The sequence below is a fragment of the Nelumbo lutea genome, chromosome 8, assembly GCF_056320005.1.
Source record: "Nelumbo lutea isolate HS-2025 chromosome 8, American lotus-T2T, whole genome shotgun sequence".
Classification (NCBI taxonomy): Eukaryota; Viridiplantae; Streptophyta; class Magnoliopsida; order Proteales; family Nelumbonaceae; genus Nelumbo; species Nelumbo lutea.
This window is the reverse complement of record NC_142691.1, coordinates 3,802,646-4,041,739: the sequence shown is the minus strand read 5'-3', so window position 1 is coordinate 4,041,739 and position 239,094 is coordinate 3,802,646. Positions and strand designations below refer to the sequence as shown.

Here is a 239,094-nt window from a genome sequence, read left to right as displayed (position 1 = left end):
CCAATGCTTTTCAACTGCCGTCGAATCGGATGGTTGGACCATTCAGCCCGGGAACCATCCAGACAATGGTTTCTGGCAAAAAACCGTTGAATTGGTCAATGATCTATTAACTTGGGTGGTCGAATTGTCAACCCATTCAATCCATGCAATGGTTTTGGTCATTTTTTATTTTAATTACTTTTTTATTTTTTCAATTTTGTCAGAATATGTTGTTTGTTTGAAATGGATGGTTGAACCATCAACCTAGAAACCAATGGTCAGAGTGGTTCCAGTTTCAAAATGGTTTTTAAAACATTGTATGGAACACTGGCGTGTTTACTTGTAATTCGTTACATAGCATATTGCACATGCTTATATTTGCAGAATTACAGTAGATCTACCATGCAAATGTGGCAATTGTAAGAGAATCTAGATTAGCTTCAATTAATGGCTGTGTTATGGGCTGTTTTAATGAATACTTTTTTGGTAAAACTGCAAAAGTTTTAATGAATGACGACCTAGTCATTCACAAGTGTATATGCCCCCATGATCAAGTCCAGATCTCCCAACAAAAGACCATTCCGACGTGATTCGTGTCTGCATATCTCATAAAAAATCATTTCAACCTGATCTATGGGGTAATCCCAACTCCCCACGAGGCCACGACCATGCCAATCTAGGATGCCAATTTTCTGGTCTCCAACTATCCATCGTGTACAGGGCTTCTCCGACTTGGGGATGGAGATTGCCTTGTTGGGAAACTTTCCTTATTTTACAATTTTTGTATTTTAAGTAAATCTATTTTTAAAAGCATTTCAATTTAGAAAATTTGGAGATTTGGGTCCCCAATAAGAATGGAGGATCATTTTTATGCGCAACAGGAATCTGAATGGGGAGTAGAAATTTGTTTCGAAGTTGGGGGGATAGGGAATGTGGTACCTGCCCCATTGTGACGGTTTAACACAGGCTTAGCCTTGCCTACGCTTGGCAGGCTTACGTTAGGGTCATGCCCGTCATTTTCGCCTATAAGATTTTTGGGAGAGCTGATGTCATATTCAGACAGACCACCAGAAGCTTAACGTACTCTTTGAGGAGGGGTGGTCGACCTCCTTGGGTGCCTAACCTTGGCACTCCTAGACCTTCATCCCCTTGTGGGGCGGCCCTGGTTAACGGCTAGCATGGCTACTAGGGTTCCTCATGGGCGCACACTTGCTCATGGGGACAGTGTTGGACCGACACTGGGCTACCGATACTCAAGGGAGGCTTGGCATGCGGGCTTGGCTCAAGTATGACCCTTCACCACGCTAGTCCCTTGCCCAAGCTGAGTGAGCTATCCCGTTGCCTCTAGCGCATGGGTGTGTTTCGGCCCAAGCGGTTGCCTATCATCCTGGCACACAGGTGCCTGTCATCATCGGCATACAGAAGACCCCTCACATCGGTGCCAAGTCACCTCATCGACGCATGGTCGCCTTGCATTATGGTTGTCCCCCTTTAGCACGTAAGTGGCGCCTCCCATGGCCGGTCTGAGTCGGGAGAGTGCCCCGACCATTGGACTTGAGGTCATGATCCAGTGCTACTGACTTTGGTGGAGCCATCCCATTGGACAACTCCTAGCCTCTATGCGTATAAAGGCTTGTCTTGGCCTGCCTTGGCCAGGACGCCACACGGGTTTCTTCCGCTGTAGAACTACTCTCGTGACAGTTGGTATCAGAGCCAGTTGGCCAATTGCTATCGTAGTTGGTTTTCAGTAGATTAGCCCAAAGCCATTTGAAGCAGTCATCTCGATAAGCAGCATTGTGGGGTGCGGTCCCTAGGCACTTCCACCCAGGATCGAGCAGAATTCAGATCAGGCCTGACAAGAGGCCATTTCATTGTTCGTGTCCCCATTCCAATGACACTAAAACAGCTTCCCTTGCGGGGGCAGACGCATTGGTTGTTGTCCCCATGCAGGGGCAGACGCGTGAGCCTTGATAGGAATGTGGGTACACTGTCTGAGCAGATTGCTTATCCGGCCTAGCAAGAGGCCATTCCTTGTTCGCGTTCCCATTCCAATGATCCTAAAACAGCTTCCCTTGCGGGTGTAGACGCATTGGTTGTTGTCCTCATGCAGGGGCAGACGCGTGAGCCTTATTAGGAATGTGGTTACGCTGGTCGTTAGAGCATGGCGGCCCTACACCGGCAAAGTTTCAGGTGGACATGCTCAGTTTTCAGGTGGATCATTTGCAGCAGCGTCAATGCATCACATGCCGAGTGCATGTTCGGCAACTCATGGGTAAAAGTTGCCACCACTCGTGTTTGAAGTGGTCAAGTCTCCTTGAGGTAGCAGCATTAGGACCCCCTCGGAGTGAACATGTAGCCCGAACCAACGAGGTGAAGTGTAGTTTCGAGGGCCGTGAGAGCATAAGCCATGACTAGGTTTGAGTAACCCGCATAGGGCGAGGTGAAGACCGCAGGCCAGCATGGTGAAAGGATACACCCAGCATCCATCGCCAACAGCAGGAGTATACTTATCGGCATGTTCGGTAGCATCACTGAAAAGCTACCAAGAAGACGGTTGAGCCTTGAGGTAAGATGATACATGGGGCGGACCTCTACGAAGCACCACACATATTTCTTCGAGGGCCCTTCTTTCATAGTTCAACGGCATAGCCATTGCGCGGTTTGGTAACCTCAACAGTGGGGGTGAAGTCCAGGCAGATCGGCATGGTGAAATGGTTCCGCCCCCATAAATGGACACCAACATAGGCAAGACCCGGGCTAGCCAGATGGGCCCTGGAACTGGCAAGGAAGTGGATGGCACGGGACACAGACGCCCATTCATGAGGAAGACCATTGTCGAGGATGACAATGGATTGAGTGGGGGAGCCTGTGACGGTCTGACACATGCTTAGCCTTGCCTACGCTTGGCAGACTTACGTTAGGGTCATGCCCGTCATTTTCGCCTGTAAGATTTTTGGGAGAACTGATGTCATCTTCAGACAGACCACCAGAAGCTTAACGTACTCTTTGAGGAGGGGTGGTCGACCTCCTTGGGTGCCTAACCTTGGCACTCCTAGACCTTCATCCCCTTGTGGGGCGGCCCTAGTTAACGGCTAGCATGGCTACCGGGGTTCCTCATGGGCGCACACTTGCTCATGGGGACAGTGTTGGACCGTCATTGCGCTACCGATACTCAAGGGAGGCTTGGCATGCGGGCTTGGCTCAAGCATGACCCTTCACCACGCCAGTCCCTTGCCCAAGCTGAGTGAGCTATCCCGTTGCCTCTAGCGCATGGGTGTGTTTCGGCCCAAGCGGTTGCCTATCATCCTGGCACATAGGTGCCTGTCATCATCGGCATACAGGAGACCCCTCACATCGGTGCCAAGTCACCTCATCGACGCATGGTCGCCTTGCATTATGGTTGTCCCCCTTTAGCATGTAAGCGACGCCTCCCATGGACCAATTTGAGCCAGGAGAGTGCCCCGACCATTGGACTTGAGGTCATGATCCAGTGCTACTGACTTTGGTGGAGCCATCCCATCGGGCAACTCCTACCCTTTATGCGTATAAAGGCTTGTCTTGGCCTGCCTTGGCCAGGACGCTGCACAGGTTTCTTCCGCTGTAGAACTACCCCCGTGACACCATTGCCATTCTAATGCCAATGCCAATCCCACTTGGCCTGCAAAAATTGGATGATATTTAAATCAGTTCAGATCTGCCCACAATAATTCTATCCATGCTTACCCACATGACACTACAGTTGTACATGCATAAATAATTGATATTTTCAATGTACCTAACACAGCTATTGAAATGGAAACGGGATCTACTCCTCACATAGGCACCTTACAGGCACATCCACCATACATTAAGAATATCTCCCATAAATAATAACATAAGTATGGGAGATGTTCCCAATACATGATAGGATGTAAGTGTGAGGAACAGATCTAGTCTCGTTAAAATGCACCTAACCCGAATTACACGCACAGTCGCACATCAACTTGAACTCTCGTGTACTAGAAGTGTTGACCAATGTTCACTTCATCCAAATCACAATCTGTAAGTCTGTAACCATTAATACAAGGCACAGAAATAACCGTGGTAACTTGGGTTGTGAAAAGTCTTCGTACCCATGTAAGTCTACCTACTCCTATCTATATAATTGCACCACGCATGAATAACATCCCATTCTCATCTTAATGTACGGAGGTAATGCTTTAGGGGTAGGCTTGATAGAGTAATGGATCCAACGTCCAAACCTAACTCGAGCCCCAGGTAGTTGAAATGCTTTTAAGTCGGCAACCCAACTAGCAAGTAGCAGCCCCACAGCCAGTCTGTCAGCACACCACTTGATGGGTTAATAATTTGATATTCACACAACGCCTGCGAATTTCCAACCCCACAACATTGCAGCGGTACATAAAAAACATCTCTTGCACCTGTGTAATGCACGGCTGGTCGGCTGCGATGCAGGGTTGGTGTGGCAGTGTGGGGAGAAAAACCAAGGAATCTATACTACCATAAAAGGAGACGGGATCTGCATGGCAGGCAGGATGTGCTTATGAGGCGCCATGTGAGGAGCAGATTCGGTCTCCTATAAAAATACAAACAGGGTCCAAGGTTTCTGAAAATTTTATGGACTAAACTATTCCTTTTTTTGAAATAGGGTCCTTATTTATTATGAGGGCAAAAAAATGTAATATGAATACTATAGCATTCAATTCTCTCTCATTAAATTCCATTTAATGTAAACTCCCAGTCACTCTCATTTAATTATATATTTAAGTCATATTTGTTTCTTTGAATTATTAAGTTCCATTAATTAAATCCATACATAAACAATTCTAATAACAAAAAACTTGTGCTTTTGAAATTGACTTTGAAAAGCATTATTTTTATGTGGTGGCAAGAAATTTAACAGTTTTGGGTCAAATAGGCCAACCCATGTTGCATTGTTGTCACAATTAAATAAAAAAAATAAAAAACTTGATAAAATGCAAAAAATATAGAAACTAAAGAAGAGTTTGGGAACTTCTTTAATATCATATATTCATCATATTAGACAAGAATAACTATGATAAATAAGAAATACTTTTATTAATGATGGAAATGGAATATAAAATTTAAAACCAATTGGAAATAAAATTATTTTCCTATTCTCTCTCATTAAGTCTCATATCTAAGACATATATTCTCTCATTAAATCCTATATTCAAGATATATTTTTCTCATCATTAAATTCTATTAATTAAATCCACAATATTGATTTTAATATTATAAAAATAAATATTTTGAAAAATAATTTGAAGATAAAACCATTTTCTTCCCTCCTGGTGGTGGATAAGCAATTCAACCATTTGAGTCAAATGGATTAACCAATAATGCCATAATCAAATAATAAAAATCAAAATAAATAATATATAAAAATACACAAAAAAGGAATTGAGCATATCTCTAATACTATATATTCATTATAGTAAATAAAATTAAGTATGAAATGCAATAAATATTTTTATTAACGATGAAAATGGAATTACAAATCTAAAATAAACCTTGAAATTAAATCAGATGATGTCATAGTCAAATAATAAAAATTTTAAAATAAAAACAAAAAATTCACAAAAATAAAGAAAATATTGGATAACAATTTGGGCACATATTTGATGTTATATATTTATAAATAAAATAAAATATTGAATCCATCTATAATATTATGCATTCATTATATTGAACAAAAATAAGTGTTATACATAATTTTATCAATGTTGGAAATGCAATAATAAATGGTTTTGGTGGTGGGTTAGTAGTTTGGGTCAAATTGATTAACTAATGATGTCATAGTAAAATAATAAATTTTTTAAAAATAAAAAAAGGTACAAAGAATAAAAAATATAAAAACTATAAAATATTTGGACATGTATCTAATGTTATATATTAATTATATCAAATAAAAAATTAACTATGATAACCAAACATTATTTATATAATGTAGATGAAATATATAATTTAAAATTGATCTGAAAGCAAGGCTATTTTCCCATCTAGATGGTGGGTCAATGATCAGACTTTTCAAATAAACTCATGGTGATGTCATAATTGAATAAAGATATTTAAAAAAGATAGAACACAAAAAAAGAAAAGTATACAATTTTGTCAAAAACATTTGGAGATATTTCTAATGTTATATATTCATTATATTAAATAAAAAGAATTGTTAAAAAAAATTATTTTTTATGATAGAAATGGAATATAAAGTTAAATAATAATAATAATAATAATAATAATAATAATAATAATAATAATAATAATAATAATAATAATAATAATAATAATAATAATAATTGTCATTATAATTTAAAATTTCTACGCAAGTCCACATTTACTAGTAAATTAAAGCGAGCAGAAGAAATAAATTAATAAAACAAAGAAGGGAATTCGGATCAGCTGAATGAATGCTTTAGCTGTGAAATCAATGATAATGCCCTACGCCAGTGGCAAAATACATGGGGGTCATGCATTTTATGAATGATGTGGAGTATTATTATTGGTTAAGTGTACAACCCGCTGAACGGCATTTGCGTTCAGTTAATCCTATCTCAATTCTTTTTCTGTTTTATCCGGCCTCTTGGTTGAGGTTGTACTATTACCGTGCTGTTAGTATGAAGTCAGTCCAAAAATGGTTTTAGGTGGACACCACAGAGCATGAGTAACGAGCGAAAGAAGAGATTGAACAGTGCTTTGTGTTTCTTTCTTCTCACTGACACCGTCTTTTTGAGCACAAGTGACTGAACTTGGGGGGATGTTCTCCAACATGCATAATTTTCTTCTATCATGCCATAAGCCAAACTGGAATTCAACTGAAAAGAAGAAATCCTATCTCCTATGATAGTAAAAGAAGTAAAACATAAAAAAAATAGAAGTTTGGATCAAAATTAATTTATTTTTTTCTTGAATAGGAACAGTGCAACCATCCATTCTTCTCCATTGTTATAGCCAAACAGTTCTGCCACTGAGATGAAGAATGTACGCCAATGGGCAGTCCACTTAACAGCGGAATCCTTGCCATAAGTTGACTCCATTATTGGCTTAATAGAAGCCATGTTCTGGTCCATTCTTTTAAGCCACTCCTCACTGCAAAGGTAAACACGTTTTAATCATATATAAGCGAAATTATCAAGTTTCACTCATGTTCATAAATAAATATAATCCAATTTAACCCGAACAGGCGCAACTTTGGAGTTAGATTTAGCCATACGATATTTGACTAGTTCAAGTGTCAAACCATTAACTTTCTAGTTCCTTCAATATATATCGCTTTGAAAGAAATGAATACAAACCTTGTTAAAAGCAAAACAAAAACAAAACAATTTAAAGAAACACACGCTTGCCTTGTTCTTGCATAATGGTTCCCATTTACAAGCCAATGGTTGACAACAGAAACATCATCCTGGATATAAAAAACACCACAAAGAAATGTTAAGCAGGAGGATAAAATGTGTTCAGCTCTAGGCATAAAAAGAATCAAGATTCCTACATAAGAGATCGAGTTGGTGGCCTCTCTGGACATCAAATGGCATTGTTACTCCACTAACAAAAGATTTCAATATTAATGATGGCAATTAAATGCATTAAAGCAGATTTCATCTAATACCTGAAACACATAATTGCCAAATAGTAGATTAATATCATGCAATCTTTTTTTTTTTTTTTTCCTTTTTCCCTTTTGGTAAACTGGTAAGAATAGATTCAAATGAAATTCAAGCATCCTCTTGTACTTCTTCTCATTTCTATTTAATTTGAACGAGTAGTGATAGTTATTAACAAAAGAGTGAAAGAGGTTTATTTAGATTAAAGAATATCTAAACGTGAGAATCTTGTCTTTGCTCCAAACAAAGGATGCATATTTTTATGGGATAAAAATCTCAGACAATATGGACAGAAGTGCAGAACTTACCTGGAAATAGAGGAGAAGGTTTGCAGCAGGCATTGTCCCTCCAGTGAAGAAGTACTTGGTAATCCAGTCATCTTCATTCTTGTCCTGCATAAAAAAGAAAATCAGATATCTATAAATGTCATCGAAAGGACTTTGTTGTTGGTAGAAGTCATAGATAGGACTTAGGAATTTGGCAAAATAATTGGAGACTTTTATTCTTTTAAGAAAGGGAAAGATGGAAAATAAATAATTATTGTTTTTAATCCAGGATTTACATCAATCCGTCCAGATGAATAATGACAGACTCAGTTGTTACAGAACTAAATATTAGTTTCTTTAAATATATAGGTACCACAAAGACTATATCTAAATCAATGCATAACCAAGTAAACATGCAGAGCAATTAACAAGTTAAACAGAAATACCTCAAAGTGGTAAGCAAATGCTTTATGGCAGAAGTAGTGAACAAAAAGGAGACTATCCTCCTTCATCCATTTTGATATCTTATTAAGAAGTGCCTTGTAGTTCTTCATGTGCTGCATTAAGGGATATATATCAATGTAAGAAACCATAACAATAGATTTCGGACCTTGTAAAAAAAAGATCAAAGTGTTGTATACTTCAAACATTTCTATGGATAAAATCCTATCAAATGATGCCTCCATTTCAAAAGTGCTGATATCTGCAACAATGATCTCCACATTTTGCAGCTTCAGTTCCCTGTATAAGATGAAAATGTGTGGGTTATCTTAGGTTGCAGAGATGAATTCACCATTTTCAGAAAGTATGCACCTGTAGTTATAAATATGGACCAAACAGAAATGGGCTAATGGAACTTCAATCATCTTTTAGAAGTAGGAAGTTCTGTGATATGTTGATTCAAACAGAAAAAAGTATGAGGTTTGAAGCTGTGGTTCTTGTAGATGCAACTTTGCCATCCGTAACTGTTTTCAGCGCCTTGTAACCCTTTTGTTACTGGTCCAGAAGATCAAGTAAGGGATCTAACAGAACATATTGTGTATTTCATGCAACTTACCTACATTGCTCCTCTATATATGCTTTCTGTGTCTTTGAATTGCAAATCCCTGTTATCCTGCAGCTAGAAAACTTTTGTGCAATATACAAGGACAATGATCCCCAGCCACAACCAACATCAAGCATAGATTGGCCATCTTTGATCTGTGCCCTCTCACAGTACAGCTCCAGCATAGCTTTCTCTGTTTCCTCTAAGGTGCTTGACTTGTCAAGGAAGTAACAGCAGCTGCACATGTTGATAACTAAACTAGCTAAGCTCAAAAAAGTAAAAAAGATGACTATTTCATTTTTCTTAAGGAGGTATATAAGCATAATGGCATGTGAAGAAAGACGGAAGTCATCTCTATATTCTGCATTTCTCAGAGTATATACGAGGAAGCTATTGATTTCATTGACATTATCTAATGGATCAAGCCATAATACTCTCTAACTCTGAAATTTGTATCTGAGATAAGTGGTATATATGAAAAGAAGAAAAAAAAAATGTGAACAATTAGAGCGTGAAAAAATATTAATTGCCTCTTAAGAGGGGTCAGGGGTGGATACTTGCTCCTTTTCTTCAAAAATTTTTCTGACATTTGCACACTGCCGTTTTTGGAGAATCAAACAGAGCTGATGTTTTCAACAATTAATAATCAATATCACTATTTTGAATTCTATACTTAAATTCTACTAAAATGTTGTAGGGCTGAAATGGAAATTGGGTTGTTTTCTAATACTTGCTTTCCTCACACTCAACAAGTGTCTCTTACATAAGAGAGAGAGAGAGAGAAGACAAAAGAAAATCCAAATTATTAGTAAGACAATCGATATGATAAGCTTCGTATACTGGATTACAATGCAAAGAAAGTAAGAATTAAATTTCATTTACCTGTATTTGAGATTCTTCCCTAAAACCAGCTTGAAGAAGGAAGTGAGTAATTCATAATGTTGGGACTTTGGTAAGTCGGTCTTGATGGCAATGGGCATATCTTTTAGCGCTGCGACGTGAAAAGCAATATGACTTCACTCATATTTAAATCCAATGGAACAATTTCGAAGAAGAAGAAGAAGAAGAAGAAGAAGAGAGAGAGAGAGATGGAGATTTACAGTGAACAAATTGGAGAAGATCAGAAAGTTGGAGTTGAGAGGACGGCTTGTATCCCCAACGAAGACGACTAGCCAACAGCAGCCGCGTGAGCCTCCTTATGACGACGTCGGGGAGGAAGTTACGCTCGAGAGACGACAGCATTAAACGTACAGTTGCATCGTATGGTACCTGGATCAACGCATCCATGGCGCCTGATCTCTTTATCTCTTCTTCTTCTCGATCGTTTTCTTTTTATAGACCGTGTTTCGTTTCGTTGTCCGGGAGTAGACACTGTGACTTATCCGAATCCGGATCTAATACCGGTAGGTAGTGGTTAATTAGCAAACTAGCATGTCGGCATACTATTCATGGAGTTCCACCTTCATGACTTGCCGAAAAGACGTCATACCAGAAAAAGCTTATGCAAAGTCCGTTCGAGCATCCTTAATTATTTGCGTTAAAAAATGTATCTCCGTACTTGTGGAAAGATATTAGGCTGTTAGAACGGTGTGGGTACAGGTTTGCCCGAAGCCAATCTCTTACGCTTCAAGTTGTTTTTTTATGATTTTTAGTAAAACGCGTTTCACAGACCGTGCATTGAAAATATTTCTCGTGAATTAAAATTAATAAGTATGGAAGATATTCCCAATGCATGATACCAATGCATGATAGGATATGTTGCGTGTGAGGTATCAGATCTGAGGAGCAGATCCGGTCTCCGTGCAAGTTGCATTAGATTTGGAGCACGCGAATAGTATGTGGTTTGGCGATGGCAACACATCGAAGGGTATATGGTTATTCACCGTTCATGGCTGTTTGTAGGCTTTTAGCCTCCTCGCAGCGAATTAGGATCTTCTCCTATACCTACAAAATACCGTTCTAACATGGACAGACATCATGTCTGATTCTTGTTCATGGGCTAGGCTGGGTTGGACTTTGCCTCTACGTTAATAGAATATGATCAGGTTCAAACGAGTTTTACCCAAGTATCAGCTCTGAGCTTAACCCTCATATAAAGTCTGAAGTTTAGATTCGAGTTTGAGCCCGTCCAGAAATTTAGAAAAAGAAATTTATTTTTTATTTTTTAGTTCAATTAAAAGCTATTTTATTTATATTAAAAGACCTCCAAATTGAAAAAAATCTTATTATTAATTGAGAAGAAAAATAAAGAAAAAATATATTATAAATATATATTTTTATTATATAAAATATATTTTTATTATATAATACATTATCAAGTGAAGCTCAAACTTGGGCTAAGCTTTTTTGAGAAAACCTAAACTTGGCTTGTAAAAAAATCAGACCCAATATTTTAAGCCCAAACCCAAGATCACAGGCCTGAAATCTTATCCAAACCTGACTTAGGAGGAGATCCTGATTCCATCAAAATATCATTTACTTTTGTCAGTTATATATGGGTCCCGGTCCAATAGTCTATTTTCTATATGTCAGATTGTGAGGAGAATTTAGGGATTATAGTTGATAAGGGCAACTTTTGGGCTTAATATCAATAAAAATAATACTTTTATTAAATTTAAAAAAATAGATTAAATTTTTAAAAAAATAGATTAACTTTTTTAAAATACTGTTTATCTTCTTCCTCTTCTAATCTATTCATCAATGTCGCCACCCGAGGTGGCAACCTCCGACAATACCTCTGCTTCTTCCCAACACCGCCCACCTCCACCTCCGCCTCCGTTAATGTTGCCGGAAGGTGAAAAATATTAATTTTTTAAATGTAAAATAGGTATTTTTACCCTTTCTAGAGTGCTGTTCATCTTCTTCCTCACGAGAAGGCAAAGAGCAGAGAAACTGAGAGACTGAAACTGAGTGGAGAGAGTAATGTGGGGAAGGAGTTATTTAATGGCTTGCTTTTATGAGGTAGTTCGTGAAACAGGGGCGATTTTAGAGGCGATTGTTTGTCTCTGTTTTGTTTTGTCTCTTTGGGTATTCGGGGAAAGGGTTTTGGAGAGGGTTTTTGTTGGATTTCTTTCGCTAAGCGACAAGAGAAGGCAAAGAGCAGAGAGATTGAAAGAGATCTTTTCTTTTTTTTTTTTTTGTTTTGTTTTTTTGTATTTGTGGTGTAGCTTCGCTAGCGTGGGAGAAGGGACTAAAACTGAATGGAGAGGCAGTGAAGGAGTTATTTAATGGCTTGTTTTTATGAAGTAGTTCGTGAAATCAAGAGCGATTTTAGAGGCGGTTGTCTGTCTCTGTTTTCTCGAACATTATTCCTCTTCTTAGTTCGAACCCAGAAGCAGAGGCAGCCAGCGGCGGCACCCTCTCTAAATCCGATCTCATCCTCTTCTCTCATCTTCTTCGGCTTATTCTTCTTCCCCTTTTTCCCTTTCTCTGTCCCATTAGCGTCGATCCGCCTTCTCCCACCATCTTTCTCCCCCGTCTGTGCTCCCTCTCTTTCTTCTCCATCTCTTTTCTTCTTCTTGTTCCTCCTTTCCCTCCTTTCTTCTCCTTTCCCTGTCGGCGTCCATTTTCGGATCGCTTTCCATCACTGTTCTCTGATCATCGCCATAGCCGCATTAATCGCATTTTCGTTTAGATTTTCAGCTATTTCTCACTGTTTTCGATTGCCCTTCTCATCCCCATCATACATAACTTGTCTTTTAGCATCTCGGCTCCCTAGATCTATAATGCAAAGTCTGCTTTATACGCCGGTCGCTGCAAGTTTCTTTCCAAGTCGCTGCTCTCTCTCAGCTTCAGGTGACATTCACATTGGAAAGATCTCCTTTTCTCGCCAATCTCCCATTTGTATCCTTTGAGAATCATTGCTATCCAAGATGGAAGTTAGCTCAATCTCCCTATTGCAGAGTTAAGTTTCAAGCCAAAATCCCAGTCGAGGATCAATGTTGGTGCCGCCATGGCTGGAACCGTTGCTGTCGACGACATTCTTCTCCATCTGCCAAACAAACGACGACACACCTCAGAGCAAATGCAACATGTATTGCCTCGATTGCAGCTGTGACGCATTCGGCTTCTAGTGTCGGGGTCAAGGCACAATGATCATCGAGTAATTCAGGTGGATAGGTTGGAGGGGGGAGTGTACCGCCATTTTGCCATTTTGTGTCGAGGAAGAAAGTGAACGGTATTCTAAAAAGGGTAGAATAGGTCTTGTAAAAAAATATCATCTCTGTCATTGACGGAAGAGAAGTTTTTGTTAATTTTGTCAAAAATAGAGGAAAGATTTTTTCTAAAATGAAACTATAAAGAAGATTTTTATGATTATCAGAAACTTTAGGGGAGGTTTTTGTCTTTTACCCATTTTTCAATCGAGAACGGTGTTGGTATTCGTGGTCGGAGATTCGGGAGAGGAAGAAGAAGCAAAACCGGAACCAGAACCAGCACGTGTGACAGTGGCAAGGAGATCTGCAAAGTAAGGGCTGTCTCCACGGTCTCACTTCCCATCTGAAACCTCCTTGTACTCCGTCATCAGCTTATCCCATTTCTCCCGGCACAACTTTCCGTCCCTCTGCACCCCGTCGGCGCACGGTAGTTGCGCCACCTCCTCTCACAGCACCGCCCTCCTCGTCGACTTGGCGAACTTCCCTTCCATCTCCGTCCGCACCTTTATCAGCAGCAGCACCTCCGCCCTGTTCCAGTTCTTCGATCTTTTTCTCGCCGCACTCCCTCCTCCGCTTCCCCCGCCACCGCCAGCGGTTGTGACGGCAGTTTCTGCTATTGGAGTAGAGGCTGGTTTGTTCACATGGTGGCACGGTGCAGAGTCTGAAGTGCATCTTACACCTTCGTGAACGATCTTTTTCATGAAGAGAGTCATGGCGTTTTGGAACATTAGTCGATGCTGTCGATCTTCTTCCCGCCATTTTTCTTCCCTTTCTAGCCGAATTTTCTCGCGTATTTTCTCTCTCCACTCCATTGATTCAAGGAGATCCACAAAGAATCTGGATTGTCTTGCTAAAAAGCTATCAAAGAGATCCTTAAAAGCTTTTATCATTTCGTCATTTCTAAAATTGAGAGACCTCTGCTGCTTCTTCCCTGAAAATTCATTGGTGTCTTCTTCGGTGTCTTCGCCATCCGATCGGATAAACTCATCTTCTCCTCCTCCGATCTCCATCTCGATCTCTCGGCAACTCGATACCTTGACATTGTCTGCGAAGTTGAGTTCGAATTAGAGTTTCTCTCCTCTGAGCTTTTCCTGATAGGAGAGGATCGAGTTCGTTGTAAAACAGATAGTCCTCCTTGTCTCGAATGCTCGCTCGAACTTCCTTGTACCCCGCCGTGAATTTCTCCCATTTATCCTGCAATATTGCCGGCGGAGGTGGGCGGAGGCGGCGGCTAGAGGTGTCGATTATCGGAACCATGGCCCCTTTTATAAACCGAACCGGTGGTTCCGATTATTTCATTTTGCCAAACCAAAATCGAATTGGTACCACCGGTTATCGGTTTTGGTTTTTGACCAGTTAGGTACTTCGGTTTTTATATTTATAATATATATTATATAAATATATGTATAATATTATATTATAAATAATAAATAATATATAATATATTATAAATATTTTAAAAATATATAATATATTTATAAATAGATCATTATAAATATAATGAATATATATTTATATAAAATACATAGAAAATATGTGATTTATATTAAAAATATATATAAAATATACATATAAATATATATATCGGTCGTTTCGGTTAATCATCGGTTTTTTTATAGGTTAACCGAAAACTGAATCGGTCTTTTGTTTTTTCAAAAATTCTGACCGATTCGATTAACCGTATTTTGTGGTTCAATTTTCTCAGTATAGTTCGATTTTTCGGTTTTTCATGGATATTCCTAACGAGACATGCGGTCGTAGTGATGAATGGATTGCAAGAGGAAGAAGATATACAATGTACCCTTAATTGATATTATTTTAAAAAGTTAACTTATTTTTTAAATTTTATTAAAATATTATTTTTATTAATATTAGAGACTAAAAGTTACCCTTATCTATTGGGTTTGGATGACCTGAAGACAACAATTTACAACACGGGCTGGTCACCCAATCGCGTTGTTACATGTAAGCACCCCACACTTAATGTTTTTAGTTAACGGGAGAGAAGCTCTCCTCTCGGTTACCTTTAGTATCTATTTTAAATTAACAAAAAAAAACCCACTTCTTCTTCTTCCCCGTTATTTTCTTAAAGAGACAAAACCTTTTTTATACCTAATGTGAAAACCCTGTTATTTTCCCTAGAATTTACATCGTCTGTCCCTTGGTATCAGATCAATAACAATTTGCGCATCAGCCTAATTTTCCCATTTTAATATTAAAGTGTTTTTTTTAATTGATGTGGCAGATTATTATTATTTAGTGCATATATGTGAACTTTACATAGTGGTTGGTGGCCACGAGTCCACGACATTGGGGGTCGGCCGGTTGGGATCAACTGTCATCTTCCTCCCCATTAAGTCATTAACGGATCATTCCAGAGCTTCCATTCAACACCTTATCAAATGGTCGGCCGGTTGCACAAAGGGAAATTTCTAAATTAATACCTTATAATACTGAGTTATTGCAAGTTAGTAACCGAATTTTACCTGAAAACTATCAGTTTAGTACAAAATCGTTAAATGTAAAGTGGCATGTGAAATAATAAAAATGACCTTTCAATGTCATCTATTTTCTTTACAACACCCTCTTAAAGTTCATGAGAAAAAAGAGAGGAAAAGATGTAAAAAGTGAGACTGAGATGCGAGAAGAAACTCTCGACTTTGCTTCATTACTCGATCCATTGGTCTCTTTTAAATTTACCTTCAGTGATGTGTTTGTTGTATTTTCTTGGTTTGCTGGGCACTGTATTTGCCTTTCCAATCCATACAGAACCATTTCAACCTCATCTCAAACTCTCTGATTGAAGAAGGTCAGGTCTTAGTTATCTTGGGAGACCAGTGCTTAGCGAATTAGCTCTGATAGGTTTTTGTGCAACATAAGTTCAAACTTTCAATAGATGAATCTCCACATAAGTTCTACATGTCAGATGCCACATCATTCAAAATATAATCGGTCCAAAGAAATAAAAGAATAATGATTATTCAACCCACCTCAAAATTTTTAACCCCACCATACACGTGGGATGAATCTTGACCATGGATTGATGTCAAATCTATGGGCAGGATGTAGTTTATAGGGGGCACTACTAATAGACTATGGGGGATTATAATTTCAGAATTCTGCAATGAGCTGCAGTATACTTTTCCAAAAAATAAATTGTTAAATATATTAATTTCTCTTTTCAACCCAATTTTAATAAGGATTTAATATGACACCTATTTTTGAGAAATTAGCATTGGTCCCAAACACCAACATAGTAGTCCCTCCTAAAAGACTTGATGGTCAAAATGGAAGACAGAAACCAATGTTTTTCCCTTCATCGTAATTGTGGGTTTAAAAGTCCTTCCCACCACTTTATCATATACCTCATTTACGCTACATCAAAAACTCTTTCTTGTTTTGATAATTGAATCTCTTTAGGTTGCATTTGGATGTGCTTGTGCAGTGCAATAGAAGTATAAAACAAAATCCCAGAATTTTAATGGGTTTGGTCTGGTTCGAGACAAGGTCTACAAGTTCCAAACCAAATATTAATTGTGACAATCAGGTCTCATCTGATTCAAACCGATTATACTTGGGATCTATAATTACCAATGATATTACATTTTCCTTCCTTTTCTTACTTTTTTTCCTTCAAACCAAACATAGTCTTAGAATTTTGTTTTTGACAATACAATTACAATGAAATTAATTGAATTTTTTTTTTTAGAAATTAACTGTAAAATATTAAATTGTGTGGTAAAATCTATGATGCAGAAACTGCACAATGAATATATACATACCCTTTTAGGCAAAAAAGTATAACAAAAACTACAAGAAAATCAGGAAACCTCTCTGCATTATTAATTATGTAATTGGTTAGAAACAATAAAAACTAATTGCAACCATTACTTCGGTTTTGTGAGGTAGACCTAACCTATTATCATCTCTATTGAAACCATCTCGTGGATGGCCTTTTCGCACTACTAATCAACCAACTTATGACAATTGATTTAAGCTCGAAAAAATAATTTGTGCTTATTTGCTTAAAGAGAGTAGCTGAATGAATTATTGCTTTGAATTCCTAGTCATCAGGTAGGCACACATGGTGAGCTCATACATAAGCATTTAGAAATTTTTTTGACACCTGTCCCTTCCAAATTTACTATGTTTTGGATGACGTGGAAAAACAGAAATAATAAAATCTTTAATAGCATGTCTTTTTTTTATTAAATTCATTCTCTGAGATTAATAAAGTTGTTAATACTCAGTCAATTCCCTTTATGGCTAAATGTTGGAGATCCATAAGGTGGCAATGCCCGAAAATGAGAGATATCAAAGTTAATATAGCTTCCCAGAATGAGGATGGGGCTTGCTCGATTGCTTGTATTGTCAAAAATCATTTTGAGAAAATACTTGATGTAGAATAATACTTTATTGAAGTTAACTCAACCAATCTTATAGAAGTTTGGGCATTCAAGAATAATCTAGTTTGTATTGAAGATGACTCATTGTGATGACCTTGTGTCTCAAGAACCAATATTATATCTCATGGAGATTGAAGACCGTCCTGGAGGATTGCTAGAGGTTGGTCGAGACTATGGAGCTATGTGTGGAGGACAAACATTCATTTAGGGAAGCTAATCAAGCTGTAGACTTGCTGGTCTGTGAAGTTTTGTTGAATAAATTAAATGGGATTCTTCTTCACTTAATCCCCATGCCATTCATAGTTATTTAGTTTTCATTTGTTCGTGTAATGTTTGGGATGGAGCTATCCCCGCCCTATATAGCTTCTAATTTTTTTCCCAAAAAAAAAAAAAAGAAAAAGGTGGAAAACAACTTTTGATAAGTGATAGAATATTTAGTAAAGTGCTTATTGAATGTGTTTATAAAACTGTCTTACTAGATTGGACTCTTGAATTCCTTATATATTCAAATGTTCTTTTTTTTAGTTTATATCTTAAAAGACAAAGTAATAAGTCATTCATTTTAACCACTTAAGTCATTAAAAGTTGGTCAGTAAGTTCTCCCCTTCGCCAGGGCTGAAGCACAATTCATAAATGGTAAGTTTTGATTTTTCGAGATGGGCCCAACATGGAGACAGCATAAGCAATGGTTGGTGAAAAACTTGAAGAACCCATATCAGCTATTGGTTTTTTATTTTTTCTTTTCTTGAAAGATCAAATCAGCTATTATTATTTAGTGTCCCTTTGAGAGGCACTAAATAAACCATGGTTTTTGGCTTTTCCCAAGGTGGGCTCTACACATAGTTTATAAACTATGGTGAAAGATCCAGATATCCTTGAATAGATTATCAGTCAATTATTTCAAAGGCTGTCCACTTAAGCTACTTATTTTGGAGAACTTAAGGGTTGAACTGTTTTTTAAGGGCTTTTGATGAGCTGTTTCAAGAGGGGTTCAGATGGGCTCCCCATAGAGTGTCCACAAGCTCTCTACAGCCCGTCTCCCCCGTGTATTGGTAACATCTCGTGCTTGTCATGGGAGAGGTATAAGCTAACGGCCTTCAACTTGACCAATTCAGATCTCCTACCTACAAGAACCTTATTCACACTTACCCACGGTTTATTACGTTGAAAATATCATCCCTATTTGCATATTACTATTCATTGGGGTGATATTTTGAATGTACAAGTGCTGCGAGGCATGGATATAAGATCCTAACTGTAAGTTGATTTGATTGACAGCCGTTTCAAGTGTTTCAGACTTTTCAACAAACATAGAGGTTATCTATTTGGATACCACTTTAGAAAGTCAAAAGCCATTGCGCTTCAATCCCAAATAGGGGCATTTTCAGTTGCTTTGAATAGCTTATATAAGAAGTATATCAAAGCAGGTGAACCAACTTTTAATCGAATATTCAACTCAGCCCTCCCAAACGGGCCCTAAGTTCTTTGGACATGCAAGTTGGGACAAGTTCAATTTCAATTTCCAACTACTCTTGAGTCTCGAGTCTTGACTCTTTTGCTTTTCAGTTACAAGGCAAAACATTTATTTTTTCCTCTCTCTTTCGCAGCAAAACGGCAAGGTCACGATGTTACAGGGAGATGCCAGATAATTTTAACGCCATCGGCGGGGGAATACCGGCTAAATCACCGGAAGTATTACTGCAAGGCTTTGACTTTCCACCGAGGATCTCTCTGCTTTTTTTTATTCTTCCCCCTTTATTCGTGTTCAGGATGTTCAAATGATGAAACTGGAGGAGTAATTTAGGTTTTCTGATCTATCTGAATCAACACAAAGAATTGGGAGTTTCAGTAAGTATAAGTCAATTATTTGTTGGACATTTATTTTTCTGTCGATTATTGTTCAAGGTTTTCAATTGTTTATGATGCCGAAAGTCGATTCTGGAAAGAAAAATGGTGGCGATCCTGGTAACGGGAGGTTGTTGCATGAACTTGAGGTGCTGAGCAAGGCTCTTTATCTCAACAAAGACCCTCCAAAGGGTATGATTTCGGGCTCCGATGGTCGAGCCAAATCTTCTGGAAAAACCCATGTCCCTGAGTTAAAACCGAAACCTAGGTTTCTGAAGGAAGACTTGTCTCACAAGAAAAAGGACTTGTTGCAGAAGGACAAGAAGTCTCTATGGGATTGGAAGCCCTTGAAAGCTTTATCACACATTCGGAGTCGTAGATTCAATTGCTGTTTCTCTCTGCAAGTACATTCAATCGAAGGATTGCCACTAAGTTTCAACGATATCAGTCTATGTGTTCAGTGGAAGACGAGGGAAGTCGGGTTGCAGACACATGCGGCTAGGGTTTTTGAAGGGACCGTTGATTTTGAAGAAACATTGACACACAAATGTTCTGTCTATGGTAGCCGTAACGGGCCTCACCATTTGGCCAAGTATGAAGCGAAGCATTTTTTGCTCTATGCTTCTGTGGTCGGTGATCCTGAACTAGATCTAGGGAAGCATCGGATCGATCTTACCAGGTTGTTTCCTCTTACTTTGGAGGAATTGGAGGAGGAGAAGAGCTCGGGAAGGTGGACAACCAGCTTTAAGCTATCGGGCAGGGCCAAAGGTGCTACTCTGAATGTTAGTTTTGGATTTTCAGTAATAGGGGATGATCCGGTTGAATCTGGTGGTGTTAGAAACGCTCCTCAAGCTTTGAACTTGAAGCAGAATAGACCCATTGCAACAAAGCCTGTGAATGGTTTTGATAGAGGTCACAGCCACACTCTTCGGAGAGATGGAAGCCTTCCTGGCATTCCTAACCAAATCTCTCACCTCCTATCTCAGTCTGTGGAAGACGTGAAGATTCTTCATGAGGTTTTGCCAACTTCAAGGTCAGAGCTATCCACTTCAGTAAATTTGCTTTATCAGAAGCTTGATGAAGACAAATTCAACTCTCTTGGGGATTCCAAGCCCGAGTTTGAGGTTTTCTCTGAAAATGTTGAGCCCCTCAAACCAATTTCTAACTCTATTTCTGAGTCTGCCAAAAAAAATTCTGAAAATACATCGGAAGATCCTGAGTTTAGTGTTATTGACAAGGGGATAGAAATGTCTGGGAATGAAGATATGAAGCTCGATGATGACAGTGAGAAGGCTTTTGATGATTCTACTGTAGAAACTATCAAGACTGCTGAGATCAACATGGACAATGAGGTGGCCCCTGAAGTGGACATTAAGCCTAATTTCCAAGGTGAGGCCTATGGTAATTTTAAAGATGATTTGTTGGTGGATGAATACAAATCCAAAAAGAGCGATACATGCACCAAACAATCGCTCATGGAGGAACTAGAACAGGCTTTTCATAACCTGTCAATTATGGAGTCAGAAAGACTAGGTTCTCCCCCAGCAAAATGCCAGTCACCTGAGCAAGCAAATTACATGGAAGTTAAATCCAACTATAAAGCAAGTAAAATGGGCAAGTCTCTGAGTTTGGATGATGTTACAGAATCCGTTGCAAGCGAGTTTTTAAGTATGCTTGGAATTGATCACAGTCCATTTGAGTTGAGTTCTGATAGCAATCCTGAGTCTCCAAGGGAGCAATTATTAAGGCAATTTGAAAAGGATGCCCTAGCTGGTGGCAACTGCATCTTTGGTTATGATTCTGGCAATGAGAAAGAGGTAGAATTTGGTTATGATGCCCCAACTAGTCCTGGTTTGGACTTCTCTGAGGATTTCAACTTGTCATCGGTTGTTCATGCTGCTGAGGTAGATCATCAGAAAATGATGCAGGCAATGAAGGGTAAAACGAGGGCCAAAATGCTTGAAGATTTGGAGACAGAAACTTTGATGCGAGAATGGGGTTTGAATGAGAAGGCTTTTCAGAGTTCTCCACCTAACAGCTCTGGTGGATTTGGAAGTCCAGTTGATCTACCACCTGAAGAGTCACTCATGTTACCTCCCCTTGGAGAGGGATTGGGTCCATTTATCCAGACAAGGGATGGGGGATTCTTGCGCTCAATGAATCCTTCACTTTTCAGAAATGCTAAGAATGGTTGGAGCTTGATCATGCAGGTCTCTAGTCCTGTTGTAGTGCCTGCTGAAATGGGTTCTGGTATTATGGAGATACTACAACGTTTGGCCTCTGTTGGAATTGAAAAGCTCTCTATGCAGGCTAATAAGTTGATGCCATTGGAAGATGTTACTGGGAAGACAATGCATCAAGTAGCATGGGAAGCTGCACCATGTCTGGAGGCAACAGAGAGGTATGCACGTTTACCTTTAACATTGGTTGTTAAGTTTGAATTGCTGACCATTTTGCCCTATTCTGGATTTTGACTTGCTTTTATTCCTATTTTACTTTTTCCTCGGTCATTACAGGCAGGGATTGTTGCAGCATGAATCAGTTGTTGGGCAAGAGACATTTGGTGGAAAAAAGAAAGGTAGAAATGGGCACAAGTCTAAGAACTTGAACATGAGCTCCTTAAGTGGAGAAATAGGATCAGAGTATGTGTCTCTGGAAGACCTTGCTCCTTTGGCAATGGACAAGATTGAAGCTCTCTCAATAGAAGGCTTGAGAATACAATCTGGCATGTCTGATGAGGATGCACCTTCAAATATCTGTCCTCAATCAATTGGGGAGATCTCGGCCCTTGAAGGGAAAGGAGCTAATACCACTGGCTCTCTTGGTTTGGAGGGAGCTGCAGGATTGCAGTTGTTAGACATTAAAGATTCTGGAGATGATGTTGATGGATTAATGGGTCTCTCAATTACTCTGGATGAGTGGATGAGGCTGGATGCTGGTATAGTTGATGATGAAGATGAAATCAATGAGCGGACTTCAAAGATACTTGCTGCTCATCATGCTACATGCACTGATTTGATTACTGGAGCACAAAATCGAGACAAGAAACGTGGCAAGGGTTCTGGTAGAAGGTGTGGTTTGTTAGGCAACAACTTCACAGTAGCATTAATGGTGCAGCTTCGAGATCCCTTACGTAACTATGAGCCAGTTGGTGCCCCAATGCTTGCTCTAATTCAAGTGGAGAGGGTTTTTGTTCCTCCAAAGCCCAAAATATACTGCACAGTTTCAGAAAAGAGAAACCATGAAGAAGAAGAAGAATCTGAAACAGTGGTGAAGGAAGAAATCAAGGACGAGACAGTAGATAGAAAGGATGAAGAGGAAGGCATTCCTCAATTCAAAATCACCGAAGTTCATGTTGCAGGTCTGAAGACAGAGCCTGGGAAAAAGCTCTGGGGAACCCCAAAGCAGCAGCAATCTGGATCCCGCTGGTTGCTTGCAAGTGGCATGGGAAAAAGTAGCAAGCATCCATTTATGAAGTCAAAGGCTGTCACAAAATCAACTCCCCAGATGACAACAACAGTGCAGCCTGGGGACACCTTGTGGAGCATCTCATCACGTGTTCATGGAACTGGGGCCAAATGGAAAGATTTGGCGGCACTGAATCCACATATACGGAACCCAAATGTCATCTTCCCAAATGAAACTATTAGATTGTGTTAAACTGTGCATGCAATTTAAAACCATCCAAATGGAATTGATGTACTACATACCACCCATTTTATAGGGATGTATGAAGGTATGCCGTTGAAACTTGCTGTGAATAGAGCAGCGTTGAGTTTTTTGTGCAGCTAGCAAGATTGAATGGTTCAAATTGTAAATGGGTTAATGAATGTAAGCAAAATGGTTCTTGGTTCTAAACAGCAATGATGGTATCTGGCGGTCAAACTTTACCTTGTATTTAGTAATGGCTATTGGCTAGCCATGCAAAGAAAATTAAATGGTTCACCTATAAAATATGTATTGGGGTAAAGAAAGAAAATATGTTTTAGAAGAAGCATGTGCAGGCACTAGATTCATTTGTGGAACAGTGGGTAGATTGAATTTGCTTTTATTTTTTGTCAAGTGGAAAGAAAGAATCTAGCTTAATGTTGGGACTTGCAAACAATGCTAGAAATGCTTTGCAAGTGATTTCAGGGTCTGTTTTTTTTGTATATCAGGTTAGTTTCTTTGATTCTTTCTTTAAACATAGGAATAAAAGGAGGCTTACCAGTTCACTTTTTCTTTTCTTTTCTTCTTTTTTTTTTCTCTGTGTGAGGGCGGGGAGGGGGGGGTTATGTTGGTCTTGTGGCTGGAAAATGATGCTTCACAGAATTCCGTTGAACCCGTCTCTGAGTAGTCCAATCCTTAAACAGGCATAAAATGATATTTATACCCATTGCTGGGGCTGATCATAACCCCTTAGCTAGGAAAGTAAAGAAATAGAGTTCACTATTATCATCTTGTTAATGCAATTGATGTTTCTACAATTGAGCTCCCAATATGACTGCATATCATGCTATTTGTCAAGTTGATCCTCCAATCTTTGTATACGGGATTTATTTTTTGCTCTCTGGGTAAGATGTATCTTAAGAAGTATTTTTGATAAAGTAATCTGTTATTACTGCCCTGGTTTAGATTTGAGGTATGTTAGTCCATTGGCATTTATTGATTGGGCATTGCAAAACCATGTGAAAGAAACTGTTACACATTACTTTCTTTCTTATGTTACAAGTTTATCTTTTGAAGTTCCGAAAAAGCTTTACATGAATTTCATTGAACATGGTTCCTATACATCATGTTGATACAGAATGTAAACCAGCATACGGGCATCAATGATTCTTCCAATCAACATGTGCAGAACCTGAAAAATGGTTGACGACGAAAATAATCCAGAGTTGCTTGAGAAATGTGCTGTTCATAGTATAGGAAGTAAATCTTGAATCTTTGGTTAGTGGCCTGTGTTTTTGCTGTCTGTGCAGGTTACAGCCCTTGAGCTACTGGTAAGATGTAGTTCTTTTAGTCCCTAAGAGGCTTGCTGGCTTGGATTGAATCTGATTCATTATTGCCTACCAGAAGAGCATTTTGTTTTGTTGATCAGAATGTAAAACCAGGTGCGTAAACTGCAATCCATGATGTATGTGCTGATTAAGACCATTGTGATGTACATGATTAGATGAAGAAAATGTATGAATGTAAAGTACTTAGAGTTAGAGGTAACCCAGGTTAAAGCAGTCCTGTGCTGGTGACTAGAAATCAAAATCACTTTTTAGTTTAGGGACTATTCTGATAAATCATAATGAAACGCATCCAGTAACAAAGTTTAATTTGAGATTTCAGCAGATATGATCTCTGTATACTACCATGTATTCTGATAGGTGATGAATTCAGGAACTCCTTGTTGATAAAACGCTGCACTGAAAACACAGGTGGTCCGTGGTCCATATTCCTCTTTCAGCGCATATACATTGATGGACCTCCGAATTCCGAACCCCCGTCAGGCTTAAGGACTGCAACATGTGTAGCATTCTGAATTCTGAAAACAACAGGAGTACTTGCAAGGATGTTTCAACTGAAGACCAAGTTAAGGTGGGAAGAGGAAAACAAGGGCGTGGACGCGTAACGTGGGGTTGGGGGACTCAGGCCGAGGGGCTTTCGTGGTTGTGGATGCCTTCGTATGTCGTTATCACGTGCTGTGGATCGTCTGCATCTCTTTCTATTCTCTTCTTCACTGGGCATCCTTCCACCGAACACCTGTAGTAGTTCCTGATAAAAAAAACGGATTGAAAAATAGAGTTCATTAGGTAAAGATAAAGAAAGATTACTGCTTGTTGTCCGATGGGAAAAGCTGGAAAAAACAATTGGGGGAATAAGATGATTTCCGATCAGTGTCATATTTTCATTCTGTTCAGTGCCATATCCATCATTAAATCATGAAAAAAAAAACATTTTTTTGTTATTTCAACCAGGTTCAAAGTATGTACCGGCCGATACATATCGTTTTGGCACCCCACCGATATGCCCCTACAGTGGGTTTATCAGTGGTCTGACCGGTTTAAGGTGTGGCGAAGACCTAAACCGGTTCCCCTGAACCAGTTAGCGAAAAAAAACACAAAAAAAAAAAACCAGAAAGAGTATTGATTTGTCCGATATGCCTGGGTGTATCGATATTTTGAACCTTGATTTCAACTCAAGTCCTTTTCAACCTGCCCTCAACTCTTTTAGCACTATTTCACTATATTTGTGTGTGTGTGTGTGTGTTTTTATTTCGTTAATATCAGAATTGAAAATGAAATTTTCAAAGAAATCAGGAATGGTTCAAATTGAGTTCACATCTCCGCCCCACAAGGAGCCACCCCCTAACTCTTTTAGCACTATTTCACTATATTTGTGTGTCTGTATGTCTGTTTTTTTTTTTTTTCGTTAATATCAGAACTGAAAATGAAATTTTCAAAGAAATCAGGAATGGTTCAAATTGAGTTCACATCTCCACCCCACAAGGAGCCACCCTCAATGCCCCACAGCACATAACATCTCCCGATAGTACCAGTTTCAATGATGTCATCATCGGAAGAAGTTCTCAATACACGGTGGAGATGTGCTGTGGGGTGGAGATATAATCTCATTCGAATTGGTAATGAAATGAGAGAAAGTATATCAATATGGTTTAATTACATGGCCAAGTAAAAATAATTGATTACAACTTAGAAGCCTAAAACAACTATAAACAGGTCAAAAAAGGAGACAAGTTGAAGTAGTGAACAACGATTTGAGACCCTATAATTTGACAATAGAGGTGGCATTAAACAGCGTGTAATGGCAAAACAGGATTCATGTAACAAATCCATATAATTGGGACAACGCTTGGTTGAGTTAAGTTGAGCATTTTTGTTGATGTGTTAAGGGCTTTACAATATTGCTACAAAATGGCCATTCTGACTGCAACATATGTTCTCATGCTTGTTACCCCTTAACAGAGTACTCTCATATCTTTATTATTTCTCAACGGGTTAATTGTCTAGGGGGTCAATGAGCCATTACTAGGTGTAATGGTATAATCTCATGTTGCAAGTGTGAGAACATGGGTTTGAGTCTAAGAGTGGCCACTTGGTGTCGAAAAAAGAAAAACAACAAACTAAAAAACAAAAAAAAAAAGAAAAAGCTGAAGGTTAAAATCAAATCTAGTCTAATTCTTCCAAAACTCTAGATAGCTGGGAGCTTGGAACTAACATTGGGCAGTGGCCTAGTGGCCTTTCTTTGGGAAAACTCTGATTAGTACCTTGTACTTTGGGCCTAGTGTCACTTTAGTCTCCAAATTTTAAAATGCGATAATTCAGTACCCAAATTTTTAAAACGTGTCAATCCAGTACATGTTAATCAGCCATTAAGTGGCATTTGAAAAGATACAAATGTCATTTAAGTGTCATCTAATTTTCTTTATCAACCATCCAAATGTTGATAAAAATGAATAATCCCAAATCTTTGCCTTTCTATTCAAAAAAGTTAGGGCTACGTCTGACACTCGAAGGGCATTTGTGTCTTTTCAAAATGTCACTTAATGGTTGATTAGCGACAGTACTAGATTGGCATGTTTTGAAAGTTCAAGTACTGAATTATCGTGTTTTAAAGTTCGGGAGACCAAAGTGGCATTAGGCCCAAAGTACAGAATATTAATCAGGAATTTTCCCTTTTTATTAATTATATTTTGTGTTTATGATTTATTGTGAAAACATTACGTGCAACTCTTGTCCCAGAACAATTCAACAACCCCCAATGAATTGTAAATACACCACTGCTTGAAATAAGAAAACAACTTATACGATGTGTTGAAGTCAATGCTTTAAAAACCAATTTGGAATTGGAACTGTTCTAGCCACTGGTTTCCAAGTTCACGGTTTGAGCATTCGGTTCAAATGGACAACCTATTTGCACAAAATAATTAAAAAAAGTAATAAAAATAAAAAAACAGCCAAAACCGTTGAATGGGTCGAACAGGTTAATGATTCGACTGCTCGGATCAACGGATCATTGACCAATTCAACGATTTTTGGCCAGTGATCAGGTTTTGTATAAAACGGAACTGGCTGCCTAGATGGTCCAACTGTCCGGGTCAATAGCAGTTTATTACAAACGGTAGTGTGTTCATTTTTTACTGGAGGTTGCTGGATTGTTCTACAACCATGACCATGGTCGTAGATAATGCGAGCTCTGATTTACATGGTACCCCCTTATGCTCAGTTTGAAAGGAGTATAAATGCAAATATATATAGTACAAATACATATAAAATAATACAAAATACAAGATTTTGCATTGAAGGATAAGCCATTGAAAATGATGGTTTGAGGCTAAACCTAGGTTGCTGGGGGTACAAACCCTACTTTTATGGGTCTGGGATCTCCATGCATTGCCACCTTTCCCACCTTCACGGCATCAGAATCCGCCACTTGATAGTTCTTAATTACTTAGATCTGAGTTAATAATCAGGTATGGAAGATACTTCTGAGATGCTTGAACCAGGTAGTAAGGTAGCGGGTTGCAAAATCATACAATATTTGGCATAGTCGATTAACTTTTGTAACCCATGCATGCATGGAAGGTTTGTTCTTAATAACACAGGGTTGTGGGTAGGTTTCGGCCTTTGGGGGAGCAAGCATTAAGAGTGAAGATTTATCTAAATCATTTCATTATCTTATATATGCATCTGTCACAAGTTGAATAAGATAGAAAAGGTTGGGATAGACCGAAAAGTTCTTGGCTGGAAGTAGTAATAAATAATTAATACCGACAATTTGACTATATATTGAATAGAATAAAATGGTGAAACAAATTCATGTAGCTAACCATATAGTTGGGGAAGGCTTGCATGATGATGACAAATTAAAAAAGCTTGAAACAAGTTCAATATGGACAAATGCCCATAAGCCCATTTTGATCCTACATTTCATGAACCAAGAATGGAACCATTTTAAAACTTGATATTTTTTCATGCATAGAACTTGAGGAGTTTACATCGGCGCTTCACAGAACATCCCCACCGTGTATTGGAAATATCCCCTAATAATAAGTATAGTAAATGTTCCAAATCAGATGTGCATGCGAGGAGATTGGATTTCGTCAGAGCAGCCCATGCCCATACCATTCCAACCGTCTTTTTCAACCTTACATTAGGAATATCTCTCCATGAAATAAAGCATAAAAGTATGGAGATATTCTCAATGCAAGGCTATAAAGGCTGCTCTATCAGGTTTTGCCCTGACCAAAGCCAAATTAGCATATGTGGCTATGATGTAATATCGAACTTGAGGCTGTGCTTTTGCCAAAAAAGAAAACTTTTAAATTGTGCTCTTAAATGAGACCGGATTTGGTCTTCACACCTGGCGCCTCACAGGCGCCTCACACGCACACAGCACATCCTACCATGCATTGGGAACATCTCCCGTACTTATTAATTATTATTGTTCCCAATATACGCCTGTGAGGCGCCCATTTTTGAAGAGCAGATCCCCGCTTCCTCTAAAACGTGAAACAAAGCCTGTCATTCCATCCATGTGGCATCCAAACAGACTATAGGCCTATAGCGTAATACAATTTATTTCAAACGTCAAAATCTGTTGCTGATAAGTATTGTTTGTAAATGATTCATTCTCAAGTTCTTACCTTGGAAATGGCCTGTTCTTCACCATCTTCTTCCCATACTTCTTCCACTTGAAGCCGTCGTCCATAATATCTAGCTCGGTTTTTGTTCTAAATACAACTCTTGCTCCAACAGCCTTATTAGTTCCCCGTCGCCTAACAACATAGAAACAAATTAATAAAAAAAAAAAAGAAAAGAAAACTATAGAAAAAGTAATGAACATGTCAATATATATATATATATATATATATATATATGGACACACAAAAATATTATAGAAGGCTAATAACCCATCACTTGCATGTTACTCCTGCTAGTCCCTTCAGCTTGAGTGCTGCTGCTATTGCCGGAGTCATCAGCGTTAGCCACTTGATGATCGAATATTGAATCCTGAGAAGGTATCGATTCACGATCCACAGAAGCTGTATCTTCTCCCAACAATTGGTTGAAGACTAGGTAGTCGGAAAGATCGAAGTCTATGTGGTCTGGGGAACTGTTATCTAACGAGAATTCCCTCGGGGAAGTGGAGTCAGACATTTTCACGCCGAGAAGGCAAATTCTGGCTGAAGTGCTGTACTGAGTTTGCAAGAGTCACGTCGGGCATTTGTGCTTCCAAAGCTGGCGCGCTTTCGCAGAGTCCTTCGTTGGGGATGCAGCGAAGTTTCTCTGGTGATGCCACCAGAACTCACGCCTGGGACCGGGAGAGAATACATTTGTCTCAACTCTGAAGTATATATAACCCGGAGATCAGAGGTCGTGATTTAGGGGGCGGGTGGCCGGTGGGACCCGTCGTCGATTTGTGGCCGAAGACCAGGGGAAGACCGAAGACTTGTGAGTGAGTCGTTGGTCTCGTGCTTAGACCAGCCTTTGTCACGACTTGCCCGACTCGTGCAAGACTAGAGTGGTCGTTTAGTTGATGGTTCACATCGAAAGAGGCTTTCCAGCTCTCACCACTGGCCCCAGGCGGGTCTCCCTAGGGTGCAATTTGGGCGGGCCCAGTCCAAGCCTGAATCGGGCGAAATTTTATATGAATTGGGCTTGGATTTTCGGTGCCTGGATTGGATTCGGGTTCGAAAATTTAGTTTTTTTTTTTTTTTGGATTGAGTTGGGCTGGACTTTTGACCTCGATCTCGAGCTTTAACCCGACTTTTAGGATTGGGCTTGGATTGACCATAGACCCAACTCAACCTGCCCGATTTGCACCCGTAGGTTTTTCACTGTCTCGATCGATTGTGCGTGCATTGGGTTCCCAATTCTAATATTGGATTTGCTCCTCATAGAGTGCGTCACATCGTAGGCATGCACTAAAAACATCTCTCGCATTTGATGTTATCATTAATGAGAAGATGTTTCCAATGCATGGCTGCGATGCATCATGAGCTTGGTGTGAGGTGTACGTTGTGAGGAGCAAATCCAAATTCCCTAATTTCCACCAGGTGAGTTCAATGTGAAGCCAATGCTTCCAATTAGGGGTGGTCATGAGTAGAGCTTTTTACGAGTTATTCAAGTTTTGCTCGTGAAAAGTTCAATTCAACTCGATTTAAATCGAGCTTAAGCCTATTCGTTTGCTAACCGAGTTGAGCTTGAGCCCAATAAAGCTTGGCTTGTGAAGCTCGCAAGCCTAATCGAGCTTTTACAAATATATAATATATGTATATATTATTTTATAAAATATTTGGCTCATAATTGAGATCAAGCTAAACCGAGCTCGAACTTATGAACTTTTAACTTGAACTGAATTCACAACTCAAGTCTCTAGCTTTAATCGAGCTCAAGTCTGATGACTTATTGACAATCCAAACTCAAATAACTAGATATTTAACTCGTCTCGGCTCAAATCGACCCCTATTCCCAACCCCATGGCATGTGTCTAGGCCAGGGATAGGCCTGATATAAAATTTAAAAAAGTGCAGCTTCGGAATCAGGCATGCATTGAGAATATCTCCAATTTGCCTACCTAACTAAGAATGTCATGTTCGGTGGACGGTGGTCGACAAAATCTTGAGCCCATTTAGACCTATTCATGGGCTGAGTCAGGCTGGGCTTTTACTCTTCATAAATAGGATTTTGTTAGGCCCAAGCTCGAGCCCGAGTCCGGCCGGACCAACGGGCCTACAACTTGGGCCCGAGCCCAGCCCTAATTAAAAGCCTGAAGCCCGAACTAACAAAAAGATAGGTCGGTGCCTGTGTTCGTCGCCGAGCAAACGATAAGTGAGGAATAGAACAAAAGGGCAAAGAGAAAGGACTCACTGTCGGTGCCTGTGTTTATTAGTGCCTGAGTTCGCGTCTAATAAATGAGTTGAGTTGAGATTCTAAGAGTGAGAAGGAGAAGTGAGAAGAGGAACAATCGAACAATGAGAGAGAGAGAGAGAGAGAGAGAGAGAGAGAGAGAGAGAGCGGACTAACGAGTCATCGTTGGAGTTCACTAGTTGCGCAAGTGAGAGTGTTCGCATGTTTTGTCTTCCTGAGAGTGTTTGGCTGTGCGAGGCTGTGACTGTGAGAAGTGAGTTCGTTCGGCTAAGAGAAAGAGATGAGTGGGAAGAGAGGGGTTAGCCGGTTAGGATATTTAAGGTTTAACTTATACAAAAGTTGGGCTGGGTCGGGCTCGGGCTGGGCCTTTTTAACAAATCCCTAGCCCGACCCGTAAAATAGTCGGGCTCGGGCTTTTAGGCCCGAGGTCAAGCCCACGGGCTAAAATGCATGCTCAAGCCCGTCCAGGGGCCAGGCCAGGCCGGGCCGGTTCGTCGGGCTACCTGGCCCATGAACAGGTCTAAGCCCATCGTTGTTTGCCATGTATTCAATGCTCACTTTTCCGTAGAAATCTTCACTTTATTTTCCTTGGCCGCAACTGCAATTTTCTGATTCTCTCCAAGTCTAAAGAGAGAAAGAGGGGAAATCGAAGAAGAGAGAGGGGGAGGAGAGAGAGAAAAAAGGAAAGAGATTTCCAATAAACAGTAAAGCTTTTGGAGGAGATTTTCGGTAAAAGTGGTTCATAGTAGTAAAATAATGGAACAATACACTGCATTGGATGTCATATGATAGATCCTAATAGTGGCTCCAAGTTTGATATATATCGTTGTTAGAACTTAGAACTGTCAATTGCCTTTAATGCTGCCGTTGGACTGCTAGAGTTGATATCACCATTTCACTAATTATACCAACACCATCAACTGATGTAGGCAATTAATTCAGCATGGATCTCCTGACGATTAACTCATGAATCACGTCCTCAAGCCCTACGCATTCCCAATACCGTAGCTTCACTTTATTAAACCATATTAACCTAGATCACCTGCACCTAAAAAGCTTATTTTGGAAGGAGTACGAGTCAAATATGTAGAGTAAAACCTTGTATTTTGTATATTTGTGTATGTATTCTTTTTAAATTGAGCTTAATTGAAATCTATTCCTCATATAAGGCGCCTCACAATAACCTCAGGGCCATGTATTTCTTTGCACCAATTTAGAATCATTTTGATATAAATAATGGGCGAACCACTATAGCTGAATGAAACTGTTTAGAAAACTTGATATTGCGGGTTTTTTTTTCATGAAAATATTGGCCAATACAGCCTTTAGGTATATTTGGGAGCCAAAACATTATAAAAAAAGCCTTTTTTTTTGTTAAAAAATACCAATATGTTTTACTACGACCATTGTAGCTAAAAAATGAGTTTGGAAGATGTTGCGTTGGGTTTGGTCAATTCAAACCGGATTCCAATCCATATCCATGTTTACATTAGTTATATACTTGTATACTTATATTCAATCTAGCAAATCAGTATGGGCGCTTTCAAGACCCAAACAACTCAGGTTCAACCAACCTATCAATCTATCAACTCAGGCCCAATTAACAATGGTTTGACCAAACTTGTCAACTTAGGCCTAGTTAATAGTGGCCCGACCAACCCAAATTACTGTTAATAATTAATAATTCTAGAAATACTATTAATAATTATCAAAATTTATTAATGTGAACAATTTACCATAATTTTTGAATAAATTTTAGAAATATATAATAAAAAAACCATTATTTAATTACTTTCTATAAATTAAGGTAAATTACCTACATTAATTATTTAATTAATAAAGAAATATAAAAATGATCAAAATGGTTATTAGAATTAATTGTTTTGAATAATTAATTAATGACAATTAATATTTCATAGAATTAATAGAAAATGAAAATTGATTTATGATAATTTTTTTTTTATATCCACTCAAAATTGTTTGCCATTAATATTTTTTATTTTCTATAATAATCATTGAAATAGCTATTAACAATTATTAGTAAGTATTAATGAAATAGTAATTAGTAATTATTAATTATTAATTACTAAAAATTATTAACAATTAATAAAAAATGATTCAAGATAATATTTCTTAATAATAGTATTGATAATCCCTTGATAATATCTGATATTATTTCATTTTTAATAATAGTATTGATATTAACAGTAATTATTTATTTTTGAATATGTTAGCAGCAATTAATAATTATTAATTATTTATGAAAATTCTACAACTTCTAAAAATATTGTCAGTTTAATAATATCTAAAAATATTAATAATTTACTGTAGTTACTGTTAATAATAATTAATTAGTATAATTCTAATAATATTTGATATTTCTTAATATTGATAAATAATTATCATAAATTAGTTGAAAATAAATTACTAGAAATTGCCAAAATATCCAGTAATTTATGCGAATTAATAAATAACTATCATTAATAATATTTTTCTATTAACCATAAATTAGTAGAAACTAAAATTTCCATAAGCAACCAATAATTATCATAAATTAGTAGAAAATGAATTACGTGGAATTACGTGAAATCTTTGAATAATATAACCAAAATAAATTACCAATGATTGTAAAAAAATTATCATAAAATAGTAGAAATTTCTAGGAATTAGCAAAAATTATTATAAAAATATAGTAGAAATGTCCAAAAATATAAGCATACAATAGAAAATACCAGAAATTAGTAGAACCTTGCCAAAAATAACCTGTTATTTCCAGAAAATACAATAAATTACCAATATGTTATCATATAATTAATATAAAAAAATAGTAGCAATTGACCAAAAATTATCATAAAATAGTAGAAATGTCCTGAAATTATTAATAAATTACAAAAAAATTAGCACAAAATTACCAGTAACTATTGATAAATTAGTAATATAGATCATAAACTTAGTAGAAACTTTCTTAATCTATATTAACTTTCAATATAGATCGTGTTATGTTTTTGTCAACTAAGGCTATGTTTGGTTGGAAGGAAAAGGTAGGGAAATGCAGGGAAACTATACACGACTTGTAAAGGTTTCCTTTGCTTTCCCTACCTTTTCCTTCAAACCAAACATAGCCAAATTGGATGTTTTTTCATTTGCCTTAATTTCTATTATTATATTTTTCGCTTAATACAAGGTAGGTTTTGAACTCCACCTATTTGTATTTGGTGATGGCATATAAATATAATATTAACGTCATTTTCAGTTAATTAACGTTTGGAGGATTGATTTGAGATCGACGAGTATCCAATTTAACCGTTAGCCGAATCCTATACGATACGATCTTGATTTCCTTTGCCGAAGGCTTTGGCCTGTATTTAAGGGTCCGAGAGGCGAGAACCCTTTCTGATAGCATGATTTCCTTCACCGAAGGCTTTGGCCTGGAGTGAAGGGTCCGAGAACCCATTCTGATAGCAAGAGTCGAAGTAGGGGAACTGCAATGAATAGCCAAAAGATGGAGGTGAGTTGAGCCGCAGAAGGCAGGGGATTCAGAGTTGAGTTGAGTCGAGTCGCAGAAGGCAGGGGATTCAGAGGCCACATGAACAAAGCAAGGATCGGAGCATAGAGGTTTTGCCGGCTGGTCGTCGCCTGTCTGAATAACGTGGTAAGTTCTGGTCCTTCTCTCACTATTTCCCCTTCGTCGAGGGTGGGAACTCTTTCTAAGGGGGTAGGTTCTGGTCCTCCTCTCTCGTAGGTTTGTTCCTTGCTCCCACCTAAGTTCTCTCCAAGGCCAAGTTGTGACTTCCTGCTAAATTTTGTGGGAAGTTGCAGAATAATTTCAGATGGTAGGGGTGGCAGGGATTGGTGGTCTCATAACCAACTCACAGTATTGTGGGCTTATAGTGAACCTATCAGCATTACAGACGTGATTGAAGCTAAAGTCAGAGCTCTTTTTATGGGCTTAACCGCTTAAGGATGGCTAGAACTATCCACTCTGCCCCCTTTGTGGTGGAGGGTGATTGAAGAAATGCCATAGAACGGGCTGCTACTCAAGAAGGGGGTCGATGGATTTTCGCCCACCTGCTCAACGACACTCAAGAACTTTCTACTCTAACCCTTTGTTCTTTTAGATGGGTTTGTAAGGGAATGAAATATGGCTGATTCTTTAGGAAAATCAGGGTGGATAGGGCTTCATTGTATAGTGGTAACACATTTCCATTGTAATCTTTTGGCTTTTTTGGGATCTCTGCCTTTTGTACATCTCTCATGCATACCTCCTCCATTTGGTTCTTAATGAAAATTACCTCTTGACAAAAAAAAAAAAAACAAAAAAGAAAAAAGAGAATACATATTATCAAAAGATGCAAAAATTATTTTGCCATCCTATTGATGTCTAAAGTTTTGTACTTCTGTCCTTCAAAGTCCTTTGATATAGAGGTCTAATCCATTAGGGTTATTTCAATGCAACCAATGGGGACTTCCATGGCTGAGCTTTTGTTTATTGAATATATGTCTATTTCAGTCTTTCCACATGCAACCATGAGCAATCTTATAAGACAAGGGGCTTCCATGGGTGAGATTTTGTTTATTGTTTGACTCGGGAAGGGGTTGCTCATTCTTGTGCCTTACCATTCTGATCGGTTTTTTGCTGACACTGTAATTTTAGGACAAAACATACACAATTTTTTTGCCATCTTGTTACTACAAGATCTTCTAAGAAACTAGGAAATGAAAGGAGGATGGAGAACAAAAGAGGTGGCCAATAACCCAGTACTTGAGTTGACCAGTGGGTGCTATTTCTTAAAATGTTATGGTAGTACAGCACATACTCTCTCAAGCTCCCTCTCTCTCTCTCTCTCTCTCTCTCTCTCTCTCTCTCTCTCTCTCTCTCAGACACACACACACACACATACTAGAACACATGCACACAGATGCCTCTCAATAATGAAATACCTAACCAATTATCAAAAAAATATAATAAAATACCTAACTATTCAAATTAGTGTTTTGTGACAAATAAAATACGAATATCTAACCATTCAAGTTAGTGTTTTGTGACAAATAGGAGACTTCGATAACAATCTCTTAATAGTCTAGAAATCTCTAACTAGGGTCTAGGTATCATACCATTCCAGCATCATAGATTTACACCAAATAAGGGTTAACTTTGATAATAAATGGGAGACTTTGCTGTTATATTTGTTTCTTTTTGTCTCATTTTTTTTTTGTAAAGTTCCATATATTGGGGAGACATAGTCATCCTATTTCTGTACATCACTTAAATTTATATCTAATGAAATTACTGTTATTGATTAAGAGAAGAGTTTTTTTTTTTATAAAAAAAGGAAGAAAACTTGTTTGTGGAATAAACATCCCCCTACAACTTTGTGCAGTCTTTTACATATTGGGGTGTTTTCAGAACGTAGAACTGCATACTTGTGCTATTTTCTAGAGAACCAAGTGCTGCTAAAGTTTTTTATCATTCCAGATTTGTTTCTTTTAGTGCAGGTTGTTTGTTAAAGGAAAATATTCTTTTCTTTAACTGAATAATGAAATTGCATTGTTGATGAGAATGCCCTTTCTGAGAAGCCAAAGGTCAAAAAACTTAAAACCCAACCAACTATTAGGCCACCATGCTGGTTGGTTGTTAGAATTTATGAATCATTGGGACAGTCAAAATAGAATGGAATATTAACTGGGCCAGTGTTCTTAATTCTATCTTTCCCAACAAGTATGTTGGTCCCAAAAATATTTAATATATCGACCTTTTTATCTACACTTTGTTGTTAATGGGATTGTTCTTGACCTTTCTTTTATTTGGGAATTTTTAATTTGGGCTTTCTCCATTAGATTCCAACAACTAGCTGGTTGGTGTGCATAGTTATGTATTGCAACGCTTTGATGTTATTAATTTGCTTACTGAATCTAATTACCCAACAGGATTTTGCTTATTAAGATAGAAGATGGGAACTTAGTTAAGTATTTGGTATTTGATGAAGGCTGTCTTGCCTGGGTCAGCTTAATAATATATGAGTAGCTAGGTTGGTTCCAACTTCCAAGTTAGGAAGATGAACACTGCATTGGTTAGGGTATAAATGTTATTTAATTTCTCAATCTGTTACGTGGATATTTTATTGTTTTGACAAAGGAAACCCTTTTCAAATTATATTCATTTTATTCAACAATCAAAAATACTATACTGAGCCCCAACCCAGGCAGTAAAGAAATGTTGGACTGACATGGGAGTTTAAGCAAAAAAAAAAAAGCTCTATACCAAATTGATGTAGTAGGAGCACTGGATAATCCTAGTTAAAGCATACCTGATTTAGGGTCAAAGGTAAAGAAGGCAAAAATTTAGAAAGTCTGGAAAAACTAAGGTTGTGTTTTGGTTTGAAGGAAAAGGTAGGAAAACTGTAGGTGTAGGTCCTGAACAAACCAAACCAGTAAAATTAGAGAATTGATTTTATTATTTCCTAATATACTACGGATTCATTATTTAGAAAATGATGATCTGCAAGAGAGAGAGAGAGAGAGAGAGAGAGAGAGAGAGAGGTAGGTTCGAATTCATCTTATGTGTCTCTCTCTGATGAGTAACTTTTGCACTCTTCGAGTGATGTTTCTTTTAAGCTTTACAAGGGAGAGGTTGGAATTTTATTTTAAGTAATTGTTATGCATCTCCAGTGTTATTATTATCATCTCCAATTAATATTATCTTTGCATTCCATTCAATTTTCTCATGAAGTAGATACAGTCACTGAATTGAATTTGTTCTTTTCATGTGCTTAGTGATTTGCTAGTCAAATTGCACAATAGAATGCATGTTTTTGTGTCTACATATATTGGTCTCATCTTACTATATGGTTGTTGTGACATTGATGTGTAATATAGCCTTATGTATGGTCTTTTCTCTACCAACAAAATATCATATGCACTTAAAAGTTCAGTTCCGGTTATATTTCAGCAGTTAAGAAATACACCTCTGAAATTTACCTACAAATCTAGTACCTCCGAAATTTAGTAGTTGTACAGAGAAGGGAAAAAACGTATCATGGTCAGAGATATTATCTTGTTCAAACAAACTTCATTAAGTGTACAACAGCCTAAGTTGAAACAAACTACATATCAACTTTCTGTTTCTCTGTTATTTTTCATCAAACCAAATACAACTTGAATAATTTGTTATTACCTCCACCCAATATATCCTGTTTTTCCATTTCATTCATACCACATTTGTGTATTTCTCGAATTGAAAATTGGAACCAACATTCCTATTGGTTGTACTGACTAGTGCTTCTAAAACTCTCCCTGTTAAAGCTTTGCTATCTTCAAGGGTAAGAAATCCATCCTGGTTTAATCCATGCAAATACAAATGTATTCTTACCACATGAACCTTTTCAAAAGCTTTCCATGCAGGGGTGTATCTGTCTTCCTAGTTTCTTGGGTAGGATTTGATTTGTTTTGGTGTCAAAGTTTTGTCATACAGAGATCCAATAAATGATCTAATAACAGTTTTGGGTAGGATTTAATTTGTTTTGTTGTCCAAGTTTTGTCATACAGAGATCTTATAGCAGATCTGGTTTCAAACTGCATTCATTAGATGCCAAACAAATTGGTTTTCCATCAATTTCAGATTTGCTCAATCTGAGTATTCTAGGTCCATTACCATGTCAGAAGGATTGATTTCCTATCACCCAAACACAACTCAAACTAGGCCCATTACCATGTCAAAGCTGAGATCAAACAGAAGTCTAAAAGCTGAATTGTGCGTTTACCTGAATGTCTTTTGTCCTGTGATGTTTAAAAGTGGAGGTGGTAGATTTTGCTGCGACCTTTCAGAGTCCATGGACACACTTTCAAAACTTGTCAATGCAGGTGCATTATTAGCAGCTCACACCGCCGAGTGTGGTTTCACCAATGACTGTGATCCTGTAATTTGCCGTTGCTTGTATATGCTAACACTTTTTTCAAATTTGCAATTTCTTTATTGTCGATGCTGCCCTTGTAACCTTTCTTGTTTTTCTAAACTCATCTGGACATATTCAGGCATTGGGACTTCTGCTTTATTGCATTCAGCAGATATGATGCGAGCTTTCGATCCAGAGATGATGCGAGCCATGGCCTCACATACACTGGATCCCAGAATGAGCCACCATAACCTCCTTCCTATCTCTCTTCACTTCTTGGACTTTTCCTTCCCCACCCAATTCTGACTGAATGTTGTTGACAGGTGATTGTCATGGGAGCGCAAGCGGGGCTCAGATTTGACAACGGATTTGGAAGTGGCACAGGTATTTCCATGCTACAATATGCCAGCAATCCAAGCTTTTATCATATTTGGAGACATTGTTTTCCTGTTGCGGTGGTTGCAATAACCTCCTCGGTTCTGATGTGTTCAGGGTCCAAGAATGCAGGAATTGCGGGAATTCTACGCAACCACTTACGACATTACTACGAAAAAGCCAATCCGCTCTTCGTTGTAAGCATCTCATTTCTCGCAACATTCAGTGTTCTCTTTGTGGTTGTGTGGTTACTAATTCGATTGTGTTATATGTGCACTACAGGATTGCTCGCGGTGCTGCTACTTTGGGGAAGGACATGTCCGATCATGTGACTTACCATTCCTTCCGGCTCTCGACAACGATGTGAGTATAAGACAAGTCCATGTTCAATGAACTTGCGTTTTCTTTTTATTCCATTTGATTAGTGACTGATTGTATCTCTCCTCATCTTGCTTTATGTGGTGGTTCGAATGGAAGTTGGCTGCTATTGGAGAGAGGGCTGTCAACGGGTGGGGTTCGGGTCTGATCTAGGTCAAAGCACTCCCAAACCGGGACATATACGTATACCCAAAACCGTCATTGTTAACTAAAAACTTAGTTGAAACAATCACATTGTAGAAAAGGCGAACAAATTAAGCTTAAAACCATTTTTTTCTATTTAAACGTTAACAAAGAATTTAAAATTTGATAGTATAAAGTTAATAAAATTGATAGAAAAATTATATATTGTTTATATGTAAGAATGCTGAACACCCCTATGTATGTATTTATCATATTTGACACTTTAAACTTATGGTATGATTGGCTTTGTCTGCTCAGGCCCCTCATGCAGACCCGAATCGTTGACAGCCCTTTCAAAAATACAATGGATGAAGGGCTACGGCTGCAGCAAGGTTGGTATCTCTTTTCTTCTCCTTTGGGATCCGCTGCTCTAGGTAATGACCCTTCAACCCAAACTCAATCTTCAATCTTTTGCTATGGTAGCATATGATTCTCTCGTGCGATGTTGATTTTGTACTAGCACAGATGAATAAATATCTATAAACCAATTTCAAACTTGTCATTCCAGGTGCGTTATTAGCAGCTCGCGCCGCCTAGTGTGGTTTCAGCAACGACTGCGATCCTGTTAATCACTGTTGCTTGTATATGCTAACACTTTTTTGAAATTTGCAATTTCTTTATTGTCGATGCTGCCCTTGTAACCTTTCTTGTTTTCCTAAACTCGTCTGGACATCTTCAGGCATTGGGACTTCTGCTTTATTGCATTCAGCAGATATAATTCAAGCTTCCGATCCAGAGATGATGCGAGCCATGGCCTCTCATACGCTGGAGCCCAGAATGAGCCACCATAACCTCCTTCCTCTCTGTCTCTTCACTTCTTGGACTTTTCCTTCCCCACCCATTTCTGACTCAATGTTATTGACAGGTGATCGTCGTGGGAGCGCAAATGGGGCTCAGATTTGACAACGGATTCGGAAGTGGCACAGGTATTTCCATGCTATAATATGCCAGCAATCCATGCTTTTATCATTTTTAGAGACATTGTTTTCCTGTTGTGGGGGTTGCAATAACCTCCATGTTTCTGAGGTGTTTAGGGACCAGGAATGCAGGAATTGCGGGAATGCTATGCAACCTCTTAAGTCATTACTATGAAAAATCCAATCTGCACTTTGTTGTAAGCATCTCATTTCTCGCTACATTCAGCGTTCTCTTGTGGTTGTGTGGATTACTAATTCGATTGTGTTATATGTGCACTTTAGGATTGCTCGCGGTGCTGCTACTTTGTCGAAGGAGTTGTCCGATCAGGTGACTTACCATTTACTTCCGGCTCTCGATAACGATGTGAGTATAAGACAAGTCCATATTCAATGAACTTGCGTTTTTTTTTGTTCCATTTGATTAGTGACTGATTGTATCTCTCCTCATCTTGCTTTATGTCGTGGATCGAATGGAAATTGGCTGCTATTGGAGAGAGGGCTGTCAACGGGTGGGGTTCGGGTCTCATCTAGGTCAAAGCTCTCCCGAACCGATCTCTAACTGGGACAAATACGTATTCCCAAAACCGTCATTGTTAATACACCATTTTTTTCTATTTAAACGTTAACAAAGAATTTAAAATTTGATAGTATAAAGTTAGTAAAATTGATAGAAAAATTATATACTGTTTATATGTTAGAATGCTGAACACCCCTATGTATGTATTTATCATATTTGACGCATTAACTTATGGTATGATAATGATTATAAGATAATGTAGGAAATTCTAAAGATGCCTAACAAAATAAACGGATTTGGGTATGAACCGGTTTTGGGGTGTGGGAACAAGAACCCAACCAATTATCAATTCTGGTATAAACATGGAACCAGAACCTTTATAATTGGCTTGGTCTGCTCAGGCCCCTCATGTAGACCCGAATCGTTGACAGCCCTTTCAAGAACACAATGGATGAAGGGCTACGGCTGCAGCAAGGTTGGTATCTCTTTTCTTCTCCTTTGGGATCCGCTGCTCTAGGTAATGACCCTTCGACCCAAACTCAATCTTCAATCTTTTGCCATGGTAGCATATGATTCTCTCATACGATGTTGATTTTGTACTAGCACAGATGAATAAATATCTATTAACCAATTTTGAACTTGTTATTGCAGGTGCGTTATTAGCAGCTCGCGCCGCCTAGTGTGGTTTCAGCAACGACTGCGATCCTGTAAGTCACCGTTGCTTGTATAGGCAAACACTTTTTTCAAATTTGCAATTTCTTTATTGTCGATGCTGCCCTTGTAACCTTTCTTCTTTTTCTAAACTCATCTGGAAATCATCAGGCATTGGGACTTCTGCTTTATTGCATTCAGCAGATATGATTCAAGCTTTCGATCCAGAGATGATGAGAGCCATGGCCTCTCATACGCTGGAGCCCAGAATGAGCCACCATAACCTCCTTCCTCTCTCTTTTCACTTCTTGGACTTTTCCTTCCCCACCCATTTCTGACTCAATGTTATTGACAGGTGAGCGTCGTGTGAGCGCAAATGGGGCTCAGATTTGACAACGGATTCGGAAGTGGCACAGGTATTTGCATGCTATAATATGCCAGCATTCCAAGCTTTTATCATTTTTGGAGACATTGTTTTCCTGTTGTGGTGGTTGCAATAACCTCCATGGTTCTGATGTGTTTAGAGACCATGAATGCAGGAATTGCGGGAGTGCTACGCAACCTCTTACGGCATTACTACGAGAAAGCCAATCCTCTCTTCGTTGTAAGCATCTCACTTCTCGCTACATTCAGTGTTCTCTTGTGGTTGTGTGGGTTACTAATTCGATTGTGTTATATGTGCACTTTACGATTGCTCGCGGTGCTGCTACTTTGGGGAAGGACTTGTCCGATCACGTGACTTTCCATTTCTTCCGGCTTTCGATAACGATGTGAGTATAAGACAAGTCCATGTTCCATGAACTTGCAATTTCTTTTTCATCCGTTTGATTAGTGACTGATTGTCTCTCCTCATCACGCTTTCTGTGGTGGCTCGAATAGAATCTGGCAGCTATTGGAGAGAGGGCTATCAACGGGTGTTGTTCGGGTCTGATCTAGGTCAAAGCACTCCCGAGCCAATTCCTAACTGGGTCATATACGTATACCCAAAACCGTCACTGATAACTTGAAAACTTTGTTTAAACAACCGCATTGGATAAAATCCGAACAAATTAAACTAAAAACCTTTTTTTTTCTATTTAAACGTTAACAAAAAATTTAAAATTTGATAGTATAAAGTCAGTAAAATTGATAGAAAAATTATATATTGTTTATATGTTAGAATGCTGAACACCGTTATGTATGTATTTATCATATTTGACTCTTTAAACTTATGGTATGATTATGATTATAAGATAATGTAGGAAATTCTAATGATGCCTAACAAAATAAATGGATTTGGGTATGAACCGGTTTTGGGGTGTGGGAACAACAACCCAACCAATTATCAATTCTGGTATAAACATGGAACCAGAACCATTATAATTGGCTTAGTCTGCCCAGGCCCCTCATGCAGACCCGAATCGTTGACAGCCCTTTGAAGAATACAATGGATGAAGGGCTACGGCTGCAGCAAGGTTGGTATCTCTTTACTTCTCCTTTGGGAACCGCTGCTCTAGGTAATGACCCTTTCGACCCAAACTGAATCTTCAATCTTTTACTATGGTAGCATTTGATTCTATCATACGATGTTGATTTTGTATTCAGGCATTGGGACTTCTGCTTTATTGCATTCAGAAGATATGATTCAAGCTTTCGATCCAGAGATGATGCGAGCCATGGCCTCTCATATGCTGGAGCCCAGAATGAGCCACCATATCCTCCTTCCTCTCTCTTTCTTCACTTCTTGGACTTTTCCTTCCCCACCCATTTCTGACTCAATGTTATTGACAGGTGAGTGTCGTGGGATGCAAACAAGGCTCGGATTTGACAACGGATTCGGAAGTGGCACAGGTATTTTCATGCTCTAATATGCCTGCAATCCAAGCTTTTATCATTTTTGGAGACATTGTTTTCCAGTTGTGGTGGTTGCAATAACCTCGATGGTTCTGATGTGTTTAGGGACCAGGAATGCAGGAATTGCGGGAGTGCTACGCAACCTCTTACGGCATTACTACGAAAAATCCAATCCGCTCTTCGTTGTGAGCATCTCATTTCTCGCTACATTCAGTGTTCTCTTGTGGTTGTGTGGGTTAGTAATTCAATTGTGTTATATGTGCACTTTAGGGTTGCTCACGGGGCTGCTACTTTGGGGAAGGACTTGTCCGCTCACGTGACTTTCCATTCCTTCCTGCTTTCGATAACGATGTGAGTATAAGACAACTCCATGTTCAATGAACTTGCGTTTTCGTTTTGATCCGTTTGATTACTGACTGATTGTATCTCTCCTCATCTCGCTTCATGTGGTGGCTCGAATGGAAGTTGGCTGCTATTGGAGAGAGGGCGGTCAACGGGTGTGGTTCGGGTCTGATGTTGGTCAAAGCACTCCCGAACCGATTCCAAACCGGGACATATTCGTATTCCCAAAACCGTCACTGTTAACTTAAAAGTTAGTTTAAACAATCGCATTGGATAAAAGCCGAACAAATTAAACTTAAAACCATTTTTTTTTCTATTTAAACATTAACAAAGAATTTAAAATTTGATAGTATAAATTTAATAAAATTGATAAAAAAATTATATATTGTTTATATTTTAGAATGTTGAACACCCCTATGTATGTATTTATCATATTTGACTCTTTAAAATTATCGTATGATAATGATTATAAGATAATGTAGGAAATTCTAAAGATGCCTAAGAAAATAAATGGATTTGGGTATGAACCGCTTTTGGGGTGTGGGAACAACAACCGAACCAATTATCAATTCTGGTATAAACATGGAACCAGAACCTTTATAATTGGCTTGGTCTGCTCAGGCCCCTCATGCAGACCCGAATCGTTGACAGTCCTTTCAAGAATACAATGGCTGAAGGGCTACGGCTGCAGCAAGGTTGGTATCTCTTTTCTTCTCCTTTGGGATCCGCTGCTCTAGGTAATGACCCTTCAACCCAAACTCAATCTTCAATCTTTTGTATATGCTAACACTTCTCTTTTCTTCTCTAGGTAATGATCCTGTAAGTCGCCGTTGGGGTGTGGGAACACTTCTCTAGGTAATGATCCTGTAAGTCGCTGTTGCTTGTATATGCTAACACTTCTCTTTTCTTCTCCTTTTGGGGTGTGGGAACAACAACCGAACCAATTATCAATTCTGGTATAAACATGGAACCAGAACCTTTATAATTGAATTGGTCTGCTCAGGCCCCTCATGCAGACCCGAATCGTTGACAGCCCTTTCAAGAATACAATGGCTGAAGGGCTACGGCTGCCGCAAGGTTGGTATCTCTTTTCTTCTCCTTTGGGTTCCGCTGCTCTAGGTAATGACCCTTCAACCCAAACTCAATCTTCAATCTTTTGCTATTGTAGCATATGATTCTCTCGTACGATGTTGATTTTGTACTAGCACCGATGAATAAATATCTATAAATCAATTTTGAACTTTTCATTGCAGGTGCGTTATTAGCAACTCGCGCCGCCTAGTGTGGTTTCAGCAACGACTGCGATCCTGTAAGTCGCCGTTGCTTGTATATGCTAACACTTTTTTTAAATTTGCAATTTCTTTCTTGTCGATGCAGCCCTTGTAACCTTTTTTTTTTTCTAAACTCTTCTGGACATCTTCACGCTTTGGGACTTCTGCTTTATTGCATTCAGCAGATATGATTCAAGCTTCCGATCCAGAGACGATCCGAGCCGTGGCCTCTAATACGCTGGAGCCCAGAATGAGCCACCATAACCTCCTTCCTCTCTCTCTTCACTTCATGGACTTTTCCTTCCCCACCCATTTCTGACTCAAAGTTATTGACAGGTGATCGTCGTGGGAGCGCAAACGGGGCTCAGATTTGACAATGGATTCGGAAGTGCCACAGGTATTTCCATACTATAATATGCCAGCAATCCAAGATTTTATCATTTTGGGAGACATTGTTTTCCTGTTGTGGTGGTTGCAATAACGTCCATGGTTCTGATGTTTTTAGGGACCAGGAATGCCGGAATTGCGGGAGTGCTACGCAACCTCTTATGACATTACTACGAAAAATTCAATCCGCTCTTCGTTGTGAGCATCTCATTTCTCGCTACATTCAGTGTTCTCTTGTGGTTTGTGTGGGTTAGTAATTCAATTGTGTTATATGTGCACTTTAGGGTTGCTCACGGGGCTGCTACTTTGGGGATGGACTTGTCCGCTCACGTGACTTTCCATTCCTTCTGGCTTTTGATAACGATGTGAGTATAAGACAACTCCATGTACAATGAACTTGCGTTTTCTTTTTGATCCGTTTGATTACTGACTGATTGTATCTCTCCTCATCTCGCTTCATGTGGTGGCTCGAATGGCAGTTGGCTGCTATTGGAGAGAGGGCTGTCAACGGGTGTGGTTCGGGTCTGATGTAGGTCAAAGCACTCCCGAACCGATTCCAAACCGAGACATATTCGTATTCCCAAAACCGTCACTGTTAACTTAAAAGATAGTTTAAACAATCGCATTGGATAAAAGCCGAACAAATTAAACTTAAAACCATTTTTTTCTATTTAAACGTTAACAAAGAATTTAAAATTTGGTAGTATAAATTTAATAAATTTGATAAAAAAATTATATATTGTTTATATTTTAGAATGTTGAACACCCCAATGTATGTATTTATCATATTTGACTCTTTAAACTTATGATATGATAATGATTATAAGATAATGTAGGAAATTCTAAAGATGCCTAACAAAATAAATGGATTTGGGTATGAACCGCTTTTGGGGTGTGGGAACAACAACCGAACCAATTATCAATTCTGTTATAAACATGGAACCAGAACCTTTATAATTGGCTTGGTCTGCTCAGGCCCCTCTTGCACACCCGAATCGTTGACAGTCCTTTCAACAATACAATCGTTGACAGTCCTTTATAATTGGCTACGGCTGCAGCAAGGTTGGAATCTCTTTTTTTCTCCTTTGGGATCCGCTGCTCTAGGTAATGACCCTTGAACCCAAACTGAATCTTCAATCTTTTTCTATGGTAGCATCTGATTCTCTCGTACGATGTTGATTTTGTACTAGCACAGATGAATAAATATCTATAAACCAATTTCGAACCTGTCATTGCAGGTGCGTTATTAGCAGCTCGCGCCGCCTAGTGTGGTTTCAGCAACGACTGCGATCCTGTAAGTCGCCGTTGCTTGTATATGCTAACAATTTTTTCAAATTTGCAAGTTCTTTATTGTCGATGATGCCCTTGTAACCTTTCTTGTATTTCTAAACTCATTTGGACATCTTCAGGCATTGGGACTTCTGCTTTATTGCATTCAGCAGATATGATTCAATCTTTTGATCCAGAGATGATGACAGCCCTGGCTTCTCATACGCTGGAGCCCAGAATGAGCCACCATAACCTCCTTCCTCTCTCTCTTCACTTCTTGGACTTTTCCTTCCCCACCCATTTCTGACTCAAAGTTATTGACAGGTGATCGTCGTGGGAGCGCAAACGGGGCTCAGATTTGACAATGGATTCGGAAGTGCCACAGGTATTTCCATACTATAATATGCCAGCAATCCAAGCTTTTATCATTTTGGGAGACATTGTTTTCCTGTTGTGGTGGTTGCAATAACCTCCATGGTTCTGATGTGTAGCAATCCAAGCTTTTAAACTTATGGTATGATAATGATTATAAGATAATGTAGGAAATTCTAAAGATGCCTAACGAAATAAATGGATTTGGGTATGAACCGCTTTTGGGGTGTGGGAACAACAACCGAACCAATTATCAATTCTGGTATAAACATGGAACCAGAACCTTTATAATTGGCTTGGTCTGCTCAGGCCCCTCATGCAGACCCGAATCGTTGACAGTCCTTTCAACAATACAATCGTTGACAGTTCTTTATAATTGGCTACGGCTGCAGCAAGGTTGGTATCTCTTTTCTTCTCCTTTGGGATCCGCTGCTCTAGGTAATGACCCTTGAACCCAAACTGAATCTTCAATCTTTTTCTATGGTAGCATCTGATTCTCTCGTACGATGTTGATTTTGTACTAGCACAGATGAATAAATATCTATAAACCAATTTCGAACCTGTCATTGCAGGTGCGTTATTAGCAGCTCGCGCCGCCTAGTGTGGTTTCAGCAACGACTGCGATCCTGTAAGTCGCCGTTGCTTGTATATGCTAACAATTTTTTCAAATTTGCAAGTTCTTTATTGTCGATGATGCCCTTGTAACCTTTCTTGTATTTCTAAACTCATTTGGACATCTTCAGGCATTGGGACTTCTGCTTTATTGCATTCAGCAGATATGATTCAATCTTTTGATCCAGAGATGATGACAGCCCTGGCTTCTCATACGCTGGAGCCCAGAATGAGCCACCATAACCTCCTTCCTCTCTCTCTTCACTTCTTGGACTTTTCCTTCCCCACCCATTTCTGACTCAATGTTATTGACAGGTGATCGTCGTGGGAGCGCAAACGGGGCTCAGATTTGACAACGGATTCGGAAGTGGCACAGGTATTTCCATGCTATAATATGCCCGCAACCCAAGCTTTTATCATTTTTGGAGACATTGTTTTCCAGTTGTGGTGGTTGCAATAACCTCCATGGTTCTGATGTGTTCAGGTACCAGGAATGCAGCAATTGCGGGAGTGCTACGCAACCTCTTACGGCATTACTACGAAAAATCCAATCCGCTCTTTGTTGTAAGCATCTCACTTCTCGCTACATTCAGTGTTCTCTTGTGGTTGTGTGGGTTACTAATTCGAGTGTGTTATATGTGCACTTTAGGAGTGCTCGTGGTGTTGGTACTTTGCGGAAGGACTTGTCCAATCAGGTGACTTACCATTACTTCCGGCTCTTGATAATGATGTGAGTATAAGACAACTCCAAGTTCAATGAACTTGCGCTTTCTTTTCGTTCCATTTGATTAGTGACTGATTGTATCTCTCCTCATCTTGCTTTATGTGGTGGTTCGATTGGAAGTTGGCTGCTATTGGAGAGAGGGCTGTCAACAGGTGGGGTTCGGGTCAGATCTAGGTCAAAGCACTCCCGAACCAATCCCTAACCGGGACATATACTTATACCCAAAACCGTCACTGTTAACTTAAAAGTTTGTTTAAACAATCACATTGGAGAAAAGACGAAAAAATTAAACTTAAAACCGTTTTTTTCTATTTAAAAGTTCACAGAGAATTTAAAATTTGATATTATAAAGTAAATAGAATTGATAGAAAATTTATATATTGTTTATATGTTAGAATGCTGAACACCCCTATGTATGTATTTATCATATTTGACTCTTTAAACTTATGGTATGATAATGATTATAAGATAATGTAGGAAATTCTAAAGATGCCTAACAAAATAAATGGATTTGTGTATGAACCGGTTTTGGGGTGTGGGAACAACAACCGAACCAATTATCAATTCTGGTATAAACATGTAACCAGAACCTTTATAATTGGCTTGGTCTGCTCAGGCCCCTCATGCAGACCCGAATCGTTGACAGCCCTTTCAAGAATACAATGGATGAAGGGCTACGGCTGCAGCAAGGTTGGTGTCTCTTTTCTTCTCCTTTGGGATCCGCTGCTCTAGGTAATGACCCTTCAACCCAAACTCAACCTTCAATCTTTTTCTGTGGTAGCATTTGATTCTCTCGTACGATGTTGATTTTGTACTAGCACAGATGAATAAATATCTACAAACCAATTTTGAACTTGTCATTGCAGGTGCGTTATTAGCAGCTTGCGCCGCCTAGTGTGGTTTCAGCAACGACTGCGATCCTGTAAGTCGCCGTTGCTTGTATATGCTAACACTTTTTTCAAATTAGCAATTTCTTTATTGTCGATGATGCCCTTATAACCTTTCTTGTTTTTCTAAACTCATCTGGACATCTTCAGGCATTGGGACTTCTGCTTTATTGCATTCGGAAGATATGATTCAGATCTAGGTCAAAGCACTCCCGAACCGATCCCTAACGGGGACATATACTTATACCCAAAACCGTCACTGTTAACTTAAAAGTTTGTTTAAACAATCACATTGGAGAAAAGACGAACAAATTAAACTTAAAACCGTTTTTTTCTATTTAAAAGTAAACAGAGAATTTAAAATTTGATATTATAAAGTAAATAGAAATGATAGAAAATTTATATATTGTTTATATGTTAGAATGCTGAACACCCCTATGTATGTTTTTATCATATTTGACGCTTTAAACTTTTGGTATGATAGTGATTATTAGATAATTTAGGAAATTCTAAAGATGCCTAAAAAAATAAACGGATTTGGGTATGAACCGCTTTTGGGGTGTGGGAACAACAACCGAACCAATTATCAATTCTGGTATAAACATGGAACCAGAACCTTTATAATTGGCTCGGTCTGCTCAGGCCCCTCCTGCAGACCCGAATCGTTGACAGCCCTTTCAAGAATACAATGGATGAAGGGCTACGGCTGCCGCAAGGTTGGTATCTCTTTTCTTCTCCTTTGGGATCCGCTGCTCTATGTAATGACCCTTCAACCCAAACTCAATCTTCAATCTTTTGCTATTGTAGCATATGATTCTCTCGTACGATGTTGATTTTGTACTAGCACAAATGAATAAATATCTATAAACCAATTTTGAACCTGTCATAGCAGGAGCGTTATTAGCAGCTCGCGCCGCCTAGTGTGGTTTCAGCAACGTCAGCGATCCTGTAAGTCGCCATTGCTTGTATATGCTAACACTTTTTTGAAATTTGCAATTTCTTTATTGTCGATGCTGCCCTTGTAACTTTTTTTTTTCTAAACTCATCTGGACATCTTCAGGCTTTGGGACTTCTGCTTTATTGCATTCAGCAGATATGATTCAAGCTTCCGATCCTGAGACGATCCGAGCCGTGGCCTCTCATACGCTGGAGCCCAGAATGAGCCACCATAACCTCTTTCCTCTCTCTCTTCACTTCTTGGACTTTTCCTTCCCCACCCATTTCTGACTCAAAGTTATTGACAGGTGATCGTCGTGGGAGCGCAAACGGGGCTCAGATTTGACAATGGATTCGGAAGTGCCACAGGTATTTCCATACTATAATATGCCAGCAATCCAAGCTTTTATCATTTTGGGAGACATTGTTTTCCTGTTGTGGTGGTTGCAATCACCTCCATGGTTCTGATGTGTAGCAATCCAAGCTTTTAAACTTATGGTATGATAATGATTATAAGATAATGTAGGAAATTCTAAAGATGCCTAACAAAATAAATGGATTTGGGTATGAACCGCTTTTGGGGTGTGGGAACAACAACCGAACCAATTATCAATTCTGGTATAAACATGGAACCAGAACCTTTATAATTGGCTTGGTCTGCTCAGGCCCCTCATGCAGACCCGAATCGTTGACAGTCCTTTCAACAATACAATCGTTGACAGTTCTTTATAATTGGCTACAGCTGTAGCAAGGTTGGTATCTCTTTTCTTCTCCTTTGGGATCCGCTGCTCTAGGTAATGACCCTTGAACCCAAACTGAATCTTCAATCTTTTTCTATGGTAGCATCTGATTCTCTCGTACGACTGCTGTAGCAGATGCGTTATTAGCAGCTCGCGCTGCCTAGTGTGGTTTCAGCAACGACTGCGATCCTGTAAGTCGCCATTGCTTGTATATGCTAACAATTTTTTCAAATTTGCAAGTTCTTTATTGTCGATGATGCCCTTGTAACCTTTCTTGTTTTTCTAAACTCATCTGGACATCTTCAGGCATTGGGACTTCTGCTTTATTGCATTCAGCAGATATGATTCAATCTTTTGATCCAGAGATGATGACAGCCCTGGCCTCTCATACGCTGGAGCCCAGAATGAGCCACCATAACCTCCTTCCTCTCTCTCTTCACTTCTTGGACTTTTCCTTCCCCACCCATTTCTGACTCAATGTTATTGACAGGTGATCGTCGTGGGAGCGCAAACGGGGCTCAGATTTGACAACGGATTCGGAAGTGGCACAGGTATTTCCATGCTATAATATGCCCGCAACCCAAGCTTTTATCATTTTTGGAGACATTGTTTTCCAGTTGTGGTGGTTGCAATAACCTCCATGGTTCTGATGTGTTCAGGGACCAGGAATGCAGCAATTGCGGGAGTGCTACGCAACCTCTTACGGCATTACTACGAAAAATCCAATCCGCTCTTTGTTGTAAGCATCTTACTTCTCGCTACATTCAGTGTTCTCTTGTGGTTGTGTGGGTTACTAATTCGATTGTGTTATATGTGCACTTTAGGAGTGCTCGCGGTGTTGGTACTTTGCGGAAGGACTTGTCCAATCAGGTGACTTACCATTACTTCCGGCTCTTGATAATGATGTGAGTATAAGACAACTCCATGTTCAATGAACTTGCGCTTTCTTTTCGTTCCATTTGATTAGTGACTGATTGTATCTCTCCTCATCTTGCTTTATGTGGTGGCTCGAATGGAAGTTGGCTGCTATTGGAGAGAGGGCTGTCAACAGGTGGGGTTCGGGTCAGATCTAGGTCAAAGCACTCCCGAACCGATCCCTAACCAGGACATATACTTATACCCAAAACCGTCACTGTTAACTTAAAAGTTTGTTTAAACAATCACATTGGAGAAAAGACGAACAAATTAAACTTAAAACCGTTTTTTTCTATTTAAAAGTTAACAAAGAATTTAAAATTTGATATTATAAAGTAAATAGAATTGATAGAAAATTTATATATTGTTTATATGTTAGAATGCTGAACACCCCTATGTATGTATTTATCATATTTGACTCTTTAAACTTATGGTATGATAATGATTATAAGATAATGTAGGAAATTCTAAAGATGCCTAACAAAATAAATGGATTTGGGTATGAACCGGTTTTGGGGTGTGGGAACAACAACCGAACCAATTATCAATTCTGGTATAAACATGTAACCAGAACCTTTATAATTGGCTTGGTCTGGTCAGGCCCCTCATGCAGACCCGAATCGTTGACAGTCCTTTCAACAATACAATCGATGACAGTCCTTTATAATTGGCTACAGCTGCAGCAAGGTTGGTATCTCTTTTTTTCTCCTTTGGGATCCGCTGCTCTAGGAACTGACCCTTGAACCCAAACTGAATCTTCAATCATTTTCTATGGTAGCATCTGATTCTCTCGTACGATGTTGATTTTGTACTAGCACAGATGAATAAATATCTATAAACCAATTTCGAACCTGTCATTGCAGGTGCGTTATTAGCAGCTCGCGCCGCCTAGTGTTGTTTCAGCAACGACTGCGATCCTGTAAGTCGCCGTTGCTTGTATGTTAGAATGCTGAACACCCCTATTTATGTATTTAACATATTTGACGCTTTAAACTTTTGGTATGATAATGATTATTAGATAATTTAGGAAATTCTAAAGATGCCTAAAAAAATAAATGGATTTTGGTATGAACCGGTTTTGGGGTGTGGGTACAACAACCGAACCAATTATCAATTCTGGTATAAACAAGGAACCAGAACATTTATAATTGGCTTGGTCTGCTCAGGCCACTCCTGCAGACCCGAATCATTGACAGCCCTTTCAAGAATACAATGGATGAAGGGCTACGGCTGCCGCAAGGTTGGTATCTCTTTTCTTCTCCTTTGGGATCCGCTGCTCTAGGTAATGACCCTTCAACCCAAACTCTATCTTCAATCTTTTGCTATTGTAGCATATGATTCTCTCGTACGATGTTGATTTTGTACTAGCACAGATGAATAAATATCTATAAACCAATTTCGAACCTGTCATTGCAGGTGCGTTATTAGCAGCTCGCGCCGCCTAGTGTGTTTTCAGCAACGACTGCGATCCTGTAAGTCGCCGTTGCTTGTATATGCTAACACTTTTTTGAAATTTGCAATTTCTTTATTGTCGATGATGCCCTTGTAACCTTTTTTTTTTCTAAACTCATGTGGACATCTTCAGGCTTTGGGACTTCTGCTTTATTGCATTCAGCAGATATGATTCAAGCTTCCGATCCAGAGATTATGCGAGCCGTGACCTCTCATACGCTGGAGCCCAGAATGAGCCACCATAACCTCCTTCCTCTATCTCTTCACTTCTTGGACTTTTCCTTCCCCACCCATTTCTGACTCATTGTTATTGACAGGTGATCGTCGTGGGAGCGCAAACGGGGCTCAGATTTGACAACGGATTCGGAAGTGGCACAGGTATTTCCATGCTATAATATGCCCGCAACCCAAGCTTTTATCAATTTTGGAGACATTGTTTTCCTGTTGTGGTGGTTGCAATAACCTCCATGGTTCTGATGTGTTTAGGGACCAGGAATGCAGGAATTGCGGGAGTGGTACGCAACCTCTTACGGCATTACTACGAAAAATCCAATCCGCTCTTCGTTGTGAGCATCTCACTTCTCGCTACATTCAGTGTTCTCTTGTGGTTGTGTGGGTTACTAATTCAATTGTGTTATATGTGCACTTTAGGGTTGCTAACGGGGCTGCTACTTTGGGGAAGGACTTGTTCGATCACGTGAATTTCCATTCCTTCCGGCTTTCGATAACGATGTGAGTATAAGACAACTCCATGTTCAATGAACTTGCGTTTTCTTTTTGATCCGTTTGATTACTGACTGATTGTATCTGTCCTCATTTCGCTTCATGTGGTGTCTTAAATGGAAGTTGGCTGATATTGGAGAGTGGGCTGTCAACGGGTGTTGTTCGGGTCTGATGTAGGTCAAAGCACTCCCGAACCGATTCCAAACCGGGACATATTCGTATTCCCAAAACCGTCACTGTTAACTTAAAAGTTAGTTTAAACAATCGCATTGGATAAAAGCCGAACAAATTAAACTTAAAACCATTTTTTTCTTTTTAAACGTTAACAAAGAATTTAAAATTTGAAAGTATAAATTTAATAAAATTGATAAAAAATTTATATATTGTTTATATTTTAGAATGTTGAACACCCCTATGTATTTATTTATCATATTTGACTCTTTAAACTTATGTTATGATAATGATTATAAGATAATGTTGGAAATTCTAAAGATGCATAACAAAATAAATGGATTTGGGTATGAACCGCTTTTGGGGTGTGGGAACAACAACCGAACCAATTATCAATTCTGGTATAAACATGGAACCAGAACCTTTATAATTGGCTTGGTCTGCTCAGGCCCCTCATGCAGACCCGAATCGTTGGCAGTCCTTTCAAGAATACAATGGATGAAGGGCTACGGCTGCAGCAAGGTTGGTATCTCTTTTCTTCTGCTTTGGGATCCGCTGCTCTAGGTAATGACCGTTGAACCCAAACTCAATCTTCAATCTTTTTCTATTGTAGCATATGATTCTCTCGTACGATGTTGATTTTGTACTAGCACAGATGAATAAATATCTACAAACCAATTTCGAACTTGTCATTGCAGGTGCGTTATTAGCAGCTCGCGCCACCTAGTGTGGTTTCAGCAACGACTGCGATCCTGTAAGTCGCCGTTGCTTGTATATGCTAACACTTTTTTCAAATTTGCAATTTCTTTATTGTCGATGATGCCCTTATAACCTTTCTTGTTTTTCTAAACTCATCTGGACATCTTCAGGCATTGGGACTTCTGCTTTATTGCATTTGGAAGATATGATTCAATCTTTTGATCCAGAGATGATGAGAGCCATGGCCTCTCATACGCTGGAGCCCAGAATGAGCCACCATAACCTCCTTCCTCTCTCTCTTCACTTCTTGGACTTTTCCTTCCCCTCCCATTTCTGACTCAATGTTATTGACAGGTGATCGTCGTGGGAGCGCAAACGGGGCTCAGATATGACAACTGATTCGGAAGTGGCACAGGTATTTCCATGCTATAATATGCCAGCAATCGAAGCTTTTATCATTTTTGGAGACATTGTTTTCCTGTTGTGGTGGTTGCAATAACCTTCATGGTTCTGATGTGTTCCGGGACCAGGAATGCAGGAATTGCGGGAGTGCTACGCAACCTCTTACGGCATTACTACGAAAAATCCAATCCGCTCTTCGTTGTGAGCATCTCACTTCTCGCTACATTCAGTGTTCTCTTGTGGTTGTGTGGGTTACTAATTCAATTGTGTTATATGTGCACTTTAGGGTTGCTCACGGGACTGCTACTTTGGGGAAGGACTTGTCCGATCACGTGACTTTCCATTCCTTCCTGCTTTCGATAACGATGTGAGTATAAGATAACTCCATGTTCAATGAACTTGCGTTTTCTTTTTGATCCGTTTGATTGCTGACTGATTGTATCTCTCCTCCTCTCGCTTCATGTGGTGGCTCAAATGGAAGTTGGCTGCTAATGGAGAGTGGGCTGTCAACGGGTGTGGCTCGGGTCTGATGTAGGTCAAAGCACTCCCGAACCGATTCCATACCGGGACATATTCGTATTCCCAAAACCGTCACTGTTAACTTAAAAGTTTGTTTAAACAATCGCATTGGATAAAAGCCGAACAAATTAAACTTAAAACCATTTTTTTCTTTTTAAACGTTAACAAAGAATTTAAAATTTGATAGTATAAATTTAATAAAATTGATAAAAAAATTATATATTGTTTATATTTTAGAATGTTGAACACCCCTATGTATGTATTTATCATATTTGACTCTTTAAACTTATGGTATGATAATGATTAAAACATAATGTAGGAAATTCTAAAGATGCCTAACAAAATAAATGGATTTGGGTATGAACCGCTTTTGGGGTGTGGGAACAACAACCGAACCAATTATCAATTCTGGTATAAACATGGAACCAGAACCTTTATAATTGGTTTGGTCTGCTCAGGCCCCTCCTGCAGACCCGAATCGTTGACAGTCCTTTCAAGAATACAATGGATGAAGGACTACAGCTGCAGCAAGGTTGGTATCTCTTTTCTTCTCCTTTGGGATCCGCTGCTCTAGGTAATCACCCTTGAACCCAAACTGAATCTTCAATCTTTTTCTATGGTAGCATATGATTATCTCGTACAATGTTGATTTTATACTAGCACAGATGAATAAATATCTATAAACCAATTTCGAACTTGTCATTGCAGGTGCGTTATTAGCAGCTCGCACCGCCTAGTGTGGTTTCAGCAACGACTGCGATCCTGTAAGTCGCCGTTGCATGTATATGCTATCACTTTTTCCAAATTTGCAATTTCTTTATTGTCGATGCTGCCCTTGTAACCTTTTTTTTTTTTTTTCTAAACTCTTCTGGACATCTTCAGTCTTTGGGACTTCTGCTTTTTTGCATTCAGCAGATATGATTCAAGCTTCCGATCCAGAGATGAGGCGAGCCGTTGCCTATCATACGCTGGAGCCCAGAATGAGCCACCATAACCTCCTTCCTCTCTCTCTTCACTTCTTGGACTTTTCCTTCCCCACCCATTTCTGACTCAATGTTATTGACAGGTGATCGTCGTGGGAGCGCAAACGGGGCTCAGATTTGACAACGGATTCGGAAGTGGCACAGGTATTTCCATGCTATAATATGCCAGCAACCCAAGCTTTTATCATTTTTGGAGACATTGTTTTCCTGTTGTGGTGGTTGCAATAACCTCCATTGTTCTGATGTGTTTAGGCACCAGGAATGCAGGAATTGCGGGAGTGCTACACAACCTCTTACGGCATTACTACGAAAAATCCAATCCGCTCTTCGTTGTGAGCAGCTCACTTCTCGCTACATTCAGTGTTCTCTTGTGGTTGTGTGGGTTACTAATTCAATTGTGTTATATGTGCACTTTAGGGTTGCTCACGGGGCTGCTACTTTGGGGAAGGACTTGTCCGATCACGTGACTTTCCATTCCTTCCGGCTTTTGATAACGATGTGAGTATAAGACAACACCATGTTCAATGAACTTGCGTTTTCTTTTTGATCCGTTTGATTACTGACCGATTGTATCTCTCCTCATCTCGCTTCATGTGGTGGCTCGAATGGAAGTTGGCTGCTATTGGAGAGTGGGCTGTCAACGGGTGGGGTTCGGGTCAGATCTAGGTCGAAGCACTCCCGAACCGATCCCTAACCGGGACATATACTTATACCCAAAACCGTCACTGTTAACGTAAAAGTTTGTTTAAACAATCACATTGGAGAAAAGACGAACAAATTAAACTTAAAACCGTTTTTTTCTATTTAAAAGTTAACAGAGAATATAAAACTTGATATTATAAAGTAAATAAAATTGATAGAAAATTTATAAATTGTTTATATGTTAGAATGCTGAACACCCCTATGTATGTATTTATCATATTTGACGCTTTAAACTTTTGGTATGATAATGATTATTAGATAATTTAGGAAATTCTAAAGATGCCAAAAAAAATAAACGGATTTGGGTATGAACCGGTTTTGGGGTGTGGGAACAACAAGCGAACCAATTATCAATTCTGGTATAAACATTGAACCAGAACCTTGATGATTGGCTTGGTCTGCTCAGGCCCCTCCTGCAGACCCGAATCGTTGACAGCCCTTTCAAGAATACAATGGATGAAGGGCTACGACTGCCGCAAGGTTGGTATCTCTTTTCTTCTCCTTTGGGATCCCCTGCTCTAGGTAATGACCCTTCAACCCAAACTCAATCTTCAATCTTTTGCTATTGTAGCATATGATTCTCTCGTACGATGTTGATTTTGTACTAGCACAGATGAATAAATATCTATAAACCAATTTCGAACTTGTCATTGCAGGTGCGTTATTAGCAGCTCGCGCCGCCTAGTGTGGTTTCAGCAACGACTGCGATCCTGTAAGTCGCCGTTGCTTGTATATGCTAACACTTTTTCCAAATTTGCAATTTCTTTATTGTCGATGCTGCCCTTCTAACCTTTTTTTTTTTTCTAAACTCTTCTGGACATCTTCAGGCTTTAGGACTTCTGCTTTATTGCATTCAGGAGAAATGATTCAAGCTTCCGATCCAGAGATGAGGCGAGCCGTTGCCTATACTACGCTGGAGCCCAGAATGAGCCACCATAACCTCCTTCCTCTCTCTCTTCACTTCTTGGACTTTTCCTTCCCCACCCATTTCTGACTCAATGTTATTGACAGGTGATCGTCGTGGGAGTGCAAACTGGGCTCAGATTTGACAACGGATTCGGAAGTGGCACAGGTATTTCCATGCTATAATATGCCAGCAACCCAAGCTTTTATCATTTTTGGAGACATTGTTTTCCTGTTGTGGTGGTTGCAATAACCTCCATTGTTCTGATGTGTTTAGGGACCAGGAATGCAGGAATTGCGGGACTGCTACGCAACCTCTTACGGCATTACTACGAAAAATCCAATCCGCTCTTCGTTGTAAGCATCTCACTTCTCGCTACATTCATTGTTCTCTTGTGGTTGTGTGGGTTGCTAATTCGATTGTGTTATATGTGCACTTTAGGATTGCTCGCGGTGCTGCTACTTTGCGGAAGGACTTGTCCAATCAGGTGACTTATCATTACTTCCGGCTCTTGATAACGATGTGAGTATAAGACAAGTCCATGTTCAATGAACTTGCGTTCTCTTTTCGTTCCATTTGATTAGTGACTGATTGTACCTCTCCTCATCTTGCTTCATGTGGTGGCTCGAATGGATGTTGGCTGCTATTGGAGAGAGGGCTGTCAACGGGTGTGGCTCGGGTCAGATCTAGGTCGAAGCACTCCCGAACCGATCCCTAACCGGGACATATACTTATACCCAAAACCGTCACTGTTAACGTAAAAGTTTGTTTAAACAATCACATTGGAGAAAAGACGAACAAATTAAACTTAAAACCGTTTTTTTCTATTTAAACGTTAACAGAGAATATAAAACTTGATAGTATAAAGTAAATAAAATTGATAGAAAAATTTTAAATTGTTTATATGTTAGAATGCTGAACACCCCTATGTATGTATTTATCATATTTGACGCTTTAAACTTTTGGTATGATAATGATTATTAGATAATTTAGGAAATTCTAAAGATGCCAAAAAAAATAAACGGATTTGGGTATGAACCGGTTTTGGGGTGTGGGAACAACAAGCGAACCAATTATCAATTCTGGTATAAACATTGAACCAGAACCTTGATGATTGGCTTGGTCTGCTCAGGCCCCTCCTGCAGACCCGAATCGTTGACAGCCCTTTCAAGAATACAATGGATGAAGGGCTACGACTGCCGCAAGGTTGGTATCTCTTTTCTTCTCCTTTGGGATCCCCTGCTCTAGGTAATGACCCTTCAACCCAAACTCAATCTTCAATGTTTTGCTATTGTAGCATATGATTCTCTCGTACGATGTTGATTTTGTACTAGCACAGATGAATAAATATCTATAAACCAATTTCGAACTTGTCATTGCAGGTGCGTTATTAGCAGCTCGCGCCGCCTAGTGTGGTTTCAGCAACGACTGCGATCCTGTAAGTCGCCGTTGCTTGTATATGCTAACACTTTTTCCAAATTTGCAATTTCTTTATTGTCGATGCTGCCCTTGTAACCTTTTTTTTTTTCTAAACTCTTCTGGACATCTTCAGGCTTTGGGACTTCTGCTTTATTGCATTCAGCAGATATGATTCAAGCTTCCGATCCAGAGATGAGGCGAGCCGTTGCCTATCAATAGCTGGAGCCCAGAATGAGCCACCATAACCTCCTTCCTCTCTCTCTTCACTTCTTGGACTTTTCCTTCCCCACCCATTTCTGACTGAATGTTATTGACAGGTGATCGTCGTGGGAGTGCAAACGGGGCTCAGATTTGACAACGGATTGGGAAGTGGCACAGGTATTTCCCTGCTATAATATGCCACCAACCCAAGCTTTTATCATTTTTGGAGACATTGTTTTCCTGTTGTGGTGGTTGCAATAACCTCCATGGTTCTGATGTTTTCAGGGACCAGGAATGCAGGAATTGCGGGAGTGCTACACAACCCCTTACGGAATTACTAGGAAAAATCCAATCTGCTCTTCGTTGTGAGCAGCTCACTTCTCGCTACATTCAGTGTTCTCTTGTGGTTGTGTGGGTTACTAATTCAATTGTGTTATATGTGCACTTTAGGGTTGCTCACGGGGCTGCTACTTTGGGGAAGGACTTGTCCGATCACGTGACTTTCCATTCCTTCCGGCTTTTGAGAACGATGTGAGTATAAGACAACACCATGTTCAATGAACTTGCGTTTTCTTTTTGATCCGTTTGATTACTGACTGATTGTATCTCTCCTCATCTCGCTTCATGTGGTGGCTCGAATGGAAGTTGGCTGCTATTGGAGAGTGGGCTGTCAACGGGTGTGGCTCGGGTCTGATGTAGGTCAAAGCACTCCCGAACCGATTCCAAACCGGGACATATTCGTATTCCCAAAACCGTCTCTGTTAACTTAAAACTTAGTTTAAACAACCGCATGGGATAAAAGCCGAAAAAATTAAAATTAAAACCGTTTTTTTCTATTTAAACGTTAACAAAGAATTTAAAATTTGATAGTATAAATTTAATAAAATTGATTAAAAAATTTTATATTGTTTATATTTTAGAATGTTGAACACCCCTATGTTTGTATTTATCATATTTGACTCTTTAAACTTATGGTATGATAATGATTATAAGATAATGTAGGATATTCTAAAGATGCCTAACAAAATAAACGGATTTGGGTATGAACCGGTTTTGGAGTGTGGGAACAACAACCGAACCAATTATCAATTCTGGTATAAACATGGAACCAGAACCTTTATAATTGGCTTGGTCTGCTCAGGCCCCTCATGCAGACCCGAATCGTTGACAGTCCTTTCAGGAATACAATGGATGAAGGGCTACGGCTGCAGCAAGGTTGGTATCTCTTTTCTTCTCCTTTGGGATCCGCTGCTCTAGGTACTGACCCTTCAACCCAAACTGAATCTTCAATCTTTTTCTATGGTAGCATATGATTCTCTCGTACGATGTTGATTTTGTACTAGCACAGATGAATAAATATCTATAAACCAATTTCGAACTTGTCATTGCAGGTGCGTTATTAGCAGCACGCGCCGCCTAGTGTGGTTTCAGCAACGACTGCGATCCTGTAAGTCGCCGTTGCTTGTATATGCTAACACTTTTTTCAAATTTGCAATTTCTTTATTGTCGATGATGCCCTTATAACCTTTCTTGTTTTTCTAAACTCATCTGGACATCTTCAGGCATTGGGACTTCTGCTTTATTGCATCTGGCAGATATGATTCAATCTTTCGATCCGGAGATGATGAGAGCCATGGCCTCTCATACGCTGGATTCCAGAATGAGCCACCATAACCTCCTTCCTCTCTCTCTTCACTTCTTGGATTTTTCCTTCCCCACCCATTTCTGACTCAATGTTATTGACAGGTGATCGTCGTGGGCGCGCAAACGGGGCTCAGATATGACAACGGATTCGGAAGTGGCACAGGTATTTCCATGCTATAATATGCCACCAACCCAAGCTTTTATAATTTTTGGAGACATTGTTTTCCTGTTGTGGTGGTTGCAATAACCTCCATGGTTCTGATGTGTTCCGGGACCTGGAATGCAGGAAATGCGGGACTGCTACGCAACCTCTTACGGCATTACTACGAAAAATCCAATCCGCTCTTCGTTGTAAGCATCTCACTTCTCGCTACATTCATGGTTCTCTTGTGGTTGTGTGGGTTACTAATTCGATTGTGTTATATGTGCACTTTAGGATTGCTCACGGTGTTGCTACTTTGCGGAAGGACTTGTCCAATCAGGTGACTTATCATTACTTCTGGCTCTTGATAATGATGTGAGTATAAGACAAGTCCATGTTCAATGAACTTGCGTTTTCTTTTCGTTCCATTTGATTAGTGACTGATTGTATCTCTCCTCATCTTGCTTTATGTGGTGGCTCGAATGGAAGTTTGCTGCTGTTGGAGAGAGGGCTGTCAACGGGTTGGGTTCGGGTCAGATCTAGGTCGAAGCACTCCCGAACCGATCCCTAACCGGGACATATACTTATACCCAAAACCGTCACTGTCAACGTAAAAGTTTGTTTAAACAATCACATTGGAGAAAAGACGAACAAATTAAACTTAAAACCGTTTTTTTCTATTTAAAAGTTAACAGAGAATATAAAACTTGATATTATAAAGTAAATAAAATTGATAGAAAATTTATAAATTGTTTATATGTTAGAATGCTGAACACCCCTATGTATGTATTTATCATATTTGACGCTATAAACTTTTGGTATGATAATGATTATTAGATAATTTAGGAAATTCTAAAGATGCCAAAAAAAATAAACGGATTTGGGTATGAACCGGTTTTGGGGTGTGGGAACAACAAGCGAACCAATTATCAATTCTGGTATAAACATTGAACCAGAACCTTGATAATTGGCTTGGTCTGCTCAGGCCCCTCCTGCAGACCCGAATCGTTGACAGCCCTTTCAAGAATACAATGGATGAAGGGCTACGACTGCCGCAAGGTTGGTATCTCTTTTCTTCTCCTTTGGGATCCCCTGCTCTAGGTAATGACCCTTCAACCCAAACTCAATCTTCAATCTTTTGCTATTGTAGCATATGATTCTCTCGTACGATGTTGATTTTGTACTAGCACAGATGAATAAATATCTATTAACCAATTTCGAACTTGTCATTGGAGGTGCTTTATTAGCAGCTCGCGCCGCCTAGTGTGGTTTCAGCAACGACTGCGATCCTGTTAGTCGCCGTTGCTTGTATATGCTAACACATTTTTGAAATTTGCAATTTCTTTATTGTTGATGCTGCCCTTCTAACCTTTTTTTTTTCTAAACTCTTCTGGACATCTTCAGGCTTTGGGACTTCTGCTGTGTTGCATTCAGCAGATTTGATTCAAGCTTCCGATCCAGAGATGATGCGAGCCGTGGCCTCTCATACGCTGGAGCCCAGAATGAGCCACCATAACCTCCTTCCTCTCTCTCTTCACTTCTTGGACTTTTCCTTCCCCACCCATTTCTGACTGAATGTTATTGACAGGTGATCGTCGTGGGAGCGCAAACGGGGCTCAGATTTGACAACGGATTCGGAAGTGGCACAGGTATTTCCATGCTATAATATGCCAGCAATCCAAGCTTTTATCATTTTTGGAGACATTGTTTTCCTGTAGTGGTGGTTGCAATAACCTCCATTGTTCTGATGTGTTTAGGGACCAGGAATGCAGGAAATGCGGGAGTGCTACGCAACCTGTTACGGCATTACTACGAAAAATCCAATCCGCTCTTCGTTGTGAGCATCTCACTTCTCGCTACATTCAGTGTTCTCTTGTGGTTGCGTGGGTTACTAATTCAATTGTGTTATATGTGCACTTTAGAGTTGCTCACGGGCTGCTACTTTGCGGAAGGACTTGTCCGATCACGTGACTTTCCATTCCTTCCTGCTCTCGATAACGATGTGAGTATAAGACAAGTCCATGTTCAATGAACTTGCGTTTTCTTTTCGATCCGTTTGATTACTGACTGATTGTATCTCTCCTCCTCTCGCTTCATGTGGTGGCTCGAATGGAAGTTGGCTGCTATTGGAGAGTGGGCTGTCAACGGGTGTGGTTCGGGTCTGATGTAGGTCAAAGCACTCCCGAACCGATTCCAAACCGGGACATATTCGTATTCCCAAAACCGTCACTGTTAACTTAAAAGTTTGTTTAAACAACCGCATGGGATAAAAGCCGAAAAAATTAAAATTAAAACCGTTTTTTTCTATTTAAACGTTAACAAAGAATTTAAAACTTGATAGTATAAATTTAATAAAATTGATTAAAAAATTTTATATTGTTTATATTTTAGAATGTTGAACACCCCTATGTTTGTATTTATCATATTTGACTCTTTAAACTTATGGTATGATAATGATTATAAGATAATGTAGGAAATTCTAAAGATGCCTAACAAAATAAACGGATTTGGGTATGAACCGGTTTTGGAGTGTGGGAACAACAACCGAACCAATTATCAATTCTGGTATAAACATGGAACCAGAACCTTTATAATTGGCTTGGTCTGCTCAGGCCCCTCATGCAGACCCGAATCGTTGACATTCCTTTCAGGAATACAATGGATGAAGGGCTACGGCTGCAGCAAGGTTGGTATCTCTTTTCTTCTCCTTTTGGATCCGCTGCTCTAGGTACTGACCCTTCAACCCAAACTGAATCTTCAATCTTTTTCTATGGTAGCATATGATTCTCTCGTACGATGTTGATTTTGTACTAGCACAGATGAATAAATATCTATAAACCAATTTCGAACTTGTCATTGCAGGTGCGTTATTAGCAGCTCGCGCCGCCTAGTGTGGTTTTATCAACGACTGCGATCCTGTAAGTCGCCGTTGCTTGTATATGCTAACACTTTTTTCAAATTTGCAATTTCTTTATTGTCGATGATGCCCTTATAACCTTTCTTGTTTTTCTAAACTCATCTGGACATCTTCAGGCATTGGGACTTCTGCTTTATTGCATCTGGCAGATATGATTCAATCTTTTGATCCAGAGATGATGCGAGCCATGGCCTCTCATACGCTGGATTCCAGAATGAGCCACCATAACCTCCTTCCTCTCTCTCTTCACTTCTTGGACTTTTCCTTCCCCACCCATTTCTGACTCAATGTTATTGACAGGTGATCGTCGTGGGCGCGCAAACGGGGCTCAGATATGACAACGGATTCGGAAGTGGCACAGGTATTTCCATGCTATAATATGCCACCAACCCAAGCTTTTATAATTTTTGGAGACATTGTTTTCCTGTTGTGGTGGTTGCAATAACCTCCATGGTTCTGATGTGTTCCGGGACCTGGAATTCAGGAATTGCGGGACTGCTACGCAACCTCTTACGGCATTACTACGAAAAATCCAATCCGCTCTTCGTTGTAAGCATCTCACTTCTCGCTACATTCATTGTTCTCTTGTGGTTGTGTGGGTTACTAATTCGATTGTGTTATATGTGCACTTTAGGATTGCTCGCGGTGTTGCTACTTTGCGGAAGGACTTGTCCAATCAGGTGACTTATCATTACTTCTGGCTCTTGATAACGATGTGAGTATAAGACAAGTCCATGTTCAATGAACTTGCGTTTTCTTTTCGTTCCATTTGATTACTGACTGATTGTATCTCTCCTCATCTCGCTTCATGTGGTGGCTCGAATGGAAGTTTGCTGCTGTTGGAGAGAGGGCTGTCAACGGGTGGGGTTCGGGTCAGATCTAGGTCGAAGCACTCCCGAACCGATCCCTAACCGGGACATATACTTATACCCAAAACCGTCACTGTCAACGTAAAAGTTTGTTTAAACAACCACATTGGAGAAAAGACGAACAAATTAAACTTAAAACCGTTTTTTTCTATTTAAACGTTAACAGAGAATATAAAACTTGATAGTATAAAGTAAATAAAATTGATAGAAAATTTATAAATTGTTTATATGTTAGAATGCTGAACACCCCTATGTATGTATTTATCATATTTGACGCTTTAAACTTTTGGTATGATAATGATTATTAGATAATTTAGGAAATTCTAAAGATGCCAAAAAAAATAAACGGATTTGGGTATGAACCGGTTTTGGGGTGTGGGAACAACAAGCGAACGAATTATCAATTCTGGTATAAACATTGAACCAGAACCTTGATAATTGGCTTGGTCTGCTCAGGCCCCTCCTGCAGACCCGAATCGTTGACAGCCCTTTCAAGAATACAATGGATGAAGGGCTACGACTGCCGCAAGGTTGGTATCTCTTTTCTTCTCCTTTGGGATCCCCTGCTCTAGGTAATGACCCTTCAACCCAAACTCAATCTTCAATCTTTTGCTATTGTAGCATATGATTCTCTCGTACGATGTTGATTTTGTACTAGCACAGATGAATAAATATCTATTAACCAATTTCGAACTTGTCATTGGAGGTGCTTTATTAGCAGCTCGCGCCGCCTAGTGTGGTTTCAGCAACGACTGCGATCCTGTTAGTCGCCGTTGCTTGTATATGCTAACACATTTTTGAAATTTGCAATTTCTTTATTGTTGATGCTGCCCTTCTAACCTTTTTTTTTTCTAAACTCTTCTGGACATCTTCAGGCTTTGGGACTTCTGCTTTGTTGCATTCAGCAGATTTGATTCAAGCTTCCGATCCAGAGATGATGCGAGCCGTGGCCTCTCATAGGCTGGAGCCCAGAATGAGCCACCATAACCTCCTTCCTCTCTCTCTTCACTTCTTGGACTTTTCCTTCCCCACCCATTTCTGACTGAATGTTATTGACAGGTGATCGTCGTGGGAGCGCAAACGGGGCTCAGATTTGACAACGGATTCGGAAGTGGCACAGGTATTTCCATGCTATAATATGCCAGCAATCCAAGCTTTTATCATTTTTGGAGACATTGTTTTCCTGTTGTGGTGGTTGCAATAACCTCCATTGTTCTGATGTGTTTAGGGACCAGCAATGCAGGAAATGCGGGAGTGCTACGCAACCTCTTACGGCATTACTACGAAAAATCCAATCCGCTCTTCGTTGTGAGCATCTCACTTCTCGCTACATTCAGTGTTCTCTTGTGGTTGTGTGGGTTACTAATTCAATTGTGTTATATGTGCACTTTAGAGTTGCTCACGGGCTGCTACTTTGCGGAAGGACTTGTCCGATCACGTGACTTTCCATTCCTTCCTGCTTTCGATAACGATGTGAGTATAAGACAACTCCATGTTCAATGAACTTGCGTTTTCTTTTCGATCCGTTTGATTACTGACTGATTGTATCTCTCCTCCTCTCGCTTCATGTGGTGGCTCGAATGGAAGTTGGCTGCTATTGGAGAGTGGGCTGTCAACGGGTGTGGTTCGGGTCTGATGTAGGTCAAAGCACTCCCGAACCGATTCCAAACCGGGACATATTCGTATTCCCAAAACCGTCACTGTTAACTTAAAAGTTAGTTTAAACAACCGCATGGGATAAAAGCCGAAAAAATTAAAATTAAAACCGTTTTTTTCTATTTAAACGTTAACAAAGAATATAAAACTTGATAGTATAAATTTAATAAAATTGATTAAAAAATTTTATATTGTTTATATTTTAGAATGCTGAACACCCCTATGTTTGTATTTATCATATTTGACTCTTTAAACTTATGGTATGATAATGATTATAAGATAATGTAGGAAATTCTAAAGATGCCTAACAAAATAAACGGATTTGGGTATGAACCGGTTTTGGAGTGTGGGAACAACAACCGAACCAATTATCAATTCTGGTATAAACATGGAACCAGAACCTTTATAATTGGCTTGGTCTGCTCAGGCCCCTCATGCAGACCCGAATCGTTGACAGTCCTTTCAGGAATACAATGGATGAAGGGCTACGACTGCAGCAAGGTTGGTATCTCTTTTCTTCTCCTTTGGGATCCGCTGCTCTAGGTACTGACCCTTCAACCCAAACTGAATCTTCAATCTTTTTCTATGGTAGCATATGATTCTCTCGTACGATGTTGATTTTGTACTAGCACAGATGAATAAATATCTATAAACCAGTTTCGAACTTGTCATTGCAGGTGCGTTATTAGCAGCTCGCGCCGCCTAGTGTGGTTTCAGCAACGACTGCGATCCTGTAAGTCGCCGTTGCTTGTATATGCTAACACTTTTTTCAAATTTGCAATTTCTTTATTGTCGATGATGCCCTTATAACCTTTCTTGTTTTTCTAAACTCATCTGGACATCTTCAGGCATTGGGACTTCTGCTTTATTGCATCTGGCAGATATGATTCAATCTTTTGATCCAGAGATGATGAGAGCCATGGCCTCTCATACGCTGGATTCCAGAATGAGCCACCATAACCTCCTTCCTCTCTCTCTTCACTTCTTGGACTTTTCCTTCCCCACCCATTTCTGACTCAATGTTATTGACAGGTGATCGTCGTGGGCGCGCAAACGGGGCTCAGATATGACAACGGATTCGGAAGTGGCACAGGTATTTCCATGCTATAATATGCCACCAACCCAAGCTTTTATAATTTTTGGAGACATTGTTTTCCTGTTGTGGTGGTTGCAATAACCTCCATGGTTCTGATGTGTTCCGGGACCTGGAATGCAGGAAATGCGGGACTGCTACGCAACCTCTTACGGCATTACTACGAAAAATCCAATCCGCTCTTCGTTGTAAGCATCTCACTTCTCGCTACATTCATGGTTCTCTTGTGGTTGTGTGGGTTACTAATTCGATTGTGTTATATGTGCACTTTAGGATTGCTCGCGGTGCTGCTACTTTGCGGAAGGACTTGTCCAATCAGGTGACTTATCATTACTTCTGGCTCTTGATAATGATGTGAGTATAAGACAAGTCCATGTTCAATGAACTTGCGTTTTCTTTTCGTTCCATTTGATTAGTGACTGATTGTATCTCTCCTCATCTTGCTTTATGTGGTGGCTCGAATGGAAGTTTGCTGCTGTTGGAGAGAGGGCTGTCAACGGGTGGGGTTCGGGTCAGATCTAGGTCGAAGCACTCCCGAACCGATCCCTAACCGGGACATATACTTATACCCAAAACCGTCACTGTCAACGTAAAAGTTTGTTTAAACAATCACATTGGAGAAAAGACGAACAAATTAAACTTAAAACCGTTTTTTCTATTTAAACGTTAACAGAGAATATAAAACTTGATAATATAAAGTAAATAAAATTGATAGAAAATTTATAAATTGTTTATATGTTAGAATGCTGAACACCCCTATGTATGTATTTATCATATTTGACGCTTTAAACTTTTGGTATGATAATGATTATTAGATAATGTAGGAAATTCTAAAGATGCCAAAAAAAATAAACGGATTTGGGTATGAACCGGTTTTGGGGTGTGGGAACAACAAGCGAACGAATTATCAATTCTGGTATAAACATTGAACCAGAACCTTGATAATTGGCTTGGTCTGCTCAGGCCCCTCCTGCAGACCCGAATCGTTGACAGCCCTTTCAAGAATACAATGGATGAAGGGCTACGACTGCCGCAAGGTTGGTATCTCTTTTCTTCTCCTTTGGGATCCCCTGCTCTAGGTAATGACCCTTCAACCCAAACTCAATCTTCAATCTTTTGCTATTGTAGCATATGATTCTCTCGTACGATGTTGATTTTGTACTAGCACAGATGAATAAATATCTATTAACCAATTTCGAACTTGTCATTGGAGGTGCTTTATTAGCAGCTCGCGCCGCCTAGTGTGGTTTCAGCAACGACTGCGATCCTGTTAGTCACCGTAGCTTGTATATGCTAACACATTTTTGAAATTTGCAATTTCTTTATTGTTGATGCTGCCCTTCTAACCTTTTTTTTTTCTAAACTCTTCTGGACATCTTCAGGCTTTGGGACTTCTGCTGTGTTGCATTCAGCAGATTTGATTCAAGCTTCCGATCCAGAGATGATGCGAGCCGTGGCCTCTCATACGCTGGAGCCCAGAATGAGCCACCATAACCTCCTTCCTCTCTCTCTTCACTTCTTGGACTTTTCCTTCCCCACCCATTTCTGACTGAATGTTATTGACAGGTGATCGTCGTGGGAGGGCAAACGGGGCTCAGATTTGACAACGGATTCGGAAGTGGCACAGGTATTTCCATGCTATAATATGCCAGCAATCCAAGCTTTTATCATTTTTGGAGACATTGTTTTCCTGTTGTGGTGGTTGCAATAACCTCCACTGTTCTGATGTGTTTAGGGACCAGGAATGCAGGAAATGCGGGAGTGCTACGCAAACTCTTACGGCATTACTACGAAAAATCCAATCCGCTCTTCGTTGTGAGCATCTCACTTCTCGCTACATTCAGTGTTCTCTTGTGGTTGCGTGGGTTACTAATTCAATTGTGTTATATGTGCACTTTAGAGTTGCTCACGGGCTGCTACTTTGCGGAAGGACTTGTCCGATCACGTGACTTTCCATTCCTTCCTGCTTTCGATAACGATGTGACTATAAGACAACTCCATGTTCAATGAACTTGCGTTTTCTTTTCGATCCGTTTGATTACTGACTGATTGTATCTCTCCTCCTCTCGCTTCATGTGGTGGCTCGAATGGAAGTTGGCTGCTATTGGAGAGTGGGCTGTCAACGGGTGTGGTTCGGGTCTGATGTAGGTCAAAGCACTCCCGAACCGATTCCAAACCGGGACATATTCGTATTCCCAAAACCGTCACTGTTAACTTAAAAGTTAGTTTAAACAACCGCATGGGATAAAAGCTGAAAAAATTAAAATTAAAACCGTTTTTTTCTTTTTAAACGTTAACAAAGAATTTAAAACTTGATAGTATAAATTTAATAAAATTGATTAAAAAATTTTATATTGTTTATATTTTAGAATGTTGAACACCCCTATGTTTGTATTTATCATATTTGACTCTTTAAACTTATGGTATGATAATGATTATAAGATAATGTAGGATATTCTAAAGATGCCTAACAAAATAAATGGATTTGGGTATGAACCGGTTTTGGAGTGTGGGAACAACAACCGAACCAATTATCAATTCTGGTATAAACATGGAACCAGAACCTTTATAATTGGCTTGGTCTGCTCAGGCCCCTCATGCAGACCCGAATCGTTGACAGTCCTTTCAGGAATACAATGGATGAAGGGCTACGGCTGCAGCAAGGTTGGTATCTCTTTTCTTCTCCTTTGGGATCCGCTGCTCTAGGTACTGACCCTTCCACCCAAACTGAATCTTCAATCTTTTTCTATGGTAGCATATGATTCTCTCGTACGATGTTGATTTTGTACTAGCACAGATGAATAAATATCTATAAACCAATTTCGAACTTGTCATTGCAGGTGCGTTATTAGCAGCTCGCGCCGCCTAGTGTGGTTTCAGCAACGACTGCGATCCTGTAAGTCGCCGTTGCTTGTATATGCTAACACTTTTTTCAAATTTGCAATTTCTTTATTGTCGATGATGCCCTTATAACCTTTCTTGTTTTTCTAAACTCATCTGGACATCTTCAGGCATTGGGACTTCTGCTTTATTGCATCTGGCAGATATGATTCAATCTTCTGATCCAGAGATGATGAGAGCCATGGCCTCTCATACGCTGGATTCCAGAATGAGCCACCATAACCTCCTTCCTCTCTCTCTTCACTTCTTGGACTTTTCCTTCCCCACCCATTTCTGACTCAATGTTATTGACAGGTGATCGTCGTGGGCGCGCAAACGGGGCTCAGATATGACAACGGATTCGGAAGTGGCACAGGTATTTCCATGCTATAATATGCCACCAACCCAAGCTTTTATAATTTTTGGAGACATTGTTTTCCTGTTGTGGTGGTTGCAATAACCTCCATGGTTCTGATGTGTTCCGGGACCTGGAATGCAGGAATTGCGGGACTGCTACGCAACCTCTTACGGCATTACTACGAAAAATCCAATCCGCTCTTCGTTGTAAGCATCTCACTTCTCGCTACATTCATTGTTCTCTTGTGGTTGTGTGGGTTACTAATTCGATTGTGTTATATGTGCACTTTAGGATTGCTCGCGGTGCTGCTACTTTGCGGAAGGACTTGTCCAATCAGGTGACTTATCATTACTTCTGGCTCTTGATAATGATGTGAGTATAAGACAAGTCCATGTTCAATGAACTTGCGTTTTCTTTTCGTTCCATTTGATTACTGACTGATTGTATCTCTCCTCATCTTGCTTCATGTGGTGGCTCGAATGGAAGTTTGCTGCTGTTGGAGAGAGGGCTGTCAACGGGTGTGGCTCGGGTCAGATCTAGGTCGAAGCACTCCCGAACCGATCCCTAACCGGGACATATACTTATTCCCAAAACCGTCACTGTCAACGTAAAAGTTTGTTTAAACAACCACATTGGAGAAAAGACGAACAAATTAAACTTAAAACCGTTTTTTTCTATTTAAACGTTAACAGAGAATATAAAACTTGATATTATAAAGTAAATAAAATTGATAGAAAATTTATAAATTGTTTATATGTTAGAATGCTGAACACCCCTATGTATGTATTTATCATATTTGACGCTTTAAACTTTTGGTATGATAATGATTATTAGATAATGTAGGAAATTCTAAAGATGCCAAAAAAAATAAACGGATTTGGGTATGAACCGGTTTTGGGGTGTGGGAACAACAAGCGTACCAATTATCAATTCTGGTATAAACATTGAACCAGAACCTTGATAATTGGCTTGGTCTGCTCAGGCCCCTCCTGCAGACCCGAATTGTTGACAGCCCTTTCAAGAATACAATGGATGAAGGGCTACGACTGCCGCAAGGTTGGTATCTCTTTTCTTCTCCTTTGGGATCCCCTGCTCTAGGTAATGACCCTTCAACCCAAACTCAATCTTCAATCTTTTGCTATTGTAGCATATGATTCTCTCGTACGATGTTGATTTTGTACTAGCACAGATGAATAAATATCTATTAACCAATTTCGAACTTGTCATTGGAGGTGCTTTATTAGCAGCTCGCGCCGCCTAGTGTGGTTTCAGCAACGACTGCGATCCTGTTAGTCGCCGTTGCTTGTATATGCTAACACATTTTTGAAATTTGCAATTTCTTTATTGTTGATGCTGCCCTTCTAACCTTTTTTTTTTCTAAACTCTTCTGGACATCTTCAGGCTTTGGGACTTCTGCTTTGTTGCATTCAGCAGATATGATTCAAGCTTCCGATCCAGAGATGATGCGAGCCGTGGCCTCTCATACGCTGGAGCCCAGAATGAGCCACCATAACCTCCTTCCTCTCTCTCTTCACTTCTTGGACTTTTCCTTCCCCACCCATTTCTGACTGAATGTTATTGACAGGTGATCGTCGTGGGAGCGCAAACGGGGCTCAGATTTGACAACGGATTCGGAAGTGGCACAGGTATTTCCATGCTATAATATGCCAGCAATCCAAGCTTTTATCATTTTTGGAGACATTGTTTTCCTGTTGTGGTGGTTGCAATAACCTCCATTGTTCTGATGTGTTCAGGGACCAGGAATGCAGGAAATGCGGGACTGCTACGCAAACTCTTACGGCATTACTACGAAAAATCCAATCCGCTCTTCGTTGTGAGCATCTCACTTCTCGCAACATTCATTGTTCTCTTGTGGTTGTGTGGGTTACTAATTCAATTGTGTTATATGTGCACTTTAGAGTTGCTCACGGGCTGCTACTTTGCGGAAGGACTTGTCCGATCACGTGACTTTCCATTCCTTCCTGCTTTCGATAACGATGTGAGTATAAGACAACTCCATGTTCAATGAACTTGCGTTTTCTTTTCGATCCGTTTGATTACTGACTGATTGTATCTCTCCTCCTCTCGCTTCATGTGGTGGCTCGAATGGAAGTTGGCTGCTATTGGAGAGTGGGCTGTCAACGGGTGTGGTTCGGGTCTGATGTAGGTCAAAGCACTCCCGAACCGATTCCAAACCGGGACATATTCGTATTCCCAAAACCGTCACTGTTAACTTAAAAGTAAGTTTAAACAACCGCATGGGATAAAAGCCGAAAAAATTAAAATTAAAACCGTTTTTTTCTATTTAAACGTTAACAAAGAATTTAAAACTTGATAATAAAAATTTAATAAAATTGATTAAAAAATTTTATATTGTTTATATTTTAGAATGTTGAACACCCCTATGTTTGTATTTATCATATTTGACTCTTTAAACTTATGGTATGATAATGATTATAAGATAATGTAGGATATTCTAAAGATGCCTAACAAAATAAACGGATTTGGGTATGAACCGGTTTTGGAGTGTGGGAACAACAACCGAACCAATTATCAATTCTGGTATAATCATGGAACCAGAACCTTTATAGTTGGCTTGGTCTGCTCAGGCCCCTCATGCAGACCCGAATCGTTGACATCCCTTTCAGGAATACAATGGATGAAGGGCTACGGCTGCAGCAAGGTTGGTATCTCTTTTCTTCTCCTTTGGGATCTGCTGCTCTAGGTAATGACCCTTCAACCCAAACTGAATCTTCAATCTTTTTCTATGGTAGCATATGATTCTCTCGTACGATGTTGATTTTGTACTAGCACAGTTGAATAAATATCTATAAACCAATTTCGAACTTGTCATTGCAGGTGCGTTATTAGCAGCTCGCGCCGCCTAGTGTGGTTTCAGCAACGACTGCGATCCTGTAAGTCGCCGTTGCTTGTATATGCTAACACTTTTTTCAAATTTGCAATTTCTTTATTGTCGATGATGCCCTTATAACCTTTCTTGTTTTTCTAAACTCATCTGGACATCTTCAGGCATTGGGACTTCTGCTTTATTGCATCTGGCAGATATGATTCAATCTTTCGATCCAGAGATGATGAGAGCCATGGCCTCTCATACGCTGGATTCCAGAATGAGCCACCATAACCTCCTTCCTCTCTCTCTTCACTTCTTGGATTTTTCCTTCCCCACCCATTTCTGACTCAATGTTATTGACAGGTGATCGTCGTGGGCGCGCAAACGGGGCTCAGATATGACAACGGATTCGGATGTGGCACAGGTATTTCCATGCTATAATATGCCACCAACCCATGCTTTTATAATTTTTGGAGACATTGTTTTCCTGTTGTGGTGGTTGCAATAACCTCCATGGTTCTGATGTGTTCCGGGACCTGGAATGCAGGAAATGCGGGACTGCTACGCAACCTCTTACGGCATTACTACGAAAAATCCAATCCGCTCTTCGTTGTAAGCATCTCACTTCTCGCTACATTCATGGTTCTCTTGTGGTTGTGTGGGTTACTAATTCGATTGTGTTATATGTGCACTTTAGGATTGCTCGCGGTGTTGCTACTTTGCGGAAGGACTTGTCCAATCAGGTGACTTATCATTACTTCCGGCTCTTGATAATGATGTGAGTATAAGACAAGTCCATGTTCAATGAACTTGCGTTTTCTTTTCGTTCCATTTGATTAGTGACTGATTGTATCTCTCCTCATCTCGCTTTATGTGGTGGCTCGAATGGAAGTTGGCTGCTATTGGAGAGAGGGCTGTCAACGGGTGGGGTTCGGGTCAGATCTAGGTCGAAGCACTCCCGAACCGATCCCTAACCGGGACATATACTTATACCCAAAACCGTCACTGTTAACGTAAAAGTTTGTTTAAACAATCACATTGGAGAAAAGACGAACAAATTAAACTTAAAACCGTTTTTTTCTATTTAAACGTTAACAGAGAATATAAAACTTGATATTATAAAGTATATAAAATTGATAGAAAATTTATAAATTGTTTATATGTTAGAATGCTGAACACCCCTATGTATGTATTTATCATATTTGACGCTTTAAACTTTTGGTATGATAATGATTATTAGATAATGTAGGAAATTCTAAAGATGCCAAAAAAAATAAACGGATTTGGGTATGAACCGGTTTTGGGGTGTGGGAACAACAAGCGAACCAATTATCAATTCTGGTATAAACATTGAACCAGAACCTTGATAATTGGCTTGGTCTGCTCAGGCCCCTCCTGCCGACCCGAATCGTTGACAGCCCTTTCAAGAATACAATGGATGAAGGGCTACGACTGCCGCAAGGTTGGTATCTCTTTTCTTCTCCTTTGGGATCCCCCGCTCTAGGTAATGACCCTTCAACCCAAACTCAATCTTCAATCTTTTGCTATTGTAGCATATGATTCTCTCGTACGATGTTGATTTTGTACTAGCACAGATGAATAAATATCTATTAACCAATTTCGAACTTGTCATTGGAGGTGCTTTATTAGCAGCTCGCGCCGCCTTGTGTGGTTTCAGCAACGACTGCGATCCTGTAGGTCGCCGTTGCTTGTATATGCTAACACATTTTTGAAATTTGCAATTTCTTTATTGTTGATGCTGCCCTTCTAACCTTTTTTTTTTCTAAACTCATCTGGACATCTTCAGGCTTTGGGACTTCTGCTTTGTTGCATTCAGCAGATATGATTCAAGCTTCCGATCCAGAGATGATGCGAGCCGTGGCCTCTCATAGGCTGGAGCCCAGAATGAGCCACCATAACCTCCTTCCTCTCTCTCTTCACTTCTTGGACTTTTCCTTCCCCACCCATTTCTGACTGAATGTTATTGACAGGTGATCGTCGTGGGAGGGCAAACGGGGCTCAGATTTGACAACGGATTCGGAAGTGGCACAGGTATTTCCATGCTATAATATGCCAGCAATCCAAGCTTTTATCATTTTTGGAGACATTGTTTTCCTGTTGTGGTGGTTGCAATAACCTCCATTGTTCTGATGTGTTCAGGGACCAGGAATGCAGGAAATGCGGGAGTGCTACGCAAACTCTTACGGCATTACTACGAAAAATCCAATCCGCTCTTCGTTGTGAGCATCTCACTTCTCGCTACATTCATTGTTCTCTTGTGGTTGTGTGGGTTACTAATTCAATTGTGTTATATGTGCACTTTAGAGTTGCTCACGGGCTGCTACTTTGCGGAAGGACTTGTCCGATCACGTGACTTTCCATTCCTTCCTGCTTTCGATAACGATGTGAGTATAAGACAACTCCATGTTCAATGAACTTGCGTTTTCTTTTCGATCCGTTTGATTACTGACTGATTGTATCTCTCCTCCTCTCGCTTCATGTGGTGGCTCGAATGGAAGTTGGCTGCTATTGGAGAGTGGGCTGTCAACGGGTGTGGTTCGGGTCTGATGTAGGTCAAAGCACTCCCGAACCGATTCCAAACCGGGACATATTCGTATTCCCAAAACCGTCACTGTTAACTTAAAAGTTAGTTTAAACAACCGCATGGGATAAAAGCCGAAAAAATTAAAATTAAAACCGTTTTTTTCTATTTAAACGTTAACAAAGAATTTAAAACTTGATAATAAAAATTTAATAAAATTGATTAAAAAATTTTATATTGTTTATATTTTAGAATGTTGAACACCCCTATGTTTGTATTTATCATATTTGACTCTTTAAACTTATGGTATGATAATGATTATAAGATAATGTAGGAAATTCTAAAGATGCCTAACAAAATAAACGGATTTGGGTATGAACCGGTTTTGGAGTGTGGGAACAACAACCGAACCAATTATCAATTCTGGTATAAACATGGAACCAGAACCTTTATAATTGGCTTGGTCTGCTCAGGCCCCTCATGCAGACCCGAATCGTTGACATTCCTTTCAGGAATACAATGGATGAAGGGCTACGACTGCAGCAAGGTTGGTATCTCTTTTCTTCTCCTTTGGGATCTGCTGCTCTAGGTAATGACCCTTCAACCCAAACTGAATCTTCAATCTTTTTCTATGGTAGCATATGATTCTCTCGTACGATGTTGATTTTGTACTAGCACAGATGAATAAATATCTATAAACCAATTTCGAACTTGTCATTGCAGGTGCGTTATTAGCAGCTCGCGCCGCCTAGTGTGGTTTCAGCAACGACTGCGATCCTGTAAGTCGCCGTTGCTTGTATATGCTAACACTTTTTTCAAATTTGCAATTTCTTTATTGTCGATGATGCCCTAACCTTTCTTGTTTTTCTAAACTCATCTGGACATCTTCAGGCATTGGGACTTCTGCTTTATTGCATCTGGCAGATATGATTCAATCTTCTGATCCAGAGATGATGAGAGCCATGGCCTCTCATACGCTGGATTCCAGAATGAGCCACCATAACCTCCTTCCTCTCTCTCTTCACTTCTTGGATTTTTCCTTCCCCACCCATTTCTGACTCAATGTTATTGACAGGTGATCGTCGTGGGCGCGCAAACGGGGCTCAGATATGACAACGGATTCGGATGTGGCACAGGTATTTCCATGCTATAATATGCCACCAACCCAAGCTTTTATAATTTTTGGAGACATTGTTTTCCTGTTGTGGTGGTTGCAATAACCTCCATGGTTCTGATGTGTTCCGGGACCTGGAATGCAGGAATTGCGGGACTGCTATGCAACCTCTTACGGCATTACTACGAAAAATCCAATCCGCTCTTCGTTGTAAGCATCTCACTTCTCGCTACATTCATGGTTCTCTTGTGGTTGTGTGGGTTACTAATTCGATTGTGTTATATGTGCACTTTAGAATTGCTCGCGGTGTTGCTACTTTGCGGAAGGACTTGTCCAATCAGGTGACTTACCATTACTTCCGGCTCTTGATAACGATGTGAGTATAAGACAAGTCCATGTTCAATGAACTTGCGTTTTCTTTTCGTTCCATTTGATTACTGACTGATTGTATCTCTCCTCATCTCGCTTCATGTGGTGGCTCGAATGGAAGTTGGGTGCTATTGGAGAGAGGGCTGTCAACGGGTGGGGTTCTGGTCAGATCTAGGTCGAAGCACTCCCCAACCGATCCCTAACCGGGACATATACTTATACCCAAAACCGTCACTGTTAACGTAAAAGTTTGTTTAAACAACCACATTGGAGAAAAGACGAACAAATTAAACTTAAAACCGTTTTTTTCTATTTAAACGTTAACAGAGAATATAAAACTTGATATTATAAAGTATATAAAATTGATAGAAAATTTATAAATTGTTTATATGTTAGAATGCTGAACACCCCTATGTATGTATTTATCATATTTGACGCTTTAAACTTTTGGTATGATAATGATTATTAGATAATTTAGGAAATTCTAAAGATGCCAAAAAAAATAAACGGATTTGGGTATGAACCGGTTTTGGAGTGTGGGAACAACAAGCGAACCAATTATCAATTCTGGTATAAACATTGAACCAGAACCTTGATAATTGGCTTGGTCTGCTCAGGCCCCTCCTGCCGACCCGAATCGTTGACAGCCCTTTCAAGAATACAATGGATGAAGGGCTACGACTGCCGCAAGGTTGGTATCTCTTTTCTTCTCCTTTGGGATCCCCCGCTCTAGGTAATGACCCTTCAACCCAAACTCAATCTTCAATCTTTTGCTATTGTAGCATATGATTCTCTCGTACGATGTTGATTTTGTACTAGCACAGATGATTAAATATCTATAAACCAATTTCGAACTTGTCATTGGAGGTGCTTTATTAGCAGCTCGCGCCGCCTAGTGTGGTTTCAGCAACGACTGCGATCCTGTTAGTCGCCGTTGCTTGTATATGCTAACACATTTTTGAAATTTGCAATTTCTTTATTGTCGATGCTGCCCTTCTAACATTTTTTTTTTCTAAACTCATCTGGACATCTTCAGGCTTTGGGACTTCTGCTTTGTTGCATTCCGCAGATATGATTCAAGCTTCCGATCCAGAGATGATGCGAGCCGTGGCCTCTCATACGCTGGAGCCCAGAATGAGCCACCATAACCTCCTTCCTCTCTCTCTTCACTTCTTGGACTTTTCCTTCCCCACCCATTTCTGACTGAATGTTATTGACAGGTGATCGTCGTGGGAGGGCAAACGGGGCTCAGATTTGACAACGGATTCGGAAGTGGCACAGGTATTTCCATGCTATAATATGCCAGCAATCCAAGCTTTTATCATTTTTGGAGACATTGTTTTCCTGTTGTGGTGGTTGCAATAACCTCCATTGTTCTGATGTGTTTAGGGACCAGGAATGCAGGAAATGCGGGAGTGCTACGCAAACTCTTACGGCATTACTACGAAAAATCCAATCCGCTCTTCGTTGTGAGCATCTCACTTCTCGCTACATTCAGTGTTCTCTTGTGGTTGTGTGGGTTACTAATTCAATTGTGTTATATGTGCACTTTAGAGTTGCTCACGGGCTGCTACTTTGGGGAAGGACTTGTCCGATCACGTGACTTTCCATTCCTTCCTGCTCTCGATAACGATGTGAGTATAAGACAACTCCATGTTCAATGAACTTGCGTTTTCTTTTCGATCTGTTTGATTACTGACTGATTGTATCTCTCCTCCTCTCGCTTCATGTGGTGGCTCGAATGGAAGTTGGCTGCTATTGGAGAGTCGGCTGTCAACGGGTGTGGTTCGGGTCTGATGTAGGTCAAAGCACTCCCGAACCGATTCCAAACCGGGACATATTCGTATTCCCAAAACCGTCACTGTTAACTTAAAAGTTAGTTTAAACAACCGCATGGGATAAAAGCCGAAAAAATTAAAATTAAAACCGTTGTTTTCTATTTAAACTTTAACAAAGAATTTAAAATTTGATAATATAAATTTAATAAAATTGATTAAAAAATTTTATATTGTTTATATTTTAGAATGTTGAACACCCCTATGTTTGTATTTATCATATTTGACTCTTTAAACTTATGGTATGATAATGATTATAAGATAATGTAGGATATTCTAAAGATGCCTAACAAAATAAATGGATTTGGGTATGAACCGGTTTTGGAGTGTGGGAACAACAACCGAACCAATTATCAATTCTGGTATAAACATGGAACCAGAACCTTTATAATTGGCTTGGTCTGCTCAGGCCCCTCATGCAGACCCGAATCGTTGACATTCCTTTCAGGAATACAATGGATGAAGGGCTACGGCTGCAGCAAGGTTGGTATCTCTTTTCTTCTCCTTTGGGATCCGCTGCTCTAGGTAATGACCCTTCAACCCAAACTGAATCTTCAATCATTTTCTATTGTAGCATATGATTCTCTCGTACGATGTTGATTTTGTACTAGCACAGATGAATAAATATCTATAAACGAATTTCGAACTTGTCATTGCAGGTGCGTTATTAGCAGCTCGCGCCGCCTAGTGTGGTTTCAGCAACGACTGCGATCCTGTAAGTCGCCGTTGCTTGTATATGCTAACACTTTTTCCAAATTTGCAATTTCTTTATTGTCGATGATGCCCTTATAACCTTTCTTGTTTTTCTAAACTCATCTGGACATCTTCAGGCATTGGGACTTCTGCTTTATTGCATCCGGCAGATATGATTCAATCTTCCGATCCAGAGATGATGCGAGCCATGGCCTCTCATACGCTGGATTCCAGAATGAGCCACCATAACCTCCTTCCTCTCTCTCTTCACTTCTTGGACTTTTCCTTCCCCACCCATTTCTGACTCAATGTTATTGACAGGTGATCGTCGTGGGCGCGCAAACGGGGCTCAGATATGACAACGGATTCGGATGTGGCACAGGTATTTCCATGCTATAATATGCCACCAACCCAAGCTTTTATAATTTTTGGAGACATTGTTTTCCTGTTGTGGTGGTTGCAATAACCTCCATGGTTCTGATGTGTTCCGGGACCAGGAATGCAGGAATTGGGGGACTGCTACGCAACCTCTTACGGCATTACTACGAAAAATCCAATCCGCTCTTCGTTGTAAGCATCTCACTTCTCGCTACATTCATGGTTCTCTTGTGGTTGTGTGGGTTACTAATTCGATTGTGTTATATGTGCACTTTAGGATTGCTCGCGGTGTTGCTACTTTGCGGAAGGACTTGTCCAATCAGGTGACTTATCATTACTTCCGGCTCTTGATAATGATGCGAGTATAAGACAAGTCCATGTTCAATGAACTTGCGTTTTCTTTTCGTTCCATTTGATTACTGACTGATTGTATCTCTCCTCATCTTGCTTCATGTGGTGGCTCGAATGGAAGTTGGCTGCTATTGGAGAGACGGCTGTCAACGGGTGGGGTTCAGGTCAGATCTAGGTCGAAGCACTCCCGAACCGATCCCTAACCGGGACATATACTTATACCCAAAACCGTCACTGTTAACGTAAAAGTTTGTTTAAACAATCACATTGGAGAAAAGACGAACAAATTAAACTTAAAACCGTTTTTTTCTATTTAAGCGTTAACAGAGAATATAAAACTTGATATTATAAAGTAAATAAAATTAATAGAAAATTTATAAATTGTTTATATGTTAGAATGCTGAACACCCCTATGTTTGTATTTATCATATTTGACGCTTTAAACTTTTGGTATGATAATGATTATTAGATAATGTAGGAAATTCTAAAGATGCCAAAAAAAATAAACGGATTTGGGTATGAACCGGTTTTGGGGTGTGGGAACAACAACCGAACCAATTATCAACTCTGGTATAAACATTGAACCAGAACCTTGATAATTGGCTTGGTCTGCTCAGGCCCCTCCTGCAGACCCGAATCGTTGACAGCCCTTTCAAGAATACAATGGATGAAGGGCTACGACTGCCGCAAGGTTGGTATCTCTTTTCTTCTCCTTTGGGATCCCCTGCTCTAGGTAATGACCCTTCAACCCAAACTCAATCTTCAATCTTTTGCTATTGTAGCATATGATTCTCTCGTACGATGTTGATTTTGTACTAGCACAGATGAATAAATATCTATAATCCAATTTCGAACTTGTCATTGCATGTGCGTTATTAGCAGCTCGCGCCGCCTAGTGTGGTTTCAGCAACGACTGCGACCCTGTAAGTCGCCGTTGCTTGTATATGCTAACACTTTTTCCAAATTTGCAATTTCTTTATTGTCGATGCTGCCCTTGTAACCTTTTTTTTTTTTCTAAACTCTTCTGGACATCTTCAGGCTTTGGGACTACTGCTTTATTGCATTCAGCAGATATGATTCAAGCTTCCGATCCAGAGATGAGGCGAGCCGTTGCCTATCATACGCTGGAGCCCAGAATGAGCCACCATAACCTCCTTCCTCTCTCTCTTCACTTCTTGGACTTTTCCTTCCCCACCCATTTCTGACTGAATGTTATTGACAGGTGATCGTCGTGGGAGTGCAAACGGGGCTCAGATTTGACAACGGATTCGGAAGTGGCACAGGTATTTCCATGCTATAATATGCCAGCAACCCAAGCTTTTATCATTTTTGGAGACATTGTTTTCCTGTTGTGGTGGTTGCAATAACCTCCATTGTTCTGATGTGTTTAGGGACCAGGAATGCCGGAATTGCGGGAGTGCTACACAACCCCTTACGGCATTACTAGGAAAAATCCAATCCGCTCTTCGTTGTGAGCAGCTCACTTCTCGCTACATTCAGTGTTCTCTTGTGGTTGTGTGGGTTATTAATTCGATTGTGTTATATGTGCACTTTAGGATTGCTCGCGGTGTTGCTACTTTGCGGAAGGACTTGTCCAATCAGGTGACTTATCATTACTTCCGGCTCTTGATAATGATGTGAGTATAAGACAAGTCCATGTCCAATGAACTTGCGTTTTCTTTTCGTTCCATTTGATTAGTGACTGATTGTATCTCTCCTCATCTTGCTTTATGTGGTGGCTCGAATGGAAGTTGGCTGCTATTGGAGAGAGGGCTGTCAACGGGTGGGGTTCGGGTCTGATGTAGGTCAAAGCACTCCCGAACCGATCCCTAACCGGGACATATACTTATACCCAAAACCGTCACTGTTAACGTAAAAGTTTGTTTAAACAATCACATTGGAGAAAAGACGAACAAATTAAACTTAAAACCGTTTTTTTCTATTTAAAAGTTAACAGAGAATATAAAACTTGATATTATAAAGTAAATAAAATTGATAGAAAATTTATAAATTGTTTATATGGTAGAATGCTGAACACCCCTATGTATGTATTTATCATATTTGACGCTTTAAACTTTTGGTATGATAATGATTATTAGATAATTTAGGAAATTCTAAAGATGCCAAAAAAAATAAACGGATTTGGGTATGAACTGGTTTTGGGGTGTGGGAACAACAACCGAACCAATTATCAATTCTGGTATAAACATGGAACCAGAACCTTGATAATTGGCTTGGTCTGCTCAGGCCCCTCCTGCAGACCCGAATCGTTGACAGCCCTTTGCAGAATACAATGGATGAAGGACTACGACTGCCGCAAGGTTGGTATCTCTTTTCTTCTCCTTTGGGATCCCCTGCTCTATGTAATGACCCTTCAACCCAAACTCAATCTTCAATCTTTTGCTATTGTAGCATATGATTCTCTCGTACGATGTTGATTTTGTACTAGCACAGATGAATAAATATCTATAAACCAATTTCGAACTTGTCATTGCAGGTGCGTTATTAGCAGATCGCGCCGCCTAGTGTGGTTTCAGCAACGACTGCGATCCTGTAAGTCGCCGTTGCTTGTATATGCTAACACTTTTTCCAAATTTGCAATTTCTTTATTGTCGATGCTGCCCTTGTAACCTTTTTTTTTTTTCTAAACTCTTCTGGACGTCTTCAGGCTTTGGGACTACTGCTTTATTGCATTCAGCAGATATGATTCAAGCTTCCGATCCAGAGATGAGGCGAGCCGTTGCCTATCATACGCTGGAGCCCTGAATGAGCCACCATAACCTCCTTCCTCTCTCTCTTCACTTCTTGGACTTTTCCTTCCCCACCCATTTCTGACTGAATGTTATTGACAGGTGATCGTCGTGGGAGTGCAAACGGGGCTCAGATTTGACAACGGATTCGGAAGTGGCACAGGTATTTCCATGCTATAATATTCCAGCAACCCAAGCTTTTATCATTTTTGGAGACATTGTTTTCCTGTTGTGGTGGTTGCAATAACCTCCATTGTTCTGATGTGTTTAGGGACCAGGAATGCAGGAATTGCGGGAGTGCTACACAACCTCTTACGGCATTACTAGGAAAAATCCAATCCGCTCTTCGTTGTGAGCAGCTCACTTCTCGCTACATTCAGTGTTCTCTTGTGGTTGTGTGGGTTACTAATTCAATTGTGTTATATGTGCACTTTAGGGTTGCTCACGGGGCTGCTACTTTGGGGAAGGACTTGTCCGATCACGTGACTTTCCATTCCTTCCGGCTTTTGATAACGATGTGAGTATAAGACAACACCATGTTCAATGAACTTGCGTTTTCTTTTTGATCCGTTTGATTACTGACTGATTGTATCTCTCCTCATCTCGCTTCATGTGGTGGCTCGAATGGAAGTTGGCTGCTATTGGAGAGTGGGCTGTCAACGGGTGTGGTTCGGGTCTGATGTAGGTCAAAGCACTCCCGAACCGATTCCAAACCGGGACATATTCGTATTCCCAAAACCGTCACTGTTAACTTAAAAGTTAGTTTAAACAACCGCATGGGATAAAATCCGAAAAAATTAAAATTAAAACCGTTTTTTTCTATTTAAACGTTAACAAAGAATTTAAAATTTGATAATATAAATTTAATAAAATTGATTAAAAAATTTTATATTGTTTATATTTTAGAATGTTGAACACCCCTATGTTTGTATTTATCATATTTGACTCTTTAAACTTATGGTATGATAATGATTATAAGATAATGTAGGATATTCTAAAGATGCCTAACAAAATAAATGGATTTGGGTATGAACCGGTTTTGGAGTGTGGGAACAACAACCGAACCAATTATCAATTCTGGTATAAACATGGAACCAGAACCTTTATAATTGGCTTGGTCTGCTCAGGCCCCTCATGCAGACCCGAATCGTTGACAGTCCTTTCAGGAATACAATGGATGAAGGGCTACGGCTGCAGCAAGGTTGGTATCTCTTTTCTTCTCCTTTGGGATCCGCTGCTCTAGGTAATGACCCTTCAACCCAAACTCAATCTTCCATCTTTTTCTATGGTAGCATATGATTCTCTCGTACGATGTTGATTTTGTACTAGCACAGATGAATAAATATCTATAAACGAATTTCGAACTTGTCATTGCAGGTGCGTTATTAGCAGCTCGCGCCGCCTAGTGTGGTTTCAGCAACGACTGCGATCCTGTAAGTCGCCGTTGCTTGTATATGCTAACACTTTTTTCAAATTTGCAATTTCTTTATTGTCGATCATGCCCTTGTAACCTTTCTTGGTTTTCTAAACTCATATGGACATCTTCAGGCATTGGGACTTCTGCTTTATTGCATTCAGCAGATATGATTCAATCTTTTGATCCAGAGATGATGCGAGCCATGGCCTCTCATACGCTGGAGCCCAGAATGTGCCACCATAACCTCCTTCTTCTCTCTCTCTTCACTTCTTGGACTTTTCCTTCCCCACCCATTTCTGACTCAATGTTATTGACAGGTGATCGTCGTGGGAGCGCAAACGGGACTCAGATTTGACAACGGATTCGGAAGTGGCACAGATATTTCCATGCTATAATATGCCAGCAAACCAAGCTTTTATCATTTTTGGAGACATTGTTTTCCTGTTGTGGTGGTTGCAATAACCTCCATGGTTCTGATGTGTTCAGGGACCAGGAATGCAGGAATTGTGGGAGTGCTACGCAACCTTTTACGGCATTACTACGAAAAATCCAATCCGCTCTTCGTTGTAAGCATCTCACTTCTCGCTACATTCAGTGTTCTCTTGTGGTTGTGTGGATTACTAATTCGATTGTGTTATATGTGCACTTTAGGATTGCTCATGGTGCTGCTACTTTGGGGAAGGACTTGTCCAATCTTGTGACTTACCATTCCTTCTGGTTTTCAATAACGATGTGAGTATAAGACAAGCCCATGTTCAATGAACTTGCATTTTCTTTTTGTTCCATTTGATTAGTGACTGATTGTATCTCTCCTCATCTCGCTTTATGTGGAGGCTCGAATGGAAATTGGCTGCTATTGGTGAGAGGGCTATCAACGGATGGGTTCGGGTTTGATCTATGTCAAAGCACTCCCAAACCGATCCTTAACCGGGACAAATATGGAGACCCAAAACCATCCCTCTTAACGTAAAACTTAGTTTATTCAATCACATAGGATACAAACTGAACCGGTTAAACATTAAACCGTTTTTTCTATTTTAACGTTAACGTAGAAATTTAAATTTGATAGTATAGAGTTAATAAAATTGATAGAAAAATTATAAATTATTTATATGTTAGAATGCTGAACACCCCTATGTATGTATTTATTAGATTTGACGCTTTAAACTTATGTTATGATAATGATTATAAGAAGATGTACGAAGTTCCAAAGATGCCTAATAAAATAACCTGTTTTGGGTGTGGGAACAAGAACCAAACCAATTATCAGTTCTGGTAAAACATGGAACCAGAAACTTTATAATTGGCTCCGTCTGATCTGGCCCGTCAAGCCGACCTGCCTCGTTGACAGCTCTTTCAAGAATAAAATGGATGTAGGGCTACGGTAGCGGCGAGGTTGGTATCTCTTTTTCTTCTCCTTTGGGATCCGCTGCTCTAGGTAATGACCCTGCCAACCCATACTCAATCTTCAATCTTTTGCTATGGTAGCATATGATTCTCTCGTAAAATGTTGATTTTGTACTTGCACGGATGAATAAATATCTCTAAACCAATTTCAACCTTGTCATTGCAGATGCATTATTAGAAGCTCGCACCGCCTAGTGTGGTTTCATCAAGGACTGCGATCCTGTAAGCTGTCGTTGCTTGTATATGCTAACACTTTTTTCAAGTTGGCCATTTCTTTATTGTTCATTCTGCCTTGTCATCTTTCTTATTTTCTAGACTCATCTGGACATCATCCTGCATTGGCACTTCTGCCATATTGCATGGTGCGGAGATTATTCGGGCGTTCAATCCAGAGATGTTGCGAGCCTTGGCCTCACATACGCTGAAGCCCAGAATAAGCCACCATAACCTCCTTCCTCTCTATTAACTTTGTTAAGATGTGCCAAATAGGGGTAGTTTAGTCTTCTTCTGTTTATTAAGTAACTTGCTTATATGGCAATGTTATTAGAGTTACTCTGCCCCACACTTAAGTAAGGGCATTTCTGTCTTTGTAATCATTATTATAATCTAATATAGATTAAGGGGGTCGACTGGATGGGTTAACCATCAGATTTTCGACTGACCCTTCTTCTCTTCTTCTTCTTCTTCTTCTTCTTCTTCTTCTTCCTGTTCGGACTACTGTAGCAGCAGTCGAAACATGGTATCAGAGCCATGCTCCTGACCTACGTCAGTTGGTAAAGCACCTCAGCATTGTTCGTGACTCTTCACCTTCGTTTCTGGTCAGCCGATGGAGAGAAATGGTTTGCCCTAGGTCAGAAACATTACAGCTTGTCTCTCTGCTGCACATAACCTTCTTCAACAAGGAAAGTGACTTCAGCAGTGAATGGTTGATTGATATTCTCAAAGGAAGGTCGGTTCTCTCTTCTTCTAGTGTTACTTATATTTCTGGGTAGAAACCCTACAAGAAGCTGTTAGTATTGAGTAGAACCTAGAGAACTAGGTTCATTCTTGCCCTAGGAAGGGTTGTGTGTGCAGTAGCCAAATGGTGTAGGGCTGCTGTAAGTTGTTGAATGGTGTTAGGGCTGCTGTAAGTGGCCGAGTGGTGTAAGGTAGAATGCAGTGACCTTGCCGAATTCCTTATGGTTATGTAATGCCCTCTTAAGTGTGTTAAATAAGTCTGAACTGGGTGCAGCAGATTTGGCTGTGTTGTGGTGCTTGGGTGGTTGTAAGAGGGCCTCTACTTGTGATTAGTGAATGGTTAACTGATGCTTATGTGGGACGTAAGTGTGTGAAGTCAGCAGTAGTGTGAATAAGAACAAGTGTGTGCTTCCACTGTGGTGTTTTGAGGCTGCAATAGGTGCTGAAATATCAAACTGTAAACAACATCAATCAGCTTGTAGCTGAGAAGTAAAGTTAGAGACAACTGTGAAAGAGTACAATAGCAGCAATAGGAGATGGCTACAATGATCAGAAACCTAGTGTAGTAATTTCCTCCGACTACCTAGGGGTACAAATGACCTCAATTAAGCTAAATGGGGAGAACTATGTTCCATGGGCTAAATCAGTGGAAGTTTTTCTCAAGGCAAAGAAGAAAGTAAAGCATGTAAGATATGAGAAGCCACCGGTTGACTCTCTAGGGTTTGACGATTGGGAACAAGAAGATGCTCAAATCATGACTTGGCTGTGGAATAGTATGGAACCCAAAATCAGTGCCAACTTCATGTTCCTTGATACAGCTAAGGATATATGGGAGCATGCTAAGAAGCTATATTCTGAACAAGATAACACAACAAGAGTATATCAGCTGTATCATGAGTACTTTGATTTACAACAAGGAACCAAACACTAGAAGAGTACTATGCCTGCATGAAGAATATAAGGAATAAACACAATGTCTATCATCCCCTTACTCCAGATATTCAAGTTCAGCAACAGCAAAGGGAGCAACTAGATGTTACAAGATTTTTAGTGGGGCTGAAGTTGGAATATGAACCAGTTAGAGCTCAAATATTGGGGGGTTCTACTCTTCCTACACTTGAGGAAGTATTCTCAAGGCTTCGTAGAATTTCTTTGGGTTAGACAGAGAATCCCACACAGTATGATAGATCAACACTTGTGACAGCTAGAGGTGATGGACATAGTACAAGAGGGGGAGGTCATTCCAGAGGGGGCCGTGGCAATTCCATGATTGGTCGGGGTGGCCGTGACTCAGGGGGAGGCCGTGGCAGAGGAAAAAACAACTCTACAAGGAAGTGTACTCATTATGGTAGGGATGGACACACAGTGAATTTCTGTTATGACCTACATGGCCCTCCCTCTAAATGGGCTAATCATGCTGTAGCAGGCGAGGTTGCTATTAGTGACAAAAACTGGTAGACCGAACACCTCCCACATCTACATCTACTTCTAGGAGGGAGATGGTGAGTGTTCCGCGTGATGAGTATGAATGGTTCCTTCAAACTACTTCACAACATACCACTGCCACATATGCCCAATCAGGTATTGTTTGCATGTCATCTAAAACTCCTTCATGGATTATTGACTCTGGAGCCTCAGATCATATCTCCAGGTGTGTTCTCTTCTCTTTCTAAAACCTCCACATCACAAACTGTTACACTTGCCAATGGGTCCTCATCTCCCATCTGTGGTGTTGGTAATGTTGACTTGGCTTCTGTCCCCTTACCATCTGTTTTATATGTACCTAAGTTTCCATTCAATCTTATGTCTGTTAGTAAAATAACCAAAGCTCTTAACTGTTCTGTTACCTTCTTTCCTTCCACTTGTGTTTTTCAGGATCTCAAGATGGGGAAGAAGATTGGTGGGGGGCATGAAGCCGGTGGATTGTATTACCTTGACGGCGGTGGATCTTCAATTGCACTTCAGACTTCCCTTACTCCTCTACAATGGCATTGCCGACTGGGACATCCATCTCTCAAGGTTCTCAAGATGTTGGTTCCATCATTGAGTCAGTTGTCAGTTTTACAATGTGAGTAACGTCAGTTTGGTAAACACTGTCATGTGTTCTTCAGTCCAAGAGTTCAGAGTCGTATGTTGAGTCCTTTTTCTTTGGTTCATTCAGATGTTTGGGGTCCAATCAAAATAGAGTCTTATAATGGGTACAAGTATTTTGTCTCCTTTATTGATGATTGTTCAAGAATGACATGGATTTACTTAATGAAAGAAAGAAGTGAATTATTTTCCATTTTTCAAAAATTCCATGCTGAAATACGCACACAATTTGTTGTTCCAATCAAAGTTCTCCGTTCAGATAATGGTCGTGAATACTTTCTTACTGCATTTCAACAGTATTTAGAACAGCATGGCATTATTCATCAGACCTCGTGTGCTTTCACCCCTCAACAAAATGGGGTGGCTGAACGGAAGAATCGTCATCTTCTTGAAATTGCTCGGTCTATGCTTCACCACATGAATGTTCCTAAACGGTTTTGGAGTGATGCTATACTCACTGCATGTATTCTCATTAATCGGATGCCCTCTTTTATTCTTCATGGTCGGTCCCCCTTCTCCATCTTGTTTCCCACTTTATCTCTGTTTCCATTAACTCCTCGTGTCTTTGGTTGTGTGTGCTTTGTTCATAATCTGAGTCCTGGAATAGACAAGCTAGTTGCACGCTCAATTAAATGTGTCTTCTTCGGCTACTCTCGGACTCAAAAAGGGTACAAGTGTTATAATCCCATTGCCCGAAAGTGCTATGTCTGCCCTGATGTCACCTTTTTTGAGTCTGTCCCCTTCTTCTCCAGTCATGAAGCACCCTTGTCCTCACCCTACATGTTTTCACCACTGAACGACCACCGATCCGACAAGTGTATAAACTTCGAACAACACCGGCCCCTCCTCCTGCTTCTACCTCATCTGCGGATCCTCTCATGGCTCCTATTGCTGAACCTTCAAATCTTAACCTACCCATTGCCTTATAGAAAGGCAAACGTAGTTCTACACTCCATCCCATTTCCAATTTTGTTTCATTATCTCGTCTTTCTACCTTACATCTCACTTTTGTCTTCTATTTCCATACCTAACAATGTTCAAGAATCTCTTAGTTCACTTGGATGGCGGCGGGCAATGGAGGAGGAACTTTCTGCTCTTCAACATACTCAAACATGGGAACTTACTACTCTCCCACCTGGTAAGCATGTTGTGGGCTGTAAATGGGTGTATACTGTGAAATACTTGCCAGATGATAGTGTGGAGCGTCTGAATGCCAGACTTGTTGCTAAAGGTTACTCACAGTTGTATGGTGTGGACTACATGGAGACATTCTCTCCGGTGGCTAAAATTGTTTCCGTTTGTGTCCTAATTTCCTTGGCAGTTATATATGATTGGCCTCTCCTTCAACTTGACATAAAGAATGCCTTCCTCCATGGTGATCTAGTGGAGGAGGTATATATGGAGCAACCACCTGGGTTTGTTGCTTAGGGGGAGGGTGGTAAGGTGTGCAAGCTGAAAAAAGCAATTTATTGGTTGAAGCAATCTCCACGTGCTTGGTTTGGGAAGTTCAGCGAAGTGGTGAAGAGTTTTGGAATGAAGCAATGCCAAGTTGATCACTCAGTGTTCAACTATGACTCAGAAGCTGGGAAGATTTTATTAGTGGTCTATGTGGATGATATTGTCATCACTGGTAGTGATAAATTGGAGATTGGCAAACTAAAGGTAAGTAGAAGATCAAGACTGTAATCAGTCTTGAATCCTAAAAGGTTTTAGGTTTGTAAAACAGAAAAGAAGATGAGAGAAAAGGGAGAGAATAGAAGAGAAGCAAGAGAACACAAGTTGCTGAAAGGAGGGACAGATTCTGACAGATCTGCCGCCGCCACTCTCTTAATATTTATAGGTTTATGTTTAGTACATGATGAAAGGACACATCTGCCCTTGGTACTTACATAATAAAGAAAGTAAATAAAACTGAAATAAATAACAGCTGAATTAGCAAACTGACTCAAACTGACACTACTATAATTGAAACAAATACTGTTGTCCTACGAACACAGTGGGGACCACTACAGTGGGACCCACATCAGTGTTCTCTACACTCCCCCTCAAGTTGGGAGTAGATATCTATCATGCCCAACTTGGATAGGTCTGTCTCTAACTTCTTCCTCAGTACAGCCTTGGTGAGGATATCCGCGAGCTGCATATTGGATGTGGTGTATGGAAGACACACTTCTTGTGATATAACTCTTTCTCGCACAAAATGTCGATCAACTTCGATATGTTTAGTTCTGTCATGCTGCACTGGGTTGTGGGCTATATTAATAGCTGTCTGATTATCACAATACAACATTAAGGGCTTTTCATAGTCAATACCCAACTCTTCAAGTAGTGACCTCAGCCATAAGATTTCAGCCACTCCATTAGCCATTGACCTATATTCCGCTTCAGCACTGGAACGGGAAACAAAACTCTGCTTCTTACTCCTCCAAGAGACAAGGTTACCTCCCACAAGGGCACAATATCCAGAGGTAGACCTTCTGTCATCAACACTTCCAGCCCAATCAGCATCTGTATAGACTTCCACCCTCATGTGATTATTGTTCCTGAGTAATATACCTCTACCCGGGCATCTCTTCAAGTATGCTAATATTCGTTCTGCCACAAGAAGATGAGAAGTTCTAGGGGAGTGCATGTACTGGCTGACAACACTAACTGCATAGCTGATATCCGGCCGAGTGAGATAGAGATATAGAAGCTTTCCAACCAACCGTTGGAACATAACTTTGTCCTCAAGAGGGTCCCCACCCTCTGCACTAATCTTGTGATTTTGTTCAATGGGTGTATCGGTCGGCTTAACACCCAGCTTTCCAGTTTCCGCCAACAGATCTAGAACATATTTTCTCTAAGAGATAAAAATCCCCTGCTTTGACCTAGCAACCTCAATACCCAAAAAATATTGTAGTGCACCAAGATCTTTTACCTCAAACTCTTGATGAAGGAGCTGCTTGAGAGACTCAATCTCATGACTGTCATTTCCTGTCACCAATATCATGTACATATACTGCTAGTAGTGTCAGAGAGGACTCCATCCTTTTGATGAATATGATCTAACTGGGCCTGTACATAACCAAACCTTCCAAGGGCTAATCTGAACCTATCAAACCAGGCTCTAGGTGACTACTTCAAACCATACAATGCCTTGTTCAGTCGGCAAACCTTCTTACCTGTCTCTGTATCATAGAATCCAGGAGGCAACTGCATGTAAACCTCTTCTTGTAAGTCTCCATTCAGAAAGGCATTTTTAACATCCATCTGAAACAGGGGCCAAGAATGATTTGTTGCAAGGGATAACAAAACTCGAATGGTGGTCATCTTGGCTACTGGGGCAAAGGTATCCAAGTAGTCTATACCATAAGTCTGAGTGAATCCCTTTGCAACCAACCGGGCTTTGTATCTTTCAATAGAGCCATCAGCATTATGCTTCACAGTGAATACCCATCTGCATCCCACCAGTTTCTTTCCTTTTGGTGGGTCAACCAGTGTCCAGGTATTATTCTTCAACAGGGCATCCATTTCGACTTGCATTGCATCTTTCCATTCTGGAACTGATAAGGCTTCTTGCACTGTTCTTGGAATAGGGACATCGGCAAAGGAAGTGAGATAGGACCGGTAAGATGGTGATAGACGATCATAGGATAGGAACTGTGAGATGTTGTGAGTTGTAGAAGTGGTGCAATGTCGTTTCCCTTTGCGAATGGCAATAGGGAGATCAAGGTCATCCACAGGAGGGGAAGTGGCAACAGCGAGAGGTATCTCAGTAGGCTCTGGATCTGGAGCCGCAGAAGGAACTAGATCTGGCCGGGACTGTCGAAGACTAGGATCAACCTGCCTGCATCGCCTGTGATAGACTCTCAACTCCGGCTCCCTATGACCACCCTCACCACTACAACCTTCATTACCCAGTGGAATAGGTAAAGGAACAGCCCCACTTCCACTCTCACTGCTCAAAACAGCCCAACTTCCACTCTCACTGCTCTCCCCCTGAGGAGAAACCCTAGGATAGTAGGGTGTCTCCTCAAAGAAGGTGACATCCATAGAGACAAACCGTTTCCCTAAAACCGGATCATAGCAGCAACCCTTTTGAGTTTGTGCATAACCAAGGAAAATGCATTTGGAGGCCTTAGGGTCAAACTTGGAATGATGAAGCCCGAGAAGCTAGACGAAACAGGTACAACCAAAGGTTTTAAGGGGAACAATGAACAACTCCTTGTCTGGGTAAAGAAGGGAAAAGGGGGTTCTCATATCAAGGACCCGGGAAGGAACTCGATTAGTGAGATAAACTATCGTGAGGATAGCATCACCCCAGAAGCGAATAGGTACATTGGAGGTAAACATAATGCTTCTAGCCACCTCCAAGATATGCCTATTCTACTTTTAGGCAACGTCGTTCTGCTGTGGTGTATAAGGGCAAGTGCTCTGGTGAATAACTCCATGGCTACGAAGGTAGGAGGTCAATGGTTGAGCAAAGTATTCATTTGCATTATCAGATCTGAGGACTTTGATTTTAGTTCCAAACTGAGTGAGAATCATTTGATGGAAGTTTTGGGTCAGAGCAGGAACCTCATCCCAAGAATGCATAAGATATACCCAAGAAAACCGGGTATGGTCATCAACAAACAATAGAAAATATCTGTACCCACCCATAGAAGAGATATGATATGGCCCCCAAACATCAGTATGCACAATATCAAAAGGGAAATTACTCCTTTTATTACTTAAAGAATAAGAGGTTCTACAATGTTTGGCAAGCTCACAACTCTCACACCTCAACTCTGATAGCTCAACAGACTCAAATAAAGCAGGAAACAGACTCTTCAAAGACTTAAAAGACAAATGACCCAATCGGTTTGGCATAACCGAACTCACAAACTGGGAAACAAAAGACTTCTTATCCACTAACTCTTCCCGTCGGGTACTCTCCCCAAGCAGATAGATCCCGTTCGTCTCACGGCCAGTTCCAATCACCTTCCTCGTCTCCAAATCCTGAAAAATACATCGGTCAGGGAAAAAGGTTACTGAACAGTTCATGTGTTTGGTAATACTACTAACTGAAAGGAGGTTGGTATCAAGCTTAGGAACATGTAAAACATAAGATAAAGAGATAGTGTCCGATAACTTGATGTCCCCCTTGCCCGAAATGGGAACAAGAGAGCCATCAGCAATGGATACTCTATCTCGGCCAGAGGACAAGTGATAAGAAGTAAACAAAGATGGCAAGCTAGCCATCAGCAATGGATACTCTAACATGGTAAGCTAAGGCTCGAGTACCTGAATGTGCAAATGCAGATGTAGCAGGAGCTGATGGGGACTGGGATGGCTGAGCTGAACTTCCAACTTCCTTTTCCAACTGTATGAGGACAGCCCGAACAGTAGCTAAAGTCTCCAGGGATGTACCTGATGAGGATGTTGAATCAGTGTTCACTGCCATATGAGCATTACCCTTCTTATTTCTCAGTTTTGCTGGGACCAAGTGAGGATGTAGCTTCCAACAAGTATCTTTTGTGTGCTTGGGTTTCTTGCAATGTTCACATACCAGATCCTGTTTATCTTCCTTCTTCCGGTCCCTTTCTGAGTCACCCCCTGGCTTGGGTTTAATAGCTGTCAAGGCTGTGTAAGAAGGCTGAGGCTGCATCATAACTTTCCTCCTGGTCTCTTCACTATGCACCAAGGAGTATGCTTGAGAAAGGATCACACTATCTCTTGTCAATATCTGTTGTTGCACAATGCCATATTCTGAATTCAAACCAGCCAGAAACTCAAATACCCTATTCGTCTCAACTTGTTTTCTGTGAGTTTGTGCATCTTTGGGACTCTCCCACTCAAGGGTCTCCAGATGGTCAATCTCATGCCACAAGGATTTCAAGGTAGAGAAGTAGACAGAAACTGGCTTTTCTCCTTGTTTAAGGCTGTTCACCTCACACTTCAGTTCATAGGCTCTGGCAACATTGAGGGGTTGGGAATAGGTTTCTTTCACAACATCCCATATTTCTTTGGCTGTCTTTGCCCACAAGTAATTTCGGCTGATATGTGGCTGCATGGAATTACACAGCCATGCCATAACTAAATAGTTCTCTTGAACCCACTTGGTGTATATTGGGTCCTCCTTGGAAGGTTCTTTCACATCTCCCAAGAGGTAACCCAGTTTTCCCCTTCCTCTAATAGCCATCATGGCTGATTGTGCCCACTCCAAATGATTTGACCCATCAAATCTCATAGTTGTAATCCGAAACCCGGTTTCAGATACATTACCATAATTGTGGTTTCCAAAACTACTATCTCCCTGCCCTTGAACTCCATCTTTGATCAAGATTCAAACTGTTAGAGCAATTATACCAAAAAACAGAGTCAAGGAAGTAAGTCTAAAAGCTGATCCGAAACTGATCTGATCCGATCAGGAATACCAACACAAAACTGATCTGAAATCAATCGCCTATCAATCTGAGATGTTGTTCTCTGAAACCACTACTACGGGGCCCACTACTGTGAGAGCAAAAATAGGGTTTCAACTGTAGGTTTGAAGAAAATTAGTGATTTGAAATCACTAAAGTGCTCAGCTGCACTCTCCAAGCAGTCCGCACCAGTAGGACTTGTCGTTGGGCACTGTGAAACCCTAAAAACTAATCCCCTTTGAAGAGGGGGTTTGGCCCAACAATCAAACCCTAGACACAAACTTAATCACAGTTCGGCAAGCCAAACCCTAGAGCAAACTTGGACACAGTTCGGCCCCTCTTTCTAGATAGGTCCAACCTATCTCGGCTGATTGCAATCTCTAAACATCAGTAAAGAAACAAACTTACTTACTGATTACCTGCCTTCGTGTACTGTCTTCTAGGGTTACCTGAACCCTAGCCTTCGCTGCCTCTTCTTGGTTACCAACTCTCTGCAGGTTGCGGCAAGTCTTCAACTGCTGCGAACCTCTCCCAGTAATCTCCAAGATTCAGCCGCCGAAAACTTCTTCAAGGCTTCCAGCCCTAGCTAGTTCTCATGTGATCGGCTGGACTAGATACACATGAGAAGCCCTAGATAGGCTCTGATACCAAGTAGAAGATCAAGACTGTAATCAGTCTTGAATCCTAAAAGGTTTTAGGTTTGTAAAACAGAAAAGAAGATGAGAGAAAATGGAGAGAATAGAAGAGAAGCAAGAGAACACAAGTTGCTGAAAGGAGGGACAGATTCTGACAGATCTGTCGCCGCCACTCTCTTAATATTTATAGGTTTATGTTTAGTACATGATGAAAGGACACATCTGCCCTTGGTACTTACATAATAAAGAAAGTAAATAAAACTGAAATAAATAACAGCTGAATCAGCAAACTGACACTACTATAACTGAAACAAATACTGCTGTCCTACGAACACAGTGGGGACCACTGCAGTGGGGCCCACATCAGTGTTCTCTACAAGGTATTTCTGAAAAATCATTTTCAAACAAAGGACCTTGGAACATTAAAGTATTTCTTGGGAATAGAGGTTGCCAGGTCAAAACAAGGTTTGAATCTATGCCAAAGGAAATATGTCCATCTATTGGAAGAAACAGGACAGTTATGTGCAAAACCGGCTGAGACCCCTATGGAACCAAATGTTAAGGTGAGCAGTGATATAGGAGAAGTATTTGAAGATCCTGGAAGGTATAGACGACTAGTGAGAAAGCTGAACTATCTGACTATCACGAGACCCGACATCTCCTTTGTAGTCAGTGTGGTGAGCCAATTCATGCAGAACCCTCGTGTACCTCACTGGGATGCAGTCCTTAGAATTGTGAGTATCTAAAAGGAGCGCCAGGCCGTGGGCTATTGTATAAACCAGGAGGAAAACTTGAAGTAGTTGGGTATACAGATGCAGACTGGGCAAGCTCAGTGAGTGACAGAAGATCTACTATAGGCTATTGCACATTTATGGGAGGAAATCTTGTGACATGGAAGAGTAAAAAACAGACGGTTGTAGCCAGAAGCAGTGTTGAAGCCGAATATAGGGCCATGGCTCACACTACCTGTGAATTAGTGTGGCTGAGGAATCTACTACAAGAAATTGGGTTTCACATGGATAAACCTATGAAATTGTACTGTGACAACCAAGCTGCACTCCATATCTCATCCAATCCTGTCTTTCATGAGAGAACAAAGCACATAGAAGTTGATTGCCACTTTGTGAGAGAGAAGGTTCTTGCCGGAGAGATAAATACAGAACATGTGGGCTCCAATGACCAATGGGCAGATTTGTTTACAAAAGCTCTAAGATCGGGGAAAGTGAACTATCTATGTAACGAGCTGGGATTATATGACATATTCTCCAGCTTGGGGGGGAGTGTTAAAATGTGCTGAATAGGGGTAGTTTAGTCTTCTTCTGTTTATTAAGTAACTTGCTTATGTGGCAGTGTTATTAGAGTTACTCTGCCCCACACTTAAGTAAGGGCATTTCTGTCTTTGTAAACATTATTAGAATCTAATATAGATTAAGGGGGTCGACTGGATGGGTTAACCATCAGATTTTTGACTGACCCTTCTTCTTCTCTTCTTCTTCTTCTTCTTCTTCTTCTTCTTCGGACTACTGTAGCAGCAGTCAAACAAACTTATTGGACTTTTCCTTCCCCACCCATTTCTGACTGAATGTTATTACAGGTGATTGTTGTGGGAGCGCAAACGGGGCTCAAATGTGACAACAGATTTGGAAGTGGCACAGGTATTTCCATGCTATAATATGCCAGCAATCCAAGCTTTATCATTTATGGAGACATTGTTTTCCCGTTGTGGTGGTTGCAATAACCTCCTTGGTTCTGCTGTGTTCAGGGACCAGGAATGCTGGAATTGCGGGAGTGCTGCGCAACCTCTTACGGCATTACTTTGAAAAAGCCAATCCGCTCTTCGTTGTAAGCATCTCACTTCTCCGCTACATTCAGTGTTCTCTTGTGGCTGTGTGGGTTACTAATCCGGTTGTGTTATATGTGCACTTTAGGATTCCTCGTGGTGCTGCTACTTTGGGGAAGGACTTGTCCAATCATGTGACTTACCATTCCTTCCGGCTTTCGATAACGATGTGAGTATAAGACAAGCCCATGTTCAATGAACTTGCGTTTTCTTTTTGTTCCATTTGATTTGTGACTGATTGTATCTCTCCTCATCTCGCTTTATGTGGAGGCTCGAATAGAAGTTGGCTGCCATTGGAGAGAGGGCTGTCAACGGATGGGTTCGGGTCTGATCTAGGTAAAAGCACTCCCAAACCAATCCTGAACCGGGAGAAATTTGTAGACTCAAAACCGTCACTCTTAACGTAAAACTTAGTTTATTCGATCACATAGGATAAGAACTGAACCGATTAAACTTTAAACCGTTTTTTCTATTTTAACGTTAACGTAGAATTTAAAATTTTAAAGTATAGAGTTAATAAAATTGATAAAAAAAATTATAAATTATTTATATGTTAGAATGCTGAACACCCCTATGTATGTATTTGTTAGATTTGACGCTTTAAACTTATGTTATGATAATGATTATAAGAAGATGTACGAAATGCCAAAGATGCCTAACAAAATAAATGGTTTTGGGTATGAACCGGTTTTGGGTGTGGGAACAAGAACCGAGCCAATTATCAATTCTGGTAAAACATGGAACCAGAAACTTTATAATTGGCTCCGTCTGCTCTAGCCCATCAAGCCGACCCGCATCGTTGACAGCCCTTTCAAGAATAAAAAGGATGGAGGGCTACGGTAGCAGCGAAGTTGGTATCTCTTTTTCTTCTCTTTTGGGATCCGCTGCTCTAGGTAATGACCCTTCCAACCCAAACTCAATCTTCAATCTTTTGCTATGGTAGCACATGATTCAGTCGTGCGGTGTTGATGATGAATAAATATCTCTAAACCAATTTCAACCTTGTCATTGCAGGCGCATTATTAGCAGCTCGCACCGCCTAGTGTGGTTTCATCAATGACTACGATCCTGTAAACCGTCGTTGCTTGTATATGCTAACACTTTTTTCAAGTTGGCCATTTCTTTATTGTTCATTCTGCCTTGTCATCTTTCTTATTTTTTAAACTCATCTGGACATCATCAGGCTTTGGCACTTCTGCTATATTGCATGAAGTGGAGATGACTCGGGCGTTCGATCCGGAGATGTTGTGAGCCTTGGCCTCACATACGCTGAAGCCCAGAATAAGCCACCATAACCTCCTTCCTCTCTATTAACTTATTGGACTTTTCCTTCCCCACCCTTTTCTGACTGAATGTTATTACAGGTGATTGTCGTGGGAGCGCAAACAGGGCTCAGATGTGACAACAGATTCAGAAGTGTCACAGGTATTTCCATGCTATAATATGCCAGCAATCCAAGCTTTTATCATTTATGGAGACATTGTTTTCCGGTTGCGGTGGTTGCAATAACCTCCTTGGTTCTGCTGTGTTCAGGGACCAGGAATGCTGGAATTGCGGGAGTGCTGCGCAACCTCTTACGGCATTACTTTGAAAAAGCCAATCCGCTCTTCGTTGTAAGCATCTCACTTCTCCGCTACATTCAGTGTTCTCTTGTGGTTGTGTGGGTTACTAATTCGGTTGTGTTATATGTGCACTTTAGGATTCCTCGTGGTGCTGCTACTTTGGGGAAGGACTTGTCCAATCATGTGACTTACCATTCCTTCCGGCTTTCAATAACGATGTGAGTATAAGACAAGCCCATGTTCAATGAACTTGCGTTTTCTTTTTGTTCCATTTGATTTGTGACTGATTGTATCTCTCCTCATCTCGCTTTATGTGGAGGCTCGATTGGAAGTTGGCTGCCATTGGAGAGAGGGCTGTCAATGGATGGGTTCGGGTCTGATCTAGGTAAAAGCACTCCCAAACCAATCCTGAACCGGGAGAAATTTGTAGACTCAAAACCGTCACTGTTAACATAAAACTTAGTTTATTCAATCACATAGGATAAAAACTGAACCGATTAAACTTTAAACCGTTTTTTCTATTTTAACGTTAACGTAGAATTTAAAGTATAGAGTTAATAAAATTGATAAAAAAAATTATAAATTATTTATATGTTAGAATGCTGAACACCCCTATGTATGTATTTGTTAGATTTGACGCTTTAAACTTATGTTATGATAATGATTATAAGAAGATGTACGAAATGCCAAAGATGCCTAACAAAATAAATGGTTTGGGGTATGAACCGGTTTTGGGTGTGGGAACAAGAACCGAACCAATTATCAACTCTGGTAAAACATGGAACCAGAAACTTTATAATTGGCTCCGTCTGCTCTGGCCCATCAAGCCGACCCGCATCGTTGACAGCCCTTTCAAGAATAAAAAGGATGGAGGGCTACGGTAGCAGCGAGGTTGGTATCTCTTTTTCTTCTCCTTTGGGATCCGCTGCTCTAGGTAATGACCCTTCCAACCCAAACTCAATCTTCAATCTTTTGCTATGGTAGCATATGATTCTCTCGTACAATGTTGATTTTGTACTTGCACAGATGAATAAATATCTCTGAACCAATTTCAAACTTGTCATTGCAGATGCATTATTAAAAGCTTGCACCGCCCAGTGTGGTTTCAGCAATGACTGCGATCCCGTAAGCCGTCGTTGCTTGTTTATGCTAACACTTTTTTCAAGTTGGCCATTTCTTTATTGTTCATTCTGCCTTGTCATCTATCTTATTTTTTAAACTCATCTGGACATCATCAGGCATTGGCACTTCTGCTATATTGCATTGAGCGGAGATGATTCGGGCGTTTGATCCGGAGATGTTGCAAGCCTTGGCCTCACATACGCTGGAGCCCGGAATAAGCCACAATAACCTCCTTCCTCTCTATTCACTTCTTTGGCTTTTCCCTCCCCACCCATTTCTGACGGAATATAATGGACAGGTGGTTGTCGTGGGCGCGCAAACAGGACTCAGACGTGACAACGGATTCAGAAGTGGCACAGGTATGTCCATGCTATAGTATGCCTGTAATCCAAGCTTTTATCATTTTGGGAGACATCGTTTTCCAGTTGCGGTGGTTGCAATAAACTCCTTGGTTCTGATGTGTTCAGGGACCAGGAATGCAGGAATTGCGGGAGTGCTGCGCAACCTCTTACGGCATTACTATAAAGAAGTCAATCCGTTCTTCGTTGTAAGCATCTCACTTCTCCGCTACATTCAGTGTTCTCTTGTGGTTGTGTGGGTTACTAATTCCGCTGTGTTATATGTGCACTTTAGGATTGCTTGACGTGCTGCTACTTTTGGGAAGGACTTGTCCCCACATGTGAGTTACCATTCCTTCCGGCTTTTGATAATGATGTTAGTATAAGACAGGCCCATGTTCAATGAACTTGCATTTTCTTTTTGTTCCATTGGATCAGTGGCTGACTATATCTCACCTCATCTCGCTTTATGTGGTGGCTCGAATGGAAGTTGGTTACCATTGGAGAGAGGCCTGTCAGCGGGTGGGGTTCGGGTCTGATCTAGGTAAAAGCACTCCCATACCAATCCCTAACCGGGACATATACATATACGCAAAACCGTCACTGTTAACGTAAAACTTAGTTTAAACAATCACATTGGATAAAAACCGAACAAATTAAACTTAAAACCGTTTTTTCTATTTAAACGTTAACAAAGAAATTAAATTTTGATAGTATAAAGTTAATAAAATTGATAGAAAAATTATAAATTGTTTATATGTTAGAATGTTGAACATCCCTATGTATGAATTTATCATATTTCACGCTTTAAACTTATGGTATGATAATGATTATAAGATAATATAGGAAATTCTAAAGATGCCTAACAAAATAAATGGATTTGGGTACGAACCAGTTTTGGGGTGTGGGAACAACAACCGAACCAATTATCAATTCTGGTATAAACATGGAACCAGAACCTTTATAGTTGGTTTGGTCTGCTCGGGCCCGTCATGCAGACCGGAATCATTGACAGCCCTTTCAATTCTCCTTTGGGATCCGCTGCTCTAGGTAATGACCCTTCCAACCCATACTCAATCTTCAATCTTTTGCTATGGTAGCATATGATTCTCTCGTACGATGTTGATTTTGTACTTGCACAGATGAATAAACTTATGGCTGCCATTGGAGATAGTGCTGTCAACTGATGGGGTTCAGGTCTGATCTTGGTAAAAGCACTCCCGAACCGATCCTTCATCGGGACAAATATGTAGACCCAAAACCGTCACTCTTATCGTAAAAAGTTTATACAATTACATAGGATAAAAACCGAACCGATTAAACTTAAGACCGTTTTTTCTATTTAAACGTTAACGTAGAATTTAAAATTTGATAGTATAGAGTTAATAAAATTAATAGAAAAATTATAAATTATTTATATATTAGAATGCTGAACACCCCTATGTATGTATTTATTTGATTTGATGCTTTAAACTTATGGTATGATAATGATTATAAGAAAATGTAGGAAATGCTAAAGATGCCTAACAAAGTAAACGGTTTTGGGTATGAACCAGTTTTGGTGTGTGGGAACAAGAACCGAACCAATTATCAATTCTGGTATAAACATGGAACCAGAACCTTTATATTTGGCTCGGTCTGTGCGGGCCCGTCAAGCAGACCCAAATCGCTGACAACCCTTTCAAGAATACAATGGATGTAGGGCTACGGCTGCAGCATGCTTGGTATCTCTTTTTGTTCTCCTTAGGGATCCGCTGCTCTAGGTAATTACCCTTCCAACCCATACTCAATCTTCAATCTTTCACTATGGTAGCATCTGATTCTCTCGTATGATGTTGATTTTGTACTTGAACAGATGAATAAATATCTCTAAACCAATTTCAACCTTGTCTTTGCAGGTGCATTATTAGCAGCTCACACCGCCAACTGTGGTTTCGGCAATGACTGCGATCGCGTAAGCCGCCGTTGCTTGCATATGCTAACACTTTTTGAAGTTTGCCATTTCTTTATTTTCGTTGCTGCCCTTGTAATATTTCTTAATTTTCTAAACTCATCTGCACATGTTCAGGCATTGGCACTTTTGCTATATTGCATTGAGCGGAGATCACTCGGCCATTTGATCTGGTGCATTTGCGAGCCATGGACTCACATACGTTGGAGCCCAGAATTAGCCACAATGACCTCCTTCCTCTCTATTCACTTCTTGGACTTTTCCTTCCCAACACATTTCTAACTAGATATTATTGGCAGAATGACAGGTGATTGCCGTGGGCGCACAAACGGGACTCGGACATGATAACAGATTCGGAAGTGGCACAGGTATGTCCATGCTGTAGTATGCCTGCAATCCAATCTTTTACCATTTTTGGAGACAATGTTTTCCGTTTGTGGTGGCAGCCATATCTTCTTTGGTTCTGGTGTGTTCAGGCACCAAGAATGCAGGAATTGCAGGTGTGCTGCGCAAGCTCTTGCGGCATTACTATAAAACAGTCAATCCGCTCTTCGTTGTAAGCACCACACTTCTCTGCTTCATTCGGTGTTCTCTTGCAGTTGTGTGGGTTACTAATTCGCTGTGCAGTTTACGATTGCTTGAGGTGCTGCTACTTTGGGGAAGGACTTGTCGACTCATGTGACTTACCATTCCTTCTGGCTTTTGATAATGATGTGAGTACAAGACACGCCCATGTTCAATGAACTTGCGTTTTCTTTTTGTTCCGTTGGATCATTGACTGACTGTTTCTCACCTCATCTCACTTTATGTGGTGGCTCGAATGGAAGTTGGCTGCCATTGGAGAGAGGGTTGTCAACGGGTAGGGTTCGGGTCTGATCTAGGTAAAAGCACTCCCAAACCGATCCTGAACCGGGAGAAATTTGTAGACTCAAAACCGTCACTCTTAACGTAAAGCTTAGCTTATACAATCACATAGGATAAAAACCGAACCGATTAAACTTAAAACCGGTTTTTCCATTTAAACGTTATCCCAGAATTTAAATTTTGATAGTATAGATTTATTATAATTAATAGTAAAATTATAAATTATTTATATGTTAAAATGCTGAACACCCCTATATATGTATTTATCAGATTTGATGCTTTAAACTTATGGTATGATAAAGATTATAAGACAATGTAGGAAATGCTAAAGATGTCTAACAAAATAAATGGTTTTGGGGTGTGGGAACTGGAACCGAACCAATTATCAATTCTGGTATAAACATGGAACTAGAACCTTTATAATTGGCTCGATCTGCTCGGGCCCGTTAAGCAGATCCGAATTGTCGACAGTCCTTTCAAGAATACAATGGATGGAGGGCTACAGCTGCAGCAAGGTTGGTATCTGTTTTTCTTCTCCTTTGGGATCCGCTGCTCTAGGTAATGACCCTTCCAACCCATACTCAATTTTCAATCTTTTGCCATGGTAGCATATGATTCTGTCGTACGATGTTGATTTAAAGCAAACATTAACATTCCAGTTGTTGCAAAAGTGGGTATTATGTCTTTTAAATTTGAGTTGTGGATATTGTATTTAGTGGTTATGATCATGAATTGTTTGTTGCTTGTAGGCTTACTGGTGTTGCCACAGAAATCATTCGTACTACAGGAGTCTTCAGAAGGCAGCACTCATTTCTCAATGTAGTTAGAGACGAAGAGTTGCTAGGAGAGAACTCAAGAAGATCAGAGTGGTTTGATCTGATCCTTTAGTGTGGTTTTCCAAGGCCCATAGTTGTAAGGATTCATGCATTTCCAACATACACATAATTGGTAATGATCTGTCCAAATTTTCTCAGGCTGCAAGAGAAACAGGGGCCCTAAATTGAGGTGAAAGACAAGCTAGAGGAGCCAGTGGTTGACTGTAACTCAAGTAATTTAGTCCTTCATGGGATGTAAGAGCCAATTTGAGGATTCAAGAATGGAACCAAGGAAAAGGAAAAAGATTTGGAGGAGGTGGAGGGGTCGGATAGAGGCCAGGAACTTGCCAGAAGGCTGAAAGGAGCTACAGGAACTTTAAACACAGCTAGAAGATGCAGATCTAAGATGGTTAGGAAAAATCGCCAGCAGATAGCAGTGTCAAAGGTTTTTGCAAGGCTAAAAGGTGCTCCATTTGGCATTGGGCATTACAAGGCAGTAAGAAAACATAAAAATGCAGTCAGAAGACAACAAGAAGCTTGCATCCAGGATTCAAAAGAGATTGGGGACTGTTAAGATTAGGATTTGGATTTTCGTTTTGGTTTTGGTTTTTAGCCGGGTGGTGGGTATGGGTGGTTGGGGACTGTTAAGGGCGTATGTTTTTTGGGATATGAAGATCAGAGTTTTTTTTATCTATTTTGTATCATTTATGTGTAGGTTGTAAGAGTTTTGGTGTAAAGGGGTTGGCCATGCATGGGTAGTTTGGGATGGATGGCTGTTTTAATCTTGTTGGGTGTTTTTCTTTTTTTATTTCTTTCTCTTTGGGTGATTACTTATCACCTTTCTTGTATCTTCTTTTTCTTTTAGTAAATTTTTTTAGTTATCTTCAAAAAAAGAAAACTTGCATGGCACTTGCAGTTTGAGGAGCGATTTCGGGTAGAGATGTCTTATCTTTTACTGAAAAAATTAAGGTTTTGTGGCTATGGAGGCTATCCATACAAATGCTATTACAGTAGATTTACAGCATAACTTCCCTTCATTCACTTACAGACTGATCTGGAGGAGGCAAAAGCCCTTGAAATTTCCAAGCTAAATGATGTATTGAATGTTGTGCAAATACAAGTAGAAGTGGCAAATGCCAAGGTTATCAAAGAACGTGAGGTGGCTCGGAAAGCTATTGAAGAAGCACCTCCAGTTACTAAGGAAATTAAACACCAGTAATAATTCAAGATACAGATGCATTGACTGTTGAAGTGTTAAAGCTGAAGGTAGAGCTCTAAGCTTGAATCAGTTATGCTATGTTATGGTCTTATTGTTACAGCACCCCCAATGAGTTTTAATTCAGAGGATTATCATTGGGAAGGCCTTCCAAGAGTAATTATACTCTCCTCTCCTCACAAGTTACTAAGTTTAATAGATGCGGTTCATGGATTCGAGTGTAAAAGTTGGTAGATTCATCAAGCATTGGCCCCTATGGAATTAATCAAGTAATCCATCTAGGAAGTAATTTGAATCTGCAGCATAGGACACAACCTATGTACCATTTTTTTCCATCTTGGTACTACATAATATTGTAAAAAGTTAGATAATAAAATGATGATGGAGAATAAAAGAAGTGGCCAATAACCAAGTATTTGAGATGGTCAGTGGGTGTTATTATTTCTTAACATGCTATGTGAGTACAACACATTCTCTGCCTCTCTCTCTCTCTTACAAACACTCAAGAACATGCACATAAATACCTCCAATAAGATATCGAAATGCCTCATTGTCAGGTTTAAATAATTCAGAGGTCCTAGATTTCCACATTTGTTTTAAATCATGTATCCAATGCTTTTCTTTCTCTTTGTGGCTCTGATTAATTAGAGCTAGGATCTCATAGATACTTTTTTCCTCTTTGTTGCTCCTCTAACCAACATTCTTTGTTGATTAGTTAGAGCAATTCTAACCAACATTCTTTGAAATTTGCGGAGCACATCTCTCAATAAATACATTAAGGATTTTTTGTAAATTAGGTTTTCGAGTTGATGCTATTGTGTATCTTCTGAGAACGTTTCTGATTGAGTGACGGGCCTCTATGTTGGCTTTTGCAAATATTAAGCAATTGTTTATAAGTTGCAAAATAATAATAGGTGGTCCCCTTTTTGAGGTTTTAACCCCTAATCGGGTCCTATTTCCTTAGGATTATGCTCTAGATATCTTATTAGAACCTCACTTATATCACAAAAAGATATGGGGTACAGGATTCCCCTATCTAATTCCTCTACTTGGTTTGAAACTATTAGTTAGGGCTCCATTAACCAAATATCTGGTAGTTCATTGCAGGTATGCATTCTATTAGCTATTCCACCCAATTCATGTGAAATTCAAATTTGAGGAGAACATGTTTAAGATAGTCACATTCTAATCTGTTATAGGCTTTTTCCTGTAACGATTTTGTAGGCTAGCACCCAATTTGCAAAATAAGAAACTTTCGGTGCGCAAAATCTGAGTCTAATCCTCATCCTTTCCAATGTTTTGTTTAGAATAAATTGGCTCAACCAAAAACCTATGGGGGTACGGGTTCCAGAATAACCCAAACAGTTAACCTTGTGCTATTAAAGAAATGACCTGGTGAATCCTAAATGAGCAACATTAACTTTGGGTGCAACTTTGAAAATCAAAACAGTTATATTTATTGAAAATATATTGCCCCTCTACTCCAAGAAATCTTTCATGAAGTAGGTTTCTTATAACCCTTCAATCAGTAGCTTCCGTCGACCAAGTGCCCTGGTTTAGAAAAATAATTTGTTAGTACTAATTCCTCAACCGGTTTCCCCCAACATAACGAATATTCCCATCTCCTTGTTTATTCTATTTGGAATGGAAATCTTATCCAATCTCATTTTGATCAGGTTGACCTGCAAAACATTACAAATACTCCTATCATCCCATAAGTACTACCATTGCTAGAGTTTGGCTTCAGCATCCAACAAGTCAATTTTCAACTAAACATGCCTATCTACACCTTCAACATAACAACTTTCAAACCCCCTTTTTTTTTGCAACTATAAAGAAATGCTTTAAATAGATTTGGAAGCTTCCCATACCCCTGATACCAATTGGCAATTGTTCATGTGGCGCCTTTTAAATGATTTCAATCCAATAAAGGAAATGTTGTTTTGTTCTCCTTAGGAAACTTTGTAAAAGACAAAAAGTTTATTGTGTCAATTCAGCTCCTTCTCTTTTTGTCATGTAAATCGAAAGCTCAATATCCCGTATCACCTAGCTGCTCAACGAGCAAAAAAAAATTGGATCATGGACTTTTTTTTCTTGTAATAGTAACCCTTCTTGGGTTTCATATGTAAAGACATTGTCCTAAGATAAGGTAAACCAAGACAATTCTCATGAATGATATTATAGTTTTCAAGATGCCAAGGTGAGGCTAGGCGACAAGGGAACCTTGTTGCCTATTGCCTAGGCTATGGATTTTTTATGTAAAAAACATAGATCCTAGAGTAGTTTTTTATGTACCACAACCATAGCTTATTAAATAATTTTCATAAGGAAAGTATAAAGTTCATGTTAAAATATAGAAAATCAACATATACATGAGAAGATAAAATAACGGAAAGGAAATTTAAAAATATAGAGGTTGAACCCTTATTTTTATTATAAGAAAAGAGTAAAAGAAAAAGTAGTAGTAGTAACAGTACAATATATGGAAAAAAAATTATAAATATATGAAAGAAGAAAATGTGTTTATTACACAGAATTTTAAGTTCTTCCTTATAATTGGTTCAGATTTTGAAATCTTTGAGGATTCAATACAACATTTAGGAACGCTTGTGTTGATTAAACCCTAACAAATAAGAAAAATGATAAAAAGAAATTAGTATATAAACACATAAAAATGAATATTTTTGTTTAATAATATATATTTTATAATTATAATTTCAAAAAATAAAAAAGTATTTTATAATAAAAAGTACAAAACTGATTGGCAATTAAGCGAAGTGAGCCTCAAAAGGTGACTTGTTGCTTAGGCATCGCCTTGACCATGAATAATATCATGGATGACTATAGGCAGGGCACTACGGGAACGGGAATAAAAAAATGATATAATCATGAGTATCAGAAGCCATATCAACTAATGCATCAACCATTGATTATCCTCCCTTAACGTGTGAAAGAAAGTAACATCCACGAAAGAGCAAATCTCTTCCCACCTCAATCTGTCAGTGCCAATTTACCGAAGAAAATGTGGTAAAAATGAGGTTTTTCCAAAGAAGCTAAACGAGAACATGGAAATATTGAAAGCCTAAACTTTTTTGGATCCCCAAAGATTTGGCCAACATTAGGCCGTCCTTCAAAGTGAAAGCTTCAACCATTAAATTAAATTGTTCACCACCACCATGGTAAGAATGAAACATGGCGATTAAACTACCGTGCTCATCTCCGATGGTACTCCACCGATCTCCACCAATTCCATGATTACCCTGGGAAGCACCACCCGTGTTTAGCTTAAAATAACCCTCTAAAGGGGAATGAGCAAAAGTTAATTGAACCCTCCTACATCTAGGTTTCCGATTGGGGATTCTTAAACAATTAGGCATCGTTTGCTTTTTGCTAAGTTATTTATCCAAGTAAATACAATGACTTAGGCAGGTTTTTCTTGAGAAACACTTACGCGTGTAAATGCATTTATCCATTTTCTTTTATTTCTTAGGTAAATAAGGTAATGACCATTTTAGCCATAAAAATCCATTATTAAAAGGGGCAATTTTGTCCCATTCAAATGTTAGCAATTTTCCCCCCTAGGTGGGAAAGTCATTTATTCACCTAAGATATGGGTATCACTTACCCTTACCCAAGAAAATAAACTTTCTCTATCTCTACATAAATTTGAAAAATGAACATGAAATTCCTAATCAATGGGAATCAAAATCCTATTGACCAACTTTCCCCATCTTAAAATCCAAAAAAAGAACACCCCCTTAAGAGCAAGTTCTTGGGTTTGGTTTAAACTTGAGTTGACAACCGTGAGATGAATCTCCAGGATCCACTTCTTGACTTGAAAGATAACATATCCACAGCAAGAAAATTTCCCGCAAGTCCCATCTCCTTTAATTTCCTTCTTTCCAAATCTACAGCAAATGATAAGTGGGCAAATAGCATCAATAAAATAAAAATGAGAAATTCTTTGGTCTAGCAATCAAAAACCATCTTTGAAGCGTTGAGTTAATAGAAACCGAATCAAAGACTTGTACTCCCAAAGTTATGCTGAAGATGATTGAAACCTTTCTTGATAAAGCACCATGAATAAAAAGGTAATCAAGAGATCCAGTTGTGGGAGACTATAACAAGAACATTAATTTTGACGGTAATGGAATTCCAATTCGTTGAATTTCAGCATAAACTCAACCCTGCGCTAGCTTCTGGAGCTTCCAACAGAAGTAAGATATTTTTGTGGGAATCTTATTGTTCCAAATCCACTGAAAAACGTCCAGGGGGTTCCTTCTTACAACTTCTCAAGCCGATTTAATTTGGTGGTAAAAAACACCATTAGAATTATGCAACCACACAAACCTGTCTTTTTTGGTTGGAAATTTGAATCCCACTAGATTGGATTTGGTTAATGAGCTAGATAGGAAGAGAACCCTCCACCTTACTAAGATCCCAACTACGTACCATCAACATCAAGCACACCACAAATCCGAAGAGAGACATCAACAGAATCAGGGTCTTCAACCACATTAAGCAAACAACCAGAAGGGAGCCAGCGATCTAGCCAAAAAAATGAACATTGCCATTACTACCTATATATTTGCCACATCAAATGGTCCAATAGCACATCAATCAACTTGTAACAAGTCCTACAGGTATAAGACTTCGAATAGGCAGGCAGCTTTGCTAGGTGAGCATGTTTGTTTTGGAAATATTTAGCACGAAAGAATTAAGGATGCCCAATGAGACACCAAACTAAAACATTTTAAAAATTCTTCTAGGCTTCAAATATGGAGGTCACCTTCAATAAGAAGATGACAAATCTCACTCCAGCTAATCCAATGATGCTTACCCTCCAAATTAAAACCAGACCAAAGAAAATTATCCATGGTGGCTTCAATCTGTCTAATGACACCTTTGGGAACATTGGTGGCAGCAAGAAGGTGGATAGGTAAGTTGGAATTAGTTAACCGATCTAGACTCATACATAAAGTGCCTGTTTGGGAGGGCTTTCGAGACATAATTGGCAGATTTGACATCATGAGTTATGCCCCAAACGGGAATGCCAGAAACTATGTTTAGTAAAAATCCGGAAGCATGCCACTGAGTTCCAAACATGATCAGAAACACAACTGTGATACTGAGCTACTTTAGGTAGCTTCTTCTGAACACAAGTGCTCAACCATCACAACTCTATCATCGTAACTCACCTCAAATGAATAGTGGTATCAAACTGCTAAGAAGAGATCCCGCATTTGACCTACTTTTTGCAAGCTTACTATAGGTTTAGTTTGAAAAGAGTATAAATACAAATATGTAGCAAGTCTCGTTATTTAAAATGGTAAACTTGTCCCTTAAAAAAACAAAAAAGGCTTGGAGGTACATAATTTATGGGCTCAAGTGTGGAAGTCAAGTTATTTAAACAATAGTCTGTTTCTCGTACAATTCAAAAATCGTGATCTTTGTACTGGAAATCAGTAGCTCAAAAAATTAGAGAATTGGGTTCAGAATGTGGCTACTTTGGCTGCGTTTAGTAGAGGTGTTAATATACCTCATCAATTGGTGTAAAAGTTCATTCTTGTCATTATATTCATTGAAAATCAGTGGAAAGTTTATATCGATAAAATCGATGTAATACTTTACCTTCCTCTTCCTCTGTCCAATGGTTACTTCATGTCTCCTCTTTGTTCGATCGAAGAAGATAGTGAACCAGTGTGATGATGGCATCCCCCACCTTTGGTCGGATCCCTTTTTCGCTCCCTCTCTAGCCTCTCTCTCCTCTCTCTTTTCTTCTCCTCCTTATATTCCTTTTTCTCCTACCTACTACCTCCCTTGTTCATCGTCTTCTTCAAAGAACACAGAACTCCCAACGGCGATAATGCAAATCCTGCAATCTTCTCCAGCTCCGGCGGTGGCGAGTGGCATATCAGCACAAATCTTGCCAGTGTACGCATTGAAGCACTGCATAAGATTCACTACGTAAGCATTGCTTGTTCACCTTTTTTCCGTCGAGACCTAGTTTGAAATTTTACACCATAGAAAACCAAATATGATCGGTGTAAATTTTCAAAATCAACTGGTCCCAAATTCCATAGATCACTAACCGGTTCACATTTCTCCATGGTGTAAAATTTGAATTTACACGTCAAAAAATGCAGCCTTAGTGAATGAAAATTCTCAAACCTCTTTGGATCAAGTTCCCTAGATCCAATCAGGTAGGCTCCTTTTGGTTTGTAGGAAGGTTTGGGTGGGATGGGAAAAGATGGGATGGGGAGGGGGGGGGGGAGGTGTAAATATTAAACTTACCATTGTTTGGTTTTATATGGGAAAATAGTAGGAAAATTACCCAACGCAAAACAAAGTCCACCTTGCAGGTCTCGAAGAACCTACCTCCTGTGAAACTGGAATCAACGGATTCCTTGCCGGTGAATGCCTTGGTGAGGATTGTCGTCGACGATGTTATGTCCTACGAAACTGGAATCGATGAATTCCTTCAATCTGTGTTTGCGATTTGTGTAAACCTCTTTGATTTGTGTCTGTGAACCAGATCTAAGTTCTACCATGGAAGAAAACCTTCGATTTGTTTCTGCACCAATATGGGTTTTACCATGGCGAAAACCTCTTCAATCCGTGTATGTGAATTCAAATTTAGGTTGTACCATTGCAGAAACCTCTTTGATCTATGTATGTGAACCTAGATCTCTTCGCTATGGATTCTACCATGGTGGAAAGAGCGGAGAGGTTTTGCGAACTTAGATCTCTTCAATTGGCTACTGACAACAACGGGGGTGAAAACCAAAGAAGAAATCGCCGGTCAGCCAGTGGTTTTGATTGTCAACTACCAAAGATAGTGGGGTGGAAACAAAACTCGAGTTTTCTCGAGTTTTTCCACTGAGATTGCACTGTTTTGGTGCAATCCTGATTCCACGATTTTGGTATCTCGTATCCCATGTTTTTCTCAACCCACCCCCTATTTTCCTCATAACAAATAAGAGAAAAAGGAATATTTTTACATCCCATCTCACAAACCAAACGGAGCCCTAGTGTTTTTCACAAGGTGTTGCAACCGGTGTTTTATTAGGAATTTACCTATTTCAAATCTTATTTTTTTCGTGTCATTGGAATGGGTTTATGGTTCTGTTTACTCTATTCATTGGATATGGATTCATCATAAATCGGGCAAATTTACTACTAAAGAGACTAATAAAAAACTGCAGCAATCTCTTTTGATTTCTATTCCCTCGAACTTTAAGTTTTGTTTAAAATGAATTTGGAAATTGGCCATTCCTCCTCATTTTCTGTTGTTTTCTGGAGTGTTATTAGTATTTCTGTTTCAGTCAAAAGATACACTTTTTTTTACCAACAAGATAAACAGTTAAAGAGTGCGTGTTATGTTATGAGTTTGTTGAATATTTGAATTATTTGTTGCTTGAATGTAGTTTTGCATAAGCTGTTTTATTTGCGGCACAATCTAAATAATCTATTTCTAGGATCATGGGTTTTGTGAATTAATGCTCTTAGCATTTCTCTCTCAAATAAACATTTTATTCTGATGCTTTGGATGGTACGCCATTGCTATTTATATATGGTTTGTCAGGAATGAGAAATATTTCAGGAATCACCAAATTATGTCGTAGAGCCTTCTAGTCATCATTAACCAGGGTTAATCTTCTGGTCATCATCGTTAACCACGGTTTTCAAAATTCTAGGCCCTCACAATATGGTCTGAATTATAAACAAGATTTACCGCCAAAATTTACATTCCGGGTTAAACATTTGACATATATTATCATATTCACTGATGCAGAAACTATTATTTATAACCTATTCTCATCTTAACGAAGAATCTAACCTGTTTGGGAATATATGGTGGCAGAATTACAAAAGTATGTGCCTTTTGCTGCTGTTAGAGTTGGACTGTCATCACCGGTCTCAGGCCCATCGAAAACAATCGCTGAAAGTACAAAGAAACATGCTTCTACCAAATAAAAATGGTACTTATGTTTCGAAAAGCAAACAAAGTAAAAATATTTTATGTAATTTATACTTTGACATTTTTAAAAAATGCAAACTATCTAAACAGCGCATTAGATTTAATTGATCAAGCTGACCTCTTGTTGTATTACATACCTTTGACAACAATGGAATCCTGGGAATGTGGTTTTATGTTCAAACTCGCAAAAAGTGTTCCATGCATTACAACTACAAGAGAGGAATGTTTTGCCTTGATCATGCTATTGGCTTTTGACGACGACTATAGCTATTTCTTGCTATGTTTCCTATTGTCATGTAAATAGAAGATGCAACTTGTCAGCCCATGGCTAAGTTGGCCAAGGGCTGCCCACATAACTCCCTTTCTTTTGATACTCATCCCATTGAGATACAAGTTGTTCATAATATAGTACTTCAACCTTTAAAAACAAAACAAATATGTAGGATACAACCATACAAGTAGATACAAAATAATATAAAAGGGTTTGCATCGGACAATGAATCCTTCAGGGGTTTGATTCTCGGGTCGAATGGTTTGACCGTTCGAATCGAACATACGGCCCATTCTAACAAAAAAATAAAAATGGCAAAAAATCGTTGAACAGTTTGGGTAAGTGGTTTGCTAACCAAATCAACGATTTTTAGCCAAAAGACAGTTCTAGGGTAAAACGAAAACAGTTAATTGATCGGTTCCCTTTTTTTTTATTTGACTGTTCGGTCGGTCCGGTTTTGAAAACATTGATTCACACTCCTTTCAGCATGAGCCTTAATAACACTATATTCCCGATACGCCGTGGTTGGATGGTGTTAGTGGGAGCCTAAAATCAATTGAAAGCAAAAATCATTTGAACACCTTGAAGGCACAACATCCCGCTTTGAAGACGGGATCTACTCCTCACACAGGACGCCTCACACCAACCTCACAGTCACATCTCACTGTGCATTGGAAACATTTCCTGTACTTATATGTTATTACTCATGAGAGATGTTCCCAATGTATGGTGAGATGTGCCAGTGAGGTCAGTGTGAGGTGGCCTATGTGAAGAGCATATCCCAATTCCCCACTTCAACGCTAAGATGACAATCACATAAAAAATGTTGGCCACGTCATGTGGACAATGTATCACAATTGCACATTGATCGGGAACATCCCATAAAAGACAAGAAATAGTACGCGCAATTTTACAAGATGTAGCTATAGAGTGTTGTGCACAGCATTTTAAGAATTAAGGCTAATGCCTAATAGACGGGGACAACTTCAAATCAGCCCCCACAACATCCTACACCATATCCTTGCCATGTATTGGGAACATCTCCCGATGATGACATCATCATTCCTGGTATTATCATCAGAAAATCTTATATGGGCCTAATTTGATATTGACTGGACATGCTTCATATGCACATTAATTTGTTTACACACTTTTCGTTTCCATTTAATCCCATATGCTCTAAAGCGCCTTGGCCGGTTTGCCCACAGCTCGCCTTTGCATTTTCATGTAAGGAATCTCGTCTCCATTTGTGTTGAATCTCAGTTACAGCATTTCAGTCCATCCCCATGCCTATTTACTCAACCTTGTATTGGCGATTTGGTTGATGTTATTTTTGTTTTAAATTTGTAAAAAATGTTTGTACATTTGACATGTTCATCTCCAACTTAGTATTTTAAAGAGCTCTATCTGCATCCATTCTTTAACAAGTATGAATAAATTGAGTTATTTATTCCAAAGAACAACAATGAGGTAGCACAGGATTTTTAATTGAAAATTCAGTTTAGTATATTGTTTTACAATAAAATTAAAGGATTTAGCTTGAAATCCAAGAAAATAAACACTTTTTGAATCCCTAAATATTTTATAATTTAATCGATTTTTGTATGACCATATTTTAAATAAACCACCACTCCTTTGAGCAAGGGCCCTTTCTGCTAGTATCCTCTAAAGCGTCTTGGTCCATTTGCCCACAACCTGCCTTTGCATTTTCATCTTACAAATCTCATCTCCTTTTGGTCGTGTCAGCATCAATTCCGAACTGATACTTATCAACTGTACTTTGGGCTTAATAATTCTAACCTTGGGCTGAGCCGTTATTTTCCCAAATATTTTAGTCATTGTGATATTATAATTTTAATTTCCTGAAGATTTATATATGCGCCCTACTGCACATCTAACCGTGTATTAAGAACATCTCCAATGATAATTTCCGGAGATGTTGTGCACCTAAGGCGCTTGTGGGACGCAGATGTCGCTTTCCGAAATAGCCGACTTAAAACGCTACGACTCGCATAAATTGCCGCCAAAAACCCTAAACCCTAAACCCTGTCAAATAAAATATATATCTATAAAATGTTGTCAAAACAGTTATAAGGTCCTCTTAGCTCTTAAACTCCGAACGCTTTCTATCATATATTTCGAGCATTCATTTCCTCGAACTTAAAACTCTTATCATTGAACCCGGTTATTATTTTCTTTCGTTGTAATGGCAATTGATGGGAGTTTCTCTCTCGAGTCCGAGCTGGAGAGATTTCTTGCACGTTGTCCTCAGCTCCGATGCATTCCCAGATTGAAATCGCTCTCCCAAAAGGTATTAAAGTTACGCATATTCATTTGAGGTTTTCTAAATCGTACTTTATACTCTGTTAAATTCTTTTTTTATGGTAAAATTTCACAGGGAAACAAGCTGACGGAAGAAGAAGTAGTGAATTCAATAGCGGAGTTGTTTCTGCACCCGGATTATACAATCCCAATGATGGGGTGCTTCCGTCCTATCGTCAGAAAGATTGTAGACAAAGCAGTGGTGTTACTTCGTTTGGTGCCCAGCTTGAAATCAAACTCCAACGATGCGATGGCAGAAACTAGCGAGGATCAACTTATTAGGTCAATGGAGAACACTAATATCGAGGACAGTGTTAATGTCATTGAATTTTACGTTAGAAGCGGGAGGGGCTTGAAGCTTCATGAACTTTCTTCTCTGGCCTTCTGCCGGGCCCTTGACTTAGCACCTTTTCTATTGGAGTAAGCCGCTCGTTCGTGTTTTATGACTGTACTTTTCATTTTGAATTCCAATTACCAATTATTTGGAAATCAGCTGCTTGTGTTCGCCGTTTTTTTTTTCAACAATTAATTTATAGGACTATTGACATCTCACTAGAGCATAGTTGACAAGCTGAATGGCCAATCAACGGTAAAGAAGTTATGCTAGGCGACATAACAGTTTCTGTTACTGCTTCTTTGATCATCTTGATTCTCTGCAGATGAAGTTGTTGTCTGTTTCCTTTTGTCTGTATGTAGTGTTGCATGATGCAATCACCTAGGACATTGCACTTATTTTAATGATATCTGCATACCTGCACAAGGTATTTCAAATTTTAGTTCAAACTATACAACCGTGTCCTTGTCCCATCTGGGTAACATGGGCAATGGCTGGTTTCGCATTTGCTGATCTTTATGATCGACTGCAACTAAAGTTGTAATTGGTGCATATTTTAATCACGCTAGTGCACGTGGAGAGGGGGCATGAAGGTGTAGAATTGCAAGTTTATGAATCACCCTTGTCAGTGATAAGAGAGCGCGGACAATGCTGCTGCTGAAGAGAAAGTTGCTTTGGCAATTGCAGAAGCTCAGGTTGACATTTTTATGCTAATAACCTTTGGTAGATCCCTTCATCACTACTAGCCTCCTGTTATCAGTACCATCTTAAGCCTCTTCTCAGTTATTTGGGATATATATTGTTATATCTCATGGGTTACATTCTGCACAGGCTCTAGGTTTATCTTCAGTTAATTCATTTGGCTTCAGTCTTTACACACTTTTCAATCCGTGCCTCTTTTCTGTTTAGACAATTTGAGCTACCCATAAGACATCCATACAAATAAATTCATGGTATTTCCCCAGAGGCATCCACACCTGGTACTGGCTAGATACCATTGTACTTTACCATTCCGATTACAGCATCCATCTCTATTCCCTGAATACAATGAATAACTTTTTCAATAAACTAATAATTGACTTTTTTGATTGATTACATGATTTTGTTAAAGATCCAAAAAGATAAGTGATAGTACAATGATAATTCCCTGATGGAGAAGAAAAAGTAACCCTGGCTCCCAAGTAACTGCCCTCAAAGCATAAGATAAAACACATGAGAGGAAAAAGAATGAAACTATTACTGCTTTCCTCGATTATCAGCTTTGCGATACAATGAGAGGAAAAAGAAAGAAACTATTGCTTCTTTCCTGGATGATAAGATTTCGGATGCTGTGATATCCTGAACACTCCTCAGTCCTCCCCAAGCAAGATATCAGCAAGTGGTGGACCTTGGAATCCATCTGAGTAAGATGTTTACTTTGGAAGCAAAGTTCTTCACCTCCTTGAATTTGAGGGCTCCAATCAAAGGATCTACTCCTGTATAGTGCTGCATAATGTACATATATTAGAAAAGAGTTGGGTAAGTTGGGTTAGGTTGGGCTAGGGCAGGGCTGTAAACAAATCTAGCTGAGTAAGCTTTGTCCATCTCATCTCAGGCTTTTCCATGTAGGTTAAAGTTCTACCTACCAAAAAAAAAAAGAGGAGGAGAAATCATCTTAAGTTCAGATTGAAGAAGAAATGTTGGAGGAATAAAGGACTTAGAGGGGGTATAGTTAAAGAGGACTTAATGGATGTGATTGAGGAATTCCTTGAAAGAGGAGATTTAGAGATAAACTTGAACCACACATTCATTACCCTAGTTCCAAAAAGAAAGGGAGTTTCAAAGTTGGCTGATTTCAGGCCAACCAGCCTTGTTCGGGAGCATGCACTAAATTATAACAAAGCTGTTGGCAAAAAGGGTGAAGAAGGTGATGGAAAGGCTGATATCTGAAACCCAAGGAGCTTTCAATTGGGGAAGGTTAATTGTTGATGGTGTGCTAATAGAAAATGAAGCAATTGATTTAAGGAGTGGCAGAGCTGGTCTGCTATGTAAAGTAGATATGAAAAAGGCATACAATCATGTTAATTGGAGGTTCTTTTATTTACCTTAAAAAATTGGCTGTGGAAGTTCAATGACTAACTGGACAGCTTGTGGAGGAGGATGGTAGTAGCTAAATATGGGACTAGCAGCAGAAATTGGGACAAGAGGTGTTAAGGTCCACTTATGGATGCTGAATATGGAAGGCAAATTATATCCTCATTTCTTGAAGGGCGTAATTATGCAGTTTGAATGGGCAAAGGTTCAGTTTTAAAAGGATCTTTAGTGCGAGGATGGGTTGCTTATGGAGCTATACCCAGATCTTTTTGATATAGCACTAAACAAGAATGCAACAGTGGAAGAATATATGGACATGCAGAATGGAACCAGGCATGGAACCTTAATTTAATAGAAATCTAAATGATTGGGAAGTAACATCCCTCATTGACCTATAACAGATGCAGTATAGTAAAAGGCTGAATGGGGAAGGGAGGATAGGAGGATGTGGCTCTAGGAGAAGTCAGGCAATTTTACTGTCAAATCATTTTATAGCAGATTAGTAAGGGATGGAAACTCAGATCTTCCAAGCTCAAGAATATGGAGCAGTAATGTCCCAGCCAAACTGTCTTTTTTATTGTCTGGAATGTAGCTTTGACCAAAATTTTAACTAAAGAATTTAATTAGAAGGGGCATAGAAGTGGATGATGTGGGCTGTCTTTTGCGCAGCAGTAATATGGAATTAATAGACCAGTTATTGCTTCATTGTGAATTTTCTTATAGAACATGAATTAACCTGATGAATCTGTTTGGCGTGGAGATGTGTTTCCCAGGGGATATTAAGAATTTCCTAGGAGCATGGCATTAAAAAGGTTCAAGTAATAACGGTATAGTGGCATGGTGTATTATTGTGGCAGCAGTATTTTGGGTAGTACGAGGGGAGAGAAATGTGTCGTGTGCTTGACCAATACGCCAAAAGCCTTAAGACTGATGGAATGCGTCAAGCAAAGCACTTCAACCATTTAGGACCATAACATACCACCATGCTTCCGTAGCCGATGTCTTGGCAGCTCTCACTCTAGCGGTAAGTAGCCCTTTGGCAGCTTTCACTCCGCTCCAGGTAGCCCTTTCTGTGATGGCTTTCACTCTGCTCCAGGTAGCCCTTTCCTGACGGCGTTCTCTTTACCTCGGGTTGCCCTTTTGGCCTTTCCATGTCAGCTTTCACTCTACTCTAGGTATCCCTTCTCCCAGGTAGCCCTCTCTGTGATTCGAACTTTGAGACGCAGGGATAGGTTCTGATACCAAATGTTGTGTGCTTTACCAATACACCAAAAGCCTTAAGACTGATGGAACACGTCAAGCCAAGCACTTTAACCATGTAGGACCATAACATACCACCATGCTTCCGTAGCCGACGTCTTGGCAGCTTCACTCTAGGCAGCTCTCACTCTAGCGGTAGGTAGCCCTCCAAGCACGTCAAGCCTTAAGACCAATGGAAGTGTGTTGGGACAGTTTTTATTGGGAACAGATACCAACTCACTCGAATTGACTTATAATTTGGGTTCTCTTTGAAAAACACACCATCTATGATACATAACCATGTTCAATGGAAAAAGATACCATATTTAACTTTAAGAACCAAAAGATAAATAAAAGCAAATATTGCTTCTTTATAAAATCGGTAGGAGTTGATAAATTTGACATATTTTTGATATTAATGCAATATTGCCCTTTTCTACTACTCCAAGGAAGAAGGAAAATGAGACAACCAAATAATAAAACAAAGAAAAATATTCATCTTCACACACTGCCTTCTTCCCTAACTCTCCTTTCTTTATAAAACAAAGAAAATATTCATATAATTGAAAAAAACTAGTATTTCTAGTTATATTGTCTTAACTCATGAGTATAAAGAAGACAGGCCATTAATAACAAAAGTACAGGAGATGGGGTTTGCTTGGCAATAAATTTCATTTTTTCATTTATGTTAGTGCATTACCACGGGAGCCAAGAATTTTCTTTTTCCCCTAAAAGTGGATTTTAGAATGTGTTATTACTAGTACCGACTGTTGCAAAGAGTCATTTGTTTGCTAATGAACCAAGCTTTAAGCACGCCAAGAAAATCCAGCTGTGCTTGGGCTTGTTAAATAAGCTAACTTCTATACTCCTTTTCATTTGCTGATATGTATCATGCAAATTAATTACTACTTTGTGAGCTATGTCTTTTCTTTCATCTTTGATTGTTCAGTATTTGGATATAACATTAAAGACAAGTTACTTGGTTTGCTTAATTATTCTGAAGCTAGATTTATGTTCTATCAATTATTATGAAGCCATGCATATTTATCCTTTTTCATTCAAAAATTTAGGTGCTTGATTTATAATATTATAACCTTAAAAGCGAGTGGGATGACACAAAATCCTAGTTTTCTAATCACAGTAAAATTTTTCTGTTAAGTTTTGTTGTCATTATGTGTAAGGGTCATTGTTCAATGTTCATTATAAATATTATCATTAAAAGAGTAATAATCTGTTCTATTTTCTCATTGTAGGTCTGTGTTAAGTTATTTCAAATATGCTCCACCTCCTTTCGAACGTCTTCTTTTAACAGATAAAACCTTGCAGGCCATAGAAAAGGTACCGTCCTAGCACTTACTGACCTTTTGGTTGTTTTTATAGGAGTTTAGCATGAGTATAATTGGTTACCTTGTTAGATTCATCATTATTAAGAAGCTTTATGTTTTAATTAAGTTGCTTTGGGTTATCTGTACTCTGTAGGTTCTGTTCCTTCTTTTGGCATATTAGTAACTAATTTTTTCTGGAAAATCATTGTTAATTTTCATTTTTTATTATTCCGTTGAAACATAGAGAACTAATTTTCGAGAAAAGCCCACATCCCTTTTCTTAAATTATCAACTTCATAATGATCTAGTAGAATGGGGTGAACCGCTTATATAATGGTAACATTCCAGGCTGAAAGGAGTGAAGATGTCAGTCAGATTCTTAAAGTGGCTCCTTTGTGCTAAAATGCTGGAGGTCAGGTTTGTATCCAGTTTCACTCTTTAGAAGATCCCAAATAGCTGGGACAGATGCTAGGTAATGGCCTTTTATTTATTTATTGATAAATGAATAAGATTTTATTAAAGAAAGATCGAGATGATAAGTCAATACAGGCTACCCATGTAAAGGCACGGGCTGGTGCCTCTCCTAAACCACAAAACAGTATTACATCAGACTAGAAAAAGACTTACATCAGATGATAAGTCAATACAGGCCATTACCCAAAATAATTGTACCAAGGGGCCTCAAGGGAATAATTATTTTGGGTCATGGCCTTTATTGAACACTATGCTTATTCCATTATTAAATAATATGCTTATCCCAATAGAAGATCCTAAATATCAACCCAGGCCTAACCATAAGAATTGGGCAAGGCCCAAGCCCGGCCCGAGCTTGAGGTCAAGCTCGAAGCATCCAACCTAGGTCTGGCCCGAACTGAAATTTGTTGCATTTGGGTTGGGCTCGGGTTGGTCAATCAGCTCAAATTAAAATTTAATATAAAAGTATGTATATATTATACATGCATGTATGCATATATATGTATGGTTTATCAATGCATATATGTATGTACATAGGTGGGTCGGTCTTGGGTTTGGATAAGATAGGTTCGGGCTCGTTTTATCTAAGGGATAGGCCCTGGCCTGGCCCAAAAAAACCCCAAACTTTTAGGCCCAGCCTTAGCTCGAGTCCATGTAAAGTTGCGTGTTGGGTTGGGCCCACCCAAGTTGCACTACTGCAAACCCCTAAACTGGTCTGAAACAGAGACCCACTTAAACAACATTCTTTCAAAACTTGCACACAACTTGTTAGGCATATGAGAAGTGTCTTCAAACAGGCGCATTCCTATAGTGCAGATTGCCATGGGATTTAGGTTCCACAAGAGGGTGCCCCTTTTCCTAAAATCCTTCATATGCCAAGAGGAGAAGAGAGACCTAAGGTTAGGGACTTGGGGGTGGTGGTTCCCAATACATATTGAAGAACTTAAGTGCACAGACGAAAGGACAGCAGAGTAGCTACAATCAATAAGGAGATGGTGGTTGTTTTCTTCAGCCCCGCCACAGAGACAACACCTGTTAACAATGATCAGGCCCTTTTTCCTTAGCATGTCAACTGTAGGAATTCTGCCATGGATTGCAACCCAGACAAAAAACACCACTTTTGATGGCATCTTCAACTTCCAAATCCATCACCAAGGGGGAGGATCACAGTTCGCATTTAGCAGGAGTTTCAGCATTGAATTGACAGTAAACATTACCAGATTTCTCTGCAGACCATCATACAATATCTCTTCTTGAAGGCTGAAGGGACGGTTGATTCAGAGATTGAAGCAGAGAAGCCATAGTATCAAGGTTCCAGTCATCTACATTCCTTCTGAACCGAGTAACCCAAACACTGTGACCAGCCACCATTTCATAACCATCACAAACCCATGCCTCTTTATCTTTGCAAGAACAAAGATATCAGGAAAGACAGAGGAGAATGGTTTGTCACTACAGCACTAGTCTTTCCAAATAAGATTCTATCACCTGCGCCTGGTTTGAACATGACATTCTTGAAAAAAAATCTGCAATTCTTCTTTTGCTGTGCACATAGAGTTAGGGGTGGCAATTGGGCAGGTTTGGGTGGGTCACCCATTAATTAACGGGTTGGGTTGTATCCATTTAGTCGTGGGTCACTAGTCGGTTGGTTAACCCAATAAAGGGATATTTAATGGGTTGGGTGAGTTGGGTCATGGTTATCCAACAGGTAAGCCATTAAGTTTTGCTATTTCAAGTTTTCTACTTTCCTCTCTCTCTCTCTCTCATTTGTCGCTTTGAAGCCCTATTCCCTACATAGAGTTTCTTTTCAGAGTGAAATGACTATTCGACAAGAGGATTCAGGGATATGAAAAGGGAAGCAATGGGAATTGGGAAAGTTAATGATGATGTGCCAATCCTAGAGGGAAGAACCAGTTGTGGGTGATTGCTTTTTGATTAAATTACACTTCTGGATTTAAATTTAAATTGGAAAAAAATAGCTATGAACCTCTAGCAAACTAAAGAGGTTTTGATTTGACCTAAATACCAAAAGAACAGGTGGCAAGCATACTAAGTGGGTTGTTGATGGAAAACAGAGAGGCCATTGTATTGTAGGGGTGACATCATTTCTCTTGAGGCTGAACTCCTCTTTTCAACAATCCATTTCTGTCTGATACAAGACTGAACTCTGTCAGCTTGTATACTGGTATGGGACTGTGGTCTGCCATTTCCTTGTATCTTCCCCATAGTATGTATCTGCTTTTATTTGAGGGGCCTGCTTTCATGCCTTTTGCTTTGTAAATATGTTTTTCTCTCTTCTGATGTTGATATCAATTGAAAAAATGTTAGTGAATTGAATAGATTTTACAGGTCTGGGGGGCTAAAATGCCATTGTTTCTATTTGCCTATATTGACTTGAGATGTTAAACATACTTGACATAATGAAATGGAACTTTCTGTTTAATGGCTGACTTCCTTCTTGTTTCTCAATGAAATATCAGGATGCAACTTGTATGCTAGATGCTGTCCGAGCATCTCTCCGCTTACTTCTCATAGAGCCCAAAGTATTTTGTGGACTTTGGGATTGGTCCTGCTTTTTGGACCTTGTACAGCAATGTGCACATGTTGGGTCAGGCACTGATCCAGAGTTTTTAAAGCATATTTTGGACATTAGATGGTGTAGTATACAGATACTGTCAATCATTTTACATTTGAGTGATAGAGCAACTGAGAGCTTTGGTTTGAAAGCAGAAAAGGCTATTACATGCCTGTTCCGGTTAGTCCTATTTACTCCCTGTTAATTGCTTTAGTGCTTAAAAAATTTCTACTTGCAATAATATTCATTTACCTTTAACGTATGCAGATGGGAGGAATTCTGTCAAGATGTTTCAGTTGAAAAGGCTGGATTCTATCTTGAAGCAACTGAACTGGAAGCAAGGAATTTTGATGATGTAAACCTTGAATTTAATCAAGAATACTGTCTGCAATCTATGGGGCTTCAGTGTTATGCAATTTCATATCTACACTCTAATCAGATTGATCAGTTAAGAAGAAACAAAGGGCTATTGATTTGGTAGGCAGGGCTTATGATTATTGATTAGTTATCTATCCATTATCATTGATTTCAGCTTTTGTCATACCACATTTTTTTCTCTCTCATGGATGCCTGTTTGATATCTAGTTTGTTTCTACTTTTAGGGATGCAAAATCAGTTGGCAGCCCCTTTGTGTTGACTTTAACTCTGAAGAAGAGCTTTGAGATGGTTCTATTGGCTGTGAGCCAAAAATGGCCTGTTCTTCTGTATGGTCCTGCAGGTTCTGGGAAGACAGCATTGATTAGAAAGTTGGCCCAAGTTAGTGGGAACAGAGGTATTTCCTTTGATGCTGTTTTTTGTGCATAGTTGGTGTTCTTTTTAACATTTTTTAATAGACATAAATCTCTTGCACTAAAAATTTACATTTTATCAACTTTGTGGAGGGGTGGCCACAATAGATTTTATTAAAATTTGATTATAAAAGGCTATGATGGGGGATGTAGATACCTTGCCCCTTAAAAAATTTACATTTCATCAACTATGTGGAGGGGTGGCGGGTGGCCACAATAGATTTTATTAAAATTTGATTATAAAAGCCTATCGGTGGGGGGATGTAGATACCTTACCCCTTCAAAATCATGTACAAAGACCAACTCATAAGAATGTCATCAACTTCCTTAAGTTTGGCATTGTGCTCATTTTCTTAGTTTTTATTTATTTTTCTCTTTCCAGATTTTTAATCTTTTTTTTGGGTTCATTGCTACAACAGGGCATAACCCCAAAACCCAAATCCCCCTCAACCCTGTTGAAGATGGGATTCGATCTTAAGCCTCCACTACAAGCAGCCAGAGACTTTGTCAGTTGGCACCTTCCTTTCTGGATTTTTGATCAAAAGATTTAGTGGTGTAATCTCTACACCAGGTTGTAACATTTGGTTTTTATTTTAATAAAATTTCCTTTTCTGCTATTATCAAAAAACTTAAAACGATTTAGGTTAATAAGTTTTGAGTTATTTATTTATTTCTTGATTGGTAGCAGAAAAATACATAAAAATAACAAGATTTACTGAGTGCACCAAAGCCCATGATACCCAAATGGGAGAGCAGAAAAGGTCAAGGTAATGGTGCAATGAGCATTCCTCTTTTGCTACAATGAATACTATAAGAATGTGGCACTGCAAGATTCATCCTAGTAAGAAGGCTACAAACAGAATATCACTGAAGTACAGCAAAGCCTGCATCTTAGCAGGAAGCACTAACAAAATCAAGTTAAGCATACCTAATGTTCTGGAAATTGTTATTGTATCATAAATTATAAGATAACATCTGCTCTTTTTATAAAGGTATTGAAAAACTAAAATTAGATATACCGAAACTTATGTATGTGTGTATGTATGTATTCCATCCTGATAGAATTCAGGTCTGCCTTAGAGTTTGGCTTGACTGAGTTTAGTTATGTAGAAGAAGAGAGAATGATAGAGAAAGAGAGAAAGAGAGAATTCTGGTTCGAACTGAAAGAGTCAACTATTTCTCTCCCATTCGGCTAATAAGAATTTATATTAATATTAAAACATAACTGAAAAGACCTGTGCCCTTACTTAAGTTAAGAGCACATATTTCAACACAACATTACTGATCAGCAACATCAATCAAGGTATAAAGATAGAAATACCCCTACGCTAACACTCCCCCTCAAGCTGGTGAGTATATATCATATACTCCTAGCTTGTTACATATGTAGTCCACTCTTCCCCGACTCAAATCTTTTGTAAATAAGTCAGCCCATTGATTTTCTGTATTAACATGTGTAGTGTCTAGCTCTCCATTCAGCACCTTTTCCCCCACAAAGTGACAGTCAACCTCAATATGCTTGGTTCTTTCATGAAACACTGGATTTGAGGAGATATGAACTGCAACCTAATTATCACAGTAGAGCTTCATTGGAGTGTTAATGTTGTACCCTACTTCCTGTAAAAGGTTCCTTAGCCACACTAACTCACAAGCGGTATGCGCCATAGCCCTATATTCTGCCTCTGCACTGCTTCTTGCCACAACCGTCTGCTTCTTACTTTTCCATGTCACCAGGTTACCTCCCAGAAACGTGCAATAGCCTGTAGTAGACCGCCTATCAGACATAGAACTGGCCCAATCAGCATCAGAATACCCTTCTATTTCAAGTTTTCCCCCACTCTTGTATATCAGACCGCGACCCGGGGCCCCTTTTAGATACTTCACAATTCTCAGAACCGCATTCCAGTGAGGAGTCAGAGGTTTTTGCATGAACTGGCTTACCACACTAACTGCAAATGAGATGTCTGGTCTGGTAATGGTTAGGTAGTTTAGTTTGCCCACAAGTTGTCGGTATCTGCCAGGGTCTTCAAACACTTCACCCATATCACTGCTTAGCTTGGTATTTGTGTCCATGGGTGTTTCAGCTGGTTTGGCACCCAACAAGCCTGTTTCGTCCAGCAAATCAAGCACATACTTCCTCTGGCACAGATTAATCCCATACTTGGATCTCGCTACCTCTATCCCCAAGAAGTATTTTAGTTTACCCAGATCCTTTGTCTGAAAGTGATCCTGCAGATAAGTCTTCAGCCTATCAATACCAATGTTATCATTCCCAGTAATAACAATATCATCTACATACACCACCAATAGTATTTTTCCTCTCGAAGAGTCATGACTAAATACAAAATGGTCAACCTTGCACCGTTTCATGCCAAACTTCTTTACCACCTCACTGAACCTACCAAACCATGCTCGAGGAGATTGTTTAAGCCCATATATAGCCTTCCTTAGTCGGCACACCTTACCATTCTCCCTCTGAGCAACAAACCCTGGAGGTTGCTCCATGTAGACCTCCTCGAGTAAGTCACCATGCAAAAAGGCATTCTTGATATCAAGCTGATATAGTGGCCACTCATACATGGCTGCAAGAGATATCACAACACGAACTGACCCGATCTTAGCAACCGGTGAGAAGGTCTCTGTGTAGTCAATGCCATAGGTTTGGGAGTACCATTTTGCAACTAATCGCGCTTTCAGACGTTCAACACTACCATCAGGCAGGTACTTAACCGTATAAACCCACTTACAACCAACAGCTTGCTTCCCAGGAGGAAGAGCAGCGAGGTCCCAAGTATGATTATGATGAAGGGTTGAGAGTTCTTCTTCCATGGCACGACACCACCCTGGAGAGGCAAGGGCTTCCTGGACATCTTTAGGAACAATAACTGATGATAACAAGGTAACAAACTGGCGATGGGAAGCGGAAAGGTGAGTAAGAGAAACATAATTAGAAATGGGATGAAGGGTGCAAGCACGTTTACCTTTCCGCAAAGCAATGGGTAGATCAATCTCAGATGCCAAGTGGGGTTCTGGTGCCGGATCCGTCGACGGAGATGTAGTTGGAGGAGTAGTAGCCGGTGCACGTGGGTGATGTGTATACACATGACGAATAGGTGGGCGTTCAACAGGTGGTGGCACCGGAGGCAAGGATTTGGTCACAATTGGAACAAACTGAGGATCGACAACGGGAAGTGGAAGGGGAGGAGGTGATGAGAAGGAAGAAGCATCACCAGACCCCAAAAAGAACGGAGTAGACTCAAAGAAACTGACATCAACACACACAAAGGACCGTCGAGAACCAGGATGGTAATACCTATACCCTTTCTGGGTCCGAGAATAGCCAAGGAAGATGCACTTGAGAGAACGGGCATCAAACTTGTCGTTCCCAGGACCCAGATGATGGACAAAACAGACACCAAAAAACTCTCGGCGTAAGAGGGAACGGAGACAAAGAGGGAAACAAGACCTGAAACGGAGATTGACCATCAAGGATGAACGTGGGCATCCGATTAATCAGAAAACAAGAGGTAAGCACTACATCACTCCAAAAAAGTTTGGGAACATGCATGTGATGCATTAGGGATCTTGCTGTTTCAAGGAGACGGCGATTCTTTCTCTCAGCCACCCCGTTTTGTTGTGGGGTGTAGGTACACGAGGTCTGATGTATAATGCCTTGTTGGTCCAGGTATTCTTGAAATGATGAGGATAAATATTCGCGGCCATTATCAGAACAAAAAACTTTGATATGGGTACCAAATTGGTTACGAATTTCAGCATAAAATTTTTGAAAAATGGTAAACAATTCACTTCTTTCTTTCATTAAATAGAGCCATGTCATCCTTGAAAAATCATCCACAAAAATGACAAAATATCTGTATCCATTATATGACATTACTTTATAAGGACCCCAAACATCTGAATGAACTAAAGAAAAAGGACTCGACACACGGTTATCAACCCTAGAACTAAAGGGAACACGATGGTGTTTCCTAAATTGACACGACTCACAATCCAAAACAGAAAGCTGACTCAAGGACGGAACCAAGGACTTCAAGACTTTGAGTGATGGATGACCAAATCGGTAGTGCCACTGGAGAGGAGAAAGAGATGACTGGAGAGCTGTTGAAGTTCTACCACCACCACCGTCAAGATAATACAGTCCACCTGCTTCATGCCCTCCACCAATCTTCATCCCCGTCTTGAGATCCTGAAAGACACACATAGAAGGATAAAAGGTAATGGAGCAGTTAAGTGATTTGGTCATCTTACTAACAGATATAAGGTTAAAAGGCAATTTAGGAACATACAGAACTGATGAGAGGGATACAGGATCTAGGTCAACATTACCAACACCACAAATTGAGGATGTAGTACCATTAGCAAGGGTGATAGATTGTGATGTTGAGCAATGAGACAAGGAGGAAAACACACCTGGAGTTCCAGTCATGTGATCGGAGGCTCCAGAGTCAATGATCCAGGGATTGGGTGTAGATGCCAGACAAGCCATACCTGAGTGAGCAAAAGTTGCCGTGTTCTGTTGTGATTGGATAAACCTCTCATATTCATCACAGGGAACACTCACCATGTCCTTCATGGGACCATTTGTGGATGTAGGAGGCACCTGGTCAGATGAATGATTCTCCTGTTTAAAGCTGGAACTTGAGTCACCGGTCGCGGCATGATTGACCCAGGTTGATGGAGGACCATGTAAATCATAACAATAGTTGATGGTATGTCCATCCATACCACAATGAGTGCACTTCCTCAGGCCTGAGCTACGTCCTCTACCACGGGCTTCCCCTGAATCTCTGCTCCCAGTACGACCACCACCACGATTATAAGTAGACCCACCATTGCCACTTCGGCCATATGCAAAACCACTACCAACACCACAACCAGACTGAGCTCCCCGAACTCCACCTCTACCACCACGGCCTCTCGATGCAGCAAAGGCCGATCTATCTGAGATATTAGAGTTCTTAGTAGATCCGGTAAAAATCCTCCGAAGTCGAGCAAATACCTCTTCCAGGGACGGAAGAGCTGATCCCCCTAATATCTGAGCCCGTACTGGTTCATATTTAGACTTTAGTCCCACCAAAAATCTAGTCACATCAAGCTGCTCTCTCTGTTGTTGCTGAATCTTGACATCAGAAGTGAGAGGATGATAGACATTCAACTCATTACGTATGTTCCTCATGTTGGCATAGTACTCCTCAAGACTCTAATTGCCCTGCTGCAGATTAAAGTACTCTTGATAAAGCTGATAAACTCTGGTTGTATTGTCATGCCCCGAATACAATTTTTTCGCATGGTCCCACATGTCTTTGGCAGTATCAAGGAACATGAAGTTCACAATAATCCTGGGTTCCATACTGTTCCACAACCATGTGATGATCTGAGCGTCCTCTTGCTCCCAATCTTCATACTCGTGAGAGTCAGAGGAAGGTTTCTCCTCTCTGATATGTTTTACCTTCTTCATTGCCTTTAGAAAGACTTCACGGATTTAGCCTAAGGCACATAATTCTCTCCATTTAACTTAATGGAGGTCATCTGAACATTCAGGTAGTCTGTAGGCACCATCACACTAGGTTTATAATCATTACTGTCTCCCATTATGTTATCACCAATACTGCACACTTGCTGAATTCTATTATCACTAAGATCTGCACACTACACACCACTAGGTCACACCTGTCACATTGATTGCAGCAGTAATTGTTGCTGGAATGCGTGCTCTTTACACCACAAACCCTGCTCCTACAACTACCTGAAATCTCACTACTATATGATCATATCTCTTCCTTCAACATGCGCAAAGAAACTAGCATAAACCCTAGCACTAACTGACCGAAACACTAGCAAATGATCTGAAACACACCTCCTATTTAATCCGTAAACCAGAACTGAAATCTCTTACCTTATCGCTGAAGTAACACCCATGCGAGCAGGAGAGCAGTCCACACACAACAGCCGCTTCACACACAACAACCACACACAGTTCGGCCCTCTATTCCTCCTCTACTAGGAGAGGGCAATCTTAGAAATCACAGCAACCGACCACATACGACCTGATTGGAGGCATAGAGACCCCCAAGGGAAGAGGGCGATCACTCCTTTTCAGCCTTTTCCCTTATCTCCAATCGAAAAAAAAGGAAAACCCTAGATAGGGTGCGCAGAGAATGAACCCTAGGCAAGCAGAAATCTAGGCAGATTTAACCTGCTCTGATACCATGATAGAATTCAGGTCTGCCTTAGAGTTTGGCCTGACTGAGTTCAGTTATGTAGAAGAAGAGAGAATGATAGAGAAAGAGAGAAAGAGAGAAAGAGAGAATTCTTGTTCGAACTGAAAGAGTCGACTATTTCTCTCCCATTCGGCCAGTAAGAATTTATATTAATATTAAAACATAACTGAAAAGACCTATGTGCCCTTACTTAAGTTAAGAGCACATATTTCAACACAACATTATAGATCAGCAACATCAATCAAGGTATAAAGACAGAAATACCCCTACGCTAACACATCCTATATACACACACACACACACACGGTGGAAGCCTATGATAATATAATAAAGTTTTGACTTGAAGTTCAATTAATCTATATATAGTGGCTCTTTAACCTCCATATGATGGAAACTAGTAACCAATACAGATCATATCCAGTAAGGGTTTTACAATAAAAAAAATTAAAAGAAATAGCAGAATGTCAAGGTAGGGACCAGATAACTAAATCTTAATTTACTTGGTTTGAATTGCATGGATTGTATAAATTGGGAATTCATGAACTGAATTGTAGGGGTGCAATGGAACCGAGCTGAGACAGCCTTTAGCATGTCTTAGCTTGGTTCAACTAAAATACTTTTATATTTGATTCAAACTCTATTTTCTTGTTTGAGTTTAGTCACACTAAATATTCGATATGTTTGAGTTTGGCTCAAAAGTTAGAAAAACTAATTGAACTTGCAAGTTTGAACTTATGAGATTGAATTCGAGTCTAGATTTGAAATATCAACCCTACCTTTTTACTTTTGAAACAAACAAGAAATATTTTTTTGATCAGTAACAAACAGGAAATATTGACAAAAATATAATTATTCTAACACAAAAACCTGCATAAAAAAATTGCTATGGAGCATTGAGAGGGGGAGGGGCTGAGAGGCAGTGAGCTAGTGGGGGTTTCTCGATTCAAAATGAAGCAACATGTTTGCCTTTTGATTTAGATAAAAACAACACTGTATAGTCTAATATTATATATTATAGAAGTGGTCTAATATATGTTATACAATATAAGAGAGAGAGGGTTTTTTTTTGAAGAATCAAGAAGAAAGAAAATTTATTAAAAGAAAAGGTTACATCCTATCACATTGGTTGTCTAGATGACACGCCAACAGCTTCAAGTACATACTTCAATTACATGTCCAAGCTTTAAACTGAGAAATCAACTACATTACAAGGCTGTAACTCAAGCGATTGGACTCTGAAGCTACCAGGTATTCTATATTGTTGGCCCTGTTCTCAAATACTCTTCTGTTTCTCTCCCTCCAAATAGACCAACATACTACAAAAGGGATGCAGCTCCAAACAATACTTGCTTTCTTACTTCCTCTGAACTTAGGCCACAGAGTAAAAATTTCTACTGGAACTGAAGGCTGGAAGCCGCACGACCCAAATAAAAATGAAAAGAACTTCCATATGAAGCTTGCTATGCTGCATGAGAAGAACAAGTGGAACAACACAGTTTATTCCTCTTCCGTGCATAAATAGCACCTGCTTGCCATGTGAAATCCCCTAGATTTCAAATGTTCAGTAGTGAGAATGCCGTCATGTGCCACAAACCATGCAAAGGCCTCTACGCTTGGGGGAATTGGATTCCCCCAAACTCCTTTTATTATCTGGACTGATCCCCCCACTTCTTTGATCAATGCTTTGTAAAACGACTTGACTGTGAATCTGCCCTCCTTACATTCCTTCCACCATAGACCATCTTCTGTGCCTCTTAAAATGTTAGTTCCTTCTAACTTTTCCAATAGTAGTACACATTCTTCCACTTCTTGATCTAGCAATGGTCTTCTGAACTTCGGATTCCAGATCAGTTGCTCCCCTCTCCATTCATAACATTGACCTATTGAGACTTGTTGTTCTGTTAGTTTGTATAATCTTGGGCACACCTCACTTAACTTCCCTATCTCCAGCCACTCATCTTCCCCAAACCTCACCCTTGAGCCTTCCCCTACTCTAAATTTGATGAAACTCCTGAATTCTTGGTTAAAGCTCATAATTCCTTTCCAGACACTCACCCCATAGGATCTCCTCACTTCCTTTGATTCCCATCCAAATCTTATCACACCATACTTCCCGACAACCACCCTTCTCTACAAAGCCTCCCTCTCTCTCCCTTGCCCAAACCTCCACAACCACTTCCCTATAAGGCTATAAGTGCTTTGTTCATCAGCTTTACCCTTCTCAGCCCCAAAGGCCCAAACCCCGCCTCCTTTGGTTTGCATACCTTGTCCCATTTGACTAAGTGGAATTTTTTAACTCCCCTACTCCTTCCCATAGGAAGTCTCTTTGAGCTTTTTCGATTTTCATGGCCACTTCAGTTGGAATCCTTAGCAAAGAAAGATAATATGACGGAAATTCATAAAAAAAAAAAGATAATATGGCGGAAGACTAGCCAAAACACTCTTAATGAGAGTGATTCTTCATCCCAAGGACAAGTACTTACCTTCCATCTATCCAATCTCTTTTCTACTCTTTCTAGAATTGACCTCCACACACTTGTTGATGCTGCCTTCGACCCCACTGGCATACCCAAATACATAAAAGGGAGCTCCCCTACTCTGCATTCCAGCACCCCTGCGAACTGATCCGTCTCTCCTCTGCTTATCTCTCCCACTCCTATCAGTTGGCTCTTCTCTAGGTTCACTTTCATACCAGTCAGCACCTCGAAGTTGGCTAGTAATGCTCTAAGATTCAGGACCTGATTTACTGATGCATCTAAGAAGATTAAGGTGTCATCAGCATATTGAAGGTGGGAAGTACAAAGTCCATCAGGTCCCACCTTAAATTCTTCGACCCAGCCCCTCTGTACTCCTTTCTTCATAATCAGATTTAGGGTTTCCATCACTAACAGAAACAACGACGGGGAAATTGGATCCCCTTTCCTAAGACCCCTAGAGGCTTGGAAGAACTCGGAGGAAACCCCATTGATGAGCGAAGAAAAGGACACCGCTGAAATGCACCCGTACATCCAGCCCTTCCAGATCTCCCCAAATTCCATCAACCTCATCATTTCCTCTAAAAATCCCCATTCCACATGGTCATGCGCCTTCTCTATGTCCAGCTTGCATTACCAGACCTGGTTTACCACTTCTAATCCTTGAGTCTATGCGTTCACTGGCCACCAAAATCCCATCTAGGATCTGCTTTCCTTCTACAAAGGCCATCTGAGTTCCCCCCCACCTCCTGGATCACTCTCTTCAGTCTATTTGCCAATACTTTTACCAAGAGCTTGTACGGGCTGGTTATTAAACTTATTGGCCTAAAATCTTTTATGTTCACAGCTCCACATTTTTTTTCCGTATTAAAGCTATGAATGTTGTATTAATTCAGAACTCTTTGTACAGTTGCAAGAAGTCCTCTTGAAGGAAATACCAGCAACACTTAATGAAGTTGAAGTTGAAACCGTCTGGTCCTGGTGCTTTGTCACCATTTATCTTCTTTAGTTCCTCATTTACCTCGATTTTTCAAGACCCTCTCTAACCAGCTTGCTGAACTGTCACTTAAACGACTTGGCACCAAATCTCCTAATGATACCCAACTCCAATTCCTTCCCGTATACAACTTCTTGTAATATGCCACCAGTTTTTCCTGAATCCCTCCCCATGTTTCTACTACCTTCTCCACGTTTATCCTAGTGATTATATTTTTTCTTCTTCTCCCGTTTGCAAAGGCTTGAAAAAAGCGAGTGTTCTTATCCCCTTCTTTTAGCCATAATGTTCTTGACTTCTGTCTCCATCTTACTTCTTCCCTCAGAATTAAGCCTTCTAACTCATTTTCCAAAGCCGCCAACTCAATTTGTGATTCTCTCTTGAAGTCCCCTTCCTCTCTAATTCTGTCCAAAGTGGCTAGCTTTTCTAGGACCTTTTTTTTTTCTGTTTTCTTCCCCTCCAATCGAATTCTTCCTCCTTACTCTCAAATCTTCCTTGATGGCCTGGAGCTTTTTGAACACTCTACAACCTGCTGACCAAAGACTCTTGTGTCTATGTTAAATGTGCTAGCAACTTGGTCTTGATGTTAGACAGTGCTGTTATTGATGGTTTGTGCACATCTTGTATTTTGAGATAAGAGATGGAGAGTGAATTAGGGGTAGTGTGGCTATATTTATTTTATATTGTTCACCATGCGAGTCCATGATCTTCTTTCTGTTTGAACATTTGACCTCAAACATTCAATCTCTAGACTTCTGTTGTTGCTCTGGAAGAGTATGAAGTAGGGTTACAACTTTGTGCACATTTAGGAGGTCTTTCACATCGAGGCTTCTGGCTTTGCGAGGTGGGCCCCACCTGGACAGCCTATAAGCCATGTTTGGTGAAAACACCAGAGAGCCCAAAATGACTTTTTGAAAGCTAAAGACATGGCTTTCCGCTGAAGCTTCTTTCATTGGCTTCTCCAAAGCAGCTCAAGCATTGCTTGAGCCCTCCCTAGTCCCTAATGGGCCCTTTGTTTTTCATGGTTAAGTTCATTAATTGTGGTATGGTGAACCAAAGCCGAGATGGGGAGAAGTAACTATGATACATTAATGTAACTACTCTACATAGAAATGATTGAGTTTCTGGACTACAGAGTATTTTATCAATTGGTTTCTTGTTTTGCAAATTCATCTTGTAGTGGGGGTTCACTCAAACATCTTTCAGTGGGAAGAATTTGTGGTAATCTGATGCTTCCTAAGGTGCTCATTTAATTAGTTCCTGATGCTTGAAAATTTGCCTTGAATGCTTGATCAAGGAAAGAGAATTCAGTTGGGAAAAAATAAATGTGTTATGTGCAAGAAAGAAGAAAAATATGGCAATGCTTGTTTCTTCATTGTAGCTGGGCAGTGAACTTGGCTTCATGAGTTCATGAAATCTTTGTCATGTTTCCTGTTTCCTTTTGAAGCAAGGGGCTTTCTGAGACATCTGGAAAGGATGGAACAAGAATCTTTGAAACCTTATTGAGAATTTGTGAGAATATATGCACATAGTAAGTGATTGGCCGTTGGTTGTAAAGAAATTCTAAAATACAAGTATGGTGATTTCCATGGGGAAAGAAAGGATATTTTGGTAATTTTGTAATACCTGGTTCTATATAATGAAAGTTATGGAACTAATCATGGTGATTCTAGTTTTGCATCTTTACTGACTATAACTTGTTGAAACATTAACACTTATTAGTTTTGTTTCTATTAAGAAGATTATTAATAAAAATATCATTTATATCTAATTTTAGCTAAAATGGTTCTTTTTCATTCTGTCAGTTCTGTTTATTCACATGGATGAACAAATGGATGGTAAAACATTGATTGGGAGTTATGTCTGTACGGAGCAACCTGGTGAATTCAGATGGCAACCTGGTTCTCTTACTCAGGTCCTCCCCCCCCTCTCTCTCTCTCTGTCTCTCTCTCTCTCTCTCCCCTCCTCCTGCTTCTTTTCCCCTGATTAGTAGCAATATCAAGAACTGTTATTGGTTAGAGAAACAGTAGAAGACAAACAAAATACCTGGATGTTTTTATGGTGCTCTAGTGGAATAGAAACTGATCTCTTATTCTTCTTCTTCTTCTTTTAAGAAAAGACAATTTTGTTTTCTTGGTTTGACCATTAATCATTTCTTTTGTTTATTTTATATTGTTCATTTGATCTTTTCACAGGCTGTTCTGAATGGTCTTTGGGTAGTCTTTGAGGATATTGACAATGCACCATCTGATGTACATTCCATCTTATTACCTCTATTAGAAGGTGCAAGTTCTTTTGTAACTGGTCGTGGGGAGGTATTGTCCTTTTTTTCTGATATTTAACAGTAAAATTATTATGTTGTATGAAAGTGATATAACTTTCCTATAACTTGCTTTAGTTTCTTAGACTGGGTAAACAGGTGTTACAGGAGTCACTTTTTTATGGACATTTATGAGAGCACTTGGAGCCAGTGATTGGCATATATCATGTTTTGGCATGTTGCAGATGGAATAATTAAACAAAATTTTGTACTTGGGCAGCCAGGTCCCAAATTTTCATGAACTTCTATGCCTTGGTTGGCAATGTTATGGATTATAGTCTTGGTACAATTGGAGTTGGTAGATGGGGTGTTTGCATGGGCTTTCTCTAATTATCTCTGTTATACTTCCCTTTTCATGCTTTTAGTTGTCTACCATGAATTGGTTATATTATTTCTTTAGTCCATTGGGACCTTATAAGGCATGCCGGGCCTTTGCAGAAAATAAGTGTAGCAGAAAGCTTCCGATTGTTTGGCACAATATCAAGTTCAAAACATGATGGTTCTCACAGTGCAGAAGGTTTGTAATGCATTTTCCTCCCTCTTTTTATGTGGTTGCATATTATGTTCTTGTTTTTGGGTTTTTTGTTTGTCCCTTGTGGCGTCAATGTTTAGGAAATGTATTTTTTTTCCATGCAAATATTCTGGGTGTTATAGCTGTTATTGGATATGTAATTCAGTCAGAGTCTTCACCTGGATTCTATTGGTGTCCTCTCTTTAAAAGATCAATGACTCTTAGCCTTTATTATCTGTGTTCTAGTTACAAAGGTTTTTTGTCTTGAAGTCCCTTGCTGTTCTAATTTTGTACACTTGTTTGATTTAGGTTTTTGTGTCCATTATCAATTACACTTTTTTTGTGGTGGCATTTTTATTGGACTTTGCATGTATAACATTGTTCTTCAGATTTCTTTTGGTGTCTTAACCATTAGGTGAGGGAGATTCAGAGTGCTATATTGTTCTGATTATGTGGCTTCGTATTATCTGTAATGCTGTGCCAAATCTAGAAGTTCTCTATAAATGACCAACAATGAGATGCAGTAATTGGAAAGCAATTCATGAGGTTTACCCTATCTTTCTTAATGCCATTAGGTTTGATGTGGGAAGGAGTGATGGTTTTTGGAAGATCTGTGGCTAGGGTAAACTCTACTCAAAGACCAATTTCCTGAACTCTTTGCCCTCTCTATCTTTAAAGGTGAAATTGTGCCTAGACTGGGAACACCTTCTCCATTTTAGACTAGAACCTGGGCTTTAGAATAGGCTTAAGGGAAAATGAATGTTCTTCCCTGGTCTACCTACTTGACATTTTAGGGCAAGGTTTTTTTGGACCCTTTCCTTGAGGACTCTAGAATTTGGTTATTCTCACCAGATGGTCTTTGCACATTCTCCTCTTTTTTCGAAGTCTTTGTTTGCCTAATCCTCAATGGGTTGACTTCCCAGTGAAAGAAATTTGGAGTAAGCCTATTCCACCTAAAAGTTAATCTTTCTGTTGGGAAATCTTCCTTAGTAATGTAAATACTTATGATATGCTGCAGGGGAGAAAGTTTTATGCTTACCTTTCTCTTCACATGTGTTTCATATGTAGGGTAGTGGTGACTGGTGAGACCCTATCTCATTTATTAATCTCATGTTTCTTTGTGCATTGATTTTGGGATTTTTTCTGTTTCTCTTTTTGGATGCAGGTGGGCCCCCCTTAAGATGTGATGGGAATTTTCAATCTTGACTTCTTGAGGCAATCAAAGAAAAGAGGGAAAGTTCTCTGGAGAGCCACTAAGGCAGCAATTAGTTGTGTAGTGTGGGAAGAAAGGAATAATAGGACCTTCTTTGAAAAAAGCGGGAATTTGGAGGAGATTATAGACAACATAAAATTGAAGGTAGTGCTGTGGGTAAAGACCTTGGATGGCTTTCAAATCTTCTCAATCATTGGCATTTTAAGAGCCTGGACCAAAATGACACAATCCTTGAGAGAAAAAGTGGATTGGAAATCCCCAGAAGGCAACAATGTCAAGTTGAATTTTGGTGGAAGTTCCCTTGGAAACTAGGGTATGGTAGGAATAGGAGGGGTTATCAGAAATTCTGAGAGAGGATTTGGCTTTATTTTAGGGGCCAATTGGTATGGGAAACTCTTTGAAGGCTGAGCTGTTGGCTCTGCTGCAAGGTTTCCGATTAGCAAAGCAGCTGGGTTTTAGGTTGGTTGAGGTGGACGGGGATTCAAAAGTTGTCATTTCATGGGAAAATTGCAATGTACATACTCCTTGGACTCTTAAACATGTGTTAAGGGAAGTGGAAAAGATTGCAAATGATATGGAGGCTGAATTTAAGTGGATAAGGAGTGCAAATGGGTTAGCTGATTCCCTTGCCAAACAAGGGGTTATGAGGCAACAACTGTTTTGGGCTTCTATGTAAATCGGATTTGAAATTTGGGGATGGCATTCTTGTCACCAAGTTGTACTAGCCATATTTTTATCAAATATAATAAAATAAAATATATTTTCTGATGACAAAAAGCAATGAGATGCAGCCATGCAGCCATGGTTAATAACATTATCATAAGGCACCTACCTTATGATTTTTGTTGCCTAGGCTGGTACCTAGTTGCTTAGATGAGTGTCTTTTGATATGAGTGAAGTTGTTCAGAAGAGGAGACTTTCTGTTCTGGCAACAGGGGTGCAGAGAAAATGCTCAATAAAGTAATTTTTAGTTCCAAAGGTTATGCTTTAAATTCGACATGTCATTGTTCTATCTTAAGGAGGAAAAGTTTTGGTGAAAGGTGGTGTAAATGGATTAAAGGATGTATTCTGACATGTCATTGTTCCATCTTGGTCAATGGTATGCTAGGGATTTCTTTCTAGCAAAAAGAGTCCTTAGACAAGGGGATCCTATCTCCCCATTTCTGTTCACACTAGTATCAGATGTTTTGAGTGGATTGATTTCAATGGCTGATGCTAGCACCCTATTAAATGGTTGGAGAGTGAGAATTGGTAAGAGAAGGGGTAGTGGTTACTCATTTGCAATTTGAGGATGATATCATAGTTTTTTGTGGAGAGATGGAATAATTAAACAACCTTAAAAGTCTTGTCAATCAATTTGAAAAGACCTCCAACTTAAATGTAAATTGGGGTAAAAGTTGTGTGGTGGGAATAAATAGGTTAGGGGAGGAAGTCACTAGCCTAACTAGAGTTTTGGGCTGTGAGGTTAGTGGTTGGCCTTAGAATTATTTGGGCCTACCTCTTGGGGGGAACCCAAATTTGGAGAGTTTTTGATACCCGGTCTTGGAAAGGTCTGGAAAGAAGCTAGCTGGGTGGAAAAGAAATTACATCTCACTTGTGATGTGCTTCAAAGAAGAAGGCCAAATTGGTGCCTTTTGAGAAGATTAAAAGCCTATCCAAGGACATGCAGCTACTAATTCAGTGGACTCCAAGAGCGGCAAATGGATTTGCAGACCAGCTAGCTAAACAGGTGGCTAACAGGGAACATTGTTTCTGAGTTCAGTTGTAAGGCTGAAAAGCCAAAGTTGATAGTTGGCATCTTTAAATTCTAGTGGGGTAGCCTAGGCTACTCCTAATCTGTAATATTTCCTTTTTTCTTAATGAAATTTCCTTTTTGATAAAAATGGTGCTTTTTGCCCAATATTTGCTTCATGTGCTTTGGTTGTGGTGAGAGGGACACCTACTTATTTCCTGCCCTTTTGTCACTTGTATATGGGAGTGGTTCTCTTCTTTCTTTGGTTGCTGGTGGACTCTTTGAAGGAAGTTTCTTTAGGCAAACAAAGAAAAGGGGAAGAACTTTATGGAGAGCTTCAAGAGCAACAATACTATGGGTGGTATGGGAAGAAAGGAATAATCATATTTTTCAAGGGAAAGGAAAATCTAAGGAGGAATTGTTAGACTGCATTACCATTAAGATGGTTCATTGGGTAGAAATTATTGATTTGCTTAAGGTGTTCCCAGTTGATGATATAATTGGGGGATGGAACACAAAAGAAAATTCTTCACATTCCAAGAAACTTGGGCACCACCAACGCAACAAAGGTTTAAACTGGATTTTGATAGGAGCTCATTTGGCAATCTGGCATAATCGGGTATAAAGGAACTTTAAGAGATGAAGAAGGAAAAACCATTGCTTTATACTTGGGACCAATAGGCATGGGATACTTGTTAAGAGTTAAGGTGTTGGCCCTCCTTCAAGGGTTGAGATCAGTTAAACAATTGGGACTCCATCAAATTGAAGTGGAGGGGTACTCAAAGCTGGTGATAGGCTAGATGCAGGAAGGAAGTCTAGGAATCTGGATCCATAGGCACGCCATGCCTGAAATTTGGTGTCTAACAAGGGAAATTGATCTATTTTCAAATAAAAATAAAAAAACAAGGGGAATTGATCTAACCTTTAGATGGGTGATAGATTAGTCAAACAGGGGTCAACCAGGGAAGAACTTTTTTGGCCAGCATTGTAATAGTGGATGCCTTTGTAGGGTAGCATCCATAAAATGGGGTGCTTTTTCTGTATTTTTTTCTTAATCATTAAATGGAAGTTACCATTTCCAATTAAAAAGACTGTGCTTTAAATTCCAGTTATTTGACAAATCAATAATGTCAAGAAGTGAAAAGGATGTCATGTATATGAAAATGGAATCAGTATGGGCAAGAAAGGGGTATATTGGATGGGGAAACAGGAATTTATAGAGATGATTTGGGGGGGGTGATACTTCCATTATGGAAGAAAAGGTAGAGGTGGGTGGAGTTCAAAGGAAAGAGGTTGATGTGTTGAAAAGGAGAGGAAGAGAAGACTCTTAAAAATTGAAGTATGTGACAAGATTAATTGACAAGTTCATGAATGTGTATCAGAGGTTGTGTAGGTAATGTGGTTAGGTTAAAGAAGGAGAGTATTGAGTATGGAGTTGATACCATACTTATTGATAAGGTGTTCAAGAAATGAGAAAGTGGTGTTCAATAGGGTAACTTGGAAGCAGTAGATGTGAGTAGTTGTGTTTGTACTTTATAGGAGTTGAAGACTCTACAAGGACAACTTTCTTGGAGCTAGAAGAGGGAGAGAAAGAAGAAAAAAAAGTAATATAGGTTTGGATTTGGAGATGTTTAAAAGGGACTTGGTTTTTAATGGAGGGTTGTGAAGTCTTATTGGGGTGGTGAGTGGTGTTAAGAAGTGTTTGAATGTGCAAGGTGGTGTGACATGTTTATATATTTGGACCTTTGTATGATATGTATTTGGACCTTTATATTTGAACACAAAGATAAAGGTGGGAGGTGGTTTTTTTGGGTGATGGTTGTACTTCTATATCTTACTTTTTGGTAGGTGGCAGGGTAGTGATTGGTAGGGGTGTTTAAGTTGGGCTCTCTTCGGGTTCTTATTGCCTCAGTGATATTTCATCTGGCATTGTATTTTGTCCTAATTGTTTTTGATAAAAATTTATATACTCAAGAAAGAAAATCAAGGTGTTCAGGATGGGCAATGTTATGTCTTGACTCTTGACGGCTATTCCTAGATCCTTAATTTCAAATTTAGAAGCCAGGGCTTTCCTTAAGTTGTCTATCTTAGTAGGATGTTTCCATGTAACCAGAATGACGCCATTGTTCTAATCATGATTGTCTAGTAGTCATCATCCCTCTTTACCAACAATTGCTTCAGCCCATATATTGACCTTTTTAGCATGCACATTTTTTTCTTGTAATCCTTGTTCAACTAGTTCAACTCCTGGAGATAACTATATATACACCTGTTTTAAGACTTTTGGGATAGCTCCATTCAAGAATGCATTTTTGACATCTTGTTGCTAGAGGAAAAAATAATAATAAGAAGCTAGAGGGAGTATGGATTGAGTTCATTTATGTCACCAGTGTGAGGTCTTGATAGTGAATCTCATAGGTCTATTTATACCCCTTCGCAATCAGCCTTGCTTTGTATCTCTCTATGGATCCATAGCTTTGTACCTCACAATAACGTTCCACTTAGAGCTGACTGGCTTTTTATCCTCTGGAAGATTGATGAGCTCTGTCTTATTGTTTATTAATGTCTTCGTTTTCTGATTTATGGTGTCCTTAATGTTGGGTTGAGGGGAAGTTCTTAAGGAAATTTGAACTTTCTATTTCTCTCCTATTTTCTATCAAACCAAACACAGGTAAATAGATATCAAAAGGAAGAGCATGATTAGGAGGAGGTGTTGGAGCAGTAAGGGAAGCACCGGAGTCGCTTTGGATCAAGGTATTTGATGGTTGTCATATATCAATTTTGGGGACTACTTTCTGGTGACAAATGTACACCTGCAAATCTTTTCGCTGCATATTAGAGCTAGAGTCAGAGCTGTAAGTAGGAAGTGGACTAGTAGAAAGTCAATTGTTGGACATAGGTACTAGAATAGGTAGAAATAAGCACTCTGTTCTCTTAGCCTAAAATTTCCTCTTGAAGAGAGATGGGAGCAGCATAGAAAGGCAAGATTCAAAAAGGACAAATCCCTGGTAACAAAACATTTATTAGAGACAGGATTTTAACAACTATAACCTATTTTGGTTTCCTACAATAAACACAAAACACTTCATCAGTTTCATTACTCTGAATAGCTATTTATTCCAGTTTTCTATTTTGTGAGAACTGAAGCAACATGCGTGCTGTGGAATTAGAAGATTCTCCACTAGCAGTCTTATTAGTGTCCTTTGCCTGGACAAATGGATATGGCTTGGTGCTGTCAATGGGGTTGGGTTTGGTTCGGGTCAGGCTTGACCTGACTTAGTATTGTAAATGTGCAGAATCAGTTTGAAACCGGGCTCCATATGTGTATGTAGTAACAAACCCAGAACTGATGTAATTATTAATTGGGACTATTGGGTCTGACCTGAATCACCTGATAATACCTGATTACAATTGACAGCTATACTTTTAGCCTGTAATTTGACAATAAACCTACTTTTTAAAATATTTGGTAGTATATACATTTTTGAAAAATGCGGACTATCTGGAACTATTAGGTTTGTTGTTTTAAGTTTTAACTTCTATGCTAACACAGAGCCACTATCCTTAGAAATGAGAGTCAAATATTTTATGTCCATGTTTGTTACAGTTTTTTATTTGGGTCTGAAGGTTTGTAGTTTGCTCAACTTATGATGATAGATTAAAGCAATTGTTGCTAGTTAACACTTAGTACATTAGTATTTTGCTTATTGACCAAAGGGTACTTTTTAGTAACAGGCAATATCTCCCTTGGTGTCCTTTGGAGAAGAGTGATGATTGGACTGCCGAACCGTGAAGATCTGTTTGATATAGTGAACGCATGGTATCCAAATTTGGAGACTATTTCTGAGAAACTTATAGGTATTCTCTGCTGTTCTTATATGCTGGTGCTTTCAAGACTAATTTAATCCTTACATAATTGATTTCTGTTGTGCCAGAGACATTTGAAAAGGTCAACTCTTCTCCATCTTACCAGCCTGGAGGATGTATTGGTGTTCCTGCTTCTTCTGGTGTTTTAAGCAGGTTCTCTTTAAGGTAGACAGTGCCTCTCTAGCAACTCTGTGCATAATAAGACCCCAATAGATGTCATTATTTTTCATGTTTGGTTCTATATTTACAGGGATCTGCTGAAATGGTGCAAAAGAATCACAGGTCATGGTTTTAATTTTATGGGGCTTAGCTTGTCAGCTTATGAATGTAAAAGCATTTATCAAGAGGTTGTATTTGATTTCCACTTTTTGTTCCTTCTTGTGATAATGTGATGGATGACTATCTACTTGTTTCTACTGGTTACTTAATAAACTGTGGGTTTGTACTTTTCAGGCTGTAGATATTTTTGCATCTTCCTCAATTTCTTCTGATAGTCGACTGTTAATAATGAGAGAAATAGCAAAGATGTGGGGAGTACCGATGTCAGAAGCAGAAACATTATATCCTCTTAATAAGCCCACAATTCAGGTGTCTGTCTTTTCTAATCATTGTGTCTGATCCATTTGTGCTATGAGCATCAAGTACAAAAATCTGAATATTTTTTCCCCACAGGATTTGCAATCAGATTTACAAGTTGGAAGGGTTACCCTCAAATGCACTGAAGCTGCATTACATGTAAGCACTTACTCTGTTGTACATTATTTGTTGCTTACTTTCTGACATTGGTTGACTTTCATTGATGTGTTTTCTGCAGTTACATCACCAAAAGAAACCTTTTGTGGATATCCGTAGTTCACTACATGTTCTTGAGAGGATAGCATGTTCTGTTAAGTGCAATGAGTCAGTTCTTTTGGTTGGTGAAACTGGTACTGGAAAAACAACTCTTGTACAGAATCTTGCAGCGAGGCTTGGTCAATCACTTACAGTCTTGGTATGCTGTCTAGGCAGTTTGTCATTATGATGGTTCTTTTGTGTGCAGGACTCTTATCATGTGGACTAGAAACTGAATGCTAATTTGCTTGTCTTGCAGAACTTGAGCCAACAAAGTGACATTGCAGACTTATTGGGTGGCTTTAAGCCTACAGATCCAAGATTTATATGCATACCTGTTTATAATGATTTTGAGGAGCTGTTTTCCAGGACTTTTTCTGTGAAGGTATTCCCATCCCCTAACTCAATCTCCTTTTCTGAATTTCTGCTTGCCTCTTGTACTTCAATTTGCCATAATGTGGAAGGTAGGAGCCAACTGTACTAGGGATCATCTATCCTGAACTTGTAATTTTGTCTTCTTATTGTTGTTATTGCAATCTTTTATCAGTTGTTTAGCTATAAGCAGTATCTTGTTGTGACCAGTGATACCATATGTGGTCTTGATTTTTTCCATGAGGGACTTGGTATTTGATAATTGCAATTTTTGGATAATTTATTTGATAATTGCAACTTTCCCCCACTATGATTGATCATCATCCAAGCCTTACGCCAACTATATGGGATTGGTCAACATGAATCCTGTTTCGCCATTCCTCCACCATGATTGGATGATAGTAACCTTGATTGCATTTTTTCTTTATAGCTTCTTACTTTTCTTGTTCATAAGAGGCAAAATATGACAGTACTCTTCTATGCTTGTATGCAGGACAATGGGGGTTTTCTTGTTCGTCTGAGAAAACATGTGTCTGATAGGAACTGGAAAATGGTATTAAATGGATGTCAGAAAGGCCTTGGTTTTTTCAGGAAGCAAGTTTGTGAGGTTGGTAGATCTCGATCTGGTACAAAGCGAAAGCGACCTTTGAGTGAAGAACTCATCCAAGCATGGGAGCAATTTTCTGTGAAACTTGAGACAGCACGTAGGCAGATTGGTTCTTCAGCTATGGTCTTTTCGTTTGTGGAAGGATCATTCGTGACAGCAATTAGAAATGGTCACTGGATATTACTTGATGAAATAAATTTGGCTCCTCCTGAGATGCTACAGAGAATTACAGGGGTTTTGGAAGGAGATGATAGTTCAATTTGTTTAGCTGAAAGGGGAGATGTTGATTATATTCGTCGAAATCCTGATTTTCGTATTTTTGCTTGTATGAATCCTGCTACTGATGCTGGAAAGAGGGACTTGCCATATTCGTTGAGAAGCAGGTTTACAGAATATTTTGTTGATGATGTGTTAGATGATGAAGATTTAACTCTATTTGTGAAACAATTTATGGATTACAGCAGTCCTAATAGAGAACTGGTAAATAAAATTGTGTGTTTTTACAAAGCAGCCAAGAAGGAATCTGAAGAGAGGCTGCAAGATGGGGCTAATCAGAAGCCCCAGTTCAGTTTAAGGTCTCTATATCGTGCACTGGAATATACAAAGAAGGCAGAAAGGAACTTTGGATTCCAAAAAGCACTTTATGATGGATTTTGTATGTTTTTCCTTACTTTACTGGATAGTCCTAGTTCCAAGTTTATGAACAGTATGATATTATCATATTTGTTAGGTGGAAATATGCCTCCAAATGTTCCTTTTGATGGTTACTTCTTGGATAAGGGGAAATTGAGTGATGATGCTTTCTTGGAGAGTTATGTCCTGACAAAAAGTGTCAAGGAGCATTTAAGGAATCTTGCACGTGCTATTTTGATTAAAAAATATCCTGTTCTTTTACAGGGTCCAACTTCTAGTGGAAAGACAAGCCTTGTTCAGTATCTTGCTGCAATAACTGGTCATGAATTTGTTCGTATAAATAACCATGAGCATACTGATCTGCAAGAATACTTGGGCTCGTATATTACCGATGCTCATGGGAAGCTTGTATTTCAAGAAGGTGTATTGGTTAAGGCTGTTCGGAATGGATACTGGATTGTTCTAGATGAGCTTAACCTTGCACCTTCGGATGTTCTGGAAGCATTAAACCGGTTATTAGATGACAACAGAGAGCTTTTTGTTCCTGAACTGCAGGAAACAGTGATCGCTCATCCAGATTTTATGCTTTTTGCCACCCAAAACCCACCAACTTTTTATGCTGGGCGTAAGATGCTTTCTCGAGCATTTCGCAACCGTTTTGTTGAAATACATGTTGATGAGATTCCTGAAGATGAATTGAGCACAATACTAGAGAGGAGGTGCAAAATTCCTGAAAGTTATGCTAAAAAAATGGTTGAAATTATGAAGGACTTGCAGTTGCATCGCCAGAGTAGCAAAGTTTTTGCTGGAAAGCATGGTTTCATAACTCCAAGGGATCTGTTTCGATGGGCTGATCGTTTTCGGACCTTTGGTAACTCATATGAAGATCTGGCCAAAGATGGTTATTTTCTTTTAGCTGAAAGGTTGCGAGATGAAAATGAGAAGAAAGTTGTCCAGGAGATCTTGGAGAGACATCTTCGGGTAAAACTTGCCACAGACAACTTGTACCAACAGGTTTGTTCTCTCCCTCCCTCTCTTGTGCTCATTATTGTCTTAACAGAAAGTGGAGTTCCCTATTGTGCAGTTGCACTTTATTTTTGTGTTTTTAGATGGATTTTTGTTTGTTGATTGTTTATTTGAACATGGAGTAGGAAAGTATGTCGTACATAATCCTGTAAATTAGCAGTTCTGATCTTGTTATCTTAATCCAAGGAAGTACAGTTTGTTCATGTAGCTTTGGACATGTTTGTTCAGTTGAATGTTGACTGCTTCTGTTAGAGTTTGGGTCATTGGTTATAGGGATATCATCACTCATCAGTTCTGAGGTTTTTTCTTCTATGGTTTCATTTGTCCTCTCTCTTTAGGAGTCTGGAATTATTGAGATAGAAATGATTCCTAGGTGGTAATTGGATACATTTCATGAATCATCATAGCAAATATGAATCTTTGTTATCCGGAAGTCAATGTGCTACTTGAATTCATTTTTGGTAATTTTTTTTTTCCTTTTATGAAGCTGATGGGAATTTTATATTTGTGTATAAACTTTGCTAACTGTTTAACCTTCTATAATTCAGGAACCAGCTGATAGTCTTGCTGTTTTAAACTTCAGTGAATGCTCAGAAGTGTCAGAGAGTCTTGGAAAGTATGATTTTTTAGACTTGTAAGCTGAACTATGATGAGTGTTTGCTGGGTTGTAGTTATCTATTCTTCTCATTGATGAACCTACTTCATTGCAGTATCACGTGGACTAGAAGCATGTGGAGGTTATATTTTCTTGTTGAGCGTTGCTTCAAGTTGCGTGAGCCTGTCCTTCTTGTTGGTGAGACTGGTGGTGGGAAGACAACTGTTTGTCAGTTACTTAGCATTGTTTTAAAGTTAAAATTGTATATTTTGAATTGCCATCAGTACACGGAGACATCTGATTTTCTTGGGGTTTGTTTCTTTCTTTTACAGATTTTCTTTAATGAGGGATTACATTTTAGTGGTTTCTGTTCTGAAAACTTCTCATTGCTTATTTCTGTTAGAATATGATAATCTACAAGTTAACCATCATAAAAATTTCAGGGGTTTTATCCTGTACGAGATAGGTCAAGATTAACAGGAGAGTTCAAATATTTGGTTGAAAAACTGATATTGTCAAAGGCTTTTCTCCACTTTCCTGGTGACAGTGTATGTATTATCCTGGCCATGTCAATATTTCCTTGAATGAGGTTCTTTTACTTGCTTGATGCTTTATGTATGCTTATGCATTTCTCTCAATGCAGATTATATCTACAGACATAGTCCAAGCTTCTTCAACTCTTGATCAGCTGACAAGAATTATAGATAGTTATAGACAAGGTGTGGTTTCACACCCTGACGTCACTATGCAGGATCTTGATAACCTCGAGCAAGTGAAACTGGACCTAGTTGAGCTATCCCAGAAGTGGCAGACCATATTTATGTGGCAGGATGGACCTCTTGTACGAGCAATGAAGGATGGAGATCTACTTCTTGTGGATGAGATATCTTTGGCTGATGATAGTGTGCTTGAAAGATTAAACAGCGTCTTGGAACCTGAAAGAAAATTGGTGGGTTGATCTTCTTGTTTTGAGATTTGTTTTTATTTTCAGTTTTTATTACCATTAAAAAATTCTGATTGTACTTGGGGGGTGTGGTTATTTGTTAGTGTTCAAGACATGTTTATATATTTGGACCTTTGTATGATAAAATAAAACTTGTTACTTTTTTATATTAGGGCAAATTTTGAATAAACAATGGCTAGCTTAGTGGCCAGGATGTAATAATACGAGCAGGATCATTCAGAATTGCAGAATGCAGATAATTATGACTATTTTTCTTGTGAAAATTATGAAATGATGCTAGTCAGAAAACCTAGTCTTTTTTGCATTTTATTTTTGTTTTATTTATATTTATTTCATTATTTGTGATATTTCTTTAGCTATGATGTTTCTAATTTCTATGCTGGGCAAATTGGTGGGCATATATACTGATAAAAAAATGAAGGGTATGTAATGGAGATTTGGCTGCCTTGTATGAGAGGAAACAAAAAGTAGCTATCTGTATTATGGCTTTTTTTTCCTCAACTTTTGTCAAAGGGCCTTTAGGCATCAATCCTCCTTTGTTTATGGTCTTTTATCTATTGGTATGGTGAGCTGTGAATTCTCTCTAAAGTTGCCAATAGTTGTTCATTTCTTTCGTTTATTTCTATAAATCATGTATCTCTCTCCAAATTATTTTACTACCCACTAATACTACTATGGCAATCAAGATTGTTGTTATTTCTTCTTGTTCTCCTCACTTTGTTGCTTTTGTTCAGTCTTTGGCAGAGAAAGGGGGGTCCATTATGGAGAAAATAACAGCTCATCCAAAGTTTTTCCTTCTTGCAACTATGAATCCTGGTGGGGATTATGGGAAGAAGGAGCTATCCCCAGCCCTACGGAACCGATTTACTGAGATATGGGTGCCATCTGTGTGTGAACCAAATGAGCTTAGAAGTATTGCTGAACATAGGTAAGTGATCAACCCCCAAATGTATCAAATATTTATATTCCTACTTTTGGTCATAAGTTTTCTATCCATGTTGCAGATTTCTCAAACCAGAACTCTTATACATTGTGGATCCAATGCTAAACTTTTGGGAAGTATGTTATGCTTTTCTCCTATTGGTGAAGCTTTTTTAATTGATCTTTTGGTAGCAACAATTTGTTATTATTTACTTGCACGTTACATGATCCAGCAAGAGAAATATTGTTAATATTCTTGTTGAGATGATCTAGTGGTCCTAAGGCAAATTTAGAATTTGTAGTTGGGCTGATTAAGTGACACCTTTTAAAGGGCAATATTGTAATTGTAGCATTCTAATATTTAAGTTACCGACAAGAGCAGTAGATCCAAGATTGATTCTTATCCTATTTATGTCAAAATCTCTTCCTCCTATTTTCTCCTTTCCTGCTTTTCACATAAGACACCAAGAACAACAATGTTAGGGGATATGCCTATAGAAGCAATACAAAGCCAAGGTTATCAATAGAAAAAATTCTTGTAAGAATATCTGCTAGATATAATTGGGTAGCGTCATGTGGTGAACAACTTGCAGAAGTTGGTTTTTCCTTAATAAAGTGGCTATCAACTTTTATATGTTCTGTGCAATAATGCTGAATAGGATTGTCAGGAATGCTAATAATGGCCTTGTAATCAAATACAAACTCATGGATCTAGAAGTATTGAAGCTTATTTCTGATTGCAACAAGTTTAGTTGAGCCATGTCTTGCAAACACACAAGACTTAAAACTGAATTATGGCTTTGCAGACATGGATGCCACTTGCTTATCCAAGTAATTAGGTTACCTTCCAAGAGTACACAATAGTAAGAGGTAGACCTGTGTTTTATTAAGGGGTGTCAATGGTATTCGAAAATCCGATTTCGAATTCGAGATTTGGCATAATTGAATCGAAGTCGGATAATTCGAATATCTAATCGGTCAAATTTGGATATCCTATTCATACCAAATAGTTAATTGGATTCGAATTCGGATATGACCTGATTCAATTCAATAAATAACCGAATTCAACCGATTATTTAATTATTATATATAATATATAAAATATTTAAATGTCTTATATAATTTATATATATAATAATTAAATTATACATTTATGTACTTTATATGAATAAAATATTTATTAAATTTTAAATATTCGAATATTTAATCGGATTTGAATTTGTATATTAATTTTTAATATCCGTTGGATATCAAAATTTCTAATCGGATTCGAATTTGGATATTGCTTGATCCAATTCGAATTTGATCCGTTTTACACTCCTAGTTTTATTACAGATCCTACACAGTCTGCATTATGTCTCAGCTTACAAATGTCCATGCTTAGGAAACAAAGTATCTTCCCATGTGACGGTTTCAAATACCTGATTTGTCTTTTGTGCTGATTCTAAATATACCGTTTCTAGGTGAGTGCATAAATTGATTGATGAGATATGTGATAATTAATGAGGGTTGAGGACACAAGAAATAAGATACATTAGGTCCTCTATTAATTTCTTAAACTGGCTTGAATCAGTAAGATGTTAGACAGTTTTGTATGCCCTTAGCTTCAATCCAATTTGATGTACTTTTGACATTTAGTGTAAATAAACAAAGTACATGTTTGATTCATGTTGTTTGGTATATTTCTGTGTAAGACCCTAAAACTGGACACTTATAGAGACTAGTGTTAGTTTTAAATGTTCACAGCCACTGGATAAGTCTGGGGAGATTTATCCTGCCAAGGCCGATACTGATGTGCCACGAAGTGTTGGGATGGTTTGTGTCGGCCATCAGGGTAAGACCCAAGGCACATGCAGTATGAGATTGCTTGAACCCTTGAACCGGACCGGGTTTCCAGTATTGCCCTAGACCTTGGAAATAGATCGGCAAAACTGAAAAGTTACACCTAACCCCTGGACTCGATTATGACACTTCACTAGGTGTCGTATCGGGCTATCTTTGATACGTCAATCAATGAGATCCTTAGTGGGGGTCAAAACCTGGACATGTTGGGGCAATCTGAGAATTCATCTGAGTGAGTGATCATAGTGACAGGATCAGCCCCTTTGTCGGACAATGGTAATGATCGGGAATGCACTCTCTTTGATGGAAACCAAACTGCCGACAGTTGATTTCAATCGTTGGAATTTTGTTTTGCAAAATTAATATATATATATATATATATATATATATATATATATATATCTGTATATGTACGATTTCAAAAACATTTGCAAAATGTTTTAATTCCCGGGATCCATGTGAGTAGAGAGTGCGGCATTGTTCCTTGCAGCCGAGGGAGAGATCTTCTCTTATCGGGCAGTGCTTGATCTTTAAGGGCTGAGAGATTAAGTGTAAGACCATTTGGGATAATACCTGATGGGCTAATCTTGCACCTGCCCACAGTCCCTGGGTTTTTATAAGATGGCTTGGCCCAGGGACCACTTAATGTAAGTGTTGGGCCCATAGGGTCCATGTGATGGGCTTAAGGGGGTCACTGAGTTTTTTAGTGAATTCGGCTGAGCCTTGTAATAAAGGCTGGGCCGAACCCATGTGGCTGGTGTAGGGACCACTTAATGTAAGTGTTGGGCCCATAGGGTCCATGTGATGGGCTTAAGGGGGTCATTGAGTTTTTTAGTGAATTCGGCTGAGCCTTGTAATAAAGGCTGGGCCGAACCCATGTGGCTGGTGTGTAGATCAATGCTTGGGTCCCACGCCATACAAAGAAGCCCAACCGAGCAGCAGATTGGAAACTAATTAAACACCGAACACTTAATGGGCCAAAAGCCCATTACGAGTTGGGCTGATATGATCACCCATCTATGGGGTGAATCTGAGATTAATGTTAGTTAAAAGGATTGGGCTTACGACCTTATCCACTTTGGGAGACCAAATTCAAATCAGACTTGAATCTGGTAACCTCCTGATAAGATCAGGAGTAAACTAACTTAATTTGTAGATAGGATTAAGATTATCCCCTATCCAAATATTGATTTGGATTGGGATAACTCTTAATTAGGAGGATTTCTTAATCAAGAAGAAAGGAGGAGAAAGCTAATTCGAATATACCAGATTTCGAACCAAGTTTTTCTAAGAGAGAGAAGAAAGTCTTCTGTAACAAAGATTTGATCTCAAGAACTCCAGAGAGAAGAGAAGCTGTTCAGCCATCTTCGTCCAAGGAATTCTCCTCCAGTCGTCGCCAACCCCTCTTGCAATATTCGATCTTTGTAGGAGAAAGAAGTCAAGAAATCAGTTATTGACATCAGTCTTGCAGAAAAGACTGAAAAGGATTCAGTGTTTAGAGTTTCCAGTGGGTTCTTGCGAAGAATCCAATGTGTAGGACGCACCCTGCTGGTTCCGTTCCATCAATAGCTGTGTCATCTTCAGCAGGAGCGGATCTTGGCATCTTCTTTGGGCGTGAACACCAACTTTTGGAGATATTGTTTCTCCGGATCAGGTATAATCATTCCTGTTTCCTTTTGGTTTAAATCTGGTTTGATTATGGTTCAAGTAGAATTCTTGTATATTGTATTCTAAATTTAGGGAATATGATTCTTAGTTGGGAGAAGGTAGGAAAATTTTTGAAATTCGCCCACCCATTCCGCACCCTTCATAGCGTCCATTAGATGGATCCTACCCTTCTTTTATAAGATGCTATACATGCTGATGCCCAAATGATGATTCTGCTCTATTGGGGTATCAGCTAGCTTGAATCTTAGACTCCATGTTTGTTTAATAAAATCTAAAATGTATTTCTTTTGATAAATAAATATGACCCAGAAAACAATTTACTTCTCCCAGGTTATTAATTAAAACTTCACTGCCAAGGACTTGAGCCTTTGAATTTCATTTGAATGTTGCCTATGATGGTGAGACGATTAATGTGAACAACCAACTTCATAGAGGCTTTTGGTGGGCGCTTTACACATTTTATGGTCTTCTTGACTATGCATATAGACAACACTCTTCATAACACTTAAAAACATCTAAAACCAAGCTTCAGTAGACTGTTTTCATTCCATAGAATGTCTTTTCACCAACTTAGTGGGAACTACATTCCAGTTGTGTGAGTTGACACCACCATTTTCTTACACATAGCATTTCTCTCCTTAGGTCGTGATGAGGAGACAATGACTTGAGGGGAAATACAATGCGAATTAGAATAATAGTACAAGTATGTCTCTCTTTATATATGCAGTAGGAAATTTATTGTTATCAATAATAAGACCATGATTATCAGTCACCAGAAGATAGGAGCTGAAGTATAAAAGCTAATATGGCGAAGTAAAAGGATCAATAAGATCGTTATTGCTTGGGGTTGAACTCTGCATAAGTTTCTAAGATGATTGATTCTTCCTCCTGGTATAAATTTTCTGCTTTATGGTATTACCTTTGTCAGGTAAACTATTAAAACTTCTTGAGTCAAAAAGCACACAGTTGCATAGGATCAGGAACCAGAAGTAGCACACTTAGTTTCTCTTTACAAGTGTTTCTATACACTTGAAGAGAGGTTTTCTAAGGAGTAAGCAATGAAAAAATTTAAAATTTAATGAAATTCAGGAATGTGATTTTGAGAATGTTCTGTCATTGGTGTCCTCTCAACACAAGACTGTAATGTTTCTTTTATTTTAATGAAAATTTTCTGTTATTTTCAAAAAGAGAAAAAATTGCTTATTGCAGATGGTATGTCATCATTTACTGCAACCTGAAAACATACATTTCCACTTTCAAAAATGTTATCTTATATTATGGAAGTTCAATAAAAAGTGAAGCCTTTGATTTCTTTTATCATGTGTTTGTATGGAATTCTGTATTGGAAAACAAGCAGGCTAGGTTGGCTTTTTCTGTCTTTAAATCTGGCAAATAGAGGAAAAACATTATCCACCAAACAAATTCTTTCCCTCTGTTGTAAGGCCTGAATTTATTTTTGTGATCAATCACAAGATTAACATAGTTTTGTTAATGATGAAATGAAAGGTGAAAAGCCAATGCTCTCATACTACAATCTCCCCATATACTGGCAAGTGGCAAGATGAAAACCCAATACAACTGGAACCAGAGAAATTGTGGCACAAAGTGGTGTTTAGCATCCATTGTTTAAAAGAAAATGGCCACACTAGAACATGTACAAGAGCAACTTTGGCATCTCCTTGGAAGGAAACACACTACCTTTTGTTATTGTTATGAAATTCTCTTGTTATGAGTGGGTTCTGGAAATAAGACCAAAATTTGGGAGGATTTATGGGTGGTTGGTGGTGTTGCCTTAAAGGCTCTATTCCTTGTTCTTTACTCCTTGTCATCTTACAAATCAGATATTGTTTCTAAGTTTTTCCCCATATCTCCATGTGGGTTTGCTTGGGGTTTTGGCTTTAGGAAAGGCCTTTGGGACCATGAATCCTTGGTTCTCATTGACTTGCCATATTTTAAGTTCCTATTTCCTTTAGTTTTATTTTTTGTTTTTCTGCCGCTTTCTTCAATGTTCTTTCTGTTTCCCCTTCTCTTTTAGTTTACTACCCTTTCATGAGAAAATTAATGCTTATGAAACCTTACAAATGAGGAGACCCATTGGTACTTGTCCTCACGCGTCTTTCTTATTTCCAATCAACTTACAATTTGCTAATCTTCTGCTCTTTTGTTTCAAGTATTTGGGAGGGGATCTTCTCTCTCTTTGGTTGTAGGTGGAACTCTTCTTTTTTTGTTTTTGGTTGGTAAATTGAAGCTATTTTGATGGCAGCCCTGTGAATCAGCAATAGGTAGTGCTTTGAGAGACAATGGAAACATCAGATTGTCGTTGTATTTTGGCCTAATAGTATTGGGCAATTCCATATGGGCAGAACTTTAAGCTGCACTTCAGACCTTCATGGTGTGAAATTTGCAAGTCTTTTTGGTTCTAGGAACTGATTGTAGAGGGGGTTTTAAAGACCATTCTAATGGGTACCACAATCTTGTCACACTTTCTGATTCATTAGCTTGAGGAGTTAGCAGAAAGACAGTGGTGTTAGATATCCTTTAAAGTAATAACAAATTGTTTTTTTTTTTTTTTCCATTCTTGTCGTTGTACTTAGAGGGGCTCTATTTGGAGCATCCGAGAGCAGTTTGGATCTGCTCCAACTGTATTTGTATATTAAACACAAAATCAATGTATTTGTAAATGCATACATTCTGATACCATAAACGAAGTTTTCTGATATTGATAAACAATCAGGAACCAAATATAGTTGTCCAGGCGACAAGGCACCCTTGGAGTCTCGCCTCGCCTAATTGCCGCACTGTTTTCTATAGCGTGTTATAAAAAGCATTTATATTCTTAATTTTTTGAGGCTATAATTATAAAATAGACATTTTAAAACTAAAATATTCATTTTGTGTGTTTATATACTAATTTCTTATTTGTTAGGGTTTAATAAACACAAACATTGCTAAATGCTGTGTTGAACCCTCAAACTCAAAGACTTCAAAACCTGAACCAATAAGTAAGGAAGAACATAAAATGTTGTCCAATCAAGGCATTTTCTTCTTTTTCTTTACTAATTTTGTGTTCTTATATACTAATTTCTTCTTCCACCTTTTCATTTATTCTTTTCCTATAACAGAAATAGGGGTTCAGCCCTATATTTTTCTAATGTTCTTTTCTTTCTTCTTTTTCTTCTCATGAATATGTTGGAATATGTTGATTTTCTATACTTTAACATGAAGTTTATGCTTTTCTTATGAAAATTGTGGATATTTATTTAGGAAATATGATTATAGAACCTAGGGAACTACCCTAGGATACGTGTTTTTACTTAAAAAAATCCATTGCCTAGGTGACTAGATGAAGTAGGAATCTGCTAAATTAAAAAAAAATATGAAAGTAAGTAGTTTCTTGAAGAGAGGAGAAGAAGAGAAGAAGAGAAGTTGAAAAGAAAAGAGAGCAATAATCTGGCCGCCCCCTTCATTTATTATTTATACTAAAATAATAGAACAGTACAAAGACAACTATGCCCTTATAGGGCAGCAAAACATAAAACAGCATATATAACACTAAGAAACATAATAAAATTTGGACTCACATAACTACTATGGTCCCCACCTCCAATCTAACAACTAACATAAATCATCTACTCATAAAAAACAACATAAAACTAATTAATCTTCAACACTCCCCCTCAAGTTGAGAGTAAATGTCACACATTCCCAACTTGCGTAGATCATGTTCAAGCTTGTTCCTTGCCACCCCTTTAGTGAGAACATCAACCAGTTGCGACTTTGAAGAGACATAAGGCAAACAAACTTCTCTGGTTGTTACCTTTTCTCTTATAAAGTGTCTATCAACTTCAATGTGTTTTGTCCTATCATGCTGAATTGGATTGTGGGCAATATTGATTGCAGCTTGATTGTCACAGTATAACATCATAGGTTCCTCTGCTTTCACCCCAATCTCACTAAGAGATCTAACCCAAAGAAGTTCTGAGACACCATGAGCCATGGATCTATACTCAGCCTCTGCACTTGACCTTGCCACAACCGCTTGCTTCTTACTCTTCCAGGAGATCAAGTTTCCACCTACAAAGGTATACACTCCTGATGTAGACCTCCTGTCATCTAAGCATCTTGCCCAGTTTGCATATGTATAGGATTCTAGCTTCAGATTCTCATTATTTGAGAAAAGAATGCCTCTGTTAGGGTGCTTTTTCAGATATGCAAGTATTCTCTCAATATCTTCCCAGTGTCGAACCCGAGGTGCATGCATGTACTGACTCACAACACTGACAGCATAAGAAATACCTAGTCGTGTCATACAAAAATACAACAGTCGGCCCACCATTCTTTGATATCTCCCCACATCCTTTACTAATTCACCATCCACACCATTAATTCTGTGATTTGGATCAATAGTAGTGTCTGCTGGTTTGGTCCCCAGCTTCCCAGTCTCTCGTAGTAGGTCAAGTATATACTTTTTCTGTGAAATGAAGATCCCATGCTTGGATCTTGCAATTTCAATCCCTAAGAAGTATTTGAGCTCACCAAGATCTTTGATCTCAAATTCTTGCTACAATGATTTTTTGAGATCATCAATCTCCTTCAGATCATTTCCTATCACCACTATATCATCCACGTACACAATCAGAATTGACACCAAAGCATCTCTCCTCTTCATAAAGAGGGTGTGATCAGACTGTGTCTATGTTATCAAAAACGGATGAGTGCCCCTCTGAACCTGTCAAACCAAGCCCTAGGTGATTGTTTCAGTCCATACAGAGATTTTCTGAGTCTGCACACCTTTCCTTTACCAACATTTTCATAAAAGCCTGCTGGAATGTCCATATATACCTCTTCCTGTAAGTCGCCATTGAGGAAAGCATTTTTGACATCAAGCTGAAACAAGGGCCATGAATAGGTAGCTACTAGAGATAAAAAGATACGAATTGAACTCATCTTAGTTACTGGTGTAAAGGTTTCCAGATAATCAACACCATAGGTCTGAGTATACCCTTTTGCTACCAACCTTGCCTTGTACCTCTATATCTTGCCATCGGCCTTATACTTCACTGTGAATACCCTTCAACATCTGACTGTCTCCTTGTTTTGGGGGAGATCAACTATTTCCCAAGTTTGGTTTTTGACCAAAGCATCCATCTCATCTTGCATGGTTGTTTTCCACTCAGGTTTGGAGAGAACCTCAGTAACATTCCTAGGTATAGACACAAAATCCAGGGAAGAAAGAAAAGCACGGTAAGAGGGTGATAATGCACTGTAGGAAAGAATGTGTGAAAACATAACAGGCTTAGGCTCAAGAGGAATACCTGGAACTGTATCTGCCGAATCTGGAGTTTCAGAAGGATTGGCAGAGAGTGGTGTGGGTCGAGGATGTGTGGAGTCAACCATCATCTGTCGGCACTGATATTGTTGCGAGGCTGCTCGTAGTGGCTCAGGTAATGAAACTAGAGGTGCAGGTGCTGGCTAAACTGATGCTGTAGGTGGTGGCTGAACTGATGTAGATGCTGGCTGAACTGATGGAGGCACCACAGAAACAGGAAGAGGAACAGATTGTGAGTTCTCCTCCCCAAAACTCTCCCCTTGAGGAGAACCACTCGAGAAAAAGAATGTGGATTCAAAAAAGGTAACATCCATAGTGACAAATCTGCTCTTCGACATTGGGTCATAACAGCAATACCCCTTTTGGTTCTGAGCATACCCAAGAAAAACACATTTCTTGGATTTAGGATCCAATTTCTTGCGATGAGGGTCAAGAATGTGAACAAAAGAAACACAACCAAAAACCCTCAGAGGTATATGAAATATCTCTCCATCTGGAAAAAGAAGGCTAAATGGCACCTTAAACCCCAAAGTCCGTGAAGGAACACGGTTAATCACATGTATGGCTGTAAGAACTGCATCTCCCCAGAACTGCACAAGAACTGAAGCACACACCATAAGACTCCTTGCCACCTCCACAATGTGTTTGTTTTTCCTCTCAGCAACTCCATTCTGTTGCGGTGTATATGCACAACTGCTCTGATGAACTACACCATGTTCTAAGAGATACGTGGTTAGGTCATTCTCAAAGTATTCTCTGGCATTATCTGATCTAAAAGCCTTAGTTCTCACTCCAAATTGTGTGAGAACCATCTGGTGGAATTGTCGTACTAAGTTAGGAACCTCATCACGTGATCTCATCAAATATATCCAAGAATATCATGTATAATCATCCACAAACAAGAGAAAGTAACGGAACCCTCCCATGGAAGGGATTCGATATGGCCCCCATACATCAATGTGAACAATATTAAAAACAAAAGTACATCTTTTATTACTTGGTTTAAAAGACTGTCTACAATGCTTTCCTAACTAACAATTCTCACACTCCAAAGTAGATAATTGAACAGACTCAAACAACTTTGGGAAAAGACATTTCAAATAACTAAAAGAAAGATGTCCTAAGCGATTGTGCCAAAGAACTAACAGACAGTAGGTTGGTATGAAGTCTAGGGACATGCAAAATAGAAGATAGGGTTATATCATTGGTCACTCTAACTGTCCCCTTCCCAATAATGGGCATATGTGAACCATCTGTTGTAGAGACTCTGTCTCTACCAGAGCACAACTGATAGGAACTGAAAATGATAGGGGCATTAGTCATATGTTCATATGCTCCTGAGTTTATAATCTAGGGAGGTCCCTCCTTACCTGAATTGGATGCAAGATTTGCAGTTGCATATGAATTACCTGTATGTGCAAAGGAAGTGGTGTAGTTGGCTCCTGCATTCTGTTGTCCATCTGGAAGACTAGAGTCGGGTGAATCTTTCTTATTCATAAGCTGTCTAAACCTCTCCAATTCTGTTCTCACTGTTGCTACTACAATGGATTCCCAATCAGTTTGGGAGAGGGGTTGAAGAGTCTCCTGTAGTGGCTGCATTTGCATTTTCCTTCTTATTTCTTATCTGAGCATGCATAAGGTTTGGATGAAATTTCCAATAAGTGTTCCTGGTATGCTTAGGATTCTTGCAATAATCACACACCAAGTCCTTCTTATCTTCCCTTCTAGTCTCACTACTCCCCTTGTCTCCATTCGGCTTAGGTTTTTTTGTACCAACCATAGCCGACTAGTCAATCCGAGGCTGTCTCAGCATTACATTCCTCTTACTCTCCTCTCCAGAGACAAAAGCATAGGCCTAAGAGAGTGTCACACCCTCCCTAGAAAGAATATGCTGCCTAGCAATGTCAAATTCAAGGTTCAGCCCTGCCAAGAACTCAAAAACCCTATTCCTCTCTACCAGTTTGTGATAAGTTGCATCATTTACACTTTCCGATACCACAGTTTCTAAGTGATCTATTTCCTGCCATAGGGTTTTCAGCATAGAGAAATGCACATCAAGAGGTTTTTCTCCCTGTTTCATACTTATCACCTGATTTCTTAACTGATAGGCTTTGGCTTCATTTTGCTTCTGAGAGTAGGTTTCAGTCACTCCATCCCAAATCTCCTTAGGAGTATTAGCCCATAGGAAATTTTTTGCAATATGAGGTAACATAGAATTACACAGCCAAGACATTATCATGCAATTCTCTTGCACCCATCGGGAAGAGTTTGTATCAGGTTTCCTTTCCTCCTAGTGAGATACCCTAATTTTCCATGGGCACCAATAGCCATCTTAGCTGATTGTGCCCACTCCAAATAATTTGTACCATCAAGTTTTACTGTAGTAATGATCCCAGACCAAAAAATATCACTAAGAAAAAATAGATTGGAGACCTTCAAAAAATAATTTAATATCACACACATAGAAACCAACCCTTCTGAAAGAAGAAAACCCTAGTTGGAGGAAAATCTCTCTCCTCCCCCCGCCTCTCAACAGAGAGAAATGTGAATCGATCACTCCGGGAGGCCTAGAAAATTTCAAAAACCAAACTGCCCTCTTTAGAAAATCAAAAGAGAACTAACAATACCTGGGCGCCCAAGATCATATCAAAAACAAAGAGTCCAACTTTTCTGGGACTCTTCCCTGTATTCCAGTTCTTCCTGATTTTGATGCCGAACAGTAGATCACTTTCCTGATGTCTAGATCCCACCATAAACTCCAAGAACTGGGCAATTTATAGCCAGATCGATCAGCCTTTTACTACTTCATGCAGTCGGTTGATCTAGGGCTGCATGAGAATGCTTCAAGAAACCCTGGCTGATGCTCTGATACCAAGTAGGAATCTGCTGAATTAAAAAAAATATGAAAGAAAGTAGTTTCTTGAAGGGAGGAGAAGAAGAGAAGAAGAGAAGTTGAAAAGAAAAGAGAGCAATAATCTAGCCGCCCCCTTCACTTATTATTTATACTAAAATAATAGAACAGTACAAAGACAACTATGTATAGGGCGGCAAAACATAAAACAACATACATAACACTCAGAAACATAATAAAATTTGGACTCACATAACTACTGTGGTCCCCACCTCCTATCTAACAACTAACATAAAACATCTACTCAGAAAAACAACATAAAACTAATTAATCTTCAACAGGTGACAAGGCACCCCCTTGTCACCTAGCCTTGCCTTGGCACCTTGAAAACTATGGAACCAATGTAATTATATCAATTCATTTTGAAAGTGATTATGAATTATGTTGTTTTTTATTTATTTTATGGTATTTTTATGTTTGAGCCATCTTGATATATATTTCTATATTAAGATTCACATATTTTGGTAAACAGTGGTTCAACCAGTTGCAAACAGGGAGAATACTTACTGTAAGGGATTTTCTATCTTGGGTTGCCTTTATCAATGCAACAGAAGAAAGTCTTGGATCTGATTATGCACTCATACATGGGGCATTCCTTGTGTTGCTTGATGGTCTAAATTTAGGTATGCCCTTGCCTCATTTAAATTTAGTCATCTTTTCTTTTTTTAGTCTTTTCCATAGGCCAACAGTAGGGGTGAACATTAGGTAGGTATTTAATTTGATGAATTTACACATCTGGATCCCTGGGCCAGGTCATTCAAATTTTAACAAATATTCAGCCTGAGCCTGCCTAAGGGTGCTAAATGTTCATTATCACATTCATTTTCTAAAGAACTGTCCCTTTATATTTTCTTTCATCTTTAGTGACATCTTTTGCTCTTTCTATAGTTATATGAATATGTATTAGTGTAAGGGCACATGCAATACACATGTGCAAGTAAAAGGTAATGATATAAGTTAATATCGTATAATCAAACTTAACATTTATGTGCAGGTACTACCATTCCAAAGAAGTATGCAGAAGAGCTGAGAAGGAAATGTCTTTGTTTTCTTCTTGAACAGTTGAAGGTGATTCTCGTTTTTTCACATATTATTGTTCTTTGGTTTTAACACAACATGCTTGTTTCTTGATAGTTGGTCTGTTTATTACCATTTCAAGAATCAATCTGTTACTTTTTGTTAGCCTTACTAGTGCTATCTACAGAAGATTCAAAAGTTGGTCTAATAGATGAAGTGTCCATTTTTGTAGTCCATGTTTGGAGTTTCAGATGACCTACAGTAGAATAGTTCAAAGCTTAGGTGGTGGCCTAGACAGAGAAGTGGTAATTCAATGCGGACAATGGAGCTGTAATGTGCCATAAATAATTGGACAGGATTTAAGGTCTCCTGTTGGTAATAGGTGTTCAGGGTTCTGATTTTTTGTCATTGATAACAATCAAGCTTTATTAGTTGTGATAAAAGTGTTCTAACAAGTGCCAGACATTCTCAATTAATTGTGATAAAAGAATGTTCTATTCAAGCTTTATTTTGTTACCTAACCCTTCCCATTTAACTCAAAATCTTATCTACAATTGTACCCAGAAAAGTTGAATTCTGTTCACTCTTTGTTTGGCCACTTTGTTGGAAAACCATTTGCTGATCTTTGCACCCATGAATAATTAGTTACGAAGTTCACCTTTGATAAACTGAACTCAGATCCCTGAGAAAGCAAAAAACAGGAGTTTTGGTCTAGACTGAACAGAAAAAGTTTGCATTTTTGATAGGTAGCTAAGATTTTTATTGAAAGAAGAAAAAGATTTACAAGGCCCTGAAGGTGGTAGGTCTACCACTCCCATGAACTGGTCCCCACTTTACAACTAAATCAACAGTGTATCATAAATTTTTTACAATTCAGCCCAATATAGTTTGCTTTTTGGCTTTTCTGTCCTCTAAATTCAGTTGACCTGTTTGAATACCTGAAAAAATTGCATATTTACCTTATGAATTTGTTTTTTCTTTTTGGGGGGATGAGGTAGATGAAATTATGAAGAGAATGAGAAGTAAAAAGTGGTTTACTAGCACTGTCTCCACCAGAAAGGAGAAGTGAAAGAGCGATGGGCAGTAATTTTTAGAACATAAGGTTATAAAACACCTCTTAGATTACTAATAGGAAGATGGGCATTTGAGCCATTAAGAGGATTCTTTAAAATTAAGAGTCCAGACTCAGATGTTGCACCAAATGGTTAGGGGCATCTTAAAGTTAGCCCATTTTTTTTCCTAATTCCTGAGGAGGATGAACTTCAGTTCTAGGTGGGGGAATTGGATGAGTGTATGTGTTACAACTCCTTTTTCGGTTTTGGTTAATGGTGTGGCTTGTGGTCATTTCAAAGGCTTTCAGGAGCTCGAGAGGTTTAAGGCAGGGGATCCCTTGTCTTTCCTACTTTTTCTTTGTGTGATGGAAGTTTTGGGGAAACTGACTTTGAGAGCAGTATCAGGTATTTTGGAAGGTTTTACAGTGGGTGAGAGTAATTTGGAGATTCCTTTGTTATAGTTTGCTGATGATTCAGTTTTTTTTTTTCTTTTTTTTTTTTTTGGCAATGCCTTGTGAGAGCAGCTGGACTATTTGATGGCAACACCACATTATTGTGGTGGTTTGTAGTTGATTTTGGCTTACACCTGAATGTACACAAGTGAGCTAGGAGAGGTACAAAATGTGCAACTGTGGGCAGATTTTTGGGATTTTGAAGTGGAAAAGTTCCTTTTAAGGTATCTAGGAATGTCCTTGCGTGGGGATGGGCATTATTCGTTAAAAACCGAAAAACTGAACTGCAAATTTCGGTTTTGGTTTGATTGTTTCAGTATTTGGTTTGGTTATTTCCGTTTTTTGAATATTTCGGTTTTGGTTTCGATTTTTAGAATAAGAAATTCGATTAACTGAAAATTCTGAATTAGCCAAACTTTGCTATATAACATGTAATATATAGTATATAATATACACAGTATTTAATATATAATATATTAATATAATATAATGAACTTTAATTTCATAATATATATTATTGAAATTTGGTTTTAAATGAAATAACTGAAAACTGAACAAAAAATTTTGGTTTTTCTATAATTTGGTTTTGGTTTGGTTTTCATTTTTTAATTCGGTTTTTAAAATTTCAGTTTATTTGGTTCAATTTTTAATCGAGTAAACCGAATGCTCACCCCTACTCTTTGGGGCCAAATGCAATGCTAAGTCCATTTGGGAACCAATCGCGGAGAGGACAGAGAAAAGGTTGGCTGGATGGAAGGCAGAATATCTGTTTGACTAGGGGCAAACTCACTTTAATAAAAAGTACATTATCTTCTCTTCCTGTTTATTTATTACCTGTCTACCCGATTCGAGTTGGAAAGGCTTCAGCAATTGAGAAAAGAATGAGAGAGTTCTTGTGGAAAGGCTGGAAGGATGGTAGGAAATTCCACTTGTTAAATTGGGGAAAGGGTTGTAAACAAAAGAAGTATGGCAGCTTGGGTATGAGAACACCAAGAGAACTGAATAAAGCACTATTTGGCAAGTTGTTTTGGAGGTTTGGTCAACAAGGCAGTCCTTTGTGGAAATGAGGGGTGGGGCCTGGGTGAATTAAATCAGTCATATGGCTGCTCAGTTTGCAAAGGAATTGAAAAGGACTACAGTCATTTCAGTAAAGAAGTTAAGTTTGAAGTGGGGAGGGGTACTGGGGTCAGATTTTGGAAGGATTGCTAGTGTGGAATGGATTCTTTAAAGAATGAATTCCCGGAACTCTTTGCTTTTGTAGTTGATAAGGATGCAAAAGTGGCTCACTATGTGCAGTTCCAAAATGGGGAACACATTTGAACCTTCTGTTCAGAAGAGATCTGAATGATTGGTTGATTGACTCAAGAGGAAGAGAAGGATTTTCCTTGATCATTATCTGGTGCAAGTTTGGTCGGCCTACCTGAACCAGATCCTCACAAAAGGACAACCTGATTAGAAGGGGAATGGTGATTGACGTACCAGAGTGTGTTCTTTGTAACAGTGTAGAAGAATCAGGATTTTCCAAGCGAATAGAGTCTTGGGCACTCTCCAATGACCTATTAGAATCAGGCAATTGTGTCTAAACTTCCAGCCCTAGAACACCCTCATGCAGTCGGCTGGACTATAACCACATGAGAGCCATGCCAAGCTCAAGCCTACTCTAATACCGAGATGAAAAACAACCCTAGAAGTATGAAACTGTGCAAGAAAACCGGAAAGAACAAACAACGAGGAAACTGTTATCCTGGGCATCAGCACAGTTAGATTTAGAAGGATCTACGTCTACCATCTGTTCTCATTTGGAATTTGAAAATCTTTTTTGTATCCTCAAATGGTTTTCTTTGTACTTCCCGTTATACAGCCACTGGTTGGTCTTGGTTTTTTTGTTCTTGAAATGATGCCTTATCTCTTCTCAGAAAAGATTTGTTCTCAATTCTCCACCAATGCCTGAATACTCCAGCAATATTTTCAGGGTGCTGATTGATTCCTTATTGCATTTTCCATATGACAATCAGCTTGCCTCAAGTTTGAGCAATAGCATTACTCCTAGAAGAGGAAAGTATTTGTTGAGAAGTGCTTTTTATTCTTGAAGACAAATGGTTTGGCTGATTCTTTAGCCAAACAAGGCACAAACAGGAGTGACTTGTTCTGGGATGAATTGTAATAGTTTTTCTTTTGGGGGTCGGTTTCCCTACTATTAGGGACTGGACCAATGTATCTTGTATAGGAATTTTCAAATTAATGAAATTTACCATTTCCAATAAAAAAGACAAAAGACTTTCCATTGGTTTTAGTAGGAAAATCATGGAAATGGTGTACCTGTCCAAAAGAAAATCATAGAAATGGTGTTGTCCACAGATCCCCATTGCAAGTGGTAGATCATTTGCAACCTTTTTTAATATCTACATTGGATGCTTCAGTTGTTAGTTTTAGCAACCAAAGAGCTAAGCTAACTTATGGTACATGCTATGGGCTTTGTGGTTTTTTATGGTTCTTTTGTTGTAGCTCTATGTGGCTTGGCATTTTTCATATGTTGGTTGATATGCTCTTCCTATGTACAGTTTGTTTATTTATGGAATTAGATAATGATTTCAGATGTTGAACTGTAAGTATTTCTTTATGTATTTGATAATTTCTTGTGTAAATCTTGTATGAACTTCCTTTGTACATTTTTCTGATTATACTGTTTATTGTCAATCAATAAGCAAGAGGGTTGGATCTTTTAGCAATCCATGTATTGGAATGCTACGATTAGAATCTTGTTTTTCTTTTATTGGATAGAAGATACAAGATGTATGGTAATGAGTGGAGGCAAGAAAAAATAAAGGAGCCATGCTAGAGAAAGGTCTATACACCAAGAAGTACAATAAATTCCTAAAGACTTTTGACACCCTAAGCAGAAAGGTCACCTGGAATGAAAAGCATTTACAAGGCTGATTGGAAACCCCCCAACATAGACAAGAATCAATGCAAAACCATATTGAAATAAGAAGAAAACCTTGCTTGCTGATGTAACTGATGACTTGTGAGCTGCCAAGTCATGGAGGAAGAGTTTGAAGTAGTGGGAAGGTGGAGAAAGGAAATGTCATTTGAAGCAAAGCAATACAAACTAGTGGGAAGGGGTGGTTGCTGTTCATAAAGGAATTGCAGATGTTCCTATGGAGAAACGAAAATAGGCCAACAAATATCCAACCCAACCAGGCTTTGGAAAACCTATCGCATATAGTTGGTGAAAAGGAGGTTGCAGGGAAGGAAGACCAAGCATTACCAGAACTAGCGTAAGAAATATGTGATACTTGCAAACAAAAGAGTAGGCAACTGAGGATGTGTCGCATAGGAGATTAAAAGAAATCTTAAAGTGGACGGAAGCTTCGTTCTTCGACCATTTCAAGAAGACAAGGCATTACTAGAACTAGAAGCAGACACTCGGGTGGAAGAAATACATGCTCATCCCATTTAGACTGCTGAAGGAGTAATGGTGATCAGTCAGTGGTGTCCGAGTGCGAATCGTGTAGATCAGACAGAGACCTTCAACATCAAAGTGCTAGGGCTCCCATGTAAAATTCAAGACAATCGCAGATCTGTGCGGCGGTGTTCTGGAGGAAGTGGATGTCTCTAATATCAGAGCAGCTTCGTTGAAACTGGGGGGAGTTAAAGTAGAATCAATTCCGAGAACAGTGAGATTGGAGGTAGGGGACACACATGAGGTTGTTTGGTTGCTGTCGTCGGTGGAGGGGAGAGACTTTGTAGACACCTGCAAGTGGTAGAAGACGATGACGTGGCAAAGGTAAAAAATGGGAGAAGCTTGGAGGAGAAGTCTGACCGTCTTTGCAAGAAGGCAAACAGGCAGACAGTAATCTCGAAAGCTCACGGTCAGCATTCCAAAGAGGGATTAGAATCTGAGCGTTTCATTTCAGATCATCGAACTAAGAAAACATCTTATGCTGATGTGGCAGCTGGAGGGGGTGGAATTAAAAGATCAAATTTTGTAAGTGCGCCAAAACTGGACCCAGGGTCTAAACTGGTCGAACCAGGCAACTTAAATAGGTCACGTGACCACTTAAAGTCACATGGGCTCAGGCCGGCCCAAAGGTTTGAGGATGGTTGCTGGGGTCTATCATCGTCCAAATCGACCCCTGCTACCTCCTCTATTGCTGCATTCGCGGAAAATATCTCCGGAAACCCTCTGAAAGTAGTCGGCGGTGACGCTGGAGTAAAATCCGTTTGGTCAGAGTCCAGAACCCCTCTGAAAGCAGTCGGCGGTGACGTTGGAGTAAAATCCGTCCGATCATAGTGCAACTGGAAATGGATGCTGGTTGCGAAGACAAATTCCACAACCCCAGACAAGCCAAACCCGAAGTTTAACAGGTTCGAGCATGAAGACTCTGAGGATGTAGATGATTGGGAAGATCCAAGGCAAGAAGATGTTTGGCACGATTAAAGCAGCATTGGAAGTGTCTCACCCACTAAAACTTATAATCTATGGAATGATGAGATACTAGGGACGCTTCTACTGTTTGAAGAACCCTCTAGAACCTCTGTATTGTCACTAGAACAAGAAATAGAGGTAAGACTTGCCTCATCCCCTAAGGCGGACCTAGTTGTAGCTGCCAGTGATCCAAGAGAATTACCAAGGGAGACACAACGTTAGGACATCCAAGATAGAGATTCGGATATCAACACTATCCGAAGCACATATACACAAGAGTAACAAAAGTTAGATGCTATCCCAGTGTTACCTGCCAGGGACTCTCAATCAGCCCGGTTTTGATCGAAGGAAGGTTTTGGATGTGCCGAACAAAGGAACCCCCACACTTTTATCTCCTATTCCTTTTTCCTCTCCTTTGCTTCCTTCTAAAGAGGTCTCTAATTTGGTCTTGGCTACTTGTGCAGGTCCTGTCATAACCCCACCTACCATGGAACTCTCAATCCAATGTGCCACAATTTTGGAGCCAAAGAATCAATTGGGAGATGGAGTAGAGGAGGAGAGGGCTAGGATTATATCTTTAGTCTTGGAAGTTGTAGCTGACCCAACCCTAGGTTTGGATAGTGCTGAGGCTAGCCTAAACCCATTCACTACCAGACAAAGCAATCCTAGAACGAAACCCTGGAGGGGTCAAAGGAAGATGGGCATGAGGGAAAGGAGGGGTTAGAAGGAGATAGGGTGGGTGGTACAAAGGCAGAAAGAAAGAAAGTCTACCTGAGAAAAAAGAGTAAGCAAAGGAAAAGGAAAATGAGTGAGATTGAGAAGCTTAAGAGTGGAATAAATTATGAAAAGGAGGAAATTGGGAAGAAAAGAAGAGGGGAGTGTTGAGAAGTACCAACCCAGGGGTGTCACAAAACTAGACTTGATCATGATTCAAGAAACCAAATTATTAGAGCCGAATAGAAGGTGGATAAGTAGCATTTGGGAGCCTGGGGTTTGAGTTGGTCATATACACCCTCATGGGGAGCTTTAGGGGGAATTCTGACCATATGGAAAAATGAGGAAACAGAATGTGTGGAAGAATTGATAGGCCGGTATTCAATCTCCCTAAAAATTAAAAGAAGGTTGGACAGAAGAGAATGGACTTTAACAAATGTACATGACCCTAATTCCTACAGAGAAAGGCTTTCTGGGAGGAATTATGTGCCATCAGGGGATTGTGGAATGGTATGTGGTGTGTGGAGGGTGATTTTAATGTCATCAAATATTCGGGGGAATCAAACAATCCGAATCAGGGATTAACTACTAGCATGAGGAGGTTCAATAGGTTAATAGACTCTGGGATTAAGAGACCCCCCCCCCCCCCCTTGCTTTAGGTAGATTATACTTGGTCAAATTTTCAATTCCCCCTAACCTGCTCCAAACTAGACAGATTCCTCTTATCTCCAGAGTGGGAAGAATTGTGGGGATCCCTGATTGCAAGAGGCTTACCTAGATAACCTCGGACCATTGCCCTATTTGTATTGAGAAAGAAATCCCAGGGGGAGGGGCCCTTCTCCGTTCAGATTTGAGAACATGTGGTTCGAAGACCCTACCTTTAAGATTAGGCTAAAGAAGTGGTGGGAGACACTCAGACCTTTGGGGAGGTTTAAAATGGTAGGTTTCTCCAGAAAACTAAAGAGGCTAAAAGAAAAAAAAATAAAAGAATGGAATAAAGCCCATTTTGGAAGGGTAGAGGAAATAAAAGATATCTTGGTGAAAAGGATTGAGGAGCTAGACAGGAAAGAGGCTCTCAGAGTCATTTTAGAAGAAGAAAGAGGGGAAAGATGGAATCAAAAGCAAAAACTTGAAGAGATACTACGAAAGGAGGAGATTTGTTGGAGACAGAAATCAAGATGTCAGTGGCTTGTAGAGGGGGATGGAAACACTAAGTTTTTTCACTCTTGCAATGGGAAGGAGAAAGAAGAGTTTACTCTTGAGTGTGGAGGAAGAGGGACAAGTGGTAAGAGAAAGCCAGGGGATTACAAGGAGTTTTGTATATCATTTTAAAGAAATTTTCTCAAGCCCACAGGGAGTGTTGCTAGAATTGCCAGAGATGGAAGGTGATATTTTGTCAGAAGAACAATCTCGTGTCCTAGAAAGGAGATTTTCCCTGCAAGAAATCAAGGAAGCTATTTTTTTTTTCAATGGACAGATCTAAAGCCCTTGGGCCGGATGGCTTCTCCATGGCCTTCTATCAAGAGTGTTGGGATATGGTAAAATCGGACATCCTGGAAGTCTTTAATGAATTTTTCTCCAAAGGGGAGGTATCACCAAGAGCAAATGCCACATTTATCACTTTGATTCCAAAGAAGAGGGAGGCCAAAACCCCCAAAGACTTTAGACCAATAAGTCTCATTGGGAGTGTTTGCAAAATCTTTACCCTCGATCATCTCTCCTTTTCAAGGAGCTTTTGTAGAAGGAAGGCAGATTGTGGATCAAATCTTGGTGGCTAATGGATGTGTAGGGGAAAGAAGAAAGGGTAGAGAAAAGGGGCTGGTTTGTAAGGTAGATCTAGAAAAAGCCTATGACTTGGTTAATTGGGATGTCCTCCTAAAAGTTTTAGAAAGATTCGGATTCAAAGTTAGATGGAGGGCTTGGATCAAAGGATGCTTTTAAGTTCAGCTCACTACTCAATCCTAATCAATGGCACAGCAAAGGACTTCTTCCCGACTAGGAGAGGAATTAGGCAAGGTGACCCCCTATCCCCATTCTTGTTTACCTTAGTGGCAGAAGTGTTAAGTAGAATAGTGGCAAAGGCTGATGCTCAAGGCCTCATCAGAGGGTGGAGGGTAGGTAGAAACCGAGTGATTGTTACCCATCTCCAATTTGTAGATGCCACCATATTTTTTTGTGAAGGAAACAATGAGGAGTTGGTGGAAAATTTGAAGGTGCTGCTGAATAATTTTGTGGGAGTGACAGGACTGAGGATAAATTGGACCAAAAGTGGAATTGTAGGGGTCAATTTGGAGGAAGGGGAACTAACAAGATTTGCAAAAATTTTGGGGTGTGAGATTAGAAGCTGGCCTATTAGTTACCTAGGTTTACCCTTAGGAGGAAACCCCAAGTTAGTTGGTTACTGGAAACCCGTGATAGAAAGGTTTGATAGGAAGTTAGCCCTTTGGAAGAGGAATTACATTTCGTTGGGTGGAAGAATAACCTTGATTAGAGCCACTCTGGCAAACCTCCCCACGTACTTCCTTTCAACTTTTAGAATCCCTTCTAAGGTAGCAAACTGCCTAGAAAAGTATATGAGAGATTTCCTATGGGACCCAGGAGAGGAAGGGGAAGGATAACTTGATCAAGTGGGAGCAGGTTAGTAAACCCAAGGAGCAAGGGGGTTTGGGAATTGGAAACATCCTTTTAAGGAACACAACTCTACTAGGTAAGTGGCTTTGGAGGTTTCCATTTGAGGGTGACAAATTGTGGCACAAAGTGATTGAGAGCATTCATGGGGTGGCTGGAAATGGCTGGGATGCAAAGTTTCCCCTCACAGGTCTTCGGCTGCTCCTTGGAAAGCAATTCATGAAATCTACCCTACTTTCCTCAATTTCATCTGGTATGATGTGGGACAAGGTAATAGAATTCTGTTTTGGGAAGATCTATGGGTAGGGGAAACCCCACTAAAAGATAAATTTCCTGATCTCTTTGCATTATCTAACCTTAAGGGGAAAGCTATATCCATGTTAGGATTTTTGTGTCCAACTGGTATGAACTAGAATTTAGGCTTTAGAAGGGCACTAAGGGAGAATGAGTGTGAATCCTTACCCGTTTGCTGAACCTCTTAGGGCAAATCCAACTGGACCCTTCATTGGAAGATTCAAGAATCTGGGTAGGCTCTCCAGACGGCCTCTTTTCTTGCTCCTCTTTCTTCAAAGTACTTGCTTCCCCCAACTCTCTAGGTGGGACCTTCCCTGTGAAAGAAATCTGGTGCAAGCCTATTCCCCCGAAGAGCCAACCTTTTTGTTTGGAAGTATTCCTTGGTAAGGTAAACACTTGTGATATGCTGCTCTCACTTATGTTCACTGTGTAAGGAAAGTGGCGAGACCCTTTCTCATTTAACGATATCTTGTTCTTTTGTGCATCGAATTTGGGATTTCTTTTGTACTCTCTTTGGCTGCAGGTGGGCTCCCCCTCAAGATGTGGCAAGACTCTTCAACCATGATTTCTTGAGACAGAGAAAGAAAAGAGGGATGGTAATGTGGAAAGCAACAATGGCAACAATTTGTTGGGTAATATGGGAAGAGAGAAACAACAGAATCTTCCTGGAAAAAAAGTAGAACAGTAGAGGAAGTGATTAATAATATCAAAGTGAAAGTAGCCCATTGGGTAAAACTCTTGGATTGCTTTCAAGTCTTCTCAGTTGAAGATATTCTAAGAACATGGTCCGAAGTAGCACAATCTTCGAAAGTAAGAGATAAAATGAGGCTGGAGTGGAAACCACCTGAAGGCAATAAAGTAAAGCTGAATTTTGACGGGTGCTCATATGGAAATCCAGGCATCTCAGGAATAGGAGGAATGTTAAGAAACCTTGACAGGAGGATATTGGGTATGTTCTCAGGGCTGATTGGCAACGGAAACTTGCTGAAGGCTGAGCTACTGGCATTACTACAAGGGTTAAAGCTAGCCAAACAACTAGGATGCAGACATGTTGAAGTGGAAGGGGATTCAAAAGTAGTAATTTCATGGGCAACAAATAGCAGCCACATGCCATGGACGTTTAAACATGTGATTAGGGAAGTGGAGAAAATTGTCAAGGAGGTTGAGGCTGAATTTAAATGGGTCCGTAGAAGTGCAAATGGGCTAGCTGATGGATTAGCAAAACAAGGGGCATTGAGACAACAATTACTTTGGGCTACATTGTAATGAGGGATAAATATAGTGAGGAAAAGGGATCAACAGTCCCATCATCAAATTGTACAAAACGTTTACAATCTGAATCTGAATTTTAATAAAACACATATTTACTGATAAAAAAAAAAGAAAACCTTGCTTGCTTGTCACCCCTATAAGATCCTCACATAATGAGACTTCCAACCTTACCATATAGATAGCTAGACACAAAAAATTCTCGGTTCCTCTAGTCAAAATTTCTTTATCCCTGGATTGGAAAGAATAAAGAATCTTTTTTTTGGGGGGATGGGGGGGTGTTATAGTGGCAGTGAAAGGAATAGTCCTAAGTATAAGAGGAAGCAGTAGAGGTGTATTTGGGTTGATTTATTATGGTCAGTTGTTTTGGGGCTTCTTGTATAGTTGTATACTGGTTCTTGTACAGCACTAGAGTTGGCAGGGCTTGGATTTTTCTCCTACTTGTTTCTAAGGTTATTTGTTTTTTTTTCTTGCTTCTATCATATTAGTGCATGCAAATGTGCTTTTTTTTGTTTATTTTTAATGCATTTGATACTGATTTTAATACAAAAAGGTGCTTCCTTTTTCCATTCTTGAATGCATAGAAAGTCATTTTGCTTCCTATTTATTCTTCATATTCTTTTGTAACTAAATGTCTTTTTGACTTGGAAAGAACCTGCCATGGTATAGTTGACCCTCATAACTAAATAATGCTATCTTCATTGGAACAGATAGGAAATGCTGGTTTGGATTATTCAAAATTATCCAAAATGGAAAATTATGGGTGGGGTGATCATGGAAGTGCTTCAGAAGATATCTTGTTCAATAGTAATGTCAGCCTGGACCACCTCTTTGGTATAGATGCATTCTACATTTCAAAAGGTAATTATTGTATTTTTTCAAGTATACAAGGAATTTAATAGCTTAAATTAACATAATGAGTTTGTCTATAGAACTGTTTTTAAAGAGGCGCAATCTTGTATCATTAGGTAGAGGTGCAATCAACTTGTCTGAAGTGCAATCTGAAATTGACATGTTCACTAAGAATAGACCTCTTGTTTTGTGGCATGAATTAGGGATATTTGATTGTCACACCTCAATTTAGGTTGTATCATCAGAATATTAGAAGACTTCAAAAGCAAAATAATATTTCTCTTTACAACTAAAAGAAATCATATCATCTTAGTTCAGCACTATTGGACTCTTTTGGAACATAAAAAGTTGAATATGGTAGCTTATCCTTCATTTGATAAGGCAAAGAAATCCGTGTGTTTATATACTAATTTCTTTTTGTTATTTTCTTATTTGTTAGGGTTTAATCAATACAAACATTTCTAAACACTGTAATGAACCCTCAAAGACCTTAAAACTTGAACCAATAAGTACGGAAGAACTTAAAATTTTGTCTAATCAACACATTTTCTTCTTCTTCTTCTTCTTCTACTACTACTACTACTTTTCTTTTCTTTTCTTCTTTTCCTATAACAAAAATAAGGGTTCAGCTCATATATTTTTTTTATCTATGTTTTCTACATAAAAAAAATCCATCGCCTAGGCGACAAGGTGCCCCCCCCCCCCCCCCCCGGTTGCCTACCCTCGCCTTGGTGCCTTGAAAACCATGGGCTGAATGATTGGGGATAGCTGATGGGTGCTAACATTGGATATGTGTCTTGTTTGTTTTGCTAGACAACATATTCCTAATTCACTGTGTACAAGTCCTATGAACAACCTTATTTTTTTTTTATGAAACTGCAGACCAACTATATAGTTATGAACAACCTTCCGCCCTTGACCACTCTTACCACTTTCCTGTTTCTCACCCCCTTTGTTTCCTCTTTGCTACTGAATGCCTCTGAGGCTTCCTTCCTCTCTGACCAGCTCTTGTACAGCCTACATGGAGAATGATCACACTGCCTCCAAATTACCAAGTTTAATTGAGTCGTGTACTTTGTGTTTATCAGTGAACTGATTGATCTAGAGGTCAAGCTACACCAAGTAGATTTTGGAATTTGTCCTCTTATTAGTCTGAGCAATGATCTTTGTAACTGTAATAAAGAACGTTATTTCTTCTTAGCATGTCTCTTTTATATCAGTGAACTTATAAAAATTTATTCTCTCTCTCTCTCTCTCTAAGTAAATGAATTTGTTGATAGGATACGCCAGAAATGTTCTGCTGTTGCTCTCTGTCAGTAGAGACCCACAGATTGCTAAAGGAGATAATTTCCATAGAACATTATCTCTTCTACTCAGACCTTTCAGGCCCAATAGGAGAACGATGACATTAAGCCCTTTGGGAATACCCAATTACATCCAAACAACCTTAAGAAATGAGTCAAATGCTGTAAGACTATCATAGAATATCAAGAAGTGGGGAACAGATTCTTCCATTGATCCACATAGGCAGAAATAATTATCCAACTCCAGGTGGTCTATTGTGGAAATCCTGTCTAAGATGGATGTCCAAAGGAAGAAAGCTATTTTGGAAGGAGTTCCTACTCTCCATATCCATTTCAATGTTAACTTAGTTTTCAATTATCTGCTTCTAGGTAATGGGGACTGTAAGCCTAATGGATTTGAGTTTCTGGCACCAACTACTCGAAGAAACGCCATGCGTGTATTGCGTGCAATGCAACTTCCAAAGCCTGGTATGTAAGCATTGAAGGCTTTTTTTTTCTTGATTGACTTTATTTTATTGTTTTCTGACATCTTTATCTGTGTCCACACTTTTAGTTTTACTTGAAGGTAGCCCAGGTGTTGGAAAAACAAGTCTAGTTGTTGCGCTTGGGAAGTTTTCTGGGCATAAAGTTGTCCGAATAAACCTTTCAGAGCAGGTTTGGTAATTTGCAGGTTTACCAGTTTACTACTTTACTCTTTTCTTATTTTTTATGCTTTTTATTTATTGAAAATATCAATCTTTGCAGACTGACATGATGGACTTATTGGGTTCAGACTTGCCCACTGAAAGTGAAGAAGGAATTAAATTTGCATGGTCTGATGGAATTCTTCTGCAGGTTGAAGTGTCTTACTTATTTAACATTAGCTTCTTTATCTTTTTATGGAATTTCACTCTGAGGATATCCTTTTTGGTTAATCACTCTACAGGCTCTGAAGGATGGAAGTTGGGTTCTGTTGGATGAACTTAATCTTGCTCCACAATCTGTCTTAGAGGCAAGGCAGCAAGGGCACTACCTGTTGTGTAACCACTTTTATTTGAAGTTTTTAAGTGTGCATTTTATTTTGAAGCCATATATGACTAATAGTGAAGATTCATTTTTGTCAGGGTTTGAATGCTATTCTAGACCATCGTGCTGAGGTTTTTATTCCAGAGCTTGGGTGTACTTTTAAGTGCCCACCAACTTTCAGAGTTTTTGCGTGTCAAAATCCTTCTTCTCAGGGTGGAGGCAGGAAAGGTCTTCCAAAGTCCTTTCTCAATCGCTTCACTAAGGTGAGATTCATAAGTATTTCTGGTATCTAAACAATTCGGCTGTATTCCTGGGCTTTTTTGTTCTCTATGGTTTTTCTCTGGCCTTTGTTCTAGTGTAGGTGTTTGGTTGAAGCAAGAGTGTTGGTCAGTAATTAACAAGCCCCATAAAATGAGTTTTATGGAGGTGAGGATGTTGAGAACAATATTCAGAGAACTGGACCAGGCATAGAACCTGAAAAGGGAGAAGTTCAAGGGTCAGAGGTTAAACTGTGGTCAAACTGGAGGTGTAAAGAGTTCAAGCGTCTCCATCAGTCTTGAATGTCGTGGAAAGATGGCTAATTCCTTAGTTTTTAAATCAAATGACTAGAGTTCAAACCTCTCCACTCAGATTTTCTTTAAAATACATGTGAATTAAAGCGATATATGCGTTAAAGTTTAAAGAGGCATAAATGAGCACAAATAAATAAATGGATCAACGGTAACAAGGTAATACACAAATAAAATGTCATGAGTTCAAGTCTAGCAATTTCTCCGGATAAACAGCTGGTCAGCCAGTTTTGACCGATTTTCTATCAATTCAGTTTTTAGTCTGTGGCAGAACCAGCCAATGCCCTGGGTCACAGTTCATCTGTTCCGATAGGTTGGCAGGTCAGGTTTTCTAAACACCGGTTGAGAAAATTAACTGACAAGATTAGAAAATTACTCAGGGGCCATTGGTTGGTGTAATGGTAAAAACTAGGGCTGAAAAACATGAGAACATTGGTTTGAGTCTGAGAGAGTCTGTGCAAAGAAAAAAGTGTCAAAGGTAGGTCAGTCCTGTCAGTATCAGTCCACCTGTCCGAGATCCCAGATAGCTTGTACCAATATTGAGTAATGCCTTTTAGATTAAAAGGCTTTTACATATGCATTGGCAAATGAATATTGTACTAGTAGGTTGACTTGATGCTTCCCAGTTTGGATGTTTGAGAAGAGCAATGGGAAGGTTGAAAGGGATGATAAGAAGAAACGAGAGTTTATATTACCAGTCATATGGTCATAAGCTCATAAGTTAATGACCTGGGAAGGAGTAGATACCATGATACCAGAAGAGGTAGTGTCACAAGAGGCATGGTCAGCTGAGTGTGCAAAAGAGATAGTGGCAACAACATTGGTTGGAGAGTACACAGAAGTAATGATACCATGACACCACTAGTTGAACCTTGCTGTAGCATGAATCAGTAGTTCTATTGATGCAATCATATTTGTGTCAACCTACACTGCTTCTTGCCCTTCTTGAACCTTGATTGCTATCCCTGTAACATGTTTTGTTAGTTATCAAGGTTTCTTACAGTATTTACAAAGAAGATTATCATTATCATTTCCATTCTTGGTGCTCAGTTTACTATTTCCTACCATGGCACCATGGCTAAATGCTAATTAGTATTTCTAATAGCAACCCGCTACTACTGTTCACTTTGAACTAAAGCTTTCATTTGGGCATGTTAAATTAAATCCCCTCTACCATTGATTTGAATATGACTTTTTATCTAATTCAGTGAGTAGACTGAGGTGGTTTTTTCATGAGCATTTTATCTACAGCACCCATCAGAAGTAATTTGTTACTTTACAAACTCCTCCCCTCCTAGGAAAAATGGACCCAGAATTTTGCTGACTTTCACTCCCATTTTCATGACTTTCTTGGTGTCACAAGTCTTCTCTACCTTATGGGTCTTATCAATCATTGGTTCACCCTCACTTTCCCCCCTTAAATCCGCTTTCAACCCTCCTCTCTGTTCTCCTCTAAGGGAAAGGTTCTATATTTTTCCCTTTTATATGGTCTAACCTCACCTCCAATCTTGCCTCCTTCATGCTCGTTTTCCCCTCCTTCAATCCCTAATTCTTTCTCCCCTCCATTCTCCTCTGCTGAACCTCTATCCCCTTTTCCTCTTCTGTTCCCCAACAGCTCTTCCACATCCCTCGTTTCCTTTACTTCCTGTCTGCTCTCCCCCTTTTCTGTGACTACTTTCAATACATCTCCACGAAGTCAAAATAGTCTCTCCACTCTTCTTCCACCACATATCGCTTTGCTCTCCCCAATCTCCCTCAGTCCTTTCCAAAGCTTCTTCCTTATCATCAGTGGTGTCCAAAATACCTTCCTCATCCTCTTTTCCTTTTTCAAGCAACACCTTCAAACTCCTGCAACACCTCAGCAGCTACGGCCCAACCCTGACTATTCCTCCCTTCTGGAAAGCAAACAACCTGTCTCCTACAATCTGCCATCGCTTCATCCAACCTCAAAAAATATCCTTTACTATTAACTTTCTTCTCAATTGAAAAGAAGTTCCTGTTTCTTTTCCAAACACTGCTCCAGCCTGGTCTTGTCACTGCATGGTTGCCCCATCAACTGTCGATCTCCCTTTCTCTTCAAACTTCAGAACTCCTCCTTTACATTCCTCAAACAAAAAAAAACCTTTTTCTCTACCAGATGTCTTTCTCCAAGCAAAACACTAGAAGTAATCTGTTACAGACCAAAAAAAGGCTTAGGTGGAAGTAGTAAAAACTGATTTAAGCACTACTTATCAAAAAGAAAGAAAGAAATGATTTAAGCACCCATAATTTGACAATGGATATGGCACGGAAAAACAGGATTCATGTAGCTGACCCCTCTTTATATTGTATATTTCCTCTTTTGGGTCCTTTATATTTCGATAGTAAAATTTTAAACGAAGTATAAACAATATATAAAGGGCAGCCCAGTGCACAAGGCTCCTGCCAATGTGGGGTCTGGGGAGGGACAGGTGTACACAGCCTTACCCCTGCACATACAGAGACTGCTTCCAAGATTTGAACTCTGGTCACCCAGATCACAATGTGAATGGCATTGCATAATTTGCTTGGCTTGTCATTTTTATCACCTAGGTGGGTTCGTAGTAACCTAGATGGGTGTTTTGTTTCCATAAACAAGGCATTTAAGCAAGGTGTCTATTTGACACCTTGACAACTATGCTAACTAGGTTTTTGTAGTTTTATTATATGAAGAAGAAGAAAGGAGGAGAGAACAAAAGAAGAATGAGATGAGAAGAAGAGAGACTTGAGGGGTTGATTGGAATAAACTTTTGGTTGAATGACCCATGTAAGTTGATTATACTCAATAGTAAAAAGCAGTAATATTACAATGATACCTCTGTTTTATATATATCTCAGTATTACTACTTTATGTTTTAAGGGTTCAGCTTAACACATGTGTTGGACATAATTGGTAACCTAATTTTACATGCTCATATTTGTAGGTTTATGTGGATGAGTTAGTTGAGGATGACTACCTTTTCATCTGCAGTTCACTTCATCCATCAATCCCAAAATCTTTGTTATCAAAATTAATTTTCTTTAATAAGCAACTCTATGAAGACACAATGTTATCTGGCAAGTATGGTCAGGATGGTTCACCCTGGGAGTTTAATCTGCGAGATGTCATTCGGTCATGCCATATCATAGAAGGTATAATGCAATCTTGTTTATTACCTTCTTTTTCTTATTTTTATAATGCCAGGTCTTTAACGTTAAGCAATCTAATTGTAGGTGCACCTGATGCATCAAAGCTTGATTGCTTTCTTAGTGTTGTGTACATTCAAAGGATGCGTACGGAAGCTGATCGTAAAGAAGTCATACAACTATATGAAGAGGTGTTTGGAGTGAAACCATCTATAAATCCTTATCCACGAGTACAAATTAATCCTAATTACTTAGTTGTTGGGAATACAGTTGTTGAAAGAAACCATTTTCAGCCATATAAATCATTGAAACATGAACTTAAATTATTGCCTGGAATTTGTAATAGCTTGGAAGCTGCTTTACACTGTGTACAGAATCAATGGTTGTGCATTTTGGTTGGTCCATCATCATCTGGTAAAACTTCAATTGTTAGGTTACTTGCCCAGCTCACTGGAAATGCGCTTAATGAATTAAATCTTTCATCTGCAACTGATATTTCTGAATTGCTTGGGTGTTTTGAGCAATACAACGCTTTTCGCAATTTTCGCTGTGTTATTGCACAAATTGAGCAGTACATTGGTGAATACTGCAATGTTTATTTGGAATCATCAAAGGAGGCATTTATAATTGAGCGTAAAGATTTAATATCCAAGTGGCTAGATTTATCATCCAGAATAAATGGGTATCTTTCTTCAAGTTCCACTTCTGGATATGCAGATATTTCTAATGGTTCCTTCATTTTTCTGGATTCGTTGGTCCACATCATTGAACAGATGAACCTGGATTTGGAAAAATATCAATTACCAGTATCTTGGACACACAAGGACTTGAGTAAGACTATGAAGATTATCCTAAACCTGCAAGAGTGTTGCAATAAACAGCGATTTTCAGCAAAGTTTGAATGGGTCACAGGGGTACTTATAAAGGCTATAGAGTGTGGGGAGTGGGTTGTTCTGGACAATGCAAATTTATGCAATCCTACGGTATGCAGATCTTTCCTACCTTTAATAGCTTCGAGTTGTCATTTTACTGTTATTACCTGTTTGCTGATTACTTTTTTATTTATCTAAATCTTCATCTTTGTGTACCGTCACTTAGGTTCTTGATAGGATCAACTCTCTTGTGGAGCCAGGGGGATCAATCACTGTTAACGAGTGTGGTCTCGTGGATGGTAGGCCTCTTGTACTACAGCCCCATTCCAAGTTCCGCATGTTCCTGACTGTGAACCCAAGGTATGGAGAAATCTCCAGAGCAATGCGGAATAGAGGAGTTGAGATATTCATGATGCAACCAAATTGGCTACTTGAAAGGCATGGTGACTATGACTCTAAGGGATCTGACCTACAAGATATAAAGCGGTTTCTAGTTCTGTCAGGGATCCCAATCAGTGAAATGGTTGATTCAATGGCTGAGGCTCATATTTATGCCAGGGATGCAGGCTTGTGCTTAGGTGTTCATATTACACTTCTTGAGCTTTCACGCTGGGTCCAATTATTCCAGCAGCTTCTCTTGATTGGAAATAGGCCTATGTGGAGCCTCCATCTTAGTTGGGAGCATACTTACCTATCCTCCTTAGGTGAAGCTGAAGGAAGAGACATTGTTATGCATGGCAAGTTATCTTGCTTGTCAGCTACTAGACTTTCTAAATTTCACACACTTTCAGGACGCTCTCTGTCCTTTCCAGGAGGGTGGCCAAGCCCTCTGTGCTTAAAGAATTTTATATTGTCCTCAAGAGAAGCATGTGTCCGACAAAACTGCATGTATCTGGAGTCCCTGGGGGCTCAGTGTGCTGCTTATGAATTATATATTGACAGTAACCAGAATGCTTCTGGTTATATAGGGACTTCATTGTTTGATAAGAAGCAATTGTTCCCATCTTTGATTCCTTTGCAGATGTTAAATCACATTCTATTTCCTACTACTTCAGATCAATTGATCTGTAATGTTAGCACGGAAAAATTTGACTTAGCATTGACCAATAAGATGCTTCTTTTTGCTGCCAACTGGATGATTGAACAGGCATTTGAAACTGACCTTAAGCTGTATATTCTCTGGCTTAGCTGGTATAGTTCCAAGGTGAACCCATACTGCCACTTTTTTAAATCTTTCCTAGGCTTACTAGAAAAAGAAATCAAACATCCTATTTGGAATTATATCATTGGTTGCCGGAGGGAGCTTTTTTCTCAATACCAAGTAGGTCTAGATGCAAAACTCTTTCCAATACTTTCATTGGAGTTGGTAGAATTAACTGCATCAAAAATGTTGAATGGGCATCTCTATAATGGTATTCAGTGCTGGGGATTGCTACAGCTTAGTCTTCAACAGTGGAAAGATGAAAGTGAGTATGACTACAGGGAAGAAACTCATTGTTTCATACCTGTACTGGAGGCCCTAAGAGAGTTGGAAAAAGAGGTTCTGAATGTAATTGTTCTTTCTCCTTCTTTTGACCTATTGTTCCAAATTTATACTAGCCTTCTAGATGATCACATGTTATTCTGGAAGGGCATTAGCTATTGCCGCATTGAATATTTGCTAATATCTTGGCATGCTCTGGAAAAGGATGCAACAAAATTGAAGAGTTTCTTCCCAAAGGCTGTTAGAACTTTAATGGTACAATAGCTATAATATCTTGTTATGGACTTCTTCCTTTTATGCCCAAGTTATACATGTAACATTATTTCTGGTGCTGCAGGAGAGCAAAAATCTGGTTATGGTGTCATCTTGGAGTTTTCATTTGCCCAAGTCAATGCTTTGGGTTCATGGAGGTCATCCACTTTTGCCAGCCTCTGCCAAGATATATGCTAAACAACAGCAGCTTTTGCGTTTCTGTGAATTGGTTTGGCCACCGAAGAAAACCTTATGCAAACAACCTTGTCCTGGTATTCTTATTAGTTTTATTCTCTTACTTTTGGTTGATCAACTATGAAAATGCATTAGAGCATTATTCATTTTATCTTGTTTTTAAGAATATCAACCATTGTCAGGGAATGATTGTTCTGTGGGGGTCGTAGCATCTGATAGGGAACTCCGATCATTGACAATGCAAGGTAGTTTCTGGGCATCGGTACTTATACTGTTATGTTGTTTATAATACATTCATATATATTGTAGAGTTTCTAGACTGCTATTCAGTCTTGACCACTAAGAGATTTCAGGTTCGATGAGAAGAGAAGTGAAGAAGAAGTAGAAGAAAGAGTGGTGAAAGAGCAGTAGAACACAGATTTTGAGGAGAAGAACAGAATGTCAATATTCTGCCGCCACCACTTTAAGTTAATATATATAGGTTTTGCTAGTTACATGAAAGGACATATCTGCCCTTGGTGTTTACATCATAACTGCTAACAAATAACAAACAATATAAAACTGAAACTAGAAATAATAGAATAGCAAAATAACCACAGCTGTGACTAGATACATTCTACCCTATGGACAGAGTGGGACCATAGTTGTGGGGCGCACATCAATGTTCTCTACACTCCCCCTCAAGTTGGGAGTATATGTTCATCATTCCCAACTTGGATAGATCTGCCTCTAGCTTCTTTCTTGATATGGTTTTAGTGAGGATGTCTGCTAGTTGCATACTGGATGTGATGTAAGGGAGGCATATTTCTTGAGATGAGACCCTCTCTCGCACAAAATGGCGATCAACTTCAATGTGTTTGGTTCTGTCATGCTGTACTGGATTATGTGCTATATTAATGGCGGATTGATTATTACAGTACAACATCAGGGGCTTCTCATACTCAATACCCAACTCCTCAAGTAGAAATCTTAGCCATAGGATTTCAGCCACTCCATTGGCCATGGACCTGTATTCTGCTTCAGCACTTGACTGGGAGACAACACTTTGTTTCTTACTTCTCCAGGAGACAAGGTTTCCTCTCACAAGGGCACAATATCTTGAGGTAGACCTTCTGTCATCAACACTCCCAGCCCAATCTTCATCAGTATAGACCTCCACCTTCATGTGATTGTTGTTCTTGAAAAGTATACCCTTACCTGGACATCTCTTCAATTAGGCTAAGATTCTTTCTACCGCAAGAAGATGTGTGGTTCTAGGAGAATGCATGTACTGGCTGACAACACTAACAACATAAGTAATATCTGGCCGAGTGAGGCAGAGATATAGGAGTTTTCCTACCAGTTGCTGGAACATAACTTTGTCTTCAAGAAGCTCCCCACTCTCGACACAATCCTGTGATTCTGTTCAATTGGTGTATCTGCAGGCTTGACACCTAACTTTCCAGTTTCTGCCAACAGGTTTAGGACATATTTCCTCTGAGATATAAAGATCCCCTGTTTGGATCTAGCAACCTCAATACCCAAAAAATATCAGAGTACACCAAGGTCCTTCACCTCAAATTCTTGGTGAAGAAGCTGTTCAAGAGACTCAATCTCATGGCTATGATTCCATGTGACCACAATATCATCAACATATACAGCCAGTAGTGTCAAGGAGGACTCCACCCTCTTGATGAATAGGGTATGATTTGATTGGGCCTGTACATATCCAAACTTCACAAGTGCTAGTCTGAATCTATCGAACCAAGCCCTAGGTGACTGTTTCAAACCATACAAAGCCTTGTTGAGCCGGCATACCTTCTTACCTATTTCTGCATCATAGAATCCAGGAGGCAAATGCATGTAAACTTCTTCCTATAGATCTCCATTCAAAAAGGCATTTTTCACGTCCATTTGGTATATAGGCCAAGTGTGACTTGCTGCAAGGGACAATAGAACTCGAATAGTAGTCATCTTGGCTACCGGTGCAAATGTCTCCAAGTAATCTATGCCATAAGTCTGTGTAAACCCTCTTGCAATTAACCGAGCTTTATACCTCTCAATAGATCCATCTGCATTATGCTTCACCGTAAATACCCATCTGCATCCAACTGGTTTCTTTCCTTTTGGCAAATCAACTACCTCCCAGGTGTTGTTTTTCAACAGGGCATCCATCTCAACTTGCATTGCATCTTTCCATTCAGGGACGGATAGGGCTTCTTGCACTGTTCTTGGAATAGAGACATTGGAAATGGAGCTAAGGTAGGACCTGTAGGTAGGAGATAGGCGATCATAGGATAAAAAATGGGAAATACAGTGGGTTGTGGATGTGGTACAATGTCGTTTCCCTTTACGGACTACAATTGGAAGGTCAAGATCAACTGTAGGGAAAGTCTATGTGGGCTCTGGGACTGAAGTATCTGGACCTGGAGCTGCAGATGAGATTGGAGCTAGTCTGGACTGTTGATGATCAGGATCAACTTGCCTACACCGCCTGTGATAAACCCTCAACTGCTGATCCCTCTGACCACCCTCACCATTGCAGCTCTCATCACCCAATGGAATAGGTAAAGGAACTGCCCCACTCTCACTGCTCTCCTCCTGAAGACAAGAACTCAAACCCCCACTCTCACTACTCTCCCCCTGAGGGGCAACCCGAGGATAATAGGGTGTCCCCTCAAAGAAAGTGACATCCATGGAGACAAACTTCCTCCCGGAGACAGGATCATAACAGCAATAACCCTTTTAAGTTTGTGCATAACCAAGGAAGATGCATTTGGAGGCTGAACAAAGCAAGTGCAACCAAACGTCTTAAGGGGAGTAGAAAACAAGTCCTCACGTGGGTGTAGAAGCGAAAAAGGAGATCGCATATCAAGGACCCTGGAAGGGACCTGATTAATAAAGTATACTGCCGTGAGGATAGCATCCCCCCAGAAGCGAATAGGGACATTGGAAGTAAACATGAGGCTTCTAGCCACTTCCAAAATGTGCCTATTCTTCCTCTCGGCAACTCCATTCTGCTGAGGTGTATGAGGGCAAGAACTCTGGTGGATAACCCCATGATGAAGAAGATAAGACGTCAATGATTTAGCAAAGTATTCCTTTGCATTATCAGATCTGAGAACTTTGATCTTGGCATCAAATTGGGTTAGGATCATTTGGTGAAAATTTTGGGTCAGGGAAGGTACCTCATCTCGTGAACGCATGAGATAAACCCAAGAAAAACGGGTATGGTCATCAACAAATAACAAAAAGTATCTGTACCCACCCATGGAAGGGATATGATAAGGCCCCAAACGTCAGTATGCACAATATCAAAAGAATTATCACTCATTTTATTACTCAATAAATAAGGCTTTCTACAATGCTTAGCAAACTCACAACTTTCACACCGCAGCTGAGACAACTCAATAGACTCAAATAAAGTAGGAAACAGACTCTGTAAAGATCGAAAAGACAAATGACCTAATCGGTTATGCCAAAGCGTAACCGGACTCACACTTTGAGAAACAAAAGACAACTTCTGTACTGACTCTCCCTGATGGAACCGCTCCTCGAGCAGATAGATCCCATTCGTCTCACGGCCAGTCTCAATCACCTTCTGCGTCTCTAAGTCCTGAAAAACGCATCGGTCAGGGAAGAAGGTTACTGAGCAGTTCATATGCTTGGTAATACTACTGACCGAAAGAAGGTTAGTATCAAGCTTAGGAACATGCAAAACAGATGATAGGGAGATAGTATCTGAAAGCTTGATGTCACCCTTCCCAGAAATAGGAACCAGGGAGCCATCAACAATAGATACTTTATCCCTACCAGAAGACAAATGGTAAGTAGTAAACAATGAAGGCAAGCTAGTCATGTGATCAAATGCACCTGAGTCTATTACCCAACAAGGTTTAGTAGTACCTGGAGCTGAGGCATGATAGGCTGAAGCTCGAGTACTTGAATGGGTGAAGGCAGATGTGACAGGGGCTGATGGAGGCTGCGGTGGCGGAGCTGAATTTCCAACCTCCTTTTCTAGCTGTATTAGGGCAGCCCGAACTGTAGCTAAGGTCTCCAAAGATGTTCCTTTTGTGCTAGATGAGGATGCTGAATTAGTGTTCATGGCTACATGAGCAGTGCCCTTCTTGTTTCTTAACTTCACAGGAACCAAGTGGGGATACAGTTTCCAACATGTCTCTTTTGTATGTTTGGGTTTCTTACAATGTTCATATACTACATCTTTCTTGTCTTCCTTCCTCCTGTCCTTCTCTGAATCACCTCCTGATTTTGGTGTAGCCGCTACAAAGGCTGATGTGGGTTGCATCATAACCTTCCTTCTGGTCTCTTCACTGTGTACAAATGAGTTAGCCTGAGAGAGAGTCACACTGTCTCTAGTCAAAATCTGCTGCCTCACAATATCATATTCTGAGTTCAGTCCCGCCAGGAACTCAAACACTTTGTTTGTCTCAATGTGCTTTCTATGGGTCTGAGCATCTTTGGGACTCTCCCACTCAAGAGTCTCTAAGTGATCAATCTCGTGCCATAGGGACTTCAAGGTAGAGAAGTAAACCGACACCCGTTTCTCTCTTTGTTTAAGGGTGTTCACTTCACATTTCAATTCATATGCTCTGGCAACATTAAGGGGTTGGGAGTAAGTTTCTTTCATAACATCCCATATCTCCTTAGCTGTCTTTGCCCACAAATAATTCCTGCTAATCTGAGGCTGCATAGAATTACACAGCCATGTCATAACCAAGTAGTTTTCTTGCATCCACTTGGTATATGTCGGGTCTCCCTTGGAAGGTTCTTTCATATCTCCCAGGAGATACCCTAATTTACCTCTTCCACCAATAGCCATCATGGCTGATTGGGCCCATTCTAAATAGTTTGATCCATCAAACTTTACGGTCGTAATCTGACCACCCATCTCAGAAATACCACCATAACTGATGTTCCCAAGACTGTCTTCTGCTTGAATTTTAGACTCCATTTCTGTCAAGTCTCAAAAAAGCACTTGAATCACCAATCACAATCAAAACAGTATAGGCCTGATCTGTATTCTCAGTGTATGTGCACAAAACCGGAATAATTCTGATTTGAAACCAACTAGCCAACACAGCAGTAGCTGTCCGTAGATCTCTAACTCCCTTACAACTCTGAGAACATCTTTAAAAAAAAACTGATATGCTAGGGAAAGTTAGGGTTTTAATCAGTCTTGAAAGGAAGCAATTCAGTCGCACAGTCCAAACTATATAGATGAGCTTGCAGTAGGGTTTTAATCAGTTCTGAAAGGAAGCAATTCAGTCGCATAGTCCAAACTGTATAGATGAGCTTGTAGTAGGGTTAATAAGAAACCCTAGAATCTGATTGGACCTACCAATAAACTTAAGAGTAGCTCTAGGTAGATCACAGGGTTCAATCAAACACTAGGGCTTGCCGCAAATCACTTTCAAACCCTAGAGTAGAGAGAAACACAGTTCAACCAAGGTTTGTTGTAAAACCCTAGTGAATCGAAGAGAGAAAGAATTAGAATGGTTCGGCCTTCCCCTCCAGATAGGTCCAACCTATCTTCTCTGATAGAACTTCTCTTAAAAAGTAAACAACTTACAAGGAAAAATTAGTTTGCTGCCTTCTAGGGTTACCTGAACCCTAGTCTTATCTGATCCTTCCTGACCACCAACACTTTGCAACCCTAGCAAGTTTCCAACAGCTGCTAGCACCTCTGGCGATCTCCAAGAATCAGTTTGCGAACTCCTCCTCTTCAGCTTTCAGTCCTAGGGAATTCTCATGTGGTCGGCTGGTATTAGACTCACATGAAAAACCCTAACTTGGCTCTGATACCATGTAGATTTTCAAGACTGCTATTCAGTCTTGACCACTAAGAGATTTCAGGTTCAATGAGAAGAGAAAGTGAATAAGAAGTAGAAGAAAGAGTGGTGAAAGAGCAGAACACAGATTTTGAGAAGAAGAACAGAATGTCAATATTCTGCCGCCGCCACTTTAAGTTAATATTATATAGGTTATGCTAGTTACATGAAAGGACATATCTGCCCTTGGTGTTTACATCATAACTGCTAACAAATAACAAACAATATAAAACTGAAACTAGAAATAACAGAACAGAAAAATAACCACAGCTGTGACTAGATACATTCTACCCTACGGACAGAGTGGAGCCACAGCTGTGGGGCCCACATCAATGTTCTCTACATATATATATATATATATATATGCCTTGTTTCTTCTTTTATGGTAATTGGTACTTATTTGGTTATCTGAATGATCTCATTATTTTTGTTTAGGTGTTTGCATGTCATCATATTTTACAAGATGTGATCAAGATGATACCCACATTGTTGAACAATTGGAGGAAATGTATCAGGTTTGCTTTCAAATGTCTTCTAAGAATTTTGTTTCCGTTTTTATGTTGTTTCATTTTTGACTGGTTGAATTTCATTGTAGATGCTTATGACAAGGTTTGAATATGAGAAACATAAGCTGGAGTCAGTCTTGGCATCTAATCAGAATGTTTTGGCTGTGGGAAACTCAACTGCTTGTTGTGCCTTTTACCCTGAAATGATGTGTGAGAAATCTGCTTTTGATAGTTGGCAGGAGATTCTTCCCATAATTGACAACTCCAGTTTAGCTCTTGACATGGAGCTACTCTCAGAATTATCAAAGACTATTTTGTTTGATGCAAATGAACAATACTTGGTAAGTGAAGACATAACTGCTACTATTTGTATTTGTACATTTCCAATTTTATGGCAAAGCTTTTACCAGACAATTTTCTACCTAAACTTTGTAGGTAATATCATGTTAATACATTTGTCTCTTTGAAAATGTCATTGACTTGTTTTAATAAAGAAAAAGGGTCTTTATGTGAGAAGAAGATTTGTAATGATGTGGAAGATATATGCCTATAGCCAAACCTTCTACCAAAAGCCAACTTGGATTTGAGCTTTTGCCGTAAAGAAGCACTCTTCTTACTGACCAAGACTTGCAACCCCGGGTTTTTATTTATTTTTGATGAGTAACTTGCAACTCAGGTATTATAGTCTACTAATTTGGATGGAGATGGATGCCAAGGTCCCCTAGTTCCATTGAGGTAGTGGGCAAGTCCCCAAAGTCCTTTAGACTCTTAGGAAGAGTCCAGTGTTCTAAAAATCCAAGGGAGACTATCTGGTCCTATTAAGGTTGAAATATTGGTAGTGTATCTTATCAGTGTACATATTGCAATACACTTTGGATACACATGGATACGGTGGAAAGATATGTATACACTTGGATACATTGAATAAAGTATAAACACGTAAGAAATGCATATTTTAATAGTTTATATGAAGAGATGCATCACAATCAACAGTGTCAAGAGTATGGAAACATGTAGATATCATACAATAATTTTACTAGTAATTAATGAAACAATATTTGAGCTTTCCATTCTACCGAAAATTTGATTACAAGATATGTTAAATTGTTGTTTGATCAATGATTTGATATATCATTGGTAAATCCATCTTATAGTTCATCTATACCATGAAAATCATTTAGAAAAGATAAATTAAATCTTTTTTTTTTATTTTCACTTTCTTTCTAAATTAAGAAAAGCTTCTTTTTTTTATCAGAAAAAGGGATTCATTAGATTAGGATATGAAATAAGTTTGATACAATGTTGGTGCTCTCCAACCAACCCAGGCTTACAGCTTTACACTTTTGCCCAAAACAAAATATGTCTATTTACCCTTTGTTTTGCTAATACATCTGCCATCCCATTTGCAATTCTTCCCTCTCAGCATGTCTGCTATTTGGAACCAAACCACAAGATAAATCTTTTATCCCTTTCATCTTCTTTTGTACAAATGATAAGGTGTAGTTAATATCAATAATTGGTACATAGTCCATGTGGAAATGTCAAAGTGTTTAGAACAATGCCCAAAAAATCCTTGCACTTGGCATCACCTTGACAACTATGCATCAACGGTAATATCTAAGGTATGGTTGTTCAGTTATGTGCATCTTTATTCACATCGCAATTATTATACATTGGATGTGATTGTAGATTTTGATTTATTGTATGGGTCCTTCAATAATCCACAATCCTTGCCCATTTAACAATTCTTTTATTTGCAGCATTTGTCCAACATGTCTGAGCTTTTGAAGTTTACATTGAATTTTTCATTGAATTTCTCCTCAAGACCTCCTACAGATTTTGTACCGCATCAGAAAATCCTGTGGGCATTGGAAGCATCATCTTCATCCAATATGGGTTGGATTTCATTTATTTTTGTTTTTGTTTTCCTGTTTTTTTTAAGTTGCATTTTTAATTAACTTTTGACTTCTGCACACAGTGAAAGCAAATATTGCAAGTTTTGTTCTTGAGATGTGGTTTAAGTGGCACTCATTTTTATGGAGCAGTTGTCCTGAATCAGTAAAGGTTTACACAAAACTTTCAGATAGGTTTTTCAAGGGAATATTTTTTAATCATCTTCCTGCACTAGTTCCACTTAATCCTGAGTTTCTTGCAGATTGATGACTGTGAGTTACGACAACCTTATCTGCTTTTCCAGCCTATCATAACCACTGTGCTTGAGGAGATTCTGTAAGATCTTTTTTTTTCCTTTCTTGTTTTTCCTTTTTATTTATATTTTTATGTATGCCTTACATGGCACCGGGGGTGGGGCTCATATTATGCTTGGAATCCTCAGTTAATTGCCTACTTTTAGATATACAAATTGCTGAGTTGTGTATCATCGGTCTCTGATTTTGGACTTGAAAGTATACATCAATATGCTTCTTTTTTGGTGTATTTATGACAGGCAAGGTAAATTTCCTATCAAGGATTATTCTTTGCACTGCTTGAAGCTTAGAGTTACTTCACGTAACCTTTGGGAATGTTCATCTCAAGTGAAAGATATTCCTAATATTCTTTTCTCTTCTGCTAACTCTCTTTTCCAGCAGGTAATAGTCTTTTTGTAAGTTGGAGTTTTATCTATGAGACTTTTGTGTTGTTTTCTAATTTTCTTTTATTTTTCATCAGATTATCTTTGCACACAAAAAATCTTTTGAGGAAGATAAATTTTTGGAGATCAAGTCATTTTTGTGTTCCATTGAGGGGAGAACAATTGAGGTACACATTTCCCCTGAAACCTTTTGGATCCAAGTGGTGAAGTTCTCAAGAATCATGTCATCTAAATGTTATTATGTTGTGTTAAATTAAAGGAAAATTACATAGGATTCATAGAAAGAAAATGAAAACAACTAGGAAAAGGTATAGAAGAAAATGTTACAGAAAAGAGGAGATAATGAAGGGTTGAGAGATCCATCCCATGGACGCCCAAAGATTGCGGAATAAGGGGCGAATTTCAAAAATTTTTCTCTCCCTTCAACTGGGAATCACATTCTCTATTTAGAAAATCATATTTTCAAGGATCAATCTTGAACCTTAAACTGAACCAGATATGAACCAAAAGGAATGGGAGAGAATAATACCTGATACGGAGAAGTAATATCTCCCAACGAAGGTGTTCACGCCCAAGGAAGGATCCAAAGACTGCTCCCACTGAAGATGGCGCAGTGCAGGATGGAGCAGAATCAGCAGTGTTCTTCCCAAGAACTCTGTCCTTCACAAGAAACAACAGGATGGAACGTGAGCACAACTTCCCTTTTCAGTCATTTCTTAAAGAACTGATGTCAAGATCCAATCTTGACTTCTCCCACAGCTGGAGATCGAACTGGCAAACAGGGCGGCAAGAGCAGGGAGGTGGCAAGAGAGTATTCGCAGAGTGCAGAATTCTCTCTTCTTGATTTCAGCACTAAAGAGGATCTGATGTGTTTCTTGGTCTCTCTCAAGGCTGCCGCCCCCTCCTTCCTTTTGTTAACTTGAAAAGATCAGCTCCTAATCCCATTAGGAGGTGCTTATCCAAATCATATTTGGATCAGCCTTCTCTTCTAGTGATAAGGATAAACCCTTATCTTCTCTGCAGATTAGATTAGCTTTATCCTAATCTTATTAGGAGGTTTCTAGATCTGAATCACATTCAGATCTGGACTCTCTGAGTGGATAGGATTAAGACCCTATCCTAACTGCTAATCCATCTCAGAATTCGCCCCTTTAATTAACTAAATTAATAGCCCAGTTCGAAATGGGCTTTAGGCCCATTAAGCTTATGTGCTCACTTAACCTTTCTAACTGCTACCCAGTTGGGCTTCCTTGTATGGCGTGGGACCCAAGCATTGATCTACACATCAGCCACATGGGTTCGGCCCAGCCTTTGTTACAAGGCTTGGTCGAATACACTGTTAAGACAGTGCACCCCCTGAAACCCATCAAATGGGCTCTATGGGCCCAACACTTACCCTAAGTGGTCCCTGGGGCAAGCCACCTTGTAACACCCAGGGACTGTGGGCAAATGCAAGATTAGCCCATCAGGTATTATCCTCAATGGTCTTACACTTAACCTCTCAGCCCATAATGATCATACACTGCCCGACAAGAGAGGACCTCTCCCTCGGCTGCAAGGAACAGTATTGCACTCTCCACTTATATGGATCCCGGGAATTAAAACCTTTTGCAAACATTTTAGAAACCATAATATATATACTTTTATATTTCATATAAAATATACTTTGCAAAACAAATCTCAACGGTTGAAATCGGCTGTCGGCAGTCTTGGTTTCCAACAGTGAGAGTGCATCCCCGATCATTACCTTTATCCGACAAAGGGGCTGATCCTGTCACTATGATCACCCACTCAGATGAATTCTCAGATTGTCCCAACATACCCAGGTTTCGACCCCCGCTAAGGATCTCACTGATTGGTACATCAAAGACACCCTGATCCGACACCTAGTGCAGTATCATAATCGAGTCTAGGGGTCGGGTGTAACTTTCCAGTTTTTCCCATCAATCTCCAAGGTCCAGGGCAATACTGGAAATCTGGTCCAGTTCAAAGATTCAATTAATCCCATACTGTATGTGCCTAGGGTCTCACCCCGGTAGCTGAGACAAGCCACCCCAACCGACTTGGTGGCACCACAGTGTCAGCCTTGTCAGGATAGGTCTCCCCAGACCGACCCACTGGCTGTGAACATTCTAAACTAACACGAGTCTCAATAAGTGTCCAGTTTAAGGGTAATACACAGAAACATACCAAGGGAACATGAATCAAATATGTACTTTTATTCATTTACAATAAACTCATAAAGTACATCAATTTTGATTGAAGCTAAGGGCATACAAAACTGTCTAACAGATAATGCCCATCAGCTCAAGAAAAAGCATCCTAAACGACATCCTCCCAAATCAACAAAAAAAGAAAAACAAATTAACAAAAAGGAAAGAGTGAAGAAAAGGTTATGCACCACCATAGCTAACAATTGAGCAGACACAACACTGGAACCTTCTAAACAGCAAATAAAGAAACCAACAGCTCAAGGCAAGGTTCAAATATTGATACACGCTGATATTCCTGAAGGGGTGTATTGAGACTTTGAACTTTGCACTTTTTTGTATTTTTTTCAAAGTTTGAGTTTGGGCATTTTTATGTGTTTTACTTATTAAAAATAATTCTTCATATTGAAATTTTGAACCTTGGCTGGAGGGGAGGGCGAATGCTGTTGTTTTCTACCGTCATATGGGAGGAAAATTCGAATAGGGGTTTTGGAACCAAAATGGCCTATTTATAAGATACAATTGGGGGGGGGGTCATTTGAAGTTGGGCATGTGGGATTTGAAAGGGTACACTTGAGATCCATTGGAGAGCTGAAGCTTCAAGAAGAGGGGAGTTTCAATGAGAAAGATGTGGCTGTTTCTTAAATCTGTGAATGAATAAAAAGGAGACAGTTAGATGTGAAGGTAAAAAATTAGGTCTATCATACCACCACAGAGGGGCTGAGGAATTGACAAGAGAGTAGATTTGGGTTGTACCTATGCTAGGAAGTTGGAAAAAAAAAAAAAAAAAAAAAAAACCCGAAAAGATGAATGGAAATGTGATAACAATGACGTAAATACATCAGTCCAAGAAAAGTTGAATCAGTAATGCATCCCTCCAGCATGTGATAACAATGATGACAATAATTTATCAAAAGAAAAAACAATGATGACAATAGTGGCACTGAACAGAATGGAATGGCAAAACTGGATTCATGTAGCAGATCACATATAGTTGGATCTAGGCTTAGTTTATTTTATTCTGTGCAACTTCATTGTGTACCTTGTTTACTATTGCTGACTCTCATTACAGAAAAGTACTCTCCAAACAATAAGCCGGATTATTGCAACATCAAGCCATGGCAGATTGACTTCGTTAAGGGAGACATATATTGAACCACTTCTCCAAGTATTATCCATGCAATACTCATCAAATGGTAAGGTTTTAAAATTTTTGGATTACTGTTTTTCATATGAATGCAGGGTTTAGAAAGATACTTCCGGGTCTTTTACTAAGGTACTTCTGTATGTCAGGTTTCATTTATAATCTTGGTTGTGCATGGGTGTTTATTGGGGGACTACGTTTCCATCTATTGTTGAATTCCAATGATCTAGATCCAGCAATGAAGTATTCAATCAGACATTCTCATTTGATGGAAAAGATTTCGATGGTTGAACTTGAAATCAAGGTAGGTTTTCAGAACTCTATTACACCAATATTGTCTGCACAATCAATGTTTTTGCCCTGTGTGGAAAGGGTTCATGCTTAAAGAGCATAGACATGTCTTGGCAAGTATTCTGTATCAGACATAACATCAATTGCATGTATTCTATGCATGGAATGTACATTCTTTCTGATCATTTAACTTTATTAAATATATGTTGAGCTGCCATCAATATAAGATTAATGCACAAACCCTTTCAACAAATTTCTGTCTGATAAATTTAACTTCATTCTGGTATATTGCTTATTTTAGGTACGACAAGAATGTGATCATTTAGCAGGAAGATTTTCTATAAGAGATAACCTGAAAGAAAAAGCAATCTTGCTGGAGAAGCTTGAAGCAGAGAAAAGGAGGCTACAGAAAAAGGTTATGGAATTTTCTATTTTCAGTGCTATCACTTTCTTTCTAGTCTCCTTATCTTGTTTAGACGGTTGAAGTAATGAACAGAATGTCCATAACATCCTGTCTTTTATGATCCAAGGCAGCATCCCGGAGTACCATCTATTACTTGTTCTTAGCTTTAATTGCACCATTGTTTTCTCTTTTGTTCAATATTGTAATGGTGTCAAAATTTTCAAGTTGAAACAACTTTTTGAAATATGTCATGCAATGGGTCTCTTTTTTTGAAGTAAGCTCTTTTAATAGATGTGATTTTGTATTCAATCGATAGTTTCTTTCAGTATAAAGGGTTGTGCACCGTACAACTTTTTTATGGTTGTTACTACTTTCTCCCTTTACTCATTGTTAAATTTGATTTCCTAATTCTTTTTATTAGTCATAGAAAGGGAAATGTACATTTTTTTGTGTTAAACATATGAAGGTGCTTTTATGTGTTCATTCAAGATATTCTATTTTTTGGATATTCAATTATTGCTAACATAATCCTTATGAGGTGAACAGATTGTTTGATTTTCTGGATAAATGATTCTAAGAATTAGTGTCATCTTATTGCAGTTCTTTATATTTTGAATTTTGATTCCCTTAATCCAGTGTAACTTCCTTCTATTAATTTACTAAGAATCTTTCACAAGCAATGAACCATCTCGGGTTGGTTCTGATATCTTTCATGCCCGGAGATGCCTTGGTAATGTCTTCTTTTGTTCTTTATTTTGACATTTTTTTCTCATTTATAGGTCATTTTTCGTCCTGAGCCTGGCAAGTTTATAAAGCTAAAATCGGAGTGTGATGATTTTCTTGGGATGGTCAAATCTTCTTCTGCTTTGATAAAGAATCTTGATGGCATGTGTACACAGCAGCTGATTGATCAATCTTGTAATTGGCAGGTAAAGAATGATCAATCTTGATCTGTAACTGTTTATCATTATTCTATATACTTTGTGGCTACTGTTTTGGTGTAGTTAGTAAATTTTCAACATTGCTTTTTGTGTCTTTGGTCTTTCAGGAGACAGCAACTAGATTTATTGCTCGATTATCAGAGGAGTATGCAACATACATTGATATAATTCAACCTATTCAAGTTTCAATTTATGAAATGAAATTAGGCATATCACTGGTTGTGTCAAGTGCATTGCAGAAAGTGTTTCTGAATAAGGTTGAAGAAGACAATTTTGACAGGATTCTGGTTGTTCACCTAACCCTTTGTTTCCTTATTCTTCATAGTTTTATGCAAACACATAACTGACTTAAAAAAAAATCTCCTTTTCAGGAAAGTATATACTCTTTTATGCGATTCCCTAGAGTTTGTGCAGTCAAAACCTATTCTTTCAGCACCAAAAGCGAACTCATTAATCCATGTTCCGAATTTGATTTTGATGAAGATCACCAGAGAATAGATATGAATTTGCTGAAGTTGTGTACTCCAAAAGGAGATACATGCCCTGATAGAATGGTATATTTTCCTTTGTTAATATACTGAGTACCTGTAGTAATCATTGAAGTATTGTCTTGTGACCAAATGGTTCACATTGGTTTGCAGGTCTCTTTCTTTGAATCACATACTTCTCTGTATCATAATATTCTTGTTCGAATTATGCATTCTGTAGTCCACTCACTGCTTTTGGATAATTCCTCTTTTATGGTGAGAACTTGCCTCTCCAAATGATGCATAACAGAGATGGTTCTAGTAATTCAATAATATATATAGTTGATATGACATTAAACCTTTCCTCGTGAATCAGATTTTGAATGAGATATTTGACCAATTTGCAAGCATGTGGATGAATAAGAAAGTTCAAGAAAAAGTAAAGGAAAATGATGAAGCTCTGCAGTTCAAATTCAGGCCCCGTGCATTCAAGATAGAAGATATATTGGAAGTTGATATATCATCTATTAGAAATTCTTCAAATGAGAGTTTGTGTTCAGAATGGCAAGAAATTCTATCAGAGGAACTTAATGAAAGCGTAATATTTCGTTATTTCTTTGTTGATAATAGTCTCAGTAGTTAAACATTTGTTGATCCTTTTCTCGTTTCTTTCTGGATATCCTAGATACAACTCTTGATCTGTTTTGCAGGTCCCTGCTGGTGAGTATGAAAATCTAGAAGAAGAATGGAACCTTGTGCAGGAATCCTTTTTAATTAATATGGTCCATCTCCACACCCAGCTTTTTGGGTCAATTGATCTCGTTGCAAATGTAAGCTCTCTTTCTTGTTATGTACATGTCTTCTAAAATAGTATCAAGATGAAAAGCTAGATTGGGAGGTAGGGGGTCTGTGCAACATGAATATATTTGTTTTTCTTGTGTTTCAAAAGGCTACATCAGCCAGAAAAAACTCTTTCTTGGATGTGAATTTTTTCAAAACAAAGTGGAAACATTTTTAGTTTGATTCAGGACACATCAGCCAACAAAAAAGATGCTTTTGGAAACAAAAAAAAATGTTTTCACTTTCGTAGGGCTGATATAGACTATTATTTGGTGTGTCACACACACATTAAAATCTTCTGTACACTCTCTTTATGAAACATAATATCAAACTACCAGTTGACTTCAAACTAGAGAAGACAAACAATTTTGGTGTTGTGTCTAATGAGTCGACCAGACCAAGAAAAGGATATTTATATTAGAGAAATAGAAGGACAAATATGTTCCTAAGTCTCAGTTTCGAAAGAACACAAATACAAATATGTACAGTGCAAATACATACAAAATAATATAAAATACAGGGTTTTGCACTCTACATAATTGTATTTGTACTCCTTCTAAACTGAGCCTAAGCTACAAGAAGAAACAGTACACAATAAAAGAATAAAAGTATGTCTAGCTGATGTAGGGGCTAGCATCAGTTTGCCCGTAGGAAAAGTATGTCTAGCTCTTTTCATATCTTTTGTGAATGTGTTTGCCAGCTCAAGGTTGGAAGATACATGAGGAAGTGAGATGTGGCCGACAGTGAGGAGATCCTGGATATAATGACAATCCACCTCAATATGCTTCATTCTCTTGTGAAAAAATAGGATTAGAGGCAACCTTTAATACTGAGGTCACGTAAGAGACAGTCCCCTTTACATATCTGATGATATGACGCACAACTGTCAGGTGAGATTGATGGGGAGTAGAAACAAACTAGATAACAATTTGGACCGCATAAGATATGTCCGAGTGTGTCATTGTAAGGTAGATAAGGCTTCTCACAAATTAACGATAAAGAGTAGCATCTTCTAGAAGAGGACCTTCATCCTTAGCTTCAGATTTATTTCCAAAGGAGTATCAACTATCTTAGTATCTGTGAGGTGAGCAAGTTTGACCAAGTCAATAGCATACTTTTGCTGATTAACAACGTATCCATTGGAATTATGATAGGCTTTTAGGCCCAGAAAGTATGTCATGGGACCTAGATCCTTCATCTTGAAGGATTGGCTGAGAAGGTGCTTCAGCCAATGTTTACCATCCTGGTCCTCTCTACTTATGAGCATATTATCCCTCTCTACGTTTAGGGAGCGCCTCAAGGTGTACACCTTTCACGCCTTTTAAAATATTGACCACAAGTAGAAAAAATTGCTAGACATCAACTCATGACTCTTCTCTTCAGTCATAATACTAGCAATATCTCCCTTGGTTGAGCGGCAAAGGATAATGTGATAAACTTTTCCAGATGGTCATACATTTGGTTGTATGAAAATATCTGTCTTAGTTTGATATTGTCTTGAGATGTTTGACATGTTGCTAAACCTTTTCCAGATGGTCATACATCTCCTTGGCTATTTGGAGACCCCTCACAGGGATAGCAATATCTGTAGTAACAGAACTAGAACCCTCCAGGATGCAATCTGGGCATTATTAATCTTCCAAGTTCACATCCCCTTTGCATTGGTTTCATAAGCTTGGTCGTAGTTCAATTTATATATCTCCACAGACCCTTTCGCCCAACATAAAACTGAAAATGAAATTGCCATAGGGCATAGTTGGGCTCATCGAACTTAATAGGAAGCACATCACCCCTTTTGGAAGCAATTGGAAAAGGTAAAGTAAAGAGAACAACCACAGATAAGCTGAAAAGGGGTGAAAAGTCTTTGACAGTACAAAAAAGGAAAGTTGTCAGGTAAATTAAACAAGAGGAGGCATCTAGGAAATCAGATCCAATCTTCACCAAAAAACAAAAGTGGGCTGAAGGATCAGCCTTGGGCGACACTAGATCCAGAATCTTAGGCCAAGTGGATCTGCCACTTGAGAGAAATCATGAGAACACTTAATTGAATAGTGTTCCTGTCCAGAAAAATCAGATCTCATTGTTCTAATTGAAACAGTTCCAAGAAGGTGCTAGATGCTAGTGCAAGTAGGCGAGAAGAGAAGCCTAATTGATGCTCAATAGAGGAGAAAGAAAACTGAGATCAATAGCAAGAGAATTGAACCTGCTTTGATACCATGTGAGTGCAGTTCGCATTGTTCTGATTGAAACAGTTCCAAGAAGATGCTAAGTACTAGTGCAAGTAGGTGAGAAGAGAATCCTAATCGATGCTCAATAGAGGAGAAAGAAAACTGAGATCAATAGCAAGAGAATTGAACCTGCTTTGATACCATGTCAGTGCAGTTCGAACTAGAGAAGACAAACAGTTTTGGTGGTGTGTCTAATGAGTCGACTACACCAAGAAAATGATATTTACATTAAAGAGAAATAAAAGGACAATTTTGTTCCTAAGTTAAAAGAATGTGTACAACAAGAACAAGAAACATTAAAACTTTAACCCTCACTATCTTACACAAACCACCAGAGGTAAATTTGTTTTGAAACCTGAAATTCAATAATACATTCCTATCTTTGGTTTTGTAAACAAGAAATGAGCCCTGTAATCTAACAATTCTTCTTTTAAGAATTAATGTTTCTTGCCCAATTGCGGGACCTTTATTTTTGGAACTCACCAAAAAAAAAGATGGATTACAGTGGACAACACCCTTTAATCTAACAATTCTTTTCTCTTTCTTTATTTATTAAAAAAATCTAACAATTCTTTCCTAGCTTGCTTACTCTACTTCTTTGTTTTCCATTTTATATTGATAAGTTTTTAGGAAAAACGACTTCTAACTTTGCTGTTACTACAGTATTGAAACATAAGGTCTTTTGGATATTGTCATCTAGGTGACCAGGTATTGCTTAGGCATTGATTTTTATATAAATAATTTGCATGATTTTAATATGCTTCCCTATTCTCTTATGAGTTAGATTGTTTTAAATGCAATAAATATTTAGGGAGAGAATATTGAGCTGTGTTTATTGTAGAGAAAAGGGAAAAAGAATAAAAGAGCAGAGCCCTTATTCTAGTCATAGTAAGAGAGGAATGATCATAGAAGATTTAGAAAAAGAGAACAAAGAGAAATGCCCCTTTCATGGTTCCACAAAGAAATACCAAAGCAAGGCACAAGGTGATCCCACAAAAATTCTAATCACTTAGGTGCTTGCCTAGGCATTGCCTGGACAACCATGATGAGGTTCAAGGTGGTAGTCTTACTGAGAAACCTGTGAGAATCTCCACTAGAAGTACATGGGATAGAGGTAAGCAAGGAAGGGTAAAATAGAAGGTTTGAGAGTCTCTCTATTCAGCTTTTATTGAGTCTGGTATTGGTATGGTAGTTTATGAGGAAGTGGAGCATTTAGTTTGAGCAACAAGAATTTCTCTGTCTTTAGTCACTTCACATTCATACCTATCTTCCGCTTTGAGCTGTTAGTGTTTTGGAGTTTTCTATCCACTCCCAAATCAGAAAACCCAATCCCTATTAAGTGCTCCTTTCACTATAGAGATTGTGTCAGTTTGACCTGTGCCTTTTCTATGCTGTTTGTTGTATAAAGGCTAAGATGATAATTTTTCTAACTTAACTTTAATTCTTTTCCAACCAACAGATTAATATCTGCTATTGTGCTATATTGTCACCTTTGTATGTAACTTTGATCTTCATGCCATCCACTACTAATTCACTGATTCTTCAATCCAGCCTGGAATTATTCAGGTCTCTGATGCAGACCGACTGTCTTCCTTCTTGGATGCATACAAACTGGGAACCATGATGTTAAAAGGTACCTTATTAGCAAATGAACTAGGGAACAACACTTTCAGTGCAAGGTATCTCTTATACTGTATTTACCTTCTGTTTTCATTGCCAGAGTTACGTACTTTATTGTCCTCTGGCTTGGATGCAAAACTTATGCCAGAACATTTACTCCGCCTGTGTTTGGAGCATGAAAAGAAGTTTGGTCCATCTCATAAAGTGGCTAATGTCTATAATATTTACAAGGTTGTGTAATGGTGTTCTTGAATTTCAGATTGTTGCTTCTTCGCTATGGACTCAAATAGCTAAAACGGTCCCTCTTACTTTTATAGGATTCAAATGCTCCAGTCATGGCTAAAATGGTCAACCCACTTACTCTTTTGAAAAAGCGGATTTTATCTCTTTTAAATGAATGGACTGATCATCCTGGTCTACAGAAAATTCTAGATGTCACTGAAATGCTATTGGGTATTTCACTGACCACTTCACTTGCTAAGGTAATTTAAGTGAAAGGTTTCATCCAGAGGCATATATCTACACCTGGGATTTATGCTTATTCAGTTATTTGTACATAACTATTCACTCACTTTTTATCTGCTCTTCTTCTGTAAAGGCTCTTTCAGGTTTGCAGTTTCTACTTAGCAGGACCTGGGTGTTACAGGAAAATACTTCAAAATTATCTCTTTCCGGTCAGGGACATACACCATAACAATTGTTTTACCTTTTCTTTGTGATTGTCAAACAATAGTATGACAAAAGTCTCTGCCCCCTGTTATAATAAGTTAATAACATATTAGGTCTTTGTGTGCAGATGAACTAGAACCAGTTGTCATGCTGGTTTCCTCTTGGCAAAGGATGGAGATTGATTCTTGGCCTGCTTTGCTTGATGAGATTCTGGAACAATATGAGATTAATGCTGGAAAGGTAAATTGTAGTTTCTTCTACTTACTACTTTTGCTCTTCATACTCTTCATTATAAATATGAGCGTGGAAGGCAGATCATATGGAAAGGTAAATTGAAGTTCAACTGGAGACAAACTTGCTTCTTCTAATAAGCCAAAACCATTCAACTTTAATGGTGAAGTTAAATTCCTATGTTAAGACCTTTTTCTTTTTCCATTTCAATGTTGCAGTTGTGGTTTCCCCTCTATCTGGTTCTTCATCCTGGACATACTACATATACTTCTGAGGAAAGTCAATCTACAATCCAAAGGCAAGAACCAGCTTATTGTCTTCAATTTTTTATTCAATTATCCACTACTATTGATTATTTATATATATATATATATATATATATGAAACCCATGTTTCTGGGAAAAAATGAATCTTGCAGCCTTGAGGAGTTCATGCAAATATCCAGTGTTGGAGAATTCAAGAAACGCCTGAAACTTCTTTGTGCTTTCCATGGCCAGATCAATACCGGCATATGTTTAGGTTCTTATTCAAGGTAAGGCATGCAAAGCACCTCGGTTTGCCTTTCATAGTTCTCACTGGCTGGAAATTTGAATTTGCTACTTTCCATGGCAAGAAAGTTGATCTTGGCAGACTGCAAACCACACACTAACAAGTGTCCTATGTTGCTCATTTTAATTCTTTAAAAAACATTGTGCCAGTATTCATAAACTGCCAACTTATGTATCCAACAGTCAATGTTTACCAGTTGGCATAGATGTTTTGTAAAAGTACTTTCATAAAAGTGATTTTATAAAAGTATTTTCGTAAAAATACTTTTGTAAAAGTACTTCCATAAAATTGCTTTTATAAAAGTACTTTCGTAAAAGTACTTCCACAAAAGTGCTTTATAGAAATACTTTTGAAAAAGTGCTTTTACAAAAGCTCTTTCATAAAATTACTTTTATAAAAGTGCTTTCATAAAAGTACTTTTCATAAATGTACTTTTATAAAAGTGCTTTCACAAAAGTAGACATCTATGACAACAGTTTTGTAGGCAGAGTTTCCTCGAAGAATGAAAATAAGCAAGATGGGCATGATTATTTTTCATGTTGCATGCTAATGTTGTTCATTCTAAAAAGAATGTGGCCCATGGCAAGAACTTTGTAACCAAACACTCGAATGTTATTCATTCTTGCCTAGAATGAGGAAGAATTAAAAGAATGAGGCCCAGAGCAGTGAACCAAACATGGCCTAAGAAACAAATTATACTTTTCTATAGGAACATGAACTGTATAACAATACATTTACAAATGATACCTCAAGAGAGAGAGACAGAGAGAGAGAGAGAGAGTCAACTAGAATTTTACTTTCCTCTGGATGAATGTTTTAAAACACGGAGGCGTGAGGCATAGTTAGAACACAAGAGGCATAGTTCAGGGCATTTTGGGAGTGCCTCGCTTGGAGGCGCGCCTCCAGGCGTACGCCTCCCATGCCTTTTAAAACACTGATTTTAACTTATTTAGTATGTATTCCTGGTCCAGAAAGCAACATCCGGAAATATGAAGTTTGAATGAACCATATATAACTAAAGAGGCATGTATTATGTTATCTTCTGTATACTTACATACCCTATACATTGTATAAGGTCCAATACTGTTAGCTCTCAATGATTCAAGACTCATTCAAGATACTCCATCATTTTGATATTTGTTCATTGAGAAAGAGACTCGTTTCTGCTCATGTCATTCTTTTTATCTATTTCCCTTTAAAATATTTATCTCACATTCTGCAGTATCAAGCTGTTTAAATGGAAAAAAAATAAGACTTCTAAAAAAATCCTGACTTCTCTGCCCAACATTGTTCTGATTCTGCTTAATTGTGCAGTCCTCGTTTGATGGAAAACCTGAAGATCTTATACAATATTTTTGGTTTTTATATACAATTTTTGCCCATGTAAGTGTTCTATCAATTGCTTCAATTTATAAACTGCACTCAGTTTCTTTTTTGGCACTATTTTTTGCTTTAAGAAGTCTTGGTTCCGTTTTAGATAACTCCATTAACACTGTTGTTTTTTTGTTATTCAGAATCTCAGAGCACATTGAAGCTAATAGGAGAAACATTGAGACTGAACTCAAAGAACTTGTAAAACTTTGCCGGTGGGAGCATTCTGAGAGTTATTTGTCAATGGAGAGCTTTAAAAGGACCAGGCAAAAGCTTCGGAAACTTATAAAGAAATTCAATGTAATTAGTTTCTCTTTATCTTTCTCCTTATCTTTGTTTTCTCTTTTTTTAAGTCATATCTAAACATTTAAAGCTCTTTTTATTCAATTTTGCCTTTTTCAGGTGCTGTAGCCTCTCATTATGATAAAAACTTCATATGCGTATTACTTTCTTATGTTTCATATTTTGAAAACTGCTCCGTTTTATGTAATTAATGTGATTTCCCTTGATGTCTTTACTAGAAAGACATTACAGCCTCAAACTTTAATATTTCAGTTTTTTTTCTTTTGAAGAGGCAAAGCATTGCTTGTAATTTAGCCAAAAAGATAAGCTATTTGGAGCATATTTGATTTTTCTAGATGGTTATATTTAGATTCTGTCATTTTCTTTTATTTTAAAACTTGATGGAAAGTTAGAAACAAAACTTTGAAATTTTTGCACTAAAGGTGAGTATTGGATAATAATTGACAAGAAAAATTAAGAAACAGATGGTGGTCCTGGGCTGTAGCATTGTAGCTCCCAACAGGTAACAAAAGGAGTTAACTGAAACTGAGATGGTTTGGCCATGTGAGATAGCAACTGAAGATGTAATGCAATATGATGCTGCCCAAGTTGAAGGTTTTAAAAGGATAAGACCAAAAATAATAGGTTTGTGAGAAGAGAGTTGTATATTTTTGCTCAAAGAGAATAAAATCTTGGTAGGGTGCAAGATTCGGATCAGTTTCATTTTGATAGGGTGCAAGAGAGCAAGCATGATATATTACCAATCAGTGGATCTGTGTTAGGATCAAAATCAGCATTATGATATGAAGGCAGGAGTGATAACGTAAATCAAATATTTTGCATAACACATATACAACTCATAAGCTATATTCATCTATTTATACATAGAAAATGTTCTTTAAGACTGATATAGAGTAACGGGCTGTTGATCTTTCCAAGGATGTGAAGAGGGGAGATGAGCAGGATGATTAGTTAACTCAGAACCTTGTATGCACATTAAACAAATATAAGCAAATAGGCTGTTCTACGTGCTTCTTCTGTAGTGGCCACCTTGCCAGGTCTTTTGCTGTCTGCTGTGTCCTTTTTGGGCTCTTATGCTCTCAAAATGACAAAAAAAGAATGCATCCTTCTGCTGAAAATTTTGGGCTTGCTGTCTCACTGTTCCAGTTCCATCCTAGTCATTGAGTTGGAAATTGGTCTCGTATTACAAGGATGCTCTTCTTAATATTGTGGCCTTTCCTTTGTAGATATGTCCTTGTCTATGAGTCTCTCTCTTTGTCAAAACGTTTAATCACTGCTAAAAGCAAAGTAAATTAATTTTGTTATTAAAACTTTACCCTTAGAAACATTTGTGGTGCTGTGCCTATGCGTGCAAAAACTGATTGCAGGTGCTATCTTCTGAGGTTAGTCTTTTACATGATACAGGATGTGCTACAAGAACCTGTAATGGTTATTATAAACCAAAAAGCAACACAAAGAGGGATCAGAACTGTTCCTATACTAGGAGAAAAGCTCATGAATGATTATCCAGGCAAACACATAGACATTTCTCCAACTACAATTGATATGTCTTGGTTCACTGACAATAACAGGTTTGTTGGTTTTTTCTTACTTGGGTTGTTGAACACGTGGTGTTAAATTAGTTTCTAATTAATCTAAACTTTCTGTGATTGTTGTTGGCTAGGTCAATCTGGTTTGCTGATTGGGCAGGGAGTATTGATGTTACTTTGAATAGATTGCTTTCTGGAGGGACATCCAAATTTGACCTACCACATTTGTGCCTTAAGGATGATGAAGGTCTCTCTCTCTCTCTCTCTCTCTCTCTCTCTCTAGCCAAAGTTTATATTATATAAGTGTGCTTCAAATTTTTATTTAAACATCAGGGAGTTCCTCTCAAGAAAACCCAATAATAAAAAAGAGAACATGCATAAAATACAGTGGAAATGGAAAAACGCAAGGCGCATCAGGCGCACGCCTAGGACCTGGGCGAGGCGCATACCCTAAAATGCACCTTGCCTGTGTGCCTAGTCGCTCCTTTTAAATCACTGAAGTAACCCTCAACTAATTAAAGCTTTGGGAAAGAAATTGACATTGAGATTTGGAGTTGATCCACTGCATTGCATGCCTTCATTTTCTCACTTCACTTACCCCCCCCCCTGTGTGTGTGTGTGTGTTTCTGAGGGATATCATGGGTGATGGAACTTCTCCATGTTTTGTGTCTTGGCTTAAAAGCCTTCACTGATGAACTTTAACTCCATGAAGGAATCCAAGCTTCTGAAAGCAATTTGAAGAACCTTCTTGCTGATCATCCTATGAAGGGCACATTAGAAGCGATAAGATATATACCATGGTAGCTCTCAAGATAGACAGTTTCCCATTAATCAATTCAAGGATTCATCTGGAAAGTTTCAGCTTCAAAGATGTACCATTGCAGTGGCAGTAGCTATGGAATTGGTGCTAGTGCAGGACAGGTGGAGTGAGAGAGGGGTGAGGAGTTTTAGAACTTTGATTGAGGAAACATTAAGGTGAGAGAAATATAGGCATTTAAGGGGGATATCGTCGAGTTGTCTGCATGAAGGACTGCTAGAGATTTTATTGGTCTAAAATTAATGGAGAATTTGATTACAGAAGGATTGGAAGAAGACAAAGGTCTTGGTTGATTGAAAGATGTAGTAGGAAAGTCAGCAAAGAGAAGTGTTTGTAGGTGGAAATCCTATTTCAGGCACCTGCCTCAATAAAATTATGAAAATAACTCCTATTAGTTAATTAACCTTCTTAAGTAAGGGTGATTTTTACTTTTAAAGAACATTAATGTAGAAGGGTTATTTACCTTAGCAAAAACTAATTCGTATTAATGTAGAAGGGTCACATTTGCAAGGAATGAGAAGAAAGAGCTTTGTGCAACACTTTTGGTGAGAGACCCCCTGCCAGCCACTGCCTCCCATCCCACTCTGTCTTTCTATTATAGATATAGATGTATCTGTTGAGAAAAGGTGCAAATCTGTCCGTGGTCTCAACCCAATCATTGTCACTGTAAAGCTCTCTATTACTGTCTTCTTAGTGTGTCTGACTGTCTTTCCATTAAAGATTCTCATGTTCCTTTATTCCCAAATAGTCCAAATAACTCCTGTCCTAGTGCATCTCAACATGACTTGTCTATCTTTATCATGTAGTTAAATACTGTCCTATGTGCATATGCATGTCTGTATATGTAGTTAAATACAAGCACACATTAAAACCTAATTTGCTTCATGTCCATTATGGAAGTCTGACATCATGATTGTGCAGAAGTTGCAGTTACAGTCAGGAAATTCTTAGCTTCACAATCGGCATGCCTTCTATACCAGGAAAGATGGAAAATTGTATGGAGTGCTCTTGAAAATATATGCAAAACTGCAACGGAATGTGGTGACCTCTGGAGGGATGAAAAGCGGAATCTTGTTAAGAGGAGGGCTCTATCTGACCTTCTGAAGCTTTTAGAATGTTGTGGGTTGCAAAGGCACAAACCTGTGAATTTTGAGGTACTTATATCAGATATAGTGAAATAAAATTGTAAAGTGCAACTTGCTACTTATTAGGTCAATATGATATAGTTTTGTTCGTTTTGAGTTCTAATCATCTGTTTACTTCTGAGACAATATTTTTAAGTCTATTTTCTTGAGAAGAGTTCTATGGTTTCAATCCATCTTGAACTGACTGTATTTACATGGCTAATGTGGCTTTTTCTAGGATCAATGCAAACCCAACCTACCCGGTATGTGGCTACTTCAGCCCTCGTATGAAATGCAGCATCTGCTGCTGATAGAGGGTAAATTATCTTCTGGAGATCTTGATATTAGTGCTTCTACCCAGTTTCTACCCAATAAAAGTGTTCTGTCAAATTGGAAAGTAGCAAATCAGTATTACTACAAAAGCATGGCATCAGTGCAGCTTTTGCGGCAGGTTTGCCTTAATTTTCACAAAGATTTCAGTCTGGAACAGGTAATTCTCCTGAAATTGACATCACTTAAATAATATATGGCCTCTATTTGAGTGTGGTTTGTCATCTTGCTATGTTCTTGTTAACTGCAGGTCAATAGGTCAGCCTCTTTCCTCAACCATCTCGTTTTAGTACAACAGGAACAACGGTCTGTTGCATATGGATTTTCTCGGCATCTAGAAAGATTGAGGAAATGCATGTTGTCTTTGAAAGATTTAGATTCGAAGTCAGCTGTTGCAGATCATGAAACTGGTTGTGACTTGGTCATCCCAAATCAGCATGCCATAAATAAGTGCATGTGGCAGCAAAAGGTTAGCTTTCCTCTTGGAAGCATTAACTAATGTGAAGGTATTTTCACATTTGTTTCAGCTTAAAATGATTATATTAATATTTTCCTCATTGAAGCAGCTACTGTTTGATAACCTTTGTTCCATGGCCCATGAGGCACATTTGTTGCTGAGAACAGTTGAGAGTACACATTCAAATACTTGTCCAAGTGTCAAGGCCACAGCCAACAAAGTTCTTCTTTTTATTGAGAAGTTTATTCCAGATTTTCAGAAGTCAAAGGTAGGAATATTTTCTTCATGTGCTGTTGTTAACTGATCAGCACTATGTTTTCAAACTTTAACCAATGGACAATCTATAACAGGAGTTATTAGATCACTACCTTCTTAGCAATAATGGCTATGTAACCACACAAGCAGATTCATTGCCTCTTCTTATTTCAAAACGAATGGAGCAGTTGGTAATAGAAAATTTTCAAGTCATAAATGATTTTGAGGGAAAGGTTCGAGCTTTCTGCATGCAACCTGCTAATAGATCACTAGAAGGAGTCCTGCTCAGTCATTTTCAAGATGTCTTCAACAAGGTAGACATGTTCTGCGTTGCTCAATGCTAGATGCATCTTTTCCTAATTTGTAGAATTCAGTCCTGTTTTGTTTAGAATGGAATTCAGTGGCCTTTGTACACAATTACACATATTTTGTTTCTCAGATGACTCATGGTAGAAACATCTCCTATGGGACTTCATTTTCCATATTGTGCATTGAGGATGTTAGAAAAAGAACTTGAAAAGTAAAATAAATTTTGCAGGCCAAGGTGATAATGAAGGAGTTCTATTCAATCCTGGATTTAAGAAATCATACAGTAATTGCCTCTGAAGATGGCACTGCTTCTACTGAAACATTTGCTGAACTTGATTCTGCATTTTCTGAGTCATTTAAGGAAACATTAAGAATGATTATGGAAGCTTTTGGAAAAATAGGCTTGCCAAGTAATGGTTATACTCTTCCAGAGGAGTCAGAGGGAAATGTTACACTGTGGAAGGTTCTTTTTGAATCATATGCAGCGAATCTGAGGTTGGATCTTATATGTGATGAAATTGTTAAAACAATCAACCATGCGGTATAGATCTATCCTTGCTCCATCTTTAGGTTATATATATATATATATATATATTACCTCTTCTGATCTTCATATGTATTAATGTGCTTTCAACAGAAAAAATTGGTCGACCATTCTGGGCATCAAAATACAAATTTATGCAGCCAAATAGTAACTTACCTCCATCATTTACGTGTCTTCTTGGAGATTGTATTGAATCTTGGTGATGGTCTCCTACTTGAGCTTTTAGCAATGCACAGAACAGTAAGTTGGACTTGACCTCTTTGATCAGTCTAGTAAATTTTATACTTGGAACTTGACCTCTTAATTTGCATGCAGGTAGCAGAGATAACACATATGCTTGCAGACTTGTTCGCTTCACTATATTCTCAAGGATTCGGTACTTCTGCAGAAGAGCAGGTGGATGATACTGGGGATGGTATATCTCAAGATGCAAAAGGAACAGGTATGGGGGAGGGTGTAGGTCTAAATGATGTGAGTGACCAGATAAATGATGAAGATCAGCTTCTTGGGACTAAGGTAATATTGCTATTAAGCATGTCTTCTTCCTTTCCTTCTCTCTCTTTCTTCTTGGGACTAAGGTAATACTGTTTAAATGTATTACAAATTTAGCGCGTGTTTCATAATTTCTTTATCTTCCATACTGCTGCAGTCAAGCAAAGGACATGATGCCTCAAATGAGGACCCTAGTAGGAACAACAAGGGGATAGAGATGGATCAGGATTTTGCTGCTGACACATTTAGTTTAAGTGAGGACTCTGGTGATGATGGAAATGAAGATAGTGAGGATGAGAATCTTGAATCTGCAATGGGGGATGCTGGGAACGACAGCAAAGTTGTTGATGAGAAACTTTGGAATAAGGATGAAGATGGCTCTCCCAATGACACAAATGAGAAATATGAATCAGGTCCATCTGTCAGAGACAAGAATTCTAGTTGCAGGGAGCTCCGAGCAAAGGAAGACAGTGCCTCTATGAATGAATCTGGAGAAATAAATGCTGACGAATCTGAAAAACAAAACAATGAGGAGAGTCACAATGATCCTGATGATAATTTCAACACAGATGACATGAAGATGGACAAAGATGCAGCTTTTACTGATCCTACTGGATTAGAAATTGATGATAAAAATGAAAATTGTGAAGATATGAACACAGAAATACCAGAATGTGAGAATTCCGATGCCATGGAAGAAGATGATCTGGAAGATTATAATGAAACAGGTGAAGATGAGAAGTGTGAAGATGGAGAGCACAATTCAATGGACGAGGACACAATGGAAGCAGAAACAGAAGTGGTTGGGAATGCTGAGAGCAATGATCCAGCAGAAGTTGATTCTGACAATGCAGATGTCAACTTGGCTGGACACGGTGAAGATGCACCTGAATTTGGAAGATCTGACTTAATACAAAATGATGTGCCTAGTTCAGAATCTACTGCACAACCGAATGGTGTTGCACATGCAGCAGATTCTAGTAATGCAGCTGATATGCAATGGTCTAGACACAGTGAAATACAGAATGGAAATACTCTTTCAAGAGGCTTACCCTCCAGTGGTTTCCCGGAGATGGAAACCTCAGTGCCTGAGTCATCCAATAGTGGGAATTTGGTTGCCGATCAACCAAAGGCCCAATTGCCACAAAATGATTTTTCATCGGTTCAAAAAAACAATCCAAACCCATATCGAAGTGTTGGTGATGCACTTGAGGGATGGAAAGAAAGAGTCAAAGTATCAGTTGATTCACAGGTGCATAACATAGAAGATTCTAATCATATGGATGATGACAATGCCAATGAATATGGATTTGTCCAAGAATTTGAGAAAGGGACAGACCAAGCACTGGGTGCTGCTACATCTGACCAAATTGACAAAAACATAAATGATATGAAGCCTGATGGAGATAAATATCATGCAGAATGGAAGGAAGATGTCACTCAGATGGAGATTGAGAAGCAAGATTCTATAATGCACCCTATTAAAAGTTATGGTTCCTCCATGACAAGACACAAAATGGATGAGGGCATGGAAAATTCTGGCCTCACCAATGATTTTCTAGGGGAAGAAATTCCAGAAGTTGACAACCACAATGATGATCCAGGAAGGCTATCAGGCAGTTTAGTTTCGATTAATAGGTCTTACTTTAGTGAGCATGTGTTGCAACTCAGGAGTCTCTCAATGAGTGACAAGGAGATGGGGAGGGCAAAGAACCTTGAAGAAGCGACTGATGACATTAAAAATAATGCTAGTGCACTCTGGAGGAGATACGAATTACTCACAACAAGGTTGTCTCAGGAGTTGGCTGAGCAGTTACGTCTTGTAATGCAACCCACTCTAGCAAGTAAGCTTCAAGGGGATTACAAAACTGGAAAGAGAATCAACATGAAAAAGGTAAAGAAATCTGTTACAACTGTTTCCGTATTTATCTTTTCAAGTTGCATTATAATGCTCATTGTTTTTCTTTTTAATTTCAATTCTGGAATATGTTTTGTGAAAAAAAAAAATCAGGTAATTCCATACATTGCAAGCCACTATCGTAAAGATAAGATATGGTTGAGAAGGACTCGACCCAACAAACGTGATTACCAAGTTGTTGTTGCTGTGGATGACTCACGTAGTATGTCTGAGAGTCATTGTGGTGATGTTGCTATTGAAGCTTTGGTTACGGTATGCCGTGCTATGTCTCAACTTGAAGTGGGGAAGATGGCAGTTACAAGCTTTGGGAAGAAAGGAAACATAAGAGTATTGCTCGACTTTGATCAGCCTTTTACTGGAGAAGCTGGGGTCAAGGTGAGTATTCTGTACATTGAAGTTTCTTTTTGAGGATAAATAAGAAAAATAACAGGAATATAGACAGATCCCAAGTATAATATGTCATATTAGTGAGAATCTCCTCTATCTATAACAGTGTTTTTAAAAGGCGTGGGAGGTGTATGCCTGGAGGCACCCCTAAAATGCCCAAAGGCATATGCCTCAGGTGCAAGAGGAGTACGCCTCATGCGCCTCATGCATACCTCATGTAAAAAGGCAGAAAAAAAAGAAAGGAAAGGAAAAGAAAGCCAGAAAGGGAAGAGAAAGAAAAAGAAACAGAAGGAAAAAAAAAAGAGAGAAAAAGAAAGAAAAGGAAAGGAAAGGGAAGGGAAGAAAAGATAAGGGGAAATAAAGTGGGCTGGGGGCTTTGCCCCCGGACCCCCTTGGCTGTGCTGGGGGGCTTTGCATCTTCATTTTCCATAATATAAAAGATTTTATTAAAAATTAAAGAAAAATGAAATGGAGCACCTTGCGTCACGCCTCCACGTTTTAAAACATTGATCTGTAATTGAATGTACTAAGTAGATATAGGTATAGATACAGGTACATGTTTCAATTCGTCTATTGATGGTGCATTTGCCTCAAAACAGATGATATCAAGTTTGACATTCAAGCAAGAAAATACCATAGCAGATGAGCCTATGGTTGATCTGTTGAAGTATTTGAACAACATGCTTGATGCTGCAGTAGCAAATGCACGCCTCCCATCTGGACAGAACCCACTCCAGCAGCTCGTTCTGATAATAGCTGATGGCCGATTCCATGAGAAGGTAATTTTATTCTGTCAATGCTTAAAATACAAAGTTGCTGTTTCAGAATCATCAAATCTCAAACCATTGCAATCTGTAATCAGGAAAGCTTAAAGCGGTGTGTTAGAGATGTCTTGAGTAGGAAACGTATGGTCGCATTTCTACTATTGGATAGCCCAGAGGAGTCCATTATGGATCTAATGGTATTTCTTATATCTTTTCCATGTCCCAATAAGTGGACTAGGGCAAGAAAGAATTCATCTAATATCTCATCCTTTTATCTTTTGTGCCTTTTTGTCTTCAGGAAGCATCATTCAAAGGTGAAAAGATCACATTTTCAAAATATTTGGATTCATTTCCATTCCCTTACTACATCATATTGAAGAACATTGAGGCACTTCCTAGGACTCTTGCCGATTTGTTGAGACAGGTAATCCCTTGATGACTTGTCCCCGTAAATAGACCCATTATTAAATATAGCTGCTTTCACAAGCATTCTGTGTATTACCTCCCATTGAACCTTCGAGATGACTGATTTGTTGATAAACTTGATATTTATCTGTATTGTTGGCAGTGGTTCGAGCTCATGCAAAACACAAGAGACTGAATTAGGAGAGAAAAGCTTGCAATAACTTGGCATCATTAATAACCCACTGGAGAAGTAACAGGTCAAACCAGTGGGGTACAACATTCCTAAGTATGCTGGTTCAGCTTCTGCAGATCATTGATCTGAGCCCCGTCACAAAGGTGGAAGAATAAAATAGTGAGATGAGATCCATGGATGAATTCATATTATTGCAATGAATCTAATGGTGGATGACAAGTTAAAAGGTTTTAAAGTGGGCCTATTCTTTCTCATTCTGAATGGTCCATCATCATACTTCTCAAGGGTGTCTTAAAATGCTGGATCCAGCAACCAGCCAGCCATCATGGCTCAAATCCAGAACCCAATCCGGTCATTGTGTTGACAGAATGGTTCTACCTAGTTGCCATCTTGTCCATAAATTTGAATGAGTTGCTTGTCTTGATTAAGCAATGCCCCAAGTTGGTTTCCAGTGCTGTATTTCTCTAGTTTCTCGGTGGTTTTAGTTGGTAAGGTTCCGTTCATTTGGAGTGCAATTTCATCTGTACTAGTACCAAAGTATGAGAGTACAAATGAAAATAATGAAATTTTTTGTAATCTTTTGGTTGGGGTTTTCTGTTATTTCGCTTCAAGCTTTATTATACTTCACATCTGAATGAAAACAAACAATGTGAGGTAAAACTTGAAATAAAACTAAACCAAAATCTATTTTATCAAAAAAATAAACCACAATCTGCACCCATTTCATTTGCACTTCCATACTTCGCACCAGTGAAAATAAAAATGCGCTAGAAACAAACCAGACCCTAAGCTTATTAGGTCTAGAGGTCCAACCTTTTGAGCCCCAATTTATATTCCACCCGACGGTAATTAATACTTTATATAAATTTTTAAATGGTTTTGATTATGGGTGTAATTTGAGGGGTTCAAATTATCCCCTCACAAGATTGCCCCTCACCGTGTATTGGGAACATCTCCCAATGATAATATCAGAAATGATGATGTCATCATTGGGAGATATTCTCAATACACGGCAGGGATGTGCTGTGGGACGCTGTGGGGGGCAATCTTGTGAGGGGCTGATTTGGTCTCTAATTTGAGCAGGGCCAATCCAAGCCTGGATTGACCTGGCCTGTAATTTTAGGCGGGCTGGTCTCAGATATTTGCTCTTTGGGCTGAGCTTTCTTATTTTTCATGTAGGGGACATTTAATTCCAGTAGGAGACAGATTGGGTGCCTAATGGTAGGGCAATCATGGGTAATTTCAATTCCACCAAGTGACCAAAGACCGTTTCTATTAAGGCCAGTTAAGGTCGGATTTAGATAGGATCGACCCCCCAAACCCTGGAATTTGGAATTGGATCTGCCCAAGAACCTTTCGAGTAAGGTTTGGAATTTGGAATTAGAAACAACCATTTTTTTAACCACTAATAATACAATCGGAACATTTGTCACACATTAAATTAAATTGCAGATAAAGTATATGTTTGGTATAGTTTCCATTTATTAAATAGTCTTCATAACCGAGAAAAAGTATATGTTTGGTATAGTTTCCATTTATTAAATAGTCATCATAACCGAGAAAAAGTACTTGATAAATCGTTTATTGACAATTAAACACCTTCAAGTGCCATTAGCCATTACACCAGTGGAACAGTAAATAAATACTTAACTGTTGGGGGAAGCATTAAAAATGACGCTTCCTCCGACAATTGGCATTCACATAAATCATGACCAACTTTTATCAATACCTATGTGTACGAATCAGCCTGATGGGATAAATACTGATTTGATAATGCCATGGCACTGGTTATCAAATAAACGGAAGGCATACTAAACACTATAGTTTTTAAAACCGGACCGGAGCAGAAAACTGGGAACTAATTAAGTGACCAGTTTTGTTTTTCTTCAAAACCGGATTTTTGCCAAAAAATGTTGATTTAATCAACAAACCACTGACCCGGATGGTTGAACTGTTTGAATCGTTCAATTTTGACCATTGTTTTATCTTTTTGCATAACAGGCCAGACCCTGATTGGTTCATTGTCCGGATCAGTTTTAAAAACCTTTCTAAAGACCGCCAAAATGTATAGCAGTTTCCCCATTTACAATTTTTTTTTATCTTAAGATGGAGGCAATTATCTCTATTGTCTGTAAAACGCTCATTTGGGATCTGCTGCCCACACCAATGTGTATTGCGGGTTACACAATTAATCATAAAATGAGTATAGGTCCTAGCAAAATTGTTTTATCTGACTGGGAATCTGCATTTTCTGTAAATTTAAATGCTTGGATTTAGATTCATGGGGAGTAAAGATAGAGCAAATAAGCCAGCATCCGAAACCTCTAAATGTGATTGAATTTAAAACCAGTTCAAAGGGTTATTTGTTTCATCTTTCGCGTCGCCTTTTTCCATCACTATTCCATCAATGGCCGAAAGCTAAGAGTGATCAATGGTGGATTCTTCCCTGCACTCTAAAATGGAGCTTATATAATCTTGTGAGAGAAGGGTTTTACCATGGAAAGAAGGGTTTGCAGTTTATGAGAGAAGCAGACGATGCATTTTAATTTAAAACATCACCCAATTTGTTCGTTTACTTTTCTTTTTCCGAGAATAGAGCGTGGAACCTTATATGTGAAGGAAGCTCAGTAGAACTACAGAGAGCTACACACAAGACGGGGTAGTTCGAAATCATATTGCATTTCTGAATCAGACGAGGAAGAACCGTACCTAAAATAATATATTCTAATTTCTATGTGGAACGATTTTCTTTCTCATAAAAATTTCAGGGTTCATGTAGTTCACGGTCGCAATCGGAAGGGAATCAAAATCCACACGAATCCGAATTGGAATGATCTATTGTTCAGTTCGTGAAGTTGCTGGTTTTGATTATGAAAAAACTGAAACCCTATTTACCAATTTGCATTTTTTTTTCTTCATTTTCTGGTAATTTATTAACCCTGTAGTGGTCATGCATGGGCAATCCCATTCCTTCCAAATACCCTATTTCTCATTTTACATTTCTTTTTTCTTCATTTTCTGGTAAATAATTAAAACGTCTGTGCTCCCTTCAATGGTCATGCATAGGGAATCTCATTCCTTCCAACTTGAGCAACGAGAACGATTGAAGACACTGGGTCTAAATTCTAATGGGTTAGTTGCAGATTGGTACCCTGTTCAAATTCTTTGTTTCTCAGTAAATGGTTGACCTAGAAACTTTAATGGGAACTCAAAAAGATTTTACAGGAAAAAGAAAAACGAAATCTTGTTATAATAGGAGGTATAGATATTCAAAGAGCAACGCATAGATAGGAGTTGCCACCGTCGTGATCAGAGTCCGGTGACGGCAATTGAAACATACCTAACCCAGTTCAGCAACAACAAAACAACCAAAATCAAAATAGCATTCAAATCAAACACCAAACCCACACCTTAGGCCAACATTACATTCCGACGACTTCTTTCCCCTTCCCTTTGTTCTTCACTTAGGCGATCTTGACCTCAATGGTCTTAGGCTTCTTAGGCTCCGGCGGAGGCAGCTTTTCAACAGTGACAGTAAGCACGCCGTCCTGAGAGACAGCAGAAATGGCGTCGGTGTTGGCATTATCCGGGAGCACGAACTTCCTCATGAACTTTCCGACCCTCCTCTCCATCCTGATATACTTGGCTCCTTCTTTCTCCTCTTCCCTCCTGCGTTCCCCGCTGATGAGGAGCACATTATCGTCCTCGACCTGAACCTTGATGTCACCGGACTTAAGTCCGGGCATGTCGATGGTGAAGACATAAGAGTTGGGGTATTCCTTCACGTCCGCCGGAGTCGAAGCCATAGCCTTAGCGTCTCAAACATAAGTGCGTGTAGGAGCGTTAAGCGACTTCTCAACTTCGTCAGGGACGTCGAGCATGTGCTGGAGCATCGAAAGCAGAGGACTGTCGAAACCCATGACTCTCAAATCCATTTCCATTGATTCACGAGAGTGGAAACAAGTATCCGAGATTGAGAGATAATCGGAGATTTCGTCCGCTTTCTTTCCTTCGCTGCGATCGTTCGATGTTGGCGCTTTGAAGGGAGGAAAAAACGGAGGTACTCTTTTATAGGAGGCGAGTCGAAAGCGAAGTTGCTGGAGAGAGGAAGAGATAACATCTGATGAAAAAGGGAATCTTCTGGATTAGTGTGAGGTGTAAGTGTAGGAGATCTCCTTCTGCAGTTCTATTCTAGCATAATCGAGAAAATTACGGAAGGTTCTAACGACACATATGCTGCGACGTCGCATGCGATTCCCAAATGACTCAATGAGACACGGACGAATCAGTGCTGGAAATAAAATTTAGGCGGGCGTTTGTAAACAAATAAGTGTAAATGCAAATATATAGAATGTAAAATAGGTCAAATAAATTGTAAAGTTGAGTTAGTTTTATACGGATAAATTTTTTTCTTACCAAATAGATTTTTTGCTCTAATGGATATAAATATAAATTTCAATAAAATATGTATCTTTTATTTTATTAAAGTTCACTTCAATGTAAATTTATTTCTTTTTTATTGATGTATTTTTGGCTCAATTCCGTAAGAGTATAAATATAAATATGTATTATATAAATACATACAAAATAAAAGATTTTGTACTCTATAAATTTGTACTTGTACTTCTTCTAAACTGAGCCTTTATATTTTATTATGAATATAAATATGTATTGATCAGTCATTTGTTAATACATAAATTAATATTACTAAATATAGGCAAAAATAAATGACTTGAACCGGAATTTACACTCTATATGCTTCTCCAAAGGAGCCCGATCTCTTGCAATCAAAATCTCTCCGCACATAATCAGCCATACATTGGGAATATCTCCCGTAGATAAATGTTTTAAAGTTATGCACGGTTGGATTCAGCAGCCTTTAGGTGATTGCAAAGTATGAGTAGAGTTTTTATTGCTTGAGATCCCGTCAGCCGTCACATTAAAAAAGAAAAGAATTTAACCAAAATTTCTGGTGGAAAGGAACCGAGCTTTTTTATGAGTTATTTGATCTTTACTCTTAAAAAGTATGATTTGGTTCGGTTTAAATAGCTCGAATTGAGTTCGGTTCAAATCGATCTTTACTCGTGAGAAGTTTTCTATATAAAGCTTGACTCAAGCCAATCTGATCTTGAACATGAGTATCAGGGTTGAACCTAATTTAAGTTTATGTCTCTAGTTCGAATTGACCTCATTATATCATTTACATGAGAAATAAAAGAACATCGATAAATGCATTTACTTGAGTAAGTGTTTCTCAAGAAAAATTTATCCAAATAATTGCATTTACCTAGTTAAATAACTTACCAAAGAACGAATAAGGCCTTCATGTTTTTCTATTGAGTAAGCTTAAATAAATAGATATTCGATTTGACTTGGTTTAATTCAATTCAAATTTGTCCCTACTTTCACCCAATATTTAAAAAAGAAAAGCTCAACAACAAATCATTTTGCCTCCGGGTTTCAAGTTAGCAGTTCGTCCATATGGTTTGTGTAGCTTAGTCATGATGTTGTCACAAACATAATAACATATTTAAAATATAAAAAAAAAAATAGTTATCAACTCATGAACTGTTGTTCGGATCGAAATGATTCAACGGTTAGATTGATTGGTAGGGATGCCAACAGATTGGATCTAGATTGAGTCTAAATAGAATCAGTCCTAAACCGATTATTAATTGGAACAAAATCATAAGCCCAAAACTGTCCTGCTAATAATTAGGTCTACTGGTCCAAATCCGATTATACTAAAAACTATATTTATTTATTTAAATAATTACTTAAAATTTAAATTTTGATAATATAATCTAATAAAATGGTAGAAATCACCAAATTATTAACATGCTAACAAATCAAACATTTTTAATTAATATTATCTTTTTTATCTATCATAGAACCAAAATGATCGATTTGGTTGGTTTGGATCCATCAGATAGATCCAACCCATTGGAAGCCCTATTGATTGGACCAACAATTTGTTTATTAAAATTGTGCTTGGTATTGGTGTTGTTTATACTAAAAACATGGTAACTACTTACACTTAGAAACATAAAATTTAGAGTTTCATGAACACAAGTGGCAATGGTACTGCATTTAATACTAAAAGAGGAATTTTTCATATGAATATAAACTTATTTTATCAAAAAATTGTATTGACATCCTCCAGCCTTGCGGAAATGTGGGCTGCCCTTGAAGCCCACAAACTAGTGTTGCAATTCCAAAGCAGCGCCATCGTTATACAAGGAGATTCCTTGTTCGTTATTGGCATCCTCCAGCGTGTCTGGAAGATCTTTTGGAAGGGAAAAACTTTAGCTGTTTGGTCAACAGTCTATGCTGTTGAAAGAATTTCAGTGAGTGCCACGTCATTATGAGAATGGGTAAATTATTAATTATATATTAATTTTTTTTTATTAAAAACCAAATCATGGGAGTGAATAGATGAATTGCACACAATGTGCCCAGCCCAGAAAGTAAGGAGGAGTGTTTCCGTCTGGTCCAAAGGACCCCATCGAGGATATCCTACTCATACCCACCAAGAACTGGTTGGCAAGCAAAGGAGATAAAGGATAGGGCTTCTGCTCGTTTAGAAGAGTTCCCTTGCAGGGGCGGAGCTAGGATTTTTTTATTGAGGGGGCCAGTAAATATGGATAGAAGGGCCAAAATACAATTTAAATAACAACCACAAGGATTTTTTTTTATTTTTTTTTGGGGGGGGGGGGGGGAGGGTTCCCCTCTACCACTCTTGATTTGCCCCTATTCCCTTGGGAGTTTAATTTTGGGTCTCATTCACTTTTCGATTAGTACTTATTTGGGCAAACCCATTTACCCATGTTTTGTTGTTTTCCGGGTAAATAAAGCAATGACCATTTTAGCCATAAAAAATCATTATTAAAAGGGATATTCTTATCTCATTCAAGTACTAGCAACTTTCCCCTAATGTGGGAAAATTATTTACACACCTAGAGATGGGTGCCAATTACCTACGTGATATCAAGAAAAATAAACTTTACTTGGTCCCCACATAAATCTGAAAAAAAAAAAACATAGGATTCTTGGTTAATAGGAACCAAAATCCCATTGACCAAAAAGAAAAAAGAATGCCCTCTTATTGTTTTTCTTGATGCAGCAGCTCATGCTCTGCCCCACTGGTTCTAGGCTTTGTTTGTTTGCTTTGTTCTGTTAAAAACAAAACACAACAAAAAAAAAAAAAACAATTGTATTGACAAATCCCAAACGTTTTAGGTAGAAGCAGCAATGATACCAACATAACCTAATCAACGTTTTTTTTATTTTCATTTTGGCAAGAAAATAGACTTTAAAAGGTGAACAATCCCTCAGCCGGCTGAACGAATCAAGTTCAACCATCTACGTCAACAACGTTTTGGAAAAGCTTACAGATGGTGAGAGCTTCAAAAGCTATGTCCTTTCTTCTTTCCCCTCTACTTGGCAATCCAGTGATATAAATAATAAATTGTCAAATTAGTTTCTTTTTTCACACAAAAGGGAGAAAAGTGCCATACAGGGTAAAAAAAAAGAAAGGTTATTGTAGTCGAAGAAAAACCCCTCAAAGCTGAATCCATCTTATGTGTTGATGTTATTGTCTAAATAAAAAACCAAAAAGATAGTTTGACAGAGTATTTATATTTGGAATTTTTTTTATTGTGCTCTTTTATAAAGATTAGATTTAACTCAATGACTAAATTCAAATATTTAAATATTTAAACAACTATCCTTTGAAAAGTAGTAGTACTATATGATATTATTAAAATATTCTAATTTAACTTTTATGGTCTACACATGAAGCCAAGGCAAACATTCATGTTATATATCTATACTATATATAAAAGTATGAATGTAGTGTGAAATTTTTTGGGACTAAACTTATCATTTATTTCTTTGTTTAAGAAAGGGTATAAAAACCATTTTATTATAGCATTAATGGCTACTATAATGGCCATACTTGTATATTTAATCCATCTCTAATTGTAAATGTTCAAAATATAAATTCAATTATTACTTTCCACTTTATTTAATCCCCTCTCATTATGTCTTATACTCAACTGTATTAACTCCCACTTTATCTTATTAAATCCTATATTTAAGTTATTTTTCACCAATAAATTGTACTAATTAGATCTATGTCATTTTTTAACAATATAAACTCATATATTTTAAAACTAGCTAAAAATAAAAACATTCTTTATCTAAGTGATGGCTAAGCAATTCAACCATTCAAATCAAATTGATAAATTTATGAAGTCATAGTTAAGTAATAAAATTTTTAAAATAGAAATAAATATAAAAAAATAAACTTTATTATAATTTTATTAATCAAATTAAAAAATAACTGTAATAAAAAGAATTAATTTTATTGATAATGAAAATGAAATACATACTTTATAACTGACCAAAAATGAAATTATTTTACTATTTGATAAAGATCAATAGTTCAACTTTTGCAAAAGAACATTCAGACACATGTACAATATTAATTAATTATTATATTAAACAAAAAGTAAGTGTGGCATATTGAAATTATTTTTACACAAAAATATAAACAAATACAAAAAAAATTGAATACACCTATAATTCTATATTTACACTACTATTAAAAATATAAATAAGATTATGTAACTTTTTGACTAAAATACTCATTTTTAAAATTAGTCTTTATTTAATTGTGAAGTTTAAATTGTAAATTGAACTAATACTTTTTACCTCATTCAATTCCCTCTATTTAAATCTTACATTTTTTATAAGTGAACAAAAAACACCAAAAAATAAAATATTATAAAAAGAAGAATCTAACCAAGTGACTTGCCAATGACACTTGAAACTTCACAACTCGATCTGATTATCACATATTGAGATGAGATGTTTATATAATCATATTTGGATTTTGTAATATGCATCTGATTAATAATAAAAAACAAAAAAATATATAAAAACAAAAAATAAAAATGCATATTTATAAAAAAATTTGAATACATTATTACTATCGTTATCATCACCTAGAATTACCACGTGGAAAGCACATACACACTTACTAGTTAAATAGAAAAGAACCATGTGATGGGCTAATGTCAAAAAAGGGTGTTGATGTTACATTTAGCTTTTTAACTGAATTGGTTGTGGATAAATTTAAATAGTTTTTTTAATTTCTTAGTTTTAAAATTGAAAAAAAAAAACAAAATCTTAAAGAGAGTGGAAACAAATAGCAATATGAGAAGTCTAATATAAACAACTGTGTTTTAGAATATAGTATAGATAATAAAGGTAATTAGATATAGATAGATGAGGACATAGAAGTAGGTGGATTAGGTAGAATCATTATTGAACTAAATTGAGGCTTCTCAATTTACTAAATTAAATTTGTTAAAAACTAGCTTGTGAAGGAATAGGGCTAATTCTGAAGAGCTAAACTAGTAACAAAACTTTAGAGAGAGTAAGAAAAAGGAAAATAATTTGGTTGTAAAAATTCGAATTAAATAAGTGATAGGGCCATAGAAAAAGGAAAATTAAATTTTACTATGTAAAAATAAAAATACGAAATACATAACACTTAAATACGAGCTTTGCTTTATTACAAAACTATAGATCAAATTCCTTAATTTGGGCAGTTAAACACTTAGGCTGTGTTTGATTGCAACGCAAATAAATTTGTACCGATGTAAAACTATAATAGTGCAAATGATTTTTAATGTAAATTCTAACCTATTTTTATTTTAAATTTTATTTTATTTTGTTTAATTGCAGTAAAAATGAAATAAATTAAGACATGAAGCAAAATGAAATTAAATGAGAATTTGTATTTTTTTTCATTTGCACTTCCATGCGTTTGTACTAATGCACATCAAATTGCACCAAACACAGCATTAAGCTACATACTTCATAGTGAGGTCTCAAATTTATCTGATACAATAATACCCCATTTCTTTTTCCCAGGCCTAACCAAGAAATTACATGCTTAACGATTTCATGGACCACTGTTATGTAGGAAACTTCCCTACATAACCCTACCAACACGCAAGGGCCCACCCAGGCCCAAAATGAAACTGCCTTAGCATTTAGCAAGCTCAGAGCCTCAGACTAAATTGGCTTGGGCCGGGCTTCATGGATCTATGTTGGTTCACCTACCAGCATTATTAGTACGATATATATAGGACCATTGGATTGGCATAACTTTTGTTGAAAGAACCCAAGGACGGCGGTAGTGACGCGGCACGAGCTATACCAACCAAATAATCGTGATTGGTGGTCATTGGACCGTGCCGGTAAGCCCACTTGTCCTCCCGTTGTCGTAGTGGGGAGCGGCGAACGGACGCCCACCGCCGGCGGTATCTGCCTACGTCTACCGATCGCGAAACCCTAAAATGATGTCTAGTCTAATCACTATCTGACACGTATCGTAGTCACTAAATTCCAAACCTTATCACTTCCGCCCTCCGTTTTATATTTTGTGTTGTCGAATCTGGTTGCTACGAACTCCTCCGCTTTTCGCCAAGCCTCTCCCACCCTCCTTACTCCCCCCCCCCCCCCCCCAGGATCTCTAAATTGATCCACTGTAAATAAATTTTGTTTTTAGTTTCTATTTTCTGATGAATGAATCCCTAGATATCCCCTCAAGATCTGCTCTCTCCGGCGGATTTTTTCCGGTCGGTGATTGGAGATGGATGGGATGAGGAATCAATCCAAATCTTGGGCGAGGAACATCGTTGGATCAGATTTTCTTTGCAAGAAATGTTCGATCCATTTGTGGTAACGGATGTTCGATCGAAAACCTGGTTTAGAAAAAGGAAAAGAAAAATCAAATTTGTAAGCCCAATCCACTGTATTATAATTGTACTGAATCTGTAGGTTCGATCCAAATCTTTGGTCATTGTACAGTATATTAATTTCCCTTAAGGCCTTAACCGTAGGTTTTTTTTTTTTTTTTTGCCGACTTTTTCCTCAATTTGTACAGTTGGGTTTAGATTTTAAGTGAAACAGAATAGAAGAGGGGAAGGTTGAAAAGGAGGGGAATTGATTCAATGTTTTAACTTTTGAGTTCACTTTTGTATCTCTCTACTGATACCCGAAAGTGGCGAAGACGAATTTGAGCACCGCCGAGGAACATTCGGCACCGGAAGTCAATCTTCCGGCAGATATCGATTGGCATATGCTAGACAAATCCAAGTTCTTCTTCCTGGGGGCGGCCCTCTTCTCCGGTGTTTCTTCCACGATTTACCCTGTTGTAGTCCTCAAGACTCGGCAACAGGTATCACAAACTCATGTCTCCTGCATGAAAACAGCGTATTCGATCCTACGTCACGAGGGTTTCCGAGGTCTGTACAGAGGCTTCGGCACATCTCTAATGGGAACAATCCCGGCTCGGGCGCTCTACATGACAGCGCTCGAAGTCACCAAGAGCAACGTTGGAACTGCCACAATCCGGTTGGGGCTCCCGGAGCCAACGGCCGCAGCGATTGCCAACGCTGCTGCAGGCCTTAGTGCAGCCATGGCATCACAGCTCGTTTGGACCCCGATCGACGTCGTGAGCCAAAGACTCATGGTTCAGGGCAACAGAAGCAGCAATCCCAGTAACCCCAATATGTCACCTTGCAGGTACCACGGCGGAATTGATGCATTTCGAAAAATTCTGAGGACTGATGGACTGCGAGGACTGTACAGGGGATTTGGGATATCCATATTAACCTACGCACCGTCAAATGCTGCCTGGTGGGCGTCGTATTCTGTTGCTCAGAGACTCCTTTGGGGTGGAATTAGTTGCTATTTCTATAAAAAAGAAGAGGAGAGCAGAAAGAATATGGGCAGCAGCGGTGGCAGTGGCTGCATCTTCCGGCCGGATTCCAAGACAGTGGTGGCAGTTCAGGGGGTGAGTGCAGCCATGGCGGGCGGCGTTTCGGCTATAATTACAATGCCACTGGATACCATCAAGACCAGACTGCAGGTATTGGATGGAGAGGAGAACGGTTGTCGCCGGCCCCTGACAATTGGACAGACAGTAAGGAATTTGGTTAGGGAAGGTGGGTGGACCGCCTGTTACAGGGGAGTAGGCCCGAGGTGGGCTTCCATGTCCGTGTCTGCAACCACCATGATCACTACTTACGAATTCCTGAAACGACTCTCTGCCAAGAATCAAGAGAACTTGACGTGATCCCACGTGGATTCTGTTAGCTTTCCTGTGTAGCCTGGAGATGATTGTTGAAAATAAAGCGAATGCAGGTTTTTAATAAATCGATGTCTTCTAATCTTCTCTATTTTTGTTTATTTCATTTTCTCAGTTTTATATATGTAAACAATTGTCTATAGACTCTTGTAGGCATTAGAAGGAAAAGAAAGAAAACATGGGGAGCGGTGGTTTAATAAGATACAGTGGCCACTGGCCAGAAGGGGGATATAAAGTTCCAGAATACCAGAATATCGTTAAGGTAGTGTGGTTCATTCGTGTTATGAAATGGAGATTCCTGGTATTCATGCCTCGTAGAAACTGTGTCGCCCCAGACTCATCGAACTATTATTAAGCTTGGTTAGTTTACTATAGTATCGGCTTTTAAATTTTCTTCGTATTGTCAAAGTGCCAACTGGCTCAATTGATTCTAGGTATCGAGTCCGGATTCAGTGGACCCTTTGGTTCAAGGGGCGCGTGAACCTTCCAATAAGAGGTGTGCACGTCGTCCAATTCGAGGATTGCTACTCCGTATACTTAACGGGCCTGTAATGTTGTTAGCCCGGTTAAACTGGTTAGATAAAAACAAACTCGAGCCCTATTTTTACACCTCATTCGTTTGAATTCTCTTTCGGCAGTTTCATTTTCACCAGAGTCCTAGCTCAAGAGCAAGAGGGTGGAGTGCAACGATTTCAACGTCTGATGGCATGGAGTCGACCCATGACAAGAATCAACCGGCGGTAAGCATCCATTCTCCTCATTTTCCTTCCAAACCTGATTTTTCTCTCCAATCTTATATTCTTCCTTTCTACAGACCACCGACGACGATTTCTCTGTTTCTTTGAGATCTAAGGCCATGAAATCAACCAGAGACAAGTGTAAGCCAGCAGTTGGGCTGGGGTGTTTATCACCTGCTATCCAACATCACGAGCTTTGACCCAATTGCATCATCGTTTGGATCGATCTACGTGATGGACAACCCACTCACAGCCACACCCAATATAAATTCAACCCTCATTGGGCGTGCCCAGGGGCTCTATGCCATGTCTTCACAACAGAACAAGTTCAGCCTTCTGATGACTCTCATCTATGCGTTTGTCAGCTGACCATACAACGGTAGTTCCTTCAGCATGGTGGGTCAGAACCCAATCTTGAATGAAGTAAGAGATGCCAATCGTCGGAGGCACGGGAGTTTCCCAGATTGCATGTGGGTATTGCTTGGCAAAGACACACTCCATGGTAGTATTTGATGCAGTAATCAGATAATAATGCGACCCTAATACATTAATTAATGGAGTTCTTATTTTTGTATTCACATTTTATTTGGATCCTCCAGCCTTCTATGAGATTTTCTTTTATGAATAAATAAAGAGTTTACTTATGAAGTAACTTAGATGGTTTCTCTCTCTCTCTCTGAATCAGGAAACAACAATATAGCTCCAATTTCCAACTGTGTGTTAAGCTGTTCTTGCGATTCTAATTCAAAGTTCCAACATACAAATTGCACTAGGACAGGAGTGGAAGTCTTGTGAGTTGTGAAGATGCCAGAATCAAATGACCCACATATTGGGAAGAACAAGGTCTGATTTATGGGTCTTCACGCTGTGGTAGATTGATCAAAAGCTTGAAATGTTTAGTCTATCTATCAAACAAGTATTCCCATCCAAAATAGCTTGTTCTCTCCATATTTTTATCAAACCTTTTATCTTGGTGTTAAGGAAATACAGTTGAGACAAAAATTGTTAGATTTTCAATGTTAGAACTTATAACAATTAGGACTGACTAGTACAGCCGGTTTACACTTGTTGCGGGTTGATTTCATACAGTCGGAGCTCGGTGAAACAGAGAAATCGCCATTAGTGGTGGTCTGTAGGAAAGAAAGATATCAGATTGGAGAGGAATAACAATTTTGGAAGGAAAATGATGAGGATGGATGCTTAAACGCCGGCTGAAATCGCTGCCAGTGGCCTCTTGCTCTTGAGCTAGGGCTTGGGTGAAAATGAAATAGGGAAAGAGAATTCAAACGAATGAAGGGGAAAGATAGGGGGCTCGGGTTTTATTTTTACCTAACCGGTTGAACCGGACTGACAACTTTAACAGATTCATTACATTAACGGAATAACAATCCGCAAATAGGGCGACATGCATGCTTCCTATTGGAGGGTTCACGCGCCCCATAAACCCACTGAATCCGGATTCATAGGTCTCTCGCTGGTTGCAGCGGAGAGACTTGGGAATAATTCCTGCCTTCACACCTGGATTGAGAGGGGTTGTGGGTATATTTATACGCTGCCATCATTAGCAGCTCTCCATAGTCCATACAAACTAGAAAGGGAAAGGGTTTTGGATTTTTAGTAAGAGGATAGAAGAGTGACATTTGTATAGAAAAAATATGCAGGGTTGTTTTTAAGAAAAAAGAAAATATTTAAAAGACCTTCAACATTTTCAACCTTCCAATTTCCAAAGAGCCAAGAGACAAATGAACTAAAATTTTATCAAGTCATTTTTTTCAAGTCCATTCAGTGCCAACAAACACCACCTAATAGTGAATGGCTCTTCAATCAACCATAACAATTAAGTGTCCCTTTGAACAATACAGGGAGCATTGCGGCAATCAAGTAGTAAATGTAGATAGAAGAACCAAAAACAGAACAAAAGGGACTAGGGTACAAGTATAAGAATTAAGAAATGATTTAACCGTTCATAAGGAACCATATTATTGGTTGAGTTGGGTTTCCCTGGATTGGATGTATAATAGTAGTCGGTCATGGATATCACTGCAGTGGGGACTGAAGTTTGATCTTCCAAGACATAGGCGAGAGAAGTTCAAACTTCAGAACAGAGGAGAGAACATTAGATGAGACTGAGAGCACCATAAACATTAGCTGTGCTAATAACAATGTTTCTGTGGATTAATCATCACTTGAATAAGAGTGGCTCAGTTGGTGGGATCTCCGCTTGTTGTAGATGAGACTTGACTCTGGATCAAATCTCTCAGAAAAACAGAGCTTGAACAAAAGGAAGAAACGGTGGGCTTTTTCAACAGGAAGTTTATGAAACCATGTTCTCAATATCTCTTCCAACAACAATTTCATATACTTTTTTTTTCTACATTACATTATACACTTTGTTTTTTTTTTTTTTTTTTTTTTTTAGAGAGAGACATACAGTCAGACACAGATTCTTATCCCGTATCCACATGTAGTCCCCACTATCGCTCTTTTTCCTGACTTTTTTTTTTTTTTGACTCTGTCGAGGGTAAGAGACCTGATAGAAGATCATTCTCACCGGGGACCACTCACCACCCCATATGAGATGACGAATTGATTCTACACAATTTGCAACCAATATTTGAGGCTTTTAGTGTTTTGGCATTTGTTTACAGTTTAAAATACTATGGGAGTATCTGGTATATTGGTGTTATGTTGTTTTTAAGTATTGAGTTGATTGATAATTTTATATAAATTTGTGAAAGAGATTTTTTCTATTTTGTATTATTTTTACCTAAAATATTAAATTTACACCCCCTATATTTCTAATAAAGGAGTATCCGACTCTTCATACACATTGCCCAACACCCATTAGTGTTAGAAGATTACAAAATGTGGCTTTGATGAGAAAGTATTTTTCTAAATATGGTCTCTATTTTTAATATTTTGGTCAAGTTTGCATTTTCATTATAGTCTCCTTTTTTCATATCAATAGATTATATGATCATTACTCACACAGTCAAGGCATCTTGCTAGATCATTAAAAAAAAATGAAAAGTCGTTGTATTTTGCGGTGTTTGATTAATTGGAGGACTTCCACAAGGCAAAAAATAATTTTTTTTTTATTTTATAAATTAGGGAGTTACCAAACGAACATTATAAAAATGGCATGATGAATGATTCAGATCATTTGGAATAACTATGTCACCTTATCTATATTCATCATATATTGGTCCCAAAACTGGAATCTGAACACTTCAGAAGTGCCTTGGGCTTATGAATGAAATAGGGTTTACCCCTCCAGCCAGCAATGATCACTACCCTTAATTGTTAGTGACTTGGTGGTTTACCTATGACAAACGTTTTGGTTGGGTTAATGGTGTTGGTTTACCACCAACACAAACCCAACCCTAACATATGGCCCTCAGGCCATGTTCAACCCAAGATGAAAGCCATATTTGTCAACCCAAACCCAACTAAACCTACAAAGGCTAAAATAATTCAGAATGCTGTGGGTTGCACCTTTCCAGGCTTGAATAGGCTTGGTTTGGTATGGATCGGGAGTACTTTGATACAGAAAAGACATGATGCCTAAAAAATTTACAACTAACCAACCTATATCATAAATGTAGTAACCATGGTTTTCTAAATGTTATTGACTTAGACGGTTGGACCATTTGGCCCGAAGATCATTCAAGTAACCAGTTCCGTTTTACTCCAAATCTGGTCGTAGGTCAAAAACCGTTAAATCAGTTAACGATCTGTTGATTTAGGCTATTGATCTGTTCAATGGTTTTTGGCCGTTTTTTTATTTTTATCAAAATGAATTATTGATTCAAACCGAATGGTCAAACCATTGACCTAGAAACCGGTGGACAGAACAATTCCGTTTTCATATCATTTTTTAAAACCATGGTAATAACCAATCAGCTGGTATTCATGATTCATAAGGGATTTTGATTGATTAAAGTTGTTCCAGTATCATACCTTTCCCGTACCATAAATGGATATAATTAGAAGAAAAAAACATATATAAAAAAGATACACATGTATATGTAGGAAGAATGATATATTTGTATGTATATACGGTCTGACTTCTTAGTGGCAGATGAGGTGATTTTCTTCCCCTCCTTTCTGAGCTTCATCTTCTATGGTGTCACAAAATAACAGTAACTAGGAAATAAGAATAAAATTGCCTTCGAAGGACCTTGTCAAGTTGTCATCTATTAAAGAAAAAAAAAAAAGATTAGAGCAGGTGGATTGGAACCTTCCACTTCAGGGATACATAGGGATTTTTCTTTTTTTTTTTTGGTAAATAAGGATAATGGGGATAGGGTATACTCTGCATGGGTGTTAATACATGGGATACCCCAATGATAAAGTCTGTGTATACCTACCATTCGTTTGCAGCAGTACCCCAAATGATGACGTCTTCATCTTTTATCAATATCATGCACACAACGGATGCAAAATGTGGTGTGGTCATATCAAATTAAATGCCTTTTGCATCAAAAGTAAAATCATTTATACGGGTAAAACCAATAAGCAAAAGAAAATAGAAATTATTAATTTTTATGATTATTATTTAATATAATTAATTATTATAATGAGAAAAAATATACCGTCCTGTATAATTTGGTTGACAAATTTGGGTTTTTGCATCAGTTTGGATTCAGGTCAAGCTCCATGTCTAGGGTTGATCTTCTATTGGTCCTTGAACCAACCAAACCCATCTATTTTATAACCTCTGATTTATTAGGGAGAGTTAAAATGGATTCAAAAAGATTTGAGAGGAAATGAGAGAGGGAAGAATTGGAGAGAGTGTGTGTATATGTGTTTTAAGAATGATTTTATCAGAGAGAACAATGATGGATTCAATCCAAGGGAGTTCACTTTGGCACATATTTGATATTTCTGAGTGGTTCCTTATACTGACCCATGAGATGATTTCACATCAAAGGGTGGTTCATATCTGAGTAAGAAAGAAACTTGACTGTGAACAGAACCCTCTCTCAAAGTAGGTGAAATATCTTCTCCAACCTTGATGGAGGACTTTGTTAAGTTATTCTCAGATTGAGAAAGAAACAGAGTGCCTTGATTTTTATTTCGAGGATGATAATGAGCGCATTGCCAAAATGTTCCTTATGATGTGGTGCATTGAAAAACGATGATGAGGTTATATACTTCGGTTTATTGGAAGCTAGGAAGTATATAACCAAGGTTTCCTGTAGAGAATAATGGGCAGGAAATCTGGTTTGGGAAGTATAGCCCTTTAACAGTTATGTTCTTTTTGTTTTTCTTTTGATAATGGTTTAGAAGGCTGAAGAGGTTGCCATAATGCATTGATTGTTCATCATAGATGCAAGCATTATATGCTAGTCTATGAGCTATTTGATTTGCTATTCTATTTAACATACCGTATATATATTAGCTGAAAAGATTTCAATAGTTCAAAAGTTTGTGGCAGAGCATCTAAACTTACCACGTGTCATCCACATATATTTTGTAAGAGATATCAATGCTGTTTGGAAATGTTTGTACTCTTCTTGTTGTTTGGTGTCCCTTGTTCATTGCTGCTGTTTCAATGTTTTGTAGCACGGCTTGCAATTTGCACTTGGCCTAATATTTGAACAGGGTTTGCTTCAATTTGTTTGAATAGTTCTGTTTCTTGGTAAAGGGTTTAGGGAGAGATAAGTAGGGGGTGAGGAAAGATTTTAAGGGGGAGGGAGAGAGAGAGAGAGAGAAGTGGAGAGAGAACAGAGAATGGGGCAGTAATGACTTTAATTAGATCCCCAATAGACGGATCGAATTGAGATCAACCTGGAATCTGGAAGGAAGATCCCTGACCTGTTTGCTAGGTGACAAGACTATTTAAGAAATCCAGGCTCCATGTTTGGACTTTAGAGACAGAAAAAGTAAATAACAGATGAGCTAAAAACTGAAGTAGAGATGCCATTAACAAAGAAGTGAATAGTTGAAATATTAACAAGTAAAAGCAATTTCAAGAGGTGAGAAGTGAACACTGTTCAATGAAATTTTAACAAGGAGTTTTAGTAGTACATAGTAGGTGTTCATGTCTAAACACAGAGCATTGATATTTGCACCCATGAAGCTTCAACTTCCAATCCAAAGCGTCTCTAAAATCTAAATTGCAGAAATAAAAAAAAAAAAAAAGGTATTTCGATACCATCATTTCCTTGAGAAGGGATTTTTCATACAGAAGTAACAGAACCTCAACCAAAGAAGGAGCTGCGGTATAGCAAAGGGAACCAAATTTCACTGCTCAGAGATTCCAAAAGCCTCTCCCACTTGTAGCAGAGGGAGACCGCACTTTCTCGAACCAACCCCAATATTCGGGATTACAGTGTGCCGGCGATGACACCATGGGCCTGGGCGTAAAGGGTCCGGCCGAACCTCTCCAGAATGCCAAACACTTGATTAATATCTCCCCCAACTTCCCTTCATTGATCGCCTCATAAACCTTCTCTATGTGCTCTCCAGGACTCACCTTCTTCGCACCACTCAGAAGCTCGGTTCCCACTTCTGTCCTCACGAACCTGTATATCGGATAAGTCCTACATTTCTTAATTCTGTTGGGTATCGGGAAATCACCATTATCGAACCTCTCCCTGGCCTTGGCTATCTCCTCGCCTAATCTCGCCTTGAGTTCCTCCTGAAAGACTGATATCTGTTTAAATATGGAGTACCCGCTTTCAGTACTCTTTTCTTCTGTTTCAGGAGATTGATTGAGCGCCTTCTCCACGAGGACCTCCCGCAATTGGAGGAGTAGAGCGTAGGATGGATTGGTGGGATCGTCGAGGTAGGAGAACACAGGCTGGTGTTCAATAACCTGCAAGAGCTCCTTCTCGCAGAAACGGGTTTCGAGCAATGATCCGTCCTGAGTTGTGTATAGGGTCTTCCTCACAACTTGGTTGAGGATGTGTTTTACTACCTCCCTCATGTTATCCTCCAAATGTCGGAGATCAATCGCTTGGCAAAGTGCCACCATGTATGTTGCAGACATGAGCTTTAAGATTTCTACCGCTTCCGCACTCTTCCTGGCAGAGATCAAACCGAGCGAGTTCACGTCCTGGTTATGTTGTTCAGCGCTTTGAACATGAGTGGTGACTGGGTTTGCCAGGTATTGAAGCTCCGAGCAATATGCCGCCATGGCGATCTCCGCACCTTTGAACCCGTAGTCCAGGCTCGGGTTGGGCCCGCCGCTCAGATTAGAAGGCAATCCGTTGTTGTAGTAATCACAGACGAGCTCGGAGAATTGAGCAAACATGAGCTTCCCGATCGCTGCGATGGCAATTCGGAGGTTATCCATCGAGACCCCAATTGGAGTTCCTTGGAAATTACCCCCGTGCAGAGCAATGTCACGAGCGACGTCGATCAATGGGTTGTCGTTAACAGAGTTGATTTCTCTCTCGATCGAGTGAGTGGCCATGCGGATCACTTCAATTTGTGGCCCGAGCCATTGCGGAGATGTTCTGAGCGCGTAGCGATCCTGCTTCGGCTTTGTTAGCGGGTCCTTCTCGTGACGGATCCTCGCTTCTTTCATGTCGCTCTCCTCCAGAAGGAACTCCATGATCGCGGCAGATTCGATCTGGCCGGGATGGTGCTTCAGCTCATGGGTCAGCGGGTCGGTATATTCTGGCTTCCCGTGCATGGCTTCACAGAACAAGGCCGAGAGGATTTCCGCAAGCAGAGCCAGGATGTTGGCATCGAAACAAACTGTGGCAGCCACAGCAGAGCCAATTGCAGTTCCATTGACGAGAGCTAGACCTTCCTTGGCCTGCAGCTCGAAATGAGCAGAAATCCCAGCTCGCTCCAGTGCCTCTTTGGACGTAATTTCTTCGCCTTCCAGGGTGATTACTTTGGAGTTATGCCGGCCAGTTAGCAGGCCCGCAATGTAAGATAAGGGAACTAGATCGCCAGACGCAGTGATGGTCCCTCTCAGAGGCAACTTAGGAATCAAGTTTTTGTTCATGAGCTTGGACATGGCTTCCAGTATCTCCCACCTTATACCAGAGTAGCCTTGCATCAGTGTGTTTGTTCGAACAAGCATAGCCGCTTTGGCATAACTGGCGGGAAGACTCTCTTTTCCGATCACACCGGCGTTGAGGAACCGAATGAGCTCAGTCTGGAGATCGGTAGTCTTGTTGGTGCGCCGATGGGAGGTAGCACCAAAACCAGTGGTGACGCCATACGTATCCGTTCCACGAGCAATGTTCTCGGCAACCCAATTGGCACTTTTTGCCACACGGTCCCGGGTCACAGCCTCGTCGAGAGTAACAGTCACGCTAGACCGACGAGCAACCGCGGCCACCTGAGCGACGGTGAGATTGGTACCCTGGAGGTTAACCTTCTGGGACTGCTGGAACTGTGACACCATGCGACGTACTTCGTCATAGTGGGTGCACTGTAGAGCCTCGGCGGCCTTTTTCCAGTGTGGTGGATTGGAAACATTAGAATCGCCCGCTACGAAGATGGGATTCCTTCCACCTTTTGGAATGGGCAGGGTGGGAGGACGACAGTGATCGATGGGATGGTGGATTTCATTCGTCGCCATTGCCGGAATTTAATTGGAAATATTGGAAGGAAACTGGAGAGGATGGGGTGGCACCGCGCGTGGCAGGCAGATGCTCTCTGGATACTAATCGCAGAACACTAAAATAGAATGAATAAATGAATGTGTTGTGGTTAGTGTTCGTAGGGAATATATATATATATATATATATATATATATATATATATATATATATATATATGGAACTTATACATAGATAGGTAATGAACCAAGAGAGTGAAGGCGGAGGCGGAGGTGGCTGCGTCAATGGTCAAGTCTATACAAAAAGGTGGGACTGTGTGGCTCTCTTCGTTCATGATTGGTGACCGTTGACTCCAAGGTCTCCAACAATTGAGTCCT

The 239,094-nt window shown here is 39.1% G+C and overlaps 7 protein-coding genes, 1 long non-coding RNA gene and 1 pseudogene across 33 annotated transcripts; 4 read left to right on the top strand and 5 right to left on the bottom strand.

The window, feature by feature from the left end:
• Nucleotides 1–6,684: 6,684 nt before the first annotated feature.
• Nucleotides 6,685–12,261, bottom strand: LOC148842258 ((S)-coclaurine N-methyltransferase-like). The gene is made up of 8 exons (XM_088958056.1): nucleotides 10,019–12,261; nucleotides 9,801–9,909; nucleotides 8,931–9,155; nucleotides 8,515–8,614; nucleotides 8,320–8,430; nucleotides 7,916–7,999; nucleotides 7,350–7,408; nucleotides 6,685–7,092 (listed from the first exon to the last, which is right to left on the bottom strand). Exons 1-8 carry the CDS (start codon nucleotides 10,203–10,205, stop codon nucleotides 6,894–6,896), a joined length of 1,074 nt encoding a protein of 357 aa, XP_088814182.1. The 5' UTR covers nucleotides 10,206–12,261; the 3' UTR covers nucleotides 6,685–6,893.
• A 494-nt stretch (nucleotides 12,262–12,755) lies between these two features.
• LOC148842257 (uncharacterized) lies at nucleotides 12,756–14,329 on the bottom strand. The gene is made up of 2 exons (XR_016103314.1): nucleotides 13,269–14,329; nucleotides 12,756–13,140 (listed from the first exon to the last, which is right to left on the bottom strand). It is a non-coding gene; the product is annotated as an uncharacterized LOC148842257 (long non-coding RNA).
• A 4,583-nt stretch (nucleotides 14,330–18,912) lies between these two features.
• On the top strand, nucleotides 18,913–23,187 carry LOC148842256 (protein PLASTID MOVEMENT IMPAIRED 1-RELATED 1-like). Of its 2 annotated transcripts, XM_088956434.1 has the most exons (3): nucleotides 18,913–19,326; nucleotides 19,411–21,724; nucleotides 21,840–23,187. In XM_088956434.1, the coding sequence occupies exons 2-3, from the start codon at nucleotides 19,518–19,520 to the stop codon at nucleotides 22,981–22,983; spliced, it is 3,351 nt and encodes a 1,116-aa protein (XP_088812560.1). In that variant the 5' UTR covers nucleotides 18,913–19,326; nucleotides 19,411–19,517; the 3' UTR covers nucleotides 22,984–23,187. The 2 variants fall into 2 exon arrangements, with proteins under 2 accessions (XP_088812560.1, XP_088812559.1); XM_088956433.1 differs by having other exon boundaries at nucleotides 19,020–21,724.
• A 1,427-nt stretch (nucleotides 23,188–24,614) lies between these two features.
• WRKY50 (WRKY DNA-binding protein 50) lies at nucleotides 24,615–29,613 on the bottom strand. 2 transcript variants are annotated; one of them, XM_088959310.1, is made up of 3 exons: nucleotides 29,236–29,613; nucleotides 28,958–29,089; nucleotides 24,615–25,065 (listed from the first exon to the last, which is right to left on the bottom strand). In XM_088959310.1, exons 1-3 carry the CDS (start codon nucleotides 29,469–29,471, stop codon nucleotides 24,939–24,941), a joined length of 495 nt encoding a protein of 164 aa, XP_088815436.1. In that variant the 5' UTR covers nucleotides 29,472–29,613; the 3' UTR covers nucleotides 24,615–24,938. The 2 variants fall into 2 exon arrangements, with proteins under 2 accessions (XP_088815436.1, XP_088815438.1); XM_088959312.1 differs by having other exon boundaries at nucleotides 29,232–29,423.
• Nucleotides 29,614–86,802: 57,189 nt separating this feature from the next.
• Nucleotides 86,803–107,299, top strand: LOC148842254 (uncharacterized). Of its 14 annotated transcripts, none has more exons than XR_016103055.1 (23): nucleotides 86,803–86,985; nucleotides 87,071–87,151; nucleotides 87,253–87,857; nucleotides 87,993–88,048; nucleotides 99,493–99,553; nucleotides 99,661–99,740; nucleotides 99,827–99,907; nucleotides 100,009–100,631; nucleotides 100,753–100,825; nucleotides 100,922–101,163; nucleotides 101,272–101,351; nucleotides 101,438–101,518; nucleotides 101,620–102,234; nucleotides 102,370–102,425; nucleotides 102,539–102,781; nucleotides 102,890–102,969; nucleotides 103,056–103,101; nucleotides 103,199–104,523; nucleotides 104,659–104,714; nucleotides 104,829–105,267; nucleotides 105,339–105,424; nucleotides 106,325–106,444; nucleotides 106,550–107,299. XR_016103055.1 is itself a non-coding variant. In XM_088957038.1 (22 exons), the coding sequence occupies exons 15-18, from the start codon at nucleotides 102,574–102,576 to the stop codon at nucleotides 103,297–103,299; spliced, it is 435 nt and encodes a 144-aa protein (XP_088813164.1). In that variant the 5' UTR covers nucleotides 86,803–86,985; nucleotides 87,071–87,151; nucleotides 87,253–87,857; nucleotides 87,993–88,048; nucleotides 99,493–99,553; nucleotides 99,661–99,740; nucleotides 99,827–99,907; nucleotides 100,009–100,631; nucleotides 100,753–100,825; nucleotides 100,922–101,163; nucleotides 101,272–101,351; nucleotides 101,438–101,518; nucleotides 101,620–102,234; nucleotides 102,370–102,425; nucleotides 102,539–102,573; the 3' UTR covers nucleotides 103,300–103,304; nucleotides 104,317–104,523; nucleotides 104,659–104,714; nucleotides 104,829–105,267; nucleotides 105,339–107,299. The 14 variants fall into 14 exon arrangements, 2 of the variants coding, with proteins under 2 accessions (XP_088813164.1, XP_088813163.1); XR_016103053.1 differs by having other exon boundaries at nucleotides 105,339–106,133; XR_016103051.1 differs by having other exon boundaries at nucleotides 103,251–103,304; nucleotides 104,317–104,523; nucleotides 105,339–107,299.
• Nucleotides 107,300–117,936: 10,637 nt separating this feature from the next.
• On the top strand, nucleotides 117,937–217,862 carry LOC148842253 (midasin-like protein). Of its 3 annotated transcripts, none has more exons than XM_088957146.1 (77): nucleotides 117,937–118,169; nucleotides 118,257–118,600; nucleotides 123,080–123,164; nucleotides 126,106–126,380; nucleotides 126,468–126,677; nucleotides 126,803–126,972; nucleotides 138,504–138,613; nucleotides 138,894–139,013; nucleotides 139,457–139,535; nucleotides 146,210–146,332; nucleotides 146,410–146,506; nucleotides 146,592–146,688; nucleotides 146,795–146,929; nucleotides 147,014–147,076; nucleotides 147,156–147,332; nucleotides 147,432–147,557; nucleotides 148,038–149,798; nucleotides 150,359–150,426; nucleotides 150,521–150,716; nucleotides 150,849–150,953; nucleotides 151,049–151,354; nucleotides 152,104–152,297; nucleotides 152,374–152,428; nucleotides 164,513–164,663; nucleotides 165,035–165,108; nucleotides 176,606–176,756; nucleotides 178,421–178,519; nucleotides 178,605–178,705; nucleotides 178,796–178,885; nucleotides 178,977–179,042; nucleotides 179,155–179,319; nucleotides 182,568–182,775; nucleotides 182,857–183,752; nucleotides 183,868–185,379; nucleotides 185,462–185,648; nucleotides 185,754–185,816; nucleotides 191,835–191,914; nucleotides 191,995–192,246; nucleotides 193,666–193,801; nucleotides 193,884–193,969; nucleotides 194,061–194,134; nucleotides 194,352–194,493; nucleotides 194,573–194,662; nucleotides 197,778–197,901; nucleotides 197,999–198,153; nucleotides 198,442–198,555; nucleotides 199,323–199,472; nucleotides 199,592–199,771; nucleotides 199,856–200,038; nucleotides 200,126–200,227; nucleotides 200,328–200,549; nucleotides 200,662–200,781; nucleotides 204,571–204,652; nucleotides 204,740–204,870; nucleotides 204,957–205,121; nucleotides 205,238–205,313; nucleotides 205,436–205,548; nucleotides 205,758–205,837; nucleotides 205,958–206,071; nucleotides 207,403–207,471; nucleotides 207,603–207,759; nucleotides 209,167–209,333; nucleotides 209,426–209,538; nucleotides 211,030–211,262; nucleotides 211,471–211,722; nucleotides 211,813–212,031; nucleotides 212,129–212,287; nucleotides 212,370–212,588; nucleotides 212,813–213,124; nucleotides 213,221–213,367; nucleotides 213,443–213,643; nucleotides 213,777–215,513; nucleotides 215,631–215,912; nucleotides 216,524–216,703; nucleotides 216,787–216,885; nucleotides 216,987–217,112; nucleotides 217,257–217,862. In XM_088957146.1, the coding sequence occupies exons 1-77, from the start codon at nucleotides 118,065–118,067 to the stop codon at nucleotides 217,287–217,289; spliced, it is 16,440 nt and encodes a 5,479-aa protein (XP_088813272.1). In that variant the 5' UTR covers nucleotides 117,937–118,064; the 3' UTR covers nucleotides 217,290–217,862. The 3 variants fall into 3 exon arrangements, with proteins under 3 accessions (XP_088813272.1, XP_088813273.1, XP_088813271.1); XM_088957147.1 differs by having other exon boundaries at nucleotides 146,204–146,332; nucleotides 211,039–211,262; XM_088957145.1 differs by having other exon boundaries at nucleotides 146,204–146,332.
• A 2,641-nt stretch (nucleotides 217,863–220,503) lies between these two features.
• On the bottom strand, nucleotides 220,504–221,452 carry LOC148842252 (17.1 kDa class II heat shock protein-like; annotated as a pseudogene).
• Nucleotides 221,453–227,728: 6,276 nt separating this feature from the next.
• On the top strand, nucleotides 227,729–230,841 carry LOC148842251 (uncharacterized). Of its 9 annotated transcripts, none has more exons than XM_088958827.1 (5): nucleotides 227,737–229,508; nucleotides 229,606–229,812; nucleotides 229,887–229,948; nucleotides 230,091–230,192; nucleotides 230,267–230,841. In XM_088958827.1, exon 1 carries the CDS (start codon nucleotides 228,442–228,444, stop codon nucleotides 229,438–229,440), a length of 999 nt encoding a protein of 332 aa, XP_088814953.1. In that variant the 5' UTR covers nucleotides 227,737–228,441; the 3' UTR covers nucleotides 229,441–229,508; nucleotides 229,606–229,812; nucleotides 229,887–229,948; nucleotides 230,091–230,192; nucleotides 230,267–230,841. The 9 variants fall into 9 exon arrangements, with proteins under 9 accessions (XP_088814948.1, XP_088814953.1, XP_088814950.1 ...); XM_088958824.1 differs by having other exon boundaries at nucleotides 229,596–229,812; XM_088958822.1 differs by having other exon boundaries at nucleotides 227,729–229,508; nucleotides 229,596–229,812; nucleotides 229,887–230,192.
• A 5,271-nt stretch (nucleotides 230,842–236,112) lies between these two features.
• Nucleotides 236,113–238,841, bottom strand: LOC148842250 (phenylalanine ammonia-lyase 2-like). The gene has a single exon (XM_088957142.1). The coding sequence runs from the start codon at nucleotides 238,735–238,737 to the stop codon at nucleotides 236,446–236,448; it is 2,292 nt and encodes a 763-aa protein (XP_088813268.1). The 5' UTR covers nucleotides 238,738–238,841; the 3' UTR covers nucleotides 236,113–236,445.
• Between the last annotated feature and the right edge of the window lie 253 nt (nucleotides 238,842–239,094).

Excerpts from the sequence above, each read along its gene's own strand:
- LOC148842258 (XM_088958056.1), bottom strand. The coding sequence starts at position 10,205 with ATGGATGCGTTGATCCAGGTACCATACGATGCAACTGTACGTTTAATG. Across the intron at positions 8,615-8,930 it reads TATATAGAGGAGCAATGTAG|GGAACTGAAGCTGCAAAATG; the intron begins GTAAGTTGCATG and ends CATCTTATACAG. Across the intron at positions 8,000-8,319 it reads CATTTGCTTACCACTTTGAG|GACAAGAATGAAGATGACTG; the intron begins GTATTTCTGTTT and ends TTTTTTATGCAG.
- LOC148842256 (XM_088956433.1), top strand. The coding sequence starts at position 19,398 with ATGATGCCGAAAGTCGATTCTGGAAAGAAAAATGGTGGCGATCCTGGT. Across the intron at positions 21,725-21,839 it reads TGTCTGGAGGCAACAGAGAG|GCAGGGATTGTTGCAGCATG; the intron begins GTATGCACGTTT and ends CGGTCATTACAG.
- WRKY50 (XM_088959310.1), bottom strand. The coding sequence starts at position 29,471 with ATGTCTGACTCCACTTCCCCGAGGGAATTCTCGTTAGATAACAGTTCC. Across the intron at positions 29,090-29,235 it reads GGGACTAGCAGGAGTAACAT|GCGACGGGGAACTAATAAGG; the intron begins GCAAGTGATGGG and ends CTATGTTGTTAG. Across the intron at positions 25,066-28,957 it reads AAGAACAGGCCATTTCCAAG|GAACTACTACAGGTGTTCGG; the intron begins GTAAGAACTTGA and ends TTTTTTTATCAG.
- LOC148842254 (XM_088957038.1), top strand. The coding sequence starts at position 102,574 with ATGATTCGGGCGTTTGATCCGGAGATGTTGCAAGCCTTGGCCTCACAT. Across the intron at positions 102,782-102,889 it reads CGGATTCAGAAGTGGCACAG|GGACCAGGAATGCAGGAATT; the intron begins GTATGTCCATGC and ends TGATGTGTTCAG. Across the intron at positions 103,102-103,198 it reads GGAAGGACTTGTCCCCACAT|TGGCTGACTATATCTCACCT; the intron begins GTGAGTTACCAT and ends CCATTGGATCAG.
- LOC148842253 (XM_088957145.1), top strand. The coding sequence starts at position 118,065 with ATGGCAATTGATGGGAGTTTCTCTCTCGAGTCCGAGCTGGAGAGATTT. Across the intron at positions 126,678-126,802 it reads AACAAAGGGCTATTGATTTG|GGATGCAAAATCAGTTGGCA; the intron begins GTAGGCAGGGCT and ends TTCTACTTTTAG. Across the intron at positions 200,039-200,125 it reads ATACATGCCCTGATAGAATG|GTCTCTTTCTTTGAATCACA; the intron begins GTATATTTTCCT and ends ATTGGTTTGCAG.
- LOC148842251 (XM_088958822.1), top strand. The coding sequence starts at position 228,442 with ATGCTAGACAAATCCAAGTTCTTCTTCCTGGGGGCGGCCCTCTTCTCC.
- LOC148842250 (XM_088957142.1), bottom strand. The coding sequence starts at position 238,737 with ATGGCGACGAATGAAATCCACCATCCCATCGATCACTGTCGTCCTCCC.